The sequence below is a fragment of the Anarhichas minor genome, unplaced genomic scaffold, assembly GCF_050575085.1.
Source record: "Anarhichas minor isolate MPS153535 unplaced genomic scaffold, ASM5057508v1 ptg000074l, whole genome shotgun sequence".
Taxonomy (NCBI): domain Eukaryota; kingdom Metazoa; phylum Chordata; class Actinopteri; order Perciformes; family Anarhichadidae; genus Anarhichas; species Anarhichas minor.
In genome coordinates, this window is record NW_027466520.1 from 873,284 (window position 1) to 1,157,892 (window position 284,609).

General features: G+C 42.6%; 17 protein-coding genes across 34 annotated transcripts; 10 read left to right on the top strand and 7 right to left on the bottom strand.

Moving 5' to 3' along the window:
- Positions 1–10,890: 10,890 nt before the first annotated feature.
- On the top strand, positions 10,891–29,037 carry pld1b (phospholipase D1b). The gene is made up of 25 exons (XM_076080724.1): positions 10,891–11,047; positions 11,135–11,295; positions 11,482–11,624; positions 11,804–11,915; positions 11,996–12,061; positions 12,162–12,220; positions 12,348–12,440; positions 12,624–12,776; positions 13,406–13,555; positions 14,012–14,095; positions 14,510–14,591; positions 15,191–15,301; positions 16,082–16,264; positions 16,806–17,022; positions 19,502–19,630; positions 19,724–19,842; positions 20,261–20,374; positions 21,137–21,247; positions 21,522–21,610; positions 22,764–22,877; positions 23,201–23,250; positions 23,436–23,570; positions 24,391–24,544; positions 25,353–25,470; positions 25,696–29,037. Exons 1-25 carry the CDS (start codon positions 10,891–10,893, stop codon positions 25,918–25,920), a joined length of 3,129 nt encoding a protein of 1,042 aa, XP_075936839.1. The 3' UTR covers positions 25,921–29,037.
- A 10,995-nt stretch (positions 29,038–40,032) lies between these two features.
- tnikb (TRAF2 and NCK interacting kinase b) lies at positions 40,033–84,052 on the top strand. 4 transcript variants are annotated; one of them, XM_076080127.1, is made up of 34 exons: positions 40,033–40,329; positions 43,564–43,629; positions 49,789–49,845; positions 50,136–50,261; positions 51,064–51,174; positions 52,424–52,514; positions 52,741–52,871; positions 53,956–54,010; positions 54,632–54,710; positions 55,359–55,534; positions 55,635–55,701; positions 56,099–56,297; positions 57,580–57,696; positions 58,640–58,726; positions 60,558–60,758; positions 61,786–62,070; positions 65,596–65,760; positions 67,282–67,533; positions 68,309–68,415; positions 68,545–68,657; positions 69,732–69,823; positions 70,257–70,280; positions 70,967–71,148; positions 71,731–71,842; positions 73,056–73,202; positions 73,928–74,042; positions 74,189–74,371; positions 74,455–74,598; positions 75,095–75,229; positions 75,494–75,594; positions 76,176–76,325; positions 76,990–77,149; positions 80,251–80,390; positions 81,294–84,052. In XM_076080127.1, exons 1-34 carry the CDS (start codon positions 40,222–40,224, stop codon positions 81,375–81,377), a joined length of 4,362 nt encoding a protein of 1,453 aa, XP_075936242.1. In that variant the 5' UTR covers positions 40,033–40,221; the 3' UTR covers positions 81,378–84,052. The 4 variants fall into 4 exon arrangements, with proteins under 4 accessions (XP_075936242.1, XP_075936243.1, XP_075936244.1 ...); XM_076080128.1 differs by lacking the exon at positions 73,056–73,202; XM_076080129.1 differs by lacking the exons at positions 70,257–70,280; positions 73,056–73,202.
- A 1,259-nt stretch (positions 84,053–85,311) lies between these two features.
- Positions 85,312–90,235, top strand: eif5a (eukaryotic translation initiation factor 5A). Of its 2 annotated transcripts, none has more exons than XM_076080131.1 (5): positions 85,312–85,453; positions 86,916–87,103; positions 88,396–88,500; positions 88,726–88,857; positions 89,042–90,235. In XM_076080131.1, exons 1-5 carry the CDS (start codon positions 85,420–85,422, stop codon positions 89,105–89,107), a joined length of 525 nt encoding a protein of 174 aa, XP_075936246.1. In that variant the 5' UTR covers positions 85,312–85,419; the 3' UTR covers positions 89,108–90,235. The 2 variants fall into 2 exon arrangements, with proteins under 2 accessions (XP_075936246.1, XP_075936248.1); XM_076080133.1 differs by having other exon boundaries at positions 85,408–85,545.
- A 1,015-nt stretch (positions 90,236–91,250) lies between these two features.
- rpl22l1 (ribosomal protein L22-like 1) lies at positions 91,251–93,028 on the top strand. Of its 2 annotated transcripts, none has more exons than XM_076080134.1 (4): positions 91,251–91,399; positions 92,346–92,459; positions 92,634–92,755; positions 92,852–93,028. In XM_076080134.1, the coding sequence occupies exons 1-4, from the start codon at positions 91,391–91,393 to the stop codon at positions 92,997–92,999; spliced, it is 393 nt and encodes a 130-aa protein (XP_075936249.1). In that variant the 5' UTR covers positions 91,251–91,390; the 3' UTR covers positions 93,000–93,028. The 2 variants fall into 2 exon arrangements, with proteins under 2 accessions (XP_075936249.1, XP_075936250.1); XM_076080135.1 differs by having other exon boundaries at positions 91,375–91,399; positions 92,564–92,755.
- A 4,411-nt stretch (positions 93,029–97,439) lies between these two features.
- slc7a14b (solute carrier family 7 member 14b) lies at positions 97,440–102,029 on the top strand. Its single transcript, XM_076080851.1, has 7 exons — positions 97,440–97,740; positions 98,402–98,638; positions 99,236–99,453; positions 99,546–99,692; positions 100,204–100,412; positions 100,491–101,266; positions 101,659–102,029. The coding sequence occupies exons 1-7, from the start codon at positions 97,440–97,442 to the stop codon at positions 102,027–102,029; spliced, it is 2,259 nt and encodes a 752-aa protein (XP_075936966.1).
- Positions 102,030–103,835: 1,806 nt separating this feature from the next.
- Positions 103,836–105,740, bottom strand: cldn11b (claudin 11b). The gene is made up of 3 exons (XM_076080740.1): positions 105,495–105,740; positions 104,810–104,974; positions 103,836–104,362 (listed from the first exon to the last, which is right to left on the bottom strand). The coding sequence occupies exons 1-3, from the start codon at positions 105,718–105,720 to the stop codon at positions 104,103–104,105; spliced, it is 651 nt and encodes a 216-aa protein (XP_075936855.1). The 5' UTR covers positions 105,721–105,740; the 3' UTR covers positions 103,836–104,102.
- A 757-nt stretch (positions 105,741–106,497) lies between these two features.
- Positions 106,498–120,225, bottom strand: LOC142937392 (polyhomeotic homolog 3). 4 transcript variants are annotated; one of them, XM_076080283.1, is made up of 13 exons: positions 120,050–120,225; positions 119,685–119,956; positions 116,459–117,077; positions 115,437–115,589; positions 114,852–114,926; positions 113,858–114,059; positions 111,466–112,539; positions 110,949–111,301; positions 110,243–110,444; positions 109,446–109,557; positions 109,144–109,264; positions 108,076–108,388; positions 106,498–107,283 (listed from the first exon to the last, which is right to left on the bottom strand). In XM_076080283.1, the coding sequence occupies exons 3-13, from the start codon at positions 117,056–117,058 to the stop codon at positions 107,129–107,131; spliced, it is 3,360 nt and encodes a 1,119-aa protein (XP_075936398.1). In that variant the 5' UTR covers positions 117,059–117,077; positions 119,685–119,956; positions 120,050–120,225; the 3' UTR covers positions 106,498–107,128. The 4 variants fall into 4 exon arrangements, with proteins under 4 accessions (XP_075936398.1, XP_075936397.1, XP_075936399.1 ...); XM_076080282.1 differs by having other exon boundaries at positions 119,685–120,225; XM_076080284.1 differs by having other exon boundaries at positions 110,964–111,301; positions 119,685–120,223.
- A 1,600-nt stretch (positions 120,226–121,825) lies between these two features.
- Positions 121,826–126,383, top strand: LOC142937541 (uncharacterized). The gene is made up of 5 exons (XM_076080523.1): positions 121,826–122,471; positions 123,838–123,896; positions 124,643–124,726; positions 124,952–125,028; positions 125,538–126,383. The coding sequence occupies exons 1-5, from the start codon at positions 122,059–122,061 to the stop codon at positions 125,580–125,582; spliced, it is 678 nt and encodes a 225-aa protein (XP_075936638.1). The 5' UTR covers positions 121,826–122,058; the 3' UTR covers positions 125,583–126,383.
- A 1,494-nt stretch (positions 126,384–127,877) lies between these two features.
- Positions 127,878–144,373, top strand: LOC142937755 (cullin-1). Of its 4 annotated transcripts, XM_076080836.1 has the most exons (23): positions 127,878–128,037; positions 134,594–135,018; positions 136,230–136,404; positions 136,503–136,670; positions 136,853–136,903; positions 137,050–137,140; positions 137,410–137,573; positions 137,701–137,863; positions 138,124–138,254; positions 138,521–138,628; positions 138,720–138,826; positions 138,915–138,963; positions 139,164–139,295; positions 139,406–139,523; positions 140,284–140,307; positions 140,594–140,670; positions 140,812–140,930; positions 141,118–141,223; positions 141,315–141,362; positions 141,615–141,697; positions 141,813–141,918; positions 143,138–143,251; positions 143,508–144,373. In XM_076080836.1, the coding sequence occupies exons 2-23, from the start codon at positions 134,879–134,881 to the stop codon at positions 143,586–143,588; spliced, it is 2,355 nt and encodes a 784-aa protein (XP_075936951.1). In that variant the 5' UTR covers positions 127,878–128,037; positions 134,594–134,878; the 3' UTR covers positions 143,589–144,373. The 4 variants fall into 4 exon arrangements, with proteins under 4 accessions (XP_075936951.1, XP_075936950.1, XP_075936953.1 ...); XM_076080835.1 differs by having other exon boundaries at positions 143,138–144,373; XM_076080838.1 differs by lacking the exon at positions 140,284–140,307 and having other exon boundaries at positions 127,879–128,037.
- A 940-nt stretch (positions 144,374–145,313) lies between these two features.
- ezh2 (enhancer of zeste 2 polycomb repressive complex 2 subunit) lies at positions 145,314–157,856 on the bottom strand. 2 transcript variants are annotated; one of them, XM_076080832.1, is made up of 20 exons: positions 157,519–157,856; positions 155,309–155,432; positions 154,751–154,771; positions 154,514–154,642; positions 154,321–154,440; positions 154,084–154,204; positions 153,637–153,825; positions 153,316–153,421; positions 152,733–152,896; positions 152,360–152,457; positions 151,719–152,178; positions 151,107–151,273; positions 150,726–150,861; positions 150,333–150,458; positions 150,038–150,216; positions 149,855–149,950; positions 149,243–149,324; positions 149,075–149,155; positions 148,910–148,994; positions 145,314–148,531 (listed from the first exon to the last, which is right to left on the bottom strand). In XM_076080832.1, the coding sequence occupies exons 2-20, from the start codon at positions 155,423–155,425 to the stop codon at positions 148,471–148,473; spliced, it is 2,538 nt and encodes an 845-aa protein (XP_075936947.1). In that variant the 5' UTR covers positions 155,426–155,432; positions 157,519–157,856; the 3' UTR covers positions 145,314–148,470. The 2 variants fall into 2 exon arrangements, with proteins under 2 accessions (XP_075936947.1, XP_075936949.1); XM_076080834.1 differs by lacking the exon at positions 154,751–154,771.
- A 3,045-nt stretch (positions 157,857–160,901) lies between these two features.
- LOC142937769 (caspase recruitment domain-containing protein 8-like) lies at positions 160,902–162,233 on the bottom strand. Its single transcript, XM_076080852.1, has one exon. It carries the CDS (start codon positions 162,231–162,233, stop codon positions 160,902–160,904), a length of 1,332 nt encoding a protein of 443 aa, XP_075936967.1.
- Positions 162,234–165,492: 3,259 nt separating this feature from the next.
- Positions 165,493–167,397, bottom strand: lsm5 (LSM5 homolog, U6 small nuclear RNA and mRNA degradation associated). Its single transcript, XM_076080472.1, has 5 exons — positions 167,271–167,397; positions 166,165–166,260; positions 166,011–166,038; positions 165,858–165,930; positions 165,493–165,738 (listed from the first exon to the last, which is right to left on the bottom strand). Exons 1-5 carry the CDS (start codon positions 167,323–167,325, stop codon positions 165,706–165,708), a joined length of 285 nt encoding a protein of 94 aa, XP_075936587.1. The 5' UTR covers positions 167,326–167,397; the 3' UTR covers positions 165,493–165,705.
- Positions 167,398–168,133: 736 nt separating this feature from the next.
- Positions 168,134–185,654, top strand: avl9 (AVL9 homolog (S. cerevisiase)). 3 transcript variants are annotated; one of them, XM_076080765.1, is made up of 17 exons: positions 168,135–168,386; positions 169,437–169,628; positions 169,951–170,071; positions 173,772–173,857; positions 174,014–174,085; positions 174,487–174,576; positions 174,665–174,731; positions 175,667–175,707; positions 175,794–175,832; positions 175,930–175,999; positions 176,296–176,849; positions 177,153–177,287; positions 177,375–177,594; positions 177,796–177,913; positions 178,514–178,567; positions 182,417–182,505; positions 182,874–185,654. In XM_076080765.1, exons 3-17 carry the CDS (start codon positions 169,975–169,977, stop codon positions 182,999–183,001), a joined length of 1,860 nt encoding a protein of 619 aa, XP_075936880.1. In that variant the 5' UTR covers positions 168,135–168,386; positions 169,437–169,628; positions 169,951–169,974; the 3' UTR covers positions 183,002–185,654. The 3 variants fall into 3 exon arrangements, with proteins under 3 accessions (XP_075936878.1, XP_075936880.1, XP_075936879.1); XM_076080764.1 differs by having other exon boundaries at positions 169,437–169,594; XM_076080763.1 differs by lacking the exon at positions 169,437–169,628 and having other exon boundaries at positions 168,134–168,386.
- Positions 185,655–187,453: 1,799 nt separating this feature from the next.
- On the bottom strand, positions 187,454–196,975 carry kbtbd2 (kelch repeat and BTB (POZ) domain containing 2). 3 transcript variants are annotated; one of them, XM_076080767.1, is made up of 5 exons: positions 196,825–196,975; positions 194,770–194,805; positions 193,973–194,533; positions 191,185–191,350; positions 187,454–191,084 (listed from the first exon to the last, which is right to left on the bottom strand). In XM_076080767.1, the coding sequence occupies exons 3-5, from the start codon at positions 194,143–194,145 to the stop codon at positions 189,525–189,527; spliced, it is 1,899 nt and encodes a 632-aa protein (XP_075936882.1). In that variant the 5' UTR covers positions 194,146–194,533; positions 194,770–194,805; positions 196,825–196,975; the 3' UTR covers positions 187,454–189,524. The 3 variants fall into 3 exon arrangements, with proteins under 3 accessions (XP_075936882.1, XP_075936881.1, XP_075936883.1); XM_076080766.1 differs by lacking the exon at positions 194,770–194,805; XM_076080768.1 differs by lacking the exons at positions 193,973–194,533; positions 194,770–194,805; positions 196,825–196,975 and adding an exon at positions 192,527–193,956.
- Positions 196,976–198,191: 1,216 nt separating this feature from the next.
- Positions 198,192–201,560, top strand: buc (bucky ball). The gene is made up of 6 exons (XM_076080853.1): positions 198,192–198,198; positions 198,309–198,461; positions 198,844–200,433; positions 200,516–200,617; positions 201,361–201,444; positions 201,532–201,560. The coding sequence occupies exons 1-6, from the start codon at positions 198,192–198,194 to the stop codon at positions 201,558–201,560; spliced, it is 1,965 nt and encodes a 654-aa protein (XP_075936968.1).
- A 5,890-nt stretch (positions 201,561–207,450) lies between these two features.
- LOC142937773 (uncharacterized) lies at positions 207,451–218,849 on the bottom strand. Its single transcript, XM_076080860.1, has 8 exons — positions 218,752–218,849; positions 215,424–215,482; positions 214,474–214,863; positions 213,762–214,188; positions 211,820–212,135; positions 210,665–210,782; positions 208,858–208,888; positions 207,451–207,490 (listed from the first exon to the last, which is right to left on the bottom strand). Exons 1-8 carry the CDS (start codon positions 218,847–218,849, stop codon positions 207,451–207,453), a joined length of 1,479 nt encoding a protein of 492 aa, XP_075936975.1.
- A 52,599-nt stretch (positions 218,850–271,448) lies between these two features.
- On the top strand, positions 271,449–272,096 carry rnf152 (ring finger protein 152). Of its 2 annotated transcripts, XM_076080196.1 has the most exons (2): positions 271,449–271,847; positions 271,917–272,096. In XM_076080196.1, the coding sequence occupies exons 1-2, from the start codon at positions 271,449–271,451 to the stop codon at positions 272,094–272,096; spliced, it is 579 nt and encodes a 192-aa protein (XP_075936311.1). The 2 variants fall into 2 exon arrangements, with proteins under 2 accessions (XP_075936311.1, XP_075936310.1); XM_076080195.1 differs by having other exon boundaries at positions 271,449–272,096.
- Positions 272,097–284,609: the final 12,513 nt, after the last annotated feature.

The following is a 284,609-nucleotide window of genomic DNA, read 5'->3' on the forward strand; positions in this document are numbered from 1 at the left end:
CGTATAACGGTTCGTTTTCAGCTCGTTAAATGAATAGTCTTTTCAAAATAAACTTCCTTCTTCACAGGAAGCTACTCGGATAGGTTAAGGAAAATATCGTAAAATACTTTGTTTAATAAAAGATCGTAAAATACTTTGTTAGGTTTAGGAAAAGGTCGTGAAAAAATTTGTTAGGTTTGATAAAAGATCGTAAATTACTTTATGTTTAATAAAATATCGTGAAATACTTATTTAGGTTTAGTAAAATATTGTGAAATACTTATTTAGGTTTAGTAAAAGATCGTGAAATACTTATTTAGGTTTAGTAAAAGATCGTGAAATCCTTATTTAGGTTTAGTAAAAGATCGTGAAATCCTTATTTAGGTTTAGTAAAAGATCGTGAAATTCTTATTCAGGTTTAGTAAAAGATCGTGAAATACTTATTTAGGTTTAGTAAAAGATCGTGAAATTCTTATTTAGGTTTAGTAAAAGATGGTGAAACATTTAATTTGCTGGCCTTTAATCAGTTCGTTGGTAAACAACATGAACTCGGCTGGTGTTTCTGAAGTATTTCAGCGGCCTGCGAGCTTCCTCGTGTTTCATTTAATGGGTGATTTGGATGTTGTGGGAGTGTCAACTGAATGCCTTAAATAATATTTTGCCCATTTTGTGCAACGTCTTTCGCATTGTGTTTTTGTCCTGTCTCATTGTGTTTTTGTAGTTGTCTTGGTCTTTTTGTAGTTTTTTTTGTGTCTCTTCAGTCATTTTCAGTCTCTTGTTTTTGTTTTGCGTCTCTTTGTGGTCGTTTTACACGTCGCTCTATTCATTTCTAGTCTGTTATCGGTTGGTACGTGTCTCTTTGAGTTACCTTTGGTCGGTCGGGGGGGCCCGGTGGGCCCGTTCAGTAATCCATCCGTGAGAGGATATGAAATCTCATGGAAATTCATGAAAATGGTTGTTGAAATATTTCAGTCTGGAATATAAAATAATTCTAATATGATAAATATGAACAAAAACTAAGGCGACACTTTGAGTCTGTAATGTTCAACATTTTTCAAGAAGTTTCCTAAGAATAATGAATAAGTAGGAAAATCCTCTGAAATGTATTATTAGAAACTTAATTCTCTGTATTGAATAGTTTACCTGCCTTTAGACAAACTTCACATCTCTGCGTGTTTATCTGAGCTGAAGGACTCTCCAGGCTTCAGGTTACAACACTGAATGTATGATCATTCATTGAAAAGTTACCAACTGAACATTGTCTCTTTTTTCCATATATTTAGTACCAAACTTCAAAGTTATTTTGAGGAAATGCCTTTGGAATTATCAGGAATTTAGGAAAATATGAACCTGTTAATATTTACATAAGCAAATATTAGATTTGTTTGGCAGCTGCTGAATATTACAAGACTCTCATCAGCAAAGAAACAACACATTCTCACGTGTGATTGAGTTTACAACATTTAGAAATATTCAGGGACTTCATTCAGAGTTTGTTTGGAGCCGTAACGTTGACATGCTCACACAGAGCCAGTAATCATGAGACATATCTGCCTCATTGAAACATTTAAGTTTTACTGATGATGGAAACAAGATGAGAGGCTGAAAGAGCTCCAACTATCTGTTGTCCTGCAGTGATTGGGAGTCATTAACGCGAGCGCTAATTCTGAAAGATTTCTTTCTTTATTTCCTATCGCTACGTTTTAATTGTTGTTCTTTTTGCTCTTTTTACTACACGTACACACAGTCAGTCGGCTCTTTATTTCTGTACTTCTGCAAAGCACAACACCCCCCCAAACTGGAAATACAAGGTTTTCTACAGCAGTGAGAGTACACGCTCTACTCTCTGAATACTTTTACTTCTTTGAAGACATTTTTCACTGGTTTATCTCACTTAAAGAGGTTGAGACTGGAATAATTATCGACTTTTACTGCGTTTCATTATAATTCATTAATACATTTGATGCATTTAAATAAGAAAACATAATGAATAAATAAATATTTCATTAAAATGGTGGTTTATAGTCAAACAAAAGAAAGCATGAAAGGAATGAATTAGGCCGACAGATTTTATTAAAGGTCCTTAATTTCACTTATAATTTGTAATTCATCATTTAAATACAGAATAAGTGAATATAATTGTGAATTTAAATAATACATTTTCTCACTTAGCTTAAGGGGTTTTATTTATTCAGGATTTTAGAAATCTGTTAAAGATTTGTGCATCAACCCCCAAAACATTGACGGGAAATAAAAGCCAAACTATCTGCATAGCAGCGCACCACGAGAGGTAAACCAGACCAACTATGATCTGCTCGGCCTGTAATACAAGCTTTCTGAATATGTATATTTAGATATGCAAATGAGATATTCGCTTTTGAAATACGTGCTAATTTGCATAAATACCAGAAAACTGAAAAAAACAAAGTGAAAAAATATTGTTTCATTATTGTCTATTGTTTCAAATAAACAAAGTAGTAAAATAAATGTTTTCTTTCCTCTAGTCTGAAAGAAGACGTGTTGAGGGAAGAAAACATTGTTTTGGTTGGACTGGCCCTTTAAACTTCATTCTAAATGCAGGATCTGTTTTGTAAAGGAGTATTTAGTGTTTTCTACCAATAAGCTTATCTGCAAAATGATCGTATGTGTTATTTCACAGTAAATGGTTCGTGCAGGGGACAGAGCTGACCACTAGGTGGCGGTGTCACACACTCACCTGCCAGCATCCTAACTCGGACGTGTTTTTAGTGCATTTGAGTCACTGTGTGATAATGGATCAGTTTATTCCCCACGTGTGTGTTCCTCCTCCTCCTCCTGCTTTCCAAGAATGAAATATGCAGCATTTGTGAGGAAATGTGACAAACGATTTAAAGGAAAAGTACATTTCTGTTGAGTATTTACTGCATTCTGAGTCCTTGGTTTGATACTTTACGACTCGTCTTCTTCTGCCAGTCGGTGCTAGTAAGGTGTGGCAGTAATCAGGCCTGGGTGTGGCTAGAGAAATTGAACTCAGCTTTCCAAAGATGTGACAAACCACAGTTAATTTATGTTTTAACAGGGGGGGGGGGGGAATCACTTTTTCACACAGGGCCATGTAGGTTTGGATTTTTTTTTTTCCTTAATAATAAAAACCATTTAAAAACTGCATTTTGTGTTTACTTATGTTATCTTTGTCTAATATTTTAATTTGTTTGATGATCTGAAACATTTAAGTGTGACAAACATGCAAAAAAATAAGAAATCAGGAAGGGGGCAAACACACAACTGTATATGGCACTAAATAGCGCGAGTTAGATATTATTGTAATGTTTCGGACCTTTGCCCGAGGAGATTCTCTCAATCTGGACCTTTTGGAATTTTATTTGAAGACCCCTGCTTTACATGAAATGCAATCCCCCCAATAAGGCACAAACAAAACAGCTTCAGAAGAAAACAGCTGCTATACAGCAAGTAGAAGCACTTGGCACAATAACATCAAGCAGGAACAATCGGTTAAGAATAATGGTGGGGACGATTGCTGCATAATGAGCAGCACAAAGACATCGGTCAGAGCAGGAAATGGAGGCCTTGAATGTCTGTTGCAGCGTAACTCACTTTGTAAAATGCACTTAGTACATGCATCTCATTATCAAACCAAGTCTGATGTAATCTTGTGTATTTTAGTAATTCATTTGAGTAATTTAAACGTCTCGTGTCAAGTTTATTGGGCATTTGTTGTCGGTTCTAATGAAAATGTTAGATTTTATTTAGGGCCTTGCAGTTCGTTTGTGCATAAACAATCTAAACCAGGAATGTTTTCTCAGACGTTAGAAGTATTTCCCGTGGGACTGAGAGTTTTCATCTTTCCTGTGCTCGGCCAAGTCTCCTGTCTGCAGCTCACGAGGCACCTCTGGGAGAAAGTTTTTCAAGATATCCAAAGCCTAAAAGCGGGTGTTTTTATTAATATAACCCAGTGTATCGTATGGACTTTGGTGACCCCTTAACTTTTCATCTAGCGCCATCATCAGGTCAACAACTTGAAGTGTCCAATACTTTGGTTGATGATTAAATACCTGCAGAACTAATCACATTCCCATCAGCCTCAGCTGTACTTTGTGTTTAACTGAATGTTAGCCTGCTAACATGCTAAGCTAAGATGGTAAACATTACATGTGCTAAACATCAGCATGTTAGCATTGTCATTGTAAACATGTATGCATGCTAACACGCTAAACTAAGATGCTAAACATTGTAAACATTACACCTGCTAAACACATCCCTGTGTTCTCTTTCACATTAAACAGTCACTTGACTCGTCATCTAGCTCATAAATAACAAACCTCAAAGTCTTGGAGCCCTTTGTTTTGGATAAATGCACAATGGGTCAAATTAAGTAGTGTGAGGGCACAATATAGTCATTTGAGAATATTAATTTGAGAGACTGAAATACTGAAGTGAAGGGAGGAAACGAGTGTAGTGAGTCATTTTAGGAGATGATTTGTAATTGTGAGGGCAGGTACTACTGTACTTTCCCTCTGTGACGCCTACCAGACTCCATAGAGAAAAGTTGCTTCATACAACTGTAAACATAATCATACCCATTTTCCCCCTCAGATAGTATTGAGTAAGCTCGTTGTGTGTTGGTCTCAGGGCTCACACGTGGGTGGGCGTCTGAACGCTTCGGTCCTTCTCTGGAATGTCAACAATGAGTCACGTCGGTCTGCTAAAACTCGGGGCGGGTGGCTGCTCAGTAATCCAGCTTCACTCACACTCACTTCTGTAAAAACCACACTGGTTGAGCCAGTTCCCCAAATCAACATTAAATCACTTGTTGTGCAGGTTTGTGTCATGAACTTTTGGATCCATTGTGTTTTGTGTTTCCTCTCACACTTGGACGTCTTCAGAAAAGTAAAGCCAGGCCTCTTGAATTGGATTTAAATACTTGTTTGAGCCAAACATTTAGTAGTTTCAGCTTGTTCGATGTGAGGATTAACTGCCCTGCTCTGTCTTATATGATAATACATTTTATATCTTTGGGTTTAGGACAAAAAGCGACATTTGAGGACTTCAGATTTAGGAAATTGCAATGGCCATATTTCAATATTTTGTAGTGTGAAGTATCTTAAAAATTATCCTTATTATCATTAGTTATTTGACAATGAAAATGATCATTAGTTGCGTCCCTAGTGTTATTAGTAAAGGTTGCTATTTTTGGAGATATTCCTATTTGGTATCTAGCTTAGAATTAGACGTGAGGATCAATAACACTTTAATGTCTGTATGCTAAATATGAAGCTACAGCGGGTTAGCTTAGCTTAGCATGAATTGAGTCTGCACCCAGACAATAAATCGTTGTATCACAAGACTGCAACACTACCGTGTTAATTTGTGAACATTAGAGGTGATAATAACCAGATCATTCTACGTTTAGACAAAGCCAGGCTAGCTGTTTCCTCCTGTTTTCAGGCTTTGTGCTAAGCTAAGCTAATGGCTGTAGCTTCATTATTTATCACCTGTGAGTGGTATTGATCTTCTCATCTAACTCTCGGCGGTAAAATATTTGAGAACAAGGTTTAGAGTCATGTTATCATGAAGTTTAAGTGGTTGAATAGATCTGCTTAATGAAGCCAAAATGTGTTCATGTTGCATTCTGGCTGTGAGGCGCTGCGATGAAGATTGAATTTAATTATTTCTATTATTGATTAATCTGCCGATTGTTTTCTGGATTAATCGATTGGTCCTTAATACATTATAAATGCTTGTACAACAGTCAAAAATCCAAATATATCCAAATATATTATAGACAAAGAAAAGCTGCAAATCCTCACATTTAGCTGAAAGCAACTTAATCAATCATCAATACAGTTGCAGATTAATTTTCTGTCGATCCAATCTATAAATCAAGAATTGTGATTGAATTATAAAGTTGGTAAACATTTCTTAAAGTGGCACAAAGCCTCTTTTACACAGACAGGTGCCTCAAACAGGAAGTCCCACCCCCTCCTCTCTCTGATTGGCTGTATCTGAGCTCCTGAATGGCTCTCCGGCCAATCACATCTCCCCCCCCCCCCCCCCTCTGTGTCCCGCCCAGCTGAATCTTCCCGACTTCTGTCTGCATCGCTGCTGCACTCCGCTCTCAACCTCCCGGCCTTTCGGTCGGGTCTCAGTGAATGTGTGTGTGTGTGTGTGTGAGTGATGTGGATGTGTGTGTGTGAGGAGATTTACAGACTGCAGTGTCTTTGCTCTAGTCAGAGGAAGAGGAGAGCGGCGGCTTCTTGCTTTGTGTTTATGAGTTAGTTTGTTTATTCACCGAGAGACAGTTCAGGGAAGTGATGATGATGATGGGCTTCCCCCAGCCTCCGCGGGCTCAGGTCAGTGGAGTGTGTGTGTGTGCGTGTGTGTGTGTGTGTGTGTGTGTTTTGAGCTGCCACATGTTTCTACAGTAAACTGTTATTTAAATGATCAATGACATCACTAAGGTGAAATGTCGGAGCCTAAAGTAACGTCTTCAAATGGCTTATTTTTAGAGGCTGACCTGAAGTGCATTCTGTTAGCCTGATATAGACATTGATAATTGAGAGACAAAAATACCCAATAACAATACATTTATTAAAAAATAAAGCAGTGAATACACTAGAAAGGTGCCCTCAGTAGAGCGCAGATCTCTGCCAGGTGTGTCTGAAACCACCACCTCTGCTGTAATGTTTGATTTGATGAACACACACCGTCTCTGTGCAGACTTCTGTCTCACGGGGCGTTGATTTAGGCTTCAAGTCCACTGAGTAAGCCCTTTTCTCCCACTGTGTCTCTGCTGAGAGGTACTCAGCAGTGTGTGAACTAGTAGTTTCATGAACTGTTAACACAGCGTCCATTACAATCAATGTGATAAACGGTTATACCCCGCTTTGTCTTTGGCCGCAGAGAAACAGCAGTGAGGTACTCAGCAGTGTGTGTACTGGTAGCTCTGTTAGCTGTTTGCCAAACACACCGTTCAAAACACTAAAAGTGAGGAAAACGTTTTCCCCACAAGCAGCTGTGAGGCTGAAAACAGGTTTTATTACAGATATCTCAACACAGTCGGTGCATCCACGAGAGGTTGGACAGAACACAGACTCACTTACACACTGACGCTCAGGCACTCCTGATTCTCCTGGCGGAGATAATAACAAACATTTTTGATAAGGATGAGGGCCGTCACTCAAACCACCATTCAAACACAGAAAAAATGTAATCGATCGGCAACGGCGTATAAAAGTGACGGTGCTACCGATTGGACTTCCTGTTGCCCTGTTAGCTAAAACAATGCGTCGTAAACAAGCGAGCCGTGCTCAGCCTCTCTTTTCAATCGAGCTCTCCTCTAAAATATGAAAAATACCAATAAATGCATCGCAAGTTCACAGAGTCTTCAGAAAGCTTATTTTGCTTCACAATGAGTCAGTATTAAAACCCACGCTTCAGTCTCTTTGACGGGTGTTTTAATGTCGAATAAATCTGCTGTGTGAGCGGTTCAGGATGCCAAAATGCTCCACAGAAGAAGGTAGAATATTTCTTTCTGCCCACTTGTGATTGTTTTCACTTGTGATTTTATTTTTTACTGAGATGTATTTTTGTCATCGTTTTAAAGGTTTCGTTTGGTATGTTTTACCTGTTTTATTGGCCTTGTTTTGTTGGTGCATTGCATATGATTTGGCCCTTACTTACCCGAACAACTGCATACACACTTAGTGGCTGGGTGTGTTTGAGACGTTTGAACCGATAGTACTGTCATGGTATGGATGAGATGCGCAGGATAACTGTTGTCTCTACTGTGTCCCGTCTGACTCGTATCTCTGTTTGTTTTTGGACTCTGTGCATGGGACACCAAACTAGTTCTAATTTAAGAAGCAGGAACCAACAAATATCTGCTATCTTTACCTGTAGACTTTATATTAATCCATGTCTTGTCATTGATCGCTGACGACTTGGAGAAGTGTACGAGGATGATTTAAAACTCTTCACTGTGTGTGTGAGAGAAAATTAACTTACAGAAGTTAAAGAAAAGAGGAAGAAATGGATGACTTGTGTGTGTGTGTGTGTGTGTGTGTGTGTGTGTGTGTGTGTGTGTGTGTGTGTGTGTGTGTGTGTGTGTGTGTGTGTGTGTGTGTGTGTGTGTGTGTGTGGACTCAGCAGCCTGCCACCTGGCTGGCGAGTGATTCACTTTGGGGGGGGGGTGATGCTCCAAACTGTACCCAATTAATGCGAGTGCTCACTGGGCCGGTAGAATGCACACACAGACACAATTAATCATCTTAATATATTTTCTTGTTATTTCCAAGGTCAACAGCGATCCGCTCAATTTCCTCTCATTGTTTGAGCCACGTAGATTTAACTCCTTAAACAGAAAAGGATTTACCCCTCCAGCTCTAATAATCTACATTTTTTCATGTTAACGTTTAATTAAAATGTAGTAGGAAACGGGTCATTTGTAGCTCTGAACACACAGAACATTCCCACCAGCTCTGCAGAGCTTTTTAAGCCTCTTTTAGGGCATTGTTTTGATCGTACGGCTCATTTAGCGTCTGGTTCAGTCTCAGTGTTTCCAGCAGGCAGCTTGCTCTAATGAACCCACTGTACACTACCGGCTCAGCCAGACCCAGTTCAAGACTAACTGGTGAACATGGTGGAGCATTCAGCAGCTAAAGAGACAGATGTGTCCCTCTGGAGCTGGAGGAGACCAAAATCGGAGCTAAAAGAGAGAGAATATTCGTGTTTTCTGTCCTCGCCAATATATGAATTTAGCTTTTAAAGTTACATGGAGAAGTGACCACCGGTCTCCTGGATGAAAGAGCTGTTTGTTGGACCCATCGTCCTCCCATCCCTGCAGCCCTGTGTGGGTCTTTGCGGTCTTTGTACCTCCTCGTTCATAAAGGGCTCACCAAGGGTCTCCATGCTGTGTAACAAAACGAGCCTTCTGAATTTGCACCCAAAATGTTGTTGGCATTCTTTCTTTTGTAATCGCTAACGTAGCCTCCATACTTCTCAAGCAGGAAAGAGGCAGAGAAGAAGATCCCCAGATCACAGAGACGCCGCTTCACTCTGGGCTAATGTTATCACATGACCTCGGTGTTTGGCGTAATATGGCGGGCAATTTGTGGTGGAATGTGAACTTGACAAATTACCCAGGTTAAAATAGTCCCGTATGAAAGCGGCTATAGAGACTATTAATTGCCTAAAAGTTAAATCTGACTGGACATCGTTAGCTCTACTACACTCTTCAGTATCTAATTAGGGCAAAAACACTTAAAAATATGAAACAAATTAATTCAGAGCTTGTGTCACACCTCGTATGAAACACGGCACATTTTGGCACATTGTATTTGATTAATACTCGTATGGAGTACTGTTTCGTCCTATTTATTTAATCACCATACCACACAGATGTCCATGCAGTTTTTGAGTCCTCGAATTCCACCTTTTAAAAAGCTCTTGAACAGGAAGTGAAAAAATGCTTTGATTAAATGATGCAGAGCAACATTAAAGAAATGACGTGTTTCTGCTTATTCAGCACAAAGATTAACCGCAGGAGGAAACGTCACTATTTTCTGGTCATGAAGTGAACAAGACATGAAGTAAAAAGGACAGTTTGCAGTAAATAAATTCGAGCCATTTTGATTAAATGTTCATAAATAATTGGTCAAAGTACAATACTTATTCTTTAAAGATGTCAAAGTGAAACTAATGGTTTACATGTTGGACTACCTCATTTGCAAGTGTCTTTATCATTTCAAGTGTAAATTGTAAAAAGAAATGTAAAACTTTAAACCACAATGAAAGCTGAACAGCAGGTCGGGCTTCAGTGGCTGCTGATGTTTGGTGTCTGTGGTCGTCTGGAGGAGGAAGTGAAAGCAGACAGACCTCAGTGGAACCGCACCTTAACTCTCTGCAGAACCAAAACATCGATAGAAGCCAAACTTCCTTCATGTGTGACTTACTTGGCAATAACATCGTTTCTGATTCTGGAAAAGAAAAAAAAGTTGTGTGAGGCAGGAAATGAGCTCATACAGCAGAGACCTACGATTACAGTTCACTGAAAATACTCTTACAGGTCAAAGTATCTACATTTAATCAGAATAATGTACTTTAAGTATTGAAAGTAAAAGTATTCAATGCAGAACAATCTGTTTTTGAATTATTTTTTTTAAATAGATTTAAATAATTAAAAGCTGCACATTATCTGTGATTTTTAAACTACAACATTCTTATAATTTTTGCCAAAAGAATGACAAAATTATCTGTTAATCCACTAATTGATTAATTGACGAATCTTTTCAGCTGTACTGGGTGGTGTCATTTAGTACAAAACAAAATATTTTATTAACCCTTCATATACTTTGTGTGCAAAAATCTTAATTTGCAGAGTCGCTGTAGCTTTCCGATAAATGTAGTGAAGTAAAAATGTGCATGAAAACAAAATAGTTAAAGTACAAGTACAGTACTAGTACTAGTTTCTGGGTCAGTTTCTGTCAAAGATCCCTCCAGTCAATCCTCCTCATTCACCAGAGAACACGAACACACGTCTGACCTGTTTGTTCCGACACTAAACTTTAAAGGAATGTGGTTGAAACGCTCCTCTGCTTCCTCTGCTCCTCCTCCTCTAATCCTGTTGTTTGGGAGGAGGAGGAGGAGGAGGAGCTAAAATAAATTCAAGTTGTAATTACTGCAGAGAATGACTGATGATGTACTTTTAAAGATGTGCTAGTGGTGCCGAAATATCCACAAATTTTGAATCTGTAGACCTTAAATACCTGAAATACTCCTCTGCAGCGCTCCTCTGCGGAGCGCCCGGGTTACATTATGGTTACATTATTTCTCCCTCTTCCACCGTTTAAACCCCCGTCTCTTCCCCTACCTGTCTCTCCAGGTGAGCCCGGGGCTCCAGACTGAGTGCTAACCATGCTGCGGCAGTCCGACCCGACCTCCAGCACCCTGCAGCTGGTCGCCAACGACATGACCGGCATCATGGAGAATCTGAACAGCCGGGAGAAGCTGGACAGCCGCGAGCTCGACCTGGAAGACGGCGAGTACGACTCGACCGACGCCCACTCGTCAGGTGAGCGCAATTTTGTCGGTTGTGGACGTTCATATCCCGCCCCGTCGCCCGCACGTATCCGTGTGTCACACATTTCTCTGTATGCAGAGCGTTTGCCTTTCAAGGCGATCTACCACGTGGTGGGCTTCAAGGAGGCCGAGGCCGACGTCTTCCTGTCCTCTCCGATCACGGCGAAGATCCTGGAGGTGGAGCGCTTCACCGCGGCTCAGGACCGCTTCAACGTCACCACGCAGAGGAGCGTCAACAAGGTGCTCAAAGACACGGTTTTTATTTGTCTTATTGTGGAGCTCTGGTGGCACAAAGATCACGATGCTGTCCTCAAATTCTCAAACGGGTTTTAAATATCTGTGAAGAAGGTTCATTTAGTCCAAACTCGATTTAGTGCACATTTTAACGTCTAAATATCACGGTCTGACCTGCGTGTCTGTGCTCAGTCGTTGCCGGCGGTGTTTAAGATCGAGATGAAACACGGGGAGTTCACCTGGCTGGTGAAGAGGAAGGAGAAACACTTCATGGATCTCCACAGAGAGCTGAGGACCTACAAGACCTTCATGAGGCTGCCGCTGCCGACACGAAGGTAAAAGGGTTCTCCGGTTTAGAGGTTATGAGCTCAGATTAGAGGCGACGTAATCAGCTTCAATCTTCTGCAAACTGCTTCCAGGACGTTTTGCTAAAACGAAAACACTTTTTTTGTGCTGTACCGACCTGGGATTTGAACCGGCGACCTTCTCTCTTGTTGTTGTTTTCTCTCTGCAGCCACACGGTGAAGAGGCAGTCGGCGGCGAGGAGCGAGGGGAGACAGATCCCGAACCTCCCCAGAGGAGGAGGAGACGAGCTGGAAAGAGACGGGCAGGTGTCCAGTCGCAGGGTACGCCTCCAATCTGTCTGATTTCACACTTATTCATATTTGACTTTATTTTACTGTCTGATATTCATCTCATGCTCCAGAAACAACTGGAGGATTACTTGAACAACCTGCTCAAGACGCCCATGTACAGGAACTACCATGCAACGGTATGTAAATATGTATATCAGGAGGGTTTCTCTCTGGAAAATGATAAAACATGTTTAATGTGCAACAACAAACATAGAAACACTTGTTTGTCTGTTTCAGATGGAGTTCATTGATATTAGCCAGCTGTCTTTCATCCACGACCTGGGACCAAAAGGCCAGTAAGAACGTTTCACATTATCTCCAGACAACAACGCACTATAATATCAAAGAAGCCTTCATCTGTGTTTTTTAAGACTCATATTTACAGTATTTATTGATAGAGAAAGAGCTTTTCTTGTCTTTCAGAGAAGGAATGGTGCTGAAGAGATCCGGCGGCCATCGGATCCCCGGGTTGAACTGCTGCGGTCGAAGCAGAATGTGTTACCGCTGGTCCAAACGGTCAGTGAACAGACACCGTCATCAGTCCTATAAGTCCTATAGACGTCACTTTGTTCTACTCAAACGTGTGTGTGTGTGTGTGTGTGTGTGTGTGTGTGTGTGTGTGTGTGTGTGTGTGTGTGTGTGTGTGTGTGTGTGTGTGTGTGTGTGTGTGTGTGTGTGTGTGTGTGTGTGTGTGCGCAGCTGGCTGGTGGTGAAGGACTCGTTCCTGCTCTACATGAAGCCCGACTCGGGCGCCATCTCCTTCGTGATGCTGTTCGACAAAGAGTTCAGCATCAAGATGGACTCCAGAGACACGGAGACCAAACACGGCGTTCGCATCGACAGTCTGTCCAGGTGTGTGTGTGAGAGGTTTGTGTGTGTGTTTTTATGTAGCTGTTAACTTTAAAGGAGCTCGTCAAGTGGAACCTAAAAGCTGGTTTAGTTCGAGGGACCTGGTGCAGGATATGTAGGATGTTTGTGATTAGTTTTATTCTGATTTAATTGTTTTGTTTCTGTTTGATTTGATTAATTTGATCGAGGTTTGTGTGGGCGATCAATGAGCCGGAAAGTTGTAATATTCACGATTAACATAGTTTATTGATAAAATATAAAGAAGGGATTGATATACTTGTTTTGTTTTCTTGTTACACATATGTATTTTTTTATTCTAAACGGCTGAGACCAACAGTCATGTGACTAAAATTCAGAGAAACTTTGACTGAACTAAAGACGGTTTACACGGAGCACAGAGGAGAGTCTGTAAATAGTTTAGTATCTGCAGCAAGTGGAGCCTAATTATGGTAAAATAAGTTATCTATGGATTTCAATTTTAAAATGGTGTGTGTGTGTGTGTGTGTGTGTGTGTGTGTGTGTGTGTGTGTGTGTGTGTGTGTGTGTGTGTGTGTGTGTGTGTGTGTGTGTGTGTGTGTGTGTGTGTGTGTGTGTGTGTGTGTGTGTGTGTGTGTGTGTGTGTGTGTTTCCAGGTCACTGGTGCTGAAGTGCACCAGCTACAGACACGCCCGCTGGTGGGGTCAGTCCATTGAGGGCTTCGTCCAGAAGCACGGCTCGGCCTTCCTCAAGGACCACCGCTTCGGCTCCTTCGCCAGAGAGGAAGTGAACATCCCCGCCAAATGGTAACCGCACAGACACCGTAATTCCCCGTTTGACATTTCAGCTGACATCCGTGTCCTTTAAGGTGACCCCCCCCTTTTTTAAAAATGAGTTCACCTTTCGGTCTCAGCGGTCTCAAATTGGCATAAATTAGCGGCGAGCACCGGGGGCCAGATGTTGGTGAAGAAGTCTAGACGAGGCCCCGACCAGGTGGAAGAGAGAGAGTGTGTGTGTGTGTCCCCCTGGAGTAACCCGACACAAAGATGGGGAAAGTGAGCCTCACCTGCTCATCACCTGTCTCCCTGCTAAGCAACACTATACTGTCTGTGAGACAGACTGTGTGTGTGCCTTTTTAAAAAGCATAATGAAAGAACAGAAGATGTAGAGGTTGAAAAGTGAGAGGGGGAAGTGTTTGTTTGGGTTGTTCTTGCTGTCTAATGGTGTGTGTGTGTGTGTGTGTGTGTGTGTGTCCTCTACAGGTATGTCAATGGACATCAATACATGGAGGACGTGGCCGATGCTCTTGAAGAAGCCAAGGAGGAAATATTCATCACAGACTGGTGGTAAGAGTGTGTGGATTTTGTGTGTGTGTGTCTCAGAGTGCAGTGAGTGACCAGAAAACCTCCACAAGAGGTGACCGCCAAGTGCAAACAGATCTGTTACAGTCTGAGGCTCTGACTACTGTTACACTAGAACACACACACACACATGTAGCATTGAAATGTGTGTGTGTAAGTGATTTACAGTATTGGAAGAAGTACTCCTGAGTAAAGGGTAGTAATGTAAAGACAGTAAGGATAAATACTGTAATACTACTGTTTGAAGGATTTTCGTGCTTTCAGTTTTGTTCAAGAAGGAAGTAAAGAAGAAGGAAGTGAACTATTTAAGGAAAAAGAGAGTGGAGCGTGAAGTCTGGAGGAAACAGAGAGGAGAGAAATGTTATTACAGTGTGTGTGTGTGTGTGTGTCGCTCCACAGGTTGAGTCCAGAGATCTTCCTGAAGAGGCCGGTCGTTGAGGGGAACCGCTGGCGTCTGGACTCCATTCTGAAACGCAAAGCGGTGAGCGGGAACCGGCTTCTTCTGTGGTCAGCAAGTGAGACAGTTATGTCTCTTTATGGAGGACTAAAGCTGCCGTCATAATAAAGAAACAACAGACTCAATCATCAAATAAATGTGCAGGTTCATTATGAATAATTATGCACGGAAAGAAATGACTTATTTATTTGACAAATGACTCGTATGTATATTCTTTTTAATTTATTTTCGTCTTTCAAAATGTATTTGTTTTTATTTATTTTTCAGTTTTGTTAATTTCTGTATTTAAATAAGTAAATGAAGGGACAACATGAATACATTGAGATCTATTTCTGCGCATATTTATTTATTTTCAAATGAACCTGCACATTAATGTGATAACGGAGGTTTTTATTTCTACATTTATTTCTTTATTACAATAAATGAATCAATGACTCGTTAATTAAATAGATGAAATAATGTCGGCTTTAGCTCTTCAGGTTTAGCACAAAGCCGCCAGTGAGACGTCAAACGCACGTTATCACAGAAGAAGAGCTGGAACCAGACGTTCATGTCGTGATGTTCATACAGATGTTTGTTGAGACGTTGGAGCTGCTGATGTTCAGCTGTCGGTGTTTTCACAGCAACAAGGCGTTCGGATCTTTGTGATGCTGTACAAGGAGGTGGAGTTAGCGCTGGGCATCAACTCTGAATACAGCAAGAGAACGCTGCTGACGCTTCACCCCAACATCAAGGTGTGTCTCTGCATTATATTATTATGAATATTACTGTATTTAATGCATATAGTTCATATATTTAATAATGTACCTCCACATGTTTACCATACAAATGTGTTTCCTGTCTGACTTCTTGTATAAATGTTGTATTTTCTGTCAAAATGTATTTCTGTGTTTATTTATACATTTTTTTAATTTCTGTATTTCTTCACCTATAGGTCAATAAAGTGGATAAATTAGGATGTAGTTAAGTACCGTAAATAAATCATACAAAACAAGAAATTTGTCAAATAAATAATACGCTTTATGCATTTATTCTATTTCTGTGCATATTTATTTATATTAACCTGAACATTGTGATAGATGAGCTTTTTATTTCTACTTTTATTTCTTTATTATAATAAATATATTAATGACTCGTTAAATAAGTAAATGAAGTAATGTCAGCTTTAGTTCTCATAGGTTTAGCTCAAAGACTGGAAGTGGGGAGAAATACCTTCTCTCCATGAAAACGCCCTTAATTCTGCCTAACTTGAACCTTAATATAAATCATACAGATTAATTATATAAAGATTCAACCCCCCACAGTTGTCGTGAACGGTTATATTATCTATAGAGACCAGAACAGTTGTTAATACCGCGCTGTAAACGTGTTTATTTCTGCTGTAAAGCTCAGCGTTTTAACATGGAGTTCTATGGCGATCGACTCGATTCTGGAGCCTCAAGTGGCCGTTTGAGGAACTGCAGTTTCCTGTCTTGAGTTCTTGCATTTATTTATTTTTTTGTCTTCCTCCAAAGGTGATGCGTCACCCCGACCACGTCTCCTCCGCCGTTTACCTGTGGGCGCATCACGAGAAGATCATAGTCATCGACCAATCGGTGGCCTTCGTCGGTGGGATTGACCTGGCGTACGGCCGCTGGGACGACAGGGAACACCGGCTGACGGACGTTGGGAGTGTTACACTCTCACACCTGGAGCAGGTCTCGCACGCACACACACACTCACACCTACACACACATACACACATACCTACACACACACACACACACACACACACACACACAAACACAAACATATAATACGTCTAAAGAAACTCCAAAACCCATTGAATTATCTATAAAAATATGCATCGTCACAAAGCTTAAAACAAGAAAACATTTCTTATTTTAACTTTTAGAGGATTCCTCATTATAATTATATATAATAATACGATTTATTAATCCAACCCTAGATTCAAATTAATTCATAAAAAATAAACGTTTATTTGTCACAAACACAATGATACACGGTACAAAATGTAGTGAAAGTCTTTTCTGCCTAGCAACAGATGCAACACTCTAATATAGAAAAATAGAACAATACTTAAGGAATAAAATAAAGTGAAATATTTTACAAAAACAGTACGTTTCAGAAGAATGAAAGAAAACCCACCAGTCTTCATCTCTCTGTATTTCTTCTCTTGTTTCAGTGCTTTTATTTTGACACCCTGATTAACGCTGACCGTGTTTAAATGATTCTCAGGCGGAAGCCGCCTCCTCCAACATGGCCGCCCCGGCCAACGGCGGCGGCGGCGCCCGGAGCAACGGGAGAGGCATCTTCACGGTGACGGACTCGGCGGACCAGCCCAGGCTGAAAGGTCAGGGGAGGCCGAAGAGGTCCAGGTTCAGCATCCGGAGACACCTGCAGAAACGCGGACTGGCCTCGGCCGACAGCGACAGCGAGCTGGAGGAAGAAGAGAGTGAGTGGATAGATATTTATTGAATATATTTAGTTATGTTTATTGATGGCATAATGGTCTTATTATTTACGTTTTTTCAAGAGGACAGTTGTGATGTTTTTAAGTGTGTTTGTATGAGGTTCTTCTCCACAGTCAGTGTGTTACTACAGTGTGTTACTACAGTGTGTTACTACAGTGTGTTACTACAGTGTGTTACTACAGTGTGTTACTACAGTGTGGTACTACAGTGTGGTACTACAGTGTGGTACTACAGTGTGGAACTACAGTGTGGTACTACAGTGTGGTACTACAGTGTGGTACTACAGTGTGGTACTACAGTGTGTTACTACAGTGTGGTACTACAGTGTGTTACTACAGTGTGGTACTACAGTGTGGTACTACAGTGTGGTACTACAGTGTGGTACTACAGTGTGGTACTACAGTGTGGTACTACAGTGTGGTACTACAGTGTGTTACTACAGTGTGTTACTACAGTGTGTTACTACAGTGTGTTACTACAGTAGATGAAGCACCAGCACTGAAGCAAATCAATGTACTGCTGTGGATGTATTTTAGACGCCTAAAAGAATCTGTCAGTTTAAGTTTTATGCCATATTTAGAATGTTTTCACCTCTTTAACTTGCTGTCAGACAGACCTTTCTGACGGGGAACTGAAGCTGTGATCTACCACCAGACTACTCACAAAAACAGTGATTTTAGCTCTCAGAACACAGGAGTTGCTTCTCTACCGCTGCCTTGATCGGATAGTTTGTTTGTGTTATAGTGTGACTTTGGTGAATCTAAACCAAATCTTTAAAAACACCAAAGTCACACTATTGGACAACAGTGTCGTCTGTCTCGGCCATCTGAGGTATTAAAACGAGTCCCGGAATGCAAGAACACGAGTTGGCGTTCTTTAAAGCTTCTCCTCCGGCAGCGTTGGCCTCCGCCTGTGCTGCCGTCTCAGTGTTTGTGGCCGCTGTGTTCAGGTTGGTCCATCAGCATCACCAGCCAGCACACGCTGATCCCCGGCAGGCCGGCGGAGCTGAGGACGGCCGCTCTGATCGGCCAGAGCCGGGCTGGTGAGTCGGTGGTGATGCCGTGTGCTTTGCTGTGGTTCTGATCCAGATTGAACGGCCTTTGAGTTTCTGAGTTTGCAGCTTCGTTTATATAATATGGAGATTTATTCAGAATATCTTTTAGTTGATTGAGCTTTTTAAGATTTACTGTCTTGAATCTGTTGGTCAAAGCAAAAAAGTCAAATATTTGCTTCTCAAATGTGACAATTTGCTGCTTTTCTCTGATTTATATCGTCTTAAACTTTGTATTTTAAAGGTTTTGGACTCAAACAGGAGATTTCAAGACATCACTTGAGTCTTGCAGAACTTTGTTTTTTAATTTTAATAACAAAAATATAATAAATTGAGGCGATGGACCCAGGCTTAGAAGTATTAAGGTGATTTAATACATAAAAGCTAATAACCACGAGGATAAAAACGGGCAAATACTGACGTGTGGCCTATAAATTCTTACATTTCTCTATTATGCATTACACCTGTTTTTTATTAACTGCTATTTACTACTTTAAACAAATTACTTTTAAAAAACACACATTATTGCTGTTCTTTTCTTCGATTGCTCTTCATTTACTCATGTTTGTTTTAATGTATTTCAGGTAAGTAAAATGATTAAAACACATGTTTGAGTGCAGTGTGTATGTCTCCTCTCAGAGGTTCTAGTAATCTCGACTGAAGTGCTTTCTTCCCTCCGGCGGCTGTTTCATTTCTGCTGTCAGAGTATTTCCAAACACCGATGTATCACATGATCAGACCACAGCTTCTCTCTTAAACCAGTCACACGTGGTGTTATTCTTTATTCTGTAATGTCTTTGTTACTGGCATCAAACAGGAGGAAACAGCATTTGTTGGGGACTATTTTCAGCAGCGGATTAATCCACACTTGGCGACTCCTCTGGTTGTATAGAAGTCTATGAGAAAATGACTCTACTTCTCTCTTGATTTATTACCTCAGTAAACATTGTAAACATGAGTTTATGGTCTCAATCTCTAGTTTCAAGTCTTCTTCAATACAGCATGATGTTCATTTAGTACATTATGGTCCATTTAGAGTCAAACAGACCATAAAGCAGGGGATGCTTTAGGGCGGGGCTACACGGTGATTGACAGGTCTCTACTAGAGACGTATACGGCGTCTCTACGTCACTCCTCCTCAGTCCAGATATGGACCAAGATGGCGACGGCCAAATCGCTTCGAAACATCAGTCCACAAACCAACGGGTGACCTCACGACGACTACGTCCACTTCTTACATACAGTCTATGAGAAATACATCAGATCACCCCACTTTTAATGCATTGCACTGCTGGTGTGTGTGTGTGTGTGTGTGTGTGTGTGTGTGTGTGTGTGTGTGTGTGTGTGTGTGTGTGTGTGTGTGTGTGTGTGTGTGTGTGTGTGTGTGTGTGTGTGTGTGTGTGTGTTAGGGAGCGGCTCAGTGCATAGTCAGCATACGGGGGTCGGGGAGTTGTTGGGAAACACGCGGTTCTGGCACGGAAAGGACTACTGCAACTTTGTGTACAAGGACTGGATTCAGCTGGAGAAACCGTTCGATGGTGAGAACACCGTCACGCTCACAGTTTACGGAGAGAAGAAGAGGGAGAGATTTATTCCACTCACCCGTCCTCCTTCTCACATTGCTGTTGTAGATTTCATAGACAGACACACGACTCCCAGAATGCCCTGGCACGACATCTCCTCAGTGGTTCACGGGAAAGCAGCTCGGGACGTGGCCCGACACTTCATCCAGCGGTGGAACTTCACTAAGGTCAGAGGTCCTGCTGCTGTTGTCTCGTCACCCTGATTCTATCCCAAATGAATAAAAGTATTTATAATAATCTGTTTTCATGAGACATTAGTGTCACAGTTGTTACTTTTTGTGTACAGCCCTTTCTTTCTAAAGGAGAAGCTGGTATCTGGCACCAGACTATAGCGTTCAATTAAACTGATATTGATTCTTTTAGGTGTCTAAAATACGTCCACAGCAGAACATTGATTACTCCGACCCTTTAAATAATCTCCTTCTGGACAGAAGTGATGAAATTAAATATGTGGAAGAAGCAGAAGATACCTGGAATAAAGTATAGAGTGTTTTATTTTCTCTGATGTGACTCTGCAGCCGACCACGTCGCTGTCTCCAGTAAATTTGTGACCCGTGTTTTGATTTTCGTCTGTTTGTCTTCCAGCTCGTGAAGCCGAAGTACCGTTCCCTGTCGTACCCGTACCTGCTGCCCAAGTCTCACACCACGGCCGGAGAGCAGCGGTACCAAGTCCCCAACTGCGTCCAAACCAAAGTGCAGGTCGGTGCTTGTTGCTTTTATTTTAGCACGGCTGACTTTAAGACGCCCCTTTACATCCTGCAGCTCATCCTCACTGTGGGTTCAGCTCTGACCTGCACTGGAAGAGGGTTTTTAAGTGTGCAGTGTAAATCTGGTGTCCCACAATGCAATGCACCAAGGAAACAAAGCTTCTCACGGCTGGAAAAAAAAATGAAAACAGATTTGGCGAGATGAGTTCAGGAGGTTCCCAGAAAACCAAAAAAAGTGGTTCAACACTTTGCATTCCTCTTGTTTAGTTTCATTTTCAGAGACATGTTGTCTCGTCACCTTTTTATGAATTAATGTCTGTTTATTTGCACTTTAGAAAGTAGATATCGTAAACAAGTTGGAACATTGCGCAGCAGAGGTTTTAGATATCAAGTCATATTTGAAAAAAACAACAATAAAGAGACAAACGACAGATTTATAAAAATGTTCAAATGACAGAAGTTTAAGATTACAAGTTGAGATACAAGAAAATGTGTGAAGTGATATAAACAGCTGCTACTTTAAGTTCTTTTCAGATGTTTTTGGTACAAAAATCATAAAATACAATCTTAAACTCTAAGTACATAAAGTACAGATTAAGTATATTATATATATTAGTGTATGAATGGTAGTTGTGTTTGTGTACTCTCGCGTGTCTCAAGACTCAAACACAAACATCCAACTTTCCTCTTTGCAAAGTTTTTGTTTTCACGTTTGTCTTCCTGTCGTCTCTCTCTCTCTCTCTCTCTCTCTCAGATCCTTCGCTCGGCGTGCGATTGGTCCGCCGGCATCAAATACCACGAGGAGTCGATCCACAACGCCTACGTCCACGTCATCCAGAACAGCCAACACTTCGTTTACATCGAGGTACTCGCATGTATCCACGTGTCTTAATAATAATGATCTTAATGTGAGTGATGAAGTGGTGAAGTTTCATGGTGATATCTATGAGTTCATGTGTTCACCTGTAGAGTCTCTAAATGTCTGTAATGTAACTAAACGTCCCTTTAAAGGACGGAAGTATAAACTGAATTTCTTAGTTCTTACTAAAGCAATGGAAGAATTAAGTTTTTCTCCATTTTCATAATTCAATTTAAATCAAAGTTCTTTGTTGATCAACAGACGTGTGTTTGTGTTTCAGAATCAGTTCTTCATCAGCTGTGCAGACAACAAACACGTTTTCAACAAGATAGGAGACGCGATAGCCGAGCGCATCATCAGAGCATACAAGTAAAACACACACGGACACACACACACACACACACACACACACACACACACACCCGACCTGATTTCTTCAGCGTACAAACGATAAGATGACATAAACGCAACATTAAGCGTCGACACAAACTTCCTCGTGTTTCTCGGGTGTCTGAATGAATTCTCGAGGTGCTTTTTCTCGTCTCTTTGGCTGTAAAACTGTTAAACTGACGGTTATTTAAAATGCTATTATGATTTCATACTCGGCTCGGATCAACTGAAGCGTTCCATCTCATAAAGTTCCCAACGTGCCTCACGAAGTAGTCGAGATCAGAGACAGAATAAATACACTTTCACAGTTTTAGCTTCACAGATAGAAAGTCGAGACAAACTTTAGTCGTATTTTTAAGTAAAGTGAAAGTCTCAGTGAAGGATCTAGTCTCTAAAATCATAAGACGATTATTTATCACTTGCAAGTGTCACGAAAATGTCTTTATTCAAACTGCAAAACATGTATTCATGTATGAACCGTTCAAAATACTGATTAACAGTATAAATGTCTTTTTTAATCATTCAAAAATAGCCAAAAAATACACATTACCAGTTACATTAATGAACACATTTCACATTTGAGCCAAGTCGTAATATTTGCCTCCTCAAAGTCACCAGACTCCATTGACGGAAAACGTCATCTTACCTCCATGATCGTCGTGAAACAATCTTTTCAAACAAACTTCGACAAACAAAATAAACCTCACAATTACTTTGTGAGTCTTTCCACTGTTCCAACAATCACCAGCTGTGGTTCAGTCAGAATATATCATAAATTCAGAGTTAGATGTGAAAAGAAACGGACGTTATTCCCTCCTCAAAGCCACAAGACTCCATTGACAGAAACGGTGATATTGTCAATTTTTCCTGTGTTTAAAAAACCTCCATATATGCTCTAATAATTTGTTGGAAAAACAGCATTAGACGGCGTTTGTTCACCACCTGAGGAATGTTCCAGTGTTACCTTTGTGACCCAGCCTCACTAACACTGTTTGAACATGGTTATTAATTATAATAATGAATCTGTTGAGCTATCGATCCTCCATCGTCCTCTGGTGTTCTTATCTTTGTGAATCATTCGGTGGTGAGATATCGTCCTTCTCTTTCTCCGTGTCATTTCAAACGTTTTCAGGGAGGGTAAAAAGTACCGAGTGTACGTGGTGACGCCTCTGCTGCCGGGCTTCGAAGGAGACATCAACACCGGAGGAGGCAGCGCCATCCAGGCCGTCATGCACTTCAACTACAGGTGTGTGTGTGTGTGTGTGTGTGTGTGTGTGACGATAAAGCTGCCTTTTACCCACCTTCTGTTTGAGTTTGTCTCATGAGGGTTAAATCCCAGTGATAGATTATTGCCACGCCTTCACTCTGTAACCACAGTGCTGTAGACCGTGTGCGTGTGTGTACATGCCATTCCTTTTGTGGCTGACATTCATTATCTAGCCTGCATTCTTGAGTAAACACTCAACCCTCTCCATGCAAACACTGACACACGCACACACACACACACACACACACAGAGGCTTGAGGAATGTGGACCTGCTGCTCATCCACCTTCTGTTTTCCCTGCAGGACCATGAACAGAGGAGAACACTCCATCATGTCCCAGCTCAAGAGAGAGAGTGAGTATTTTAATTTCACATTCCCTTTACATGAGTGTCTCTCGTGTGTTGCTAGTCTGACTTTCTTTATAAATATCAACATGAAAAAACTCAAGATTTGTTTAGAAGAATCTTTAAAAAGTCGTTCATCGTGTCCTAAATGAATTGGTCAAACACGACTCTGACTGCTTGCTGCTGGTTTCCAGTGGGAGACCAGTGGATAAACTACATCTCCATCGCCGGTCTGAGGACTCACGCCGAGCTGGAGGGGAAGCTGGTCACCGAGCTCATCTACGTCCACAGCAAGATGCTCATCGCCGACGACAACACCGTCATCATCGGTAATTTTCTCACGTTCTCGATTCCTCCATCGCAAGATTAAAAGATGACGAGATGTAATGAAATATTCCCCTGAGTCCAGACGGCTCATGTATAATAGAGGAGAAAGAAACGGGAGCAGCACAGAGACGGTGGCGTCCTTTTATATCAAAGAGGAAATATTTAAAAAGCTTGAAAATGTTACAAAGAAAAGTCATTTGTTTGATACTTTGCTGCTGGTTTTCTAAACATGTTTGTGTTTTTGAACTAGAACTGAACCTTTAAAGGTTCCACAGAACCTAAAGCAGAACTGCGGTTCCCAAACTTCCCTTCTGACCCTTTAAATGAAGAAATGTCTGAACTGTACGTAATGAGATATGGTGTGAAAAATGTGTCGGGTAACAGATGTTTCTTTCACGCAGATAACTGTAGAGCGCAGCTACAAATAACAGAAACTAAAATATAATTCAGTGTAAATAAAACTACATCATTAAAGATTAGAGTTACCACAAGGAACTTTCATTTTGTGTCTGAAACAACAATTTAATAATAGAATTCTGTAATTGTTTCTGTTATTTTGTCCAGCTCCTGTCTACAGTGACATAAAGATAACTATTAAATATAAAGGACATCATTCACTTCCATGCCCTTCATATGAAAGTGAAGACCCATTTATTAAGTATTTAACAGATCTCTTTAATTATTTTTTTTATATACATTTCTTTGGACTATTTAATTTCCTGTATTTTACTCGTATGAACGTCAGCATGTAGTCTGAGCTCAGGCGCTGCAGCGCCCCCTGCTGGCCGACTCTGGGATTGCACTCATTTTGTGGTTCTGCAGGTTCTGCCAACATCAACGACCGCAGCATGCTGGGAAAGAGGGACAGCGAGGTGGCGGTGATCGTGGAGGACTCGGAGACGGTTACGGCGGTGATGGACGGGCAGGAGTACCAAGCTGGAAAATACGCCCTGCAGCTCCGCCTCGAGTGCTTCAAGTACTGACACATTATATGAACTATTTATTCAACCAGAGCTTCTTTACAGGCTGTAAAGACATTTAAACATGAAATAAGAGAAAGTTAGGAGTGAGAGAAAACTTATTCTGACACTTTTTAAATTAAGATAACTTATTACACTATAACAATATTTGTTTCATGTATTTTTTGTTCTTTGTCCAGGGGGGCCCCTGACATGTTGGGCCCTTGGGCCTGTGCCCAATATGCCCGTTCAGTAATCCGTCACGCAACCGTCTCTAAATTTGAGGTTTCAAAGGGGACATATCATGAAAAATGAATGAACTCACATACATTTGGCTATCTGGAGTTCTTACCAACCCACAAACTGTGAAATAAGACGACCCAGTCAGTTGTTTTGTGCGCTACCTTGATCAGAAAACATTAGAATAAACCTCCCCATAAGAGTATCCCCATATGAGCTTCAGAACCACATTTGCAGAGGATCGCCATCATTTTCTAACAAGCCAATCAGAGCAGACTGGGCTCATTTAAAGAGACAGGCGCTAAAACGGAGCGTTTCAGACAGACGCTGAATACTGATGTATTCAGACAAGACTGTGTGAGAAAAATAGTTTTTTAAATGTAAATCTAATTAATTTATTTATTAGAGTTTTTTGTACTTCTGTTAAATTTCCTCATCACGTCTTCTTCTCGTTGCCAAATATCTCCGCTCGCAATATCCTGCAATGTTTCAGTGTTTCCTCTTTTCTGGTGCTGTCAGCGTTTCTTCACGTCTCTCTCCTCACCCGCCTCCTCACCTCTCCGTCTCTCTCTCTCTCTCTCTCAGGATGATTTTGGGCGCCAACACGGATCCCTCCATCGACGTGTCGGATCCCGTCAGTGACCAGTTCTACAAGGAGGTCTGGATGACGACCTGTGCTCGAAACGCCACCATCTACCAGAAGGTGAGTCCGACACGACGGCTCCGTATCGTGTTTACAAATAGGATTTCAAATTATGAAATGTCAGTTGTTTTTAAAATAGTCGTGATTGAGCAGATTTTATTCCATTGTCATTTGTCATTAAAACACTTTTGTTTGTAATAAATGTGTTCGGGACCAGTTCTGGACACCAACCCCTGGTTCTCTCCCTGACTCCGTCCTGTTTTCTTTTGTTTTTTCTCTCTTCAGGTCTTCCGAAGTCTTCCGTCCAGCGACGTCCGTAGCATCCTGGAGCTGGAGGGCTACCTCGCCAAGCCGGGCCTGGACAAGGAGGACCCGGCCCGGGCTCACGAGGAGCTGAAGAAGATCCGCGGCTTCCTGGTCCAGTTCCCTCTTCAGTTCCTGTGCGAGCAGAACCTGCTTCCCCCCATGGGCTGCAAGGAGGCCATGGTGCCCATGGAGGTCTGGACCTGAGACCGAGAGGGACTCGCCAGTGCATTCATGTGTTCACGCACAACATCAGGAAGGCTTTCAGGTTAATGAGACCCACTCTGGTGCCATTTTGGAGGTCATAGTGGCTGAAAACAGCCTTTTTGTGTTTTTGATAAACTGACAGCTGTATCTGATGACATGTTAGCGTTGCACTACAGTGGTTCCCCTCTGCAAACATAATTGAATAATATTTTCTAACCAGTTTGTTTGTGCTGTAAAAATCCTTGACCTTGGTGCAATCTGTCTGTGCTGCAACGCTCCTCAACATGAGCCACAAAAAGTAAAAGTTAGAGTTAAACGGAGAGATTCTTTGGAGATAAAAACCTGGTGTTTGGATATAATTTATAAACGTCTGACCTACTTACTTTTATCTTTGTTGTAGTATGATCACAAACATCTGATGTAATGGATCGTTACAGTTGTGTCTCCATCATTGGTTCTTTCGGTTGTGATAATAATAGTGGAAACAAACGTGAGCAAACCGATTGTAAACAAATGCATGTGGACGAGAAAAACATAGTTTAAATGATTCGAAACGTCCTTCACAGTTGACAGACGGTCTTTGTGGTTCAACTGACCTGCTGTTCTTACCGTAGTGTAGGCTTTCTTCGCTGTATTATCAATATTTAAACTTTCAATTTGACCGTGAAAAAAGTTGTTTTAGATAATCTGGAATAATTCAATATAATTCATCTGTCAATTGAATCACATCCTGATACATAATAACCCCGTCTATATTGATAATAACGAGCACATACTCCCTTCATTTAATGAGAAAGTACTCCGTATATATGAGACATGGTTTTGTAAACTTATTCGTGAATTGAATACAATTTATTTATTTTCAGAAAACATTCTATATCCTAAAATATATCATTATCAAGATATTTCAGGTGATTAAACACTAAAGAGAACATCATCTTAAACATAACATTCCCTTTCTGCCGATAGATCCCCTTTAATGCGACACGCTGGCCCTTTAAGGTAACCTGTGTGGTCACAGCTGCTGATCCTCGAGAAGATGGGTTTTAGCTGCAAAATGACCTCCAAAAATGGCGTCAGCTGTGGTTGTGAACAAAGCCTTTTGTACCAGCGGTGCCACCGGATGCACGTGAATAAGTTTCACGCTGACACTGTGTCGTTGGAACAACATGGAGACTACGATGACACGTAAACGACACACATGTACCAACAAACATGGAGCGCAAACCACCAGGCTTTTCCTCTACAGTCTCCTTCGTTCTGCAACAACACTATGCAACGTTCAGGGCCGGCAAACGCAGCTCTGAGGGTTTGAAAAAGACACAAAATAATATAAAGAAGAAGAAGAAGAAGGGGACTTTAATGAAGGAGAAGAGGATGAAGAGCTGTCGGACGTCTCCAGCCATTTTCTCTCATATCTCTGAAGCTTTTTAATATTTATGTCAAACAGGAAATCACAAGTGCCAAAGATGAAAGACTGTTAGTACAGTACGTACATTCATTACATTCCTCATACTGTTCTACGTTTAGCCTTAAGTGACCTGTTCTTGTGCTCTGATCTGGTCTTTGTAGTTCTTTTGGTAGCACTTTACTTTGCAGGTCTGTAATTTCCAATTAATACCATTTTCTGGAAAGAGCTGCTATAGTTTGGTGCTAATTACAGTAACGGGGAAATCTTTATTCATACCAAAATAAACATTCTTTTGATTGGAAACTTTACACTCCTTATAATAGTTTTCTGCCTGTAGACAAATTTAAATTTAAAAGAATCTAAGTAACATTGTTAGTTCTTTGGTATTCATTATAGAAAACGTGGACACATAACCAGCCTTTCCAGGTAATTACAGACTTGAATAAAGCGTTGCCGTTTTGTTTATTTACTGCATAACTCTCAGATTCATGCATGATAAGTTTATTACAATGCTGCGTTTCATTAATGTCAGCAAGCGGGAATTCTTTAGCAACAGCCAAGTTTATACAAACAGGCAACATTAGTTTGTTGGGCAACGATTGAGCGGATGCAAGTTCCTTCAGCACCTTTGTTTCTGCTGCCACCAAGTGGCCAAAATAATCTATTATTGCAGCTTTAAGATATGTATTAGTGCAGTTTTAAGGTTAATACAATTAGAAACGATGGTCTGCAGCCTTCACGCTGTTAAACTCAACGTCAGGTCGTCACAATTTTGAGAAAGTCTCAGATTTTCCGACGTTTCTGGAACGCAGCATCAATGTCCCTCCGTGTCTTCCTCGTTGGTCTGTGAGTGATCTGCATGACGCTGTTTTGTGCTATAAATTTGACCAAAAAAAAGACGATACCCGTAGCTGACAGCATGACAGCTGCTCATTGCCATTAAACATTAAACAGATGAAAGCATGAAGCCGAACTGGTTGCCTTTTTAAAAGCCATGGACGTTATTGATGCTAAACGTTGTGCCTGTGTGTCGTCCGGATGCACCTGAAACTTCTCTTCTGTTGTTATTGATGGATGCTCTTCTTTTTAATCGTCCTCTCTACCTCTCTGTGTTTCTACCTCCTGCTCCAGTGCATGTTTTTAAGCTTTAAAAATCAGGAATATCTAAAGCTATCCCCCCCGAAACATTTTACCAGGTAAAGTCATCTGAACAGGCAAAGAAAAGGTTTGCTGTTGTGTGCAATGTCAGACTGTTTAAATCTAAAACATAAAGTATATTGACAGACAAAAACTGAATTCACCCTTCAGAAATGGGATTATGTCATCAGCAAAGAAGTTGATTTGGATGGAAGTGTTTTCTGTGCATCCGGAATAACTGACTTTAAACCCAGAAATGTTGATATGAGTATTGTTTTAGGTCATTTCTGAGTTATCAGGAACACAAACATATTGTGTACATGGAGTCATAACAGGTGTAAATGAGTATTGAAACCTTCAGCGGTCGCCTCATTTTCCTGACGTCTAGAGGTTCAGAAACACGTCCCGTTTCTTTTCTCTGTCCGACTTTTAATCACCGTGTCTCTATGAAAATGCACTTCTTTGCACAGACTGTTTTCTTGTGGCGACCTCTTAAAAGATCTGCATGTCATTTGTCGCTTTTTGTGAAATGATGGAATAAATAAATGATGGAATAATAAGTCATTAAAATGTGGTCTTCTATCGGAATGAGCCATTTATAGTCATTATCATATGAAGCTGTGTTCATCAAGTCTTCTGCTAATAGCAGGTATAAAATACTGTGTTCTTACAGTTTAGCACAAGTATATTGGTTATGTCAGTAGTGGTAGAACTAAAAATCAAAATAAATGTGATAAACCTCATGACAAACTGAAGAACCACATCACCGCTGTCTGTGATTCGATGGAAACAACTGCTCAATCTGTTGGCAGTATTTCTAGACTCAGTATAATTGAATAAAACTACTTTCAGGTCAAATAAATACATTATTCACTATTTCACCACCAGAAGGTTATTCCCGCCAGCATTTACAGGACTTTGCAACGGCGTCTAGACTTTAATGTTGGAAAAACTACATTTTACTAGATCTGAGATTCTTATTTTACTTAGAAACTCGTTTGTAAGCAGTTGTTGAAGAATGTTGATTAAAGGAACTGATCCATTAAAATTCAATTTACAGAAAATAATGAAAGGTATTAGATAAAAATATAAGAATCTAACAGCCAACTGAATTCCTCTTTACAATGTTTTTAAGGCCAGTGTGTAGAATTTTGGTGGATTGTAATAAAATATTCAGAACTATGTTTTCATTAGTGTATAATCACCTGAAACTAAGAATCCTTGTGTTTTTATTAACTTAGAATGAGCTGTTTATATCTACATGGCGAGCAGGTCTTCTTCCAGGAGTCCGGCATGTTTCTACGGCAGCCCAGAACAGACAAACCAAACACTGGTTAGAGAGAGACTTTCATGTTTTTACGTTACCTGAAGGCCACCGTAGTTCTCCACACGCTTGTGAAACAGCGGTAACGAGAGCTACAGAGGGTGAAATTGTGGTATCACCAGCCGCCGTCTGGCTTTCTTTGCTCCTAAAGAAGCGATACCACGGTTTTTCATTCTGCTCACGTTAAGGACTCTTGTAAAGGGAGGAGTGGAGCAGAGGGGTATTCAGTTGGTTGCAATCTACAACCTCACCACTAGATGACACCAAATACTACACAAAGTCCTTTGAACATTCGGCTTATTTTGTTCATGACACAGATCTTAAAAAATAAAAATAAACATTTATCAAAACAATAAGGGTTGTAGAAAGGAATCTGAAAAAGAATCAATGGTATTGAAATATTTGTATTTTATTTATTTGGATATTTTCTCCTGATTGTCCTTATTGTGAGGCAGCAGCTCGAACCACTGAACCCAACAACATCCTGTATTATGGCTGCAGCTGTCGATTACTTTCGATTATTTTCCATCGATAAATCGAGCAGTCGGATTAGAAATAATTACTTTAATAAGGTATACATTATTATACACTATTTTTGTAGACTTGACAATAAACACACTAATATATTAAAATCTTTCATGAAATACTACACTGACTTTTATATTAAATACTATACTATGACTTTCATATTACATTTATATGAAACAGTATACTGTTATGACTCCCAGAACGCCTTGCTTTTACAGCATTATACAGTATTAGCACAATACAGTTAGAATTTCACTGTGAATTTACATCAAAGTGTTACAATGCAGAGTGTTGAGAAACGTTCTATAGATTATTAAAGCAATGCTGTAATTGTTTGAGAGAAAGCCAACAGGAAAGATTCTATGGGTTCTATTGCGGAAAGGTATTTAGTGTTCAAAGAACGTCATGGAACCCTGTGAGAGAAACGGATAGAAAACGAGACTTTGACTCATTCAGAGTGGACATGTTTTAGTTAATGATTCATATTAGCTCCACATTAAACCTGGGGCAGGGAAGAGGAAGCAATATGTTGTGTGTATTATTCATGTATATTTTATTATATTGAGATGCAATGCAAATATCTTTAAAATGTATGCTACTCACCTTCTATTGTTCTTTTGTTGGATATGATTCAATTGGCATTGTTTTAGTGAAGTGGCAAAAATATATTAATTATATTAGTGTTTACACTGTGTGACTCTATATAACAACGTTTATAATGTCTGAGACACATGAGCCTTATGTCAGTGAGTATGTAGTTATGCATAAAGTAGAATTAGTGAACTGGTACATTATAAGTAAGATAAGTTTCAACTCGACACATTTGACAAACTGTCCAGACTGTGTCTAAAATCTCCCTATTCACTACAAAGTGAATGATATTTACAGTCCGAGTGTTGAGTGCAGCATGTGTGAGCGCTGCTTGTGATCACCTTGTACCTGCATTATTAGCAAATATCTGACTTCTGTAATTCTATAATGTAATATAATGCATTATAAAACATTAAACTGTTCAATCAATAATTGTTTTTCACATTCAATTCAATTCAATTAATTTTTGTTATAACCCAAAATCACAAATTACAAATTTGCCTCAGAGGGCTTTAAAATCTGTACACATGCAACAGACGGACAGACGGACGGAGAGACGGAGAGACAGACAGACAGACAGACAGACAGAGAGCAGACATTACATTACATTACAGTCATTTAGCAGACGCTTTTATCCAAAGCGACTTACAATAAGTGTATTCAACATCGGTTTTCAAGACACCAGAAGTCATAAGTACATCTCCTTTTTCAAACAAGCATCTAAGAGCATGAACCAGAGCAAATGTACAGTGCAGAAACAAACGAATGTAATAATAATAACAAACTAATATGAATACAATAAGTGCTAAGTGGAAGTCTCAGGGTAGTACTTCTTGAAGAGGTGAGTTTTCAGCCTGATGAAAGATGGGCAGCGACTCCCTTACCGGGGCCTAACAGAGGGAGGGACGCGCAGAAGGAGCAACTGACCAACAGCCAATAAGGTCACGCGAGGGCGATCAGCTGACTGAAGCCAGGAGGAGTCAGCTGGATTTAAGCTAATTGTAACTGAGACAGACATGTTATGACTTTTACGGACTATGAAAGAAGATTCAAAGGAAAGTGCTCGTTCAGTTCGTCACATTGCATCCTGCAGGTATCAAGCTTCCTGGTTGCAGCGTGTGTGGACTCTTTTCCGCGGATCATATTTCCATCGATGGTGTAAATAGTGTAATTCACTTTGCAATTGTTTTAGCTTCTGTAAGATTAAATACTTTTGATCATAATTTGAACCGGCTGAGTTTTTGGCACGGCTGGAAGACGTGCGGCTCTCCCACAGTTTCGAGAGGTTCCTGATCCTAACATGGGTAGGAGGAGAGGAAGAGTGGTAAAGGACAAAGGAGGAGAGGAAGGAAAGAAGAGGTTCTAATTTATCAGTCTGGATGTTAAAGTCGCCGAGCAGGATGAGTGCTGAGCCATCGTCATGGAAGTGTGAGACTAATGTGTCTAGCTCCTCCAGGAACTCACCAAGAGGGCCTGGTGGGCGATACACACCAGCAATGGTGAGCTTGACTGGATAAGTGACAGTAACAGCATGAAATTCGAAAGAGGACGGGGAGAACTGTGAGAGAGACAGACAGACAGACAGACAGACAGACAGAGAGAGAGAGAGAGAGATGGGCAACTGTGGCTAAGTGGGTATAGCCCAGGGGTCGGCAACCTGCGGCTCTTTAGCCTCTCTGTTGCGGCTCCCTGAGGTCCCCAACTGGCGCACCGGATCCGGACCCAGGAACGAAAAACCGATAGATAATTCGGAATTATACATATTGGGCACCAAGTTGAAACTTTAACCGGCGCCTCTTATTCAGCCGTTACGGCACTTGTTCGGGGGTGCAGGAAACACACCAACCAATGCATTGCAAATCACATCACGTGATGCAGCAATCAAATATGAGTATTCTGACAAGTTTCCTGACTCCAGCGAGGTTTACACACACGTGACACACGGGGCTGAGACGAGGAAATAGAAAGAAGAGCAGGGACATTGCGCTAATCGAAGAAGTCATCTCACATGACTCTCCAAAAAGAGAAACGTGTTCAGAGAGAATATAATTCATAAGCAAGAATGAACAGACTCTTCTATGTTAATTATAGAAAAGGTTGCCGACCCCTGACCTAGGACAATGGGGATAGGGTAGGATGTGGTGTGACTTTAACTCCACAACACTGTAATTTGGGGATGGATGGGAGGGGGGTGATCGTCAGATACCCCTTAGACACACTCGCTGGCTTTCTGAGCGTGATGCGAGTGTTTATTGACATGGACGCACTGTGCCTGATCTGAGGGGGGGGGGGGGGTGGCTTTTTTTAGACAGTGGAGGCAAAGATTTCTTGCCTCCAATCTCCAACTTTACAATCCTTAGGACAGGAGTGAGATCCTTCTTCTGCTCTTTAACCTGAGGGGGGGGTGGCTTTTTTTAGACATTGGAGGCAAAGATGTCTTGCCTCCAATGTCCAACTTTACAATCCTTAGGACAGGAGTGAGATCCTTCTTCTGCTCTTCAACCTGAGGGGGGGGCTGGCTTTTTTTAGACATTGGAGGCAAAGATGTCTTGCCTCCAATGTCCAACTTTACAATCCTTAGGTAAGGAGTGAGATCCTTCTTCTGCTCTTCAACCTGAGGGGGGGGCTGGCTTTTTTTAGACATTGGAGGCAAAGATGTCTTGCCTCCAATGTCCAACTTTCGCGTCGTTACGTTAGTAACCACTTTTTCCCTCTCCTTTTTAATCTCCGTGTACAATGCCTCGTACATTCTGGAGTTTACCTTTTCAGCCATTAACTTCTTCCTCAGGTCTCGCTTGTCCCACTCGGACTCTGCCAACTTCAGGATGGCGTCTTGCGGCCGCTGTGCCATCCTGCTCTTCAGCTCTGCTATCTCGGCATTTTTTTGTACCAGACTTTTTCTGAGCCTGCTTATGGGGTTGGCATCCAGATTGTTTTTCAATCGTTTCCCCCGACGCAGAATCGAAATGTTATTATTCAGTCGTACTCCGAGTTGTTGCTGGAAACTTTTCCATTGATTTTGCTTTAGCACGAGAGAATTTACTTTGTTAATAGTTTGCACAATAACCTCATCAAGTCTCACCATCTCGGTGTCCTGGAGGCTGAGCTGTATATTTTGCTGTGCTACAGTTTCCTTGCAGAGCTGAAGTTCTTTTTCCAACTTTTTTCTCAACTTTTCTTTCTCCGACATGACCGCGTCCAATTTGTTTGTCAAGTCGGCCTTGGACTCTTTCACGGTCTTATAGTTGTTGTTTATTTCATACCGCTGCTGCTTCACTTTTTCCAGCTGCTCTTTCACAGAACAGTTGATCTGGTCAGCCTTGTCCAGCGCTTTGTTCTTTTCATCTGCCTCGACTTTCAAGAGTCTGACTTCCTCCTGCAGCTTCCTGGTAGAAACAAGTTGATCCTGAGCCTCCAACAAGTTCAGTTGGATCTGATTCCTCTCAACCTGTAGGTCCTCAGTCTTGCTGATTGCTATTCGCAACCTGTTCTCCAAATCAGGACTGAGCTCTCGGAGCGCCTTGATTTCCTGTTCTTTTAACTGAGCACACTTGATGTGCTCCTCTATCTTAATTTGCTGATAATTGTTTGAGGTCGTGTTTCTGTCAAATCGACGCCTCATTTTCTCAATGAAGTCACTCTTTTTCTTGGACTCCCTTTTACAGGATTCCAATTCTGCAATGTCTTTAGCTTCCTTGAGGCTTTGTTCTATAGCTTTCTTCTTAAATGAGTTAAATTCCTCATTTAAGAGTCTGTATTCTTTCTCCAGAGATTTTATCTTTTTATTTTTCTCCTGAATTCTAGAGTTGAAATCTTTCAAATTTGCTTTCTCCAATGCTTCATACTTCTCCTCTGTGGTTTTAAACCGCTGCACTTCTTCTTCTTGCCTTAGCGATCTTTCCTTCGCGAACATTCTCACATATTCCTTCAACTCAGCCGCGTGTTTTTGCTGTAACCTTTCTCGATCTACCTTCAATTTTTTCACCTCCTTCTGGAGTGGAAGGAGGCTATTTAATTCTCTTTTGAGGGACTCGTGTTGTTCAAATAGTCTCTGATGATGGGCCAGTTGAGTTACAGTTAATTCTGCACTCTGCCCTTTAAATCTGGTGACTTTATCGGAAGACATGTTGACTGTTTGACTGTTACTTCAAAATGTGAGAGTTCATCTATCATTCAACATTATATGGAAATGTTTCATCAAAGGCGCCTTTGAAACGTGACGTCACAAAGTCAAACTTGAAAGGAACGTCGGAACGGGAAGTCATCAGCCCCGCCCACCCTAAACAAACCGCCGCAGCTATGCAACCGTTGCCGTGGCAACGGTGGAACCTACTCGCAACAGCTGATCCTCACGTGCAGCGGGGGAGACAGACGTCTGATGTCAAAATGATGTAAATTATTTACCACGAAAAAGTGAGTTTCTGCCGAAATCATTTATTTTTTGCAACGACCCATTACGTCATGAGCTAATTTGCATATTTCCACAACAAAAAGGTTTGTGTCTTTGCTTTTTTGTGACCAAGCCCTTTTTTGTGACTTTGCTTCGTATTCCAGTTTGGACTTTTTCTGCTCCCGGTTGGAGTTGTTTTTGGTTTCTGTTTTTGTGTATGCTTCAGTGCCCAGTAAAGAGCCTTGCATTTTACCTCTCATTGTGTCCTGTGTCTAAGTCTGCGCTGGAGTCTCTGCTCCAATCCTAAACCCACACGGTAAACCGTGAACCTTCACAAAACTCTTTATTAACAAAGAGAGAAGGATGGACTTTGTCTTTAAATAGTGAACAGCAGCTCTGGTAAGTTTAATGCGTTTGTTGTTACGTCTGCAGTAGCTTTAATATGCTTGTTTATATTTTATTATTTGTAAAACTTGTTTTTATGAAGATGGATTTTTGTTTGGTTTATTATGTGATAGGAACCATTGTTACGTTGCTCTGGGGACATATTTAGCTGGTGCCAGTGTTGGCAACTTGGCGACTTTCTCGCTGAATCTGGCGACTTTCCGAACCTTCATGGCGACTTTCTTTGTCAAAAGCTACTAGCGACAAATCTAGCGACCTTTTCTGACGTGAAAGCACGTACGGTTCTGCAGTTACTGTCGTGAACGAGCAGCGGGTGCTGCCGTGAGCCCCTCCGCCACCCCAAAGCACACACAGGCCGGTACTCTCACAGAAGCCTCGCGCAGCAGTCAGAGCAGAGAGGAGACGCACTCTCGACGTATTGAGCTTCATTTTTACACGAAACAAATAATAACCGTAGCTGTGTTTCAGCTGCAGGACAGCAGTGAAGGCCCAGGTATAACATGCACAGCCCGCCACTGCCATAGTGTACTTTTGAATGGTTAAAATACATTATGACTATTAAAAATGTCATTACAGATATTCACAATTGACATTATGACTAGTCGATATCTACAATAAAGTAAGCCATTTTATTCCAAAAGGGTTCCCTTCAGTTAGGACTAGTAACAACTGGATTGTAGATCTGAAATGTGAGTAAGACAATCAAAAAATGCAATAATGGATATCTGAAAATAAAACACATGAATGGCAAAAGTGAGGTAATTTTTCCAAAGAAGAACGTAATTGTGGATATCTGAAATGCTGTTTTTGACTAGAAAATAATTAAGTTCTGCAATATATATATATATATTCAGTCTAGCTATTAAATGTTAAAACAATTTGCTTGAGTGAGAGAAGCCAGCAGTAACGTTATAGCGTTGAACATAGCAGTGTGTGTAGTTTATTTGTCAGTTAATAAATGCTACTCAGGACATATTGCCTACTTGCTTGATGTGTATTACCTGCGAGGAGCCAGTCATAAAAGCCCTTTAGACATTACACTCCTCCCTGGGCAACATCAGATTTTCTTCACACCAGTAGAATATCTCCAGTTTTACACATGTGTGTATATATGACAATAAAATCCGAACTTTGAACTTTGAACTATGCTAAAATGAAATTTTTGTATTAAAAAAAGGCACTATTGTAATTGTTTACAATTTACAGAAGCAATTGTATATAGACTGTTTGTTATAGGGTTAGGGTTATATATATATATATATATATATATATATATATATATATATATATATATATATATATATGTATTTTTATATGAAGGCTGTCTTAGACTCAAAATACGAGTGTAAGGAGGTGGAGCGAGTCTGCATATGAAGTGATTTAAGACTGGATCATTTACACCAAAATATCTACTGTATCTATAAAATGTTAGAAAATGGTGAAAGAAGTCCAAGAAGACATCTTCAAATGTCTTGTTTTGTCCTCAACTCAAATATATTAAGTTCACTGTCACAAAGGAGCAAAGACACCAGAAAATATTCACATTTAAGCAAAAATGTGGACTTTTATACTTAAAAAAATAACTTCAACCGATTACCAAACTAGTTGCCGGTTAATTGAATAGTTGACAACTAATTAATCAACTTATGAATAATTGCAGCTCTGATATTATCATACCTGTATTTTTGTACATTATGTCAATATTTCATTTTTCTGTACCATGACGCCCCTAATTTAAATATACACATATACGGTATATATATATATATTTGTATGTATGTTATAGTTCAGTTATTATTCTATTTCCTCTCTCTGTTCAGCTTCGTTGTCTGTGTTTTTATCTCTATTTCTATCTTCCTGTTTATTTTTCTGCGTGTCAGAACATTGACAACAAACCTGAGTAAAATGTAATGTATGTGTTCACTGATTCTGAACATCACAGCAGGCTGTAATATTTGGTGTTTTGGTGTCAAACCCAAAGAGTGACATCTGGACACCATAACATGAACGTCTGTGGAGTCTAATGGAATCCAATGCAACAGATAAAAGAGATCTCTGTGAAGCCTAAAACCTTCAGCTGAGAGTTGAAGTTACTTTGTGGAGACATTAGTTTGTGTGGGTGTGTAAACCTGCTTTGGCATGACATCCCTGATTCAGGTGTGTCCTGAGAACTTTGTGTCTGTAACAACCGCAGAAGGAGACTCATGACCTCACACAGACACACAAAAGGTTGGACACGCATCATATTAATTGCTGTTTACAGCTCCAACACACACAATTTAGTCATTTGCCGTTTCAGTGAAATGACATTTAGTTTTTCCGCTGATGGACTGATTCAGTGGAGCAGCATGTGGAGACTTGAGGACGTGCACAGACAGAAACATGACTGAGGACGTTCAGAGTTCTTCTGAGGAGATGTGTTACTAGAGATGTGTTTGTTTGCAGCCGTTGCATTAAAACGATTAACGCACTCGTGTGCTGATTATTTTCGTATAAGGAGGGATTTTGGATCAGGCCTGCTGGGCACATGCAGGCTCAGGGGCCCAAAAGGTTTGGGAACCTCTGTTTGAAGTTACAGCTAACTTTTCTTGTTGGGAATTCCCAAAGAGACACAAAACAACTGAAAAGAGACGGAAAACAAGCAAAAAAAGACAGAAAACCACAACAAACAGACGCAAAACGACCAAAAAGAGACGCAAAACAACTAAAAATGTGTCTCTTTCAATCCGTGGCTCATGTTCTTATGTGGGGGGGGGGGGGGACAACATTGTCCCATGATGTGATATTGGTTTCTTTATATATATATTATTCAGTGTCTTGTCTTATATAAGGTCAACATTCGTTCATGTGCCTACAGATTTCGGCGTGTGATTACAGGTGTGTGATCCTAAGAACAGACTACGGGCGTGTCCTGCAGGTGAGTCACAAATCTCAGCAGCTTTGAAATCCAAAAGAGGGGAAAGGGACTGGAGCACCAGCTCTGATGTGCAGCGTTTAGTTTTACAAACAGACCAGTAATGCTGAGTCCTCACCAGATGTAAAGAGGACAAAAGATACAGTAAAGGCTCATCCCTTCCACCATAGCGGCGCCGCCATTACTGTGCTGGGAAGTCATAAAGAGACAATAACTGATCACAAAGACACGCAAAACTACCGAAAAGAGACGCAAAACGACTACAAAGATGCCAAACAACCAAAAATAAATGTAATATGAATCATAAGGAATCATACTTAATGTATATATTAAAATATATAAGTAATAATACTGAATATACAGTATATTATCATAGGGAGTGTCATGTCAGGAGTTCTGCATGTGACGATCACAGCTAATGAAGTTCCTGTTTGAAGAGGCTTTCAAATCTATTGGACAATAGATCCAAAAGTGGGCGGTGCCAAGTCCAAGAACACGCCCTTCACCTGAGACACAGGTACCTCTTAAAGTCACAGATGCAAGTAGGGAAAGTACTGCATCCAATTCAAGTTTAACTAATTCAATTATGTTTGTTAATAGTTTATATTTTCATGCAATACAACGCAATAATATCTTGCTTGTGTTTTACGAAAAGAGCAAAAACACTGATGTCCTTTCCAGCTGGTTGTAACATAAAAACATTTCATTTCATTATGCAGCAGATTATGTTTCATCCAGATGGTTCAACGAGTCTTTGAGGAATCTGGAAACACCTTCAGAGCAGCTGTTACTATAAAATAAAAACCTCTGTGTTTCAAATGTCGCTGGTTATATATATTATATATATATATATTTTAGGATAATCAGATGCTTATTTCTGGACACAAACTGGAGCTCGATCCCTCAGAGGAGGCACCACTTAAATGTCTCTGATGTGACATTAAGACATAAATGAAGCATGTAAATGTCCCATGAGGGGCATGGGGGGGGGGGGGGTCGACCCCCTTTGTGCGCGTGCACGCCCCTGACAGCTAAGGGTGTGAGACTGTGACCTGCAGCCACTCAATTTTTGGCCTTAATGAGCCGCCATACAGGAGCAGACAGCTGTGCAGATATGCGTATTTCTCCTGTCACACTAAAAGTGTGTAAGTGTGTGTGTGTGTGTGTCATTGTGGGCGTCTCTGTCTGTAGCGCAGCCTCCTCGCAGGCCACTCCCGGGAAGCGCGCTGCTGTTCCACCTCACAGACGGACGGACCGACGGTGTGTGTGTGTTTCCATGTGAGTGTGTTTGTGTGTGAGCGCCTCGGCTGCTGCTGTGCACCCGTCTCTCTCTCTCTCGCTATCTCTGTGCGCGTGCACGTGTGTCACCCCCCCCCTTCCCTCAGTCCTGTCCTGTGCTCGGTTGTGTCGAGGTGGAGGTATGTAGCGCCGGATTCACCGCGCCGAGCAGCATGTAGCAACCTGGAGCACAGCGCGCAACATCGAGGATTATTTTTTCATTCTAGGGGGCGGTGGTGGTGGGGAGACCTTTTTTATTTTAAATTTTCTTTTAGAGGAGTGTTCGTGTGTGTTCGTCCCCGCCGCTCTGCACCTCTCGGTCGATGGTCGTTGAGGAAGCTTCCATCTTGAGTCCCGTATCTACCGAGAGTACCATGGCGAGCGACTCCCCGGCGCGGAGTCTGGACGAGATAGACCTGTCTGCACTACGGGTAATGTCTCCTACCTCTCTCTCTCTCTGTGTGTGTGCACGTGCATGCGGTGTCTGTGTCGAAGTGCGCGCGCGTGCGTGTGGGGGCTGTTGAACACCTGCCCCCCCCCCCCCCCTTCCCTATTTCCTCTCTTCATCCTCACCCACTTCCCTCCTCACCCACTTCCCTCCTCACCCACTTCCCTCCTCTCCTCGCAATGATGCGTCTCCCTGCGCTTTCCTCTAGATTTGCTTGCCTGGTGGTGTGTGTGCGTGCGCGTGCATGTACGTTAGCATGTGTATGTGTGTGTCGGGGCTGTAGTGCTCGTGCACGGCGGCCAGTGATTGAGGGAAATCAGGTCGGATTGAAGAACGTGGGATCATGTGGCCTCCCACCGACACTAGTGTTGTTGTTGTTTGTTGTTGTTTTTTTCTTAACAATTGGGACGTGATGTAATGAGGCCCTGAGCTGCTGCTGCTGCTTATACTGCGCGTGCACCCACCCTCGTGCGCGTGCGTCAGACAGCATAATAGAGGCCGCTCTGTCTGCAGCCGATTATATGGGGCAGATGTTAAGCTGCCTGCTCACTGACAGATTCACAGCACACACACACACACACACAGAGCCTATAGATGCACGCACACATGCACGCGCTCACTTTCTCTCTCACACACACACTGAATAATAACGATGATAACTGCAACAGGAGCGAGTTCCGCCATTTCGTGATGGTGTGGCGACAGCAGCATTGCATGGCAGTGGCTGCTGGTCTGTGCGCGACTGCCAAAAGACGGGGAGGTGTGCAGGGAAGGAGACAGTGTTGGAATGTGTGTGTGTGTGTGTGTGTGTGTGTGCGTGTGAAGGATAGATGGACTGTGGTGATGCATTTAGGGGAAATTTCTTATTTGGATTTAACTGCTCAGCTAAAGATGAACGATATAACTACGTGTGTGTGCGTTATTCTCCTTTTCGCCTGCTGCTTATGCAACACAGTCGTACCTGCAGAGCAACACTCAAGTCTGGACATGATCGACCGTGTGTGTGTGTGTGTGTGTGTGTGTGTGTGTGTGTGTGTGTTACAGAGACAGACATACAAACAGACTTTGGGACAAAGACAGACAGAAGAGCCGAGAAGAGATGTGCACGTTCTTGTAAAAATGAGAATCCTTGCTTTCCGACTAGAAATTAGGTCACCCAGGATGAAGCGGGGGGGGGGGGGGGTTTAAGTGTGACGCAAAGCCTGTCGCAAGCACACACACACTTCCTGTTTCATTTCCCAAAATTATCTCATTTACCCTCCTCCTCTTCTCACCGTGAGACTTCAGAGTCAGAGGTTGTGTCCTCCTCGTTACGTTCCCCCTGAAGGAAAACTCAGTTTTATTTATAACCTGGATGTCTTGTCCCATCAGAGGCTGAGATATATTTCGAAGAGTCCAACAGGTGAGGAAGACGAGCGGTCAGAGAGGTTGTAAACAGAGGAGGAGGCTTTACTCTCCTGTATATTCCAACGTCCATAGACCCTTTTACAGCTGACGTCATCAGAAATACAAGTGTGCATGTTGGCGACAGAAATGGCGTTCTGCAGCCAGACGAATGAGTGCCCGTCTCCACGTAGTGGTGCAGGAGATTGATAAACTCACGGTCTGGATCATATCACGGATCGCAGTCACGGTTGTAGAGTCACGGTTAGGTGTCACGGTTTGCTTATCACCTTAATTATAAGCTGTGTGCTCTGACTAAGCTGAACGTGTTAAATTTGTTTTTATAAATGCACTCACACACACACACACTTGTATTCATGCTCTTTGGTGCACCTGTCTGCTTATTAGCCTCCTAGCTGCTAGCAACCTGCAGGTGGGCCTGTTTTAACATCAGCTCCTTCCTCTTTCCTTCTTTCTTCTTCGCTGGTGGTTTTGTTATGCGTGTGGTCTTAAAGGATGCAACAGGCAAGTACAGTTGTGTGTCTGTGTGTACATTATGTTTGTGTGTGTGTGTGTGTGTGTGTGTGTGTGCGCGCACAAGGTGCAGTCTTCCAGGACTAAATGTGCTTCTGTTTGACCTTGAGTGAAAAGAATCGCTGCTTTTTAAACTAATCCCCTTCAGGAGGCTCCAACTGTAGTGTGCGCTCGCACACACACACACACACACACACACACACACACACACACACCCATGCACGCTAATACCAAACACACAGGTATGCTTAAAGATCAAAATCTGTTATTGAATTTTAATCAGCCTGGAGATAAGAGTGTGTGTGTGTGTGTGTGTGTGTGTGTGTGTGTGTGTGTGTCTGGGTTTCCTCTTTCAACAGCTTTGTTTACATTCACATATTTCTATATTTCTCATTCTGAAGCACGGCATCAGAAAGTTTATGTTTCTATAAAAGTTTTTACTGTCTTGAGGTTTTTTCTTTGTTGAAAAAAGATTTGAAGCAAAGTTTATTCGCTACAAACCAGCTGATGGAGACGCCACTTATTTGCTTATCTTCTTTTTTTGCGTCATTTTAAAAAGTTTACTTCAAGTTCCCGTGTTAATATTATAGAAACGTTTCTACTTTCAGTGGTTATAATCTGCACTAAACTCTGTTGCAGATGTAAATGTTCACAATGACCTCCATCTTTTTTTACTCGGTGTTTTATCGTTGTTGTTCTGCAGCCGCCGCTTAGCTTAGCATAACGGCTGGACAAAAGCGAGATCAAACTTGACTTCAACACCATTATTAGAAAGCTACTCATAGGGATTCATCTCTTTGTGAGTCTTTGTGATGCACTTAGTCACAAAGAAGAAGCTGGTTAGAAACCCGTTTACACGCGTTGTGTTTCTCATCAAGGTTCCGTGTTTGTTTACGTGACGTTTTCATAATTCGGATCTCTGCAGGAAGTCGACTGTGACTCGGTGGTTTTAGGTGCAGAAGAATAATCCTGCTGAATGTGATGGTTTCTGAAAACTTGCGTGTTAGTTCCCCACTGAAGGAGTAATGACAGTGTGGTGATACAGAGAGAGAGGCTTTTCACAGGGTAATGCTACGTGTGTGTGTGTGTGTGTGTGTGTGTGTGTGTGTGTGTGTGTGTGTGTGTGTGTGTGTGTGTGTGTGTGTGTGTGTGTGTGTGTGTGTGTGTGTCAAATTCCTCACACACACTTTCCTAAATCCATCTTGTGTTCAGTTGAGTCCAGTTTATGTTCTCCTGACTGACTTTGTCTTGTTGTTTTTTGTCTCTTCTTCCTCTTCCTCCTCATCTCTCTCTCTTTTAGGACCCAGCTGGTATCTTTGAGCTGGTCGAACTGGTTGGAAACGGCACCTATGGGCAGGTCTACAAGGTAAGACTTAATAATCCGTGCAGCCTCATGTGTGTGTGACGCTTCCCTCTGTGAGCAATGTTCAAAAGCTGAGCTACGTTTGTTTTATAATGACGGATGAAAGGCGTCAGAAACTCGCCATTGGAACCGTTTTAATGGCACAAAACATAATTTCTCAGCGTTATAAATTAGAGGTTGATGGTTTTTGAAGCGGACTGTCGTACTGAGTACATTTGAAGGTAATGAGGTGAAGCATAGAACCAACTACCAGATGAATCGAGAGCATAAAACATCTTAATTCAAAGCAACAAACGGGGGAAAAAGGACTGTGTACATTATTATTTTATAAGTGAAGGAACTACTTATCCCATAAACCATTGCGATTGGCGACTCGCCACCTCTGGAAACTCCTGAAAAGCTTAAAAACGAACAGTCATCGGTCTAAAATGAAGTTTTGTTTTTTTCTCTCCTCAAATGTTTTCAGGAAACAAAGTTTCAAAACGAACCGTTTTTAAAAAATCCACCAATCAGAGACGCCGCTGTTACACTTAAGGATTGTGGGTAGTGTAGTACTTATGATAGACATCACGCACACGGTTGATATTAGTGTGTGTGTGTGTGTGTGTGTGTGTGTGTGTGTGTGTGTGTGTGTGTGTGTGTGTGTGTGTGTGTGTGTGTGTGTGTGTGTGTGTGTGTGTGTGTGTGTGTGTGTGTGTGTGTGTGTGTGTGTGTGTGCGTGCTCGACAGCCATCAACACACTCTCACGTGTCTGCTGATGCACAACGAGACGCACGGCGCCTCGACGCGTTCGTTCGGTATTGATCTGCTGCTTCAACAAGGTGACGGCTGCTTTGGGAAAAAATTATTGACAGAACAAACTGGGGTCGATCGCAGAGCATTGTGGGTAAATTAAGATCTAAAATAATAACGCTCACTGGGAGAACTATCACCCTGTAGAAGATGCTGTGGAAGTGGGCGGGTCAATACACTTGAGTGAGTGTTTGAGTATCGATTATAGAATCAGAACATTTACACTTTTATTTCATCAAACGGAGAAACTGTCGAGGATCCTTTGATTTCTACCGACGGCCGAGTCCTTCGTGCAGAGGATGTCTTTCAGGATGTGCATCCTCCGTGCACCTAAAACACCCACAATCCTTTGTGCATTAAGTGTTTCGAGAAATACAAAATCAATATTCCTACTACAAATTGTAATGTACTGAATTATTTAAAAACAAAATATCCATTTCTTCTGCACACCGTTAAGTATTTAACATGTGTATGTTTTCAACAACACGTGCACCGAACGTGTATCTCTTCTAAGTGGCTGGTTTACCTGTTGAAGATGATATAAGGTGATCAAAAGGGTCGGGGAACGTTCATTTAAGCACAAATTAGCTCTTAATCGGTCACAATGGCGAATCATGTTTTCGTTCTCCAGATATGAAGAGTCCGGGGACGAGACACGATCCCAGAAATAAACAAAAGACGGCTGACTCACTCTCAAGGCTCAGCTACAATTGAATTGGAATTAATTAATTATTGTCTCGTTTTGCCTATAATTAGTGCCAAATTACATCATTTTCTTCCAAGCACATGTCTTTGCTACCTAGGATTTATTTATGGAGCTGCTGGCGTTGTACACTAAAGTATTACACAATGTTTACCTCTGAGATGTACATGAGGGGGGAGGAAAAACTTCAAGTACTCGTTTTCCAGCTGCTTCCAAATGTGTTTTCTCTCCTGGAGGCTGCAGACGCCTCCTCCTCCTGCCTCCCAGGTTTAGTAATCGTTCACACTTACAGATAGTGAGCGAGCAATAAAACAAGGAATATCTGAATGATGGCGGAGATGTCCGTTCCTGGAGAGCATTTAAAATACATTTCTCCAAAGAAATATAACTGCTGCTGTTCAGAGTGTCTTGCACCAGCACGTTTGATACGATAGAACTTTATTAATCCAGAGTAGAAACATATATAAACAATTTAGTTTCTTTTCCTGGATTTGATTAATCAGTTCAATTTGTTCTATTGATTGAAACTCACTGTGAGCTTTAAGAGTCTAAACATCCTTCTGTCCCAGTTAATCAGAGGTACTTTACTGGGTCTAATTCATCTTTTTTTTTGGACGTCAGATTCATGCTTTTCGTGTGCAGGGAGAAGGCTTCTAGTTGTTATTTGTCCACGCTGAACTCTAAATTGATCGCTGGTGCCGGAGGCGTCGCTGACGGTGAAGCACAGATCTGTTTTTTTTAAAAGCCCTCCAGCGACGCCTCCTTCCTCATTCATGTCTCACTTTCATCACATTCCTGTCAGCTGGATGAAAACGCGTGACGTACAAAGACCTCTGCTCTACAAACTCTGATCTGAGTCGAGTTTATTTCTGATGTCATGATGTCACAGCCTTTTGTTTATGTTTGGGTTTTTTTTCTTCACAATTTTACTTCCTGCGAACGTGTTGTCACTCTCTTGTTTAGAAAACAACGGATTATTTGACTTTTAACACAAAAAAATGCACAGAATTCATAATTTTCTAAATGTTACTCTTTCATATACGCAGATTGTGGGAATATCTTGTGTAGTAATCTTTGAGTCAGACGCCATAAAGTACCATATGATTCTCATAGTTTCAGAATAAAAGGGTTTCTACGGGAACATCTGAGCATCGTTAAATGCAGGTCTGACCCTTTTACAGTTTGTAAGCAATCATGTTTGGCAACGGAAGTCCGGAGAGTTGCAATAGCTTGTGAAACTATTAACCAGCAAAGATGGAGGACGCAACCTAAACAAAGGGACCTTCCAGATCTGTGTCTATTAGTGAGTGGAGGACATTAGCAAGTGGCCCGATGTTTAGTGGTCAGATATAAACATGCAATTGGTGGAGAGATCGAGACGTCACCCGTTGGTTTGTGGACTGCCGTTTTGAAGCCTTGAGTTCAGCATTTTGGTCGTCGCCATCTTGTTTTTTGCAACCAGAAGGGACACAAGAGGGCGGAGCTATAACACTGCATTCTTTAGACAACCCAAACATTTTTACAATTAACTCTAATAAAGTGAAAACACACTGTGAAAGAGTTAAAGTTGTAAGATGAAAAAACAACAACTCCCAGACCGAACAACATGTATTAGAGACCTGTCAATCACAGTAAGCCCCGCCCTAAAGCATCCCCTGCTTTATGGTCTGTTATGGTCTGTTATGTTCTAAATGAACATCATGCTGTATTGAAGAAGACTTAAACTAGAGATTGAGACCATAAACCCATGTTTACTGAGGTAATAAATCAAGAGAGAAGTAGTCATTTTCTCATAGACTTCTATACAACCAGAGGAGTCGCCCCCTGGTGGACACTAGAGAGAATGCAGGTTTTTAGAGACTTAAGTATTGAGAATAACGTCGGTGATGAGGATGCAGCATGGGGTCGTTTTACGCTAAATCAGAATTTGCACAGTTGCATGTAAATGGAAACACTAGTGGAATATGAATTTTCATTAGACATGTAAACAGCTTATTAGGGATATTGTCTTTTTCCAATATTTGGTGGATGTAAAACGTAGTCAGAGAACTGGTTTCCATTTTAATTGTTACAGTAGCTGGGATATGAAGTTATATGTTGCCTCCGTCGGTGTGTTCCTGTCGCCGTCTTCATGTGTTGAGGCTTGTGTTTCGGGTTAAGAATGTGAAGCTTGTCTGAACGCGAGCTGTGTTTTTACGCCTCGAGCTGCCTTTTGAAAGTCCCCTTGCCATCCTCCTCCTCCTCACCTGCCACCTCCCTCTGTTCTCACTCTGTCGCTATCTTTATCTCTCCTCCCTGCCTGCATGTGTGGATTTAATACAGCTTCCTCATGCCATCTTGATTCTGCCATAATCTCTCACACACCGGGAGCTCGGTGTCACCTTTGGGAGATTGTTTGGCCGGCCGTCGGTGTCGAACGGTGTCAAAACAAAGAGATCGCTTCCTCTCATCTCTGCTTTTTTTGTTATTTATTTTTTTACCTGCCTCCACTTTTATTGCTTCATCTCTGTGGATCGTCCTGCACGCTTCACACACTTTACCTCAGGTTTCTGGTTGATAACTTTTTAATAAATCCCCACAAATCTGGTGCACGGACCGACTGAATAATGAATTTATCACCCGGTGATCTCTGGAAACAGCTCAGTCAGACCGAAACAGTAAATATTCATATTCTACAGCTTATTTCAATCTCTGGTCAATGATTTAACTCGTCATTAGGGCGGCAGCTATCGATTATTTGAGTGATACGTTTGCTTTTTTAGGGAGCAATTGTAAATATGCAAAAGTGAAAATAAGACGGACGACTACTTTGGTTTCCTTCTTTGAAAAAAATCAATACTTTAATTGATTTAATTGCATAAAATCTAAACTAAGTCTTCAGACTAACTTTTTGGAAAAATTATTTAAACAGCCCGATGTCAGAGTAATCCGTCTAAATATCCTTTTACTTTATTGTCATCTATATTTAGTATTTGCATAAAAAAACACAATTCAAATGATCAGGAAATGAAAGATTGTATATTTATTGATAAAGTAGATTTAATGAATTTAAATGTATTATAAGATGCTTAGAGTTAGTGTTATGATATCTATTTTATTACTGTATTAATTCAAGTTTCTCACCAACAACTACATTTTACAAGATCACATTCAAACAGCGCTAGCTAGCTAATGCTAATTCTTGTCTCATTTGTGATCTGATAAACAGTCGCCTACATCCACGTACCAAACGTACGTCATTGTAAACAAAGAATTACAACAAACAACAAACCCAGACGAGCTTTGTTCACGTTTCATGACGACAGTTATCTTGTGTCGGCTGGGTGAGGACGTTGTTGCATCATTAGCATCACTGTTGAATTGTTAGCCAGAAGCTAGCTAGCTAATGCTAATCTGTGGTCGCTCCGCTTCATTTTTAGTTGTTCTCTCGCTGTATATGTTTTACAGATTCAAAGGTATGAGTTGGACTGACAGTCGCCTCACACTTCAGTACATAGAGCTGCTGAGAGAGATAAAGTTGTGTGATGTGAAACAGGAAAAACAAAGATGTGAAACAGAGAACAAGAGACTTTTCCGTACTGTCGGATACATTCAGAGTCTGATGCAACACCGAGTAACGTGTGTGTGTGTGTGTGTGTGTGTGTGTGTGTGTGTGTGTGTGTGTGTGTGTGTGTGTGTGTGTGTGTGTGTGTGTGTGTGTGTGTGTGTGTGTGTGTGTGTGTGTGTGTGTGTGTGTGTGTGTGTGTGTAATGATATTTCACACTCTGGGTCACTTTCACATGTGAGTTGCTCTCTCTCTCTCACACACACACACTCTGCCGTCACTTTGCCTCTTCCACCCCCCCCCCCCATTCGTTGCCCTCACTAAACAACCTGCCAGGCCTGTTGCTAGGTTACCATGAGGAGATGATGGTGTGTGTGTGTGATGGGGTGGTGGGCTGATGCTGGTGAGGAGGATACATTTTCCACTTTCTCGCTTTAACAGCTGTGGTGCTGACTTTGGTTTGGAGACTCAGGACACTTTCCAGTGCAGTGGTTCCCAACATATGGTCGGGGCCCTTCCAAGGGGCCACAAGATAACTACATAAAACATACTTTCTTTGTTTTTGTTTTTTTTATGTAAAATCCTCCAAAAAACATTACATTTAAACATCTTATCTTTGGTGGAACAAGATGTATGACTAAGAGATAAAGTAAAACACTGGAATTAATGAACTCTTCTTTATTTAGTATCTCAGGAAAATTAATAAGTTCATTTTATAAAGGTGATATTGTCACCTGGCAGCCTTGGAGTATTATTTTGTGATAAAATGCACCGATCACTTTATCTTTTGGTCTATTTCACTTCCATTACACATCTTCTTTCAGACTAGAGGAAGGAAAACATTTATTTTACTACTTTGTGTATTTGTGTCTGTAGATTTCTCCAGAAGTTACCATTAGATAATGCCTCATTTGCATATTTAAACATAACATTTCAGAAAGCTAATCATCTTAATGTCAGTAATGAACTGGTGAAGTTTCATGGTTACCCTGTTCATCAGGTGTCTCCCCTTAAAAATGCAAAATGCATTAACCAACACACACATACTCGCACACTCACACACACACGTGCTTGAATTGTTTTATTTTATTCTCATTTTGTACTTTTTTTCTGTGTCTTTCAGGGTCGCCATGTCAAAACAGGACAGCTTGCTGCCATCAAGGTCATGGACGTCACAGGAGTAAGTAACACACACACACACACACACACACACACACACACACACACACACACATTAAATCTACACGTGCCCAAACACACCTTTGGGATTGAGTACCTTGCTCGAGGGCACTTGATGCAGCAGTTTGTCCTCGCTTGACTCCACTGGACGGGTTTCTTCTTTCCAGGATTCTAATATTTTACATTTCAGTCAACACAGAATTGTTTTTATATTTGAAATGTGTGTGTTTGCGTGTGTGTTTGCGTGTGTGTGTGTGTGTGTGTGTGTGTTTGTGTATGTGTGTGTTTTAGGATGAGGAGGAGGAGATTAAAGCAGAGATCAACATGTTAAAGAAGTACAGCCACCACAGGAACATAGCGACCTACTACGGAGCCTTCGTCAAGAAGAACCCTCCTGGGATGGACGACCAGCTTTGGGTGCGTTCAGAACACGTGTCCGGAGCTTAAAGAGCAACGCAGCACCTCATGTTAGCTTTAAAACACACCCCGTTCACTCTTACCTTCTTTATTCTTTAGTGTTAGTTTGTTCTGGGGTTATTGTGATTTTTACAGTTGGTTTTGGTAGAGTTGGTCACAACCACCGTTGTGTTACCTCAGTCGGCGATAGATAGTGAGTTAACAGACATTTATTTAGATAAAGATCATCAAGATTATTAGATAAAAAAAAATCTGTAGTGTGTTTTTAAGACTTTTAAATTAAGATAAGTAGACAGAATTGTTATTTTATTAGCCGTCTTCTAGCCTGAACAGAAGATAAATAGATTCCGGTCCCACCTACTAAACAACTAAAACAAGACAAAATGTTCCAATGGAGGTTCATTGGAGACGGATTAGACGTTTAACTTCCCACCTTGCTGCTGTGATGTACAGGTGTACTCCAGGACCTCGTGATGTCACTTGTGGGTGTGGTTTCAGGTGTCAGTGACTCAAAACAAAGATTTTACAATTTACGATGGTAGAAAAACATTTTAGATTCAACAATCCCGCTCGAGATATGTCTTAAATGTCTTAAATATTTACTCGATAGCTAAATAATAAACAAATCAATTTTAAACAGCTCGTTGTGATGAATCTAAAGCAAGTTCCATAGAAAACTGCTTGAAAAAGTAAAAAAAAACTTATTTAAAACCTATGGCGTAGTTTACAATATACGGATAAATACTGTAAAGCACGAGTAGATGTGAGAACGTACGACGATCTGAACGTTGTTTGTGTGCAGCTGGTGATGGAGTTCTGTGGGGCCGGATCGATTACCGATCTGATCAAGAACACCAAAGGGAACTCTCTGAAGGAGGAGTGGATCGCCTACGTCTGCAGAGAGATCCTCAGGGTGAGAGCGGACATTTATATTAACTTCACCACTAGTTACATCTCAGCATACATGTTTCGGTGGAACTCTTTTGATGGGAAAACAAATGCAAACATAAGGGAACCCGAGCAGGTTCCCTGACGAACACCTTATTTAGAAATTCTGTGTTATTTAAAGTATTTTATTTTCTGCTGCAGAAATCTAACTTGCTCTCAATTCAATGTATCTCCTGTATCTTTCATAAAACATTCATGATGAGGACATACAGTATGTGTTCATTAAAGGAACCATAGAGGGTTATTGATGAGCCATCGGATTGATTTTTAACAAAGGCCATATTGGATCCAATAGAAAATCATCCGCAACCCTGTAGAGTTAACCGTTATCATTCTTACTGTTACATGTAGATGGTATTTAACGAATTATATCTCGACTTAAAGAATAAAATTGATGATTAAAAGAACATTTTTAGGGATTATTATTAATATCTATTAACTACAGCTGGGGTTTTTATTAAAAACATCTTTTGTGGGTGGATGTTTGGTGGAACTCTTTTGATGGGAAAACAATTGCAAACATAAGGAACCCCAGAAGGTTCCCTGAGGAACACCTTATTTTACTGTTCTGTGCAGAAACCCAAGTTGCTCTCAATACAATGCATCCCCTGTATCTTTCATAAAGCATTCATGATGAGGACATACAGTATGTGTTCATTAAAGGAACCATAGAGGGTTATCGATGAGCCATCGTATTGATTTTAACAAAGGCCATATTGGATCTCAGAAGAAATCATATTAATGAATAATTACTATTATATAAAGAACATTTTGAGGTATTATCAGTTATAACAAGTAGAAGTTACAGCTGGGGTTTTTCTTTTATTAAAAACATATTTTTTAGCTGTTATCTTGAAAAAGAAATGTTTCGTTTAAATCTTTTGTTCGGAAGAAATTGCAAACACAATGAACCCCAGAAGGTTCCCTGAGGAACACCTTATTTTAGTAAATGATTAAATTAAATACACAGTCTTATGCTAATATGTTCTATTTCTGTCAAAAACGGTAGATGGAATGAAATGATGATTGTTGAATAAACATTAAAATACATTTTTAAAGAAAAGGCTCACAAAGTAGATTCAAGACAGACAGCTCACAGTACATTTGGGACACTTCGACTACAGTGTGTGTTCTGCTGATAGGAGTGTAGTTCACCATCGCAGTGAGGTCCGTGTAACAGGAAGTAGTAAGTCCATTTTCCTCTCTGTCTCCAGGGCCTGACCCACCTCCACCAGCACAAGGTCATCCATAGAGATATCAAGGGCCAGAATGTGTTGCTGACGGAGAACGCAGAGGTTAAACTAGGTGAGAGGGCACACACAAACACACACACACACACACACACACACACATTGTGTCATCCTACTGTCTGCTGGTGTTGAGCAAACAATACACAGCGAGAAAATACTGTTTGCTGATCATAAATGACGTATATTTACAAAGGAAACGAGTGCTACATTAATATTTAATAATATTGCATGACTCATTACTAATTCAATCCATTCATTGTGTGTTTGTGTGTTTTGTACAGTGGACTTTGGTGTGAGCGCTCAGCTGGATCGCACGGTGGGACGGAGGAACACGTTTATCGGGACGCCGTACTGGATGGCCCCCGAGGTCATCGCCTGCGACGAAAACCCCGACGCCACATACGACTTCAAGGTAAAGTGTGTGAGAGAGAGAGAGAGAGAGAGAGAGAGAGAGAGAGAGAGAGAGAGAGAGAGAGAGAGAGAGAGAGAGAGAGAGAGAGAGAGAGAGAGAGAGAGAGAGAGAGAGAGAGAGAGAGAGAGAGAGAGAGAGAGAGAGAGAGAGAGAGAGAGAGAGAGAGCATTTTGGTGGCAAATATTGTACTTTTACTCTACTTCAAGGATCATCAATTGTCATTATGCAACACAGGGATGCACCACCTCAGAAGTTTTATTGCAAATGTGCAGCCAGACAATCAAAACAACATGCTGAAAGAGGCTAAAAGCTGCAGAGAGTTTATATTGATTCTCCCTGATGTTCATCACACTCAAGTCATTTGATTTAATGTTAATATACCACATATTAAAATATATAAATGTCGGGTTTAATTGCCGCCTCTTTTAGTACATGCTCTGTTACAACCACCTCTTTTTTACACCATGCAAAGAAATACAAAATCTTCAAGTGTTTGTCTTTGGAGCACTCCCAAAGATCAGCTCCTCATCAATCAAAATGCTTGTAGTTATGAACACAGGCTGACCTTTAAAAAAAAAAAAAAAAATATATATATATATATATGTATATATAGATACGTATATATGTGAAAAGATTCTGCGATCGTATCCGTTCATCGACTGCACAAAACTCCGACCACACAGACTCGTGTAAAGTCTCCTTAACAGGAACACTGAACCCTGAAGTCATCGCTGTATGTGCGGAGGATGTGAACCAGTAACGGGGGCAGAACGAATCCCTGCAGGCGGAAACCTCGCGAAGGATGCTCCGCTAAGACGCCATTAACTCCGAGCCTCCGGGGCGTCGCGTCTAAAGACAAACCCCCCCGCCACTCAGCTCATCTTTCAGTATCAACGTCACCTTTAAGTAGCAGATACGTTCTATTCAAACGGAGGCAGATGGGAGATGCTGAGAGGGTAGTTTCTGTATTTTTATCACTTAACAAGAACACTGACCAGTGGAACCCGAAAACATGACGTGTGAAGTCGGTAACAGGTTTTTAGGATGTGAAAGTTTTCAGTTTTCTCTCTCGTTCTCTCTGCAGAGTGATCTGTGGTCGCTCGGTATCACAGCGATAGAGATGGCAGAGGGAGCACCACGTAAGTGTCAAACGCCCGACTCATTAAAACATCACGAGTGAGGACAGTTTGTCTTCTGGCTAGAAGTCTAAATCTGTCTCTGCTTCTTTTTATACTCTTTTCCTTCTCTTTTCTTTCTCTTCTTTCTTCTCACCTCCTCACTTCTGTCCTTTCCTTCCCTTGTCTCTTCTTGTCCCCTTTCATTTATTTCCTCTCCTCTCAATCCCTTTTCTTTCCTTTTATCCTTTCCATTCCCCTGTTATCATCTCCTCTCCTGTTCTTTTGTTTCCTTTCCTCCTGTTTCGTCTTGTCTCCTCTTCTGTCCTTCCCTTTTCTTTCCCCTCCTTTCTTTTCCTCCTCTCATCTTGCCTCTTGCCCTTGTGTGTCCTCTCCTTTCCTCTCTTCTTGCCTCGTCTCCTATCCTGGTCTGTCCTTTCCTATCCTTCCCTTTTCCTCTTGTCTCATCTGCTGCCTTTTTGTCTCCTATCCGCTTCTCATCTCCTCTTGTCTCTTTCCCTTTTGTTTCCTCTCTTCTTGCCTCATCTTCTATCCTCTTCTCGCCTTTCCTTTCCTCTTGTCTCCTCTCATCTCCCGTCCTTTTGTCCTCTCTCTTCCCCTCCACTTCCTCCTCCTCTTCCTCAGCTCTGTGCGACATGCATCCAATGAGAGCGCTCTTCCTCATCCCCAGAAATCCCGCCCCCAGACTCAAGTCTAAGAAGTGGTGAGTCACTAAAACACACACAGATGTGTCCTCTGCACCTGTTCTGTTCTTATTATTCTGTCTCATTATTCATTCATCAGTAATCTGATTACTATGTAAATTTTAAGCAATTTAGAATAACCTGGTTTAACCAGATTCTGCAAATTGAAGTCAAAGCTTCATGTGTTAAAGCTGCATTCTCTCTAGTGTCCACCAGGGGGCGACTCCTCTGGTTGTATAGAAGTCTATGAGAAAATGACTCTACTTCTCTCTTGATTTATTACCTCAGTAAACAGTTTATGGTCTCAATCTCTAGTTTCAAGTCTTCTTCAACACAGCATGATGTTCATTTAGTACATTATGGTCCATTTAGAGTCAAACAGACCATAAAGCAGGGGATGCTTTAGGGCGGGGCTACACAGTGATTGACAGGTCTCTACCAGAGACGTATACGGCGTCTCTTTACGTCCGCATTACAAATATAGTCAAATCCTCCATATCATTGATCATTTAAAGAAAGTGTGTGTGTGTGTGTGTGTGTGTGTGTGTGTGTGTGTGTGTGTGTGTGTGTGTGTGTGTGTGTGTGTGTGTGTGTGTGTGTGTGTGTGTGTGTGTGTGTGTGTGTGTGTGTGTGTGTGTGTGTGTGTGTGTGTGTGTGTGTGTGTGTAGGTCGAAGAAGTTCCAGTCCTTCATCGACAGCTGTCTGTTGAAGAGCCACAGCCAGCGGCCGAGCACCGAGCAGCTCCTCAAGCACCCGTTCATCAGGGACCTCCCCAACGAGCGGCAGGTCCGCATCCAGCTGAAGGACCACATAGACCGCACCAAGAAGAGGAGGGGGGAGAGGGGTGAGACTCACCTCACAGCTGCAGACAGCTGCACGATGGGCCAGATGTTTCAGAACATGTGGATGTTGACCTGATGTGTGTGTGTGTGTGTTTCCTTCAGATGAGACTGAATACGAGTACAGCGGGAGTGAAGAGGAGGATGAAGAGAGGGACACCGGAGAACCCAGGTACTACTGATACTACTGCCACTTCTACTTCTACTGCTACTGCTGTTACAATTTATGATACTACTGCGACTTATACTTCTACAGCTGTAGTACTACTACTTATGCTATTGCCATAGCTACTTCTACTTCACCTAATGTTACCGCTATTGCTGTTAGAACTACTACCGCGAGTACTACTGTTGTACTACTATTGATTGTACTACTGCTGCTGATACTACTAGTTGTACTTACTGTTTATCCTGAATATCAACTTCACTTAAAAGCTTTTAGATTAATTTTAAATTAAAAAATCCTCCACTTTGTTTCATATAATTTATGAGATAAAGATTCATGTTATTAATACAGTATTATTATTATTAAATAAAATCAATATTTTTTTATTCCAACTGTCCTCCAGCTCCATCATCAACATCCCCGGTGAGTCCACCCTGAGGCGGGACTTCCTGCGCCTCCAGCTGGCCAACAAGGAGCGGTCGGAGCTGATCCGGCGTCAGCAGCTGGAGCAGCAGCAGAACGAGGAGCACAAGCGCCAACTGCTGGCCGAGAGGCAGAAACGCATCGAGGAGCAGAAGGAGCAGAGGAGACGGCTGGAGGAGGTAACTCCTAGGAAGGTTCCTTAAGTGGCCGCCAAAATAAGAGCTGGTTGAAATTCCTTAAAATGCTAAGGAAAGGTGCTTCAGTGCTTCCTTTACTTATCTCCTTTAGCAAAGGGAACACTAGAGGTGCAACGTCCAGTCAGTAAACCATCATAAATTCAAAATGTTATCCTTTTACTTTGTTATAGTCATTTATTGTGTGTTTTTTTCTTCATAAAAACACACAATTCAAATAAAAAAATGAATTAAAAAACTATTTTTATTGATTAAAACAAATCATTAGTTTTAATGATGTTTCATTAGAGTAAACAGCTCATAATTAATTAATTTATTCAAGTTTCTCACCAAAAACTACATTTTACGTGATCACATGTGAACACATCATGATAACGTTATAATTTACATTCTTACAATACTCTTTTATACTGAACAGAGCCTGAACGCATCTTGATGTAACCGAACAGAACCTTCGTTGAATTGCTTTGATAATTTCTTTTACAAAAATTGGAAAATCACTGGAATCTGCATATCCAACATGTTTCCAAGTGTCCACAACTGTTACCAATGTTGGAAAAAAAATAAGGCTCCTTGTGTTATATATATATATATATATATATATATATATATATATATATATATATATATATATTGAATTATTTACATTTTAACACTCACAGCCTCACAGCCTCACAGATTTCTTGTCACATGACTGTTGGTCTCGGATGAATCAATCAGTACTTCATAATTGCGTTGAGGAGCTCAGAATTTTATGTTTTTTACAGAATCTGTTTTTTTCAAACAGTTTATTCGGAAGCAAGATTTTAAATGAGACATGTAGAATAAAATGTTAATTAAATATCACAATTTTAAGCTTCATTTCGGCTGCTTTATCTGACGTAAGCGTTCGTCACACATGGTAATAATAACTTGATGTGTTCAAGGATTGTCGGAAAGATGAATATCAGACGATAGTGGCATTTTTTACAGCTTCTGTCTGTGATAAACGGTGTCGTTTTTGCGGATTGTTTGAAGAAAACATGCTTTTCAATCCCGCCGGCGAGTTTTTGGGCTCAGAGGGTTAACGAAAGAAGCAGCTTCACATCACACTTAAAAAAAACATCTCAGCTTTGATTATAAAACGACTCGTCTTCCTCCTCACCTGTGATTGTTAGCACCTCAGCTTATCCAAATGCCAGGGAAACACACCTGATGTGTGCACACACACACTCAAACACACACACAGAGCAGAAGCGATGTTAATAATAATCTTCTTCACCTGCAGCAACAGCGTCGGGAGCGGGAGATGAGGAAGCAGCAGGAGCGAGAGCAGAGGAGGAGGTACGAGGAGATGGAGCAGCTCCGCCGAGAGGAGGAGAGGAGGCACGCAGAGAGGGAGCAGGTAGGAGAACACCTGAGTCCCACGTTACATCACAGGTGTCATCCACAGGGGGAGGAGAGGAGGCACGCAGAGAGGGAGCAGGTAGGAGAACACCTGAGCCCCACGTTACATCACAGGTGTCATGCACAGGGGGGGCGGGGCTTACTGACATCATCTTTTGCACTTCTTCACCTGAGCTATTTCTTCTTTCCTTTTGTGTAAAACAAACATATGAACAGATTAATATTTATTATTTGTTATTTATTGAATATGTATTGACCCTAATGTGGCATTGATTGATTGATTGATTGATTAATTGATTCATCTATAAAAACATGAGTTCATCTGGTCCACTGTGACATCAGTGGGTTAAAACTTCCCCGAATGATTACTGACATTAAGAAAATATTTTTTTGTATTATAATTTTTCTGAAATTTTATGTTTAAATGTGCAAATGGGGCATCATCTACTTCATTAGCCTGGTGGCACATGTTTTTTTAAAATGCATTTAAAGGTTGTGGTGCAGTTTAAATGCAACATTCCTAGAATTCTGAAGAGAGAAATGGAGAACGTGTAGAATAACCACACATCAAATTTAACAGTATATTAGAGGAGGCTTTGTGACTAATATTTAACTTTTCCTGCAGTGCCACACTGCCTTAACGCTCTTTCTTTATTCAGACATTTCTGCCTCTTGCACAGCTGATTTTTTATCTTTAGCATCGTCTCCCTGCTCTACTAATTAAGACCCCCCCCCCCCCCGCTGCTTCTCTCTCTTAATCCTTAAATCCCTACTTTCACGCCTCTTCAATAAATCTACTTTCCTCCTCTTTTATATCCTTTCCTCCTGTTTCCTGCCTTGCTGATGTCACTGGTTGCCTGGGCTCCAACTTGCTTCCTCGGCGCTCTCTGATTGGCTGCGCCTCACATTGCCCCCCTCCCCCCCGGGTGCTGATTGGTTAGGAGTATATTCGTAGGCAGCTGGAAGACGAGCAGAGGCAGCTGGAGATCCTGCAGCAGCAGCTCCTGCAGGAGCAGGCCTTACTGCTGGTAACATCACACGAACACTTTCTGGAACCCGTTTGTTATTTACACCCAAAAATCAAGAAGTCGATCTGTCAATACTGAGACGAGAAAGAATCACACACCGGCTCCAGGAAAAAGTTAACAAACATGAAATCAATAGACACACACAGCGGTGGGCGTGTCAGTCGATAGCTGGCGGTCCTGAAATTAAATTAAACTTCATTGTTTCCGATGAAGTCGTCATTAAAACCGGACAGCAGGGACAGTGTGCAGCATATAAATAGATTAGAAGAAGAACAATGGTGATTATTTGTTAGTTGGTATGGTGACAAAACACGTCTGTGGTGCCAAAAAATGTTGGCGCAGCTCCGGAGAAGGTGGCTGGCTAGTTTGCTTGTTAGCTTGTCCTACTTGTAAGACCCAGCGCTGCAGCAGTTCTGCTCATTTTTTGAAACCAATGTAGCATTAAAGCATGGTGGAATTAGCAAGCGAACTGGCTAGTTAGCTAGTTGTAACCAATGTAGCATTTAAGCATTGCGGCATTAGCAGGCTAGTTGTAGCATTTAAGCATTGGGGCATTAGCAGGCTAGTGGTAACCAATGTAGCATTAAATCATGGTGGAATTAGTAACATGCTGGCTTGTTAGCTAGCTGTAACCAATGTAGCATTAAAGCATAAAGGAATTTGTAAGCAGGCTAGCTATTAAGCTAGTAACCAACGTAGCATTGATGCATGATTGAATTAGCGACAAGCTGGCTTGTTAGCTAGCTGTTACCAATTTAGCATTAAAGCATAGTGACATTAGAAAGCTAGCTGTAACCAATGTAGCATCAAAGCAGAGTGACATTAGAAAGCTAGCTGCTAGTTAGCTAGCTGTAACCAATGTAGCAGTAAAGCTTGGAGGAATTGGCAAGCTAGCTGGCTTTTCAAACTTTGATTCTTCTTTGTCGGATTTTAATATACATGCTCTTTGTTATCAAGTCACCTTTTGTCTTTTTGTTCACTCAGTATCCCAAGCTAATGCTAACAATGCTCTAAATCTGCCCCACATGCGTCCAAGACTTATCCAAAGTGGGTTTAGTTTACATGGAAGTTAGTCCACTACAACGGTCGCAAGGGCAGCGGTACATGTTGGCCACCCGTCAACGTTTATTTGAATGGGAATGTCCGTTCCATGGTGTGTCGTTTGTTCACACACACACACACACCGGCTGCTGCAGACGTCCACACACAGCTCAGTTAAATGCCAGACCTCTCTGACGGGACGGTGTGAGAAACAAGCAAAGACAAGTTTGGAGTTTCTCAAGTTTGGAGAACTTGTGAAAACTTCTCATAACAGTCATAAACAAATTCTCACCCTCTAAAATAATAGATCAAATATTAGACCGATATGGGGTTGAACACCAGTCATAATCTTTATTTTAATGTCCATCAATATGATGAAGCCTCCTGTCACAGGAGTTGTTTCAGTATGTTTCCCTCATGGCTTTATGAATTGATTATTATTTAGAGATAGTAAAGTTTCTGCACCACTGAGTCAGTGCACCGGGTCATCCTGCATGAAAGAGCTGCCAACACTAAAAGCATTTCATCAATCTGACTTTGACATTGTTTGCTGTCTAGTGGAAATCATGTTTCAACTGAACATGAATCACAGTGAATGCACTTTTGCATCAAATGTAAAGAACATTTCATATTCTTTAAATGGACATGTGAGCAAACTAATGTTCATCAGCTCGATTAAATATTCTTAATGAGTAGATTTAAGATGAAACCTCAACATTAAGACGTGCGCCACTTTCCGTGAGTTCCTCCCTCCCGTTAACCTCTCCTTCGGTGTGTTTTTGACGTGCAGGAGTACAAGAGGAAGCAGATCGAGGAGCAGCGGCAGGCCGAGCGGCTGCAGAGGCAACTGCAGCAGGAGCGAGCGTACCTGGTGTCGCTGCAGCAGCAGCAGCAGCAGGAGCCGCCGCGGCCGCCGCAGGACAAGAAGCAGCTGTACCACTACAAAGACCAGGCGCCCGTCGCCAACGACAAGCCGGCCTGGGCCAAAGAGGTAAACAAAAATATTCTAGACTTCAGAAAACTTTTATAAAAGTTTATGGAGGAGAAACTGTTCTTGTTTAATATTAATAATAAATGAGACTGCATGATGTCATCGGTTTATATGAAATAACATTTATATTGTTGCTGAAACACTGATTTGATTTGTTCCATGTTTATTTTATTGTGGAGGAGGAGACGCACAAACACACACACAACTCTGTCAACTTGTGAATGTTTGTTTCAGTCTCTGCCCTCCAGGTGTCACCTGTACTTCACCTGCAGAGGAGTCCATCTCATCCTTTAACCGCTGTCTGATGTTTTTGTTTTTAGGTGCAGCAACGTGACAATAATTCATGTGCTGTGAAATTCCTCTTCTATGTTTTATGTCACAGATGTGGAGTTTTATCTCTGAGGTCTTTATTTAGATGATTTATAAGACATAGCACATTTTTGTTAAAGAACTGGCTAAGTTAGTAACAACTAAAAAGTGGCTTATTTGTATGACCTGAAAGTATGGAGGACGAAATCTGCCAAAATCAGACATAAAATAATCGTAATAATAATGCAAAGGAAAGACGATGCATAGATCAATAAATAAATGCATACATACATGAATAAATACACTCTTAATTATTAAAAAATATCAACAAAATGTCGCATTCTATTATTTAATTAATGCCTATATTTATTTTTTATATTATTTTTGGTACATTTAATGACATATTCATTTATTTATCAAGGCATTTATTATTTTAGAGATGTTTTATTTTGACAGATTTCGTCCTCCATACTCAAAACACAATTAATGTAAAAAAGCAGATATTTAGTTAAACACTATTATTTAAACTGAGAATCAGTCTGACTCGTTAGATTTCCAGTCAAAAACAGACTAAAGTGAATCATTACCTATGTTGATCAGCTGATCTGTAAACCTCCAATATGGCTGCCAGGGGAGGCGTGTTGCATCCCCCCCCCCACCTCCTGGTTCCCAGACCGTGTCCGCCTGCTCTCTTGTAAACACTCACCTTGCTCTCCAGGTGATGCGTCGAGCTCAGAGCAACTCGCCTCGCATCCCTCCCAAGAAGTACCACTCCTTCAGTCAGCCGCGAGACATCAACCTCGGCAACCTCCTCTTGCTCCCGGGTTACAAACCTCGCCGCCGCCGCCCCCCTTCCTACCCGGCCCACAACAGTCCCTCTAGGAGTCAACAGCACGTGCCTCATATCCGGGTCACCTGTGTGCCCAAGTCCTCTAAGCCGAAGATGCGGCGGCAGGACCCCGGGAGGAGCCCCGACTCCAGGGGCCGGAGCCCCGGCCGCTGGGTCAGTGAGAGGACGGACGGACTCTTTGACTTCCTCTCCTTCTCTGATCTGTTACGGGCTGACTTACTAACCCCGGCTGCTGGAGGGATTTCCTCCTTTAATCACATTTTTATTTCTCTAACCAGGTGGGCTCGCATGAATTAACTTCCGCCGGTGGAAATGATAACGTGGACACCTCTTTTCTTTTCTTAATTCATTTAACACCCTTTCATCTCGCTGTTTCTCACAGGGGTCTTTTGATTAACTTCCTCTTTGATCGGTGCTGTCAGTGCTTCCAAAACTGAGACTAAAGCTTTGTTTTCGGGAGCTGCGAGCATGAAAGAACTCTCTGCGCTGCATTATTCTCCAAAACGTACAAACAAAATTGACTTTGAGGAAACAAAAAGACGAGTGTAAACCATAGACTTTAGGTATAACCAGCAAAAAGCCATAAACCAACCTCCAATATGCCAAGAAGGGATTGTAATTGTCTGTAAACGTATATCTCGTATTCATGGACTACTTTATACAAGACCTGTAAAGAAAGAAGTCAAGTATTAAAATCATTATAAAGAAATAAAGGTTAAATATCCTGTAAACTGTTTGATTTGGCTGCAAAATATTTTCTCAAATGAAGATTTTTAAGACCTCCTGCCGGCTTCACTACGGCGAGTATAAACTAAGTTTAACTCCCGCCTCTTGTCTTAATAGTCCTGAATAATGTTAGAGGTCTCTTATGTGAGGCTGCGCGGTAGCATTCATTGAGCTAAGTGCTAACGTTAGCGTGCGTTTTCTTGCCTTGATGGTGCTTTACAGCGTTTGTGTGCAGCTTTACGAGAATGTGTCAGAAAGTCATTAATGAGACGCACACAAAGCTAAATGTCCACAAGGTTCCTTTTAAGTGGACACCTTTATTTATTAGCTTGAGTGATGAAGCTTCGATGCCGACATTTGAACAAATTGGCAGTCAAATAAAAAAAATGTAATATTCTTAGGCAGCTGTTAAAAATAAATACATTTTCACAGATTATCTTTATTTTAGAAATCCTAAATAACCTCAATCTTCTTCCTCCTCTCTGTTAATCCTTTGTCATGTTTCCTCCTCCGGTCGATAACGTTTAATCTTCTCTGAATCGTCTCGATGTTTAACTTCACTTTCCATTCTACAGGTTACTGACACAGTGATTCCTCCTCATGCCTCAGTCTGCTGGTCTTATCACCATATTTCTCATGATGCAACATGAGAAATAACGGTCATGTTTTTGAGGAATATTTTCTTGGTCTTCTAAAGATTCAAACGCTCAGCTTGTTGCATGTTGTGGTGTGATGGGTTCATTTATCTAACAGGCGCTAACTTCAACAGCTCAAACTGGCATCTGCTTCATATTACAGGTTTTGTTGATGTTCTCTTACTGATATAATATTAATAAGTAGGTTTTCTTTAGTGTATAAAATGCCGCCAAATCCTGCACACTGTCCCTTTAAATTCGAGTCTTGTCTTTCCTTTCTCTTTCTTTTCTTTTTAATGTGTTTATTGCTTTTATTTAGCGTTACTGTAGAAATATGTCATATGCCACATCAATCAAACTTTATTTGCACCGCACTGTTCATACAGTTTAGTGCAGTGCAAAGTGCACAACAGATGAGTGTAGACCATGAAAATAACCGAAAATACAATAAAGCAAGTCAGTTATTTAACAATTTGAAAAAGTAGTAAAACTAGATTAATGCAATAATAATAATAAATAATAATACATTTTATTTATATAGCGCTTTAAAAGGCACTCAAAGACACTTTACATGTTAAAAACAGAAACAATAGAAGCATTTATAATAAGAACAAAATATACGACATAACAGTAAGAAAAAATAAATAAAATAAAATAAACATGAAAAGAAAGAAAGAAAACATACATGACTGACTTTAGAGGTTAAAAGCAGATTTGAATAGGTGACTTTTAAGTGCAGTTTTGAAAGTGGCAAGTGACGAAGAATGTCTGAGGTGTTGGGGCAGGGAGTTCCAGACGGAGGGGGCAGCAACGGAGAAGGCCCTGTCCCCCCAGGTCCGATGCTTGGACAGAGTAGGGGGGGTAAGGAGGTTGGCGTCAGCAGATCTGAGGTTGCGGTTGGGAATGTGATGGTACAGGAGGTCCGAAAGGTATGAAGGGGCAAGGTTGTGGAGGGCTTTGTAGGTGATGAGGAGGAGCTTGAACTGGATTCTTTGCTGTATGGGGAGCCAGTGGAGGTTTTGAAGGACTGGGGTGATGTGGTCTCTGGTGCGGGAGTGGGTGAGCAGACGGGCAGCTGAGTTCTGGATGTATTGTAGTTTATTGATGATTTTGGTGGGTGAGCCGTACAGGATGCTGTTGCAGTAGTCCAGTCGAGAGGTGATGAAGGCGTGGATGAGTGTTTCAGCGGCTGCGGAGGAGAGGGAGGGACGGAGACGGGCGATGTTTTTGAGATGAAAGAAGGCGGTTTTTGTGATGTGATTGACGTGGCGTTCATATGAGAGAGTTTGATCGAAGATGACCCCGAGGTTACGGACATGTGTGGAGGCAGGAACAGTGATGCAATAAAACATAATTATACTACTTAAATACAATACAATTTGAGAGAATTAAAATAATAATAAAACTTAACAAATATTTTCACTTTAATCATGATAAAATAAGTGAGAATAAAAATTGTATAAAATTTAAAGAAATTCTACTTAAATATAATAAAATAAGTGAATTAAAATAACAGTTTTTAAATTCTTCTAACTTTAATACAATGAAATAAGTAAGAATTCAAATAACAATAAAATTGAATAATATGTTTCAACCTAAATATAAAGTAGATAAGTGATAGTAAAAGTAAATAAAAATGTTTAAAAAAAGACACGGTTCAAATGGACCCGCTCCTCATGTAGATATGAAGGGCTCAATCTAAATGAACGAAAACACAACGATCTTTAATTTCAGGTGATTAAACAATATTTATGGATATTGTATCACATTTCTACTAATATTTCCCCATAAATCAAGGCCTAAAAAGCACTCACGTGAACACCCCTCCCCCACTGAACACACACACACACGCATATATATACATTTAGGGCAGATCCCCAGGCCGGCCCTCTAGTGGCGGCCGGTGGACGGATGTAGGGCAGCTGCAGCTAAATCAGTCTGCGTCCCTCTGGACACCAGCACATGGAAACATACATATAATGTACAGACAGGTCTACCCTCGTCTCAGCCTCCCAGGATTCCCCTCCAAGCTTCAGAGGAACACAATGGATGTTGTTCACTCCAACAAATCTCTCATCTCATGCAGAATTAAAGAACAACGTTTACAACAGGAAATAAATCTTTCTTATACACTTTGGAAATCCAACGTCAAGATAAACTGATGTCTTTCCACAGAAATCAAACTCATTCATGAAATACCAACAGCAGATCATTATATACGGAATCAAACCTTTTACACACACCTCACTGCATGCTGTGAGTGACTGGTCTCATGTGTGTGTGTGTGTGTGTGTGTGTGTGTGTGTGTGTGTGTCAGGTGGAGGAGCATTATAAGATGAACAGACAGACTTCTCCTGCATTGCAGCACAAAGTCTCCAACCGGATCTCGGACCCGTCGTTGCCGCCCCGCTCCGAGTCCTTCAGCAGCGGGGGCATCCAGCAGGCCCGGACCCCGCCGATGCACCGCTCCGTCGAACCCCAGGTGTGTGTCCTACGTCCTTATGTGTGTGTGAGTGTGTGTTTGAGCGACAGTGTGTGTGTGTGTGTGTGTGTGTGTGTGTGTGTGTGTGTGTGTGTGTGTGTGTTGGCATGCGACACAAACTTACATCCCTACAGGAGTGCGATCACACTTGGAGTTTGGTTTCGTTGGTCCGTGTGAAAGTAGAAACAATGTCTTGAGGACTCAAGGAAAAATGATTGATGGGTCCCTTCAGGTTGGGACATCCACAGATGGATTGTGATGTAAACACCGTACGGGACTCATGTGGTGTAACAGGGAGTTGATTCTGCTTCTTATTTGAATGGACGTAATCTTACAAAAGAGCCGTGGAGCGTTTGCTGTGGTGATTATTGGATTGCAGCTCTACTTCTTTGCAGATGATGCAGCTCTGTTCGCTTCTCTGGACCCAAAAGTGAAGCAGCTGGGAGGAAAAACGTCACTGTAGTGGTTTATAGGGAGCTGATTCCGCTTCTGATTTTTAGGCCGTAATCGCAAGATGAATCGGGGAGTGTCTGCTGTGGAGATTTTATTATTGCAGTTCAACTTCTTTGCAGATGATGCAGCTCTGTTTGTTTAATCGGACCTGAAAATGAAGCTAAGCCTGTGGCAGTAGAGGGGCGGCTTCAGTTTGTGCACTTAGTGAGTTAAAGTGACTTGAGCATCTATAATGGAGTCGTTCATATACTGATAACAGTATCAGAAATGCCTTCGATACAGCCTAAAATGCTGGATTGTGAGCCGACACAGTAGTTTTCCTGCTGGAGAAACATAGACTGTATATAAGAAGTGGACATAGTCATGGAGACGTCACCCGTTGGTTTGTGGACTGATGTTTTGATGCCTCGAGTACCATCATGTTTTTTTGCAACCGGTGCAACAGGAAGTGATCCTATTTGGAATGTGAAGGAGTGACGTAGAGACGCTGTATACGTCTCTGGTAGAGACCTGTCAATCACCGTGTAGCCCCGCCCTAAAGCATCCCCTGCTTTATGGTCTGTTTGACTCTAAATGGACCATAATGTACTAAATGAACATCATGCTGTATTGAAGAAGACTTGAAACTAGAGATTGAGACCATAAACTCATGTTTACAATGTTTACTGAGGTAATAAATCAAGAGAGAAGTAGAGTCATTTTCTCATAGACTTCTATACAACCAGAGGAGTCGCCCCCTGGTGGACACTAGAGAGAATGCAGCTTTAACACATGAAGCTTTGCCGCCTGGTGAGAACAGAGTCGTTGTGTTTTCAGGGTTCTTAGAGGAGATGTCATTTAGTTGTAACTGAACCGAACAGTGTTTGAACACGACTGGCTGTGAACGCACCCTGCAGGCATGTGGTTCTACTTCTTCTTCTTTCTCACCTCCTTTCTCTTTTTCTCTCCTCCTCATCACTCTTCATCTCCTGCTTCATCTCGATCACATTGTGTGAACGCGTCCTGATCCTGCTCTTCCTCCTCACTCCTGCCTGTCTCCTGCTCGTGTGTGTGTGTGTGTGTGTCCAGATGGCCCACCTGGTGCAGGTGAAGAGTCACGGTCTGTCAGGGTCCCAGTCTCTGTATGACCCCCACGGCGTGTCCTCCTCCTCCTCCTCCTCCTCGGCATCGCCCTCCCCCTCCCGGCCTCCCATGCCCCGGCAGAACTCCGACCCCACCTCCGACACCCCTCCTCCCCCGTCCCTCTCCCGCCTGGCGCCCCCCCTCGACAAGCTGGACCGCAGCTCCTGGCTGCGGCAGGACGACGACATGCCGCCGAAGGTCTCTGCATGCCGGAAGCTGTGTGTTTTTGACCGTGTGTGTGTGTTTGTGTGTTCGCTCTATTTTTCTTTGTCTGAATTCTGTTTTCTTGTCTGTGTTCAGTTTTTAGTTTCTGTGTCTGTTGGGAGTCTCTCCTGATATGTTGTTTGTTTTATTTTTAGAACAGATGATTTCTAAATATCTTGTAAAACAAGCTTATTAAGTGTTTGATTTCAATGCAAGCTTTTTATTTTTTTGTTTAGATGGTATAATTTAATATTTCATATTTATTTATATATTTATTTTATAGTTATATATATATATATATATATATATATATATATATATATATATATATATAATATTTATATATTTATTTATTGGCGTTATTAACTTCCCAACATATTCCTCATTGTCAGTGTTTTGGTTTATTCTGTAAATAAAAATAATATTAATATTAAATAACAAAGTATTGTTTGCTGTTAGTTGTAGAAAAAAATAAAATACACCTTCTCTGAGGGAATTTAGTTTTGCTCATATTTTTAATTTGTATTTATAAAATTCTACAGAAATGTAGGAATGTTTTTCCCAAACTTGAGGCCCTCAAAGAGGAAATATCACTTTGATTTAAATCATTTAAAGTCACAGCAACGGCTGAAAACTAATCGTGTTTCTGTAGTTCTGTAGTCAAACAGGAAGTCCCCTCTGATAAACTCTGTGTTACAGAGTCTGGATATATAAATATAAAACATGTGTGAGGTTCTGACCCAGACGGGTTCTGCTGTGTGTTCTCGAGGTTCCTCAGAGGACGACCTCCATCTCTCCTGCTCTGGTCAGGAAACACTCTCCTGGAAACGGACCCGGCCTCGGGTCTCGAGCTGGAGCTCACCACATACGGGCCAGGTACACACACTCACACACACACACACACACACACACAGCTCTGTGGAAACACAGGTGTTATGACTTCAACCGTGTTTTTTTTTAACATGAATGAATGAATGAGACTGAGTTGTATTTGTGTTGCCGTAGCAACCCCGACTTGCGGAGGACCGACGTTTCCATGGATACGCCCCTGAAGAGGACGAGCAGCGGCAGCTCCTCCAGCTCCACCCCGAGCTCCCAGGGAGGCTCCAACGAACGAGGTGCACACACACACACACACACAGTCACACACACACCACACAGTCACACACACACCACACAGTCTCACACAGTCACACTGTCACTCACACAGTCACACACACACACAGTCACACACACAGTCACACACACACACACAGTCACACACACAGTGACACACACACTCACACCACACAGTCACACACACAGTCACACACACTCACACAGTCACACAGTCACACACACACACTCACACCACACAGTCACACACACACCACACAGTCACACACACACACAGTGACACTCACACCACACAGTCACACACAGTCACACACACTCACACAGTCACACACACACACTACACACTCACACCACACAGTCACACACACTCACACAGTCACACACACACACTACACACTCACACCACACAGTCACACACACACACAGTCACACACACACACACACACACACACACAGTCTCACACACACAGTCACACACACAGTCACTCACACAGTCACACTCACACAGTCACTCACACAGTCACACTCACACAGTCACACACACACACACAGTCACTCACACACACTAACACACTCAGACATAAACACGCTCACAGTCACACACAGACACACACAGTCGCACACAGGCACACACACACAGAGTCACACATACACACACAGACACGTGTTTACACTTCTGTACTTGTGAGGACTCTCATTCATTTACAGCCTCCAGAGCTCACCTCAACTTTACATTTATTTACTAAATAAAATGGACTTGCGTGAAAATAATTCAACATCTACAGGATCAAGCTTGAAGTTTCCAAAATCCAAAATGTCTCCACTTTTAAGAAGGAAAAAGTCCATACTTTCTAAAAATATCCTTAATTTTCCATAAATGTCTTAACTTTTCCCGATTCCGTTTTTTTAAATCACTTTCAAAACATCTTAATGTTTAAAAATCTCCGTGTGTGTGTGTGTGTGTGTGTGTGTGTGTGTGTGTGTGTGTGTGTGTGTGTGTGTGTGTGTGTGTGTGTGTGTGTGTGTGTGTGTGTGTGTGTGTGTGTGTGTGTGTGTGTGTGTGTGTGTGTGTTCAGGTAATTCAGCCAGTAAGACTGAAGGCTCAACACTTTCTTCCCACGAGACCAAAGATGACGGCAGAGAGCTGACGCGACCCAGCAGGCCTGCAGTGAGTACACACACAAACACACACACGCACACACACACCTACACAAACACACACACATACATACACACACACACACACACACACACCCACACACACACAGATTAAATGTTTGATTAAATAAACATTAGAGGATGTTGGAGAACACGTAAACAAACACTCTCTGAACTAACACGTTACTGTTCATGTTCACTCTCCTCATCCTCTCTCTTCCTCTCTTTTCCTCTCGTCTTCTCTCTTCCTCTCTCCTCCCTTCTCTTCCTCTCTCCTCCCCTTTCTCTTCCCCACTCCTCCCTCTCTCCTCCCCTCTCATCCTCTCTCTTCCCCTCCTCACCTCTCTTCCTCTCTCCTCCCCTCTCTTCCCCTCTCCTCCTCTCTCCCCCACTCCTCTCTTCCTCCCATCCTGTCCTCCATCCCTCCTTTCATCGTCCTTCAGAGCTATAAGAAAGCTGTAGACGAGGTCAGTGACATTTCTCCTCCTTCACCCCTCTCTCTCTCTCTCTCTCTCTCTCTCTGTTTCCCTCCCCCGTCTCCCTCACCTCTCCATTCATTTCTCCCGTCTCACCCACTTTACTTCCTGTTATCACTTCAGACATCTCTGCTCTCAGGTTTCATCTACAGTCACTTTCTCTCTTCCTCTTTCTTTAATTCTATCTCCTCTCTCTCTCTTCAGGAGGAGCTGGTAAGATAACCCCTCCCCCTCTTGTCCACTTCCTGTTTCCTAACCTCTCACATGCACCGCCCCCTTTTTGCTGCTGATGATGTCACAGAGGATGAATTTAAAGGTCCCTGAACTTTAACCCCTGGCCCTCCTGCACTGAGGCATGATGCCCCCCCCCCCCCCCCCCCCCCCCCCCATACAAACACTCAGTCATGTGACATAAATGAACACATTAACAGCCTGTTGAACAAACAGTAGAACCCTTTTTATTTCTCTCTCCTGCTTGTTTTATTTAAATCTGCATATTCTCTGATACTGAAATGATTTCTGGGTAAAAACACGTTAAACTGTTTTAAAGCTGGAGATCAGTTCATGTTCACGTTCTGCTGATCGTCTGTTAATCACGTCACCGCGTCTTCCGCAGATGAAACGCTTGACGACCTCAGCTGTTTTTAATCTTTGGTTCATTATTTTTTCCATCCAAGGACCTGACGGCTTTGGCCAAAGAGCTGCGAGAGCTGCGCCAGGGGGAGGAGACGAGCCGCCCGCCCGTCAAAGTGACGGACTACTCGTCGTCCAGCGAGGACTCTCACAGCAGCGAGGACGAGGACGGAGAGGGCGGGGCTAACGACGGGTCGGTGGCCGTCAGCGACATACCACGCATCATGTGAGTAGAAGTGTTTCCTGTTTCCTGGGACACGTGCACACACTGGCCACTTTATTAGGGACACTGATGCAGTCCAATAACATCTTTTTCTCTTAATTATTGACTCACGAAATGCAAAGAGAAAAACCAAAGATTCACAATGCTAACAATTAACAAACACAGAAATGTTCCAGCCTAAATGTTTTCTCCGAATCTTTTAAGTTTTTAAAGATACATTCAACTTTGTACACCTCTGTGTTCAGCAGCAGTTCAGTCAGTTTGTCTGATTTGTTGTCACACGACTGTTGGTCTCAGATGAATCAATCATGGCTTCATAGTTGCTCTGAGGAGCTCAGAATTTAATGTTTTTTACAGAATCTGGTTAAAGTAAACGGTTTATTTGGGGCGAGATTTTAAATGAGAACATGTAGAATACTTTTTTTTTTTTTATGAACTATCACAATTTTAAGCTTCGATTTGGTTGCTTTCTTTTCCAGACGGAAGCGTTCGTCACACATGATGTGTTCAAGGACCATTGGATAGATGAAAACTCGATAATGTGATAATATATATGGATTAAAAATGTGGACTTGTCTCTTTCAGGCCAGCAGCGAGTCAAGGTCCCAACGAGTCCTTCGGCATGATGGGAGGTCATGACGACCACGACGACTCGTATGGAAACAGCTCTCAGGATGGCACCCTGAGGATGCGTGAGGTGAGTCACTGCTGACCTTTGACCCGAAGACTGTCTCCTCGCCGACTCAGCACAAAGTATCACCGGACACTTTTCATACGTTTGTCTGTTCAGTGAAAGATTCTGGACTTTGGGCTGATTGGCTGGTTGAACATCTGGCTGGATGTTTCTCAGTTGAGTTATTTGCGATTGTTCTTTTTTTAATTCTTATTTAATAACAGATTCTTGATGTCTGTTATTAAATATATTTAGTTTATTTTCCAGCTCATTAAGGCAGCGATTCAGGTTTCTTTTTGGAACTTTTATTTTACATTTTTACATTTTTAACTAAATAGAACTTAAACAGTCCCTCACATAAGACCTCAAAACACAAGGGACAAGATAGAATAATAATAGTAATAATTATTTAGCACGTAGTGAATACATAATCATATACACATACACACATTAATAATATATACTACATATATATACATACACACATGTACACAAAAAAGAATAATACAAATAATATAGAGGGAGGAAAAAATTTATAAATAATATATACTATATATATACATATATACACATAAAAATGAAGTAAAATAGAATTAAATAAATAAATATAAATAATGAAAGTAACTAACTTTTCAGTGATTCGGTTTAATTGGTGTATTAACTGCAGATTTCTACTGATTATTTCCATTTTTTGTATTATTTAGCTGATTATTTTATTGTTAAATTAATTAATTGTTAAGTCTGTAAAATGGCAGGAAATAGTGGACAATGTTCATCACAGCTTTTCCAAAGCTCACTTTGATATTTATTCAGATTTCTTATTTTGTCCGAAATCCAAAAGACATTTCGATTACTGTCCTAAAAGATTAAGTAAAGTTTAGACATTTTGCGGATTCATTTTCCGTCTCGTCAATCAACAAATCAATCATCTCAACTCTGTGAGCGTTCATGTGTTCAATCGTATCATTATCTCCACGGAGGAGGTTCACTTTTAGGTCCGTTGTGGTGTCGCGTCTCGTTGTTTCCAGATTCTTTAGTGTCCTCCATCTTTGTCTGAGAAGCTTTTCCACCCAAGCGTCCGTTTGTCAGAAGCCCAAAATACCAAAAAGATGAACAGAAAATATAAACTTTATTTGGGGGGTTCAGTTGACACTCGGCAGGGTTCCTCCCTCCTTCACCTGACCTGTCAATCACAGCCTCGCTGCCCAGTAGCCCGCCCCTCTCTCTCTCTTTCCAGAAGCACGGGGGACGGAGGCGGAGCTCCGCCGCCAGCAACGGTTTCCCCGGCAAAGCCAATCTGTTCCCCGGCAACGCCAATCTCCCTGATTTGTTGCAGCAAAGCACCTCCCCCCTGGTCTCCCCAGGCGACGCCTCTGGGACCCAAGTAGGTGGAGCGGCACTCAACTGTCTGCCCTCCCCCCACCCCCCCACTCCACACCTGATCCCGACAGTCACCTGTCACCTGTACCCCCCCACCCCCACCAGTCACAGTAAACTTAAAGAGACAGTAGACATGTTTAGAAGTGTGGTAGTATGAGTACTACAGTGTATTACTACAGTAGATGGAGTACCAGCACGGGAGCAGTACATTACTTTACTCCTGTGCTAGTACTACATCTACTGCAGTAAAACACAGAAAATATAACCAGAAACTCACTGAGAAAGAAGTCATTTTTGCAGCTTTACTCGTTTTCTTTGCATCACAGAGCTTCAGGGTTTATGAGACTCAAATGACAACATGCGGCACCTTTAATTTCCTGCCCTGTTTATTTCTATTTAGCTTGGCCTCCAGTGTTTTTCCTCTCAGATGGAACAAACATGGATTTCTTCCCTCCCTCGCTCCGCTCGTTTTTCCCCTCCCGTTCCCTCTCTGTTTTCCAACTTGTGATCCCAAAAGTGTCCTGATCACATGACGCAGGTAGCTGACAGAATAAAAGAAACGCTGAGAGTTGAAGCGTCGGTGCTGGAGAAAAGTGGAAAGTTGTCGAATCTCTGAATGCACCGCGTTTCCTTTATTTCAACAGTTTCCTGTTTCTTCCCAAAAAGACTGAACGTACCACCAGACGAACATGTGTCTGACTGTAACCTGTGCTTCTGTGATTTCTGCAGTACGGGATGGCAAGCAGCGGAGGCTCCAAGTCTTCCTTCACACCCTTCGTAGATCCGAGTGTGTACGGGACCTCCCCGACCGACGACGACGACGACGATAACATCCCGGCCTCGGGTAGGTTTTTTTACTCACGGCGTTGAACCTGCAACCTCCAAGAAGGGGGGACACGAGATGAAGATTTTCTCCACAGAAGAGAAAGGATAAAGGCACTCGTGGCACTATGAGAAACTTAATAATAATGTTGTCGCGTTGTGCTGCAGCGCTGTTTGCCGACGAGCTGCTGAAGCACGAGCACGAGCAGGAGCAGGCGAGACTCAACGAGGCCCGGAAGATCTCGGTGGTCAACGTCAACCCGACCAACATCAGGCCGCACAGCGACACGCCGGAGATCCGCAAGTACAAGAAACGCTTCAACTCCGAGATCCTCTGTGCGGCTCTCTGGGGTGAGACGAGAGACGGCTTCACAACAATGGTGTTTATGAGTGTGTGCTCACACGGACGGTACATAACAAACATCTCTGTGCAGGAGTGAATCTGCTGGTGGGGACGGAGAACGGCCTGATGCTGCTGGATCGAAGCGGTCAGGGCAAAGTTTACAACCTGATCAATCGACGGCGCTTCCAACAGATGGACGTCCTGGAGGGGCTCAACGTCCTGGTCACCATCTCAGGTGGGTATCAAGTACATCAAGTACTGTACGTAAGTTGAGGTACATGTACTTCAGTGTTTTTACATTTCATGCAACTTTATACTTCTGCATCTCAGAGGTACATATTGTACTTTTTACTCTACTACATCTCAGAGGTACATATTGTACTTTTTACTCTACTACACCTCAGAGGTACATATTGCAGTTGTTCCAACAATCAGTCAGTGTTTCCTGTTTCCCTTGTGACTTGGTCACAGTCGTCTCTTTAATAGCATTAAAATTGTAGTTTGAAACAAGACGCCGATGTTTCTATTTTTGACACTTTTCTCTCCGTGTGTTTCTGTTTTTAAAAATAAAACACCTCATAAACACCAGATGCTGGCGATGAAGACATACAATCACAGATCTTTGCACTGATACAGTAAAAAGTCACATTTGTCGAGTAGCATCAACACCTGAAGTGTAAACCCTAAGCACATTTACAGTTTTAATGTTGTAATTGTCTTTCTCTAACCAGGGAAGAAGAACAAGCTGCGTGTTTACTACCTGTCCTGGCTGAGGAACAGGATCTTACACAACGACCCCGAGGTCGAGAAGAAACAGGGTTGGATCACTGTTGGGGAGCTGGAGGGCTGCGTGCACTACAAAGTCGGTAGGTAAACTCGTTTATGTGGGTTGTGAGGACATTAACATGTTAACACACCGGCATTGTGGGGACTATCCTCCAACTTGGGGACAAAAACCTGGGGTTGATTTCCTCTTTATATCTTTTGATTAATTGGGTGACTACACATTAATTAACATTTGTATTACTAAATGTGAAGTTTACAAAGCAACAAACATCTTTTTTTAACTGTAGTTAAGCATAATTTGACACATCGGACTGTTTTTACGGTGCTCTGCTCTCCTTCTGCAGTGAAGTACGAGAGGATTAAATTCTTGGTGATTGCTCTAAAGAACGCTGTGGAGATCTACGCCTGGGCACCTAAACCGTATCACAAGTTCATGGCCTTCAAGGTGAGATGCGGCAGGATGTTACCTGAGGTGTTGAAGAGATTGTTAAATGTGGATAAACTTTGCTTTTGGGAACATGTGAGCTAACGAGACGGAAGCAGATGAGCAGCATGATGTTTAGTCATCCTGAGATACAGGATTTGTTTTATAAAAGGGGGCCTGGTAAAGAAATAAACAATGGCTTAAAAAACATGTAAATAAATCAAGTCGTATAACAATAAACCAGATTGATTTAAGTACAAATCAAGAAAAATTACACTTTATTTTGAAAAATGCTTAAAAGAAGTTGATTTGAACTTTTGGACAGGTTGAATTTGTATATCTGTTTAAGGAAAATTAGAATTTTAGGGATCAATAATGAAGAAGAAACACTTAGTTTTTGTTTTGCAGTGAGGGGAAATTAGACCTCCATAATGTGTACTTTTACCTTTTTGAGTACATTTGGCTGATAATACTTGTGTACTTTTACCTACGTTTCAATTTTAATGTCAACCTTTTTCCTTGGTGTCAGTTGGTTGTTGTGTGCTTTCCTTTGTTGATTTTACACTAAAGTGTTTGATTAATCGCTCTGTCTTCCTCCTCAGTCGTTCACTGAGCTGCAGCATCGCCCCCAGCTGGTCGACCTGACTGTGGAGGAGGGACAGAGGTTAAAGGTCATCTACGGTTCCAGTGTCGGCTTCCATGTCATCGATGTGGACTCTGGAAACCCCTACGACATCTACATCCCCTCACATGTTAGTGTGTGTGTGTCTGTTTCCGTGTGTGTGTGTGTGTGTGTTTGTGTGTGTGTCTGTTTCTGTGTGTGTCCTGCAATGTTTAACATCATCAGAACATTAATTAAGTTATATTTAAGTGTGAGATAGCGAGTGATTGAGCGACTAAGAGAGCAACTGAGTGAGGGTGCGACTGAGTGAGTGAGGGGGCGAGGGAGGGAGCGAGCGAGCGAGGGGGCGACTGAGTGAGTGAGTGAGGGAGTGAGCGAGGGAGGGAGTGAGGGAGGGAGGGAGCGACTGAGGGAGCGAGTGAATAAGAGAATAAACAAACGGCTCCCTTGATGAATGAATGAATGTATGAGAGAGTGATTGATTGAGGGTGTAGCAGCCTTAATGAATGAATGGGTGAATCGGCGTCCTCCTCCGGTCTTGTTACAGTAAGAGACGCTGGAAGGAGACGGTAACCACGGCGACCGCCTCACATTGCTTTCTGGCGTCATGACTCACGCTGTGCTCATGTCTGTTTCCATGGCGATGGCGTGGGAGACTCTATTGTTGCAGCAGTTTCTTCTCTCTCAGGGTGGGGGGGGGGTTAGGGGTTACCCACCTGTAGGCTCACGGCAGCTCCTAATCCCCTGCCCCGAACCCCCCTCCAACCCCCCCCTCCCGTGTGTCGCCCCGGCAGATTCAGGGTCAGGTGACCCCGCACGCCATCGTGGTTCTGCCCAAGACGGACGGCATGGAGATGCTGCTGTGCTACGAGGACGAGGGCGTCTACGTCAACACCTACGGACGCATCACCAAAGACGTGGTGCTGCAGTGGGGCGAGATGCCCACCTCCGTCGGTACGTCAACCCCAAAAATCAGCTCGCTTCTCCCCCTGACCCCTGACCTCTGACCTCCTGTAAGCAGTGTCAGCAGGTCATCTTTTCACCCCTCACTACTATCTACCACACCTCCTCCGTTCAAAGCAACACTCCTCTCTCTCCTCCTGCCTTCTGCTTTCAGTTGCACTTTTAAAACGAGACGCCCAGACTGTAGCCTCACCTGTCTCATTACCGGCTCAAAGGAGTACCACAGGGTTTCTTTGGGAGGTTGAACCGACCATTCAACTTTATTTGGTGACGTGATGAAAACATGCAGTCGGAAGCCCAAAAACATCATCCTTGTAAAACTGATTGCTCTGTTGCTTCATGCTAACACTTTGTTGAATAATAAGCTGCTTTGGGCTTTTATTTTGGTGAATAAGGGGAAATAATATCACAAGATTGTAAATCGGCCGATATTCATGTTTTAACTTTAACAGACAAGTGTTCCTTAAATGTGTTTTTTGAAGAATTGTGACCAAAATATGTCAATAGCCACGCTAGCGGCTCTTTAACGCTGTAATGCTCATTATAACGAAAAAATATATAAACCAAAGTATCAGACAAATGGTGCCAGAGGACAATTCAAGCAACTTGATCTCATGCGCCGTGCCTTTTAAGCAGCATTTTAAGTACATTTTTGCCATTTCACGTGTCATTTGATGCCACGTCGTTACCGTGAAACAGACGCATGTTTAGGCAACAAAACCACTTAGTTAGGTTCAGGAAAAACATCATGGTTGGGATTAAGTATGACATAAACAACGTAACACTGTAATTGTTATTTATTACGCTCGTTATGTTGTTACATTATGTTGTTAAGTAACATTGTTACGCTTGTTACATTAAACAAATCTGCTACGGGCAATTTATTTACGCTAGAGACGTTGAATTACGCTGTAACGTTACGTTGCTACATAATGTAACGTAAGTGCAGAAAACACGACACAAACGTCACTAACGTAACTTCAAAATAATTAAATAACACTTTGGGACACGAACACCGGTCTCCAGGTTGAAAGTCCCGTGTTTGTTCACTTTTTATACTACGACACTTCCGTATGAGTTGCAGAAAAAAATTACGTTTAAATAACAAGAATGTTGTTGTTTCACGATAGTGCAATTTAAAATAAAATACAGGGACAAAATGTAACTTATATAAAATGTGTATTTGTGGTCGACTAATATGAATTAACTGAATGTACTATATGTTAAATTAGAAGTGATGAATATATATATATACAGAGATGTTAACAGGTAGTAAAACAGCAGGTAAAGTGATAATAGTGAAGTGATAAGTATGAACAATTCGCTGATAACATGTATATCATAAAATGGCAAAAGCGTGCAAACCCCCCCCCCCCCCCCCCCCCCCCCCAGCTTCTGTGTGAGCTGTAACGTTAACAACAATTTAAATGTGAGCAATAAACAACCCGGGTGAAACAAAGTGTTATCATGAAGCGCTGCAGTGTGGTGATCTATTGGAGACACATGGAGAGTTTTTAATATGTTCTCATCACTTTAACAGGTGAGTTGACCAAATATTTACAACCCAAAAACTCAGAGTATCTCTTGAATGTCAAGTGTTGAACACCCATCTACTGCATGAGCGAATCACAGAGCATTATCTCCACCACACGCTATGTTTAAATACAATATTGTTTTATGTTATTGGGGGAAATGCTTGTGTGTTGTTTGTCTTCTGTCCTCTTGTTCTGTACAAATATTTTAAAAATATCCACACATTCATCCTTGATTGCGTGAGCTCCAAAACAACTTACAAGATATATTTTTATATATATAGTTTTTTAAGATTCAGCAGACTAAAAAGTCAGATTAAAAATGCAGTGCATCTAAATGAATCTATTATTTATTAGCACACCCAGTCAAACCGCAGAAAGAGGAAACTCGAGCACATCAAGGATGGATCTTGGATCTTCTGATCCGAGTCGATCAAAGTGTGTGTGTGTGTGTGTGTGTGTGTGTGTGTGTGTGTGTGTGTGTGTGTGTGTGTGTGTGTGTGTGTGTGTGTGTGTGTGTGTGTGTGTGTGTGTGTGTGTGTGTGTGTGTGTGTGTGTGTGTGTGTGTGTGTGTGTGTGTCATCCGGCCTTGATTCTCCGATATCATTGTACAATATCCTGATTGATTAAACATGTATGTTTGGCGTCTGTGTCCTGAAGCACCGGTGGTTGTGTGTGTAAGTTATTTTTACTATCAGAGACCAGAGTTTCTCACAGCCAAGCCCGGCACCTCAAACAAATCATTTTATCTGAGCTGCTGGTCGATCTCCTTCCTCAAAAAACAGAAAATAAACTCTATTGCAAGAAGGGGGGGCAAATAAAGACCTTCCACTGGACTTTAATTCTCTGACAGAGGAAGGTGCACATCATTTCCAACTGGACCCCTTTTTCTGCTGGTTTGGTATCGCACACTTTAGTCTCTGCAAGCCTTAAAGCGCCAAAACAAGATGGCCTCCACCGCCAAGTTCCTCATCCTAATTGGCTCAACGTTTGTGGTCTTTGCCGATGAAAAAGAAAGTTTATTAGAGGTTTCACGATATCTGATTTGCTCTCCTTTGCATGCTGATGAAGCGGTGTTAACAAAAAGCTGCTTATGATTCCCAAACATTTCCTGCTGCTGACGCTTCAGATCAAAAGTTGGACTTTTATCGCACAGCAGCTAAAAGAAAAGCGAGTCGTCACAACTTTATTTAAAGCTGGGGCTCGACATGCAAAGTTCAAACCACCGGCGTCAGTCGATTGGCGCTCGCGTAACTCATTTAGATCAAACACTGAATACATCAAATGGAAAACCCAGCGAGCATCCTGTCCACGCCGTCCTCACGTCCCAAAAATCGAAGAGTTCAGAGGTCGCGATCGTTCAAATCAGTCAGAAACTGCTGCAATAATCTCCCTGGAGGTGAGGCGGAGGAGGCCTCAATGTGTGACTGGCTTGGGTGTGAGACTGGTTCTGAGTCTTCTCCTGTCCAATCCCCCTCTGTGTGTGTGTGTGTGTGTGTGTGTGTGTGTGTGTGTGTGTGGTGTGTGTGTGTGTGCGTGCGCCCTCTCCTGTCCCTGCAGCCTACATCCACTCCAACCAGATCATGGGCTGGGGAGAGAAGGCCATTGAGATCCGCTCCGTGGAGACGGGACACCTCGACGGAGTTTTCATGCATAAGCGAGCTCAGCGACTGAAGTTCCTGTCGGAGAGGAACGACAAGGTGAGTCTGAGGACACCTGGACATTTGTGTCCCTCAGTGTTTGTCCCTCAAAACATTTACGACTTCAGGGATTTCCTTGCCAGTGAAATCAGCCAAGGTAACGGCGTAAGGTTACATAACAATTGTAACGTTACATAACAAGCGTCAGAACAATATGTAGCAACGTAACGCTACAGCGTAAATTGCCCGTAGCAGACTTTTTTAACCCTTAGATGCATAAGTGGGTCAAAAATGACCCGGTGAGGTTGTTTTCTTGAAATATCTTCGTAATGAAAAATTGTTATCATTTCATATTCCAGGTATTGATTATTCTTAACCAAAATGACAAAAAATGGCATAAAAACACATTGATTCTAATATGGGTAATTTTTGACCCACTTATGGAAGAGTGTAGGGTCCAGTCACTCGTGCATCTAAGGGTTGATGTAACAAGCGCAACAATGTCACGTAACAACATAATATAACAACATAACTAGCATAATAAATAACAATCACAGTGTTACGTAACAAGTTCTCACTTGTTATACGTGTTGTTATAAGATGTAACTCTCAATAACGGTCGTTCGTTACGCTACGTTACTTACTCAGACCAAATGCAAAACATTTTCCTCGACTGGATTGGATACGGAGTTCATTCCGATACTTATATTAACCTAAATGTTGTTTAAATATGTATCTGACACACTGGAATGAATTCAGTATAATTCCAGTATAAAACATTTTCTTCTGTGGTGTATCACCTTAAAAACTCCATTTAATGATATTTTTAAGATGAACATCTCACACACAGTTCAGCACTGTGGCTTTAGCCTTTGATCAGTTTCACAATCAATAGATGGATAAATAAACGTAATATCATATCAGGTGTTCATGCTTTAACACCGTCCGTCTCCTTCCCTGCAGGTTTTCTTCGCCTCTGTGCGTTCTGGAGGCAGCAGTCAAGTCTTCTTCATGACCCTCAACAGAAGCTCCATGATGAACTGGTAACCTTTCTCCTTCGACCCACAACCCTCCTCTTCTTCTTCATTCTGAACATCGCCCAGACATCAGGAGAGAAGGATGACAATGTGTGTGTGCGGTGTGTGTGTGTTTGTGGAGGAAATCAACGAACTGCTGAACGGACGATTGAGCCCCCATCCCTCTCTCCCCCCCCCCCCCCGTAAAGATACCCTCCAACTGTAGAGGGCGCCGCAGGCCTCATGGATGCCTTCACCCTTTCCTGTTGGGCGGATGGTTGTTCTCAAGGGTCTTGATCCAGGCTTTAAAGGACACTGACATCATGCCGAGTAGCCTTTTTTGACTTCCCCCATTTGACTAGATGGGGAGCCGTGGAGAAGTTCTCTGTGTAGCACATTCATGAGTTCTTACTGGGTGTTCATACTGCGAGTACCGTTCGCCGTTCGCGCTGACTGCGTTTACTGCGGGGGCTCCTCTTTTACTGCGCGTGTTGTAGTGAGTAAACATCGCTGGTTATTAACGTAGCATCGTTGGAAGAAGAAAACTCGGATGCAGCAGTTTTTAAAGTGTGCTTAACTGAAGTGTCTCAATATAAAAGTCAGTTTAAATGGTTCTTAGTGGAACCTTTAGTCTTTGGAACCCTTATTTCTAACACTATGGTGTAAAGCCACGGCTGACAACATGACCTCAATTACAATTTACAGCTTCAATCTAGCATTTGACATTCATCATCTGACAATCTGACACGCCTCAAAACCTGAATTGTTCAGTCTCACGCAGATTGTGACTTCATTGGACTGATCTTGCACCTTAAAAAATAGATTTTCATGTTCATGCATTTAATAATGAACAGAGACCTTTACAGAAACAATAAAACCTAATGCGGGACGCACGTCATTTTCCACTGACCAGATGTTGAATTCAGCTTATAGATATCATGGTCCTTGTTGTTGTTGTTCTCATCTAAACCACTTCAATAGATGTTTTCTAGACTAACGTCTTGTAGCAAAACCTTTCAGCGGCGTCTTCGCTGCGCTGTTGGATGTTTTCTTTGTAAAGCAAAAAAAAATGACATCAGAACAGTTGCACGTTGTTTCCCTGGTCGAAGTGAATGGACTCAATGACGGCGTTGCTCACGGTGTGAACACTCACTTTGAGCGCTGCTGCTGAACAACACCTTCCCCTTTAGGAGAAAACAATACCACATAAGAGCAGCGAGAGTCACGGGGGAAATGTCGACATTTTATACCCGTCGCTGAGGAAGCTGCACGGTTGGTTGCAGCTACTTCGTCCTGGTGTGTTTCTGGGAGGGGACAAGGAAGGTTGTAGATATTGTATTATTGCTGCAACAGCAACACAATAACAAAAAAAAATATCTTCACCTCATTTCTCACAGGAAGAACTTGGCGTACAGTAGTTGCCAAACTTCTGGATGTTTTTTCTGCCGTTTGTTTGTTTCTCTCCACCTCTTTCTGTCCCTGCTGTTCTGTGTACGCTGCACATGTGTAAATACTCAATTTGATGTTAACGACGGACTTCGCAAAAGCAGATGACACTGAAGAAAAAAAATAATAATATCAGTCTCGCTTTTTCTTTTTGTCATGCTTCTGTAAATCTGTCTGTTTCGCTCAGATGGGATGGCTTTTCTTTTTCTTTTGTGACGAGCGAAGACTCTTTTCCTCCGTAGTTCATCACTGTTTATTTAGTTGTGCATTTTTTGCATGGTGACATACATGTTTGACCTGTCGTCACTTGTTATGAATTGTAAGTTTTAAGGCAATACACGGACGGGTCTGACTGTAGAAGCTGCACGCTGAGAGTCAAACTTTCTACACTGAGCTGTAAAGTGAACGTTTTTTTTAAATTGTAAGAATCAGCTTAGCATGTGGGCTTTTTATCTCACAATTAAGTCAAGATTGTACACTGGATAACTACAAGTTTACCATTCAATTTATATTTTAGGCTTTTTTTTTTGTTTATGCTCACACAAGGAGCGAGCAGGACGGGCTCAGCATCACTTTAGGATGGCGTTTTCTATTTTTATTTAATTTTTTGCTGGGTTGACGACGTAAACGCCGACGTTTGTGGGATTGCGTTCAGGCTGTGAGAGGAAAGCGGTTCACCTTTTACTTGACATTTCTTTTCTTCTTTGTTGATCTTAAAGGGTGCGATTGAGGCCAGCTGAAGCCTTTTACATGTGCAGGATGTTAGCATTAATCAGCACCCTGTGAATAAAGGTCAGGAGGCAGGGTCCGTGTGAGAGACCGTAGATTTAAAAAACAAAAAAAAGATATATATACTGTAAGAATTTTCATTATATCTTACTGATCATTTTAGAGAAAGACAAAAAAACAAACACTTATTAAAGCTTAGTTGTCTTTCTACACAATAGAGAACATAGCTATAAGAATTTCTTAAAAAAAAAAAAAACAATACAATGTTTTTATTGTGGTATTATTTGTATTTGTATTTCAATTTTTGTACGTATCAAGACTGAACGTATGTACGGCTGCCAGCCAGTGTGTGTGTGTGAGTGTGAGAGAGAGAGAGAGCAGGTGTGTGCACAGGTGTGTGACATGCATGTGAGTGTATGTTTTCACCTTGTCTGAATCACTGGAATCAGTCAAAAGACGACCTCAATCTAGTGACACACATCTGTGATGTTGAAAAACTCTACAAATAAATGTCCTCTCCTTGTACAGCAACACTTCCTGCTTCACTCTCTTTCTTTACGCTGGTTCTGTACGACAACGTTCTGGCACCCTGGGGTGTTGTTGACGGACAACTCACTGTTGAGTACAAGTGATCAATACTGTGCAGGATTTCAACAACAACACTTTTCTTGCACACTGTGGTGCACAGGATAAAAACATGTAATAAAAGTTAATATTGAATTCGTAGAAACCAAAAGAAATCTCACACTTATACTCAGACAACCTCTGATCAAACATTAGTGCTGAAATGAGTTAATCATTAGAGAAAAATCAACTTATTAGTTATTAATAAAGTCAATGTAGAAGCTGACAAGTTGATCTCACTCAAAAAGAAGATCTAGGAGTTATGTTTACTTTGTATCTACTTGTTAAAGTTACTTCGATTTTGCTGTAGTTTAATTTTGTTAAGTTGTTCCAACTTAAAAAGTAAAATTAACTAAAAGTCATGCTTGCAGCTTTGTGAGGCTTCACACTTATACTCACTGTATTAACAAGTACAGGTTATGCCGGGTTTCTTTTTTACAATCATCAAACATTAGCGCTGAAATGAGTCGATTAAGAGAAAAATCCCCTCGTATAAATAATATACTGTAGAGTATGACAAGTTGATCTCACTTTTAAAAATCTAGGAAACCCATTGCCTTGAAAGAGGTAAGTACATATAATTATTTGTTTTATGCTTACTTTATATCTACTTGTTAAAGTTACTTACATTTTCTGTGTAGTTGTTCCAACTTAATATGTCAATTGAAATCAACTTGTTTTTTCTAAGGGGATTAAGAGTCATGCTTGCAGCTTTGTGAGACTGCACAGATGCTAACATCAGCATGCTAACATTTGCTAATTAGGAATTGAAAAAAGAAAACAGAAAAGTACAGCTAAGGCTGGAATGTCATAAGTATTTGGCCATAAATCAAAGTATTGGACAAATTAAAATGTTGACCTGATGATGGCGCTAGATGCAAAGAAAAGGAGCTTCAAACTCTTTTTTGCATTTCTAAAAGTAGGAGTATTTCTTCCACCACAGCTCATTTTTCTAACATATATTTTGCTGTGTGGGATAGATAATAATGTATGTAATGACAGTTTGTATATAATAATGTATTTCTACACTATGATATTGCTACTTTTACTGAAATAAAAGAGTATTACTTGTAATAAATTGTAATGGTGGTGGAAGAGGGTGCCCCAACTCTTCTTGGGGAGCCCCGGTATCCCGAGAGCCGCCGCTGACCTGGTTGCCATGTTTGCTCACCACAGACCTGGCAACCCTTTCTGCCAGGCTGCCACCGGAACCCATAATCGCCCACCACCCCTCTCTGTCCCTTCTACGGATGCTGCAGTAAAGTTGGCCGCGCATGCGCACATTCGGTCCACTTTTTTTCTTGGAAGGTAAGTGTGGCATGGCGCGTGTTTCTGCCTTGAGGGGGGATAAACGTTGGACCTAACGGCTTTTTTTACGTGAACCGTTACCGGTTTCAGAGGTACTATAGTACACGCGTGGTGGTCTGAGCGGCTGGTTTCTAATTTCTCCGTGGATGTGGTCGAGTCGCAGGGTTAAAGGGTGTGGGTGTCCATGTTCCCTGCTAACGTTACCAGGGTTTAATCAAACGGGACATGCGGCCTTCGGAGGAAGAACGCTTGTCATTCTGTCCGCTAATTTACTTTTATTTTTCCCGGTACATATACATATGAAGCCTGCGGTGTATTTGTCATCCCACTGTTTAAATGTCTTATTAAAAAACGCCCCCACCAACCGCCGTCGCTCGAGCGTCAATCCGCTGGCTTTTTTTTTTTAAATTTCAACGGAGCTGAATGGAGACGGCTAGCGTTAGCATTGCGTTAGCTAGCATAACGGTACTCGCTTTTTTTTTGTGCAGCTGAAGCGGGCACATGTTTGGCCAGTTTATAAACACCTTATTTTATAAGCTTATCTGAATGAGGCTTGTTAATCTGCTAAATGTCGTTTAGATCAAAAATATAGCACAATATTAGCTGATTTTAGCCGTATACGTGACGTTATTGTTAGCTGGCTGTGTACCGTTAACTGCCGCTGTTGTGAACTCCAGGCCGGCTAACTTGCTCGCGCTAGCTAAATGTATCAATTTCCAGAGCCTCGTGTTGTGTTGCGGTCTAAGTTGTCCGTGCTTCCACATGTCTGCATCGCTGTATGTTCCTAATTTAGACTTAATTATTTAGACTTTATTTTTAATACAGATCATGAGGGGTGCTACTTTTCCCCGAGACCTCGCGATAATCTATTCACAGTTTGGGGCCCTGGAAAGTCTGCAGTGGCCCAGAGCAAAAAAAAAGAGCCAGGGACGGGGTCATTAAACTGGCATTTAACCCACAATAATTAAGCAAAATTGAGACTGTAAAAATATATTTTTGTTAGGGTGTTAATTGATAATATTCACGCAAAGATTATGGCAGCTGTCATGTAAACATCAGAACTTTAGCGCTTTAAATTAACGGGTAAACCTGGCAAAACATTACATTTTTGTTATTGTCAACACCTTTTGATAGGATGTGTAAATGTGTCTCTTAATCCCACCCTGCACCCTGTCTGTGGCTCTTACCTCCAAATCCACTGGTTTGTACTTTAAATGTAAATCTACAAACCAGCAATAGTACATACTGTATTTGTTGGAATATTTTCAGTTGTGTATTTAACCGTTTTCAACCACCTCCCTAACATGTAGTATCAGTAGTGTCAGTACAGTTTTAGTGTCAAACACTGATGTTGATGCATGTGATATAAATAAGTTATTTGACCTGTAATCAGACTGCAGCGTATTTAATATTTTCCTCAGATTGATACTAAGATGATTGATCTGTGAATATCTTGTTGCAGCACCGCTGACCCATCGCACCATGTCAGATCCCGATCTTGACTTCACGGTTGGCGAGTCTGGCGCCTCCGCCACGTACCCCATGCAGTGCTCTGCTCTGCGTAAGAACGGGTACGTGGTGCTGAAGGGACACCCCTGCAAAATTGTGGAGATGTCAACCTCCAAGACTGGCAAGCACGGACATGCCAAGGTAAAAACTTTTAGTTTTTCAAGCTGTTTATTGTCACTCCGGTTATAAAAGATAAGAGCGTGGGGGGAAAAAATGTTTCATATTGTTCAGTGATTGGAGGATATATTCCTTTAAAGTGTGGTTAAGAAGCCCCGTCAAAATAAGAGCAGCTGTTCAGTAGCAGTGCAAAGTGTGAAATGGAGTTTGGTAATAAAAAACTGAACCAGTGTCAACGATGGCAGAGAGCTGAGGCCCAGTTTGGGCTTCTCAGATTTCAGCCCAGTCTGATCCGAGCTATCTCTGTGGTTCTTGCTTTAAAGTTTCTCTGAAGAACATTTAACTGGTTCTGGAACCAGTTTAGTCCTGATCCTCTATCAGACCTCCATCAGTAAAGAGACCATCAGAGAGAAGGTGGTCTGTTTCTATAGAGTTATTCTTAATGCCCGTCATCGGGGCCACCGGGTCGGATTCTGGTGAAACCAGATGACATCCTGCAGGTTCACCAGAACCTCCTTCAGCTCAGACTCCAGCAGAGACCGGTCCACCGTGGACGGACCTAGATCCTCCAGCAGAGGTGGGTCTGCCCACCGTGGACAGACCAGATCCGGCTTCTCGGCAGACTCGGACCTGCAGTCGGAGCTCCGGAGGGAGGAGGAGAGCTCAGCTCCCGGCAGCAGCAGCGTCTCCTCCTCCAGGAGCAGAGCTTCTCCTCTCTGGGACCCAGGACATATTGCTGGAGGTACGGGAGAACCAGGACTGAGAGGGGCAGACTAGACCCTGCTGCAGTAAAATGAGAGGTTTTCTAAAGAGACTCTGGTGCTCGGAGACACTACCACTTTCCTCTTCGGGGACCACCAAAAGAAGGTTCCTCGTTGCAGTATTAAGTAATGCACAGTCTCAACTTTTTCTTCCAACACTGCGGTTCTCCCACATGTACTTTGCTCTCTTTTTGGGCTCAACATGGATAGAAAAATTACGCTTTTGGCTATACATTTTGAAATGTGTGAAGTACATTTTAAATATTCGAATCACTTGACACTTGCTTCCTACACCGGGAGGGAAAACATGAGCTTTGGTTTCTTTATGATCTGTCCATGGACTACCGATGGGAAAATAGCCTTGTGGCTAGTTACGGCTCATTTACAGCTATGTTTAATTTGTTCAGAATATTTAATTTATTGAAGTTTTGCATCATACTGTTGTTTTCTGTCTGATTTGTTGTGCTGCGTTCATAAACCTCCTGTTTGGTCTCTAGATACCTGCACAGATGAAACACTTGACACTTTGTAATAAACCACATCTTGTTCTTTAAGGTTAATATGGTTGGTATCGACATCTTCACCAACAAGAAGCATGAAGATATGTGCCCCTCCACCCACAACATGGATGTTCCCTCCATCAAGAGGATAGATTACCAGGTGAGACAAACAACCCAGAACTCTTATCACACAAACGTAACTGCAGTTAACCAAAGGAGGACGTGAGCGCGGTCGTCTCTGCTGGCTTTTCTTGAGCTTTAAGTTCCGGAGCTTTGGAACTATCAGACATTTTTGCAAAAAATGTCAATGTCAGTCCGGCTCTTTCTTTAGAGTTTTGAGGTTGGAATAAGAACAATGTTTTCTAATGTGTCCTCACCGTCCCAGCTGATTAACATCAATGACGGCTACATGTGCCTCATGAGCGACACCGGTGACATCAGGGAGGACCTGCGTGTCCCCGACAGCGAAATCGGCAGAGAAATCGAGGGAAAGTTTGAAGCTGGTGACGAATTCATGGTGAGTGTAAATATAGTCGTGTGTGTGTGTGTGTGTGTGTGTGTGTGTGTGTGTGTGTGTGTGTGTGTGTGTGTGTGTGTGTGTGTGTGTGTGTGTGTGTGTGTGTGTGTGTGTGTGTGTGTGTGTGTGTGTGTGTGTGAAGTTTCAGATGATTGACTCCAACACGTGCTGCTTCTCCCTGCAGGTCACCGTCATCGCTGCCATGGGCGAGGAATGTGCTGTCGCTACGAAGGTCTTGGCCAGCAAATAAGGAGAAGACGGACTCTGCTTCCCAGGCAACAAGCACCACCCACAACCAGTCTCCTGCATCCTCATTGGTTCTGTCACCAAAGGGTCGGCCTTCACAGACAACCTCAATCATTCTGTTGTGATTTCTCTCATTTTTATCTCCCCCCCCCCCCCCCCCCCTTCATCCTCCCTTTTTATTTTGTCATTTCTCTTTTCCATTTGCTTGTTGGGGAAAGTTCCACTTGCAGCTCGCTGCGTTGCGTGGTCCTCTGCTCTGATCACTGAGGTTGTTTGGCAACAAATCTACTTTATATATGAAGAAAAAAAAAACGACTTCAAAAAATATCGATCAGTTGCTCATTCCTGCTTATTTTTGCCTTCAACGTGTTGGTTTTGCCACTCGCATTCCTGAATGTTTTAATAACAACGGGATTCAGCTTTTGTATGATTCTTTTCTTTTATATATTCTTGAATATAGCGGGTTTAAAGCCTTTTAAAGGGAACGGGACAGGGACAGTTTTTGAGTTGTTAAAGCAGATGGATAGATGTTTAAATTCTGGTTTAGGCCGTCCCTCTAGCAGCCGTACCGCTCTCCAGCATGGCCTCTGCTCCGGTTCCCGCGTGGATTCGGGGCTCGAAGAGGCTCGTTTTCTCTCCTCCTCCTTGCTGGGATTGGTGGTGGTTAGCACTTATGAGCACTTGAGGTCCACCCCAGCATGTCAAAGCTCTAAAACCAAGAAAAGAGAAGTGTTTTTTGTTTGTTTCCCCCCTAAGAAGAACAGAAGCTTCAGTGATTTACCCTTGTGATGCCAGTCTCTTGTCTGTGTAGAAGTTGGATGGGCGCGTGTGCGCTTACACCTCTTGTCCACTGGGGCGGTCGGTCGCCAGCCCCTCCCCCCCCCCCAACCCCCCCAATACAAAAGGAGTGTTATATTTTGTTTTGAGAGGCATGAGTGTGTAGCGGTGTGGGCCTCCGAAATGTGGAAGGCGGTTTGCAGTGAGGCGTGTGTCTTTTTTTGAGGGACTCAATCGGGTTGGGGAGGGTGGTAGAGTTGCAAACGTTTTTGTTCACTCGAGGCCTTTGTCACCTGACTGGAGATGGCAAAAAAAAATAATAAAACCACGAAACAAAATGGACAAAAACTGCAAACTACGTCTGGTTTTCTGTCTCTGATGTACGCTGTAAAGGTGCAGTCACGGTCTCAAAGGGATGATGTTGGTGACGCACGATGGACATAAAGTGTTAAAATCATAGTAAAAATATATCAATAAAGTTGTACATTTTGTAGTTTGTGCTGAAAGCTGCTGAGAGGTGTATTGTGCTGTGGATGTCTGGATGATTTTAAGGTTGGAAACAAGTGTAATCTGCAAAAACAAGCACTTTTGATGAAATGCATGTTTTAAAGGTTTCTTAGAAGTTTCAGGTTCAAGAAAATACACAAATGAAAAGTCCTGGTCCAGATTTGTACTTCAGTTATACGTGTTGGTGAGACTTTAACTCCAGTATCAAGTGTTATAAGTAAACATTAGGTGTTGTGGGTCACATGACATCATGTTTTCTTATCCCTTAATCATTCTCTTCAAGGTGACAAACACCTGTTAAATAAACATGGACACATATTGAGCTGTTGGGGCTCTAGAACCAAGAAAAACACCTGGACTTAAGTTTATTTTGCACTGCAGATGTTGGAGGAAAAAAGCTTCTTGCAGCTGCAGATCCACACTGACTCAGACTTACAAAACAATATGTAGGAAACATGGTGACTCGCATGAAAAGACTAGTTTCAGACTCCGACACACCCTGCCTGAAGGTCCCCAGTAGTGGTGGAACTTGAGTGGAAAGAAGGATGCATGCTAAACGCCTGACCAGTCACAGTTTCGCTGACTCATCAGGAGGGATTTCATTTTGAGTGTTCATACAAATGCAGCTGAATGAACAGGGCTGGTGTGTGTGTGTGTGGGTTTATTATCAGGGTGTGTTTGGGCTGTGAAAGACCCTTTGGACTTTTCGTCCCACAAAAAAGGCAAAACCTCCACTATAAATCTCTTATTTTAAGACAAAACTTCATTTAATTTAAATAAACCTGTCAGTATTGTTGTTAAAATAAAAATACGACTCATAAATATGAGTTCGGTCACTTCAGAACTCGTTAATCGAGCTATTTTTCCGGATTCCTGTGTTTATTTTCCCTCTTCTCCGCAGCCATTCTGGGGTTACCATATATGGTAAGGGCGTTGCACGCGGCGCCACCCGCGTCACAGCTACGTCACATCCGGTTCTCCCTTTCACGTCCGATCGTTCAACATGGCGCCGGTAAGTCGTGCTAGCTCCTCTGGAATCTGCGCATTTTAGTGTTTATTCCGTTACCGTTTCCCCCAGTTACTCCGGTCATTACCTACTAAAAACAAAGTAAAGATGGAAGCGCGTAACTGTGTGTTAAACATCGTTTATATAGAGCAGGAAACCAGGAAGCTAGCAGAGTTAGCATTAGCTCGTGGTAGTCTTGACGTTAGCTGGCACGTGTTCCATTCATTCAGGGCCAGTCTCCACAGAGTAAAGGAGCGTTTTTGTTCTTATTGGTGGCTTTTCTGCCTCTTGACCGGTAAACCTGACTTCTGTTACAGTCTACATGTAGTACAGGTCCCACTGGTCAGTTTGGCATAACTTTTATATTGACTATCCCTCTAATAGATCCCTCATAATAACGTAGAAACTAAACTAGTGGTGGATGTCTCTACCAAAGGAGCTTCCATTTGTTTTGCACCCAAAATTCAAACAAATCGTTTTATTTCAATGACGACTGATGCTGTACATATTTATACTAGTTTTGTATTTGCAATTAATGAACATCCAATTTCTGAGCGTTTTGTATTCACTAATTTAAAGTATTGTTGTATATATTCCATTATATATTTAATTTACATTCAGCATAATCCTGCATTTACATTTTATGATTATATTTTATTCATGTTTATAAATAAGAGCATCTGTAAGTTACCAATATCCCCCATTTAGTATAACACCACCTAAGAATTAGTAAATAATTCGATTGCAGATATCTTAAGGATACTTAAACAAAGGATTTACTCTGTATTAAGAGTATTTACTGAAGATTAGATGTTGCAATGTTTTCATATGTTTACAACCAGTGAAATCTAGAATCAGTAAAAGCTAGAATGCCTTTCGGGACTTTAAAGAGGACCAGAAACATCTCACGTTTCTGAACCTGTTGCTGCTTTATTTTTATTTTCCCTCACAGCTCAAACAGAAAAGACCAACTGTCAGCAGGAAGTCCAAAAAGGGAGCTGCATGGAAGTTCACCTTGGACCTGACCCACCCTGTGGAGGATGGGATACTGGACTCTGCAAGCTTTGTAAGTATTCCCCCTCTTATTAAACCCTTTTTATTCATTAGAGACGCTAGTTAGGAATCAGGAAAACTGCGTGAAACAAGCAGCTAACCCTGCGTCTGGACTAGGGTTCTCTTCCCTAGCTCCGAATATACTAGGGTTCCCTTCCCTAGTGCGTCACTGTGTTCTGTCCGACAGGAAACCTTCCTCAAAGAGAGGATTAAGGTCAACGGGAAGACGGGCAACCTGGGCAACGTGGTCCAAGTCGGCCGCATGAAGAACAAGATCAACGTCACGTCTGAGAAGCAGTTCTCCAAAAGGTCGGCTGGGATTTTTATTTATTTTAACAGAGCAAACAATATTAGAAATCAAAAATTCAGAGACTAACCGACCCCTCCTCCCCCGCCCTCCGCTAGGTATCTGAAGTACCTGACGAAGAAGTACCTGAAGAAGAACAACCTCCGTGACTGGCTAAGAGTCGTGGCGTCCGACAAGGAGACGTACGAGCTGCGTTACTTCCAGATCAGCCAGGACGACGAAGAGGAGTCGGAGGCAGACGAGTAAACGTCTGGAGAATAAATGTGGAAAAATAACTTCTGCCTCGTGTTTTTATTCTGCTGTTCTCAAAAAGTATCTGTTGAAAGACACATAAAGTATATATGTGTGTGTGTGTGTGTATGTGTATATATATATATGTGTATGTATATATATATGTGTATGTATATATATATATGTATGTATATATATATGTGTATGTATATATATATGTGTATGTATATATATATGTGTATGTATATATATATATGTGTATGTATATATATATATGTGTATGTATATATATATATGTGTATGTATATATATATGTGTATGTATATATATATATGTGTATGTATATATATATATGTGTATGTATATATATATATGTGTATGTATATATATATATGTGTGTATGTATATATATATATACACACACACATATATATGTATATATATATATATGATGAGCAAATAAACCCGATTTGAGGACCACAAATATTACGTCAGCTGGAGAATGAAAAACATCAGGTGATCAGGTAAAAAAGTGTGTTTGTTCTGTAAAAAAAGTATGAAACAAAAAATCCAAATATTTTAAGAACAGAACAAAGAGAGTAAATGTGTCAATTTTCACAGATTGAAAGTAGTTTTTTTATAAAGTAACCTTTTTAATAAAAATAGTCTAAACTAAGTACTACAAGAAGCAATTTGTGTCTCAATGTTTCTGATCAGATAATTAACTGAGCATTAGTTGCACTGAACTTAAACCAAAGATTTACAGTCCTGAAATACATTTCACTTATAATATAACCGTCTAATAGAGGCGTTATTCAATATGATTATTTGGGGCTAATTTTACTGTTATACTAAAGTTTTCCTATTATTCTGTCCACCCTGTAACTATTTGTATGAAACGTGTATTGCTGTTTTGTTTAAATGGCGTTACATTTGCCGAAAAATCTCTATTATTTAATACAGACAAAACTCTTGAGTTACGACTTCACTTGAGACTCGTCAGATTTTGTAAAGACTCGAATGCAAAGACTCGGCAAACCAATAACGTGGTCCCACTGCATTACAACAGGTGTTCCTGTTATTTTGCCCACCTTTGATCGACGCCTCTTGATTCTTGTGATTGTGTAGCAGTACTCTGAACACTAGGTGGTGCTACAGATAGTTTTTACTTTCATACACAGAAACCAAAGGGAATAAAGGTTCCGTTGGGACAGAATTATTATTTTCTTTTAAAAGGTAAAAATTGAAAAGCGTATTTTGAATTTGCACTAACTTTTAGTAAAACTATATTATGGGTCAAAAACACTGGATCTTTCCATTTTTTTTGACCCGTTTCCTGATGTCATCATCCAGGTTATTCTTCACTCAGCCTGTGAGAACAGATGTGTGACTTCTGGAAAACAATTTGAAGTCCTTGTGAATGAATGTGATGCGTTAAGCTCCTTAAACACTCGTTTGTGTTTTATTAACAGTTAAAGGGTGGAGCAAATGACACTGAGGCTAAATATTTCAACAGAGATTTTCTCTCAGTTTGAGAATTCTCTGATAAGTTACTAAATGTTTTATCTCATTAAGTTTAATTTACACAATATATTAACAGTTCTACGGACTGAAACCTCTGGTTTGTTTCAGCTTAACGAAAGGACACTAAAAATACCAAAGTGTCTTTTATTTAACCTGAGGTCTTCAGACTGGCATGATAAGACAGAGTTTATCTCTCCTGTATGTTGCTTCAAGCTGCCAACCAAAACCTTTACTCCCTTAAACAGAAAAGGATGTTTTACTTCGTGTGTGTGTGTGTGTGTGTGTCTGGCTTCACTCCCGTTCGCTCATCTGTTGCGTATAAAGCACGCAGCTTCAGGAATGCCTTCACCTTCAGCTGCTCTGCAGTCAGCATCTGAAATCTTTATACAAAAATCTGTTATTGTTATTTTATAACATGCAGACGCCCTAAAGAGACACTCAACAGCTTACAGTTAGATCCATACATTCAGAAAGCACACAGTCAGTTTCCATTTATTTTTCTTGTGCTCATAAGTACATTCAAAGGTCCATGAGATAAACAGTTAAAAATAGAAGATAACAGTCATCAAAGCAGCTGCTATCTAGGAGGTACATGTTGTCAAGACTTTCCACGTCCGCCTGCTGATATTTGGTTATTCAGGTATTTTCCAAATCGCAGCATCTGAACCACAAAAAGACGAGTATTCAGAAAGTAAAAGCTCGAAAAAAAAATGGACCCGAGTCACAAGTTTGATGACTTTAGATCTAACAAAATCAAAAAAGACTTGAAACTCGACTTGGACTTCATCACCAACGACTCGTGACTTCACTTTGACTTGAGTCTTTTATTTGAAAATACTTGATACCTTCCCCCAAGCCCAAAGATTTATTTAAAGGAGTTTGCTACGGATCAATTAATTTCCTGAGTCAACTATCGTTAACGCTTTTCTGTCCCAACAAGTCGACACTTATTTCCCCCGATGTTATTTTATGACAAAGTTCAGTCACAGTCTTGTTTTAACAAACTTGAGGAAAAGTGTCCGAACTCATACTTTGCACATATTCCTCATACTTTCTTTAGTCAACATGTTACACAAGTTCTTCTTTGGCGTAACAGTGTCCATCCTCTCCTCTACATCTTTATTTCTTTATACATCTCTATTTCATATTCATGATTCTTGACTGTTGTAATGCTTTTTCACTTCTCTTACTGTATTTATTGTTATGCACCAAAACACAAATTCCTTATGTGAAAACCTTGATGTTTCCATCACCGTTTACACAAAACCGACTGTTGGTTGGCTGATAATCAACCAATCAGAAGCTGAGTGTCTTGTTTCTCTTATTTTAGACCTTCATGTTACCACGTCTGCCGGGTGTAATCTGACTCTGTGCATCAGATTACAACAGCAGATAACACAAACCGTTCAGTGTGTACATGTTGGGCCCCCAAGTTAATAACAACAAGTCTGTGTACTAAAGGACTTGAGACGCAAAACGAACAAAATAAGACACAAAATAAATACAATTAGATATAAAATGACACAATAAGATGCTTAACAACTACAAAGAGATACAGAAACACCAAAAAGAAATACATTTCTAAAAAAATGTCCCCACTTTGTTGATTGTTACGGTCCTCACTATGTAGCAGACATGAGAACGAAGACAAACACACACCTGGTGATTTCCTCAGCTCTGCATACAAAGAGTAAAGAAACGTCACCTGTGGCAGCTGCAGCACAGAGTTAACTCACACACCTTCACAGCAGCTATTCTTTCCTTCCTCTTATGAATGAATTATGACACACACACACACACACCTGGCCAGTCTCAGGTGTTGAATAATGTATCCACCTGATCACGTGGTGTCCGGTCTGAAGGATTAACGCTGTCGTCTCCTCACCATTTCCTCCAGGTCTGCAGAGGACGTGGACTCAACCAACACTTCTTCCTCAGGAAAAACACACAACAGGTGAGTTTATTACCTGTCTGCTCAGGTGTGCATCTTTAACCGGCATGTTAGGTGTTTTTATCCGCATCTTTACGTCTCCGCCTGTGCTCTTCACTGTCGTCAAGCCAGCCTGTTGATGTTGATCACGTGTTGATTTACATTCAGGTTTTGGTTAAAGTGCAAAGCTGGGATTTTTTAGATTTGTAGAAGTTGGTTCAGTTTTTGTTTCCTCAGTCGTACCTTTCCGTTGTGAAAGCAGATCCTCGGTCTTCATTAAAGTTTCAGAGAGGGAGTCTCGCTCCAGTGAGTGATGAGAACAGCTGATGGTATCCCATCATCACCTGCTGGCTCACATCCACAGACATACCTGCCTGATATTAGCCTTTTATGATTGCACTGTTTATTTATTTAAGAATTAATTAAAGAATTGGTTCGCCTAAATTATACAAAACATATTTTTTCTGTTACCTGTTGTGGTATCAAGTCACCGCCACCATGTTACAAACAAATGAAATGGAGGTGAATAGTTTGCAGCCAAAGCGTTGAAAAATTACTACTTTCAACTAAAGACATGTTTTAGTTTTTTAGAGTTTTATTCTTAAATTTAACTGCTTTTTGTCCAAAAATATCAAACAAGATTTTGTATTTCTCCACCAGATTGATATTTTCACATTTTAAACAACATTTAAGCCATTAAATAGGGAGACACATTCTAAACTAGAATCATTATTTAATCATAAAGAAAGGTATTTGTTTTAGCATTGGGGGCACTTCTGTATTTTTCCATCTGTACTTCTTTCATTGTTTCATTGATACTTTTTACTAAATCAAATTATCTGAATTCTTCTTCCATGTCTGCTTTGTCTATACCCTTCATTTGGATCTTGAAGAAAGAGGAGGACGCCTGATGAGGAGTGACAGAATGATAGAGGGAGTGTCAAAGAAAAGGTAGAAGGAGTCACGAACCTACATTAAACAGGTGATAAACAGGTGTGGTGATGGCGGCGTGGCTCGGCCGGTTGTCGTTGGGCGACGCCTGGTACAACATGTACTCCCGCCTGCTGCGAACCAAACCCGTGGGCTCCATGGCTCACGGCTCCGACGACCTCACCGAGCTCGGGGAGGGGTCGGCGGTTGGGCTCGCCAAGATCCTGACCACCGTGGACCTGGTGTCGCTCGGGGTGGGCAGCTGCGTCGGCACCGGGATGTACGTGGTCGCCGGGCTGGTGGCCAAAGCGATGGCTGGGCCTGGGGTCATCCTGTCTTTCATTATTGCAGCGGTGGCGTCCATACTGTCAGGTGAGGCAACACGAGGTGACACAACAGAACATTGTTCAACTTAAAACCAAAATCAACAATGTGTTAGTCCGTCTCTCAATACTGTCTGACGTCTTATCTCTCAGCTCCAAGCCCATTGGTTCCTACACTCTTAGAAATGAAGGCGCTAACTAGAAACATATAGGGTTCTTTGGCTTGTCCTCAAAGGGGAACCCTTTTTGGTTCCTGATAGAGCCTTTTAGAAAGGTTCTGCTTGGAACCCTTTTGGAGGGTTACACCTAGAACCATCTATAAAAAATTCCACCCAGAAACACCCCCCCTCCCCCCTTGAACCCTTTCATTTTCCAAGGGTTTTGTCTAGAACCCATTCGGAGGTTCTACCAAGAACCCTTTTATTATCCAAGGATTTTGTCTAGAACCCACCTAGAGTCTCTACCAATAACAGTTTTATATTCCAATGCTCAGGAATCTCTTAGTTTATCAAACGAACAGGAGAAAATAGAGCATTTGTTGCGGACTATTTTCAGCAGCGGATTAATCCACATTTGGTCCTCTAGTGAGTATTTCTGGCAGCAGGACGGTTTATGTAGGATTGAGGGAGGAAACATGTCACCATACTCTAATCTTACAAAATGCCTATTGTCTTATTGAACTCATTACATTTGTGTATTTTTGTCTTCAGGTGTGTGCTACGCAGAGTTTGGTGTCCGGGTCCCGAAGACGACCGGCTCGGCCTACACCTACAGCTACGTGACAGTCGGGGAGTTTGTGGCGTTTTTCATTGGTTGGAACCTGATCCTGGAGTATCTGATTGGCACAGCGGCGGGGGCGTCGGCTCTCAGTAGCATGTTTGACTCTCTGGCCAATCACAGCATCAGCACCTACATGATAACACATCTGGGCACGCTCAGAGGACTCGGTCAGTACGATCAGTCGGTGTAACGTTTTTGATCAAGAGCAAATTAAAAGTCTGTTAACTAATCGATATGTCACCAAAGTATTGGTTGACTCAGGATTTCTTTGGTCAAGGACAGCCATAAAGATATTTCAATTCATCCTGAGGGGAACATGAATGTCTGAAACAAATTTCATGGCAATCCAGTCATAGTTTTTAAGGTATTTTGCTTAAAACATCAAATGTAACCCTCATGGTGGCGCTAGAGGAAAGGTGAGAAGGTCACCAAAATGATCATGATTCATCCTCTGGGGAACATGAATGCCTGTACAAAATGTTATGGTAATGCATCAAATAGTTGTTGAGATATTCCATTTCAAACCACAAATCTAACCCTCATGGTGGCAAAAGAGGATCACCAAAGTTATTAGGATTCATCCTCTGGGGAACATGAATGAACACAAATTTCATTGAGATATTTCAGTCTGGAATAGAAGTGATGAACTGACTAACTGGCCAAAATATCTCAGTTTCAACAGGTAGGAACCCCTTCCTGTGTCTCCTCCTCATGACGATGAAATATTTTCACCATAAATGCTGCTGTGCTTCTGTCGGTCTCAGGTAAAGGTGAGGACACCTACCCGGACCTGCTGGCGCTGTTTATCGCCCTGCTGGTCACAGTGATCGTTGCTCTCGGTGTGCGTAACACAGTGGGCTTCAACAACGTCCTCAACGTGGTCAACCTGGTGGTGTGGGTCTTCATGATCATCGCCGGACTCTTCTTCCTCTCCGCCAGCAACTGGGAGAGCGGCAAGTTCCTGCCATTCGGCTGGTCAGGGGTAAGATGTTCAACCACTTTGGCATTTTTTTGTCACTTGTTCAAACTGGAGTGGAAAAGCAAAAAAAAAAGTGATCTCTTGTTGCTGATCAGGTGATGCAAGGCGCGGCGACCTGCTTCTACGCCTTCATCGGCTTCGACATCATCGCTACGACGGGAGAGGAGGCGAAAAACCCAAACACCTCCATCCCGTACGCCATCACCGCCTCGCTGGTCACCTGCCTCACGGCCTACGTGTCGGTCAGTGTCGTGCGCGCATGTAACATGAACAAAACAAAATTTCTGAAACAAATTTGGGTTATTTCCCCCTTCGGGAGTAATTTTGGAGCGTGGAAACATAATATCCAAATATGGGCAAAGAAGATGGACGCCTGTGTTGGACAGCAGGTGATTGGCTGGTAAACCTGTCAATCAAGAAAAACACAGCTTCAAACATACACAGTTTTATATAACAATGATAGTAATCTTTATTTATAGAGCACTTTTCATAACCGATGGGACAAAGTGCCTCACACAAGGCAGCAAATTAAATTAATCTAATTATAAAAGCATCAGATTTTCTAATAAAACCAATTCTAGTCATATAACAAAAAAGACAATTCAAGCTAAATTTGATGTAATCACTGATATCATCAATAAAAACGTGTCTGCATTTGCTTTTAAGGGACTTTCACATCGGCTACAACATTCAGATCTGATCCATTTTGAACTAGAAAGACGTAAAATGAATGAGTGGCCGTCCTCTGTACAGGTGAGCGTGATCCTGACTCTCATGGTCCCCTACGACCTGATCGATGGCTCGGCTCCCCTGATGGAGATGTTTGCGTTGCACGGCTTCCTGTGGGGTAAATACATCGTGGCTGTGGGCTCCATAGCCGGACTCACCGTGTCTCTGCTGGGCTCTTTGTTCCCCATGCCCAGAGTCATCTACGCCATGTCCCGCGACGGCCTGCTGTTCGGGTGAGGAAGCACGAAAAAGGTGTGACGAGGATTCTCCAGTTCCCGGCTAACTCTGCGATTAAATGTGTGTGTGTGCAGGTTCCTGTCTCACGTGTCGGCGATCACGCACACTCCCGCGGTGGCGTGTGTGGTGTCAGGGTGCTTGGCGGCGCTCCTGGCTCTGCTGGTGAGCCTCAGGGACCTGATCGAGATGATGTCCATCGGCACGCTGCTGGCCTACACTCTGGTGAGCGTGTGCGTGCTCTTGCTGCGCTACCAGCCCGATGAACAGAGCGACGGGCACCAGTTCGACCCCGGGGAGGACGCGGTCGGCGCGGATGTCGGGACCGCCCAAACCAAAGACGACCAAGTGCTGATCGGAGGCTCGGACGGCGATGGATCAGCGTCCTACCACGCTGGCGGGACCGAAGGAGAGGGGGACGACTCCGATTTCCATACAGGCCAAGCCTCCCTGCTGAAAAGGCTCCTGGGAGGTCATTACTACACCTTGCGGCTGCGGCTGGCGATGCCCGACGCGTCGGCCCGACCCACGCCTATCACCGGCCGCACAGTGACCCGATGCACCCTCCTCTTCTTCCTCACGTCCTTCCTCCTCTGGTCCACCGTTATATTCGGCGTCGAGCAGGGAACCGGCGTCGGGGCGGTGTTTTCCGGCCTCATGGCCACACTGATGGCGGGTTCCTTGGTGAAGCTTTTGATCACGATCATACAGCAGCCGGAGAGCGGGAGGAGGCTGCCTTACATGGCGCCCTGCGTGCCCTTCGTCCCTGCGGCGGCCATATTGGTCAACAGCTACCTCATGCTGAAACTGTCTCCACTTACCTGGGCCAGGTTCACCGTCTGGTGCTTCATAGGTGAGATGAAACACTCTTGATTATGGATTCCAAATGCAGTAGTAACAAGCTGTCTTCATGTAGAATACACATGTTCTGCTATTTGCTATATTGGACTGTGCCTTCAGTTTAGGAATATGCTATTGTAAGTCCAATTAGTGAGTCCAGTAAGACCTCAGGGTCCCCCCAGTCCGCTGAAATCCACACTGCATTACATTTGTGACAGATGTGCTTCTCATGGTGTCAACGGTCAGAAATGATGTAACAGCTGAAGCTTTTGGCATATTTTGGCATCTGGTAGCACAATGTTGAGATAAATGTAAACTACTTATAGAAAGTAGACGGTTGGACAGTTTCTCTTCCTGACTGTCTTGATGTTTTGGGTTTAACCGTCGCCGTCTGTCCGCCCTCAGGTTTGTTAATCTACGCTTGTTACGGAGTGTGGCACAGCACGCTGGAGCTGAACGCCCGAGAGCAGCAGGCGCACGCCAGCTCCTACCAGCGCTACGACGACCACCTGGACGACGACGGCGACGTCTTCCCCACCGACGACAACCTCCAACCTGAGGAGCGGGACGAGAAGCCCTACCAGGGCTGGTCCGCCCCGGAGGAGAGGGGATACCACCAGCACCAGCAGCAGGAGAACAAATATGAAGATGGGGAGCAGTACGAGCATAATGGCGACCAGTATGGATATCAGTCTGGACCGGGAAGCCAGTCTGCCAGCAAGTCCAGAGGAAGGACCAATCACGGCTTTGATGTGGAGGAAGAAGAGGAAAACTGAACAGAGGATGCTTCCTCTGAAAAGATTTTAAAAATGATGACTTAAAAAAAGTGCCGCCGACCCGAGACACCAAATCAAATAATCACAGGTCACAAGGTTTTATTTTAATACTCACCAAAGAACCCTTCGTCTTTGTCTGCTCGGTGTGGTTTGGATATCAGAGGAGGAGGTAGGGGGAGAGGACACGATGGACGCCTCCCATCACAGCACCCTGAATGTCCACCGACATCCTGGTTCCATAGACTGTATATAAGAAGTGGACGTAGTCATCGTGACGTCACCCTTTGCCGTTTTGAAGCAATTTCGCCATTGCCATCTTGGATTACGGCCGTCACCATGTTGTTGTTTTTTTGCAACCAATGAACAGAAGTTACCATATTTGGAATGTGGAGGAGTGACGTAGAGACGCCGTATACGTCTCTGGTCAATCACACCTGTCAATCACAGTAAACCCCGCCCTACTGACCACCAGGGGGCGACTCCTCTGGTTGTATAGAAGTCTATGAGAAAATGACTCTACTTCTCTCTTGATTTATTACCTCAGTAAACATTGTAAACATGAGTTTATGGTCTCAATCTCTAGTTTCAAGTCTTCTTCAATACAGCATGATGTTCATTTAGTACATTATGGTCCATTTAGAGTCAAACAGACCATAAAGCAGGGGATGCTTTAGGGCGGGGCAACACGGTGATTGACAGGTCTCTACAAGAGATGTATACGGCGTCTCTACGTCACTCCTCCTCAGTCCAAGTAACGTCCTGTTCACTGGTTGCAGAAAAAAACAAGATGGCGACGGCCAAAATGGCGAACTTAAGGCTTCAAAACGTCAGTTCACAAACCAACGAGTGACGTCACGACGACTACGTCTTATAACACCACTTCTTATATTCAATCTATGGTGGCGACGCTTTTCGAGCAACTCTGCCTCACGTATCCTGCGTCTGTTTTAAACGTGTTGGTTGTGTACTTAAAGTCAGGTATTGATCATGCTTGGTGGTTATAAAGGACGTTTATCTCCAGTGTGCACTGGAGCAAAGAAAATCTGGATTGAACTCTGTATCTTTACTCAACCCAGATACTCAACGTTAGAGGACTTGGGACGGGATGAGAAAAACATTATTGGGACGTCCTTATTTTTAACCAAAATAATAATAACAGTCACTTAATACAGAAGCTGTGGCTTCGATGGAAATCCGTTTCATCCCTCGTAGCTCTTTTTCTTCGCTCACATTCGATATTTTTATGACCCAAATGTAGAAACAAAGGTCTGGCTTTGTGAAGCTACTTATGTCAGCAGAAAGGCTTTTACAATCAATACCAGAAGGCAGGTTTTCTCTCATTGGTTGAGTCAAACCTCAGGGGGGGCGGAGCCAGAGACTCATCAGCAGACTTGAAAAGGGAAAGGTGGACATTGTCCATTCTGTTCATTGTTAGTTACCCAGAAAAAAAAACCCACTGAGTTTGATCTCAGCCAATCAGACGACTTGTCGGCCAGAATTAAAATGTTGTTTTTTGTTAAAACTCAAATGTCAATCTCAAGAAGAAACTTGAAGAACATGGCGTCTTTCTGTTACTTTTGTGTTTGTTTTGACTTGTTTGAGTGAATGGTGTTTACCGTGAAGGAGTGTTTGCTCTATTTAGCGTCTGCAGCAGCAGCACTTTGTGTTAACATGTGTAAATGAGAATCAGGCATTGCAGGAATAAATGTCTCATTTTGAGTGAAACTCTGAGACTCTTAATTACTTAAAGACCTTTATTATTTTTCTTGATACATATATTGATTATGCTGTGAATATGAAGAAGCTAAAGGTGTTGTTGGTACATGAATCTATCTAAGATATCTACTAGCTTCTTGAATTATCTGTACTTCAGGTAATATTTGGAAATCATGCTATTAAAAGTAAAATAATACAACAGGAGCTTTTAAACAAATACAAGCAACAGTTTGCTATTTTCAAATGATGTAAAATCTGAAAAAAGAAGACACAAAATTGGCCGATGACATTATTTAACTCAGCAAAATGTAAAAAGAGAAAAATGCACAGACTTTTATTATGATAAATTTAGCAGCTTCACACTCGCTCGCTCTTGGCGTGGTTGGCGGGGGGGTCCAGCGGCGTGGCCGTGCCCCCCTGCCTGGAGTAGTAGAAGCTGTTGTCCCTGCTCGGGGTCCCGGGGTCGGTGCCGCGGCAGAACAGGATCAGGGTGCCGCCCAGGAGGCAGAGGGCGGAGCCGACCCAGCCGGCGTACAGAGAGAAGCCGAACGACATCAGGCCCTCCTCCTGGTGAACGCCGACGGGGAACCAGACGGTCGATATGATGCCGCACAGAGCTGGAGGACACGAGAAGACACGGAGATGTCATTTTATGAAGACATTCATTGATAATGTATCTGTCTGGATGTCCCGACCCTGAGGCTGTCACAGGAAGTGCTCGTCTCATCCAACAGGAAGGAGGACGGTCTGGCAGATGAAGCCAGTCAGGATGAGGCCTGGTTTGACAGACCCTGACCCTCCTTCCACCCGTCCTCCCTCCTGCAACAGCTGGGAGAGACCAGAGTCCTGTACCTCCCAAAACTAGTCTGCAACTAAAACTACTGTTCTCTGAAACTACTGCCCATTAAATGTAAAACAACTGTCCTCTGAAACAAAAAATACTGTCTTATAAAACTGTCAGTAGGCATGTGTGTGTGTGTGTGTGTGTGTGTGTGTGTGTGTGTGTGTGTGTGTGTGTGTGTGTGTGTGTGTGTGTGTGTGTGTGTTTGGAGGTCTATCCTCACCCATGAGGATGTAGAGGATGCCTCCCACCAGGGCGCGACGCTGCTTGATGGCGAAGTTGTCGGTCTGCAGCTTGACGCAGGGCATCGACATCAGAACCAGCAGCATCGCGGGCAGACCGAGCAGACAAGCGCAGATCATCAGGGCACGACACGTCTGGACGTACGCTGAGAGGAAGAGAGCGAGACGGAGAGAGAGAGAGAGAGAGAGACACTCTGGGTTAAAGGTAGAAATCACAAACTCATGAGTCACTTTTTAAACAATACTGCCATTTAAATACGGGATATAATGAGAATACATCCATCCATCAATCCATCCATCCCCCATGAATCCATCCTTCCATCCATCCATCCCCCTTGCATCCATCCATCCATTTACACTTCCATCCTTCCATCATCCATTCATCCATCCATCCATCCATTCCCATGCGTCCATCCTTCCTTCCATTCATCCATTTATCCATCCACCCACCCACCCTCCATGCATTCATCCATCATCCATCCATCCTTTTATCCATCTATCCATCTTCATCCATCCATTCGTCCTTCCATCCATGCATAGTTTCATCCATCCATCCGTCCCCCATGCATCCATCCATCCATCATTTTATTCATCCATCCTTTCTTCCATCCATCCATAGTTTCTTCCATCCTTCCTTCCATCCACCCAGCGTTCCCCCCCTCTCACCTGGCAGGGAGAGGATCTGGGTGCGCGCCACGCAGTGATAAAGCGCGGGAGAGATGACGCACTTTGCCCAGAGTCCCTGCGAGCCCAGCTCGTCCATGCGGATGCAGGTCACCACCGCGTAGTCGCAGGACCGGACCCAGTCGTTAGTGGCCGTGGCGACGATGATGCCGACCCAGCCCGCACAGCTCGCCGCGATGCCCGTCATCTGCCTGCACATGTGCGCCATGGAGCCGCCGCCGTGCGTTTTTACGCGCTCAACTCCGACAAAAATAAATCTTAAAAATGTGGATTTAAAAAAAAACTAATTGCAGTGTTTGATTTTTTTCTTTGTTTCGCTGCAGTTGTATGAATTTAAAGCCTTGTTTATTCTTCCAGATACTGAAAAACTCAGTAAAAAAGGATCAAACTCGCAGAAGTTATATTTGAATCCTTCTCTGCTTTTTTAAAATATTTTCTTCATAAAAGATAAATAGTTGAACTGCACTGCTCCGAAAGATCTCAAAATCACAATTAAGATAATTGTCCAAATGTGAATAAAACAAGTGTTTCAGATCAGAATCCTTTCAAAAACAATAGAATTAAAAAGTAATCCTGCTGTGTGCCGTTAACGCGCCTCGGACTGATCCGCAGAACAAATGCCTAGAATAAGATTTACTATCGGGTGTGGTGAAAAACATACCGTTCAGTCCAAACTATGAGCCAATCAGAGCGCATGTGAGATATTAACCTAAACCAGATATGGAGAGACTCGAGACAGAAATACAAAAACCTATATCCATCAGAAAAGCAGGAGATATGGACCGACCTGGAATATTTCGCTTAAATTTGAGCTTTCAGATCTCCGGAAGGAACTTTGTGACATGAATTCAAATCAGGTTATTTAATAAAACACAGATTTTTGTTCTTGTATCACTCACCTGCCTCACTGCTGCCCTCTGCTGGTGATTCATCCGTTAAAAAAACAACTCATTTTTTACTTCAGACAATGAGATAAAACAACCACTTTGATTAATTATTCATTTATTAAATAATTTCAAGCATGATACCATAAAAATGTGACGATTAAAGACACCAGTCTCTACCCTGATAGTGACCTTTTTTTAAATCCACAGACATGTTGTCCAGAATATAGTGATATAAAACATTAAACTTTCATTAATCACTTACAAAGTCTACGTATTATTAATATTATTATTTTTTACACACACCGGTTATGTTAGCTACTGGATAGATTTGTCGTTGATGTCACGTTCTAAAAAAACTAAATAGACAAATTTTATATATTAAATGTTCAAAATCCTTCATGAAATAGCTCAAATGTACACTCTCCAGCAGCATGAAAAATGTACAGAAAGTTACAAAACCTCCCCGCCCCCCCGGTCTCTTGCTACAGTCAGAGCGCCCAAAACGGATGAACTTTCTTCTGGACTCTGGTGTCTTCGTCTGTTCCCGTTCTCCTAAAGCCACAGCTCGATTTATAATCTCATAAATTACCATGAATCTCTTTTTGTGACTTTGTTCTGTCATCCTTGGTGTCAGCTTTTGTCTCTCTCTTCTCTCTTTCTCTGTTTTCTCGCCCCGACTGTCTCTTCTGTTATTTCTCTGTATCAGTTTGTTTTCTCTCTCTCTCGCTCTCATTGGTTTTTCAGTGCGTTGATGTGAGCGCAGATCTTGAGAGCCGGTCCTAGTTTGATGTTCATGCTGGTCATCAGGTGGTCCTCGGTCAGCAGCAGCAGAGCCTGACCGTCGATCTCCTGCAGCCGGAAAGCCTCGGCCACGTCGCTGCAGCCTGAAACACACAAAGGATGAAGATGAGTTCTCTAACGCACATTTATTCATTTTACCCCTCAAAACTTTTCATTGATCCAATTTATGTGACACATTTAAGCTCCCAGTGATCAAACAAGCTGAGTGTCACCATGATCAGTGAGTTTTTGTCCCAACATTTTGAATACCTTACTTTAAGGAAACATGTTTTCTTGCAACTCCAATCTTTTCTATTTAACAAATTAAAAGTTCTCAGATTAATATTAATGTCTAAACACAAGAACTCTTTGTAAATAAAACAGATGAAAGAGTAAACACGACTCTGAACTACTCTACTTTACTCTGTTGGTGCATGTGATGATGTTTCCTGTCAAAGACCTGCTGCATTACACAGCAATGGATTGTGGGAAAAGTTGTAGGGGCCCACAGAGCATGCTCAGTTGAGTCCCTCTGTGGATTTGTCATTCATCTACTTTACACGTCATTCTAAACTTTATTAAAAAGGAGTCAGAGCTTTACAATAATCATGAGGTGTGAGTGTAATAATTGTTATTAAACTACACAATAAAATCATCTTATCTTCTGAAGTGAACTTCAGATATTTACAGATTTGAGTTTGTGCTGAGTTTCGTTTTTCTTCCAGATGTTTCCTAGCAACACGCTGACAGTTGTGTGATTTAAAGTTTGCACGTTACCTCAGCCTGCGGTTAAGTTTCAGCGCTTTGCTAAATACTTAATTGTCATCTGCTGCCGGTTAACACGCTCGAGCGTTTGTGTAAATGAGGCGTTTTACTGATTAAATGATGAAGCTCACCTGGCAGCGTGTGAATGAAGGCGGTGACGTCCTCCACGCTCCACTGGGAGGGGGCGGGTTTAAAGGTGCTCGAGGGCGTCGAGGTGGTCAACGCCGGAGCCGACGCCCTCCTCGCTCTCCGCGCCGCCCGACGCTCCATCCTGGCCGACATGGCAACAGCAGGATCCTCATCTTCCTCCTCCTCCTCTTCCTCCGCTCCTCCCTCCATGTCCTCCTCCTCCTCATCTTCATCATCATCCTCCTCATCGTCTGCCGGCGCTGCCTTCTCCTTCCCCTCCTTCTCTCGCCGACCGGCGCTCCAGAGATCACGAGTCTGCAGAGAGGTGAGTTATTTTAATACCTGAAGATCCTTAAATGTTTAATTATTAAAAGTCTAAATAAATGTGGTGGAAATGCAACAATGTATTTTTTATTTTATTCACTTATTTTATTGTTTTTGAGTAGTAGCATTTTACTCTGTTTTATTGTTATTATATTTATCTATTTTATAACATTTTATTATTTAATTTTCTCGCATGCGATTATCTCAATTTGTTAAATTAAAATTATTTTACTCCTGTTTTATTTTTTGGCTTTATCTGTTGTCTATGAAGCACTTTGAACTGCGCTGACCTGTATGAAAGTAAATGATGTAAAAATACGAGTAAAAGTAAAAAATCCTATATCATCAGCTAAAAATACTCATGAGTATGTTTTGTTACTCTCTGCGCTCAGCCTGTTGAAACTGTATGAAAATGGCGGTGATGCTTCAGGACAGCCCTCCAAACTCCACATCCCATAATTCTCAGGTGCTTGTTAACACCTGTGTGAGAGGACTGAGAGTCGTCGGTGTATTTTGGATCAGTTTGGAGTGAGCTCAGCAAACAGGTGGACGACAGAGAAGTAGATTAAACTGAAGGAGTTTAAAGACAACTTTTCATCAACAGGTGAGTGTCTAAATATCAGGTGAGGTGTTCAATGTGTGAGGTGTTCATTGTATTTCTCTTTCTGGGAAGAAAAGTTAAACTAGTGGGTTTATTCTTTTACGGTATCACTGTTGTAAACTGGTGGTGAGTTCAGTGTCCCTACCAGTCGCAGGAGAAGAGGCTTCCCAGGAACAGACTCCGCCCTGTTCAGGAGTGGGCGGGGCCTCTCGGACCGACTACCTGCACTCAGCGCCCGCAGACGCTTCGTCAGACGAACGTTAAACCTGAGAAGAAAAGGAAATGGTGATGCCTCCTTTGTTCTGCTGCTTTAAACTCACACTCGTATCTGCATTCAACACCTGCGCGTCTCTCTTCACACCACATCCTGAACACACCGCCGCCTCTCAAAAAAAAAACAAAAAAACCCAGACATTGTTGGCTGTAGCCAATGATATCGGGTCTCACCCGCGTGCACAGGAAGTGGAGCAGAAGCGCTTAGACCGCATGAAGTTGTGGGCGTGGCCTCTCTTCCCGCAGAACTGGCAGTGCAGCACCGTCCTGTCCCTGTGAGTCGACCCTGTGTGTGAGAATCAAACCTGGTCAACTGTGTTTGATTCAGAACCCTTTTTTAAAAGCTGCAAGAATACTTCACTACTTTTTTAAAAGCCATTATTTTTATTGAAGTACTTCTGGATGCAACAGACACACGTGTGCAATTGTTCCTCACTGCAAATAACCTTTATTTTCTTTATTTATTCAAATAATTGTTAATTGTCAGAAAATAGTGAAAACTGTCTTCAGATTGCTTGTGTTGTCCGACCAACAATCCGAAACCACCAAAAATACAAGTTCAGAAATAGAAAAACAATGAAAAGCAACAATTTTGAGAAGCTGTAACCGGAGAATATTAGTTTTTTTTTTGCTTGAAAATCATTTAATTGCTTCAGAAATGATAAAAACGTTTAAGGCAAAAAAAAAAGCAGCAAATCAGATGTTGAAGGAAGTCAATGTGTGATGTCACAGTGTCCTGAAGTACACCTGTACATCACCGCTGCAAGTTGAGACATTAAACCACCAGAGGTCAGCAAAGACAAGATTTCCATCTCTTTATAAACTTTTTCTATCAATTAAATTAGTTGATTAATCCCAAAAATATTAGACGGATGCATTTTTTAAAACTATTCTTTGTGTCACCTTTAATTTCTCAGTGACTGTTTGTTGTCGCGTGACTTTAAAACCTCTAAAACAGGAGAGAGTCTTACTGTCGGCGAGGTCGTCCGTGTCTCCGGCTGCCTCGGCCTCCGACTCGCTGGAGTGCACCGCTTGTTTCGTCGTGTTCGTCGTGTTCGTCGTGTCCGTCGTGTCCGTCGTGTCCGTCACAGGCAACGCCGCGCTGCCATTGGTCCCGTTCACTTCCTCTGGTTTGCTCACCTGCTTTTGAACCAGCAGGGACGAGCGGTTCACCTGTACGACGAAAAGAAAGGCAGTTAAACGCACTGCGAGTTTGCATTTCACTGTGTATTATTCTGAAAATGGAGCACTCTGCATAATCACTTTTAGTACTTTTAGGTATATTTTCATGCTAATACTTTTGTACTAAAGTAAAATTTTGAGTTTGCAGTTTACAGGTGCTTCAAACTTTAAAAAAAAGACTTACTACAATCCATAAAAATGTTTTGTGGCTGTATTTTGGCTTTTCACTTTGAATAAATACTGAATTTCTGTAGCATTTAGCGACAGACATGCTACATGTAGCATTTAGAGACACAGACATGCTACATGTAGCATTGAGCAAAACGTGTCGCTTCTTCAAATATTAATGCAAATCTGGCAAAAATGGACTTAAACAGATAAATATCTTTATGTCCACTGCAACTGGTAAAATAAAAATTAAATACATTTTCTGCATATTGTCAATAATACATCATTAATCATGATATAATTTCTGTAGCTCGATGTGAAACTAACGGTGTGTGTTCGTACAGGAAACGGTTGCAGCCCCTCCTGGATGACAAATCCCTCCACCAGGTGAGTCAGAACCTGCCGGCCCTCAGGCCACGCCCTCGACTCCCAGGGGCCGGCCGGCGATTGGTCGAAGCTCTCGGACTCGTCTCCCGATTGCCCGAGAGGTTCCGTCTCCGTTTCGGCCGGCCGCCGCGACTCTCCGACCGCTCCGTCGACCGTCTCCGCGTCGCATTGCTGCGATAGGCTGAGGTCGGTCGGGAGGGCGGTCTGAGCGGGGAGGAGGGGGGGAGGGTGTTCTGATGAGGGGGTGACGAAGGGTGAGGAGGGGGGAGACTGGGAGGAGAGGCTGGACAGCGCTGTGAGGAGCAAAGACGGGGATCAGAGTCAATAAATACATAGTAAATATATAGTTTTCCTAAACCTAACTAAGGTTTCAGAAAAGATGGTGAAATACTAACTATTTTAACCGTTGTACGAGGATATGTTGGTGTACGTGGGTAAAACGTGCCCTCTGAGGTACCTGACTGGTTGTCGGACTGCGTTGACATGTTCTCACAGAAGTCCTCCTGGGGGGCCGACTGCAGGTCCCGATGAGACTCTGGTAGTCTCTGACTTTGGACGGAGACCTCCGGTACAGGAGCTGGTACTGTTACTGGGACTGTTTGGACTGGAACAGGAATGAGACCCAGGATGGGTTTCGGTTCCACGCTGGAGTCTTCAACTGGCGTCGGGATAGGATCCGGGTCCTGGCACTGATGGAGAATCTGACTGGTCCGGTTCTCAGACTGGTCCATGACGGTCTCTCCTTCCTCTTCCTCCTCCATCTTTTTCACCTCGCCTCTCTCTCCGTCCCTCCGGCCTTCCTCCGTCACCTCCATTTGCTCTTCCTCTCCGGCCGTTTCAACTTCCTGTTCCTTCCGACCGACGAGGCTTCCTTCCTGCCTTTGGTCGTCTCTCTCCCCCCTCAGGTCTTTGCCAACACTCGCTTCACCTCTGACTCCCTGTCTCACTCCTCGTCCTCTCTCTCGCTGCTCCTCGCCGTCCTTCCCCTCTCCTCTCTGGCTCACAGTTTGTGTCAGAGGACCGGGATGGCTCGGAGGGGAGGCCGGACTCAGGAGGGACGGAGGCGAGGGAAGTGGCGAGGTGTTTTTTGGCAACGATGGGTTAAGAGGAAGAGGAAGCACGTCGCCGCTCAACGTCCTCTTTGATTGTCCGGACGGCTCGGGCGGCTCTGCGACGGGGGGTGCCGACTGCACCGTGTGGGCGTAGGTGCATTGGCGTCCTGAAGAGAGGGCGATGATCTGCAGCTGCCTCGCTGCGGACGGCGAGCGCTCAAAGTGGGACGAAGCAGACATGGGGTTGGTTACAGATAGCGGGCCGCGCTGGGATTGGCCCGCCCCCCCGAGCATCGTTTGGGTCAACGGGCAGCTCTTCAGTCCGGCCAGCGGCCTGCCGACGGGCGAGGCCTGACAGGCAGGGGGGGCGGCGGCGATCGGCTGCAGCGGCGAGGTTTGGCACGGCGACGCCGCTCTGTGACCGTTCGGAGAATGAAGTCTGGGTCTCAGAGGGACGGCTCGGACCGGAGAGTAAAGAGCTGCAAGATAAAAGAGACGGGAAGAAAGATGAAATCAAATTGCAGATGAAAGTTCTAGTTGATTTTAGAATTTCAAAATAAATACTCTGAAGAGTAAAGAGACCAAATCTCTACTCCGGGTCACCTGAAGCTTCACTGACGGCTCGCTTACTGAAACTCTGATCCTCTGAATGTTCGTTTCACACCGGCTGCTTCCAGCTTTTCGCCTAAACATTCGTCTTTATGTGGTTTTCTTGTTGTTTAAACAAGTGGGAAAGTAAAACAGGAGCAACTAGTACCGTGTTAACCCCCCCAGGCCTGAACTTTAAGAGTATGTTCTAACATGTTTGACTGAGGAAACAAAAGCGCTGCAGAATATCTGCAGGTTTCTCTTTTAGAGCAGAAGCACCCGACCGGCCACATTTACTCGTCACGAGTTGCATTTCTAAACAGGTTGTGAGCAGTCATTTTCGTATATTTGGAGGAGCATGAATAGGGAAAATTCTCCCAATATTTTACTAGAAATAAAACGATGAGTGAAAAAAAGTCTAAAAAAATAAGCTATTTTATTTTGCAGAAATACAATTTTTCTTATTCTGTTAAACATCGTTTCGATTAATCTTGAACCGCTCGCCTAAAGGTTTAGGACCTTATTCGTCCTTATTTAATAACGGCAAAAAAATTACCAAAAGAAAATACTTGGATTAATGGTCAGATAATATAATTAACTAATAATTTTAATAATTAAACATTTTTTCTTTTGGTCATTTTATGAATGAAAGAGTTCATCGATGAATCCAAAAGTAATTAGAAATGACTTGCAGCCGTTGTGCTGAACAAACGCTACATTTTCTGCTTGTTTTGAGATAATTGCTGCACAAACTAACAAACCAATCAGATCGCTGCACAACACGAATGCCCAGGTGGTTACCTGTATCTATAGAGGACGAGAGGATCCGGTTACATCATCTCACTTTCTGCTTTTTAAAAATGAAGCTCATGCATGTTGGGATTATCTCGTGCTTCCTGAATACAAGAGTTTGATCTCCACTGTGGGAAGAAGGGAAATGTCTCCCTTCTTTTTAATGGGGCCATGTGGGGTGAAATAATGATTTAATTCATATTATTTAACAATATTTTGATTTCCAAAAATATGCTAGAATGGAAAACAATGTTATAGTTAATTCTGATTCACATTATCTATAATTATCAGTAATGAAACAAACATAATAATAATAATAATAATAAGTTGATTTAACGGTCACTATGAAACAGGAAGTGTCTGAGATCTTCCTCCTCTCTCCCACAGTCATCCTCCCCGGGGGGGGGGGGGACCTACTTGGAGGCGGGACGGAGAGGTGGCGGCCGGGCGCGTTGGGGCTCTCTGTGGCGCAGGGCTGCGGTCGCGGGCGGAGAGGCGGGAAGAGGGGGGCGTGAGGGCAAGAGAGGGGAGGCGGGGCTGAGCAAGGAGGCTTGAGGCGAAGTGAAGGAGGGATGGTGAGGGCCCCGGTGGGGGGAGGCCTCAGGGTGAGACTCTGGAGCTGGAGGGGGGAGACAGAGAGAAACATCAGTTAGATCCTTAAACACCTTTTTACTTCCAGGCATTATGTCCGTTACCTCTAAGAGTCGGCATGTCGTTATCTGACGACATGAGTCTGTGGAAGTCGGTCCTGGATGCTACTTTAGCTTCACAGCTCAGTCCCTCTCTATTTTTTGGGGGGGGACGTTTATACTAGTTGGCACAAAGACTGGAAACAGCAGGAAACGGCTCGCCTGGCTCGCATCAAATGCTAATAAAAATCTGCCATCCAGCACCTCTTAAAGGCCCGAATTACCCCGTTATATTTCATCAGTTCAGTCCATTTTAAGGAGGGCTATTTGTCAAACTGAGGGAGATGTCAGGAGGTTACTATTCAGAGTCTAGGAAATGTTGGTTGGCAGGTTTTGTTGTGATTTGAAAGAGCCAGGCTAGCTGTTTCCCTCTGTTTCCAGTCGTTGTGCTAAGCTACGCTAACCGGCTGCCACCTGTAGCTTCATATTTAACACACAGATGTGAGAGTGGAATGAATCTTCTCATCAACTCTAATCCAGAAAGCAAAGAAGACGACTGTTTTTTAAAAAGCAGAACATTTTGGGACAGTTTTAAGCAAAACTTCCATTGTTTAAATAAAAAACTAAGGATTTTTAATGACGAATGTCATCACTGTAAACTGCACATCTTTTCCTGCCAGAATAGAAAGCTTGACAGTCATGCAACAGTAAATAAAAGGGGCGGGGCTTAGCAAACAGAAAATCACACTTGCACAAAAGGTTGAATTTGCCCGACTGCTCACCTTAGCGGAGGCAGAGTTAGAGGAAAGATGAGAAGAGGAGGAAAGGGAAGGTCGCATAGCAGACGTGAGAATCAGCTGCAGGAGGAAAAAGAAGAGGAAATAAAAAGAGGAGAGCAGGAATTAAAGCACAGAGTCTAATCATACTCAAGTCATGAGGAGTGTTTGTGAGGAGTTACATCCTCTACACTGAATAATATCGCAGACTGGGTCCAAGTTACTGTCACTGTAAAAACAAAACAAATGTTTTCAACCACTTGAGATATGAGACATGGCTCCTACTGAGGACTTACATCTCTAAAAACAGCTCCCAAATATATACTTTTATTTGTATTAAGTCTCCTAAAACAGTTGGTCACTGTAGTTTTTAATCAATCAAAAAGGAGGAAATGGTGCATTTGTTGTTGTCGGCGGATTAATCCACATTTGGTTCTCTGGGTCCCGCAAGATTTATCGTGTGTGTGTGTGTGTGTGTGTGTGTGTGTGTGTGTGTGTGTGTGTGTGTGTGTGTGTGTGTGTGTGTGTGTGTGTGTGTGTGTGTGTGTGTGTGTGTGTGTGTGTGTGTGTGTAACTATGTTTACTGTTTACCATCTGAGCCCTAAGCAGAACCTGGTCTTGGCCAGACCCTTTGAGACCTTTCCCCAGGAGCAATGTCTGCTGGGATACCCTCTGCCTCACAGGGGAGGGGCTCTGATTGGCTCGCACAAGACCAGGTGTGCCCACGGGATGAGCCTGTGATACCTGGAACAAAAAAGAAAGGGGGGGGGGGGGGGGGGGGGAGCTTTTAGAGACATTTCCATAGAAAAGCAAGACTGTTAATGTTGTAAAACTGATGTTTTAAAGGCACATGACACCCGACGCTCTGTCATAAAAAATTTGGTTAGCAAAGTTAATGTTGCCGTTGCCTGCGACATATCTAAGATCGCATCTATGCAAAGCGAGCATTATATTTACATAGCACATGCTCCTTACGAACAGGATACAAACACCGCAGAGTACAAACTGCCTTCAGGACATTTCATTTGTTTTCATTTGTATCGTCAGAGTTACAACACGTCGCACAATACATGTTTCATTCATCCTTCTTACCTTCATCAGGGATTTTTATACGTCACCATAAATACTAGACTTAAAAACTACATTTACTTAATAATGAACACAACTACAAAGCATACAATATTACTACTTTTTAAATCACTCTTGAACCAAATAATCTTTCGCCAACAACCATCCATTTGTAGAAAAGGTTGAAAAACCATAAACTTGTATCTTCCCCTCTGTAAATATTTGATAATTCTGTTACATCTTTTGCTCTTCTTGGAAAATTACAGTGTTTGAAGCAGAGTGACAAAGTTAAAGTCCCTACAACAACCTGTAAAAACCTCAATGTGTGTTATCTTTACTTTGTTAAAGTACAGAATAAAACAAATGAGATATTACGTGTTCATTAGGGAGTTTTAGAGGGACTGGATGGAGGGTTTTCTTTTAATAGAGGCATGCTAGCTGTTTCCCTCTGTTTCCAGTCAGTATGCTAAGCTACGCTAATTGTATTTCACTTCAAACTGTTCCCTTTAAAGTGAGACGTGGTTCTGTTTCATCAGGTGTGTTACCTGTCTGCCAGGTGGACTGGCTGGCGTGTGAAAGGGCGTGATTGGTGTGGAGGTCGTCGTGGGTACGGGCCTTGTGTTCCCATTGGTCAGGCTGGTGGAGGTCTTGGTTGACGTGGCGGTGCTGCTGCTGTGCATTGCAGAAGAAGAGAGGAGAGGCGAGGTGGTGCTGGACGCAACAGGAGAGGAAGGAGGGAGAAGAGGAGAGGGGGAGGTTTGTTTGGGGGGAGATGTTTTGGGGGCGCCCGACGGGGAGGGAAGGATCGGGCGAGAGTACGTGCGGAGGGCGGGGGTGGCGGTGGAGGTGAGTTTAGGGGGAGCCGGGACGAGGATGTGGGGAGATGGAGCGCCCACCGCCGTCGTCGTCGGCACTTTGGGGACGTGGGTTGCGGAGACGGAGGGAGCAGGGGTGAGAGGGGGAGGAGGCGAGGAGGTGGTGGGCGTCAGCGTGGGTGCGGGGGAGTCAAGGAGCATGGGGTTGGGGGTGAGTCGAGGAGGGTTTGGGGTTGTTGGGGTGGAGGAGTCCGCCGCGGTCCGAGGGCTGGTTCCATTGGTGGCCTCGCCGTGTTCTGATTGGCTCTGACGAGCCAGCTCCCTGTCCATCCTGCTGCACTTTAACGCTCTGCAACACACAGACGGATAATAAACACATGTAATCATTTCATCTCCATGGACAAGTCTTCATATGTGTTAAAGTGGCCGTCGTCAATATTATTCACAATAACATTAAATATATTTTATTATAAAAGTCACGTTTTACGTGCCGTTTGTCAGAATTCAAATCCAGAATCAATGTTTTGTGGAGATTTTAGCCTCGTCTCTACTTTCAGATTATGTGGATCATTCATTGCAACATTTCACCTTATTCTCATATATTACTGCTCGAAAGATCATTTGTACTAATGCACACTGCTGTGATTCAAAGGCTAATTTTATCCAATTTTTGCTCTCCAAATATCTAACGATTCACATATTTAGATCCAGTGAGCTCAGTTTTTGGAAGGTTCGGTGTCTCTGGTAGTTTAATCTGCAGCTTCTCTCGTCTTTACGGAGCTTCATGGTGAATTTCAGCTCATCGTTTATCCAATACTTTACTCATCACTGAGAAAAAGCGTGGCAATATTGTATCGATCATTCATAAAATAAACAATTATTAACATTTTGGTAACGATTGCTTTTTTGTTTTTCTGGTAAAGTCAGCGGGATTGGCAGGAAGTTGGTCAAAACAAAGATGGAGTCTGTCCGCTTCAGTGACGAACCTATTTATCTGCAATAAAACTGACTGAAGTGAGACATCTCACTTAGATTAAACAGATGTTGACAAACTGCATAATTTGCAATTAGAAAAAAGGGAATAAATCACAATATCACGCAAAATGCTTGAAACGCAGTAAGATAGTTCAAAAGTATCGTGATAAAATCATATCATGATTACTACTTCTCAACCTCCTTTTTCTCTCTTATTTCTTTGAGGCTGATTCCAGAACTTGTACACAAGTATTTCTCTCTTTTGTCACTTGTCAGAAAACAAGCATGAGCTTGTGTTGTTTTGAAGCGCGCCCCGGCCTTCATGACGTGCTTGATGGGAAATAAACCAGTCTGGTAACTCGCCCACAGAGAGGTGCGAGCGTCACTGCGAACTCAGTAAATGAAAACACTAACCCACTGTTCCCATCACCACCTGGCCGTCTGTCATTTTACCAATAATTTACTTGAAAGTTTCCCGAGAGAACTAATCAAAATCACAGAGAAGATGAAAGACGAAGAGACGGTTTAGTTGATTGTGTTGAGTTATAAACAGCTGCTGAACTTCTACATTTAAATAAAACACATTTAATGATCTAATGGAGACTTTTCCTGGTCGGAGACTTTCCAAAATCCCGGCTGCAGCCCATAAAACTTTACTTTATATGAAATGTTATCAGTCTTTTTAATTGATGAGACAAACCAGACATCCTCAGATGAAACTTAAACAAATAGTATCCCTAAATGTTGGATCACACCCGAGGATAAAACCCACGCGCAGAACATTAAACCAATATTAGTTTTTTGTATGACAGTGATGTAATGAATGTGTTGAAATAATCCCTCCACAGCTGTGTCTGAAGTTTAAAATGTTGAGTGAGTCCTTCACTGACACACCAGTGTTTGGTCAGAGCCATGGCAGCAGTTCACGTGACGAAAGATCATCCCTCAGGGACTTGAGGTGTGAGTGCGGTGCCCGACGTGTTGCCTGCAGAACCTCAGGGATCAGTGGGGCCCACTTTAATAGTCTTTTAATGCAGCGGTGGAATATAACTAAGTGAACTGCTGAAGGATGAAGTGTTGAGAAAATCCTCCTACTTCTTCAGCTAAATAAACTCTTTAAAAAGCCTCTTGGATCAGCTGGGAAATATATCGTCACAAAGCTGACAACAGGCTCTTTTTATTTTCAGAGATACGTGGTTCTCAAGGGAACATGTGATCTTATAGAATATGATGCATTGATGTAGAATAAACTAGCCAACAGGATATAAAGGAGTTAACACGTAACGTACACATTAATGCAGCAGTAATAATAATCCAGAAACATAACCGTCAGACCGTGCAAATTCTCTAGTTTTGTTTGACTGAAAAACAAAACAAAAACAAAGAAATTCAGTTTACTATCAAAAGAACGTGCAGAAAATCCTCACACGTGACGAGGTGGAACCGTGAATTTGTGAAATTAACTAAATAGTACAAAAGTGTTGCCAAATGATTTCTGTCAGTCACCTAATGACATCTCAGCTGTAGCATCAATGTTTATAGAACTCATACATAGGACGTTTTGGGGTCCCAGTGTGGCTCCAGGAGCCCCCTACCAGACTTAATGAGCACCTCCACAGTTAGTGGAACATGTGTGCAAAATCTCATCTATTTTTATAAAAGGGGACTCGGTCTGCACCCTGAACTCATCACGCAAGCAGGTGCCACTCCGCTCCACAGCAGCGGGGCAGATGCTGACATCTGGCCCGCTGAGCGTCACTTTAATTCCCGCAGACGACGGCGGAGACGACGTGGATGACACGAACGAGTCACATTACGCTGTCGGGTTGACAGCTAGGCCACAGATCATGCATGTGACTATCAAGAAAAAAAGATGGAGACAGGCCTTCACAGTGGAGAAGTCTCACGATAATAACATTTTATTTTGGGGGGTGAATTGTCATGTCCACGTTCTGCGTAAAAAGGCGCTCCGGTCACTTACCCCCCCTCTTGAAATCGGCGTCGTCCTGCAGGTTATTCCCGGTGTTGTCCATCCGAAAGTGAACGCATGTTTATAAAGTCTGTTGCTGCTATCTGATGAGCGGGTCTGAGCTGCTTTTTCTTTTTTTGCAGCAGGGTCGACAGGCTGAAATGGGGCGTGTATGAAGCCCCACTTCCTCGTCTGACAGCGCAGGAGCTTTGCTGCGAAGTGCGCGTCACCCTCCCCAGACGATAATACCACCAGCCTCACCTCTGATTATCTGCCTTCAGCTCCTGCAGAAATGCCACAAAAAAACACGCAAAGTTGCAGCAGTGTGTAAAACGGGCCCGTGTGTTTGTGTCGCACTTTGATTCGGGTTTCATTACATCCAGAGCAGTCCGTAAATCCAGCATCCAAGATGCGGGGGTGCCCCCCCAACCCACCACCGTCCACACCTGCCGGGGGTCTGTGGTGGGAATCAGCCCGGCTCGGGGGGCCACCGTGTTGCGGGTTGCGAGGGGCCTGGTTTAGTCCGCTGGTGGAGAAACGCAATGGAAGGCAGGTTTTAAGCAGCGCGACGGAGGCGAGACAGCACCACTCAGAGCTCAGGAGGACCGCAGTGAACAACCAGAGGGTTTCATTAATGCACAGCGGTGGAACGTCCTTTTATTTAAGTGGAAATACTTCATTACCCTGCATGCAACATTATGCACGAGTAAAAGTACTCACTTATTATCAGCACAATGTGTTTAGAGTATAAAAGATCAGTTCTCTTCCTGCAGAATGCCCCTTTCACAGTGTTTATTACATTATTAAATTATTATAAGGATGCATTCGACTTTATCTACTTTTCTGTAGTATTATGAATAATTAAGCACCATATATCATATTTACAGATCGATATGAAATATTAATCTTTTAGTAATTAGCTGTCAAATAAATATAGTGGCATAAAAATCACAATACTTCTGTCATAAATGTAGTGGAATGCAAGTATAAAGTACCTCATGCTACTGAATTTGAGTACATGTATTACTTTGTTTCCACCAACACTTACATGTTGTAGCTGGCCTTATGTACTGTTAGATTAATCTATAACAAAGTATTTTCTTCTCAAATAAAGTGTTAAGTAGCAAAACATTTAAGTAATCAAGCAAATGGCAAAGTACTTTAAATAAAATAAAAAATACTTCTACCACTGATTGTTTGTGCTTACGTTAAATACCACAATCTTTCATTAAAATATATACTTTATATTTATTATCATATTTTATATTACTATAATAATCCTAAAATATTAGTTGAGGGACTATAGTTGATTTAAAAGCTTAAATCTCTTCTTTAGTTTAATTAAATCTTTTTTATTTTCTTTTTTAAATGGTTTTATTCACTTTTAGTACTTTCTAAGTACTAAAAGTATATATATTATATTTTTAATAAAACTGTTTTTAAATAATAGTTTTTTATTCCTTTGTGTTTATTATTAAAACAAAACACATAAATATATATTTATTCATATATTCTGTATTGTAGCCAATAATCTGACAGTATGTGGTCATGTGACCTGTGTAGAGTCGCGTGTCACTAATCGGATGAGTCTCTGTGATTGGACGAACAGCAGACTGGACTCACACACCTACTGACAACAAATACTGCGTCACTGACGTTAATCTGCGGCTGCGTCAAACTCAATCACACTACCGGAAACCAGGTGGCCCTGCCTTCAAAATAAAATGAAGAATTGCAACTGGTGTTTTCAGTTAAAAGCTGAGTGTCTGCAGATTTGAGGGAATAGTTTCCTGTTGGAAATAGTCTAAATAACTGATGTAGTTTATTAAAGCATTAAACATCCTACTGCACCATTATGGTTGCAACTAACAATTGTGTTCATTAAAAATTAATTGAATAATTATTTTCTTTAATAATCATGTGGTCTGTAAAATGTCACAATACTCAAAAAGCTTGTCAAAAATTCTAATTATTCAGTTTATTATCATAGAAGAATATGAATACATCCAGAAAATATCCAGTATTTTTTCTTTTAAAACTATTTAGTTGTCCAAATTGTTGCAGAATTATATAATTGTAATGCCTCTAAAGCCAGTTTATCGTCTGGTTATCCTGAAATTATCCTGTATTTTCGTTTTCTTGTTTATTTTTCTTTTATTCTTCTCCTGAAACAGTTCCTCTTCATTTTGGCACAATTGTCTTTTATTTTGAAACTTCTCACCTGAACTCCCACCTTGTGTTCTGTTTACCTTGACACTTCAGTTGCTATGGCGCAACTTCCAGAGCAACCCAGACACTGATACACCTGTGCAGGTATTTAATCGATATTATTCACAAGATGACGTCTCTTGTTTATGAAGACAGAAGCGTCACTTTGACATAAAACATGCAAGCCACAAAAGTGATCAAGTCAAAGCCGGTGGAGGCCACGAGGAAGACGCTCGAGGGAACCAAACCGGTGACGGTACGGCCGCCGGTTAAGGGAGCACGGAATGAACTCAGAGTTCCGGTTGTGCGTAAGAGCCGCGCGGCGAGCTGCCCGAGGTGTCCGCAGCGGGACCGGTGCGAGGGGAACGCCGGAGCCCTGCAGGGCGCCGCCTTAAAACCGAGCTGTGAGAGCAGGTCCAGGTCCAGGTCCACCGCCCCGAAGACGACCACGAACCGGGACTACCGGAGGGCGACCAGCAGCTCTGTGCAACGCGCGGCCGTTACCCCAAAAGGCCGGGAGATGAGCGCCTGTCCGGGGCAGAGGGGGGAGGGGCAGGGGGTCCGGGCTGAGATGACACGTGCAAGTGAGAGGTGAGACAGAGGAGACGTGCGTCCCAGAGGTCCAGTTAAAACCAGTGTCCCTCTGTGGGGAACACTGGTTTGTGATGTGAGAGGTTCTTGTTCTGCTCCATTTGATTATACAGTGAAAAGAAGAAACTGGTGAAAACACTGAACACTGTATTCTTTCCATTAAAAACATGCATATTTAAACTGTATAACAGTTGTTTGATGGATAAATAATCACTCTGAGTGTCTTTATTCTGCAGGTTGTTTGTTGTGCATTGAACAGGCCCAGGGGCCAAAAGGTTAGGGGGCCCCTGGGACAGAGCCTCTGTTTGATACTGCTAACATTACTTGTTTGTAAGTCACAGAGACACAAAACGACCAAAAAGAGATGCAAAACAACTACAGAGAGGCGAAAAGAGATGCTAAACAATTACAAAGAGACTAAAATTGACCACAAGGATATGTGAAACAACCAAAAAGAGTCACAACTACAAACTACAAACAACCAAAAAAGACACAGAACGACCAAAAAGAAACTACTAGAAAACAGCTACAAAAAGATAAAAAATGACCAAAACACGACGTATACAGACCACAAAGAGACACAAAATGACTAAATAGAGATGCAAAACAACAACAACAACAAAGAGACGCAAAACAACCGAAAAAGACACAACCCATCCAAAAAGAGACATATTACTAGATTAAAAATCAAGACGCAAAGATGCAAATCGAGATGCAAAGATGCACATAAAGACCACAAAGAGACACAAAATGACTAAAAAGAGATGCAAAACAACCAAAAAGACTTACTAAACAATTACAAAGAGACGCTAATTGACTACAAGGATATGCGAAACATCCAAAAAGAGATGCAAAGCAGCTACAAAAAGATTAAAAATGATCAAACCAAGACGCAAAACCACCAAAAAACAACTCAAAGAAACACAAAATGATAAGAAAAGAAAGGCAAAACGACCTCAATCAGACACAATACGACTATGTACACGTCAGGCTGGGGGCCCCTTTACATGTCTGAGCTCAGGGGCCCATTGTCTCATAATCAGTCCACGTATTTGAGGCCACACATCTTCCTAAAGCGTAAAACAGCACATTTAGAGAGAGTGTGTGTGTGAGAGTCTTGCTATAAAGAGCCGGTGTGCTGTCCTCAAGTATCCGTCTTCCTGCTGCTGACTTCTGACCATCTGTTGTGGAGGATTAGTCCCTCACTAATTAAATGTGTTAATTAAACAACTGTAGCAGTGGTTGTAATTTCCTTCTTTGGCATTTAAGCTTGCCATCTTATAAAATAAAACAAATTAAATAAAGTGTCATTTCTGAAGTGTTACAACATAGAAGACTAAAACCAGAGTGTGTTCTTCTGTTTCAGCCACAAAGCTTTCACCGTTATCCCCCCGGACCCCAAGAGAAGAAGAGAGATCCAGAGAAGTGAGTCCTCACGTGAAGTCAGAGCAAAAATACAAATGCAGTCTAAAGCATCCCCTGCTTTATGGTCTGTTTGACTCTAAATGGACCATAATGTACTAAATGAACATCATGCTGTATTGAAGAAGACTTGAAACTAGAGATTGAGACCATAAACTCATGTTTACAATGTTTACTGAGGTAATAAATCAAGAGAGAAGTAGAGTCATTTTCTCATAGACTTCTATACAACCAGAGGAGTCGCCCCCTGGTGGACACTAGAGAGAATGCAGCTTTAACACGTGAAGCACTATTCATTTAACACCTGATATCAGCAGCAAAAAGAGAGTTTACTGTTTTAATCATCCATTGTTTTAATTGGTTACTGAAGGATCTATAAGTGTTCAGTTGTCTGATAGGAATTGGAATTATATTTTATGTTTAATTATTATTTTACACTGTGGTTGTATGTTGTGTGTGTTTGATGGACATATTTCTTATATATTACTCATTCCTCGTTTTTTAAATTTACTTGTATTCTCTGCATATATTGGGTTATATATATATATATATATATATATAAAGCATTATGAACATACTTTTTTAAAATATAGTCCGTTATTTACATTTTACAAAGTCTTTTGTTCCTATTTTTTTCTTATGTCTTTTCTTATTTAATATAGTTTTAATTAATATTAAGCTTAATATTGCATAATCACTGTTTTCCACGTTCGGTTTAATTGTTATGTGGCGTGTGATTGGTTGAGCAGAGGCGGAGGCGGAGCTCGCCGCTTTAGAAGCGCTTCGGCTGAGCAGAGCGATGGCTTATGTCTCCATTGACCCCAGCAGTGTTGGTGAGACACACACACACACACACACACACACACACACACACACACACACACACACACACAAAGATCTGTTTTAATATGTTTATTGTTTTACATTCATCTCAGTGTGTGTGTGTGTGTGTGTGTGTGTGTGTGTGTGTGTGTGTGTGTGTGTGTGTGTGTGTGTGTGTGTGTGTGTGTGTGTGTGTGTGTGTGTGTGTGTGTGTGTGTGTGTGTGTGTGTGAACAGGTGGCTGTTTGAGTCTGGAGGAAGTACGCTTGAAGCAGCAGCAGGATCTGATGGAAGCCAAGAGGAAACAGAAACCGGTCTGAAAACTCATTTACATTCTTTATCTTTTACATTTCATATTAACACAATTCATTCACGTCAGATATTCAAAGTGCTTTACAGGTGAATGGATAAAAGAATCATAAAATAATACAATAAACAAACAAAACAAACCAAAAAGGATGAATGAATGAAAACATTTCATGCACGCTGGAAATTCAAAATGCTTCAAAAGTAAAGAGATCAAAGTTTGTGTTATAAATAAATAGCTGTGCTCATCACTTTAATGTTGCAGCTCATAAATAATGACTTCATATGCAGCTGGGTCATTTAAACAGTAATAATTAATCACGTTTTATTTATTGATAATATTTTAAAATAATAATTTGACTCTGTGAAGAAACTAGACGAGTAATGCAGTAAAATGTTCCTGTAAAGAGTAGCTGGGTAGAAGTATTAAGTGTTTATAAAGTGTACTTTTGGTAGAGATATTAGCGTATTAAAGCGAAATAATTCTTAGTGTTTATTTGCTTTGTTGTTGTTTCAGGTGAAGAAGCAGCTGATGGAGCAAACAGCGGTCCTGAAATGCTGAGTCAGCTCTCCTCACTCTCTTCTGGCAGCTAAACTCAAAGTCACGTGGTTTTAAACTGGATTAACGTCACATCTCATGTACAGAAACACACAATGTATACACAAAGAGTGACATACAGAAATATACATTTTGATTACAGTTGTTTATGTTGTATCATGTATTTTGTATATGAAATGTCTGTTAAATGAGTCTCATGCAACTGTTGATGAGGCTCATGGGAAATGTAGTATTTAGCACCATTAAATACACCAAACTTGATTTGTCAGGTACAAATTTGCAGTCGTGGAAGAATGAAGTATTCCAACAAAGTAGCAATGACTCAATTTTAAAGATACAAGTACTTGTAAAAAGTAAAAGTACTCACTATGCAACAATGTAAGCAGCGTTTAAATATTGCAGCCGGCTGCAGTAAATCTAATTTGACTCATTTTATAAATGTTTTCATTTACTTTATAACTATATATTATATATAAATGTTCCTCTGAGTTAAAGTATAAAGTAGCATGAAATTAAAATGCTGATTGGAGACATTATGCACCGTTTGAATCTGGAGAAAATGTGTTTTATTATCCAGGGAACAGAGAGTAGATTTCACAAAGTGTGGCGTCCCTTCTTGACATTTATTAATTTAATTTAATTTAATATTATTATTTGTACTTATTTATTTACTTATTTAAATGTTTCTTCTCCTGTCATATTTACAAATGTTCTATTTTTCTGGACTTACTCTTTCTGTTAGTATTAAGTATTTTAACTGTAAAATATTTTATTATTTATTATATATCTAAGTTGACAATCAATAAAAAAGACCTTTGAAAGAAAAAATTAAATACAGTAGTTGAGTAAATGTACTTAGTTCCATTCCACGTTAAAATGTTTAGAAGTGTTGTGTAGTTATTTCGATAAATATGTTGTTTTCTGTCTAGAAACACAGATTTTGATTTTCTTGCAGAGAAATTAGTTTAAAACTACTCATTTACTATGTTTTGGACTTATATTGTTCTGTATATGGTCATCAAATTGGTTAGGTGTTGTAAAGTTTAGAGTTAATATCCAGGGAATGAATTTAAGTTAATTAATTGTCTTTTATGTTGTTGTGTTTCTGTCGTTCCTCTCGTCCACCAGCAGAGGTCGCTTTCTGCCTGTTTCAGAGGCAGTGAAGATGAGCACACAGCATGTTGTGTAATTGATGACTGACTTGTTCTTGGAAAACATTTGGTTCCTTCTAGGAATAAACTATGACAATATTATGGTCAGAGTAGAACTTAAAATACCATAGGAGAAAGATAAGGTTACACACAGACAAACACCATCAACCATCGGCCAGATATCTGTGTTTTTATTGGGGTTTGGGTCCTAATGTGACACCGGAAGTCTTTGCATAACACAGATTAAAGGACAAATAAATGTCAGCATCGGGCGTTTTTTCCCCCTCTGGCATGCATAATGAAGATTTCATACTAGGTGACTGAAACAACCAAATGCGCATGCGTGAGAGATATTGCAATATTTGTAGTTTGTAGCCATGTTGTAGTCCAATGGAGGCGCCACTCTGTGACGCTGTCGCCGCATTCAAGGGCTCCTCGTTTGCTCCGACGTTTCAATGCCAATGTACTTATGAGCATATTATATCATAGACAATACGTATAAGCTTATTATATTGGGGATGTTAAGTCTGTTATGGTATCAACTAATGTGCCTTGTATAACAAATCATGTAACATATCTGTTTTTATTTTGTTATAAATGAATCAGCGTATAATAATAATGATTTACTGTAAGAGTCTAAGATGTAAAATAAAAAAACAAAGCAAAGAAAAATTACTTATTCGAGATCATAGTGAATAACGTTCAGGGAAGGATAATTTTTTTTTTCATTAAATGAATTCAATTAAAAGTAAAAATAACAATTAGGACTTTGAGAACATAACACAAACATGACAATATAATTTTTTGTTGAATTATAATTGTAATTTTTTTTAGACTTCACACCCACTACAGTGATCTCTTTATTTAAATATTTTTAATTGAATTTAATTTAATGTAATCATTTAATTTTCTACTTTCATTATTTCTCAACTTACTCTTATTTTACTAATTCTATTTTTTAAATTTAATTTAGTTTTAGTTTTATTTCTACAATACATTTTTTTTGTTGAATTATAATTTTTTATTATTATTTTGAACTCGTACACATATTCAAGAAACTTGTTCGTGTGCACTTTTTGTTGTTGTTGTAACTAACGTCCATATTTCCGAGGGCACCTGAACGCGGCATGATTCGGTGGCTGTTGGAGCTGATCTTTGTGCGAACGAAGCAGAGCGGTCGCAGTTAGCAACAGTTAGCATCGCAGTTAGCTTCAGGACGAGCAGACACACTCCGAGGACCGCGGAGGAGGAGGCCGATACATCCACACATACAGCTATAATAAAGTGACAACGGCGGTCTTAACATGGTAAGGAGACACTTCAGAGTCGTAAAAACCCGGTGGGCGCCATCTTTTTTATTTTATATAACGACAGTCACAATCTAGCGCAAGAGCTAGCAAAGCTAATGCTAAACGAGCTGGCTGGCTAACTGTTTTCCTGACTCATTATTGAGCAGCCCGAGGAAGCTAAAGGCTGCCATTTTACACCAATAAACACGGGCAGTTTGGTCTTTTTCCTGAGGCAAAGACCGAGGCCGCTTTTATCCAAAATATACCCCAAACACTACACGTGTGTATAAATAAAAAAAATGGTCCAAATAGATATTATATTTTAATTTTAAGATAATCCCCAAGCTAACGTTACTTAGCTTAGTTAGCTAACAGGCTAATCTAGCCATTGAAGCTAATGCTAGCAGCCAGTATTGCGTAGCAGTGTTTGACTCCATTCGCAGCGCGAGCGTTTTTGTGGATAATCCCTAACAAAATATTACCCAAAAAGCAGGTCAATGTACAGCCTCGTTGTATTTGGTGAGGATTATAAATCAAAGAGTCCTAATTTATCTGGAGCTAGTTCCTCCTCGTTATTATTAAACTGGCCTTGTGTCGTAACGTTGGGTGATTTTTTTTAACATGACACACTCTTTGAATACCTGTAAAAGAAACACACCTGGTCCTCTCCACATTTTAGACCTTAGAGATGTTGGAGGGGGGGGGGGTGAAGGAAGGAAGGAAGGAAGCAAGAAAGGACACACATTTTTAGATAAGACTGAATGATTAGGACCCCTCTGCTGGTGGAAACTATTGTACTATTTCTCCTTGATTTTGAAAAGGGAACACAAATATAGTTGTCATAGCAGTTTTGTTACTTTAAAATCTGCATCCTTTACTTTTTAGTGTGTGAACGCTGATGTGCCAATAATAGTAAAGTAAACAAGATGTGGACGTCTCACACTCATGATCAAATATTGTTTTTATCTTCTTTACATGTGTTGTTTTTAAATCATCTTTCCACAGAGATGTGCTACTCAAACGCTACCACGTTTTTGTTATGTACTACAAGTCGATATCCAGTGCTTTCACACCAACATGTGTATAAATATACATTTTGTGAAAGATGTGATTGTTTTAAGCTCTCACACTCAAAGGAAAGAGTCATGGTCGTTTCCAGGCCTGGAGATATTTCTATTTTATTCTATTTTTGTTTCTCTTGAACAATTAGGACTCCCTCTGTTTGCTGCTGACTAGCTTTTAGTCTTTTACAGTTATGATAAAACTCCTTTATTTAAAAGTGGAGAGGTTGTTGTCTGTCTTTGAAGACAATGTCTACTATTTATCAAATGTTTTTAACGTATTTGTAGAGCTTTTTAAAACATAAAAGTTGTCAATAATATATTCTGAACTTGTGCGTATAGTTCTGATATATTCCCAGTAGTGTTGATTGATAAAGATGTACAATAGTGGAAGAGGCTTAGTTCAAACACTGGCACAAACAAAGTGGAACTTTTCAGACATGCCTTCCTTGTTTTAGAGGATTAAAAGAAACATAAGCACTTATTATATTTATTGGATGACTTGCGTTAACCGACACATCACAAGAGGGAAAGGTTTCACATTATTTTACAGTCAAATAGTCGTAATATATATGATACTACACCTGTATGTGCATTTCTTTCTACAATAACACTTAACATGCAGGGAAACCTTTCATTTCTGTGTTTATATTGAGCTATGAGGCTTAATTGTACATGTACAGACACATCTTATCCTCTCAGAATCAACCTGTTTGAGTCGGATGGTCTGTGTGTGTTTGTACAGGCCACACGGTGGGTGTTTGTTGGCACTTTACATAAGCAAAGAACATCTGTCTTATCGCTAAATATGTAAAATGATCATCCTACAGCAGATGCAGACTTGTTCCTTTTTGCTTACGGTCGTCTACCTGCATAGAAATTACATTGAGTTGGTGTTTGAATAGAAACTTTGCCAGTTTTCAATCGGGACTTAATAGCAGAGTCTGTTTATTTTGATAACAAATAGTGTTTAAACTGTAAGAATGTGTGGAGCATATTGGGAGTATTAAATACTCAGTGATGTGTACACGGAGCACATGTTGCAGCTGATCTGCTCTTCCTCGAGGGCTCACTCACACATGCCGAGTTTAGTTAGACGGATGCTTTTCTCACACTGGCATGCATCAGTCTGCATTAGTGTTGGGCCTCTAGGGCAGCGCTATTGTCAAATCAGCAATATGTAAACATGCCGAAATGATGTGCTTGTTGATAGTGTGTGTGTGTGTGTGTGTGTGTGTGCGCAAAACATGCAGTGAAAGCAAGTCAAGTTGGCCACGATCAAGCTGTCCTAGCTCCTCTTCTACCCGTCCTAGCTCCTCTTTCACCCGTCCTAGCTCCTCTTTCACCCGTCCTAGCTCCTCTTTTACCCGTCCTAGCTCCTCTTTTACCTGGCCTGACCCCTCCAGGTCTGTCTCCTTAATATGCACAAGGTGCCGTGAAGATTGTAAAGTGAAGTCTGTGCTCAGCTGCTCTTCTGAATGCTGAGCGGAGCGACAAGAAATCAAAAGCTGCTTACACCAATTAAAACGTCTTCTCGTCGCCACACGTCATCGTCACCGTGATTCATCTGAGGCCTAGTTGCTCCTCATGACTCACCCCTCGCAGGTTTTTTTTATTGGGTCACAAAAACTCGACTCCTTAAAATTGTTATGTTATTGTTTGTTTGTAAAAGTAGGGTATGAGGTTGTCAGGTCGGACCAGGGTAATCAGATTTACCGGGCTGAGCTTTTTTTTTTTTTTCACGAGTACCTTTCTTTCTCTCTAAATTTTTATTTTTCTGTCTCTTGCTCTCTCGCTCTCTCTCTGTCTCTCTCTCTCTCTCTCTCTCTCTCTCTCTCTCTCTCTCTCTCTCTCTCTCTCTCTCTCTTGTCTCTCTGTGTCTGTCTGTCTCTCTCCCCCACCACTCCCTGCATCCTTCCCGTTCAGACGCGCTTTACTTCCTGGATTGTGGCAACACCTTCTGTATTACAGTAAAGAGTTATTCAGTGTCGGAGGGTAGGAACCTACCAGCTGAATGCAGGTGAGGTTTGGCTGTCCGGTTCAAGTCATCTTGTGGCTGTGGACTGGACTGTAACATTTCAATTCAAACGTGAAGAAAAAAATCTGAATTGCACACTGGTAACAGGAAGTTTTTAATTTGTTTGTAGCTGTGTGAGGCTGACGGACGGTTGTAAGCGACAGGATGGCGTGTTCTGGTTTCCCCTCTCTGTCTCCAGTTGGTCTCTCCCACCCCTCCACGGAGAGCTATTTTTAATGATACTGTTTTTTTTAATGGCGCCAGTAATCTTTTAGTGTTGACTGTGATGTCCAGAGGGGATAGTAGTCACATGCACCAGTCCATCTTCCTCCCTCCCAAATACTGATTCTGACACTTCAAATCTGCAGATATACAGTATGCAACAAATACCAGTGCCCTCTTCTTCCCTTATTTTAAATCTTTATAGTCATTGTTATTATTAATATTTAAGGTAACATGAGGCCGTATAGAGTCGGTGGCTCGCTGTGACTTATCGTAATTGATAACGCTTAATTTTGTAAAGAAACTGACAGTGAAATTGGATTTAATCCACTTCCTCAGTTCAGTATCGATGCTTATTTGAAGTCTAAAGAGGAAAAGAGATGTTGTATTTGGCTTCGTCGTCTGTCAACGGGACTTGTTGATTAAGGCCTGTACTAACGGGTCAGATACTGTAGAAGAAGACCTGTACTAACGGGTCAGATACTGTAGAAGAAGACCTGTACTAATACCTCCTGGTGTAGGGAATCTGAAATCTGATCCCAGTGCTGCTGCTGCGGTGGTGAAAGGGGCACCTTTTCTTTCCTCGACCACTGGTGAATAGAGAGTTGAGCGCTGTTACTTCGTGCAGTCGGAGCAGCCGCTCGGATAGGTATTGTCTGCCACCCAGTTGCCATGGCAACTGCCGGAGCACCTCCAGGTAGAGATCTGATGAAGAGGAGCAGAAGGCTGAAACTGGTCCGGAGTCAGTGTGGGCCTTCATCGTTATCCAACACACACACACACAGCCGGCATCCAGCGATATCCTGCATGAGCCAATGCTTTTTGAATTTTAGGGTTGTACATTAAATATTGTTACACATCCAATAACGCCACCGTGTTAACATCGTGGTGCTTTTAAAGACGAATAAGATTTAACTGGCTGGTTATAAAGTTAAACTGGACTAATAGTTTAAGGATTAACCAGCTTCTGTGACTTTGTAGGGTTAGAATTACTTCCTGTGTTGTCGCTTTATTCTCTGTCTGTCTGTCTCTCTCCCTCTCTCTCTCTCCCTCTTTCTGTCTGTGTCTCTCTCTGTCTCTCTCTCTCCTCTAGAGTTTCTTCCTGTGCTATTACTACTTGCTTGTTCCTGCTGTGTGGATATAAATAGGCTTTATGTATCAGGATTACTGGATCTCTCTTTCTAGATGTTGCATAAACCGCTGGTTGTTTTATGGATCTGGGTTTGGTCATGGAGAGGTGACGGGTATCTGGGCGTGGAGAAGACAAGATATTTTAGTCTTGGTGTGCCTGTAACTTTGTGCTGTGTCATGGCTTTCTCTTCTGCATCAGTGTTTCTCTTTAGCATCTTGCCCGAAGTGCTTTGATAACTAGAAAAACGTACTGCAACGTCTGAATAGAAAGATTGTGCTGCACTAGTTTCTCTACAACCGGTGTTCTTGTTTTGGGGAAATAGTTTTGCAGGAATGAATGAATGAATACAGACACATTCTGACGTGTCTACAGCGAGACAATCGACAGAACATTTTTTATATTTAGGTACAGGTGTGGTAGAAACTACAGCTGAGACAATTAGTTGATTAACAAAAGAAATGCAACTATTTTGCTGGTTAATTAGTCGTTGAAGTTGCTGCCTTTCTGTCTCACGAGCAACTTAGCTGCCGTTTGATTCATTGTGCGGCGTCGACAGCGGCAGGAAGTAAACGGCGCGGGTCACTCGGCTTTCCTCCGCTAACAGGCTATTACGTTTTGGGTCACGTCCTGAGTCTCCGGCCATTAATGGCGGTGAATAGCCAGAGATGGGCGGCTAAATATAGCAGCGCTGCCTCCATGTACACAGCAGGTTCTACCAACACAGCCTCCTCTAGTCACTTCTGTTTAGACTGCAACGCCTCTAGTTTGTTTTTCCTCTTTATTGGATATTTGAATGATTCTGGGATGTCAATTTAAACTTCCAGTTTATTTGCATGCTGACAACAACAATGTCATATCTCTGTTTGCTACCGGCGTGTTTTTAAACACAATACAAGACTTTAAATGTGTATCTCATTAGTTTTATCAGCAGTCTCTTCCTGTTTCCCTCTCTCTCTCTCTCTCTCTCTCTCTGTCTGTCTCTGCCTCTCTGTCTCTTCCTGTTTCCCTCTGTCTCTCTCTCTCTCTCTCTCTCTGTCTGTCTCTGCCTCTCTGTCTCTTCCTGTTTCCCTCTGTCTCTCTCTCTCTCTGTATGTTGCTCTGTCTCTCTTTGTCTGTCTGTCTCTGCCTCTCTGTCGCTCTCTCTGTCTGTCTCTCTGCCAGTCTGTCTGTCTGTCTGTCTCTCTGTCTCTCTGTCTGTCTGTCTGTCTGTCCTCTTGAAAGATGTCGATGCTACAAACACTTGGCGTTCACTCAGCCTACCTTCTCCTCTTTTCCTCAGCTCAGGGATGAAATTACAGCTTCTGTTCTGTCAATTATCTTAATGATGTGCCGCTGTTGACCTTGCTCATTACCTGACCTCGGGCTGGGCGATATATATATCAACACTATTTAATATCATGATGATTTATCGCCTTGGATTCTTGACATCGTAATATGGCATCAGTGATGCTAGATGTTAGTGAATTTATGTAATTTTCTGAACTCACCAGGTTATTCTAGGTGTCCTATTATTCTTCGCCTTTACCCACTTAGTCATTATATCGACATTACTGATGATTATTTATTAAAGATATAATCGTGTAAATACTTTTGTGAAAGCACCAGTGGTCCACCCAAATAGTCTGGTCAAAGATTTCTATATAATATTTGATTTTCCACCGTATCACCCAGCGTTAACCTGACCTCTTATTAAACAGGGTAAGGGGTAAATGTGCAACAGAAAAGGTTGGTAGAGTCGCTCCTGGTACTTGTTAGACGATGGAGACCGGGCACCGTCTTCACTAGTAAAGGAAACCATGGAGGCGTTGAAGTGGACTAATCTGTTATTAGCTGGGTTACGTCAGGGATCAGAGCCAACACCTTATAACTGACCTGGCTCACTGTCCTATAGTACTGTGGAAACTGAGTCTTCTCTAAGTGGGTTCTAGGATTTATTATGAACCTTTAGTGTCACGGGTCCTCTGTTGATTGTTTTATTGTCTCTCTCTGTGTCTGTCTGTCTGTCACTCTGTCCCTCTGTCGGTCTGTCTGTGTCTCTCTCTGTGTCTCCGTCTCTCTCTGTCTCTCTCTCTCTCTGTCTCTCTCTTCCTTCCTTCCTTGGCAATAACAAATCAAAATGTTTCTTGCTTTTTTTATTGGCAGGTCATCTGGTGAGGAGTGCCACATATTTTTAGGAGGAGTGGCAGACAGACAGCGCCACCCAGGCGTGCAGACTGGGACTGCACCTCCTGTCTCACAACCCGACGACCAGCTTCCCGAAGCAGCGCCGCCGCCAGATGGACTGCACACTCTGAGAGCAGAGCGACCCAGGACAGAAACCCAACAGAGGAGAGGTGCCGGGTGGTGGTGGGGGGGTAGAAGAACGCCCACCGGAGCAGGAAAGGGAGGGGTATCGATCGATCGGTCAGAGGACGAGGACGATCCACGATGTCGTCGAACAGGACCCAGAACCCCCACGGACTGAAACAGATAGGCCTGGACCAGATATGGGACGACCTGCGGGCTGGCATCCAGCAGGTGTACACGCGGCAAAGCATGGCCAAGTCGCGCTACATGGAACTCTACACGTATCCTGTCTCATCGGGCGAGGTTGATGCCTAGAGTTTAAGTTCAGATATTTGTTGATAGCCATCCTCTCTCTGTGTGTTGTAGTGAACGTCACGGCCTTCATTCTTAAACCTAAACCTGTTTCAGAGGTAATGAGTTACAACAATAAGAACACCCAGCAGGCCAGATTCCTGGAAGCAGGAAACAAACAGTTGTTAATCTACATAATGAATCTAAAATGTTTTGTCTTTATGAAAACGGGAAATCGAAACATTCAGATACACTAAGTTCATCAGCCTTCAATCATTCTAACTCCATCGAACACACGGCGTTTCTTTTCTTCTGAGGGCACATTTAGTTTGACAACCTTGGCTTCCTGTTATGCACCTTCCCAGCACTACAGGATGTCATGCACCCATCCGTATAATCTCAGAGCTGTAATCTTATCCTGTCGTGCAGAAAGAAAGAACGGCACTAATTTAAAACTGCAATCTATGAATGTCATATTTACCTTTCAGGGCTTCATGGCGGCATCTCTCGTCACCAATTATTGCAAGCTTTGTTGTAGTTATGGGGTGATGTTTGGTATGAAAGAAAGATAATCTTTCATAGAGAAGGGAGGCCATGGTCTTGTCGGTCAACTGTCCTCACTCTCGTCACATGATGCTACTCTCTGTTCAACCAGGAAGCAATCTCAGATTCTGTGTCAAAGCTGCATTCTCTCTAGTGTCCAACAGGGGGCGACTCCTCTGGTTGTATAGAAGTCTGTGAGAAAATGACTCTACTTCTCTCTTGATTTATTACCTCAGTAAACATTGTAAACATGAGTTTATGGTCTCAATCTCTAGTTTCAAGTCTTCTTCAATACAGCATGATGTTCATTTAGTACATTATGGTCCATTTAGAGTCACACAGACCATAAAGCAGGGGATGCTTTAGGGCGGGGCTACACAGTGATTGACAGGTCTCTACCAGAGACGTATACGGCGTCTCTACGTCACTCCTCCTCAGTCCAGATATGGTCACTTCCTGTTCACTGTCCACAAACCGAGTGACGTCACAACGCTACGTTCACTTAGTGTTTTACAATTTACAGTGTTTTCATTTGATGAACGCGGGTGTTTATAAGCAAAAAAAGGAACTAAATTGTTTTTATTCCTGTTCAAAGGTTTGTAGGAATACCGTCGTCTGTGATGTGTCTCTGTGTTTTGTTCCTTAACCCTTCCCTCAGACACGTATATAACTATTGTACCAGCGTCCACCAGTCCAGCCAGGGCCGCGGCTCGGTGCCGCCAACCAAGCCCTCCAAAAAGTCCACCACTCCAGGCGGGGCTCAGTTTGTGGGCCTGGAGCTCTACAAGCGACTCAAAGAGTTCCTGAAAAACTACCTGACCAGCCTGCTCAAGGTGATTCCGCACACACGCTCGTCAGTTTCATTTTCCAGACCGTCACAGTCGGCACTGTAACCCGATAATCTCTTCATATCCGTTCTTTCCTTCCCCAGGACGGCGAGGATCTGATGGACGAGTGTGTGTTGAAGTTTTACACCCAGCAGTGGGAGGATTACCGTTTCTCTAGTAAGGTCCTCAACGGGATCTGCGCCTACCTCAACCGCCACTGGGTCAGACGAGAGTGTGACGAGGGACGCAAGGGGATCTACGAGATCTACTCGGTACGTCTGCCGTCTGCCGCCAGTGCTCAACACGAGCTTTTGGGACACGAATGTGTGAAAACTGTTAGTAATTCTGAAAGCTTGCACATCGTGACGAGTAACAAACATGCAGCCTAAAGTGGTGAGCTTTTCTGTTAACCCTCTTGTTCTCTCCTCTCTCCTACGCTGCCGTTTCCTCCCAGCTGGCACTCGTGACCTGGAGGGAGTGTTTATTCCGACCCCTCAACAAACAGGTCTGTTAAACGAGAAACAACAGCAGAATATTCAGTGCTGTCTTTTGTTTTTGTTCCCGATTAAGTGTCTTTGCCTTTCTAATACCTGTAAAAGTTATATGCAACAGAAATAATTAGCAGAAGATAAAGAAATGTGTGTGTTTCAGGTAACAAACGCTGTGCTGAAGCTGATAGAGAGAGAGAGGAACGGGGAGACCATTAACACCAGACTGATCAGCGGTGTGGTCCAGTCTTACGGTAGGTCGACACACACGGTGATGGATTACACACAGCCGCCTGTTCTTAGCACACGCATGACAAAGTAGGACGACTAGTACCTCCTACAACCGCACATCTAAAGATCCGGACTGTCCCTTTAACTGTCTCACAGCTTAAACCTAAACACGGTCACCTTTGACCTCGTGCTTTATGTCTCTGAAGTGACTTATGACATTATTTGACACCGCAGTGTTTTTGTCCCATGGTCCGCCTCACCTTCATGCCTCCCTTGTGTCTCGCCTCTCCAGTGGAGCTGGGTCTGAACGAGGAGGACGCCTACGCCAAAGGCCCCACGCTGTCCGTGTACAAAGAGTACTTTGAGTGTCAGTTCCTCACCGACACGGAACGGTTCTACACACGCGAGAGCACAGAGTTCCTGCAGCAGAACCCCGTCACCGAGTACATGAAGAAGGTACGACGGTCTCATGAATGAATGGACGCTGCGCGGCTTGTTCTGTTGCTTTAAAACATTGTTAAACTGCGAGTGAAGGTGATGAACTTATAATAAATATATGACGTGTGTGTGTTTTTCCCCTCAGGCGGAGGCTCGTCTGCTGGAGGAGCAGCGGCGTGTGCAGGTTTACCTCCATGAATCCACCCAGGACGAGCTGGCCAGGAAGTGTGAGCAGGTCCTCATAGAGAAACACCTGGAGATCTTCCACACGGAGTTTCAGAACCTGCTGGATGCCGACAAGAATGAAGGTAAACTTGCATTTTATACTTTCAGTGTCATTTAGTTTTCCAAAACCTGCCGGCGGGATTGAAAAGCATGTTTTTTGTCTTCAAACAATCGCCAAAAACTGCACCGTTTATCAGACAGAAGATGTAAAAACCTGCAATCCTCTCGGCTCAGATGACGAGGAAGTAGTTTGGTGCTCTTGTTCCATTTGAGCAGAACATCCTGTTGCTTAACGAAGGCAGCACATCGTATGAAGGACTCACACCGCTCTCTCTCCTCTCAGACCTGGGCCGGATGTACAACCTGGTGTCGCGGATCACAGACGGTTTGGGGGAACTGAAGAAGCTTCTAGAGACTCACATCCACAACCAGGGCCTGGCCGCCATCGAGAAGTGTGGCGAGGCAGCGCTCAACGTACGCACCGCTTCCTCACCTCTCGCTTTATTGTCAGTTAGCAATAACGACGCGTTAGATTAACAAACATTACAGGTCGTTTCTGGTGCCGTTTGGGTACAAGAATGTCTTTTGTTGACATTTTTGTACCATCATTTTAAAAGATAATCCAAGTACATAATAGTGAGAGTAGTGAAAGTCTAAAAAGTGATTTATTGATCAAGAAAAATGCAGGAAATTCAAACAAATATGTCTTAAAAATACCAAATCCGTGTGTTTTATCCCAGGACCCCAAAGTGTACGTGCAGACCACCCTGGACGTCCATAAGAAGTACAACGCCTTGGTCATGTCTGCCTTCAACAACGACGCCGGCTTCGTGGCCGCACTCGATAAGGTCAGTGATCCCTAAATGTGATCTGATAACGTCGGACCAGCCGGGGTCTTCACTGTGACTTTGTCTTATTTAACTTGTTGTCTTTTCACAGGCGTGCGGTCGATTCATCAACAACAACGCCGTCACCAGGATGGCTCAGTCCTCCAGCAAATCTCCAGAGCTGCTGGCCAGATACTGCGACTCTTTACTGAAGAAGAGGTCGGGGAAACCATCTCTTTATTATTCTAATGTATTTGATGTCACTCAATATTGAACAAGTTAAATTGTACATTTTTTCTTTCTGCAGCTCTAAAAACCCAGAGGAGGCAGAACTGGAGGACACACTCAACCAAGTGGTGAGACACTTTGACCTGTGTCACACATGTACACACAGCACTGTGTGTTTGTAATCTGTAAATGGACCCTGTAGGTTGTACTTGTGTATTTAGTGCAGTTTTCCTTCTTATGCCTCGGTATAAGTATTTTCATTGTTAAAGTACAAACACGTGTACTCGGGTTAGGAGTACGTTAAGGTGATTTTTCTTCCTTTCCTCAGATGGTTGTGTTCAAATACATCGAGGACAAAGACGTTTTCCAGAAGTTCTACGCTAAGATGTTGGCCAAACGTCTCGTCCACCAGAACAGCGCCAGCGACGACGCCGAGGCCAGCATGATCTCCAAGCTCAAGGTGACGCACACGTCCGTCTGTCCGCTCTCTGAGCCTCTCGCGTCCTTCAACGTCCTCCAACGTCCTCCAACGTCCTCCCACTGACGCTGTTGTTTTCTGTTCTCCTGCAGCAAGCGTGCGGCTTCGAGTACACGTCCAAACTGCAGCGGATGTTCCAGGACATCGGAGTCAGTAAAGACCTGAACGAACAGTTCAAGAAGCACCTGACCAACTCTGAGCCTCTGGACCGTACGTACACACACACACACACACACACACACACACACACACACGGGTATCTGTCATACACTCTGTCTGAGTGTATGTTACGATGTTTCCGATGAATGAAACGCTATAATTAAAATACAATTAGAATATTTGGGACCACACTTCACCGTTTCCTCCTCCAGTGTCGTTAAAAGATTAAAGTATCTCACTGTGGAATAAAAGATTCAGAAGACGACGCTATAGTTCAACGTGTGTTTTAAAAGACAGAAGTGAATGCATGAGTATAAGCTCTTCTTCACACACACACAAAGCTTTTACTGCTGCAGGTTTGTCTCCCACAGTGTTTCTTTATTTAATGAAATAAGGGATCGTTGGCCAGCTAACCGCGACAAAAACACGTTTGTCTCTCTGGTCAACTGGTCATTAAAATGATGTTTGAAGTAGATTTAGATATATAAATCTTTGTAAACTGTTTTTAATTGAACCGATCCGTCTGCCCACTAGATGGCGCTCCGAGGCTGAGAGCAGCCGATGTAGCTGCTTCATAACTTGGTCGTAAACAGACGAGTCTCTCGCTGTTCTTTAATTTCGTCGTCGGCCCTTCGTCTCTCCGGTTAGATGTGTTTAGTCGGCATTTCTTCTTCGTTGGTATTGTTCGCTCAGGTCACGTGACTACACCGTCTTCATCTCGCTCTGTGTTCACACACTTGAGGCTCAGTCGGACATCACGCAGACTCTCAGAGTGAATAACTCGTGTGGACGTTTGTCTCCTCTCATACAGCTCCTCTGGGTGATGTCCAGATAAGTGAGTGAAAGGGGGAACTTGTGAGAGGACGATTGTGTTTTCTGGGAATCAAAACAGCAAAAATACATTCAGTTTACAGAGTTTTATTGTTTTACACTTTTCCATGTCACATGCTGCATGACGTCACCAGACTACATTTATCATTTAACAAACATCACAGGAACGTAGATCATGAGGGGGAATATGTTGGAGTCCCAAAAACCCAGATGTTTGAATTCACACTGATTGTCTGTGTGTGTGTGTGTGTGTGTGTGTGTGTGTCTGTGTGTGTGTGTGTGTCTTACAGTGGACTTCAGTATCCAGGTTCTCAGCTCTGGGTCTTGGCCTTTCCAGCAGTCCTGCACCTTCGCTCTGCCTTCTGAGGTACAAACAACTTGGCTTCTGATATTTAAATCCCTCCTTTAGCAGGAGATCCTCACTCGAACCTTCTCCAGCGGCCCCTGAAAAGCTCCCGAACCTCACTTTGAGCACCGCTCTCCTGTTAACTCTCCTCTCTCTGTGCAGCTGGAGCGAAGCTACCAGCGCTTCACGGCGTTTTACGCCAGCAGACACAGCGGCAGGAAGCTCACCTGGCTGTACCACCTGTCCAAAGGGGAGCTGGTCACCAACTGCTTCAAGAACAGGTGAGTGGGATTTATTTACTTATCATGAAAGAGCCGGCAGGTAGAGGGCGCTGTGGAGGCGTCGACACTTTATTACAGCTTGTGTGTGGCTTCATCAGCTTATGATTGACTGAGACGGTTTATTGCTTCAGTGTCTGGAGCTGCACAACCAATCTCATACTCAACCTGTTGTTGTTGTTGTTTACAGGTACACGCTGCAGGCCTCCACCTTCCAGATGGCCATCCTGCTGCAGTACAACACGGAGGACAGTTACACCGTCCAGCAGCTGACCGACAGCACGCAGATCAAAACTGTGAGCGCGACACACCCGTTCACGTCTCCTCACAAACGGCAACACGAGCCGCTTCGTTTCTCCTCTAACTGACACTCTGTTTCATCTTCAGGACATTCTCGTTCAAGTTCTGCAGATTTTGTTAAAATCGAAGCTTCTGGTGAGTTTCTTTTTTGGTCCTTTTGTCGTCTTATTTACGTCACAAATAACCGCTTCGTGTGTTGGTGGGCTGAGAGCTTATCCTCAGTAACACATGATGTTTGTCGATGTTTGTCGTCGAGTGAACTGAGGTCTTTAATGCGTTGGAAGGAAACCGGAGGACGTTCACAGAATAGCATGGCGTGTGTTAAAAAGACATTTCTGTTCAGATCACTCACATCAGCGTCCTCACTGATGTCTGTCTGTCCGACAGGTGATGGAGGACGAGAACGCCAACGTGGACGAGATGGATTTCAAACCCGACACCGTCATCAAGCTCTTCCTCGGATACAAGAAGTGAGGAGTGTTTCCCGTCAAACGTCCCGACGCGTGTCCGGCTTTACAGACGCAGCGCTGGAACATTGTTTTTTTTTTTTGTTCAAACTTTCCTTTTGTTGTTTCTCCGTCGCAGTAAGAAGCTGAGGGTGAACATCAACGTCCCGATGAAGACGGAGCAGAAACAAGAGCAGGAGACGACTCACAAGAACATCGAGGAGGACCGCAAGCTCCTCATTCAGGTCACCGGTTACTCCTCAGCGCACAGTCTTTATATTATTTACACTTCAAACATCAGTCCTCATCATGACCAACACATTTTAACCCTTTAAATGTTTGTTTACATAATTCCACAGCTGTTTTTATATAAAAAAAAATGTCCCACTTGTTACTTCAGAGGACAAAAATGTTCCTAAAACTGCTTAAAAATACTAAATATTAATATTATCTTCTTCTTCAATTAACTGAGTGACCAACTTCACCCCCGATAATAATTACCAAATATTCTTTAATTCTTTTAAAGTTTTAACCCTTAAAATGCGAGTTTGTTTACATAGTCGTTCTTTTTGTAAATAGTGATTTGTGTTTTGTTCCCGTCCTTTAAACATTAAGTATAAAATACTACATATTAATATTATAAAATACTACATATCAATATTATAAAATACTACATATTAATATTATAAAATACTACATATTAATATTATAAAATACTACATATCAATATTATAAAATACTACATATTAATATTATAAAATACTACATATTAATATTATAAAATACTACATATTAATATTATAAAATACTACATATTAATATTATAAAATACTACATATTAATATTATAAAATACTACATATTAATATTATAAAATACTACATATTAATATTATAAAATACTACATATTAATATTATGAAATACTACATATTAATATTATGAAATACTACATATTAATATTATAAAATACTACATATTAATATTATGAAATACTACATATTAATATTATAAAATACTACATATTAATATTATAAAATACTACATATTAATATTATAAAATACTACATATTAATATTATAAAATACTACATATTAATATTATAAAATACTACATATTAATATTATGAAATACTACATATTAATATTATGAAATACTACGTATTAATATTATGAAATACTATGTATTAATATTATGAAATACTACGTATTAATATTATGAAATACTATGTATTAATATTATCTTCTACTTTCACAGAGTTAAATCTTTTAAGCGACTCCAAAAATAACATCTGGCTCAGTTTTTACAGAAATCTTTTTTTTATTGAGCGAGATAATCGTAAACATTCACTCGACAAAAAAGCCCAAAAGTCAGTGTTCCTTACATGGAAATATGTATTAACAATAAAGTAGAATGTGTGTTTTGTTGTTACTGACTGTGTGTGTGTGTGTGTGTGTGTGTGCGCAGGCTGCCATCGTGAGGATCATGAAGATGAGGAAGGTCCTGAAGCACCAGCAGCTTCTGGCTGAAGTTCTGAACCAGCTGTCGTCCCGATTCAAACCCAGAGTCCCCGTCATCAAGGTAACGCGTCAGAGTCGATGTAACAAATCCAGCTGTTTAAACATGTTAGAGATGAATTATGAGCTGTTTACAGTAAACTACTAATCACATCTCTACCAACACAGATCATCAAAGATGGGGAACTAGTATTTCTCTCTTCTTCATCTTCTGATCTTTCATATTGGTGACAGAAAGAGAAGCTTTGTGTTTGTGTTGATCTTGAAGTTGTTCTTGTTCTCATGTGTGTGTGTGTGTTTTGTCTCCCCCTTGTGGACAGAAATGCATCGACATCCTGATAGAGAAGGAGTACCTGGAGCGAGTGGACGGTGAGAAGGACACGTACAGCTACCTGGCCTGAACGCCGACCTCCCCCCCCCCCCCCCCGCCCGCCGGCTCTCCTCAGTTTTATTTGTTATCTTCATTCTTTTTTTTTTTTTAATTTTATGTCTGAGTAATAAAGTGAGGATCCCTCTGAGCGGCGGCCATGTTGTGAGTGTGTCGCCGATCATGTGACCGCCCCGATATGACAACCAACAGGAGGGAGTGAACTTTCTACTCTCCCTTCACCGAAGAAGCGACACCCCCTCCTGTCGAGACCGAGAGACCCCGTCTACACGCTCGCCTGTCCTGCCCCCATCCGTAGGACTCAAACATACACACCTACACACACACCCTTGTTGTCATATTGTAAATAACAACCACAGACTCTAAGAGGAAAAAAAAAAAAAAAGCCCCGTACTCCCTTCTTTACATAGCGCAAAAGTAATGAATTAGCCTTCAGCCAATCGGAGAGCCGCATCCAAAGGTTTCTGCATGCTACTGCCTACCTGCACCACCGTGACCACCAAAAAAAGATTAAAAAAGTCAATATAAAAGTCGAGTCACTGGGCAGCCGACGCAGTCCACCATACGACGACACGAAACCGGTTCCTGTAATTTAAAAGTCTGCGATGGAGGAAGAAGAGGTGGTGAGTTCACGGCCGCCATGATGCTTCTTTATCTGCTGAAGTTGTCTCAGTTTTGGTTTGAGGTCGGTGGGGTTCATGCAGGAGGCCTGTTTCATTACCCAACGGTGGACATTTGTATAGTGTGGTTCATTTTCTAAATGTGTGATAAATAAAAACAAGGAAAGATTTCTCTAAATGCCTTCTTCTCCCGAGACTCTGTTCACACCTTCACCCTCATCTCACCCTCACGTCCACATGTTAACCACGGCCTCTTATTAGGTCCATAAAGTCAGGATGTTACTAAATGTTTTCAGTGTTTCCCAAAGTCTAAGATGGCGTACGCAAATATGTTTCTTTTGTTCTGAACTCAAAAGATTTTTGCCATCAAAACATTTGCTGTCAGGAGTAAATGAAAGAAAATATTAACATTTTAGTCTTTATGATTCACGTCTCGAGTCTCTTCAATGTGTTAAAATATGGGAAAGTAATATTTATGCTCCTCTTTAAAGATACCAGACTCCTTACATTGAATTAGATTAGTGAAGTCGAGGCAGCGGTGCACCAGCGACTCTTGTTCTACGAGCTAAAACTACTGTTTTCTTTATGTTATGAACTGTTTGCCAGGACAAATACTGAGATGTGTTATGACAATATGCTGTGACTTCTTCAGACAATTCTCATAATATACTTTATACTTTTGTCTATCATAGTCTAATATGGCTTTACATTGTTTTTTAAATATACTATGAAACACTAAGCTATCTTTTTATGACTTTTTAAAAACTTTGACACGCTATACTATGACTTTTTTTTAAACTTTGACACACTATACTATGACTTTTGAAAAACGTAGTGTCATAAAAATATCATTGAATTTCAAAAAGTCATCACTTCATTAGTTTATCCTTTGACATTTGTGTGAAATTGTCATTAACTATGATTAAGTTATAATTACGCTAAATCCATTAACTTCTACTTGTAAAGAAACCTCTGAACACCGTTTAAATAGAAAACTGCACATTAACCAAAAAATACAAACCAATAAAAGCTGAACAATCTTAAAAGTTTAAATGCTACTCCCCAAAAACAGTTTCAAACCAGATGTTTGTATTTGAATCAAAACAAAGAAGAAATCATCCGTTTATAATATTTTAATCTGCATCACGTTGAACAACAAAATCCCTGTAAACATTACAAAAATCAGCACCTGTGTCATCGGAGAACGAGTGGTCCTTGTTTCACAAGAAGAGTGAAAAGATTCATAACCTGCAGTTTAGATTTCAACAAGCGCCGCGTAACAACGGCTTCATCAATCGAATCAACGTCCATTTCTGACATTTATGCTTTTTTTCTCCCCCAACATTAATTGTTTAAACACGTGAATACTTCAGAGGCGTGTTTCGTTACCCAGCCTTCACATTTACAGACACTAACAAACCTTTTAAAGTTGCTGGTTTTAGTTAAATCTAAACTCCACCGGAGCCGATTTCACTGAGCGACATTTAGAAACCAGCTGCTGTGGAGGTTGTTTGTTTTTTGGGGATGAATCACCGGTTCTTTAATCTTTTAAATGCAAATCACACCCCAAATAAATGCATCAACACTGAGGACATGGTGAAGGCTATAGGTTATATAAAAAACAAAAGGGTTCCTACACACATTTCACCAGATTGTGGTCAGAAAATCATTGTTTGACCATTTTTTCATGCACATAAATGTCACTAAATCCAGTTTCTCGACTTGATTTTCCAAAAAAACCTCAGTACTTTGTGTAGGAAACCCCCCCGAGAGAGAGAGAAGCACCAGGTTTCAGAGTCTTTCATCTGAAAAACTACAGACATCACAGCACCATGAGACGTCCATGTCTCTGTGAAGTTTGTATTAAATCACAGGTGTAAGAGTCGAAGAAGAAGAAGAAGAAGAAGAAGAGGAGGACAAAGAGGAGGCTGTATTGCTTCACGTCGGACAGAAATACTTCTTCTGAGCACCAGAATTCACATCAGAAAAAACGAGAGAGAGAGAGAGAGAGAGAGAGAGAGAGAGAGAGAGAGAGAGAGAGAGAGAGAGAGAGAGAGAGAGAGAGAGAGACAGAGAGAGTAAAAAGTGTGATTGTTGGTACGTTGTTAATAAAAAGGCTTATTCAACAAGAGGAAAGAGAACGGTTCAGATTCTATTCATACTGATCGGACATCACGAGGAGGAGAAAGTGAGGACGTCATGAAGAAAGTTTAAAAATCAGACTGTTGCGCTCAGGACTCAAGGCACAGACAGACAGCAGAGAGTGAGACAGAGACAGCAGAGAGACAGCAGAGAGAGACAGCAGAGAGAGAGAAAGAGAGACAGCAGAGAGAGAGAAAGAGAGACAGCAGAGAGAGAGAGAGAGCGAGAGCAAAGAGAGAGACAGCAGAGAGAGACAGCAAAGAGAGAGAGAGAGCGAGAGCAAAGAGAGAGACACAGAGACAGACAGCAGAGAGAGAGACAGCAAAGAGAGAGAGAGAGAGAGCGAGAGCAAAGAGAGACAGAGAGAGACAGCAGAGAGCAGAGAGAAAGTGAGGTTCAGACCTCTACAATCACATCAGGACTATTTAACATTTAGGTTTTTTTCCCCGTCACTGTCTCACTGCGCTCCACTCGTACTCTCATCAGTTAATTAGTTAATGAATCAATTACTACGAGTTATTTTAGAGGAACTTAAGTGTGCAGCAGAAAAGACAAAGTAATTGACAATGATTGATTGAAACAGATTAAATGTTCTGGATGTGTAATTACACACCGTGAGGTCTTGAAATATTGAATCATCTGAGAGGAAAACATTCTTGACTTTGTAAACTTAAACTTTCTCAGTTAAAGGATCCACAGAGACGTTTAACTCATCTCCTCACATGTGACATTTGAGTTTTGAAAGTTTAAATTTTTCTGCAATTCTTCCAGGAATTCAGAGCTGAAACAATTAAACCGATCGTTCGAATGACGCGATTCTCCGGCTCATTAAATGTGAAGATTTGCTGCTTTTTTTTTTTAACATGATTAAATAACAAACTTCAGCTCTCCGACCTTAAAATAAGCAAATAATATCCGAGAGACTCGGTACGAGTAGAGCGCAGCGCTGCTGGGAGAACTTGTAACAGACGGGGGGGAGACAGCGGGGGAGACAGCAGGACATGAATGAAACCTTCATGTGTGGTTTTGGTTGAGTTTGGTGAAAGTAGTGAAGTAGTGCTGGCTTCGTTTTTTTCTCGTTAGCACCTGAAGCAGCGTCGGCGGTGTCACAAAGCAGAGTCGTCTCCAGGAAACAAACGAGTTCATCAGACGTTAAACGTCGAGCTCTCTGAGACCTGCTGACATGTTTGCTGATGCTTTTACAGTGAAAGGATGATGACGACTTCCTGTCATCACCGAACAAAAACTTTAAAGTTTCAGAGATTGAAATTTGTTTTCTGAAACGACTTTGATCGAGGAACAAAATCTTCTTTTTGGAGATATAAAGATCTGATAAATTACTTTAAAAAAATGTATAAATTATCAAAAAAAAAAACAATCTGGTTCTTCTGACTTCTCCGTTTTAAATCACTGTAAACTGAACTGTTGAACAGATTAACAAAATAAATAATTAGTTTCAGGCCTCATCTCAAGACAAAGTTTGTAACACATGTTGTCCAGTAACTGAATCTTAATCTGCAGATAGTAATCGTTTCCATTATTGATTAATCTGCAGATGTTCTCCGTTAATAAATAAATATTTCAGTCTATAAAATGTGTTTTTTTAAAATGTATTATTTTGAACGAACAGCCCAAAACCAAAGAATATTCAGTTTAAATATAAACCTGTGGAACCAGTGCGATGATGATGACGATCATGATTGTTGCCGATGAACTTCCTCAATAACCTGGACGCTGTAAAACATCTGGATCTGCTGCGACGCTGCTTTGTGATCGACCTGCTGCTCCACAGACAGACGGTGTTGTGGCACTCAGTGCTTGGTTCAGTTCACACCGCGTATAAAAACACAACATGGCGGAGGGGGGGGGGAGGAGTCAGTTTGTAGGAGATCTAAGAACCCTCGACTAGAAGAAGAATGTTTGTTCACAGAAGAAGAAAATCAGATATGAAAAGTATGTTTTTTTTTAAACACAGCATCAAAAGTTTCCGCTTCAAATATTCCCAGTTTTCCTGAAGCTTTCTAGCGGTTTGACGACGTCGTCTGGATTTCCTGAAGTGACGGTGTGTTTGTTTTGTGTGTGAGTGTAAGGCCTTTGTTGTTGTTGTTGTTCCACAGGAGGTAGAAGTCAGAGTCAGGCGATCTCCAGCTCTCGCTCGATGCCCACGTACTTCAGAGCGTCGGCCTGGCTGTACCTGCAGCGCGCACACACACACACACACACACACACACACTATGAACGAAGCTGAGGACAAAACTTGATTACTCTGTCAAAAGGAAATTAATTATCAACAAACGTGTTAATCGATTTATCGTTTTCTGCGTTTTTCAAGCGGAAAAGAACAGAAAGTTGCTATTTTTTTTTAAAGATTTTTGGGTTTTGTTTAATCGATAACTAGAATAACTATTAGATAGATTTGTATTCATCTTATATTTATTGTTACCGCCACTAATATTTTCTTTTTTTCATATATTTTAACCTTTTCACAGCCGCTGGACTCTGAAACGAAGGAGAGCAACGTAACTACTTGTTCTCTCGTTAATCTTTTTGGAAATGGAAGCGGATCACCGACCTGTAGTCGAAGAAGAGCTCCTCTCCGGTCTGGATGGCTCTCTTAGCAAAGATTCCGATCCTGTGATCCCCGTTCACCATCATCACTAAAGAGAACAGACGAGTCAGCAAAAAGCTCAACCGCGACTGCCGTTTACGTTCGTCGTGCCGCGGCTCGCCCGCTCACCTTTTGCATAGCAGTTGGGGTTCACGGAGTGGTTGGCAAAGCGGATCTTGTTGCCTTTCCTCGTGGCGTCAACGACAAAGTCTGTAGAGAGAAGAAGCGCACACACACACAGTCAGAATGTTAAAGCTTTCGTACAAAGACAGCTGCGTGTGTGTGTGTGTGTCATACCGTTGTTGAGGTTGAAGAGGAAGCTGCACATGTATTTGTCGTAGACTTTCCCTCTGCGGTCGGCTTCATCCTGAGAGATGATCTGCAAACACGGAGGAGGTCGAACACATTTAACACATTTAAGACTTCTTCAGTTGAAGAGGAATCGTGAGACATTCTGAGCTTCTATTACCTCCGTTTTAAACTCTCTCTGCATCACACTGTGCGGTTTATTTAATTCAATAAACTACTGACGGGTTTTACCATTAATAGAATATATTTGGGGCTTTTTTCCATCTCATTCTCAAAAATGTGCACAGAAATGCAGCTGAAAAGATGAGTCATTGTTTAGAGAAAAATAAAGACAGACGGAGAGACAGAGAGACAGACAGAGAGACGATTGCTAAGTGGATAGCAGGGCCGTCTTTCAATCAGAGGGTCCGGCTCCGGCTCCGCTAGTCGCATGTCGATGTGTCCTTGAGCAAGACACTTAACCCCAAAATTGCTCCCGTAGTAGCCTACGGTGTAGAAATGTGATAGACTCTGAATTGTAAGTCGCTTTGGATAAAAGCATCTGCTAAATGACTGTAATGTAATGAGAGAGACACAGAGAGCGAGACAGACAGGTCCTACCTCTCCACAGTACTCGGAGATGAACTCGTTTTTCTGGACCGGCTCTTTGATGAAGATTCCCCAACCGGCCACGTCTGACGGGGCCAGCAGGAGGTGCTGAGAGACAGAGAGGAACATCAGGAGGTGTTTGAGCTTCAGGTGAGTTAAATAAAAACACTACCGGTGAAAAGAACGTGCAAAAACCTTCTTGGCGCCTCTCTGGATGGAGCAGTTCTTGCAGGACACGTTCTTGCTGTCCCAGTTGTCTCCGGCGCCGCATGTCAGGCAGAGGTCTGGGTCACACTCCCTCACCGCCAGGTAGCAAGGACACTGCTTGGTGTTGCACTGAGCTTTGCACCGACACCCTGGGAAACGGTTCTGACCTGTGGAAGAAGAGCAACGTTAACTCGAGTCACTGCAGGAATATAAAGCTGTGTGTGTGTGTGTGTGTGTGTGTGTGTGTGTGTGTGTGTGTGTGTGTGTGTGTGTCTGTTCTTACACTCGGAGCTGCACTGGCAAAACTTCTCGCAGAAGTTCTGCGCCGTGACGCAGGGACACGAGGAGTCACAGGGCTGCCGCGGGTGGTCACATGGCTGGTAGTTGTACACGTGATTGGACGAGCCATCTGTAAAGAGGTGCAGAGGTTAAACCGGAGGTTTCACCAGAAGAGTTTCCTCCGGCTTTAACAGACTCATTCATCCGCCCGTCTCATTCCCGTGGGCACGGTCAACTTTTGAGTTTTTCCAGGTTCCTCAGCCGTGAGGATGCCGACATCTGGAGTCAAACATCTCAACTATTTCAACGTTCTCTGTCTGACATGAAACGAGGATTAAAGCCTCACAGTTCTTCTACCATGGCATTAATAACCGCTAGCGTTGACGGGACCTCTGACCTTTCTTCAGCTGGATCTTCCTGCAGTGAGTGGCCCACAGTCGGTGTTTCCTCTTCTTCTTTCTGGGCGGCGTGTCCTCGTCTTCGGCGGGAGCCCGAGCGATGATGCTCGACTCCTTGACCCTGAACTCGTAAACCTGCAGGACCGGCCGAGACAACGTTCTAAACTCCATGTTTGGCCACAAGCGCAGTTTTTAATTTTAAGGAAAAATCGAATCTTCTAAAGAAGTTAGAGTCCGTTTGGCAGGTGAGAGTTTTAAAACTTCTACAAATAAGTTTGTGCATCATGAATATTATCATTCCTTTCCCCCCGTGTTTAGACCAACTTGTGAACAATTATATTGTGAACTAAACAATAAGCTAGACGTCTCTGACGCCTCACCTGTCTGCAGGTCTTCGTGCCGATGAGCCGCGCGATGGCGCAGAAGTTGTCGTAGTACGTCCCGATGAGAACTCTGAAGAGTGAAGCCTCGGCCCCGCTCCACTCCACCGCTTCAGCCTCGCCGATCAGCTTCATCTTCACCGGAGTCTGACACCGAGAGTTTCCCTCTGTGCACACAGAACACAAGCACTAAGGGCGGGAACCTTCCCCCAAGAGGACCAAGAACCTCCGGGACTAATTTTAGCAGCGGGTGGGAAAAACGTTTCCACTCTGAGGGCACGAAATTGTTTTTTTTTTTTTTTTTTACTAAAGTTATGCACATATTTGCAGAAGCAGGTGAAGTCGCTACTCCTTCCCTTGCTCCCTTACCGCCTCCTTCCTCTAACCCACTGGTGTTTCATACACATATTTAGACAGACGGGGACAATAACATTCTTTGATGTTTATTAACGTTAAAAAGAAAACTCAAGACTTTGTTGTTCCCAACATTTAAAAAAAAAGAGAAACCCAAGGAATGTTCTGTATGTTGCTTTGATAAAGTCGGATAAGATTTGAGTTCTTCTTGCCAAAGAGGACCCTTAAACTTTACTACTCGAGAGTGAGAGTTTGTACCTGAGCTGCTGGTGTTATCGTCCTTCTTGTCTTCGTCTTCTTTACCGTTGACCCGCTCGTCGTCTTTGCCGTCGTCCCGCTCGTCTTCTTTGTCGTCGTCCCGCTCGTCGTCTTTGCCGTTGACCAGCTCGTCGTCTTTGCCGTTGACCAGCTCGTCGTCTTTGCCGTTGACCAGCTCGTCGTCTTTGCAGTCGTCCCGCTCGTCGTCTTTGCAGTCGTCCCGCTCGTCATCTTTGTCGTCGTCTTTCCCGTTGACCAGCTCGTCGTCTTTGCCGTTGACCAGCTCGTCTTCTTTGCTGCCCTCGCGGTCGCTGTCCGTGTCTTTGGTCTCTGAGGACATGGACGGGGTGCCGGGCCGGCTGTTGGGCAGTCGTCCGCGGCGTCTCCCCACCGTGCGCTTGGAGGGCGTCTTTGCTTGCTCTGCAACCAAGTCCGCTGGGTACTCGCTCACCATCCCACCCTGAGAACAATCACAGCATGACAACAGTGATGTAGCAGGTCAACGTAATACTATCATCATGTAATACTTCAGATAAATATCGTTTTTTGTCTAATAGACCAGTGAAGACAGAAACAGAGTGAGGAGAACTCTAAAAGAAACAAACAGCACTGCTGTGATATTTAATGAATGTCTGCCTCACCTGTACCAGGTACATGTAGCAGACGATGCCGCAGGGTTTACTGTCCACCAGGTTCTCCAGGTTCTTTCGCTTATACGTGTTTGGAGTTGCATGGAAAGCTAAAGGACATAAAATCATCAGACGAGCTTTAGTTTTTGCCCTAAACTTTACTAACTAAACATTTAACAGACAAGCTGCCCGTTAAAAACACACATTCTCACATTTTATACATTAGGATTCCCGTCACATTAAATACCAAATTAAACAAAAAATAAAGGATTAATTATCCTGTTTTCTCAGAATAACGAAGTATCCGGCACATAATCGGATCAGTGCATCCTTAGTTATTTTAAATGAATAACTCTATAACATCTGTGTGTGTGTGTGTACTAACGGTGGAGGAAGCAGTCGTATTTGAAGCAGCGTCTGCAGAACAGAGTGTGGAAGGAGTGCAGGCTCTGCTCGCGCTGCACGGAGCGAGCGTTCGGACCGTCTATGTTCGGCGTGCATTCAGGAGGCAGCGCGCCGGGCAGCTGCTGCTCCGTCAGCTCCTTGTACCTGAGAGAGACACACACACACACACACACACACACACACACACACACACACACACACACACACACACACACACACACACACACACACACACACACACACACACACACACACACACACACACACACACACACACACACACACACACACATATATATATATATAAAAAAGGTGCTTCTAGTCTGAACTGTAAAAATAAATAATGTTTTAATGAGACATATAAAGCACAACTCAAGGTTTCTACTGATTCTGTGTAAAAACAACTTTCCGCATCCTGTCAAACAAGCAGGAAATCACACGTATCTGTATTAAATTAAAGCCATAATTGGCTGTATAATGTGTTTGTATTCATATAAAAACGAACTTGTCCCTCAGTCATCGTCACAGCACTAACACACTCGCATCCAAACAAAGCCACTAACTTCTCTTTGAGCTCCTCCGTGGAGCCTTTGTCGGGGAACATGGCGGAGATGGCCTCAAAAATCTTGTCAGAGGGAAACTTCTTGGTGCCATCGTTGCTGGTTCGGCCTGGAGACGACACACAAACATGCTTTCATGTTATATATATATATATATATATATATGAAGTCCTATGAAGTCTATAGAAGCAAGTCTTGCTCCATAACTACACAGACTCCAGAGATTTAACTTCACAACAAACACATCAAACAAAACATTTGCATGCAGTCACCGTGTTCTCGTGACCCCAAAGGATCATTTGATGACCTCACAGACGGACTTACTCTCATTGTTGACGAGCCCGTCCTTGCGGGGGTCCTCTGGACGCTCCTTGCCGTCACACACCTCCATCTTTTCTACCTTGAAGTCCTGCTGCTCTTCCTCCTCCTCCTCCTCCTCGCCCTCGTTGTCGCTGTACTGCGACAGAGAGCTGACCAACTCCACGAATATCTCATCGTTGATGAAGCCGCACTCTGCGAAACACAGACGCGTGATTCTGACATCCTGTCTCGTGGCGTTATGAGCTTCTGTGCAGAGTCTTGTTGTACGATAAGCTTTTCATTTATTCTATTACTCAGACTTCCTGAATCGCGTTTAACCTTCTCACCAGTCCTTTAGTCCTGATGGAAGACACACAGACCTCACCTACTGTGTATTTTAACACTCTCAGATATTGATAAACTTCTCATCACACCCTCCCCTCTAACCTCCGTGTGTCCACAGACGCTCACCTCTGTCTCCGTGGACTTTGCCGTCATAGTTCTTGATGAGCTCTTCTATGAAAGTACCATCTTGGTCCAGGATCTCGTCTCCCATGTAGGGGATGTTATGGAGCACCGTCTCATCCTCCACCTGATGCAAAAAAAACACAGCTGTGGTTGAAAATGATCCGGACCAACGACCAGTTTCACTTCTACAGCCCAAGCACATGAACACATCTGACACTAGATACAGTTGTTCAAACACACCATGAAGTTCTGCTGCAGCGGCGACCAGGAGTACATGACCGGGACCGAGGCCACGGCGTTCAGAGTCTTCAGGGGGATGACCTGCCTGGAGAACTCGGAGAAGCCGCTGTCCACCGTGCACTGCAGAGAAAACCGTGCAGTCAGAACACGCTCTACAACACCGCGACAGAGACGTCACCGCTAATCCACCAACCTCTCGGGTGCCTCTTAAGGATCCGACAGACGTCATGATGTGAGCCGGCTGGATTCGCCTGGTCCTCCACTCCTGGTTCAAAACGTCAGTTCGATCCATGATTTTCTGACGGTTGTTGTTGAACATGCTCTGGAAGAGATGAAAAGATATTCAAATAAAACGGTGAGAAACGTATCAGTAAGCAGCCAAAATGTGCCGTGATATGACAGGATGTTGACGGGTGGTTATTCACGCTACCTTCCGCTGTAGAAGCAGTGACTGAAAGAAAGTGATAAAAACATTCATTTTACTGCCATGTCTACGTGGCCATCATGTCTGATTATTGATGTATAGAAGCAGGCCTCTGCAAGTGCCAGCTGCCAGCCAGATTGCCGCCTCCACCTCTTCTCCATCTGGACAATTTAACACTATATCATTTACTTTTTATATGAACATTTATCTTATTCCAAATCACTGGATTTAGGGCTACGCTGGTCTAAGTGTAAGGTGTCTCAAGTGATTTCTGAACGCCCCAAACGGGAGAGTTAAAAACGTAAACAAAACATCACAAGGACAAAACAACTGCTGACGTAAAGAGGAAATGAGAGCGAGCAATGTTGGCACGCAAACCTGACATAACCTGTTGCTGCTTACATGATATAAAATTGTTTATATAGGAGAACGGTGTTCGGATTTTTGGATGAGCGTGTGTCCTCGACCACCAGCCTGTTTACAGTATGCCCCAGCCCTTTAGCAAACATCTGACTATCTGCATGACGTGAAGGTCTCTTTGAGTGTGTGTGTGTTTGGACAAACCTTGACCTCGTCGGCCCGTCTGAAGCGTTTGAGCTGCCGAAGCCTCATGTACTCAGACTTCACCCTCCTCTTCCAGATGCTGGGACCTTTCTCCGAGCGCTTCCCTGTCAGCACCATGATCAACCTGCAAAACACACAGCAGGAGGATGAAGGTTTCTACGCACTGAATGCTAGTCTTTGCCAGGAGGTGGGGCTGAAACATATGTAGGGATGGGAATCGAGAATCGTCTGTTTTCTATTTGAATAGAAAGAAATATCTAAACTGTGGGCCGTGATTCAGATATCTGGAAGCTGTCTAAAAGACAACCATACAAAAAAAACCTCACTTCTCACTTCTGTGCTTACATGTCCACATTGACAGGATTTTCCTCACTCCTTTGGCAAATCTGCTGTTAACTGGAGGAAGTGGAACAGGAAATGAATGCGTTGCTGTAAATGACAGTCATCTGTCTGTGTGTATTAACGAGATCTATCTGGCACACAGTGAGAAGTCGGCGTGAGTCACTGCCGACCGGCCCGACCGGTCTGACTGAGATCTCACACTTTAGATTAGACATGTCAGACGGCTGTCATGGATAGATATTATCCAGTTAGATGTGGGTCAGATTGTAGGAGACGTGGAGGACGTAAGTGACACGACACAGTTTGCCATCTTTAAAAACACAGACTGAGTAAGAGAATAAAAGCAGCCAAGTATGCAAATAAAAATGGAGAGTTCCAGTTAAAAATCCCCAACGGGCAAATGGTTAAAAAAATAATCAAAGACATTTCCAGAGCTGATGATGGACGAAGATAAGGAGAAGAATCTCACTTCCTTGACGTCTCTTCTGAGAGTTGCACAGTGCACAATTATGGCCGGTAAAGACCAACTTATTATTAGTTTTATTAAACGGAAACGAGCATTTCAAATATCCTGGAAACAGGAGTTTTGTTGGGTATGGTTAGAGGATAAAACTCCAGATTAATTTACTTAAAATAAGATTAAACATGACAATTAGCATTGGTCTTTGTTGATGTTTGATAACTGCTAAAAAATACAAACAATTTGTATAAAGGCAAGTGAAGAAAAACATTAACGTTGAACCCTGTATCAGCACTGTCTGCCAAGAACAGCTGCCAGTTTATGAGATATTCTGGTTAATATCTCACTGATATAAACGATGTGGACAGAATATTACAACCACCTCTTAGAACTCAACACCACAAACTGTAGTCTCAAAAATCAACTAAAAGTTGAATCGACACATTTCTAAAGCAGCTTCAACTAAATCTGAACATTATAATATGAATGGAGGTTTGATTCATTACACGGCTGATTTATTAATAGTCAGTCTGCGGCAGTTTTAGTCTGACAACTGAGTTTATATGATCCTCCTTATCCACCTGGTTGTTTGACAGGATGAAAAACAATTTAAACATACTTGTACTTTAGTACTTCAATGTTATGCTACTTTCTACTCTACTATTGTACTTTGTATTAAACTACATTTTCTTTAACCGTATAACTATTTACATTAAAAAAAACATATTTGGTATAACGCAGTACTGTACTACTAATCTACCAACAAGTATACAAAGTATCTACACACATTGACAAACATTAAAATGTTCCTACATGTATTAATTAGTGATAAAAACAGACTACTACAATATTTACAACACTATTACACATGTAAAAAGGACATATTCTGCCAAATTATTAGACTCACGTTTACTTTCAATTTGTTATTAATAGGCCTATTTCAGTACTTTTAGTTAAATATCATTTTGAGATTGTGGTATTTCTACTATTAAGTATCATGTTAAATTCAGGACCCAACACTGTCTTCTCATGGGTAAACCTACTGAAATAACAACACGTATTCTAGTGCAACAACTGCATCTTTTCATGGTAATAAACACTAATTCTAATACAACATTATATTGTATTATGTATTTTAGAACCTGTTTTGTTGGGCTGTGAATGTTTGTTTGCGGTCTTTTAATTGCACTTATCAGGAGTAAGGTTAGCACTCGTAATATACAATAAAGCCTTTATATTCTATTGATGTTCACTGGGTGAGCTAAGCTACAAATAACAAGCAAGCTTCAAGCTAACGATAGCTTGTCGTCGCCAAGTTTGTATCCCATCAAAATGTGTTTAATGTCACATAAAGCTGTCTGAAACATGAAGGTATTAGTTTACACTTTGCACTGACAGCTCCTCTTACCTGCACAGGTGTCTCCGTCCTCATCCAACGGAGTGATTCGGGATTTATATGACAAACACTGGCCAAAGTCGTCCTTTGTGTTTAGCTAGCTCCGGTGCTAGCTGTAAGGTTAGCTCGGCAGCTAACTAGCTAGCAAGTTAGCTTCAGGGAGGAGGGAGAGAACCACTTTGCGCGAGACCGGCTTCACGTGCCCAAGAGTCGGCGAACAGAATAACAAAGCGTCCGTTAGTTCCCGCGTTTAACCCGGCTCTGTCATAAAATACACCGTGTTTGTGGATGAACAAATTCTCCCAATCTCAATGTTTCCGCTACTGTTTCAAACTGCCGTCTCGCACTCACCGCCCACTACGGCTGCAGTAGGATTCAAGAGGCGCCAAACGCTTTGGGCCAATCAGAGGAGCCGACGTTAAGGCATTCTCAGTGTGATGCCGCGCGATTGGTCGAGCGGTGTCGGTGTGGCAGCCAATGAGGACGCGCCGGCAGGGGCATGTAACGCGGGAACATGTGGACCGGGTTTCTCTTTGTTCTCTCCGTGTGTCAACAGAATAGAAACCGAAACATAAAAATAGCTTGATAATAGCGACAGTTACAATTATTAACAAACCAGATTTATGGTTTGTATTTAATTATTTACTAGTGTTGGTGTCAGCTGTCATGTTTGGTGAATGAAAGAGGTTCCGTGGTCTCAGACAAGAGAGAGCAAAAGGGTCGCCAAGTTTATTTAGCCCCGCCCCTTCTCAACAGCCATTGGCTGACAGCTCAACAGTGTGTCCATGCTGCGTTCATGGTAATTGGAAATACAAGTTAGACCACATATTTCTGAGTTTATGTTCTTTTATTTTGTATAACAAGCACATTAAGTATTTTTTCTTTTTTCCTCATCAGTTTTTTAGGTATCAGGGCTTTAAAAAACAGAAACCAAACAAAATATTATAAATCAGACAATATATATTGACACGGCTTACATTTTACATCCCATTATCGTCTTTTACTTCTGCTATCTAAGATATAAATGTGCTGCTAATTATCTTCTCTTGTATGTCTATTGCATTACTATATTTGATTTTTTTCTTTCTTTGTTCTTTGTGGGGAATACCACAAAGTCAGTCATGTCAATCAGCAGAACAGACACATTCATACATCATTAATATTCTTTTCTCAGTTTGAGTAGCTGTGCACGGAGGTAACACACAGGAACTGAATCCCTCAAATACATTTTACAAAATATAAAAAAATAAACATGGTCAGATTTAACTGAAAGGGGGATAAAAATCAGCCATGAGGCTCCTTTTGTGGCTTGTTCAAGCCCACTCTGACATGTGGACTGTAGGTGCAGGGAACCTGTGATGACGCCTCCTTTCCACTAGGGGTCTGTGTCCTGTTTGCTGGCTACTCTTTGTCTTTTTTATTACTGACTCTCTATGTTTGTTTAGTTTACTTCATGTATTCTTCAAATAAATGTGCTTATTTATTACTTTTACACCCGTCTGGTCTCCCATTTACGTTGCAGCCATTGAGCTGGGTTGCAACAGGATGGAAGACACCATGGGTCTTTCTCATTTCCCGAATTTTGTGCCTGCTCGATTCCTTTCCTCGCCTCCTCGGCCACGGGAGATGGTAGGGGAGGAGGTGAGGAAGAGACACGAGGAGAGAGGAGTCGAGGCAACAGGCCTTTAACAAATGAGATATCCTTGCAAAGGATACACCGGTGTTTCCTCGCTCTTCAAGGTGCATTTTAGGAATTGGGATGTTTTTCAAGATGGAGATTGATTTCTGGGTAAAAAGCCATAAGAATCGAGGAGCCACAAAATCGTGAAAATAAGAAAGACCCAATGATCTCAACTTCTAAGTCAACCAAGACAACATGCTGTAAAGTACTTGGAAAAATGGGAAAACATCTACATCTCCATGAAAACTGGACAAACTCCCATAAACTGAGGGAATTGAAAAAGGTCCAGAACAGCTACTAACTGGAGGGACTTAATCTACGACCTCCTGTAAATGTCACATTAAGAGAAGCGTCGACCGTAAACAGGAAGTTGTCAGCCAGCAGATGGCTCTAAAACTCTTCAGAGTTCACAGGAATTTAACTCACAAGCTGCACTCGGCCCTCTTTAGCTCTTATATTTGATACCAGTGGACAACAAGGCAAGGCAAGGCAAGTTTATTTATATAGCACATTTCAACAACAAGGTAATTCAAAGTGCTTCACATAAAACCATTAAAAGCATCAAAACATAAGGCAAAAGAAAAGGAGATTTAAAAACAATTAAGAACATTCGTTGAAACATTAAAAACATTCATTAAAACACTAAAAAGCAGTGTAAGAAATAAAATACAGTAGTAAAATGCAGAAATGCAGAAATTGATTAATATCCTTGAATGTGGTTCAATTAAAGGCAGCAAACAGAAAAGTCTTCAATCTTGAATTAAAGGAGCTGAGGGTCTCAGCAGACCTGCAGCTTTCTGGACTTTGTTCCAGATATGTGGAGCAGAAAAACTGAACGCTGCTTCTCCATGTTTATTTCTGACTCTGGGAACAGAAAGTAGACCGGTCCCAGACGACCTAAGGGGTCGGGATGGTTCATAAGGTAGCAGCAGATCAGAGATGTATTTTGGCCCTAAACCATTCAGTGCTTTATAAACCAACAGCAGGATTTTAAAGTAAATTCTTTGTTGGACAGGAAGCCAGTGCAAAGACCTCAGAACTGGAGTGATGTGATCCACTTTCTTGGTCTTAGTGAGGTCTCGAGCTGCACCGCTCTGAATCAGCTGCAGCTTTCTGACAGACTTTTTACAGAGACCTGTAAACACACCGTTACAGTAGTCCAGCCTACTGAAGATAAATGCATGGACAAGTTTTTCCACATCCTGTTGAGACATAAATCCTCTAATCCTTGATATATTCTTCAGGTGATAGTAGGCTGATTTTGTAATTGTCTTGATGTGGCTGTTCAGTGTTCAGGTTGAGGTCTGAATCCATAACTACACCCAAATTTCTGGCTTGGTTTGTGAGTTTTAACATCAGAGATTGAAGCTGAGCGGTGACTTTCAATCGTTCGTCCTTGGTACCAAAAACAATTACTTCTGTTTTATCTTTGTTTAATTGAAGAAAATTCTGGCACATCCAGTTGTTGATTAGTTCAATGCATTTACCCAGCCCCTGTATGGGATTATAGTCCTCGGGTGATATAGTTATGTAGATGTGTGTGTCGTCTGCGTACTTATGATAACACACTTTGTTGTTTTCCATAATCTGAGCTAGTGGAAGCATGTAGATGTTGAACAGAAGAGGCCCCATATTGAACCTTGGGGAACACCACATGTCATTTTAGTACATTACAAAGAGTACATTAAAAAGATGCAAACACACTTTAAAATCTTCAGATCAAGCCCAGATGTTCACAGAGGAAGGGGTCGGCCTCACAGAGGATCTCAATCATCTCTGAACTGGCAGCTTCACCTTTCCTCCTCACGGTATCGACGACGAAACGAGCTTTGTCGCCCTTGTTTTGCATCTCGTCCGCCGACTCCCTCTCGGAATCGGTTATCACCGTCTTCTCAAACAGTTTGTCCAGCAGACTTTTGAGCACGGGTCCCGAGATGCCCTCGACGAAGCCGCTCCGTACGTCCAGCAGCCTCTCGCGAGCAGGGAGGTTCAGAGCGCTCGGCCCACAGGACCTTCTGACTCCAGCGGCAGAAAGACAAACTCGTCTTTCCCAGGCACTGTGGGAGCTGTCGCTGTCCCTCAAAAACAGCTTGATGTGTTTCAGCGTCGTCTCCCAAGTCACCTGGAACGATGGGAAGTAGTTGTCATAGTTGTCACTGTCAAACTCCGCTTCAGTTGGCTGAACCAGAACCTGGTGGTCTTCAGGACTCGCGGACAGAGTGTACTCCTGCTTCGGGTGCAGTTTACAGTGTGGGGACGTCTCGATGTAGCTCTCATCTCCTACTGTCTTCTTCCTGATGCGCAGAACGTCCCGGAGCACCACGTTCCTCGGTAGCAACAACACATTGAGGAGGGATTCTGGATCAGGGTCGGCTTGGGGCCTGTAGAACAGCAGAACCAGCGCTCGGACCGGGTCGGGGGGCGAGTCTCCGTCCTTGACGTTACCGAACGCAGAAAACCCTGTGACGCTTATGACGACGTGAGTTTCTGTCGCCTTATTTGGGCTGATGAACTCGACGCCCTCGTCTTTCACGTGAGCGACCGAGAGGAAGTCACAGCCCCCCGTGGAGCGGATCTCACAGTGCGGGAGGTGAAGGCCACGCACGGACTGCTGCTCACACTTGATGTCAAACAGGGGCCCCGCAGGCTTCTTGTAATACTGGACCAGCAGCCTCCAGTCCCAAGGGACGGTCCTGTAGACCACGTCCCCTTCTCCGCCCATGTGGAACACCAGGCCGGTCACGCTGCACTGGTACAGGCCTGGGCAGGAGCACCGGAACCAGAAGGTTTCGTCGTTGTTTTCATCAGCGGTGATGTCAGGTGTGAACTCCTCAGAGCTGCTTATTAACAGCGTGTCAGGTGAGCTTTCAGCCCGTCTGAGGGTCCTGATCTCCTCAGAGGTTATTTGACTCAGCGATGGCATGCTGTGAGAGCGAGACAGGCAGCTGGAGTCTCCCCTGCTCCAAGGAGGTTGGGGGTGACCACGTTCTGGCAGGGCGTTGGTGACGGAGTAGTTCAAGGCTGCAACATGTGAGTCAATTTCCATCAGGACATCGGCGTCTCCTCCCAGCTCACTTTCAGGCTCCACAGAGAAAAGCTCAGATGCATCTTGTGCAACGATTCCTCCGGTGCAGACGATCGAGTCCTGGAGGACTGTAGCTCTGCCTTGTGCACATAGAGGGCCAGCGACAGTTGGGGTTACGGACTGAGAGCGGCTGTGTCTTCTGACAGAGATGGATTTAAATCTGGAGCCACCATCATCTGTGTCTTTTCTGTTTGGAGAATGTAAATAAGGGTGTGATGAAGCACGTCTATAAGAACGATTTCCCCGGACAACCTGTGTTTGTTCCCCTCTGTGATAACCTGCAGCAGAGATGACGATGGAGAGACCACCTGCTGCTCTATTCATCCCCCTGCCCCTGACATCTGCTGCAGAGGAGGTGACGTTTTCTATCATTGATAGAGGTTCACATACAATGTAGTCAGGGGAACAACTGGTAGAAGGAACACAATTTTCATACTTTTGCTTTCCTCCGGAACTTTGGTCCTTTAAGACTTTCTTCTGGGGTTCTTGAGTAAAAGAAGGTTGTTGGGACGGAGGAGGAGCGTGAACCAGTCCAGAGTGTGTTACATCTTGAAGAGGATGCCTATCTCTTATGGGAACCATCTCATAGTCAGTGCTAGTCGGAGGAAGAGGCTCATCGCATGTGTCAGGCTGAAAATGGGGATTGAAAGGCGGATGATAAGACTCTTCACAAGCGTTCCCGAGGCGAGGGCCAGAAGTATCTCCACAGATCCTGGACAGAGCTCTCCTGATCGCTCTGGCCGCTCTGCTGAAACATGATTCTTCTCGCTCCCTTCTTGTGTGTTTTACAGCGGACACCATTTTTGCTGCGTTGTCAATAAAGCGTCCGAGTCAGTGGAGCCGAATGAGCGACAGAAGTCAGGAGATCACCTCGCTGCTCTGTTCCCTGAAATTAAAAAAATTAAATATAAATCTATTAAATTATAACTAACATTTTAAAATGATCTCCACTTTTAACAGCTGCAATATTGAAATAAAACCATCAATAATAATAATAATCCAGTAATATAATATATATGATGCTGAAATGGACCATTCTGCATAATGAGTACTTTTGGTACAATAAGTTTATTTTGATGCTAATACTTTACTTGTAACAGAGTACTTCTACATCGTTGTATTACTACTTTTACTGAAGTAAAAGATTTAAAATCCTCCACTGATGAGACGAGATGTGTCAGAATTGTTGAATCAACTTTCTATTTTCACCTTGACGAAGACTCACGAAGATGAATTATGTTAAGTCAATTTAAACAAATACACATAATAATAATAATACACACATTATAAGCTAATAGTCAGTTAAGGTAAATGCAAAAAGACGAGAGGAATCTTTATAACTACAGAACACGAGACAGACAGGAAATTAATCTGTGTCAGGAAATAACAGAAAAAGAAGGTTGGCAGCGATGGCAGAAGTATCAATAAAACAGTGTAAAAATACACCGTTTAAAGTAAAAGTAAAATGTAAATTCAACCAACCAAAAGTAAAAGTACTCTTTCTGCAGAGCTGTCCATTTCTAAAAAATACTACATTATATTATTGTATTATAATTATTGATGCATTAATGTTTTTAAGGTTACTTTGTCTGCCGGGTACTTGGTGAATTTGCCCCGAACAGAAATACTTCTTCATCTATATTATTACACCATCATTTATTTGATTATATTTTGTAATATTAATCTGAAAAGTAACTAAATACTTGTAGTGAGTATAGAGTAGAAGAGTATAAAGTGACAGAAAATAGAAATACTCAACTAAAGTACAAGAGCCTCAAAATTGTACGCAAGTAAAGCACTAAATGTACTTATAATAAACCAAACCTTCTAGATAAATACACTTCTTAAAGTCTTCATTTCTCACAAACACTTATTATAAGTTTGAGTATTTAATTAAGACGTTCTCTCATCAGTTTTGTCTCAGACTTACCGGTGCAGAGCTGCACAGTGAGTTCAATCTTCAAATAAAGAATAAATCAAATGTCAGAGATTGTTGGTGAGTCTGTGTTTTATTCTCTCATCTCGCCACTAAACACAAGAGGAATAGCAACCTGTCTGATGAGGTCTGAGTCTGTGGTGTTCTATGGTGGATTCCACTTCAGACTTCCTGTTGCTGGCGTAATAAAAATGCTTCTTCAAGATGAGCAGCGCTGCAGCGAAGTCGGACAGTTTCTTGCAGCTTTTAATGACGACGCAGGAAGTCACAGAATCTTTTTACATCCTTTCAGATCCAAGTGTAGACGACTTGTAGGTTGCAGACGGTTTGGCTTCATATACATTTGTTTGTTCATGTATATATGTGGAGATGTGTATGTTGCATTGTATTATATTCTTTATATGTCGGCAATGTAAAGCACTCTGGAGTTGTTGCTTGTTTTTATAAGTCATATGTAAATAAACTTTATTAAAAAGTGAAAGTTTAATGAAGGTAAAAGTGAGCTCATCAGAAGTTCATCCATTGATCTTGACCCCTTTACCTCCACTAACAGTGTTGGAATGATTACATATTTGACATACAAATGCAATTATTTAACTATTGCATTAATAAAAGGACACATATTGAAGTTCTATTTTGATCTATTTAATTATTCAACATTTATTGAGTATTGTCAATGTTTTTTAAAGACATGAGGCGGGCCGCGGCCATAAGCTAATGCTATTTGTTATAAGCACGGAAAGTTTTATCACATATGACATGGGACCTTGCAAAAAATGTAATTCAAATCACACATAATCTTGAATACTTGTTTTAAGGCTCTTCTCCTCCCAGCTAGTGAGAGCTAACAGCTAACGGTAGCTAGCTAGTTTACCGCATTTCCGCCATTTAACATTAATAGAAAACAGCTTCAAAAATGCTAATTTTACCGTTTAACAAGGTTACAAAACAAAACAAAACTTCTTCTTCTTACTGAATAAATTAACAATGTTTCCAGACCTAAAACCACTGTTTTCTTAGCGGCTGTCAGTTCGTTTTTCTTTCAAGTCGAACCGTTCACTTAAGTCCCACCCTCCGAGGAAATACTCATCACTGATTGGCTGATATCGAAGAATGACACCTGGGTAACCAATAAAGAGAAGACCAAGACAAGTTCAAAGACTGCTGTAAACATAGAATATTAGGATGCTGTTTTGAGGCTGAACGCTTGGCTTGAATGTAGTCGTTCGATTTTTATTTTAAATTTAAGTTGTACAGCTATTAGTTTCAATAATGAAAGAAATCTTGTGTTTTCAAATGATTTATTTGTAAAAAAGAAAGAGTTTTTTGTCATGTGTGATTCATGATAGTTTTTAACAAATACTCAATTTGGGAATCTTACAAAAATATTTTCCTCACTCAAGAAGGAATGATCCAAAAAACAAAAACAACGATATAAACTCAACACAACAGGAAATTAAATCCACGACTCAAAACTCTTCAATGACGACTCTCATCTCATACTTCAGGACCTTCTCCTCCGGGTATGAGCTGCAGGAAAAAGAAGGAAAAGTACAGATTTAAATCACACTGAAGGTCTACAACAACAGCACCAGGTGGTGTGGAGGTGTGAGAGGTAATGGAGCAGAACATGCAGCGTATTTACACACCATGGTGATGTTATTGCCGTTGAGGAGGATCTGGTCCAGTTTGGTTATCCTCCGTCCCTCTGGTGTGATTTCACTGAAACACAGATATGATTAATGAGTTAATTCAGGCTTAAAAAATCCTGCAATTCATGCAAAAACAAGAAGAGTACTTACAATTCTGTCACATCTTCTAGGACCATATCTAACACACGGAGTTAAGAACCAAAAACTAGGACAATATTCAGAGAAAACGGTAAAATAAGGCAGTTTATTGCAGTTATTATTTCATGTTTTTTCTGTCACATTGTAATAAATGTGGAAAGGATACTGACGAAGTCGTCGAAACCCAGCAGGGTGCCGACGATTTCTTTGTCGGTTTTCATGACGATGTGAATCCGGGAGCCGATACATTTGTCCACGAGCTCTAAAAGCAGAAACACAAAGTCAGATCAGGGACTCGGTCTTTATATTTTTGCACAATTTTGGAGGCTACCTTATAAATATTAGAGCGTGAAGGATTTGTTGAGCGACAGAAAAATCATCAGGAATTCTTTTAAATAATAAATTTGATCATTTAAGTAATGTTTTGAGCAAAAATGCTTTTTCCAATGTCAGGATTTGACGGCTCTTTGTGCATTTTTCACTATTTATTTTACATTTTAGTAACAAAATGATACATTTATTAATTGAGAAACTACTCGTAGATGAATCTATAATGAAAACAATCACTTTTATTTATTTTCTGCTGCTAAATACAATAAATCACGGCCAGTAAGCGCTTTATCGGACACAGTCCTGCAATTTTCATTGTCAATTAATCTGATTTAAGTCTTCAGATTGCTTGTTTAAACTGGACAAAAGTCCCAAATACAAGTACATTAATAATAATAAACAAGTATATTTATTCAGTTAATTGATTATGATGCCTTAAAACAAAGCAACACATTTAAATAATGTTCTCAGGCAGATCTGATAGGATGAAAATCAAAGTATTCAGACACTTTACTTAAGTAAAAGTACTAATACCACACTGTAAAAATACTCTGTTACAAGTGTAACATTGACAATGTTACTTAAGTTAAAGTATTATATAAAAGTATTCAAACTGTGACTGTTCCACTAATATTCTAGTATTAATTTACCTCCTAATAAGACATTTTGGTGCGAAGAAAATGTTACTTTAAATACATTTAATTATTTGTACTGTCAATCTGTATATGCTAATTAGTAAAGACAGCTAACGTTAATAATAACGAGTATCATGCGTTTGTAGCATGTGATGCTAACGTTAACTAGCTAACAAAACCTCTCAAAAAACTCCCTAATATCTTGAACTCGCGCTTCAAACTGCCACCGTCGCACTCTGACTTTTATCACTGATTCATAATCAGATATTTAGAAACAGAAACTCGACATAATTAGGAGTTTACAAACCAAGTGGGAGCAGCTGAGACGGATTCGTGGTCGGAGCAGCAGCCGCCATGTTCATTCAATGGGCGGCAGGCGGAAGCAATCGACATAAGAAGGCGAGTGAGCAGGCTAAAGCAATAGAGCTCAGACTCAATCATCGAATGACTATTTGCAACGGTCACAGATCCGTTTGAATTGTGTATAATTTAATCAGAAATCTATAAAAACACACGATTGAATGAGTGTACCAGAAACTGACAGGACCCAACAATGTAATTATGTTTTTCAATCTATTTCCACACGATGGCGCCGGTTGTGCTCGTGAATACATGACGTAATTATTTGACTGTAACAAAGATGACAGAGTCAAGGACAAGATGGATCCCCACCACAGTTTCTGTTGTCTGCCCGGTCCAGCGGTGGAAGTCAGTTGTTGTTTTATTGTTTGTGTTCTTTGCATTTACCAGGCCTTTACAGTTGAATTTATCCACTTAATTGTATTTACTGTGTCGACAACATGGTGATTTATTTAAACTTACATTTATTCATGGGACATTGTATTATTATTTATTTATTTTTAATGTTTGCCTATTTATATCTTGTTTTTAAAAATAAATGTTTGTACTTTTGTGAATAAAATGTTCTTTCATTTTCTTTAAATATACTTATATACATATAAGATACTTAAAAATATAATATATTTATACATATGTATATTTAAAGTATCTTTTTATTCAAAAAATAAAATTTAAAAAATGTATATGTATATAATTAAAAAAAATAATAATATATACTTTTCTTTTTGCCTCGCAAAGCTTTGACGAAGACGGAAGTGCGCTGCACTGAATCCTCTCGCTTTCCGTCCGTCCTCTGACACGCTCGAGACGAAGCGGAAGGAGAGAGAATCGTCTCCGCGGTGGTTTGTGTTCGTGCTCCCTGTCCAGCGGAACCAGCGCGCGCGCGTGTGTGTGTGTATGTGTGTGTGTGGAAGAGGGGGCAAAGAATCCGCTTTTGTTGGCCGTGTTTACATCCGGAGGTGGGGGTGTGGAGGAAGGGATGGAGTCTCACGGCAGAGACGAGCCGAAGGGACCGGTGCTGCACATCGTGGTGGTTGGATTTCACCACAAAAAAGGCTGTCAGGTAAACACGAACACCTGCTTCTTTCTAAGCTAACGCAGCTAGCTGCTAGCCTAGTTTACTCATAATAAAGACACATTTCCGCTTTTATTTCCGCACGGATTGACTTGAGTCTTTTCTTCTTCTTTTCTCCGTGTGTCAGTGCAAGGGTGATAATTCACATTAGCAGCAACATCAGCTGTTCGCTGTGGGCTCTGTGGGGTTATGTAACATGTGCTCTGCTGCCAGTTTGGGCATCTTTCCACTTCAGTGTTTTTCAACTGCAAGCAGCTCTGTGTGTCTTAATATACAATGTGTAGCTTCCCTCTCTGTTAGTCATCTTTTGGCTGATTTAGTACCCGGATATGAACAATGTGAGGATGTTTAGTTAAACAACAAATACTTTGAGACACTTGCTCCTCTGTGGTGTTTAAAGTATTTACTTATTTGTCATCTCTTGCAAAAGAAACAACAATAATATTTTCCTTAAAATAGTTTTGCCAGTAAAATATCAATCGTCTCGAATAGTCCTAAACTAATCATCAACTATTTTGATACATAATTACTCATTTAAGATGTTTTTCAAGATAATGAATGCAAAATATTCCCACGTTGCAGCTTCTCCAAAGTAAAGATTTGATGTTTGTCTCAGTTTTGTATCATAATTAACTGAATGAAACAGTTTTCGGACATCTTTCAGACTCAACAGATAGATAAAATGAGGATAAAGCATCTTTATAATAATGCAACATCGTTTATTTATCTAAAATTGTAGTTATAACGCAGCTTACAAGAGCAGGAAAACAAGTTTTAACCATTTTATGATGATATAAACAATGCCTGCAATCACAACTAACGTGACGTTTTCTTTCACAAAGCCTCAGCTTGGTTCCTTTTTTACAAAAACCACAAAGAAAAGCTCACATCTGAAACCTGTTTTTACTTTTAATCTACGTCCTGAAGCCTCTTCTCATAATCGCCTCCTCTTCATCACATTAACGGGCCGAGCTGGCGGCTCAGAAGCAGCTGCTGCATGAAGGCAGAAGATGAAACAAGACTTTGTTTTTATTTTAGAATGAGACCCTACGAAGCTCTTTGTTTCCCCTCCGGGGGAGGAGGAGGTCATCTGATCGGGTCAGCGACCTCCTGCCGGGTATCAGATCGAGTTCTTGGCTCTTTAATCCGTCGGCTCCGTCTCTTTCAGCCTCCTTCTTCTGTTCACCGTCTGCTGTGTGAGATGTATTCACATCAGTTACTGCAGTAAAAGTACTAATACTACACTGTGGAAAAACTGTTTACCTCTGAGATGTAGTGGAGTAAAAAGTACAATATTTACCTTTTATTTTGAAAATCAAGTCCACAGAGAGAACAATAAGACAGTTAATTGATAAGTTAATTAGGCATTGCAAGCGTTGTAACACTCTCTGGATAAAGATACTGTGTGTAATTAGTTTGTAACTATGAGAAGAATGCTGTTAAATACCGCTAAATGAAACTGTTACCAGTATAAAATCCTGATTTCTTTAAAACAGAAGTATGATAAGGAAGAGCTCATGCAGATGTGAACATGCGACTCTCTGTCCTGCAGGTTGAGTTCTCGTACCCGCCGCTGATGCCCGACGAGGGTCACGACAGCAACCTGCTGCCGGAGGAGTGGAGGTACCTCCCCTTCCTGTCGCTTCCTGACGGAGCGCACAACTACCAGGAAGGTACGTCACACAGATGTTTATATATAAAATATAATAAAAATACACAAAACATAACAGAGATAAATAATATCAGAGTGCAGGAAGAGGCAGAAACCCACTGGGCTTATTAGAAGCCTCCACCGACAGAATATTGAAATGATATTAATGTTAATTAACACCTATGAAGGTTTCTGTACTATAATAGCAGAACGTATCAGTGAGTTTATTCTATATCCTTTGTTTTATATATATTTCAATGTTTATATTTATTCATAAACATCTAAAGCTTTTGGATCGATGACGACGTTTCTGCATCTAGACTTGAAACGATGAATATTTTCTGGTTTTCTTTGTCTTCTATTAAAGAAAACTGAATATTTTATACAACTTTCTGCCTTTTACGGACCAGTGGAATAATGAAAGTAACAGTTAGTTGCAGCTTTATTTGCGTCGTTGCTACAAATAGCTATTATTTACTGTCTTTGATTAATTCTGAACTCCATGTTTCTACTGTTCACCTCACTATTGTCCCGATGAAGGAGACTTCCCAGAGTTGTGCCGTGTTTTTGGCTTCTGATGAACCTCTTTAATGCGTTAATCTGTGATTTAAACTGGACTTCCTGGATCGTCTGTGTTTGTGAGGGACCTTTCTATAGAGAGAAACGTTTTATGCCACCCTGAGTCTAGAACCTAGAACCTAGTTTAGCAGCGGACAATAAACAGGTGAAATAGAGACTTCAATGTGTTTGTTTGGGTGAAAGCAGCAGCAGAGACTCGGTATCCAGGCTGTAAAGAGAGAGCAGCACTCTGCCGTCATGTGACAGTCCTGTGGTTCACCGCTGCTCCTCATGCTGTCCGGCGAACGCAAACAGGAGGAACTAAACCAACACGTAATCAAACACTGCTGTCTGCTTTATGTTCGGTGTCTTCACGTGTCAAGAATAAGCAAAGCGCTCCCAGAGCAGGAGATTCATCCGCCAGCCTGAACGAAGGAGAGATATCGGCTCAAACTAGCGATCTGTCTCGCAGATCATTTCTTAATCTTCTCGATCCGTGTCGTGCGTTTCCTCATCTGCTGTGTGCTTTGTTTCTGCTGCTGCAGCTGTTTGCTGATATAAAAACACAAAGCAGCAGCGATGTGAGCGGCTGCCTCTGCACTGCGGCTCATAAAGACGGCAGTCGCACTGATACAACAGGGTGTCGGTTACAGAGGAAATACAGTGACGATCAGCAGAGTCATCACATGAGCACACACACACACACACACTTTATGAAATAAATGACAACATAATTCGTCATTCTTACTCGTTGCAGCTGTTCTATAAGAATCATTTTTCATGGTTTTGTTCCAACGTTCATTTCAGTCGTTTTGCATCTTTTCTGCTCTTTTTTTTTAAACTTTATTTTTCAATTTCTATACTTCCTACGAATTCAAAACAGGTTTTATATTTTGGTTGTTCACCATAGAAAGCAATGCAAATACAGATTTTTGAGTGTGCTGTTAAATGTGCACTATTATCCCACAATGCAATGCTCAAAAAGGAAATGGAGGAGCTTCTTATAGCTGCAAAGTATTACAACAAGTTGCTTGAGAAAGAACCCTGAAGCAGAGAGGTTGGAGGGTTGTGTTTTCGTGGCCTGGCGCTGCTCAGCGTGGACCTTCTCTGGTTAATCTCTGACGTCCACACTCTGACCTTTTGATGCTCCAGACTCTAAACACGTCACAAAACGCTCTTCATCCTTCATCCTCGCGTGGAATGAAGGCCGATCGCAGAGCCTTTTACTTCACTTCTCCCACAGTGTGCTTTTGCCGTTAAAGGGAGCTTCAGGCGATCTGTGATGCGATGTTATAGTTTGTATTATCGAGCAGTAAAAATCTATACTGTTCCTCACTTGGATCTATGGGCTTGAACAACCACTCGTAGCGCAGAAGGTTTCACATTTGCAGTTTCTTTTCACTACATTAGAACAATTCTTCTGTTCTGTTTTTGTGTGTCAGCTGCCAGAACGGCACTGTATTCACGAGTTAAGCTTTTAGGAAATCAAACCCTGGTGACGAGCTTTGACTTCGCTAAAAGAATGATTTGAGGTTTTCTATTTATCGCTGCAAAAAAAGGTGAATGTCTCAGACGTCCAGAGTGTCTTTAAACGCACCAAAATGGATCCGTTTGGAAGGCAAACAGCCCGACATCGCCGTCAAACTAAATGAAGTGGAAATAAAGATAATATTGAGTTTCTATTGATTTAAAACAGGCTGGGACGATAAAATGTTATGATTATCAGAGTAGTTGCAGGTTCATTTTCTGTCGATCACCTAATTGTTTAGTCCAGACCTCAACATTATTACTATAATAGCACATTTACATCATTAATATTACCACCAATACATTGACATAACTATTACATTTATAAAGGTATTAAAAGGAAAAGCAGCAAATCTGAAGTGGTTTTTGCATGAAAAATGATTTTAATAACAAATAATCGACTCATCTTTTCAGCTGTTCTTGTATAAAACTGTAAGATAGTTTAGTTTATAACAAGATATAGATGAGATGTAGTAGAGTAGAAGTATTAAGTGGCGTGGAAAGAAAAAAGTACAAGTACCTCAACATTTTTGTGTAATAGTAGAGTAAATGCACTTAACTACATTCCACTGGTTGTATTTACTGGACTATTAAACCGTTTCTAACTAATGAATAGCTCGTTAACTTCGTCCGGTTTATCCGGTTTGTCCGCTGACAGTCTGCTGTTTGAACAGCTTCTCTCTCTCTTACGTAACCTCGTCTCGCTCTGCAGGAGCTGCAGCTCATTCTGCAGTGAAATCCTGCAGGAAAGCAGTGCATTGCTTAACTTATTTACTCCCTGTAGGAAGTATTTGTTACACTTCTTATTACGTTACTTTTGCATTGCTCTGCATCACCGCCTGAGATGCAGCGTACGTTAAACCTTACACACGCCCATGTATGAACACAGATCCCTGTCTTAATAGACAACACACACACGACTCTTTTTACTTTGAGTCTGTGCTGCAGCAGCTCTTACAAATAAGTACTGTGACATACTACTTTGTCGTAACGCGGACGTATCTTCCTCTGCACAAAGGATTGTGGGTAAGAAAAGCCAGAAAAGCATGCTGGCTTGCATTCTGCAAAATGTAAACCGGGTGCATGAGGACTCCCTGGTGTTTCTGGTATTGGGACATGATAAATCCTTCTGTGGTGGATGTTAGTATGTGATATTGGAATGCACAGTTAATAACAAAGGAGAATCGAGGCGGCACCAGCAGAAAGGGATTAAGCTGTTTTATAGATGGAGCGCTGCGGAAACGCAAAACAATTCAAAGTGATTCACGGAGACATAAAAATATATTAGACACCGCACCAAAAGAAAACATTAAAATGAGATTTAAAAGACAATAAAAACAAAAAAAGAAAGTGAGAACAAGCAAATAAGTAGCTATAAAATTAGAAAAGAAAAGTGAATTAAAAAAAAAAGCAATAACAAAAGATGAATAGTTACAGATCTTCTTCTTTCTTTGCAGATAATTGAAGAACTTAACGACATAACTGTTGTGTAAATGTAGCTGAGGAGCAGTGAGGCGTTACAGATGAACGTAAAGAGATTACAGTTCCTCTGAGCGGAGCTCACACATGATGTATCTGCGTACGAATGATCGCATCGTGTCGTTTATTAATGTGAGTAATCTGGTTTTGTGTTGCAGACACTGTGTACTTTCACCTTCCGCCTCGTAATGAAGACATGAAGTGTGTCTACGGAGTTTCTTGTTATCGCCAAATAGAAGCAAAGGTCAGACACATCATTGTTTTTTACAGAGTCTTAGCACATGTGTTTATATATATATACTATATATATATATATATATATATATGTATATATATATATATATACTATATATATATATATATATATATGTATATATTATTGTTTTTAATCCGTCTTCAGGCTCTGAAGGTGCGACAGGCTGACGTCACGAGGGAGACGGTTCAGAAGAGCGTGTGCGTCCTCAGCAGAGTGGTGAGTCTTTCATCTTCACCACATAAAAAGAGAAGTTCTCTTTCATGCGTCCCCACAGATTTAAACTTTGAATGCTGTGAGACAGGATGAGCCGTTAGAGATTCTGACTGTAACTTCGGTTAATTAATACGTTTGGAAAAGTGTTGGCTGACTTAGGTTACATTGTAACCTCGGTTCTCTGAGTGAAGAGACTCTCCGGGGCTCGAGCCCAAAGCGATTTGGTGGGAAACTTGAATAAGTCGGTTGTTTAAAGATGTTTTCACAGCAGCATGAAATAGATATAAGAGATGAATTATGAGCTGTTTTCCTTCCTAAAGATTCGGGGACAAACGGGAGTCATGGTTGAATGTGATGAAACATTTAATGACTCTCTCGCACATGTTTTGTTTGTTGATTCCCAGCCTCTCTTCGGCCTGCTTCAAGCTAAACTACAGCTCATCACACACGCCTACTTCGAGGAGAAAGACTTCTCACAGATCTCGATTTTAAAGGTGAGAATATATAATCTTGACGGAAACCATTTATTTTTTCCTGTCATCGCCTCTTCTTGACTTCCTGTTTGCTCGTCCCGCCGTGCAGGAGCTGTACGACCACATGAACGGCTCTCTGAGGGGCTCGTCTCTGGAGGGATCACAGGTGTATCTAGGTGGGTCCAACAAGCACAAATATATATACTTTTATATATAAGTAGTGGATAATAAAGCAGTCTTTTGCAGCGTGTCCCTTGAACTCATTTCACCCCGTAGTTTGTGGTTACTTTAATGTGCAATAATGATTAAACTGCACAATAACTCAACTGTGAAATGCTCTTCCATTAATACTGCTTGAAACCTGGACACTTAAATATTCTTATTTATGTTTAACACACTCAAAGGATCCACTTTGCAGGATTATTTTATTAACTTTTGTTATGTTTTGTGTGACATATTTGAACATATTTCTTGTTTTCTTCTCATTTACTTGTATTTTCTGCATGTATTGCATTATATATTGTAGAATTATGTACAAAATTTACATTTTAAATAGCCCTTTAATAACAATAAAACAGAATCTATTGCATATACTTAATACATAAATAAAATGTTACAAAAATTGTAAGTGGGACACAAAAATGGAATTAAATAAAGTAAAAACAATACAATAAATAATAAATGAAAATAAATAATAAGTGCGTGGTATAAAACATATACAAATAGTCAAATACAATTTAAAAATTCCAAATAAATACTACAATACAATATTAGTGACATTTTTCGGTACATATAGGTTAATAATAATGTACTTTGACACTAGTTTGTGTTTTTTATTTTCACTTTCACGCATTTTAACTCAAAATAGTATTTTGGAAAAAGACAAAGTGTTGTAAATATGTGTAAATATTTCAGATATTTATTTTTTGTGAAAAATATCTGTGGCTTCCATGAGAAGATCTTCCTTCATCACATAAATACTCACCGTAGGTGTAAGAAGATTCATAACATAGAAACAGATATTCTATAAACGGACCATATTTGTGGTTTTGAGTCATGTGATTGTTGTTATTCCTCATTTGTTGATGCTCTGTTTGCTTTCTCCCCTCAGGGTTATCACCAAGAGATTTAATTCTACACTTTCGACACAAGGTAGAGAAGTACAGACGAGCATTAAAGTGTCTGCTGGTTGCGTAATAGTTGTTATGAAATAACTCTTTCGTGTTTTACCTTCGTAGGTCCTCATCCTCTTCAAGCTTATTCTGCTGGAGAAGAAGGTACGATTAACAAACACATGGTTTCTAGCGATTCAGAACTTTTGAAACAAAACGACACTATAAGTTTGATTTTTGTTGTTGTTGTTGTTGTTTGCAGGTCCTCTTCTTTGTGTCTCCTGTCAACAGACTAGTGGGAGCTCTGATGACGGTTCTATCACTGTTTCCAGGTCAGAAACTCTCTCCTCTTGCACTTTAAACGAGGCCTTGTGTTAGGATGTACAGCTGTTTTTCATGCATCTGTACGGATAAAAAAACTGTAAAAACAATGGGTGAAAAGTCTTAAAAAACAGGGTATTGATTAATACAAAAATGTCATTATAAGGTCACAAGGCTTTAATAAATCTGATTTAATTCAGGCGAGTTTAAACAATGTCTCATTTCTTCTGAAAACGTCTCCGGTCTCGCTGATAAATCAGTAAATATCTGAATAGTAAAAACCTTTTAAACGTTTTAATCCGTGCAGGTATGATCGAGCACGGCCTGGTGGACTCGTCCCACTACCGGCCTAAGAGCAGCTTGACGGAGGACCTGACTCTGGTGGAGAGCGTCTCCGGAGCCGAGGAGTTCGTCTCCGGAGCCGAGGAGTTCGTCTCCGGAGCCGAGGAGTTCGTCTCCGGAGCCGAGGAGTTCGTCTCCGTGTCCGTCACCGACATCGCCAACACCGAGCTGGAGCTGGAGGGGACCGCCGCCGCCGCCGGACCCACCGTGGAGTCTCTGTCCTCCGGGAACAGCACGGAGGGGGACAACCACCTCCTCAAGCCGCCGTCACGCAGCTCTCCGGAGTCCTCGGAGAGCGACTGGGAGACTCTGGACCCCAGCGTGTTGGAGGAGAGTCCCAAAGAGGCCGCCGAGGGGAAAGAGACGGATTTGCTGCTGCCGGACGTCTTCGACTCCGAGACGGGGACGCCCATCACGGTGCAGCCGCAGCCCGCCGGTGGCCAGGGAGGGGTGGTCCAGGGTCTGGTGTCCGGTCTGGAGGAGGACCAGTACGGCCTGCCGCTCCCCATCTTCACTAAGGTAACACTCACGATAGAGGGTTCTGTTTGTGATTTAGATTTTGTCCAAACTTTATTTTCTACGTACTTTCCCCCCTGTGAATTTTCTCATTTTCGTCCCCTAAAACATCTTAGACAGGTGTGTGTGTGTGTGTGTGTGTGTGTGTGTGTGTGTGTGTGTGTGTGTGTGTGTGTGTGTGTGTGTGTGTGTGTGTGTGTGTGTGTGTGTGTGTGTGTGTGTGTGTGTGTGTGTGTGTGTGTGTGTGTGTGTGTGTGTGTACGTACACAGTTGTACACGTAGTGACCTTTTCCCTTTCCTTGCCAGGGCTACCTGTGTCTGCCCTACATGGCTCTACAGCAGCATCACCTCCTGTCGGATGTGACGGTGCGCGGCTTCGTCGCCGGTGCGACCAACATCCTGTTCCGCCAGCAGAGGCACCTCAGCGATGCCATCGTCGAGGTAAAACATCTTTATTTTCTTTTTTTTAGTCGTAAAAGTTGTATATCCCTGACGGTAAATACTGTATGTTTTGTGTGTTTTTTACAGGTGGAGGAAGGTGGAGTACACATCCAGGACCCGGAGCTCCGGAAGATCCTGAGCCTGACGACGGCCGACCTGCGCTTCGCCGACTACCTGTTGAAACACGTGACGGAGAACCGAGACGACGTGTTCCTGGACGGGACGGGCTGGGAGGGCGGAGACGAGTGGATCAGAGCGCAGTTCACCCTTTACCTCCACTCATTACTGTCCTCTGCGCTACAGCAAGGTGGGAAGACTCACTGAGTGACTCAGTCATTCACTCAGTCATTCACTGGGTCACTTCTTCATTGAAGTCACGATGAGTTGATTCTATATAGATACTTGTGACTCGTCTTCAGGGACTTTTTCTAACAATGACGGCCGACTCTTTAGAGGAAATGACAGTAAATTTAGTTTCACTGACCTCGAACATCTCCGTTTATTTCAGACAACGAGAGGCTGCTGGCCGATTACGGCGTTCCGTTCGTGACGGCCTGGAAGATCTCCCACAACTACCGGGTTTGGTTCAGCAACAAGCACCCCGCCATGGCCGCTATCACGCCGGGGTAGGTGGACAAAAAACTCTTTAGTGACGTATTTTAGGCCGGGACCTTAAAAAAGTATTTCTACTCGGCAACATCAAGAGTGTCATCTGTTTCAGCTCTGTAAAGAAATACTTAACCCGCTGTAGAGAACCCCATTTATTCTTTTAGCCAACATTAGCATCGTGCTACAACAATAATACATTCAACCACCTTTTTACAGGTTAATTAAGATAAAATGTCATGAACTATCGCCACAAAATGACTATTTGTGTATCAGTTATTCACCTTTTTTACTTTGAATTATTGAAGGAAACTTTTTCTTTCATGTCTTCACCGTGAACGAAGAATCCCAAAACAGAGAAAACGAAATGGAGGCAAAACTACTAATAGTAATACCGGGGAATTGAGTATATTAAAACTTTGTACATGTATATTAAATATACAAAGTAAAATGGGTAAAGTATTGGTGTTTAAAGCAAACGCATTGCTGCAAAAACTATCTTCACAGCCGATATTGTGACATTTGTTATTGAGAATAATCTCACGGGTTTATTGATTGAGGATCTATTAAAATAATCATGTTTTTAGATAAATTAATACGATTAAATTCTCTTTCTGTAGACACCCGTTCCAGGGCCAGTACAGTGTTGCTGACGTGAAACTACGACTCTCGCAGTGAGTACTCTCTTTCATTCCTTTCTCACTCTTTCATCGCCTGCTTTGTACAATCATAACAACTTTAGAGACACGGAAGATCAGAAACAACAACATGTCAGACGTAAACAAACACAGTGAAATGCAGAGTCAGCAGCAGAGCTGTCAAACCTCGTCGGGTCACATTATTTTTATGGAGCTCACCAAAAGATGCATGTTGCTGCCCTCATGTGGAGACAGGAGGAACCTTTAAAGACATTTCACAGTGTTGTGCTCCTTTTAAAAAAGACAATGAAAATATCTACTGTAAAACCTCTGAATGCAACCATGTTTTTCCTTTTTTATTTAGTCTTTTAAGAACATTTCTCCTGTGCTTTTACTTTGAAGGAGACATTCTACACTCTTTTACAACCTTAAAACAGCTGTTAAAATGTCAACAGTATTGTCTGACTTCATGTTCTGTTGATTCGTGCGCACAAAGTATTGATTTAAGAGCAAGGATTAAGTTGTTTAAGAGCAAAAATGTGTTTTTGTTCTCCCTACTTCCTGTTAATTCTAAGCATTACTCCAAAATAAAAGACTGGAGGAACATAATGGGAAAAAGTTAAAGAATATATGTGTAACAATATCTTTATTGGAAGCAAAAACAGTTAAGCAGTAAAGAAAAAATGTAATTAAAGATTAATTTAAAGGGACAGTGCGTGGGATTTGGCGCCATCTAGTGGTGAGATTGCAGATCGCAACCAACTGAAACTTCTCCCGTGTGTCAAGCAAGTAAGAGAACTACGCAAATCTAGAGCCAGTGTTTGGTTTGTCCGTTCTGGGTTACCATAGAATTACGGTGGTGCAACATGGCGTAGATATAAACGTATCCTTCTAAGCTAACGGAAACTAAACTATTCTTGTTTTCAGCGATTGGTGGTGACAGCCTCGTATCAGCTGAACTCATTAATTATGAGCGAGTTTCATTCGCAAAAAAGAAAAATAGAGCTGGAGACTTTCTTCAACTTCAGCTCTGGTTTCGTTCCAGGAAGTTTGGATGAAAGTTGACTCCGACCACAGCTGGAGCGCCGCTTCTAGTGTTACGTGTCGGATAAATACACACACACACACACACACACACACACACACACACACACACAGCTGAGTGTCTTCATCCCTAACTTAGCTGTATGCTCTCACTTTACCGTCGGGGTGTTCGGTGGCATTGGCCGCCGTGAACTTTGACGTAAATCTTCAGTAAACAAACAAACGGTGGAAGAAAAACCTTAAACTGGGTTTTAGTTTAGTTTATCTGAGGCGACATTTAAATCATAAGTGGAAGAAAAGATACAATTCTGTAATAAAATGTGATTAAAAAGCCACAAAGTGAGCCACAAATAATTAAGTTTAGAATATGACACAAACACGTCACTTAGGTAAGAAAGTAGGGAAGGAGTAAGGAAGCAAAGAAGGACGGAAGGGAGGAAAAAGGACAGCAAGGAAGGAAGGATGGACAGAAGCAAAGATGGAAAAGGATAGGAAGGAGATAAGGAAGGAAGAACAAAGGAGTAAGGAAGATTAGAGGGATGGAAAGATGGAAAGAAGGACAAAAGGAAGGAAAAAAGTAACGTCAGGAAGGAGAGAGTGAAAGAAGGAAAGGAAGTAGGAAGGAAGGACAGACAGAAGCCCACAGACATAGAAGGAAAGGGACAGAAAAGAAAGAAGGAAGGACGGCAGGAAAGGAAGAAAGGAAGGCCAGAAGCAAAGAAGGAGGGGAAGGAAGGAAGGAAGGAAGGAAGGTAGAAAGGAAGGACAGATTGAAAGAAGGAAAGAAGAGAAGAAGAATGTGAAGATGTCACCTTGGCCACTTGTAAACTAGTTTAATAACCTTTTTATTAGACCATCAATTAATCAATAAAATAATCGTTAGTTGCCTTAATTGTGTTTTAATGTTGCTGATTCTTCAGATTCTTTGAGTCACGAGTGGATTTTTAAAAATCGTGGTGTGTTCAGGGACCAGGAAGGAGGTGAAGGGGTACGGCTGGCTCTCCACTCTATGAAGGGTGGTGGTGTAGGGGGGGTGATGAAGGGTGGAGGGAGAGGAGGGATTCAGGCAGGAAGTTTGGCACTCGGCCATTGGAGTCTTCTCAGGAATAAACACTTCCCATTTCCTGCCTCGGCTTTGTGTCAGAGCTCTAAAACAGGACGGGGATTCAGCTGCTCTGGAGAGCCGTGTGAGAGCTTTTCTTTTAGAAGACTTATTCAGTCATTTAACAACATGTTGCCGGTAAACACCAGTGCTTTTACTTTGAAGGAGAGATTTTTCCTGTCACAACACTCTTTTAAAAGTCTTAAAGATCCGTTAAACAATATGGATTCGTGCACACAAAGTTACTGTGAGGAACTTTTACCCGGTCCTGAAACCAGTCTCAGTTTAGTCCTGATCCTCTATGTGACCCCCATCAGTAAACGAGACCATCAGAGAGAAGATGGGGGGGACAGACGAGAAAATAAAAGCTGCAAGTTGAGTCCATCCACTCTCTCTATTTATAAAAAAAAAAAACAGGCCCTACGCTCGACTCCCTTGTGAATGTGCTGTGTTGCATGTGTATTATGGAAACACTGGTGTGTGTGTGTGTGTGTGTGTGTGTCCTCGTCATCGGTTGCCGGACAAAGAGCAGCCGGTGGCAGCGATGTTCTCAGAAAACAGGAGTCATGTGACGAGCTGCAGGCGGACGCTGGCTGTGAGAGGATCTTTCTTTATTGTCAGCGAACCACAGTGCGCCGCATAAGGAGCTGTTTATTTGGGTCAGCCAGCGAGACGGAGAGTCAGCATGTCCTCTCCGAGCGTACACGGTGGCTCGGGTGAAATGCTGCTTTCTGTTACGGATTCTTGGAAGCTTTTTCGGCGGCTTGGTGGCATCTGAAAACAGATTTTTGTTTCCATTTATTCCACCCAAAACCTCAACAGCTACAGAGTTATGAACATTTATTTCCATGTTGCTGCACGTGCAGGACATTTAAATCAAGGTTCTAGATTCCTCTGCTTTAATTCAAACACATTTAATTTACATATATTGAGATCTTAAGTAGAAGTTAGAGACCCATTCTGGTGTTTCTTTGATCATGTTGAATAATACATGTAAAATCTAATATTTAATATTAAATCTAATAAATTCCAATACCATTATAATATATACAATATATATATATAGTATATATCAAATTATAAATAATATATATATATATATATATATATATATATATATATATATATACAATATCATTTAAAAAATTATATATGTGATATATTATTAAAAATAGTAATTCATACGCTCTGTGTCACGTAGTCTGATAAAACACCGTATCCGTCACACACTTTGGTTTCGGGTTTCCTTTTTACAATCTTTCAGATTAACTCGTTATCAAGAAGGCGACGGCATGTTGAAGCTGATCTCTGCAGTCTTTACTATATTTTCTCCTTTCAATTGTCCAGATTAAATAATTTGGCTCGTTAGAAGGCGTTAAAGCACAGAGTGACAGCTGCTGACACGCATCCACATCCGTCTTTTTTAACCAGGCTGCTGTGAGATTCCTGCTGAATGTCAGTGGGTGTGGTGGGGGGGGGGGGGTGCATGTGAAAGGTTCCGCTTCGGGACTTGCACCAGACTGCTGTTTTTAGCCGTGCATTTGTTGTGAAACGTAGCCCATCGCTCGTTTCCGCTTCTCGGGGTCAGCTTCGAATCATCTGATGCAACACCTGCTGCTCGACCTTCTGCCGTTACATAATCCCCTCTTCACAGGTCGGGCCGCAACATTTAGGAAACAGCATTTCTGTGTTTGCATACGTGGTTTGTGAATCCTCCTCTCCTTCATTGTCCGCTGCAGCTCGATGCAGAACAGCGAGAGAGGGAAGAAGATCGGAAACGCCATGATGACCACCAGTCGCAGTGTGGTGCAGACGGGGAAGGCAGTGGGTAAGAAAGCTCAGAAAACAGGCCCCTAAATTAGACGTTATTCAAGATGGCGTCCAGTAAAAAAGGTGAAAGGGATCCGTGTCTTGACCTGTTTGACTCTAAATGGACCATAAATTACTAAATGAACATCATGCTGTATTGAAGAAGACTTGAAACTAGAGATTGAGACCATAAACTCATGTTTACAATGTTTACTGAGGTAATAAATCAAGAGAGAAGTAGAGTCATTTTCTCATAGACTTCTATACAACCAGAGGAGTCGCCCCCTGGTGGACACTAGAGAGAATGCAGCATTACCGTCTGAGTAAAACAAACATTTATTTACCTGTTTTGTTGGTGGCGTCTCTACTGTTCTCCTCTGCTCTCAGGTCAGTCCGTGGGCGGAGCGTTGACCAGCGCTAAGTCGGCCATGTCCTCCTGGTTCTCCACACTGGCCCAGCCGGCGGCGGTGACCACCGATGAGCTTCCGGAGCCCGCCAAAGAGGTCCAACCCTGAAACCAAACCCACCACCAGTCCCACCAGACTCTGTCCTCGTCCTCTGACCCTTCTTGCTACCATGACGCCTGAGGGCTCAGTGGACTTGAGAGATGCTTTTATGAAGGAGGAAACAAATTTGGTGACTCCCGGTGCGACGCTGGACAGGAAGGCAGCGCTGCCATTATAATACCCGTACAGTCCATATCCACTGTGAGGCAGAGACTGCCCGGCGCTTTTGATCAAAAACCCAGAAATCTTTCAGCAGGCTGCAAAATGTCTGACCGCCTGTTTTGCATTTGCTGGATGCTTCTTTCCTGTGAGACACTAAGGACGCCGTCGTTAGGGTTTTGCAGTGTTCTACTCTTTTGCTGCATATTTCTAGAGTTTGTCTATATAGCCGACTATTTTGCTGACGGATAAATCACAGACAAAAAAATATTTGACAGAAAAAGCATGAGCTCTGGTACCTTGAAGATATTTCGGTTTAGATTTTAAATTCAGTTCATGTTCAGTGACGTAATCACACTGTGGTTGATGTGGTAACTGCATGAATTCTCACGTAGAAAAAAAACAGTTGGATTGACTCACGAAATGTTGAAACTAACAATTATTTTCATTTATTTTAACGATTATTAGTTTGTAAATGTCAGAAAATAGTAAAAAAAAAAATGTCCTGTGCTATTTCCGATTTGACAGCTATGGAGCAAAAATAAATGGTCAAAAATATATCGGTAAAAAATATTGTTAGCTAAATAATTTAAATTCAGTGTAAACAAAGATCCTCAGTAAGTTATCATCAGTTGGTTAAAAATAAATTAGCAACAGTAGCCGAAGCATTTTAGCCGGTAAGAAAACGCTAACAAACTTAGCTAGCTAATTCTACTTTAATTTTTTTAATTTAAGTTTGTTTGACATAAAGAGACATTAAATCATACACATTTACAGAATGCCCATATTTCCAACATGTTTTTTAATACATAAAGATATAAGCACGGTGTCTTTAAACTACTAGCTAGCTAATTTCGTTTGCGTTAGCTTGCTGGTTAAAAATACTCTCTGTCTTATGCTGTGTTCACACTACGACGATTTAATTGTAATAGAGCATCTTTGTTATCGATAACTAACCAACCATCAAACTGTTAATGACATTTAATAATATTCAGGAGGGCTAACGTTAGCCAGCTGTCGATATTATTGTCAGGAGGTGGCTTCAATTGCCAAAGTTTCTAAATCTTTGCCTCCAAAAATCTGGACCGTACAACGTTAGCATTTGCACTTTGTTTGGCTAACGTTAATAATAATCCTTGTGAATTTGTAAAAGAAACATGAATATAACGAGCAGACTATTGCTGTGTAGCTCGTAGTGTGAACGCAGCATTACAACATTATGGATGATTAACATTAACTGAAATGGGAAGATTAGTTTTATCACAAACGTTAGCTTTAGCGGGGTAGCTAGCTTAAAAGGCCGGTGCTTAACGTGTTTAGCTAACTGTGTTTTCAGCTAACATTGTTAGCTAAATAATTTTAGTGGTTGGTGGTGCTTTTTTTTTACCAACGTATCGTTACTTTAAGGAAAAATATAAAGCTTTATATTTCTATTCACGCTTTATTTTAAATATTTGAGCGACAGTTTTATCCATTGACGTATTCATTTATGCTTTTTTCACTTAGACTTAAACAGTCGAAACACCCTAAGATATTAATTTTAAAGATGTAAATAAATATAAAAGCTGCATATTCTGACATTTTGTGAAACATGCAACATAGAATGTTTGGCATTTTTCTTGATAAATTACTAAATTTCGAAAACTCAAAATTTAAAACAACTGTTACATTTCCTGTTAAACGTGTTTCTCTCCGTGTGTGGTAAACTACACCAACATAATTACAAAATCTGAATGCCGTTACTGCAAAAACCACAATGTCATTACGTAAATCCTTGTGTACCTAATGCCTGATTTAGTGCCCTGATCAACGTGATGAAACACCTCCTTCAACTATGAGGGAACCTGCACCCATCTGTGTGTTCGTCAGGCACCCAGGCCTTTTTATACTATACGTTAGGAGAACTATATTTAGTACATTTAAAGTCGGATAACTTATTTATTTGTTTGTGTATAAACTCATAGATATCCATGTTTTGTCATGACAGCACTGGAAAAAGTCCTTATATCTGTGGACCCCTGTTTGCACAAAGCAGCCATTATATTCTATTTATGTGAATCTTTATCTCGTATAACTGTAATCTTTGGAGCTGCTTACCGGATCTTTTCCCTCCGTGCTTCAAATATTCAACAACAGTTGGATTAAAAGTGGATCTCGTGAGCATGCTCTGTCCAGTCCAGTTTTACAGCTGTAATGAGTGTCATCCTTATGTCTTTAAAACTGTTTTTAATGGTTTATTTTCTTTTGTTTTGGGTTCTTCATACTTTAAAAACTTCTTTGGCCATTTCGTGAATTTTTTATTTATTTCTTGATTAAGTAAAAAAAAAAAAATATCGGCTATTAAAAGCTGCTTTTTCATTTCTTTTTTTGTATTTAACAGATATGAATGTATTGTGAATTAAAAATTCACGGACTATTTTCTTGACAGATGCTTTTATTGTATTTGAGAGGAAGTGATGCTATACTATATTGCTGTATTAAAAAAACTTAAATAAAAAATAAACCGCAGTCTTTTATTTTTAGGAGATGGTGATGTAGAGGAACATTTCTTTTATCCCTTTGGGTACAAATGTGTCTGGGTTAAAAAAAGTAGGTCAGCCAAACAAAGTGTGTGTTTGTAGAGAGGGTTGTTGTTGCGGTGGCACCACATGGCCGCACAAAAATGTAACCAGGTGTTGTTCGACAATTCGGCAGCATCATAGGGACACGAGAGCTCAGAGAGCCAGCAGAAAGTAACACAAGTACACATGATTGTTTTCATTGATTCATACGCTGATTTTAATTAAATTGTATTAATCATTTAACAAATCCTTAAAGAGAACGTTTTTACCAAACCTTTCCTGAAAAGTTAATGCAGGTTTTAATGTTTTACAAGACATTTTAAACAATGCTAATAAAAACACGTTAGTTTTTTTAACGTCATTCATATTTTTACGTACCGAAGAAAGTTATTTCGGCACAACATACGGTAGTAATTGGTAGTATCTTATTTAGGGACTTTATAGCTTTAATTTACCCTGTCGAAGTAAATTATACCAATGTTTAATTTAAATGAATTATCCATGTATAATATTTCTGTTTTTCATTGTTACATTTTTTAAAATTTCACTTCCCCAATTTTGACTATTTTGTTATGGTCCATTACAAAAATATCCATTTAAAATGTTATTTAAATTCCAGGTTGTAATGCAATAACACAGGAAAGGCTCTGTAGGTGCTGGAGGGTTTATGAGACTGCAGTTTAATTAATTTCACCATTTGTCATTATGGTGAATTATTACGTTTGTATATGATTTAAAAGCGATGCCTTCTAACAACTACATTTCTCACCATTATCCGTGATTTCTCCTGTTCCTCATGTGTTGCTGGTCTCTTTGACATATTATCATTATAATAAAACTGTCCATTATTAGCGTATTAATATACATTTCCAACCTCTGAAGCGTCAAAATTAATATTTAGCTTCATATTTCTCACTGCTCTTCTGGTTGGTCTTCTTTGGTTTGGAAATAACAATTTCCTGACAAAAACGAATCAAGCCAAATATTTTAAATATGGTTTCTACATCATTTTCCGATTCACTGATTTATTGAGGTAACTAACTTGCAAGCTGCTCTTTAAGTGTCCTCGATTTATCTTAAAAAATACTTTTAGCTTCTTTTGTTGAAGAAACTATTAGTTTTTTTGGAAAACAATCGTATATTTATAGAAGTTAAGTTTTGAAAATAGTAGTTTTGGTAAATAAAAAAACTCTCAGAAGGCACCATTATACTGAATACGGCTGTTAAGTTTCCGCCAAATTTCACATTTGAAAATAGGCCTCCAGCTATTGATTATTTACATAAATGTATTGTTTGTCTTCTGATTTGTCACTTATATGTCACCTCATAATTCTTCTTGTTTTTAAATTGCAAACTTTGTCCACTAATAATAGGTCATAAACATTAATTCTACAACCGTTAATTACTGTTTAAATCCCTAAATTTAAACAGTAATTGCTGTTAGCTTATCAATGTGCAACTGAAAAACCCTTCTAACTCAGATTATTATTTTTCTTTATGTATGTAGTGTTGTAATAAGCATGCTGGTATATTTATGATGATGCAGGGTACGTTTTTAAGTATTATGTCAGATATTCAGTAACAAATCTAACCCGATATTAAACCCCAACTTAAAGAATTTGTGATATTAAAGGGATTTTAATTTAAAGTTTTAAATGATTAATTATTAAATCCTACATATAAACAGATGAACATTTCTTTTTCATTGTTTATTGTCCAAACAAAAGAAGCCGTGAGTCAGTTTCAGGAACGTTTTTGGTATGTTTTTTAATAAATTAACGTTCATTCAAAATACAGTGCCAAAGGAATATGATGCAGCCAAACATGCTAGTAAGGTTTGTCATGAAGCACCTGTGCTCATGTTTTTAAAGGTAGGAGGAAGACCCCCCCCCCCCCCCACTACTGCTAGTGGTTGCTGGGACATAGCAACAGCCGTGGGCCCGCCCTCTCCTCTCACAACCAATCAGCAGCAAGAATACTCAATATTCACTCAAATTAAATCTGATAGGAAAATGGAAATCTACCCACCATCACACTACAGTAATGTTTGATATTAAATAAAAATAAAAAGACACTAATACAAAATAGACCTGGTTATTTCCCCCCCCCCCCACACACTTAAACAGACGTCTTTTCTTTTTTTTAACATATGAAAAATATATATATATATATATATATATATATATATATCTCAGCAGCTTGGAAATAACAAAAAAAAAATAAAAAATACATGAGCCCGAAACCTAACTGAGTGGAGTTGTGTTGTGTTGCAGAGGAAAATAAAAAAGTATTCATGATCATGTGGCGATGGATCGAGTGTAAACTGATCGCTGTGAGGAAGAGCGGCGTGAAAACAGACTGCAGGGGGCGCTGTGGTGGAGTCAGGAGAGCGGTGAGGAGGGAGGTGATGGGTGACCGGACCTGCAGTCACCCTCTTTATAACCCCCCCCGACCCGACCCTCCAGAGACCCACGGCACCCCCGCTGCTCTCGTCTGCCGAAATCCTGGTTATCAAATACTAAGAAGTGTTTTTGCTCATTTGTGGAGGAAGATAGTCAGACGGCAACAAAACTAAAAGGATTCCTCAACCGACAGTCGTCACTTAGCTGCAACTAAACCTTAACTTTCATTATTGGTGAACCGTCTGGTCAGTTCAAACTGGTTTTGTCCCAAAAAAACATCAAAACCTCACATTTAAGAAGCTGAAACCAGGAAGTGTTTGACGTGTTGTGCTTGAGGAAATAGTTTCACCGTTTCTTGTCTTTTCTCAAGCAGAAGCATGAAACAAGCTCCAGCTTCCTAAATGTGAGAATTTATAAAGAATTACATTATTTTGGGACATTTTATAGACTAATAGATGAATTAATCAATCAAAAGTAGTGATCATCAATGCAATTACTAATCTTTAATAGCAGCTCTGGTCAGAAACGTACCAAAACATTTTGGACGAGACAAATCACAACACGAGGTTCAATCGGCAGAAATCTTCTTTTCTTTCAATCACATCTTCGGTTTAATTGCTATCATGTGAAAACATTTAAGCTCAAAGATTCATTATTGATGAATAATCAGTAGTTTTGACAATAATTCTTAGCACCAAGTCCACTTACTGGAAACTAGCGGATGGAGTTTGTCACACGATAACAACCGAACCACATCCCAAAACCTTTAATTAGAATAAACTTTAATATTGGGACTTTATTTTAGGTCAAATTACAACTTTAGGGTTAATATAAACTCTTAAACTCAATGTGAAAAACACCCAGAGTGCAACAGGAGACATTTTGATGCCGAGTCGTTGCAAATGCTGCCTTCCTGCCACAAAGGAGCCGAGAACTTTTCAAAAGGTTTAAACTCAAAACAACAGATTTTAAACAGTTTTCATGTATCAGTGGTGAGAGAAGAGGGGGGCTGGGGGTGGGGGGGGGGGATTTTGGTACAGTCGCCATTGTCATTCCAAGAAGGTTTACCAGTTAAGTGCATCATCATCATCATCACAAAATCAGTTGACGTTCAGATCATCACATTGTGGAAACAGTATGACAGACTTGTAATAATATCTAACAGATGACAAAATAAGAAGAAAAACAACTTTTCAGATTACTAGTATATTTTTTAAGGGGCATCTTTTATCGCTCCAGGCTTCTTCTTGGGGGGAGGGGTAAAGGCTGCATTGTTCATCAGCAACAGCTGAAGCTAACGCGAGCCTCCTCAAAGTCCAAAGATCCCTCCACAAACTCTCCTCCCTTGTTCGTCCCTCAGCGGTACAGATTCCTGGTTCAGTCAGCGAGGGAGGGGGGGGAGGTTCAGAGCTATACGTGGGGGAGGGTCACCAGCTCCCCGTCCACCTCGAACTCCTCGGCTCCGTCGGGGGAGAAGAGGTAGGTGGGGGGTTTCCAGGGGGACTCCTCCAGACAGGACGGGTACAGCTTCCCCACCGCACAGCGGAAGTCCTTCCCCAGGTCCCAGAGCACGCGCTCGGACACGGGCTGCCGCAGGTACCAGCGGTCCAGCTCCATGTCGTACTGGTAGATGGCGTACTTGGCACGCTCGTTCATGTGGGTCTCGCGCATGAAAATGCACAGCGAGTTGAGCAGCACCACCGCTCGCACGCACGGGTCCGAGTAGCGCTTGGCGGGGATGTTGGCGGCCTGGCGCCACTCGTTCTTGTTGACGTCGTAGATCTCCACGGTCACGGAGGAGCCGTCGATGGTGCTGGTGGGCAGGCGGACGCCGGAGTTGCTGACCACGTGGAGGCCGCCGATGTAGAAGACGAGGTCGCCGAAGGATGCCGCGGAGGCGAAGCAGCGGCTGGTCTTGCGCATGGCCATCTCCACCCAGGTGTCGGCACGCGGGAAGTAGCAGTACATCAGGTCGTGGGTCATCACGTAGATGCGGTCGTGCGCCACCACCGAGGTGCTCCAGTTCCAGGCGAAGGGCAGCGGGCTCATCATGCTCCACTCGTCCTTCTCGCAGTCGTAGCGCTCCACCGTGCGCTTGTTCAGCTCCCCGCCCACGTTGTCCCCGCCGATGGCGTAGATGTAGCCCTCGCAGTGGACCAGCGAGGGCTTGATCCGGGCGCACAGCATGGGGGTCTTGGGCACCCAGGCGTTCTGCTGGGCGTCGAACCAGAAAAAGCTGTCGACCGAGCGGAAGACCGCCTGTAGCTTCCCGCTCTTGCCGTGGTTGGTGATGGAGTTCTTGAGGGGGATCTGTCCGCCGGCGATGAACACGTCGTTGTCCGGCGTGACGAGGGTGCCCACCTTCTGCAGGTCTCCCGGGGGGTTGTTGAGCTTGTACACTTTCTCCGCTTGCGGGCTGTAGCACACCACCATAGTGGGCAGGGACCCGGACATCACGTACCCGTCGCCCTGCGTCTCCGACATGGCCTCCATGAAGATGAGCATCTCCTCCTTGGTCATGCCCAGCCGAGGCTTGAAGAACTTGGGCATGGACTTGTAGAGGCCCTGCACCACCACCGACTTGTCGTTGGGCGGCAGACCCTGGAACCAGGCGCGCTGCGTCACCTCGGACAGCGCGTCGATGCGGATCTGACTGAGCACGGAGGACAGGTGCTGCGAGCGCGCCTCCATGTTGTACTCCAGCCACAGCATGGCCGCCTCGCGCACCGTCTCCTCCTTCTCCACGTTGAGGTTGTCGCTGCACAGGACGTCTACCAGCAGCTCGTGGGACAGCTGGAGGAAGGCCTCCTGCCGGTACACCATGGGGAACTTGTGCTCCACCATGCGCTTGGCGCACTGCTTGAGCTCGCTGCAGCTGAACAGGTCGCCGATGCTCAGCATGCGGACGCAGTTCTCGGCGTTTATCTTCTTCACCAGGTAGTCTCTGCACTGCAGCAGGACGTCCTCCACCTGGACAGAAGGACAGAAAACATTTCTCTTTAAGGAACACATCTACTGAAGGGGAAACACCACCAGTAGGTAGAAACTTCTATTTCGAGTCGTCTCGGACCTGCAGGAAGCAGGCGGTCTCGTACAGCGGCTCCACGGTGCTGTCGCTGATGGCCAGGTTGCCCGTGTAGGCGTAGGTGATGATGATCTGCAGCGTGGCCGGGTCCACGTTCCTCAGGTGGACGTGGGTCTGCTTGCTCTCGCTGAGGCCGCTCATGAACATCGCCCTGCGGGAGTGAGACGGGGGTGGACCGTCAGTTAACAACAACAACAACACGACTGTTACCGAAGGAGGAAGTGAACCACGAGATCTCACATTGATGAAGATCACGTCCATGAAGACAGTCTTGTTAGAAGGATTTTATTGGACACAGAAATTAGAATACGAGTATTTAATTGTATTTTCAGACCTCTAAATACTCCTTTTGTATTCAAGTCAAAGCCTGTTCCTTCTTATCTGGAAGTATCTGTGGTTTCTGGTCAAAGACTTAAGACGGGTCAACTCCCTTTAGTGGATTGTGGGTAATAAAAGTCCCAGGTTCAGTCGTGTTTGCCGTTTCTCCTCTTAAACAAACAGAACCTCTAAAGACGGCTGTAAAAACAGACAGAGTCCCCGACCGGGACCAGGGAAGTGAATGCAACGTTCACGTTGTCATTTATTTAAAAGCTACTGAAACATCATTACGTCCATGATGAATGTGCTAACTAACTTCCTTTAAAACTATTTGAGACGTCTGAACCCAAAACCAGAAGATATTCAGTAACATCAGTCATTTGGTTTGTTGGAGGAGCTGGTAGACAGTGACATTGTGGCATTTTTGCTTTCAATTTTTGGGATTTTCTGTCAATTACTGCAACGTTAAGTTTCAAAAAAGTCATAAATTCTACATGAATGTATAGATTTTTATCTTCCTTTAGAAACTATTTATTCATTTAAATTCTTTGACATTAAGTTTTAATATTTTTTTAACCATTAAAACAGAAGTATTCTTGGTCTTAAAGAGCACGAACGAATACTTTATTTAAAGCAGATGTGACAACTGACTTTATTGTCTGTCAAAGCACGTTGTAAACGCTGTTTTTTTTTTTTATAAGAAGCTATATAAAAAAAGTTATTATTATATTGGACAGTCGTTGTACACTGATGAGCGTTTCCATTAATCGGAGCCTCTTTAACCTCTTCAGCTGCACCCGTAGAGCCGTTACCGGCTTTAACCGGTAATTTGCATTTATTATGGAGAGATGTCTTTGGTGCCAGAATGTTCTTAACTGCAGCGATGCACAGAATGTGACGGTCATCCTTCTTCCGTTAGTTTCATAGAAGAACAGTGAACAGCTCCAAGAGAAGAAGAGGTTTTGAACAATTAACCGTTACAGATTATTCATTCATTCATTATCCAAACCGCTTATCCTGTTCAGGATCGCGGGGCGCTGGAGCCGATCCCAGCTGACATTGGGCGAAGGCAGGGTACACCCTGGACAGGTCGCCAGTTCATCGCAGGGCACATGTAGAGACAGACAAACATTCACGCTCACATTCACACCACAATAGATTAAAATATACAGACTGGGCTTCTAAAGGTGCTTCAGTGTTTAATGGTGCTGAAACATTTAGTCCATGAATCCATGGCTCAGAGAACTTGTGACGGACATTTTCTTTCACTATAACCTGACCTTCTGTAGACGAAACAATCCAGGGGGCGACTCCTCTGGTTGTATAGAAGTCTATGAGAAAATGACTCTACTTCTCTCTTGATTTATTACCTCAGTAAACATTGTAAACATGAGTTTATGGTCTCAATCTCTAGTTTCAAGTCTTCTTCAATACAGCATGATGTTCATTTAGTACATTATGGTCCATTTAGAGTCAAACAGACCATAGAGCAGGGGATGCTTTAGTCCAGATATGGTCACTTCCTGTTTATCGGTTGCAAAAACGACATGGCGACGGCCGTAATCAATTAGATGTTTTTATTATTTAGATTAGTTTGGGGTGTGTGTGTGTGTGTGAGAGAGAGACTATTTGCTGCTCACAGCAGGGGTTAAACCCGCCAAGCCGTATTACGCAACCCTGCAGGCATACCCCTGCACCCCCCCACCCTCTTCTTCTTCCCTTTTCTCTTCATCTCCGAAGACCTACGTGACCAGACTTTACCCTCCAAACACAAGCTCTCCTCAGCATCCTCACCCCCCCCTCCCTTCCCCTCAAGCGAGAGAGAAAGAAAAAGGAGTAGCAGTTTAGAGGAAGCATTGCGACACCTATGAACCCTGCAGGAGGAGGGGGGGGGGGGGGGGGGGTTCTTTGCATGTTCGCACCAGATAACAAGTGTGACGGAAACAGTGGGGAAGATCGCGGAGAAGGCGGGTGAGAGAGAGAGGGGCATCGAGTTGTCGGGACCTTTTCTTGGAATGCATGTGTGAGAGTGCAGTGAGGGTGAGACGGCGTGTTGAAACGCAGCATGAGCCTCCTGTCAAGTACAGATGGACTCTTCCCAGAGCAGATGTTTCTGCTGCTGCTCCGTCACATTCACCGCAGCACACACACACACAGAATAATAACTGGTGCAGAGCTTTTCAGGAAACCCCGTCCCCGTGTACGGAGTGGATAACACTTGCTCTGCGACGCGGTGCATTATTCATTGTAACTGTAGGAGGTGAGCACTTAGACATAACAACCGCGCCATCTCCATCTCAACGAGACGGAGGGGGGGATGATTGCGGTCTTTAGACACAAAAAACACAACGCGGTGTGGTGCATTATTCATTGAAACTGAAGGAGACAAACTAGGGAAGAGCTACGCCACACAAAAGCACAATCAGCCCTGACAGAACCCCCCCGTGGCGCTCACCTGAAATAGGAGCTACATGTGGCGAGGACCATCTTGTGACACGGGAACTCCGTGTCCTCCACCAGCAGCACGACATCAGTCAGTAATTTCTGTTCGTAAAAGAACTTGAGCTGCTCCAGCAGAGCGACGGCGTAGTCCGTGTTGACCGGCCTACGCTCACTGAGATCCGACATGGTTGCATCCCATGAATCGTGCCCCAGTTTTGAAAAGTCACCCGGCCGGCGGAACCAGACTCACGCCAACGACGAGAAGAAAACAAAAAGTATTCTTAAAGATATAAGAGGACAAACAGGAAGGGGAGAGGTGGGGAAAGCTCTTAAACACCTCCACCAATCCAAGTGGAGGTGTTCACACTCCTTTGTGGAAAAGATTTTGGCTGCTTCTTCTTCTGCTGGAGAGGAGCTGAATGATGAGATGTTCACTGAGTCCTGAGGAGAGGGTCCTGGGTGAGGAAGGAGCCGCTTCCCCTCGTGGATCCGATGTCTGAGGACATGCAGTGAGGCACCGAGGGCCGGAGGTAGAGAACCACGACCGTCGCAGCGCTGCTACATCAGCGCTCGTCTGGAAAAACAAACAGAGCAAAGTTTAGTCTCACAACCATGGAAACTATCAGTACAGAATAAAATAACTGACTTTTTGAATGCCATCATGTCACAACACTGTGTTCAGGTAGTTCTTTACACTGCGATATGTACTGCATTAATAGTCAAGCAGTTGTTATTTTATAAAGATTCATACTGTCTGTACATGAGTCTACAATGATCCTCATTATTGGGAGCAGAATTTAAAAATCCAACCTGAATTCAATCATGCTTTTTCTTGCAATGCAGGTTCTGATAAAGAGAAAACACTGTTGATGATTTATAATGTCTTTAGAAGAGAGCCCTGCAGTAAAAGCTAGAGAGATATTAAAAAGGGAAAGAGTAAGTAGACAAAAACACATCATGCGTTTGGCTGTTAAGTCTTGAGCTCCGCTGCTCACATCCTAAATTACATCGGGCCTTTTGGCAGGTTACCACGACACAGAGCCATTAAGCCACTTTTACCATCAATGCCTTCAAGCTGCCCGGCTTTAAGCCACACCAACAACACCACTACTGTCCACCACGACAGTCTGATTCAACACAGCACTGTGGAGTAAATGGAAATAATCTGACCATTGTGTCAAATTCATTTCACAACCATCTCCACACTGACTCAGATCTGTTGGATGCTGATGTCGGCGACCACCCGAGACGACCTCCGATCTGCTGTCATCTCTTCGCATCAACACTCCCGTTGTTAACACGCTCTGCGTCAGCTGTCGACGTGAGATTCAGAATATCTTCCATCGCTGTGACGTTAGCGGGAGCAGCTAGCAAGCGTTTCAGCATACCAGCAAGCTAACTTTAGCCAACGATGAATGAGAACGTCACGTTATATACTGAGATGTTTGTCTGTTATTAGGCCGTCTAGTCTCCAGAGGTGGAAGAAGTATTTAGATCCTTTTCTTCAGTAAAAGTACTAATACAACACTGTGGAAATACTGATTGTGAAGTAAAATGTTCCCTGTCAGTGTTGTACTATTATGTATGCTGTTTCTGGATTAATATTACTGCTGCATTAATGTGTATGTTGCATTTTAACGCTAGTTTAATCTCCATCAATGCATCATATTCTATAAGATAATCGTGTTTGTAGCGTTGTTGCCCTGTGAGAACCACATATCTCTTAAAAGAAAAAACAGTCATTGTGATTATGCATTTATCCAGCTGATCCAAGAGGCTTTTAAAATATCATATTTATCTAAAGAAGTCGGGGGATTCTCTCCACCCATAAAGAAACACTTCATCCTTTAGTTTATCCTAAACATTCAACATCTAAAATAAAAAATAAATAAATAAATCAACACATCTGGAGACACAGGAAGGATCTGAAAAGATACTAAAGCTGTCAAATAAATGTAGTTGAGTAAAAGTACAGTATGACAGTAATGAAGTAGAAGTAGTAAGTAGCAGAACATGGAAATACTCAAGTAAAGTACTTAGAATTTGTACTTATGTAAATTTAATTTCAACACTGGTTAGGTATCCATCCATCCATCAACCCACCCAACTATCCATCCATCCATCAACCAACCTACCTACCCATCCATCCATCTCTCCATCCATCCATCTATCTATACTTCGCTTAAGGCCCTTTGCATACAATAACTTCGAAAGCACTAGCTTATAAATAGCCTGCTAGCTATACTAGCGAGCTAACGACAGTCACTTAACCACTTAATTACCCTTAACATCCCTTTAACTAACGTCAACTGGTCTTGATTAAAAGGCTAATACGTGAAGCCTGTTTATCGTTGACATTTCTGTGGACTAGCTAGCTGATGCTAGCTACGTTAGCACGTTAACCAAAACAAACCCTGCCTGTTAATCTAAAAACAAGTAGCATGTTAGCTTACCAGACATGACGCAATCATATATGCCACTTAATTTATAATAAATACACGTTAATCCAATCAACTGACCAGATACACCTTTTTTCCCCCCGAGCTAGCTTCGATGCTAGCTCAAGTAACGTTAGCGACAGTTGCTTGATTGCCACTCGCGGCATAAGCTAGCATCGTTAGCTTCCTTTTAGCTACACAGGTTTTACGTAGATGCACGCTAGCTGACTGTTAGAAAGGCATGTGTCTAACATCATCACCTGCAACTGTGAAAGACTTCCAGAAAAAGGTCACACGATAGGTACAAAAAAACAAAAACATATTCAGAGAGCAGTCATGCTTGCTAGCAGACACAATGCTAGCCAGCAAGCTAAGCGCTAAACGGGGTAAACAAACTGCAAAACAATCAAAATAGACGCTTCCTTACTGTAACTGTAGGCGAACTGACTGACTCCTCGTCAGCAGAAAGTGCCAAGTGAGCTCCTCGAGTTTAGAATGTAGACATTTAAATAGTTAGTTGTGTTGAAGGAAGCGCCGAGCAGAGGACAACCTTTCAGCCGCATCATAAGCGCCTGAAAGACCACAGAGGCCATATAAGGATACTGCGCATGCGCTCGCACTAAGCGGTCTGGCCCGTGTTAAGAGAGGAACAGCGACCTCTGGTGGAGTGATGGAGGCACAACTGGACGAGAGAGAGAACGGTGCTTTAAATTAAATATTTAAATTGATAAATTTAGGCACATTTTTGGGGTCATTATATACATATATATATATGTATATCTATACATATATAAAAAATATAAAATATATACTGTATATCTACACATAAATAATTCCTCTGCACCATACTATATTAATCATGCACACCTGGATGTATCTACTTCTTACTCAGTTCTCGATATCAGATATTGTACATACTTATCTTTTTGAAACCCAGCAAGATCCTCACTGTTAACCTGTTTATATTCATGATCCATACTGCCAACCTGTTTTTTTTTGGCATTGCGTATATTGTATATACTTTGGATTTGCACATGATAGTTATTGTTATTTTAGATTTTTACATTTGCACTCTTTATATTTACACTCTTTTCTGATGTCTCTGGAAACTAAAATTAATATTTCTGAACAATCCTGGCCCAGTGTCTGTACATTTGTATTTTTCATTGATTAAGTTTGTAAGAAAAAAAGGTTTAAACACAAAGAATTTGAGTTGTTTCTTTATTGAAAATATTAACTTGTGATATTAATGTAATTTTAAAGTATGGATTTGGGATTTTTCGTGATAAAAATGGCTGCCAAAGTATTTTCCTATATTAAACATATAAAAAAGTGCCATTCAGTTGTGTGTTATTTGGTGACTTGATGCATAATATTATTAAAGTACGTTTTTTAAAGATTTTATGATGCACTAAAAGTTTTTCTCTTTCTTCCATGCAGTCAACATTTTTTAAATAAATATGATTAATTGTTCTTCTTCCAACCGATTCTAGACTTTAGTCCCTTTTTTATATTGAGGGAGTTGCAGGGACGTTTATTGCAACTCAAAGCTAATTTGTCCGCTTGCAGCAGGTGTTTCCTATATGACTGATCAGCGGAGACGCTTCGGCTTTTGTGAGCAGAATGTGGAGCTGAGAGAGAAAGCGTCTCTACTTCTGTTTGTTATCGACGCAAATACGTTGACTGTAAAACTCGCCTTTAATTTTACGAACCGGGGGATGTTGATTCGGTTGTTTTCATCCCGCTGCAGTATTTTTTTATTCCCGACAGGTTGAGCAAGCACGTGAGAAAAAAATGGACGGTAAAGAACACTTAATTAAAATGCAAACTTGTAATTTGTATCGTCCTTAAATGAGTAGAGAGTTGTGTATTTGCTTTAAAATAATATTGAGTAACTGCTGCTTTCTGTAGATGGAAGCAAACAACCACAGACATTTGGGAACGGACAACAAAGACCTCAACACTCCAGACCTTTCTTTTATGTCCAGCCGCAGTCTCAACCATACTACCTTTACCAGCAATGGCAGATGAACAACCCCTACAGTCAATACGGTGCGCCTGGAGGTATCGAGCTGCTTTAAACTTTCCTTCTGTGGTGGTGGTGGTGGTGGTTGTTGTAATGACCCAGCAGTGGTGGGAGAGGTATGGAAGCCCAATCATGGCACCGTGGTGAAAGAAAACTTTAAAAAACACTGTCCTCATGATGAGAAACCATCTCAAAATGATGAGTTGGCATCTTCAAATAATAAGTAAGCATCTCAAAAATAATGAGTATATCCAAATATGTGTTGCTGTCTCAAAATATTGAGTTAGCGTCCCGAAATATTGAGTTAGCGTCTCGAAATATTAAGTTTGCTTCTCGAAATATTGAGTGAATGTACTATTACCACCAGTATTGATTCCCTGGAATCTCACTATGTGCATTTGTGTTTTGTATATTTCCCAGGTCTTAACTTTGGCCGTCCCTGCATGCAGCCGTACCAGTACATGCAGTATCCTGGGTATGTTATCCCACATGCCCCGATATATCCGATGGATTACAGGCGGATGTTTGAGCCCCGCTTCCACGCTCCTAACTGGAATGAAATGCCTCGCCAGCAGCTGTATCATCATCAGCAGCAGCAGTATCATCAGCAGCAGCATCATCAGCAGCAGTATCATCAGCAGCAGCAGCAACAGCAGCAGCAGCAGTATCAGCAGCAGTATCAATACCAACCACAGCCACACGGGCGTCGGGAAACGGCCTGCTCAGAGGCTCAAACTGACCCCAGCGACGCCATAACCAAACTCCTCGAATGCCTGGATAAAATCCGAGCCACCGAGCTGCAAGGCGCCGAGAGAGAACTTGACTCGGGCGTCGCCTCGCAGTCCTCCGGGATGTTTTCTCCGGTTGAAGAGAAGAAAAGCGAAGAGCGGGGTCACGTCCTGCCTCCAGCGCCCAACAACGGCGGCCACCCGCAGTCCCCAGCTGTGACTTTCAGCGACTCCAGGACAGCGGTGTACGACTGCGAATCCAGCCGAAGGAGCTTTGATGGCCTGAGCCCTCAAGGTTGCTGGTCGACGGTTCTGGAAGAGGAGGAGTTGCCTCTCGATAGCTCTTCTGTTCACGAAGAGTGTCTCGAGCTGGAGCGGCTCGCCGAGGACGAACACTTCCCTCTCGAGGAAGCAGAGGTCGCGGATATCCAGTCAGATATCCCGGCGGCCAATGCGAGTGTTCCCAAATGTGACGCTGAGGAGCTCCTGAAGCAGAGGGTGGATCCAATCTTGCCTTCTTCTTCTTCTTCCTCTTCTTCTTCTTTCTCTTCTTTTACCTCCAATCAGCCGGCGCTTAAAGATACTAAAAGTGGCGACAAAGCTTCAAAGACTGCTCCAAGTTATCAGATCCTCAAGCTGCCTTTTGAGAGCGTTTTGGCACCAGTAAATGCCGGAGCCGGTCGCCTCTCCTCCCCAACTGCTCCCTACTACTACAACTACCTATCCATGCAGACCACTCACGAGCGGATGAGCGTTCTCAGTCCGTCCCTGGATGAGCTGTCCTCCAGAGATGAGATGTTCTCCACCGATCTGGACGACGCAGATCTTTTCCCCAAGCACGTCTATACGGGCCGGAGGCTCTCGGAGGTCGTGAGCGGGTCTCCACAAGCTGCCGAAGCCGTGGAAGAAGTGTGGCTGCCCGGCTCAAAGAGGTTCATGTGCGCCTGCTGCGGGAAAAGCCTCGCAAAAGGCACCGGAAGGAGCAAAGCCCACGGCTCAAAGATGTACAGGGACGATGCCGGAGACTCTGAGGAGGAGGGCAGGTACGGAAGAGGGTGTGAGCAGCCGGTCAGAGTGGTTGTGAGGAAGCATTCTGCACCCAGGAAGCCCCACGCCGTCCCGCTGAGACATGCGGCGAAACCGTGGTACAAAAGAGGCCAATACAAAGATCCATCCGATCCGGCGACCCAGGAGGAAAGTCGTGAGGTTTGTAAGCAGGAAGCAGCTGATGGTGAGGCTGGAGAGACGACTGGTAGCGAGCTGCAGTGCGGAACATGTACGGGTAAGTCTCTTTCGTGGACTTTTGACGGGCATTTGTAGACTGCACATGTATGAAAATATGTGTTGCGGGAACTCTTTCATAGACAGACTCTGCAGAGAAGATACGACAATGTCGGAACAAGGCCGGTGGGGAGACGGTGACGTGATTCCTAAGAGGAGACAAGCAAACCTTCCGCAACGACAAGGTGGAATTCCTGCACCGACATCGTTTACATCGTCATCGTTGTGCAACTCTAAATGTACCCCAAAAAATAAATCTGCCCATGCAGCTTAATTAGAATCTTGCGGCCAAGTTGGAGCAGCTTTGGGTCCCAAATTTTATTCATTTACCCTTTTTTATGTTTGTGAAAATAATGTATTTGTGAACAAGGCTGTGTCTCAAATCTTTGGGATCAAGCCTCAGACCTGTTAAACCTTCATCTAACATTGCCTACAAATCTAAATTAAAGGTGAGCCGGCAAGTCGCAGCTACCGATGCTAACATCGCTAACAGTGCAAACAACTGTAACAGTGCTGACGGAGCTAACGGTGTCCTGCTCACCCTGACCGGGTTCATTTCACAATAATGACTCGCTCGCCGTACATTATCTTGCGTATTACGAGGCTACTTACTGAAGAAATCAAATATGACACAAAATATTCAAAACATTTTTTATTTTCTTTATTGCCTCTGCTAAGAATAACATGGCCCTCTAATCATTACTCCATATACATAACAAATAGCTGTTGTCTTGCTATATTAATACTCTGAACAGAGAACATTCAAGTGTCTGCTTTAAACTTTGAAAGTGTTCCTGGCTTAACTTATATGGATGCATGTGTTGATTTGTTGTGTGGTGATGTTTCCATTTTCACTTCTCATTCTTCTGATTATTTCTTCCTCGTCGTGGCCCCCGGTGTTTCATTCCCCTTCGCATCCGCCGTGTAGAGACGAGTACTCAGAGGAAAGTGATGTACCACAGGTCGAGGGACGAGGATGACGATGAGCCGCCACCGCTGCACTGGGAGAGAGGTCAATACTACGCTTAATGCAACACTGACCCGCTTATCACGTTTCTTTTGTAAAAATTATTTATTTTTTTGTTTTCTCTTCCGTCAGGCTCTACAATGAGAGAACCAAGATGTTAATACCCCCAAAATGTGTTGAACTGTAGGTGAAATGCACACAACTCTGTAAAACATCACACATTTTTTATTACATATATTTGTTTTTAATGAAAATTTCTTTGTCTCTCCTCAGGTCCCCCCCAAAAGGTGTAATTGTTCCAGGATAATGTGTTATAAATATTTAGAGCACCAGGTGAAGTGCACAGCACAAGGAACCCTCTTTTTGTTAAGATAAAAGAAGAGATATGTATAAAGTTTTCTGCAGTGACTCTGCCTCACACTATTCCTATGATTTATGAATTTCACACACGGGCAAATGGGCTGAAAGGTTGTGTTGCAGATGATGGTGTGCCACCGTTTGGGGCCAGTCCAATAAAATTATTCATTATTTAAAGCTTTGTGTCGAATCATTTTACATCTTGTAACGTTTCACTTCATGCTCAGAGGTTTATAAATATTTGATAACAAGGAAAAACTGGGATCATTTGACTTGTATTTCAATAAGCAGGATTTCTGATTCTCACACTTTATCTGGAAAACACAGAATAATATCCGGTACGAATTCAAACAGTTGAGTTTTACTCAACTTTTTTAGATTTTACGCTTCGAGCCTCAGATATTCTGCCATTTTGTTTTGATAGATGTTAAGATATTGCAGCGGTAAATGACTGTAGATTTGCAGAACCGGATATCACATATGAACTATTTCTCAGATGGTTGAAATCATTTAAATCACCATAATTGCTTTTTTGTTATTCCTGCCATTCAAATAGTTTTCTGTTTAAAGTCCTTGTAAATTTTATATATCTGGTTAATGTGACATAATGTCACATTTGAAGACTTGGAGAAACTTTTTGATCTGACTAAACAGGTAATTGAGAAAATTACGACCAATTCATCAACAATGAAATAAACATTTGTTGCAGCCCTCTTATCGACGAAGCCTTGGGCATCAATGGATCAAACAAAACACAACAGAAAAGCTGAATCAAATAGAAAGTTGTGTTCTTGTAAACAGCAAAATTAGATATTATAAATTTGAATTAACTGCAAAAACCTTTTTGTTTTGACCTGAAAGCGCACAGACCAGAGTCCGTGCACAGAAAACATCTTTTTAAACATCAGTACTGATTTAACATCACTGGCCAACCAACCGGTCCACAGAGCATGTTTATTCTTCACGCATAGCACCGTCTGTAAATCCTGCTCCAGGCTACCAAAACAGGCTCATAATTGGCTCTTCAGGTGTCAAACCTGCTTCTCAACACAGGTTGAGTGAACTATGTGCTTTGCATTTTAGAGATCTTTAGCCCCGCTCGCCTGCAAATGAGCCACTACAAAGATGCTACGAGTGTCTGTCACCTGTGTGTGTGTGTAACACTCGCAGGCTGCAGGTCTGTTTCCTTAATTACAGCCAATCAGCTTCTCCTCTACCTCACCTATCCTGGATCTATTGTCTGCTCTTCCTCAGGTGAGCTGATGCACCACAGTGGGCGGGAATCAGAGGGAAACAGACATTTTTCATTGGCTTTTACAAAGAAGGTCGTCAAACTCAAATTTTCACCTGGACAGAAAATCGAGCCAATCAGTGCAGCGTTTGACAACCTCCAGTGCGTCGTTGATTCCTAATTTAAAACACACTTTGAAAGCTCTGCTGGTTAGTCAGTAGTTATCTTCTTTTTGCATTTGTTCAGTGAGTGTTTTGTGATCAGAATAACACACTGCTATCCTGCAGCAACTTTGCCAACGAAGAAGGAAAAGATTCAAACAATCATTCGAACTTGCTTCTCGTGTCCTTTGTGCGATATGGAGGCAGCCACGTCCACCTACCAGCACTCTTACGGTCTGGGCCCTCGGGGTCCAGACCCACACTACGGCGCTCAGCAGGGCCAGGGACCCCACCCGCCGTCGGCTCCGGGAGCTCCACGTCCTCAGGAGCAGCACCACCACAAGCCTTATTTCTACATGCAGCCCTCGCAGCCGTACATGCCCATGCAGAGCATGCAGTGGCCTGTGCCTGTGCCGGTGCCCATGCCTGTGTCCTACAACCCATACTACCCTGGTTTTGGTGAGTGTGCAAAGCTACCTGAAAATACTAAACTTATGCTGCATGTTCTGTATTAGAAACTTCTCTATCGGGGCCCTTTGTGTTGCATGGGCAGAGCAATTAATGCAGTGAAGTGCTTTCAAATAAAGTCCTCCTGGAGAACTTTTATCATGGATCCTACATTTTTAGTACAAGTTTCCTCTGCATTACTTTTCTTTGTTTAAGTTGGTGCATATCTCTGTACACGCATTACATTTGTTTTTAATCTGCATGGAGAGCTTCTGGTGAGGTGAATCATGTAACTTATAGATTCCTGCAGCCAGTGCTAATGTGGCTACCAGGGTTTATATCGCATAATGTTTGTTGAAGATTTCAGAAATGGGCGAGGTTGTGGAAGTTGAACTTTATTGGATGGTTAGTTAATACATTGACATTTTAGTTTTGTATTTGTAATTTGTCCCTGCTTGCTAGCTGAGGCTAAAAAAAGTAGGGTTGACTGACACCCACTTGAACGTCAAGCATATACATGACTTCATGTGTTGCAACCAGGAGCTCACAAGTTTCATTTGAAGCCAGCAAAAGTACTGAGCTGCTAGACTACTCCGTAAAAGCACTTTAACACTCTCTTAAAACTGCCTTTTCCTCTGCTATTAAAGGTTACGGCCTACCCATGATGCCCCACTATCAGCCTAATCCCTACATGGAGCCACCTGGGTTTGTCGTACCCACCACCCACCTCCATTTGATGGACTACCGCCGCATGCTCAACCCTCAGTATTACCAGACCATGGCCTACCACTCCCGCAGGTTCCGCTACCAGCAGAACAGCCAGACCAGAGAAATGACGAGCTCTGAGGTTCAAACCGAGCCCCTGGCCGCCGCCCAGAGGACCAGCACCAGCCAGGTCGAGGCCCCTGTTGGCCTCTCAGTCCGCAGCGGCAACCCTGTTGTCTCCATCAAGCAGCCGCTCTCACCAGCTCTGCCTGTGCAGAAGTCAGATCATTCTGTGGAGCTAAAGGACATGGTGCCCTCTTCCACCACCAGGATGCCACCCAGCAGCAGCAGCTTTGTGATCCAGACGGAGGAGGTGAGGATTGAATGCTGCACCACGCCGGTGGGACTGCAACTCCTGCACGCTCATGAGACTGCAGAGGTGTCCCACAGCTTTTCCCAAGATGTGGTCCAGCGCAGCAGCTCCTCCGTCCTCCAGGGTCGCGTCGTGCGGCAGGACGAGGAACGGTGCCTCCCCGCAGAACAGTTGGAGCAGGCGCTCCAAGCTTGTCCTGACACCCTGTTAGTTGGGACGCACAGCGGCGGCGAGAAGCTCCCGCCTCTGGAGGCACCAAGAAACCAGATGGATATTGCGGTCGTCCTCTCTGACGTCGGTTCCCGAGTACCAGCTCGCAACGACGTTCAAGAGACGAGCGGTGAGAAAGACCCGTCTGAGGATTTCCCCTTCAAAGTTGTCCACCTGCCGTTCGACCCTAAATACCTGGACGAGCTGTGGAAGATGGAGTCCACTGTCTGGTCAATGAACGAAACTGCGATACCCTCCCCTGAATCGCTGATCCCAAATGGCCGCCCACAGTCTCACGATGCAACAGAAGAAGTCGCGTCCGTGAATCAGATGTCTCCTCTGGCAGAGGATGAACAGGAGGACATGGTCCCCGCTGTGGAGGAGCATCCTGAGGATGAGATGGCGCCTGAAGCTGATGCATGCCAATTTATGGAGGTTCCTGTTGCAGAGGAAGCTCTTACGGAGCTGACGCACACAGCAGAAGAAAATTCCCCTCTTAAGGCAGAAGGAAACGTCCAGGATCACCAGGACACTTCCTTCGAATCGTTGCCTGCCTACCTCCCTTCAACCAGCTGGCTTGCTGACTTTGATAGTCTCCACTATTGTAGCAAGATGCCGCCAACTCCCAAGAAGCAGAACAGACCTCCGAGCAGCCGTGGATTAGACGTGCCAACCAGAAGAAGAAAACTAGACCATATCTATAAAGACCAACCTACCGTTCGGAAGCCAAAAGAGAGGTACAAACCCAAAGGGAAGGCAGATCGGCGAAGCTTCTCCGACCACGAATGCTGCCTCAACAGAGGCTTCAATGAGAACGAGTTTACTCCTTATGCGTCAAAGAGGGAGCGACTTTGCTCCAGATGTGTGGCGAAGACCACGATCTGCGCGGCCGACAGTAGAGGACTCGACGGTCGCACCTTAAAGAGAAAAGCGTCTCTTTTCGAACAGTGGAACGACGCTCTCTTACCGACATGCGAAGCCTGTGCGTCCCACTCCAAGAAACGGCTGGTGAGCAAAGGTTCCAGTCCGGATGTCCGCGGCTCTCTCCATGGACACGACACCGAGGGAGAGTCCTCCGAGAACGGCTCGTGTCGCTTCGGCTCAAAGTGGAGGGCGGTCGATGGTCCCGGGAAGCCGAACAACCTCAAGATGCCGCTGGCCTCCAAGCAAAACGTGGAGAGGTGTCCCACGATAACTCACCCGAAGCGGAGGGAGAAGAACTGCGTGTGCAACGAGCCGCAGCGTCAGGCCGTCCCGTGGGAGAGGCTGCGCCACTGCCCCCACGGCAATGCCATCCAAGAAATGGACGAGAACCGCGCGTCGCCGGTTTCCCTGCTGGACAAACGCAGGATAATGGATCAGATTTATCTGACACACAGGTGGCAAACGGGTAAGCAAATGTTTCAGGAGGATTAACCCCTAACATTGAGCCCCTGTGTCTAACTGTACAACTTCTCATCCGACAGAGAACGCGTGGAAAGCAGTGATGCCTAACCCCGACAGTGACGGCTCCAAGAATGAAGCCAGAACACCAAATTTTAATAAGCACAAGAAATCACAACCACAATCACAAGGTTTGCTTTTGGCATTTTAACTTTTAAACTGAAAAGGGGAAGGTAGAGCCTTCGAATGCAGATCATTTTGAATTTAGTTTGTGCACAAATACAGGCGCTAAATGGCATGAAGAATGTAGAAACGGCTTGGATCTGCAGCTTCTCTGGAGCAAAAAGTTTATGCTGAATAGTCTCTAGAAATTAAGCCTTTTCTGAATTTTGAGAGACGAGTCGGCATAAACTTGTTGCTTTTTAAATCTTGTTTAATTGCATGTCATTTAGTGCATGTATATGTACAATTTATTGAATAGATTTTTCTCACTTTTTTATATTCTAAAGATCCCTTTTTTCAGTTGGGGAAGCCTTCCTCTGTTTACTGAAACATTTTTAATCTACAACATTTTTCTCTTTGCAGGAAATTATAGAAAAGACACAAGATGCTGATTTTCACAAGAGCACAATCGACCAAGTGAAAAATGACACTTTTTAAGAAATGTTTATATATATATATATATGATGTACACTTAATTTAAATGAGTTTCACATAAATGAACTGTATATCACAATGTTTCACTATTTATTAACAATAAAATAAACACCTTTATGATACTATTTGTCCTTTTTATTTTTTTGCACAGAAAGTTTAGGGAGTAAAATGTGTTTTGTCCACTAGATGGAACTATTTCTACACTAAATATAAAATCCAGCAGGTGATGTATTGAACTATGCTTTAATTGTATTGACAAAAGCACACATGTAATGCTTGACTTGCAGGAAATCCTACAGTCTCAAACAGAATTGAAATGAAAGTATCCGTAAGTCAGTGGTATTGAAAAGTTTGGAGGGATGGAAAAGAAACCACCTGCAGTCTGACAACTTACTTCCTCAGGTGGACACAACACATCCTCTGTTTTTAACCGTTGTAGCAAACCAGTTTCATCTGTGGTTTGCGCACGATTCATTAAACACGGCTACTTTGTTCATACGTTTGCAGAAGATCTTTTTCACTGCGTCTCATCTAGAAGGACTTTCAGGTGTATCGACATGTTCAGGTGAGTCAGTGGTGGATCAAAGATGAGACCTGTTAACAGTGCCTGTAGTCTCTGATCTGCAGCTTCTGTTAATGACAACGGTGTCGTTACTGATGACGCACGGGAACATGAATATAGAAAAGATTAAAATACATCTGGGAAAATATCAATTTAATAAGTTATCAGTTGCAACGCATTTTATTTTCCTTTTTTCTTAAACTGAGGCAGATCAGTATTTTTTTTAACCCTAATTTACTAAAATATCTCAACTTCTGGACAGATTGCAATAAAATTGAGTCCCCAGAGGATGAACCATACGGACATGAGGCAGATTTGAGGTTATGGAGTGAAAATGTTTCCAGAACTATTTGATGGATTGACATTAAGTGTGTGTACACACTAAACTGGGCTTGAATAAAAAAAGATTATATTATTGTATTTACTTTCCTCGGTGGATCTGAAGAATTTGATCATATTAATTGAATACATTTGTTGGTATCGGTCTTTATTTTGTTTCCTCGTTTGAGTTTTGTTTAGAAGCTGATTTGACTTTCAAACTGACCAGATCAGAGAACCAACCGAACCAACCTGCAGCAGCTCAGCTGACCTGAGGTCTGAACACGTCACTACGACCCCTAAGGCTGGCTCCTCCTCTTCCCCCTCTTCCTCCTCCTCCTCTTCCCTCTCTTCCTCCTCCTCCCTCCTCTTCCTCCTGCTCCTCCTCCATGAACACTAATATACATCTTATGCAAAAAATCTTCCAAATGAGTGTTTGACTGACAAATGAAGAGAATCAGAGATTGAAGAGAAACTCAGTCGACTGTTGACGAGTGAGGATCAGAAGAAACCAACATTTTAAAGAAGAAACTAACATTTTAAAAGGTGAGACTTTAACATTTTAAAGGTGAGACTTTAACATTTTAAAGGTGAGACTTTAACATTTTAAAGGTGAGACTTTAACATTTTAAAGGTGAGACTTTAACATTTTAAAGGTGAGACTTTAACATTTTAAAAGGTGAAACTTTAACATTTTAAAAGGTAAACTTTAACATTTTAAAGAAGAAACTAACATTTTAAAGGAGAGACTTTAATATTTTAAAAGAAGAGATTTTAACATTTTAAAGGAGACTTTAACATTTTAAAGGTGTGAATATTTTTTATTAATTATCTTATTGTTAATAAATGTATTGTATACTTGTATACTGAAGCTCTAACTTCAGTTGTCGCTGGTTTCCCTTTAAAGTCAGACTTAATGTCAGAGCCTGCGGATAAACTTCAACTTTCTCTTTCCGAAACATGAGCGCCTGAGAGAACTTGTTTTAACACCAGTCGGTTCTCTCCAGGTTCTGGTCTGTTCTTCCAAAGACCCACCATGTGTCCTGTGCTGCTGCTCCTCCTGCTGCTGCTGGCTGCAGCCAACTCTGGTAAGAAACAGTAACTAAGTACATTTACTCAAGTACTGTACTTGGGTACAATTCTGAAGTACTTTAGGTCTCATCAAATGTGGTGGATATAAATGAAACTACTCAAACATCGGAAAAAATAATGTTGATCATAATAAGAATTTTTTTTTTCTCTGTCACTTTGATTGCTTAGTATATTTTTTGCTGCTGTAGCGAACAAATTTCCCCTTGCGGGATGAATAAATTATATATCTATCTATCTATTTTAGTACTTTCACTGTAACAGTATTTTCACAGTGTGGTGTTAGTACTTTCACTGTAACAGAGATTTATACTGTGTCGTATTAGTACTTTTACTAACAGAGTACTCATACAGTGTGCTATTAGTACTATTAATGTAACAGAGTACTCGTACAGTGTGGTATTAGTACTTTTACTGTGACAGAATATTTTTACTGTGTGGTATTTGTCACTTCTGAGTACATAGGACACAAACGGCTACAAAAGTCTGGTGTTTTGGGCGTTTGTCACTCTGTTTGAGATCATGTGGAATAAATATGATGTGATTTGGTGGGATTAATACAAATTACAGAGCATTATTTTTTTATTGGTTTAACTATGAAAAGTGTATGAGAACACAATGACCCTGTAGGTAACCAGTATTTACACAAATACTTCAGTGTATAATTTATTTCTTCCTTTTCCTATAAAATGCCCAATTGTTGTTCCCTTGTTCCTTGGCTGACTCTGGCTGTAGTGTTTCCTTCCACTATACCTTCATGTAAATACTAGTAGGAAGTAGTAAATATTTTGTTGGTGACTGATTCACATCCACTGTAAATCACAGTCTGAAGTACATCATGTTACCCCCTATTGGACTTACTGAAATTTACCTTTTTGAAGAATGCAAAGGAGGTTAACTATTTTGCATGTATTTGCTTTCCCAGAATCCGTAGCCACTCCACCTGAAAACAGCACAGGTCAGAATTTCTTTGTTGCTTTCCCGGAGAACATCGCCTACTATCATCCTGTTCAGCCCCAAAACATGGTTCGAATCATTGCCTTGTATGATGGCACTTCGGTCAAGTTCATAACGGATCCCAACTATTACACCAAGGATGCCACACTGAGTAAAGGACAGTCTAAGGAATACAAATTTGGTGAAGAACTGGAATTGCGGAAGTCAGAAATCTCCAAGATATTTCTCCAAATTACCAGCACCAAACCCATCACGGTCCACGCCATCTACCTCAAAAACAACAGTGTGCAGACTGCTCTGGTTTTACCAACCGACAAACTGGTCAAGAAGTACCTCATACCGCCGGTACCCAGGATCAACGGAACCACTGTCCCTGCGGACATAGTCACAACAGACGTAACTGAAAGAGGTCCATTCAAACTCATTATCGTCAATGGGGAAAATGATAACGAAGTAGCTATTATAGGTAAAAAGAACAGAATGGTTCCCCTTCCGTCCCGCCAGATTTATCAGATCTGGGTAAAAGAAGAAGAGAAATTACGATCTGTGTCAGCCAACCACCCGGTGGCGGTCCTCTTCGGTCACACTTGCGCTATCCGGCACAACTGCACCTGTGGGCTGCTGTACGCCATGCTACCGCCAGCCAAAGAAGACAAGCTGAAGTTCTACATCCCACCTGTTCTGGCCAATGAAACTGAAGCATTTGTACTTGTGTCAGATAAAGATAACTCCATAATAGAGGCCTTCAACCCGAACTCGCCGCTGGTTGAGACGGCCGGCACAGCTATCTTCTACCAGCCGGGTTTACTCCTCACGCTGATCCCAGAGACGGACTTCGCCGCCTGTTATGTGGTTCACACCATCAATGACACGCAGAGCTCTGCCCTCATCGTGGTCCACAAGGACCGCACTGATGGGGTTCATGTTGGAAGTCTTCGTTTGGAGAATCAAATCTGGGAGAATCTGAAAAACACTGATTATGTCTCGAAAGTTGTTGTTCTAGGGTCAGGCCAGAGCATCATCTGGCACGCTTCCTCCAAAATGGCTGTCTATTTTATGGGAAGAAAGGGAAGGGCTCGGTTTGGGAACCCAGCGTCCATCATCAGTACAACCACAGGTACGGAGCCACACCACGAACACGAGCCACACATTTACAGTCCAACATCCACCTTCAAGCTGAGGTTTACTGAGCCAGGAGAAACAGGAAAACAAAGTGGCTTCCCTTTTCTAACCAGCGAGTATCGATTTTGATTCAAATGATGATTGGTTGCAGGCAGATTTCATCAGCAGTAGCTAGCTAACCTTAGCTCCAGTAGTTAAGCTAACGTTAGCTCCATGAGTTGGGTGAAATCTCTGGCAGATATTTTATATATTTCCATCTGATTCGTTTTAAACAGAGAATCTTGTAAAAGGGTCTTGAACATGCTTGATTGGCTACATGCATGATATCATCCTACCAGATTGAGAATAACGCTAACAGTATACTCGCCCGTGATGATCCATGTGTATTGCTAATGTAACATTATCTTTGGTAAACTTCCCCAGAGCCAATAAACATCAGGGCAGAGCTGCAAACGTTAGCCTAACACACTGATAGCAGCCACAACACATCTAGTCTTACGTAACCTGTAATCCCACAAATGTATTAGCTAATGATGAGCCTCTTTGACCTTGGAAGTGCCACTTGGTTCTACTCGAGATAGTATGAGCTAGTTATCAGGAAAATGCTAACAATCTAGCTGGTAAACACACTGTTTATTCCAGTGTGAAGGTGAACTAGAGCCCCATGCACACTGCTCCAACATGTGGAGGAATCCGAAGTTCGACCGCCTGCCATGTCCATGTTGATAAGCTATCATTGCTAAGCTAATTGTTGCAATCAGGCCTCCACAAACTGATGCACTAAACACAGTGACATCAGTGGTTTCTTATCAAACAGGCCTTCTCATTCCAGTGTGTTTTGTTTCAACAGATTTCAGGGGATGCGTCTTGTCTCCAGAGGTCTTGAAAATTGGTGAAGTGGCGGACGGCTGGCGAGAATCCCTGAAGTACTGCAGAGACCAGAAGCTGGAGCTGGTCAGCTTCCCTGACGCCCGGCTCCAGAAACAAATCTCCAAAAGAATCCTCCAGACCAAGAGCGACAGCCTGCAGGAGGTTTGGATCGGCATGCGTCGCAGCTCCCATTCTGGTGAGTGGTACTGGCTGAACGGGGCTCCTGTCCAAGACACCAACTGGGAGGAGGGGGAACCCGGCACAGTGCACGACGGCCAGTGTGCCATCATGAGTCTGGAGCGGAACAAGGACTTTGGCTGGAGTGACAAGGACTGCTGTGAGGCCGCTCGTCCCGTCTGCTATCGCAACCCCATCTTCTTTTTTATTAAAGTGAAGTAGATGAAGACAGGAAGGAGGTGTAGATAGGACGTAGGTGTAGACAGGAAGTAGATGTAGACAGGACGTAGGTGTAGACAGGACGTAGATGTTGACAGGAAGTAGGTGTAGACAGGACGTAGGTGTAGACAGGAAGTAAGTGTAGACAGGAAGTAGGTGTAGACAGGAAGTAGATGTAGACCGGAAGTAGGTGTATACAGGACGTAGGTGTAGACAGGATGTAGGTGAAGGAAAATAAATCTGAGTTTCTTAACTGTTGGATTAACAAAATATAATTTTCATGCTAGGAGGAAGAGGAAAACTTAGCCATAGCTAAAGCTAGCTGTGGCTATCTCAGCAGCTAGCTTATTTCTAACGGTATAGTTTTTGATTTGTTTTGTAGCTTTTATATAGTTATTAAACGTTTAGATATAAAGTTGGTTTTAATGTTCTGAATATATATGAACTGTATTTTTAAAATCTTTTCATGAGTTGATGTCGCAGATAACTAAGAATGTTTTGATTGTTTAGACAGTCTGTGATCTGATTGGTCAAAGAAGATAAACTAAAGTGAGCTAAGCACTTTTTATTTCATAATCTTATATATTATTATAACAATCCTGCTAAACACATATTTCTGTTTTAATAAACTCAATTTAATCTCTGATGTTACTGATTGTTCCATTAAATATATTATAATGTTTGAAACTGTTTTTTATTTCATTTAAATATTACATTGTAATAATCAAATAGGTTTGAAGTGTGACATCTGTTTAATTGAGGCTGCGTCCTGAAAACAGATTATTTTAGGTTTCAGTATTTATCAACTGTTAAAGAAAAAGGTTAAAAGAACAAATATCACAACTTAATCATATCTGATGTCTCTTCACATCATTTCAGTGAAGAACAATAAAGTTACAGAGATTTTTAATTATTAATCTGCTGTATCGTCACATTAATTTACTGAAGTTTGGTTAAAATACTTCATTCCAATACTAAAGAGACAGCAGGTCACCTGAACATTAAAACATTAAAGACAACTATTTCACATAACGGATAAATACAATTAGATGAGATCAAATAAATTCACTCTTTTTATAAAATTTTCTTGGAAATGATTCATAAACTAAATATAAATGTAAAATAAAGCATCACAACATAGAAAGTCATACTAAAGAAACTCTATAATAATTTCTAATAACATCATAATTTATTACATATCACATGAGGCCCAAAAGATAATATGTGATCTCAATGAACGTCTTCATCATTTAAAAAGAGTTTTCATCAGGAATTTATTGGATTTTAGGTCAAGTGATGAATAATTAACATGTTAATAATAATAATTATATCTTAGTAGTGATGTTTAGAAGTTTGGTTTAGAATATTTTCCCTTCCAGTTCAGTAAAATACACTAAATATGTCGTACAAGTACACTGATATTGATCCTTTTAGTGTATAAAATACTTGTGTAGTAAAACACTGACTGGAGAATAAACTCAAACAAACACACTAAACGTCATAACTTGATCAGGTTACTTCCACCTGCATCCGAGTCCCTGCAGAGCTCCTCCCTGCACCATCCAGACCCCCACCCCCACCAGGAGGAGGAGCTTGGCCCCCACAGACAGCGACAGGAGGAGCAGCAGAGGAGGCGAGGCCCCGCCCACGTAGAGCGGCGGTCGGGGGTGCAGGACGTACAGGGCGGCCTGCTCTTTGCCTAGCGGGTTGGAGGCGCTGCAGACGTACCGCCGGTCCGGCTCCACGTCTCTCAGCTGGCTGACGGTGTGGAAGTGAGCCGCCGAGCCCTGAGCCAGCGGAACCACCGGAGAACCCACAAGAGAACCCTCCAGAGGGTCGTCGGGGCCGAGCCACTGGACGTCCGGCAGCGGGGAACCCTGAACCCGACACAGGGCTCGGTACCCGGACTGATCGCTACCTTCTACTGACAGATCCAAGATCCTAGGAGGAGCTGGGAGAGGAAGGGGGGACAGGAAGTAAGTGAAGAAGACAGGACGTAGGTGAAGACAGGAAGTAGATGTAGAAGACAGGAAGTAGGTGAAGACAGGACGTAGGTGAATACAGGAAGTAGGTGAAGAAGAAAGGACGTAGGTGAAGACGACAGGACGTAGCTGTAGAAGACAGGAAGTAGATGTAGAAGACAGGACGTAGGTGTAGACAGGAAGTAGGTGAAGATAGGCTGAAGGACAGAGACAGCCTGAGGCGTCACAGTGTGAATGTAGTTTTTTGGACGTACCCTCCACTCTCAGCCGGGTCCCCATCTTGTCCTCAAAGCTGACGTGTTCCCGTCCCTGGACCTCTACCCTGCAGTAGTAGCGCCCGCTGTCCTGCAGGGCGGCGCTGCTGATCCGCAGCGACAGGTCGTGCTCCCTCGGGTTTCCCTCCAGCCGGTAGCGCTGGTCCTGCTGGGGCCCCGGCTCGCAGGTGGGGGCCCCCGGCCCGCTGGAGCAGCGGTACAGGACGGTGGAGCCCTGACCGTGGCCCAGACGCCACAACACCTGCAGAGAGGAATGCTGGGAGTGCTGCGGGTGGCTGAAGGTGCAGGGCAGCACCACCGGGTAGCCTTCGATGGCTCGCACCTCCGGCTGCACCTTCGTGTGCCAGCCGTCGTCTCCGGAGCTGAGCGCTGCCGATCAAAAACATAACGTTACCTGGTAGTTATTATTATTTAAACATCAGAAAAGGTTCCAGACAGAAACTGCTGCACCTTCGAGCATCGATCCACCACACACAGGTTTGAGTTTCAGGTCTTAAAACAGCTGTGCTTCTGTGTTTTTTATGGTGTTGGTGTCTAACAGTCACATCAGACCTGTGGACTCAACCCCCCCCCCCCAAGACATTTCAGCAGCAGATCATTTTTTACTGTCACAGTCAGGAGTTCATGACTCACATGAACCAGACTCTGTTCTCCTTCTAGACTAGATTGTCATGTTTCTCCATTTATTTATGCAGGTTTTCACGTCTTTACACTCATAAATAAATATATAAAAACATAAACACACATATAAACACACATATATATACACATACATAAACATATAAACTCACATGTAAAAATATACAAACACATATATAAACACACAAACACATATATAAACACACAAACACATATATAAACTCACATATGAAAACACATAAACACAGGTGTGTGTCTGTGTGTGTGTGTGTGTGTGTGTGTGAGCTCACCTCCTATAACCGATAACAGACTCAAAGTGCTGCAGACCCACCGGACGTCCATGATGAGACTGCTGAAGAAACAACACAACAAGCTGGGATGTGTGTGTGTGTGTGTGTGTGTGTGTGTGTGTCATTCATTTGACTCAGTACCTCCCTGACACACTCTGTGTGTGTGTGTGTGTGTCTGTGTGTGTGTGTGTGTGTGTGTGTCATTCATGTGACTCAGTACCTCCCAGACACACTCTGTGTGTGTGTGTGTGTGTGTGTGTGTGTGTGTTTCCATTCTTCTGTTACTTCCTTCTGGCTTTTTTTAATTATAAGACATCAGTTTGTCTGCGTCCAGTAAAACATATATATATATAGTTATATATATATATATTATTTATTAATTATATATATATATATATGTTAATAACTTTGGTGAACCTGATTTTTCCTGTAGCGCCGTCATCAGGTCAAAAAAAGATCTATGGACGAGTGTTACAAATTGTCATCCGCTATAAACAGTATTTGTCTATGTATGATGTATGTGTCCCTTTTTAAATAAAGCATAAATAAATACAATTCTTATTGTCCAATACTTCGGTTAATCACCAAATACTTGCAGAACTAATGACGTTACCGTCTGTGTTTCGTGCTCGGCTAACACAATAAATGAACTGAGCTGGATCTTTACTAAGCTTGTTGTAATTTAACTGGCAACACTGACTATAAACTACTTTTAATTAGTCGGAAAACACGTCCTACAAACTAGATGTGAACGAGCGAAACCTGAACCCCGACTGTTCTGGAGATCAATGGAGCACAAAAATAAACAAAAATATATTTTCTCACACCTGGCATAAACACCAGCATGCTATCATTGTCACTGTGAGCATGTGTGCACGCTGATGTTAGCATTCAGCTCAAAGTGCTAGTGTTTCTCAGTGCGGCCTGCTAGCACGGCTGTCGACTGTTTCTCCTGTTTCTGATTACGTCAGCTGAAAAACAGTGTATTGAATTAATAGTCAGGAAGGACGTTATTAGAGTCGTATAGTTGTTGTGTGAAGGCGACTGTGAACCCCATTATTGACCGATAATGTCGCTCCCCGAGGCGGAAAAAGAAAATACACAAATGTATTGAATTAATAATGAATCGTGGGCCCGACCATTAGAGTTCAGGCAGCGAGCCTTTTGGGATCAGGTAATGAAACCAATTTTTACCGATGAAACACGCAATGACATGTGCAGCAGTAATAGCTTTTCCTGGCTGCAGGGGGGGGGGGGGGGGGGGTGAACACCCTGATGTGGAGTGAATATGTGGGAGTCCATGTGTGAGGTTCTCCTCATCATCCACAGAGAAATCTGCACAAAAGAAAAGAAAAGCATGCAGCCTTCAAAAAGGGGCAATAAAAGGCTTTTGTGCATTGTTTGAGACGGACACACTCGAGAAAGCTTTCGCAATTTGAAACAACCCTTTTTAAAAGTGATTTAAGAGGTTCTTTGAAGCCCCAGATGGGATGAGGGGAAGTTGCGGCACTGGAGCGCAACACATGATTTCCCCTCAGATTCTTCAGGTTCTTTTTAAAGGCGGGAGATTGGACAGCTCGGGTTTGGACGGGTCTCAGAAGCTCATATCTCGTCGACGCTGTTCAGGCGCCGCAGTTCCATCTTCATGAGGCCGGCATTATGGGTAAATGTGAAAGGCGTCAGCGTGATTGGCTCCCGGCGGGGGGTGGTTTACAGTATGCGGTCTGATGGAGGAGGCACGTACATTTCACACAGAACGACATAAACAGTCGGGGGTCTCTGTGGGTAAAACATCCTGCAGTGATGATTTCCTTTTACAGCTCGATGTGTTCCAATGCATGAACACTAAAATGTTCTCTTCATGAGGACAAATCCCTCAGATTGAAGGACTTTTTTATAGCTTCTCTCTCCATGGAGGAGAGAACCCGCACTGCGTTTATGCAGATGACTGCGTATTTCTCCCAAAAACGTTTCCTTTTTCATAGTTGTTGTGAGTCTCTTTGTGTCTATTTGCAGTTGTTTTGCGTCTCTTAGTTGCATTGTGTCTCTTTGTAGTAATTTTGAAGTCCCTTGAAGTTATTTTGAGTCTCTTTGTAGTTGCGTTTTGTCTCTGTGTTGTAATTTTGAGTCTCTTTGTTGTAGTTTGCGTCTTTCCATAGCCATTGTGAGTTTCTTTGTTGTCTCTTTGTAATTGTTTTGATCTCTTTGCTGTTTTTTGTGTTCCTTTCGTAGTTGTTTTGTGTTTCTGTGTGCTCATTTTGAGTCCCTTCCTGGTTGCTACATGTATCTTTGAGTTACATTTTGTAGATGAAAGCCAGGGGGGGCCCTTGTGGCTGGTCGGCCCGTTCAGTAAATCCTCCATGCTCAGCGTTAGTGATGCATACTGTATCTAGCCATGCAGGTTTAAAGGTACTATATCAGTTAGGTTTTTAACGTCTTGGTATCATTATTTTATTAAATATTTGTTGCATTAATGATATTAAAATATTGCCAGATGACGCTGCATGTGTGTTGGTGTGTTTGTTACATTATTAAGCAGACATATAACTGCATAGCATCTAAATTACTTAAAGATATAAGATATATATGTAAAAACATAGTGCTGAGGCCTGAAATATTTTGTTTGAAACACTTCCCTCGATCTTTGCCTCTCGGGTGTTTGCTTGTGTTCGTGTCAGTGTGAGCCGCTGTGCAGTCTGAGTGGGGGTGCGTGTAGCTGCTGGAGATGCCTATAAAAGCTGTGGGAGGTTAAGAGCATCCATTCTGCCTCCTTAACTGTTTGGAGGGATTCTGTCAAGCTGTCGAGGCATTTTTAAAAATTGTTTTCCTGGAGAACAGCGGAGCTCGTGCCACACGGTTCAAGTGTTTGGAAATGCTCATCATCTGCCGACGTCTCCGAGATGACTAAGTGATATCAGGACACAGGATTACTTCAGAGAGGAGTGCTCTCTGTATACAGACATATAAATAACCCTGAACAAAAGAACAGCAAAGAAAACATTACAGTATTTCTAGTTTCAACTGATTCTTGTAAAACAAGCTGATTGTTCTGATCACTTCTCTCTAAAATACCACATATTTCACATGAGCACTGGTTCAGCCTCGATAGAGTCCATGAGTGAAGGACTCTGCGTCCACATTTCCAGCTCCTCTCTCCTCCCTTCGGCCAGTGTCCCGACAGTCTGCAGGCTCCTGAAGGGACATGATGGATGCTTCTTTGAAGGAACCCTTCTGTCATCCAGACGCCTAATTAGAGGCCGGCTACGGCTGGCCACTCCGGACTGAGAGGTAGGAGGGCAGCATCACTCACTCAGTGGACCACACTGACTTTTTTGGCAGGTCAGCCCATCGGTCACCTGACGCAGAAACAAAAGCGACTCTGTGAGGCCAGAGGAGGCCGATGTCCTCTCCAGAGTACACGGCCATGCTTTAGCATGTCTGTCCAACACCGTCTCACGGGAGCTCTTGATAATAGTCGCAAGATGCAATATATTGGTTTTGTGTACAGGGACACAAATTGTCCTTTTTTTTTTTTTCGTGTTGCCCGGAAAGTCTTTTTTTAACATTATGGTAAAAAGTTAGGTTAAGGCAACAAAACAACTTAGTTCGGTTTGGGAATAAACATCATGGTTTGCAGCACTTTCATATATTCTTGATGGGCCCATGAGAAAGCAAAACACAAAAAATGGAACATTTATCAGGAGAAGAGTGCAGCGTTTGCAGAAAAATGTGTATCTGCATGTGTGTGTGGTAATTATTCAGCAGTCAGGTGTTCCTGTGTGGCTCAGTGGCACCAACATTGGCAGGGTTGGGGGTTTGATTTCCACTGGGTCCCCCCCCCCCCCCCCCCCCTCCACGCTCAGGTGTACCCACTCAATTAAGCAATAACACAGTCAAGGTCGCGCTGCACTTGTTGGCAGCAGAGAGCTGCAGCTGGAGGAAAAGTAGATCACAATGAAACACGACCTTGACTGTTACTGCTTTTACGCAACGCTGACTGCTTTTTACACAGGAGCTCCAAAGACACGGTTTCTAATGCAGTAAAGTATGTGGACACTTGCATTTTACCACCACATGTGATTACTAAAACCATTAATCATTAATCGGCTGCTGTAACTGTCTTCTTCCTCCAGATGTTGGACCTCTCTGCAGGGACAGTGCAGCTGGAGGTCAGTGCAAACGGAAAGACATTTCTTTATGGAGCTGGTTTAGTGCACGATAGCGTTGTGAGGTTGAAACAGGAAAAAGACAAACACCAACTGATGCTATGAAGTTGGAACACGATTATATTATTTAAGCTTCAAGATGCATTAAGATTCCCTTTTTAAAAATATGTAAAAATGTTTAGATTCTGTTTGAATTGTGCCGTGAATTACAAATATGATGTTTGTCAATTTAAAAGATAATTTCACACGTAAAGAAAGTCGCGGTTCGTCATATATTTGTCGTAAAATCATTTAGTTTTGTGTGAAAACGATCAGCGAACTTCATCGCTCGTCTCCACACAGTGAACGTCACCAACATGGCTGTTAGCTTGGCTAGCTAGCTAGCTAACCTAGCTATGTTCCAAATGTAACGTTATCTTAGATGATGGGTTTTAGCCAGAGGCTCTTTTCAATCATCCGGGAAGCGAAAGAACGAGCATCTACTGTTTTATTTGTTGATCAATAAGCGTAATCCCTGAAAAAAATAAACAAATGAGATAAAAACAAATAAAAAAACTAAATAAAGTACATGGTTTTTAGTTGTTTCCACTAAATAAAGTACGTTTCATCAGCTCCCCTCTCTTCCATGGATGAGCTCATCTTGTTTCACACTATTATTATTTTCAAAACACTGAGAAGGTCAAATGCACGGTGATGCACGGCCGCTCATGAGCTCCACACTTAAATGTCAAGGGTGCATGCCCCCCCCCCCCAGCATATTGGGATGATTCACACTATCATGCAGCTCTCAGCTGGAGGACTGGTGCCCTCTTAGCCCCCCACTCAGACCCACCAGAGAGCACCAGAACCCGGTCTCGGTCCTGCGTCCGGATATTGAGTCAGTGTACTGTGAAGAGGAATCTGGTGTCAGGTCGCCAGGCGGCATGTTTCTGAAAATGGCTGCGAGCCCGGAGGGAAGCGGACGCCGATAAGTTCAGCGCGTCCGCTTGTTAGCTGTAAAGCAGGTCCATCACGCGCCTCCTCGCTGCAGGCTCAGCATTTCTCTCCACCGGTGGAGGGATCGGCTCACGCGCTGCGCTCTTAATACCTCGGGCTTTTACACTTTAATGTCTTTCACTTGACAAATGACCTGTGTTTGTGAAGCGCCCGCCGACAGGCCTCGGGACCGGTGGAGCAGCCGGCGGCAGTGAACCCTGAGAGGATTAAATGGAGCAGGGTTTGTATCAGAGGGGGGTGTTGGTGGTGTGGTGGCGAAAGCAGGAGGCTCGACGTAAACATGTGGTTTAAAGTGAGTTCCCTGCTACAAACATGAATGCAAATCTGGTTTGTGGTCAGATTTAATGTACTTCTGCATATCCTCAAAAGATTTTTAACTTTTTTCCAACAAAACACAGCAGTGTGGCACAACCAGCCTCTGAAAAATGATGTTTTAGCAATTACATTTAGCAAGAAATGCACAGTACGGCTGCTCCAGAGTCGGCCACCGTAGTTCTCCTCACACAAGGAATGAATATTCAGCAGCAGACAGTAAATGATCTGCGTACAGATAAAGAGAGCTGCTTAAAAAAAAGGCACAAAAGAAGTCAGAACATTGGCTTGTTGAGCAGATCGGCTCTGGTGAGACTGTGAATAGCAGAGTTGTTTTGCTCCTGGCAGCGCTGCAGCTCCACCCGGAGGTAGTCAGCGTGCCGTTTTCAGGGCCTTTGTCAGCCTGAGCTCTGCAGAGGGACGGGCCTGCACTAAGGGCGGTTCTTTTTTTACAGAAACAAACACAGCGGGGGAATGCCAACATGATCACATTCAGGAAGAAGGGGATTGCAGACACATGTAGCCGGGGCCCTCGGAGGGGAGCGAAAAAAGGAAACGCCGTGTTCCCCCTACAGGCACTAATTGTCAGACACATGCACCAGATGTGGCGCTCGGAGTGCTGAGCCCTCGTTTGCAGACACACAAAAAAAGGAATTACAGGATGGCAAACAATAACATGCAGGATGGAGGAATGAGATAATCCTGGTTGTGGTGGAGAGAAGAGGTGCAGCCGAGGAGACACGGCCACCTGTGAGGCTGCAGATAGACTTCCACTGTCATCGCCTCTGCAGGTTTGATAGCTGATTGTGATCCTGGGACACGAGAGGGTTCACTGCTTCCTGTCACTCACCCTTTCATCCTCTCAGACTGTTGCTCGTATTGTAGAAAAAGTTAAAGGAATATTTCAGCCAGAAACATTTTCACCTTTATGGGCTCTCCATGGTACATGAAAACACGTATACATACATACATACACACATACAGTATATATCTATGGAGTCTATACACACAACATCAATGAAAGTGGAGCCCAGCAGAAGCTGAATTTATTTATGATGCATTCAAGCTGAAAGAATAATCACACTGAGAAATATTAATTGCATAAATTAGCGTTAACAATTTTGTGCGTATCAAAGAGCATTTTTGTCTAAGAAAATATCAATTAATCACACATCTTCATCCTTAAACAAACGCGTGGCTTTTTGCTTGAATTGATTGTAACTTTAATAAAAACCCTCTTTCTCCGTTGAGTATTATCAGACAACAAACTGCTGCTCAGACTCCTCAGATAGCACAGCGTCCTCTTTTCAAGCTGAGCTCTCTTTGTGATGAGCTCTGTTACATTTCCACTAAAGATGATGAAGCTGAAGATCACAGATGGCACCAAAGCATCTGCCATGTGGTCCGCTAACAGAACTGCACAGAAAACTCTTCCCAGACTTCCACTGTCCCATTTTTCTTGTTCTTTCTTCTTCTTTTTAAAAAAATATTCACGCTGTGAACAATCGCGCCAGCATCGATTCATCCACAACCCTTTTTCACAACCTCATTATGCTCAGATTCATCTCTCACATCAGATATGGTGTGATGTAAAGCTTTCAAAGTGATTGTCAAGGTAACCTCAATGTGACGCTTTTCCCATAAATTCAGCTTATCCCTTTAACTGTGAGGGACACATGCAAGATTTATTTTTTGGTGCCTGTTAACAGCAGATATTGAGTATTTTTCTCTGTGGCTCAGATAATCCCTTGAGGAGAGGAAGTATCTGACCGAGGCCACTGGTTTCTGGAGACTCCATCATGGATTAGTGGAGCTGAATTGGAATCAGAGGTGAAGGGAGGGAGATGGAGCCGATGGGCCGAGGCGCCGTCCAGGTGTGAAAGTGCATCAATTTACTGTCATGGCTTGGTTCATCTCAAAATGCATGAAATCTCTTCCTGGATATCGTCTCATAACAAGGTCATTAAACGCTGCAGGAGGCAGAAATTCACAAAAAAAAAACTCTGCAGGAGAGGATGCACTCTGTGTGTGTGTGTGTGTGTGTGTGTGTGTGTGTGTGTGTGTGTGTGTGTGTGTGTGTGTGTGTGCTGTTTCTGCGTTCACAATATTTAATATATTCCCCCATCTCCACTTAGTATTCGAATTGAAGGTCAGCCTTCTGAAATAAGAAGCGGTCGGCCTCAAAAATTCAATTTCTGCTTCATTTCCAGGCGGCGACTGAGATGTTAATACGGCCTCCTGTACATTCATTTCATACACTCCACACGGGCGCCCACTGACATGTCCCATCCGCCAACCCCCCCCAAGATAACGTCCGCCGTGCCGACTAAATTAGTGAGAGATCATTGATCACCCCACAGCCTGGGAGAGATGAGAGAACTAATTAGACACAGGCAGAGAGACAGGGAGATAAGAGGGAGAGGATATTTGGCGGAGAGACAAAGATGGAGAGACAACGTGAGAGAAAATATGTACTGAAGTGAGTGAGATACGGCCGGCTGGTGGGAGACAGACAACTGTGTGGGTTCACAGCTTTGTTTGTGACTCCTGCTGTTGTTTCATTGAGTGCAGCTGCTCGCTGTCTTTGCCAAAAGTGGTGTGGAAGAATGCACCGGACATTCGTGTCTCTTGGAGAGACGTCCGATGTCCGATTTGGTGTCAGAATACACAGATTGAATCCTGTATCAATGTGCATGTTGCATGTTGCATGTTGCAGCTGTAGATGTTTAAAGGGAGAGTCTAAGTAAAAGAGGGAGCTGCGACAATGAATGAAGCCATGTGACCGTGGTGGAGACATGAAGTCATGTGACCGTGGTGGAGACATGAAGTCATGTGACCGTGGTGGAGACATGGAGTCATGTGACCGTGGTGGAGACATGAAGCCATGTGACCGTGGTGGAGACATGAAGCCATGTGACCGTGGTGGTGGAGACATGGAGTCATGTGACCGTGGTGGTGGAGACATGAAGTCATGTGACCGTGGTGGAGACATGGAGTCATGTGACCGTGGTGGAGACATGGAGTCATGTGACCGTGGTGGTGGAGACATGAAGTCATGTGACCGTGGTGGTGGAGACATGGAGTCATGTGACCGTGGTGGTGGAGACATGAAGTCATGTGACCGTGGTGGTGGAGACATGGAGTCATGTGACCGTGGTGGTGGAGACATGGAGTCATGTGACCGTGGTGGAGACATGGAGTCATGTGACCGTGGTGGAGACATGAAGTCATGTGACCGTGGTGGAGACATAGTGTCATGTGACCGTGGTGGAGACATGAAGTCATGTGACCGTGGTGGTGGAGACATGAAGTCATGTGACCGTGGTGGTGGAGACATGGAGTCATGTGACCGTGGTGGTGGAGACATGAAGTCATGTGACCGTGGTGGAGACATGAAGTCATGTGACCGTGGTGGTGGAGACATGGAGTCATGTGACCGTGGTGGAGACATGGAGTCATGTGACCGTGGTGGAGACATGAAGTCATGTGACCGTGGTGGAGACATAGTGTCATGTGACCGTGGTGGAGACATGAAGTCATGTGACCGTGGTGGTGGAGACATGAAGTCATGTGACCGTGGTGGAGACATGGAGTCATGTGACCGTGGTGGAGACATGAAGTCATGTGACCGTGGTGGAGACATGAAGCCATGTGACCGTGGTGGAGACATGGAGTCATGTGACCGTGGTGGAGACATGAAGTCATGTGACCGTGGTGGAGACATAGTGTCATGTGACCGTGGTGGAGACATGAAGTCATGTGACCGTGGTGGTGGAGACATGGAGTCATGTGACCGTGGTGGTGGAGACATGAAGTCATGTGACCGTGGTGGAGACATGAAGCCATGTGACCGTGGTGGTGGAGACATGAAGTCATGTGACCGTGGTGGAGACATGGAGTCATGTGACCGTGGTGGTGGAGACATGAAGTCATGTGACCGTGGTGGAGACATGAAGTCATGTGACCGTGGTGGTGGAGACATGGAGTCATGTGACCGTGGTGGAGACATGAAGTCATGTGACCGTGGTGGTGGAGACATGAAGTCATGTGACCGTGGTGGAGACATGGAGTCATGTGACCGTGGTGGTGGAGACATGAAGTCATGTGACCGTGGTGGAGACATGGAGTCATGTGACCGTGGTGGAGACATGAAGTCATGTGACCGTGGTGGCGACATGGAGTCATGTGACCGTGGTGGTGGAGACATGAAGTCATGTGACCGTGGTGGAGACATGAAGTCATGTGACCGTGGTGGTGGAGACATGGAGTCATGTGACCGTGGTGGTGGAGACATGAAGTCATGTGACCGTGGTGGAGACATGGAGTCATGTGACCGTGGTGGAGACATGAAGTCATGTGACCGTGGTGGAGACATAGTGTCATGTGACCGTGGTGGAGACATGAAGTCATGTGACCGTGGTGGTGGAGACATGAAGTCATGTGACCGTGGTGGTGGAGACATGGAGTCATGTGACCGTGGTGGTGGAGACATGAAGTCATGTGACCGTGGTGGAGACATGAAGCCATGTGACCGTGGTGGTGGAGACATGGAGTCATGTGACCGTGGTGGTGGAGACATGAAGTCATGTGACCGTGGTGGAGACATGAAGCCATGTGACCGTGGTGGTGGAGACATGGAGTCATGTGACCGTGGTGGAGACATGGAGTCATGTGACCGTGGTGGAGACATGAAGTCATGTGACCGTGGTGGAGACATGAAGTCATGTGACCGTGGTGGAGACATGAAGTCATGTGACCGTGGTGGTGGAGACATGAAGTCATGTGACCGTGGTGGTGGAGACATGGAGTCATGTGACCGTGGTGGTGGAGACATGAAGTCATGTGACCGTGGTGGAGACATGAAGCCATGTGACCGTGGTGGTGGAGACATGGAGTCATGTGACCGTGGTGGTGGAGACATGAAGTCATGTGACCGTGGTGGAGACATGGAGTCATGTGACCGTGGTGGAGACATGGAGTCATGTGACCGTGGTGGTGGAGACATGGAGTCATGTGACCGTGGTGGTGGAGACATGAAGTCATGTGACCGTGGTGGAGACATGAAGCCATGTGACCGTGGTGGTGGAGACATGGAGTCATGTGACCGTGGTGGTGGAGACATGGAGTCATGTGACCGTGGTGGAGACATGGAGTCATGTGACCGTGGTGGAGACATGGAGTCATGTGACCGTGGTGGTGGAGACATGAAGTCATGTGACCGTGGTGGAGACATGGAGTCATGTGACCGTGGTGGAGACATGGAGTCATGTGACCGTGGTGGTGGAGACATGGAGTCATGTGACCGTGGTGGAGACATGGAGTCATGTGACCGTGGTGGAGACATGAAGTCATGTGACCGTGGTGGTGGAGACATGAAGTCATGTGACCGTGGTGGAGACATGGAGTCATGTGACCGTGGTGGAGACATGGAGTCATGTGACCGTGGTGGAGACATGGAGTCATGTGACCGTGGTGGAGTTCAAGAATGAAATCCCTTGCAATCATTGGGAAAACACTTTTGAAATGGCAACACCCAAACACACATGAAAACACTTATTAATTACCCACTAATTGAACACCAGTCGGTCTGAGCCGCTGCTCTACAAACAGAATAGTTTTCTCCCAATGAGCCAAATTCGGCAACAAGTGAGTAAGCAATCCTTAAAGACTGTAATGTTTATGTTGACTTTTACTGCAAATTGCAGCTGCTGCTCTTAAAATGGTTGTTTTTATTCTCTGTGCCATGCAGTCCATTAAGTAGAGTTCATTATTCTCTTTCTTCTTTGTATCCGATCACTTCAAACGTGCAAGAGACCAAAACGTAGATTTAAGTGGCGTTACAGTATATTGATGCTTTCACTGAGATGTAACTTTCAGGAGAAAACTTAACCACAGACGGACGCAGATTGTAAATATATGAGATATATTTTATTCATCTTTTATTTCAATGTGGAAAGAAGCTTCACATTCCAACCTGACTAATTTACGGAGGTGTGTGTTTGATCGGACCAACTGAACCATCCTCTGAATTCATTTCAACTTGGCTTCAAAGACAAAGAAGAACCTGCTGGTTTAAACTACATCAGAGAGCGTGGCACTGAGGAAATACACCAGACTTTAGAATCCATCAGATGTAATTAAAAGGGATCATTTTAAATGCTAACGAATTATCGAAGGAGAGGTCGTCTTATCTGTAATTCCCTGTAATCGAAGAGATTCAGAGCACCTTTTCCCACTTCCTGATGAGTAAGTCACTAAACTTCATGTTGATATAACTTTTCAAAGGACGAGTTATAGAGACGTAGAAGAGATGGACAGCAAAAACCACAAAATATGAAATTATAAGATCATAAAAAAGCCAAATAAAACTGCTGAGATTTGGAACGAAAAGTTATATTCGCAGCTCAATATTTGAAGATTCTACCGCCTTACTTTGCTGCTTAGGCACAACAATGCTTTTAATGTCAACAATAGCTTGCTAACATGCTCACAACGTTAATGTTTACAGTGTTCACCATCTTAGCTTAGCGTGTTAGCATGCTAAAATTTGCACTCAACACAAAGTTCAGCTAATGCAAATGTCGACAGTTTTGCAGGTTTTTGGTCATAAACCAAAATATCAAACACAATAAAATCTTTCAAATTGAAATGTTTTGTGGCGACCACCCACAGACTTAATATAAGAAGTGGACGTAGTCATCGTGACGTCACGTACTGGTTTGTGGACTGAGGCTCGAGCCTCAAGTTTGAAGATTTCGCCGTCGCCATCTTGGATTACGGCCGTCGCAATGGTTTCGTTTTTTGCAACCGATGAACCGAAGTTACCGTATTCTAAATGTGGAGGAGTGACGTAGAGATTTAATGATTTCCTACAAAATGACGGCGCATTCAGCCTGACAGAGCCAGGTGTGGTTAACAATACAGATGCTAACAGCTGTCCTTATCTATGAACACACGAAGAAGAAGAAGAAGAAGAAGAAGAAGAAGAAGAAGAAGAAGAAGAAAAGAAGAAGTCGACCTCGGGTGTTTTAACCGCAGGAACCGTTGATTGTTGCTTCTGAGCTCAGACTGATTACTCCCGTTTAGAAAGCAGAGCACAGCTTTTAAAAAGATCTTTATTGCCTGCGATAAACTCAATCTCACGTCAGAGTGTATCCAATTATACAGCCTCGCAGGCCGCATTCAGAACGAGGTCACCTTAACTGCTATCGCCTCCTCATCGAGCGGAGGTTGAAAGGGGGATTTGATTGGGTGATAGCGGCCGAGGCGGAAGATATATCGGCTACAATTTTCATCAGTGTTGAGGTGGACCGAGAATGAGACAAAACTCTATAATTCAGTTAAGCAATAAGAACATTTATTTGATTTCTAACAGGAGTATTTTACCCAGCAGTTAAACATGCATGGGCCTAGTAATGCTGTAAAATCAACAACTAAAAGGCGCTTAAACAGAGTGCGCAGCAGAATTTATTGATTAAGCATCAGAACATGATTGGTTGTCTATTTGTTGGAGGCGGCTCTTGGTTTAGACTTTCTGAGGGCCTCATTGGAGCACAGGGAGGTCCACTCCCTCCAGGCTCACGGATTCCATCTCCTTCCTGAATCCACTTCCTGTATACTCAATCAGTGTGTGTGTTTGTTATGATGTCAACAGACGCCGGGTTCAGTTAAGTGTCGTCAGCTATCAAGAGGTCACAACTGGGTCGCTCGCCCAACCGTCCTAGTTCCTGCCCAACCGTCCTAGTTCCTGTTTTCGTATTAATCTCGAGGCTTAACCAGACATTGTTTTACTCTAATATCCTGTGGTTTGCGGAATAGGCCTTAAGCTGACCTTCAATGTGTCACTGTACTTCTTCTTTTGTACAGACAGACACTAGAATGCTCTGTCTGGAGTATTTGACCTTCTTCAGTGTTTTCCACATACATTTCTAAGCAATGAGCACATTAACAGTGTGAGGTGTAACGTTTAATGCTTGTTAGTGTTTTGGGCCTATGTGTTGTCGTTTTCTTAATCAGTTTATCAGTTATTATTCTCAACATCAGCAACCCTCCTTTTCCATCTTTCTGGAGAGAAATGCTTTGTGGGTAAAGACGGGAGGCCAATATGAGTGAGAAGTGAAGGCTGTCAGGTGGTCAGTTGAGGGATGAGTCAGCAGATGTTTTATCACTCTTCAGTCCGTTTGTGTGTTTTCTACTTCAACTTAAAATATAGAAACTATAGCAACCAGTGTCCTCATCAATGAGAGGCTACTTTCTGTCTTATAAAGGGTCACACGGCATTCTTAGAAAAGTGATGATTTAGTGAGACATTACTCTTCATCCTCTGATCGTCCTCTCATCTTGAAGGTGGTGGAAAGTACTTTCTTTTGTTGCAGGGCTGGAACTCCTGCAGCAGGTTAGTCAGGAGAATGTTATTTATAATATAGGAATGTTTAATAATAATAATACATGTATTTTGTGTCGCGCTTTAAAAGGTACTCAAAGACACTACATGGTAAAAAACAGAAAGAGTAAAAGCAATAACAATACAAACAAGGCAGATAAATGACATAACAGTAAAATAAACTAGAACATTTCGCAAGAAATTTTGACAGTGTGGCTTCTACTGCCCGAAGACGTCGCAATATATACACATGCCGATGTTACCGGTAGTATCGTTGAGGTTCGATTGATATATCTCTTTTCTCTTTTCTGCATTTTAGATTCATACTCTTGGATTGAATCTTGTTGTTTTGTTTCTGTTTTGTGTCTCTTTGTAGCTGTTTTGTTTCTGTTTGAGTCTCTTTGTAGTTGTATTGTTTCAGTTTGTGTCTCTTTGTAGTTGTATTGTTTCAGTTTGTGTCTCTTTGTAGTTGTATTGTTTCAGTTTGTGTCTCTTTGTAGTTGTTTTGTTTCTGTTTTGTGTCTCTTTGTAGCTGTTTTGTTTCTGTTTCGTGTCTCTTTGTAGTTGTTGTTGTAATTGCAGAAATCTGTAACCCGGCACCACTTTGGAGTAAGGATTCCCTTTGGATGATACATTGTTTGTGTAATTAAGATATAAGGTAAAAACTGTTTGTACAGAGTAAAATGTGTTTTAGTCACTGAAGAATGAACATCATGGAAATAACACATTTTACACCAAGTTTACATTCACGTTCAGGCCTCAACAACAAACATCATTGCATTAGTGCCAAGATACAAAGTGTTTAAAATGTGTACTGTTGTGGGAAAAAACCCCTCCGGCTCCTCTCCTGAAGTCTGATAACAATGAACACACAGAAAACAAAGAGGACCAGCGATTCACTCAAGGTCATCCTCTTCCCTCAGGTCCGGCTGACTGTAAATCACTCCCTGATACGAGCGCCAGCCAAAATGCTTAAAATGTAAATGTCCTCATCATGGTGGCTGAACCCGGTGCCAGGCCTGCGGGGACCGATCAGTCTGCGGGCCAAGGCAGCGCCGGAGTGGAATTGGCAGGGAGCAGATGGGGGACGGAGTGGATCCCTCTGATGAGCCACTGAGAGAGGTTCACTGATTACACTAATTTAACGGATGAGTTTAATTTCAGTCTGATGGATTCCAGAAACAGGACGAATCATGGATTTTATACATGTAGCCTTCTTTTTGTGTGTGTGTGAGTGTGTGTGTATGTGTGTGTGTGTGTGTGTGGATGCAGCTGCCTGACTTCACCACTGTTTCCTTTTTCATCTCCTCATATTTACTGTTGTTCTGACCTCGTGTTTTAACAACGTTTTAAACAAAGGAAAGTAACTGCAGCTGCAGAACTTGGAGCGAAACGACCTCCGACATGAAGTTAAACACACCTGACGTCACAGCAACGTTGAATTGCCTTCATCTTTTACTTTGTGTAGCGTTTTATGGAGAGTTTGTGTTGTGAGGCTGCAAAGAACGTTGTAGCTGCTGTTTCCATTTCCATTCAGTTGATCTGTGCTTCTCTGTGAGCTCGCGGTACTTAATTATTCCTCCTGTCTCTTTTAACACGGTTCCCACAGATCATTGAAATGTCTTGAATTTGATTTTGAGAAATATTTTCCGCGCAGGATTTTCTAGTTGTTAATCTAAAGACAGTTACTGTACACACTGTTTCTCTTTTGCTACTGGCGCTGTGGTGATTGATGTAAGTAGCTCAGAGACTTCTATTTTTTACCGAGCAGATGCACTGGGACATTTTTAGATTGTACATCTCGGAATTGTCGACTTCCGGCTTGCGATGGATTGCAGCATAAGTACATTTACTCAAGTATTGTACTTAAAGTTACTACGAGGAACTTTAACTTAGTGTTGATTCTGTTGGTCCCTGTGGACTAAAGTGGTAGTGTCTCTGAGCACCAGAGTCCCTTTAGAAAACTTCATTTTCCTGCAGCGGGGTCTGACAGTCTGCCCCTCTCAGTCCTGGTTCTGGTTCTCCCATGCCTCCCTTCCCTCTAGCGGGTCCAGCAATACGTCCTGGGTCTCCAGAAGCGTGGTGTCGGTGTTGGCTCCCAGAGAGGAGAAACTCTGCTCCTGGAGGAGGAGGAGGAGGAGGAGACGCTGCTGCCGGGAGCTGAGCTCTCCTCCTCCCTCCGGAGCTCCGACTGCAGGTCCGAGGCTGCGGTGAAGCCAGATCTGGGTCTGTCCACGGTGGACCGGTCTCTGCTGGAGGATCCGGGTCTGTCCACGGTGGACCGGTCTCTGCTGGAGGATCCGGGTCTGTCCACGGTGGACCGGTCTCTGCTGGAGGATCTGGGTCTGTCCACGGTGGACCAATGAAGAAGGAAATATGAAAGAGCCTTTATTATAATGGCTTAATCATGAGAACACTTACAGTGGGTCTTTCTTCAGGGCATTTAGACCCTATCATACATTTTAGATATTTAGCAGCATGTGTCACTTGATGCAATTAAACCCTCCAGATTGCCAGAAATAACACTGTTCACGTGTCCTCAGCGGTGGCTCCGACCCTGTTTGACATCATTATGTAATTCTCAGTATGTTGTTATTATGTTGCATGAGTGCGTGATTTTCCCGTCGGTTTGTAATAACTTCTTGGCAGCTTTGATCAGCTCGCTGCTGCTGTTGAACCAAAGAAAAGAGGATGAGATAATTGGAGAAAAGGTCGTCATGACCCTTTCAACATGAAACCAGCAGCTTACGAAATGATACCAATGACATTGAAAGCATCGACCTGATAAAATCAGACCCACAAACCAACACCTGGATCCTCCAGAGTCTGCATCTAGACCAAATGCATCGTAAGTCTTCCTTTTCATTTTTTTAATTTTAGTCTATTTTGCTTCTATAACATGTTTTCTCTCAGATTAGTGGAAAAAAACATCCAAAATACACATTCAGGTTTTTATTTTACTACTTTGTCTGTTTACGTCTGTAGATTTCTCCTAAATTCACCAAAAGTTACCTTTACATAATGCCTCATTTGCATATTTAAACATAACATTTCAGAAAACTTGTCATACAACAAATAATGATCTTAATGTGAGTAATGAAGTGGTGAAGTTTCATGGTGATATCTCTGAGTTCATGTTTTGACCCTGTTCACCTGTAGAGTCTCTAAATGTCTGTAATGTAACTAAACGTCTCTTTAAAGGACGTTTCCTCTAAATGAGTTTGTTCTCAGACTCTGATCCAGAAATCTCCACTTCAGCAGCTCTTACATTCACCAAACTTTACACTTTCATTCCTCTCTATGTGGCAGTGTTTTCTGATTTATGGAGTGGAAAATAGAGATATTTTAATAAGAATATTACAATATTATTGTATTAGAATTATATAATATTACATTATATTTAATTTTACCTTTTAAATTGTTTTAAAAAGGGGGGGAGGATTGTGGGAGAGAAATCATGTGAGAGACGGATAAAGCTCTGCAGAGAACATATCACTTATTTTAAGGATGCAGCTTGTCACTGCTGCGCATCACCCAGACAGACGAGCAGCAAGTACAATAGGCAATTAGAAGCTCCCATGGAGGCACAGCACACACTGTATAAAAGAGGGGAGGACATGGGGGGGAGAGGGGGGAGACGGGGGATGTTGCATCCTTTGAAACGTCTGATCCAAGCAGGAGAAAGAAACCTCAATCACCTTTATTTACTCGCTTAAGAAAAGTGAAAGCACTCGGATCTGATGCTTCAAATTGTGCAGAAGAAGAACCCCCCCCCCCCCCCCCCCCTCTACCTCCCCCCTCCCCCTCCTCCCCCCAATTACTCTCTTTCCGCCCTGAAGTGGTACCAGGTGGTTGATGTTTTTCTGCTTTAAAAAGTGTGCCGGCTTTCATCTTTGTGAGTCTTTTGCTCCGTTCGACGACTGACCTAATTTCTTCAGGAACGTATACGCGCTCTGGGTTTTTATCACCCATTCATATGAGGCAACGAGGGAGGTGCATTGTGGGAGAAAAGGAGATCTAGGTTGACATGGAGAAAGGCCTTCGACCCGTGATTGACGGGATGCACGTTGACACGCTGTCTGTCTTCGTCTGATCACGTACATGTTATCAACAAACACAAGAAGAAAAACTTAAATCTAATCATGCTCAGATGGCAGGCAGGTAAAAAACATAAATATGTTGATAAAACATAAAGAATAGTGCAATGTTCATCTTAAAGAAATGTTCAACTTGGATCTTAAAGGAACCATAAAGTAATCTTTGTCACTTTCCTGCAAGACAGTTTTGATTGAAAGATCAACACAAAGCATGAAGCTACATTTAGCAGCCAGTTAGCTTAGCTTAGCACAAAGACTGGAAACGGAGGGAAACAGCTAGCCTCTAAAAGCTCACTGCAGAACAAGTGATATCTTGTTTGTTTAATTCGTACACAAACCATAACTGTCAACTTTTAAAGCCGCTCTCCTCTCTTCTGTCAGCTGTCATTGCAGTACGAACCGATGTAACCCTCCTCCACCCGATTCACCTCCAGCCTCCATCATATCCGGTGCCAAGTCCTGCTCCTCATCCCATCACTGGATCTTCAGCCCTTCATCATCATCACCAGTGTCTGGGCTCCAGGGTGTGTGTCAGAGTAAAGCACAAACAAAAAGAGATGGAGAGAGGAGGTTTGAGATGAGGACATCTCACTCCAGAACTTATAATGTACCGATAGTAGAACCGATAACTCAGGACCGCATCGATACTCCGGGCTTTTACTTCTTTAGAACCGGTTCCCGAGGTTCGGTACCTATCCATGACTTTGATCAATCAATATCCGGGTCACCCTCAAAGTCTTAAAAAGGTTAAAAAAGAAAAGCTCCTGTATGTAGCTGTCAGATGTGGTGTTGCAGAGTTATTGATCAAGAGAGGGCCTGAGAGGTTGCATCCTGTGTGTTTATTTAGCGTACAGTGAGGAGGAGAGAAAACGTCCTCTGAATGCCAATGAAGCCGGTTGATGGTCAGATCGTCGTCACGCCGCTGATGACTGGCGGGCCCGACGAGCTGGCCGAGCGGTGCATGCGGCTCCTTTAATTAATTGGCGGCTCGGGGGCTACACGTGGGCGGACGTCCACCGAGAGCAGAGCTGCTCGCACCTCGTCCTGAAACAAAGAGCGAGAGCGAAGCCTCCGACAGAATTAAGGGAATTTTATTCCATTTATTACACAGTTTGTTGGTTTCTGCAGAGCAATTTGCCTGTGAGTGAGGAAGGAAATGTACAGCACTTATCTGAGCTAAAGGTTAGCTTTAACACCCCCACCCTGGAAAAGTGTGTGTATTAGAAGCAGCATGGCGCGTCCCATGGGCTGCAGCCAGATACCCCAAAAAGTCAACATTAGCATTTCAGAGGGCTATCTGCTTCCATCGGCTAAATCTCGTACGAGTTTCCCCAAAACTCCCCAGGAGCCTGAAGCAGTATCTCCGGGGGGGGGGGTTGGTTGCCATTTCGGAGCCTCGATGCATCACAAATTTAAATTCATTATCCTCGATAATTAAAGCAAATATATCAAAGACTGCTTACACTGCAGCGATACTGTCAGTGGACTCCGGAGGGACCGAGGCCCAGACCCAGGTGGCTTCTAAGATATTCACCCCCCCCCCCCCCACACACACACACATATAAATATAGCATCTTGTTAAATTAGTTACTATTATTAAGTACAGTGATCATGTGAACAGACACAAACTTCTCACATGTGCAGGACGCTAAGTGTCGCGACTTCGAAGCCATGTCAGGATAGACACTGTGGTGCAGTCAGAATGCAGACTCCCCCCCCCCCCCCCCCCCCCGGTGACACGGTTTTATCCTCAGTGTCACCTGAAGCCTGTAATGTGTGCGCGCACATTTCTTTCTTCTCCTCCTACAGTGAGAAGGCGTATCCACTCCCAGAGAGAGAGAGAGAGAGAGAGAGAGAGAGAGAGAGAGAGACACACACACACACAGAGAGAGAGCGAGAGAGACAGAGAGAGAGAGAGAGAGAGACACACACACACACAGAGAGAGACAGAGAGAGAGAGAGAGACAGAGAGAGAGAGAGAGAGAGAGACACACACACACAGAGAGAGAGACAGAGAGAGAGAGAGAGAGAGAGAGAGAGACACACACACAGAGAGAGAGAGAGAGACACACACACACACACAGAGAGAGAGAGAGAGACACACACACAGAGAGAGAGAGAGAGAGAGCGAGAGAGAGAGAGAGAGAGAGAGACACACACACACACACACACACACACACACACAGACACAGAGAGAGAGAGAGAGAGAGAGACACACACACAGAGAGAACACACACACACAGAGAGAGAGAGACACACAGAGAGAGAGAGAGAGAGAGAGAGACACACACACACACACAGAGAGAGACACACACACAGAGAGAGAGAGAGAGAGAGACACACACACACACACAGAGAGAGACACACACAGAGAGAGAGAGAGAGAGAGAGAGAGAGAGAGAGAGAGAGTGGGAGGGCTTTTCTGTGTTTTCGCTTTGGTTTGAAGCATAGGAAGAAAACAGCGAGCAGCCTCGCCGCCCACTGAAACACGGCGAAGCGCGCATCAACGATTTCGCAACAACAACCGCCGCCGCTGCGCTGATTAGAAATCCACGGAGGAGCGGAGGAGAGCAGACGCCCGCAGACAGGCAGACATTCAGGGGGAGGACTGCTGCTGCCATCCGACAGAGGAACTAACAAAAGGTGAGCTCCACCTTCCTCTAAAAGACCATTTATTGCACGGAGTCTGTCTGACGGAGCATCGAGGGAAACTAAAGTTATTTCCTATGTGAGGATTTATTCATTGTTGTGTTGCTTTGTTTGTCCGTGAGAGGTGGGAGCTGCATCTCTCTTGTTCGGCTTTGTCTGCACACTTCTGCATGTGCATCGGGGTCCAGCCAGTCGTGCACCACGAACATGTAACGTTGATGTGTGATTGTAGCGTTGATAACGGGATAATAATAATAACTTTTTGGGAGTCATCTTGTGCATCTGCTTTTTAAAGAGGTTTTTAATGGACTTAAAGATTTGATTTAGTTTTATTCGCACTAATTTCGTCACAGTGGTCGACAGAAATTCACAGTGCTTTATCTGAATCAATATAACAGACCTGCTTATCTCAATCCCTTCACCGGACTGCTTACAGTGGTGGGGGGGGGGGGGGGTCTACTGTCATTGTGGCCCATTGTTACAGTGATCGTTTACCTCACGTCTTCATCCTTTGTGGTTTGGAGACTCTGGCCCCCTCCTTCCATTCTAAACTGGTGTTTTAGTGTCACATTTAAAGTTGTATTCATCAAAAAGCATCTTTCCTGTGAGCCTGGTGTGGGAAGTGTGAGGCGATAATGAAATCTGTGGCTTGTTTTCCCCTCTTTCCAGTGTGTGTGCGTGCGTGCGTGCGTGCGTGCGTGTGTGTGTGTGCGTGTGTGCGTGCGTGCGTGCGTGCGTGTTTTCAGATGCAGAATTTGAATAGATAAGCGCTCCAGCTGAGCCACAGGGCATCCATGTTCTGCTTGAAGAAAGAGATTGTTGTTTCACTTTTGTGAAATGCTGATAAAAAGGGAGTCTCATGAGGAGGATTTCCAGTAATCTAAATTTGAAGTTTGGTCACATTCTGAAAACGCTGCTTTCTTCTTTTCTCATTACATTTCTATATAAATCTTCTTCCTCCATGAATTTAAAAAACCTTGTAATCCCCCCTGCTTTTTTTTTTTCCTAAACGCCTGATTTGCTGCTGCTGGACTTCATCCAACATTTAGGATGTGTTTCAACTCATGCTTCATTCTCGGGCTAACTTAATTGCCTGCAGGATTACTGTGTTAGAATGAGAGTTTGTGTCCGTTTGGTTTCTTGTCCTGCAGCCTGTAAACCTTCACGGCTTGGTGAGCTGCTTCCTCCTCGTCTGTAAAACCATTTCCTGCACGCTTCTTTGGTCTCACACCGATGATGACATGCTGTAGATGGCAAGTGGGGTATGTGTGGGCATTGAGTGTGTGTTTACAGCTGTGTAGATGGCAACTTTTATTGACAAGCATTGTGTAGTTTTTGACGTATTTGTAAGATTGAACTTTGAGATTAAATAATAAAGCAGGATCCACTTTAAAGAGGCACTCCACCAATTTCACACATCAAGATCAACGTGCTCTTTGGACCATGGTTGAGATTAGATAATAATTGACAATGAAAATAGTTGGCAATCCACGGTTCTGAAAAGTGAAGCCAATGTGGAAGTGTTTTAAAGCTGCATTCTCTCTAGTGTCCACCAGGGGGCGACTCCTCTGGTTGTATAGAAGTCTATGAGAAAATGACTCTACTTCTCTCTTGATTTATTACCTCAGTAAACATTGTAAACATGAGTTTATGGTCTCAATCTCTAGTTTCAAGTCTTCTTCAATACAGCATGATGTTCATTTAGTACATTATGGTCCATTTAGAGTCAAACAGACCATAAAGCAGAGGATGCGTTAGGGGCGGGGCTACACGGTGATTGACAGGTCTCTACCAGAGACGTATACAGCGTCTCTGCGTCACGCCTCCTCAGTCCAGATATGGTCACTTCCTGTTCACCGGTTGCTAAAAAAGCCAAGATGGCGACGACCAAAACGCCATATTCGAGGCTCTGAAACATTAGCCCACAAACCAATGAGTGACGTCCACTTCTCATAGAGAGTCTATGGTTGCAACCCTTGATTAGATGTGGCCTTTTTGAGGTTTTCAGTCAAGCCTCTGTCACTCTAATCCGGTGTGAAACGACTAATGTCAGTATGTGCATGGCGTTTACTGTGTTTGTCACGTGCATTAACTGAACAGGGATCAGTGTTGGTGACTCAGGAGGAGACGATGTAGTAGAAGAGGAGGTACAAGCATGTTGCAGGAACAAGAAGAAGAAGGATGCAGGAGGACAAATAGTTCAGTCTAATCCACACAGTACACACCTACAGTTTATATTCTGTGGATCAAACTGTTGCAGGTTTACATTGCTGCATTTTTGCTGTGGTAAAGTTCACATGTGCACCGGCCGATTATATCCAAACAATGGACGCACGAGTTGCTTGTTTATTGGACGGAGTTGTGGTAACCTGTCAACCTGCCAGGTAAAAAGAGAATTTGGCCGCATGAAGACGGGCAGTAAAAACAAACTGCACTTTGCACTTCTAAGTGAAACGTGATGGATTTGACTCGGGGGGGGGGGGGGGGGGGGGGGTTATTAGTGTGTTTATACAGTTGGAGATTAAGAATGAAGAAGCTGGATTTCGCCCATAAAACCTGTTATGTCTGTTATCGCTCCTCATTCTTCATTTTCCAAAGTCTAATGTTGCATCGTAAGTGCTGTAATAAAGCTCTCATAGAGTTCTGCTCACGGTGCTCTATAACGCTGCCGAGGCATTTCACTAAAGCATTGTGCTGTTTGATTTAAACAAAAGTGTGGAACAAATGTGAGAAAGAGCAAAGGTGTGGAGCTGCAAACTAAATAGTTACCTGACTTCACATCAGCTGGTTTAATCTGCTCAAGTTATTTGAACAAGATAACAAACCGGCCTTAAAATCACGAAGTATTTTTATTTGCATGTGGGGAATATTAAGGTGTGGTCGAAATATCCTGAATACCTGGAGAACGTATTACAACCCAACGACAAATGCAACAAATCCAACCTTACGGGTTATTTAGATACGTTATTTATATTGTGAACATGTATAAGTGTGACAGGAAAGAGTCCAACGCCCCCCCCCTCAGAACCCTGAACATGAATGAGATAAGATGCACTTTAAGTATGTGGACAGGACGTACTATTGTTTTATTGTCTTAATGTTCATCATATCGTCATACAAAGGTTTGTATGATGTCACTTTGTGCGCTTTCCTACAAAATCCAGCAACGCGTCAATTTACGCATTCGTTACGTGAACGAGATCTTTTCAAAATAAAGTTCTGTCCTCACAGGAAAAGATTTAGTTTGATTTAGGGAACAAAACGACTTAGTTAGGTTTAGGAAAAGATGGTGGTTTTGGTTGAAATAACTAAGTGGTGTTACTTAAGCACAGAAGTTACATAACAAAAAAAAAGAACTTCTCGTTTCACAGGCGGTCTCTTGGGTGAAACACAATTATTTTTATTTACTCAAAAAACCCGCCCTGTGTGGCTTTTTGCAGTCTTTCTACTTCCTGGTTCAGCACCAAACATCATGGGATCAAATCCCTGCAGCCAGTTTCAACATCTGGTGGGAAACCAGAAGAGTGGAGGCTGGAATTAGATGCTCAACAATCACCTAAGGATGTAACGTACGGGCGACCACATACATTTGGCCGTATATTGTTAGAAATAACGGATTAAGAGCACATATGTTCACGGATCAGTGCAATACCCCTGCTTTTATTTTCCTCTCTTGGAAGATTATGCAGATTCATAGCTGTTGCAGCCTGCGACTGAATCTCCGGGGGGGAATTTGTCACCTTATATCACCTACACTTAGCGATATTTACTGGGCTTTGTCTAACAGCTGCCTGATAGCTCTTGTGTGCAGTCAGAGGGAATGAAGTTAAACATTGCCTTCAATTTGATGAGGCACGGAGCTTCAGACACGTTCACAGAATTAAATTTATCCTTAAGAGCTTAACTTGTACTGGCATCTTATTCCAGCCTCTCTTTTCATATCTTTCTCTTACTTTAGAGGAGTGTGAGAAGTTTGAAATGTGGTGTTGGGAGTTTTGGCATCTGAAAAGGTTGCAGCTTTATTCTGTGTCAAATTGAAACAGGCACGTTATTTTGTTCATTTTTTTTTTAGTCCTTTGCAGGTTTCGGATCATTCTTTTTTAGAAACCTTGGTGATTTTCAAGCTGTCAAATAGGTTGAACGATGTCATGGACGGCTGAGCGATGTGGCCAAACAACAAGATGTAGATGTAGTCTTCAAGCGTGCATTCTGCACAAATGTAAAACCACTGTACTTCCAAGATTAATTATTATTAATCATGCAAATGTCAAGAGTCTGCAGCCATGCTAGCAGCCGAGCTAAATGCTAATGTCAGCACGCTGACATGCTAGCAATGACAATGCTAACATGCTGATATTTTGCACGGAACACTATGTAGGCTACAGCTGAGGATGATGGTTTATCAGTCCAGATACCGATACGATACCTTGGCTTTAGGTATTTTGGGAATTCACTGAATTGTTATTTATTCTTAAAATAATAAATCCAGCAACTCTGTAAAAGATCTTCAAAATGATCAGGTATTACAATTCAAGTGTTAACCTTTTTTTTCAATGCAGCAAAACTTCAACAGGAATTTAAATTCCAGTATATAATGTATATAGTAAATAAACATAATTTAGATGCATTGATTTGCCTTATTGTCACTGATTCCTATCAAACTATTTGAGTCGATATCGACCCAATATCCGATATCAGTGCATCCCTAATTCAGACTCAATGCACGGATTTGATTATGAACTCAGAAAAGCTTCTATTTAACCGCGATCCTGCCGTTTAGCCTCATGTATCCTTCTTAACATCTTTTGGATATGTGACGAAAACAACTGAACAAGACTTTTTTACAAGTGGTGACGTTTCTGCAGAGCCAGCAGCCTCGGGCCCAGTCAGCGCTTCACCTAAATAAACATGACAACATGTCCATTAACTAGATCAATGGTTTCATGTCGGCCTCAGATTGAATGTGTCGAGCCAGCGTTGAGTGTCGGCTGATGGAGGATCTGCCGCCTGCAGGATGAGACGACGTTCTCCATCAACAGATACCCCCCCTCCTCCCTGTAACCTCTTCAGTCCAGCTCTGCGGTCCTTCTCCATACATCATTTCCCACTTTATTCCACTTTCCAAAACTGCACCTCCGCTGTCTCCCCCATTAATTTCTCTCCTCTCCCAAGACAGTTGGCAGGTCCGCGTCCACCTTTTCCCTCCGCTTCATTTGCATCTCGGCTCCACGCGGCTGCCCAAGTGCTTTCTGGGAGTCATGTGGCTAATTGGTTCCCATCTGTTGGGAGGAAGCGGCCTTTACGGGATCTTGTGTAATTTGTGTCAGGAGTTTTTTCCCTCCTCCCTCCCTCCTCTGAATCCACCCGCTGGTATCTTTTGGGTTTCTTCTTATTGTCGCAGCAGCTGAGCTCTGGGATCGGGTTGTTTTTCAATGCGGGACACAGAGTTTTCCCACATAATGCATGATTCACTCTTCGTCCTGTTACTCTGCCAGTTGTGAAGTCTTCTGAGGCAAGCTGAGTGACAGAAATGCAGCAATCAGTTTTTTGTATTTCACTTTCATTCTGAGCATCTCCGCTACATCTCTTCGCTGATGCTCTGATAACAAAGCGTGCACTTCCTGCCAAGTTTGTAAATTTCACAATCGCTTTATCTGTAGCGCGAGTTGCCATTCTGTGTGGAGATAAAGGCTCGGAGGAGGAAGTGGTCAGCGTCTAGCGACCGCCTAGGAAACCGAAAAAAAACCAGGAAGTGACAGGAAACACTTAGACGCTTCTTTCAGGCAGACATGAAAGGTTTGTTGACGTCTGTACCTGAAGAACATCTGTTGCCTCTCATCCACACTGCACAGAGAGCGCTGTGTTTGGTCTCTGAGGTCCACTCAGGTTCAGTTTGTAGCTTGTTGTTGATATAGTGTTTGTATATTATTTAACTGTATGAGTGTGGCCACTTTCATACATGCAACATCAAACATCAGTAACCAGTAACTTCAAGATCTGAAGATATTTTCAAAATGAGACTGAAACAAACAACAGGTCATAATTCCCTCTCTCGTTTCTTTTCTATGTTGCTGTGAAAACATCTCTTTCAAACAAGTTTGGTGCTTAAAAACTCAATTTTACAAGATTACATTTGAACACGTCAGGATAACGTCATCATGTACTTTTTGCCTAATACAAATTTTTACCGAAGTAAATGTAAAAAGGTTTTTAGGGTATTTAGTTATTTCATCTGCCCAATTAGGAGCAAAAAACACATTTGTGTCAACAATTCATATATAAAAAATGACATAAAAACTTCAGAGATGACTAGCAGTAAGACTGAACTGCGTCCCACAAACATTAAAGTAGTTGCAGTGCCAGATTTACATTCGTCTCCTTCTCGGGGATATATTGTATATTGACGTATATTTCACTAAGACCTTCCTCTCTCCTCCCTCATGTCTCTGCGCACTTTTATTCATAATAAGATAAATGTCACATGATCCCCTCCTGAGAGAGAGAGAGAGAGAGTTGTGTGCCGGCGTTGACCTTCTGTAATGAGGTAAGGTCTCTGCCAGCGGGGCTTCCTCCTCAGCAGGAGGAGGATGAGCAGACTGAAATACTGGGCTGCGTTGCTTGGGTAAATTTAATTTGCCATAAAAAAAATAAATAAAAATAAACGGGAGAGATGAGAAGCGGATGAGGTTTAAAGTGGCTATTGAGGGGAAGACGATAGAAGTAACTGGCGGCGTTAGATCTCCAAGGTTATCCCACAAACTGAGCTGCTCTCAGATAATTGCACACATCAGGAGACGTGTAATTTAATGCACTTATTGTGTTTTTTAGTTGTTTCTTTCTGCAGCAGGCTTGTGTGCCGATACCGCCGTGTTTCTCTGACACTCCATTTGCTTAGCCGCTGTATCTGAAATGAGGTTTGCCTGCATACAAACAGGCGTGTTGATACACTCGCTGACTCGTCCATCTATCCTTAGTGACGGTATTTAAAGTAGTTTTTTTTTTGGGGGGGGGGTTATGAACCTGTGGCATCTGGCTCCGCTCGCTGCCTCCTCCTGTCCAGGATTCCTGAAAAGGATCCAATTGGAATCGATCACAGTCTCCCCCGGTGTTCCCGTTGTTTTGCGGGTGTCTCCCGAGATGATAGATGCCGTTATTATCCGCTCGCAGGATGGATCGTAAACGGTGACGAATGGTGAAGGGTAATGCATCCTCTTTTGTCAGAGGGAAATCATTTACCTTCCTTTCACAATCCATTAAGTCAATGAGAAGAAGAAAAGTTGGATCTGCAGAGCGCGGTTTCACTTCCGAAACTCGACGCTGACAGAATGTTTCTGCAGTTTACACGATCCGTTAATTAATTCATGTCTCAGAGTTCTGAATCTGTTGAAATTAGAGTGATTTTACTCTAAAGACTAAAGCACAGGTGTAACTAACAGCATGGACAAGGCTGCAACTAACAATTGTGTTATTTTTGATCTGTGGATTAGTTCTTTCTAATCGATCAGTTAATTGGTTTGTCTAGAAAGTGACAAAAATGTTAAAGAGTATGATAGGTGACGTCTTCATAGCGCTTGTTTTGTGTGATAAACATTCCAAATCTGCATGCACAAAACCAAGGCCCTTACAAAGCTGAATGGAATGCAGCCGCTATCGATGTCGGTAGTTCCACCTGTGGTTTTCCTGCTTTGACGTGTCCAAACGTCTACTTCCTCTAGTCCAACGTGCTTCCTCTGTGCATTAGACCTCTAATAGAAATATGTAGAGGTTTAATCGTGACAGAAGTTATTTTGTAAAGGTCTCCAGCGTCATTGCGCGAGCGTGCAATTATGTCAAAGACGATTGCTGCGGGCCTCTTGAAATCAGTCCGTGTTCGTGCCATCTGTGTGGCACGATATATACTTGCAGCTGCAAGAAGACCAACAGATGGGGAAGATTATTTTAAAAATAAGACATGCTCCAGTGTTTCTCATCTGTACACGGCTAATGCAGCTCTCTCCATTAACGGATCCATCTGCAGGGAATAAGCACCTCGGTGCATGCTTCTGTGTGCAGACGAGTGTGCATGAAACATGTTCCAGCCTTCCAGGATGAAGGTCTCTGCTCCTCTGAGTCACCTGCAGTCTGGTGTCAGACATGCGTAATTGGGTCATACATTCCCCCCCCCCCCCCCCCTCCCCTCCCCTCAAGGTGCCATCACACCTGAGTGCTCCGGGTTTTTATATTGTTTTTATGTTCGGCGACAAAGACTTCTCCTCCAGAGATTCAGAGGGATCACGCAGACGGAGCTTCTACTTCTGTTTCATTTCAGAACGGAGCTCCTTGCATTCAAGCTGCAGATGGATCCATGTGGAGAAGTAGTTCACTGTCATAAATAACACAAAACACACTCTGATCCTGACCTTGATTTTCTAAGAACGATCATTTGAAAAACACTTGAAATGAAACTTTTTTGATCGTTAATTAATGTGCCTTGTGGCAAAGAGAATTGTTTCAATCACTTAGATCAGAAGGTCAGATTTCTGATTGTCTGATCAGAGCTGCTTTCATTTCTGGAGCTTGATTAATTCAGCTTCCTCACTGGTTCCAATAAGACACTATTCAAACTTCCAGAGCTCAGTAGTAAAATAGTTCTTTTGTGAGTTGATATAAATGTAACTGATTATGTTAAGTGCATAGACTGTATGTAAGAAAAGGACGTAGTCATCGTGAGGTCACCCGTTGGTTTGTGGACTGATGTGTCGAAGCGATTTGGCCGTCGCCATCTTGGTTTTCTTGCAACCAGTGAACAGGAAGTGATCATATCTGGACTGAGGAGTGACGTAGAGACGCCGTATACGTCTCTGGTAGAGACCTGTCAATCACCGTGTAGCCCCGCCCTAAAGCATCCCCTGCTTTATGGTCTGTTTGACTCTAAATGGACCATAATGTACTAAATGAACATCATGCTGTATTGAAGAAGACTTGAAACTAGAGATTGAGACCATAAACTCATGTTTACAATGTTTACTGAGGTAATAAATCAAGAGAGAAGTAGAGTCATTTTCTCACAGACTTCTATACAACCAGAGGAGTCGCCCCCTGGTGGACACTAGAGAGAATGCAGCTTCAACACCTGAAGCATCGGCTTCACTCGGTTGGTGCTGATATCACTTAACCACCTGATATCGCAACGCTTGATTTACACCCTTAATACCTGCAGCAACATGCAAGAAAAACCTCCAGAAGTTTTTGTTTTTGTTATATTTCGTCTAAGCATGGCTTAGGCGAAAGGGAATCTGGTCTTGCAGGGAAATACGATATGCACACATAAGATACTGTGGTATTTATTAAACATACAGTGCGGTGTTGGAGAGCAGGACAAATCATCGACACTAAACACGTCAGGGTCGCTATGCTTATGAAACCGATCATGAAGCCGCAGACGTGACGTTGAAACCCTTTTAGAGGCGTTAATACATGTTTTCCTTCATAAACCTCGTGTGTAATTGGGTTTTATGAGCGAGCAGAGACCAGAGGAGACCCTTTAACTTTGCGGTGATAATTGTTGTCATTACACCGGTGAATGAGGAGCTTTTAATTTGATAAGGGCGTGGCGCGCGATTCGCTAAATGACCCAGATATGATTGACGAGATGCGATTGGTTTTTAAAAAATGTTATGGTCGATTTACGGGAGGATTTGCATGATGATCCCGCGTTGGCTGACGGAGCGCTTGTTGTTTATTTTTTTCATGTGTCACTTCTGATCAGATGCTGGACCTGGAGGGGGGGGGTAGGTATGGTGGGTGATGGATGTGTGGTGCTATAGATGGGTGAGCTTGTGTATCATCATTGAGCTGTGAAGGTTCAAACGCTACACAACCTCCCAGCGGAGCGCGGTGAATGATGCGTTGACGGAGCCATAAAGGAGCCCCGGGAGTCATTTACAGGTGACACAGCTCTGCACCCGACCTCTTCACCTTTCAATGAAAGCAGAAGATGAACTGCAAACCAACAAGAATTCACACCGCCCGCCTCAGGTCACGTGTCACCAGGTATGCCTAATGATCCCCCTCCCCCATCCTCGTTTACATATATTACATATATGCCCGACAAATCGCACATCTATTCTCTCACTGCCGTTTCCCCCGAGTCGCCCGAATATTCGTCGCCGTCGGCTCCCTTGCCATGCAGCCGTGTGGTTTGGCATCCGCCAGACACCTGACCCACTTTTCTTTCATTCAAACATCTGGGGCTGTCTGCCTCTCCGCCTCTCGCACATGCCTTCATTATTTATTACAGCGACACGACAGAGTCCGGGACAACCGCTCTACATGAGGAGAAGAGCAGCAGCGTACGGTGGCTTAACGATTGCATGAAGGCTCTGACGGATGAATCCACTAGTTAGTTATTTATTTTATCTTCTCGTCTTGATGCCTTTTTTTTGTTGCTGTCCACGCGTCTTCATTTTACCCTCAGATGTGACTTGGGGATCAAGTTTGAAAGCTGTTTCACCTCGTCAAAAAATCTCTTGGTTGAGCCTAAGGACGGGTATCGTTAGGATTTTATTGATACTGGTACTCTTATCGATTCTGCTTATCAGTTCGGTTCCTTATTGACACTCTTATCGGTTCTTTTTGATGATATTGTGAGAAAAAAGACACTTAATAACACAGATGTTCTGTTCTGCTTGTTGGTCACATGTGATAAACTGCTGCTGTCTCCTCTCTTACACCTTTTGAGGGTTTTATTGTGTTTGAGACGACCAGAGTTCTCAGCATCTACTGGAGTCAAATGTTTCCTTCTCTCTGATCGTGATGTGAGTCTCACGCTGTACTGAGCCGGAGACAAAGACAAAGAGACAGAGATAGGACGTCTGAGACTTCTTAAGTACAGATCTCTAGTTGAGCGGCAGTCAGACGAGGTATAGTGGGTATATTTCTTTTTAACATGTCAGGACCTGGCAGGCTGGAGAGTTGTTAGTGTGGTTGTTGTCCCTGGAGGGGAAGGTCTTTGTTAAAATGCATTTTTCTGTTTTTCAGGGTGACCTCCCCCTTTTTAAACCTGGTACAGCTTCTCTCATGTCTGTAGGGTAGAGGAGTCACAACACACGCCTGGCCTGATTGAGATTTTTTTATTTTTCTGGCCCCCCCCCCCCCCCTGCTACACAAGGACACAACTTTTAAAGGGATGTGGTTTGATGCAACCTTGGCAATGAGCTCCAAATGAGCAGGAGGAGGAGGGAAGAAAGATGAGTGATCAAGGAAAAGGAGGGCAGATAAAAGGAAAGGTAGCATGAGGCTCAGAGGCAGGTGAGCAGCAGGGGACTTTATCTGATTTGTAACCACGCTGGAGGCAAAGTCGGTCAGTGAAGCACTTTGGTTCTGAGTTAAACAACTCAACAACTTCAGTTGGATGGAAAGTTGGCATTCGTGGTTCCCAGAGGATGCATCCTCATGACTTTAGTGAGCTTGTGAATGTGTTTTAGTGCTACGAACAAGATGCATTTAGGGGGCTTTCACACCTCTCCGTTTGGTTCAGTCAGACGATCTAGGATCTGTTTTTTCCCGGTTAGTCTGGAGTGAAAACTGTAAAATTCAACCCTGGTCTATTACTTGCATTTAGCCACTTTGTCAATATATCCACATTACTCATGATTGTCTATAAAATAATCGATGTCCCTTCGAGTCATAAAAACATTGTGATATTTGATTTGATCGCCCATCCCTACATGCAACACATTCCCTCTCTCCTACTCATCTTGTCCACTTGCTTCACATTTCGAATCAGATCTCCGACCATCGCTCCATCCATCCACAGCGTAATAAAGACGTACTGCCTTATTGGATTTGCACACCGCTCACTCTGTTCAGCGCTGCCTAAACGAGCTCGTCCTCGTGGCCGGATTTCTATGCTCGGCAGCCGCTCCTCCGATCATTGTTGGACGTAAAACGAGCCGCGGGTGGAGGTGTTAAAATGAATGATTTTTCATTTTCAACCAGAAAGGATACAGTTCTGAGACGGGACGGGAAATTAGATGTCGTGCGTTGTGTGATTTGACTTGGATTGTGATGGACGAGTCTGTCGCATGTAACACGGGAGAATTCCCCCGTTTGTTATGCAATCTACACACTAACACTGGGTTTCTGTATTATACAGTATAAGGGGATATTACTATGGAAGTCCATTTCCGCCAGTAAAAGGAAAAAACGAGATGAAGTCTGATAGTAAAAATATCTCCATGGTAAGTCATAAATATGAGATAAATATCATAATTATGAGATAAAAAGTCATATTAATGATATTAAAAATAATTAAAATGTCATAATAACAATATTAAAAAGTCATAAATATGAGATAGGGGTCAACATTTATGAGATTAAAATATTGAAATCTTATCTTTTTCTTTGGTCTTCCATATTTCACACACTATAGATGGTTTCTGTATTATATACAGTGTGAGGGAATTCACACACGTTCCTCAGAAGATAACTAAAGGAATCTCCTGCTGGCCACCAGGGAGTCTGCAGCAGCATCTCATCTACTTCATCCTTCACAAGTGTTCCACCGGGGCTCCAATGTGTCGAAGCGCTTCACCGACTCCACCAGCGCCAACCCGCCATTTTTCTTTTTCTTTTAGTCTCACCTGTTTTAAAAAAAAAACGTCTGGACCAGAAGTAACACAAACTGAACGACAAACCGGGTCAGCCGTCCTCTCCCTTCTGCTACATTAGGCGTCTCGGTGTGCGTTTGCCGTGGCGTGGCCCAGCACCTTGCCAGCGGGGAGGTTGATGGTCACATGTGGCGCAGCGGCATCTGACCCCTTTTGACACACACTCTTATACGAAGACACACACACACACACATTTTAGAACCGGAGGTTGCCCGCCTGCATACAGCATGTTTGAATCAGTGAGCTTTAGCGGTGTTGGTGAGTTTACACAGAGCCTGGCTAGCCGTTTCCCCCTGCTTCCAGTCTTTATGCTAAGCTACGCTAATCGCCTCCTGGATTCAGCTTTGTACTGAACACACAGATATGAAAGTGGTACGAATCTTTTCATCTAACTCTCAGCAAGAAAGTGAAATAAGCCTTTTCCCCCCAAAAAAGTCAAAAAGCTACCGATAGCACTGTGAACGATTCTTTCCAAAACCTAAAGATATTCAGTTTACAAGGATATAAAAGTGAGAAAACAAAACAACAAATCTTCATATTGGAGAGTTTCTGCTTGGAAACCAATAAATAAATCAGTTATCGTGCATTCAAATGAGAATGAAACAGAAACGTGTGCTGCAACAAGGTTTGAGTAGTAAATCTAACTCTTTCGGTAATGGAAACACAGCAGATACTCAGAGCAACACATTATAGTAGCGGCGTATTTAACCCCCCCCCCCCGCTGTTGTATTGGCTGTGTACTTAAGCATCAAAGGAGGCATGTCAGACACATCAGGTGTCCCCCTCTCTTTCTGCTCCAGACCTCCATTACCGGGGGAAGCCGATTGTTTTCCTTCTTGTGAGAATGTTTCCACACAATTTGAATTAATTGGATTGTAAATTGATCCGACTTTTGGAGCCGGAAAAAAACCCTGGAAGCCGGAGCTTTGACTGCATACAACACTTTAATCTGAATACTAAATGTTATTAAAAGCCTCCCCCTGCTTCGACAGTGTGTAGGACAGTGTGTACCTGGTAATGAGAAATAAAAAAACAAATCCCAGAGGCCCTATAATGCATTCATTGTGCACCAGCATGGTGTAATTCAGTAATTAATTGCCTGGGTGCCTGCTGGTTCTGTAATGGCTCGGAGATAAACAATGTGCCTTCACGAGGCTGCTGTACTCGTGCTTCCACGTCAAAAAGGTAAGCGGAGTTCAGACGGTAATGTTTTTATAATCAGAGCGTCGGGGTTATGCAGCGGCACATGTTCCTGTTTCATAGATTCATTCTGGAATAAGTCCTGAATCTGAACAGGAAGAATTGATTATTCATCATCACTCCATGTTTTTAAATGTAGTAATCGATTAATCATTTAGTCTATAAAATAAGTTTCTACATCCCAATGTGACGTATTTTAAATGTCTTTTTTGTTGTTGTCCAAAACTAAAAACATCTTACATTTACAATATTATAAAATACTGCAGTTTTAGGGGTCAAACTTTTCAGTATTTTAAAATAAAAAAAGATTGTAAAGCTGAAATATATATATATATATTTTAATTATTTCCTATTTGGCTGATCATCTAGCGACCATGTGACACCTTGAGTATCCCAGCCCCCATGTTCAGCATCCAGCCTCCGTCTCAAACTAACTTTGTGAGACGGACAACTTAAGAAAACCTTCATTTTCTGTACTTTTAAAGCCAACAACCAGTTTTAGGGTTTTTGATAATACATTTTTCATGCACCTCCGCCTCTCATCTCGCTCTGCTCTGCTCTGCTCGCACGAAGCTCGGTGGAAACGGAAAGCAGACAATGTAGATGACAGGATAAAATAGAGAAAAGAAAGAGGGGGGGGCAGAGTGGCTGAGAATGAATGAGGAAGGGGGGAGAGCGGGGGAAGCAAAAAGAATGGAGGGAGAGATGGAACGAGAAGCAAAAAGGCCAGTGAGGGAGGATGAGCCATGTCTCCCTTGTCTTGACATTTCTCTCCATCTCTCCTGGGAACGAATACCCCGATATAAATGTTCCAACTGATGATGGAGTGGGACAGGAGGAAGACGAGGAGGAAGACGAGGAGGAGTGGAAGAGGATGGGGAGTGTTTGATTAGTTATTACGCGCAGCAGAGTCGGCCTATAATTCGGTTTCAGGTTGATGTAATTAAAGGCTCCGGGTCTCAGCAGTTTTCTCGGGGCTAATTTGTTTAGGAAGCGTTGATTCCCCCCCTTCCTTTCCCCCCTTCCTCCCTCCTCGACTCCTGCTCTGTTGCCGGTGGCCATGGCAACAGCAGGGCCCACAGGTGTCCATGTTGGTATCTGTGTCGGGCTGGCTGCTCCCTCTCACCGGGATGGATTTACATTCAGCACTTTGCACCAGCTGCTGAAAATAAGTTCACAAATGAGACATCTTGCTCGGATGAAGAGACGTTTTTAATGGTGCTCCGATTAGGAATGTTTGGGGCCGGAAGCGATATCGGCCAATACAGATCACCAATCATTGGGTTTACTTGAAGCCCTGGTCCACCTTAAAGATCAGCCCACCTTAAGTGCACCGGAGCAGCCGTGGTTGAGTACGAGTATGAGCACATGAGCCCAGTATCAGGCCCAATATCGATTCCCTGTATTGGTGCATCCCTGAAAATAGTTTCAAAGAACTTATAATACCAGGTGTGTCAGACTAAATCACAGAATGAGGCCGCACAGTGAGTGTCTCATTCATCCCCGCTAACTGAGTCAACATGGATTCCCTCCAGATTAAATCCTGGCATGTGTTGTGAACACATCCTCGCTCACAGGAAAGTGTGGAGTGAAAGGAGTCGAGAGCATCTCCGTCCAGAGAAAAGATGAACTCGCCAGCGTCGGATGCGGCGCCTGGGTTTTCCTTTAGGTTCAAAGCCTCGCAGTTTGGACACGAGCGCGCCGCGTTTCGCTTTTACTTGATGTCACCGTTGCAGGATTTCTGGGTGAAGATGTTTCTCAAAAGGTAACTTTTACTTGAGTTTGGAGCTGGCGATGTGTGAACTTCAGTTTTAAAGGTGATGATTACAGACGGTATATAAGAAGTCGAGCCGTCACCCATTGGTTTGTGGACCGCCGGTTTGAAGCCTCGAGTTCGTCAATTTTGCAGTCGCCATTTTGGAATACAGCCACTGCCATGTTTTTTTTTTTTTGCAACCGATAAATGAAAGTTACTACATTTGGAAAGCAGAGGAGTGAGCCCCGCCCTAAAGCATCCCCTGCTTTATGGTCTGTTTGACTCTAAATGGACCATAATGTACTAAATGAACATCATGCTGTATTGAAGAAGACTTGAAACTAGAGATTGAGACCATAAACTCATGTTTACAATGTTTACTGAGGTAATAAATCAAGAGAGAAGTAGAGTCATTTTCTCATAGACTTCTATACACCCAGAGGAGTCGCCCCCTGGTGGACACTAGAGAGAATGCAGCTTTAACACGTGAAGCATCGGCTTCACTCGGCAGAACCTGGTTGCCGCCAGGTGATGGCAAAAATAATGCCACTTGTTAAGCTTTTTTTCCCTTTTGGGAGATTAACCTGATTTATTTTTGAAAGCCCTGCTGAAATAACAACACAATTTCCCAGTTCTTACCGGGGCAATTTGGTTATTTCGAGAGAAGCATGATTTTCTAAGGTGCCCTTTTGAAATTGCTGCCATTACCTCTCTTATAATTCAACCACTTTTTAGCATTAAGTCTGACAGTTCTGCAGCGCCACGCAGCTTTTGGGATTGGTTTTCTCCACGAGGCGTTTGATAAAAAGGGAAAAAAAGCTTTATCTGCATCCAGAGGCCTAACCTCGGCGGGTCGGGGGACTGATCCCGCAGCTCTGCTTCCTCCCAGACAGCCGATGATAATCTGTCCACTCATCGGGTGGCCCTGAGTGAAAGCACGAGCTGGCATTCGGATCAAACGAACGCTCTCCTGGCCGTCCTTCCTCCACTTTTCCTGGAAAATAAATAATTTTTCAGCTTTGTTGCCAAAGAAATTCGCGGTTGGAGAGCAGTAGATAACCGGTGGACAGGTGGGGTTTTTCATTTTGCGAGCTGCAGGTTTGGTAATCACAGAATCTGTAAGTGGCATCAACTGGCTTTTCTTAAACTCTAAGAGGAAATTATCTTTTTTTCTGTGCACTTGCTATATTTGAAATCCCACAGGCAGGATTTTTACAGGCTTGAATCTACAGGGTGTCAACACTTGGCCTCAAAATGAGTGTTTGCATCTCCTGTGGCTGTGTTTACTTGATACCGGACTAGGCAGGCTTTTCATGTGTATTTATGCCCAATTAGATCAAACTAAATCCCACAGTAGGACTGCAGCAGGAAGGATGGTTTCCAGCCTTCTTAATTGAGATTTGAGATCTCTGTTTTTGTTAGAATTAAATTCTGGTGTGAGTTTAGCCAGAGTTTACAGGATAATGGTCTCACTGAGTGAGCTGGATCCCCTATAATAAATAGCTAGTTTTGCTTTTTTATGCAATTATAGTCTCCCGATCTGTTTCAGTCCGATACCGGTATCTGAAGTGCCTTCAATACAGCATGAAATGGTAGATTGTGTATTGGCGACAACAACAACACCTATCACTCTACCTGATCTGTACATCTTCCCCCGATGCTGCTCATCCGCTACTTCCATCATTGATTTCGGATGCAGCAATCTTTTTTGTTTTTTCTGGAGCTGATGATGGAAGTTGCAAACAAGGGAGCCATATCGCGTCTCTGTCATCTCTGTTGAGAGTTGCTCATGCTCTGTACTGATCGGGGAGTTGCTTGCAGAGAGTGTAACGTTAGCCTAGAGATAAGAAAATGTAAGCAATCTGGAAATATATTTTCACTGGAAAAGTTTGCGTGGAACTGGGTTTTGGAGTTGGGTTTTCAAATCACAATGCTGACTGTATGTAAGAGGAGACTGAATATGATTTTAACGCAATCTAAACATTGTTCATGAACTGAAAACCCGCTGTGAAAGGGACACAGACAACTCCCAGACACCGCCATTACAGCGACCTGTCAATCACAGTAAGCCCCGCCCTAAAGCATCCCCTGCTTTATGGTCTGTTTGACTCTAAATGGACCATAATGTACTAAATGAACATCATGCTGTATTGAAGAAGACTTGAAACTAGAGATTGAGACCATAAACTCATGTTTACAATGTTTACTGAGGTAATAAATCAAGAGAGAAGTAGAGTCATTTTCTCATAGACTTCTATACAACCAGAGGAGGCGCCCCCTGGTGGACACTAGAGAGAATGCAGCTCTAACACATGAAGCTTCGGTTTTCAGACAGAGAGCTTGCTGCCTGGGTCCAACCCTATGCTTGAATTTACATTCATTTCTCGAGGTCGTCCTTTTTTTTTTCTTATAATAATCCAACGTCAATGTCAGTTTCTCGTGCTTTGATCAGACGTGACCGCATGATGAAAGTTGCTTTGTTGTCGCATAGTTCAGATGGAGGTAGCAAAGGGCTTTTTTTTTTGAGGGGGAACTGATGAGCTGAAGAGTGAGAGATGGAGATGAAGGTTGTGCCCGAGAGATTATTCATGAGTATGTGCCTCTGTACTGTATTGTATGTGTGACAGCATGTTAGAGCTGCCATGATTATCAGCTCTGGAGAGATACGACCCATATCCAGACTTGATTTGCATATTTTGCAAGTTCATTCACTGTGTAACCTCTCGTTTTACTTTTTTTTTTTTTTTTAAAGCTTGATATAAGTCGTTGTTTCCCGGCGTCTCTATATCTTAATCGAGCAGGTCGTAGTCCTTGGGCGCTTGTGGCTCTCATGTTGTTCAGCTTGTCTGTCGGCCTGTTGATTGAAACATGCCCGGAGTCCGACTCTGCTGATGACACACGATGCCAAGCGGCAGATTTATGACCTCTGTAGCACACTGAGGCTCCTGCTGTGAAACCCCTCTCCCATCTGCTTCCCTTTTCTTTTTTTGCACAGGGGAGTTGGTCTATTTCGTTTGACATTGACACTGTAAAACAGCATTTAATTTTTTTTGCGGTCGCTGGAGGCTGTTCAGCTCTCACTTGCTGAGTTTGCATTGTGCTCTTCATTGACTGGACTTCGCCTCCCATTGACTGTGTCTTTGTTTGTCTGACTCATGGGATGTCTCCGGCTTTGATTAAATCAACAGGCCTCATCAGAGCTTGTTATCCTGTCAATTTTCCCAACCAACTGCTCGAGTCATTACCGCTTAGGTAACTGTGCAAAAATGCAGGTGCTACTGTAGCTCGTCTCGCTCACCGGAGTTCATCTACACCTGTGCTGCTGTCAGAGAACAGAGAGCGATGTGTGAATGCGACGGAAACCAAAGCGCCGTCAAGTCTGTGCTTGACAGCGTTTTGGCTTTTGCAGCTTTGAGAGGTTATTTATCCAAGTCTGCAAGTGTGAAAAATAATATACCTGTTAACCACACAGCTGTGGCCGACAGTGTCTTTTCTATCGATATATCTGCGACGTCGCCCGTAGGCCTCAGTGAACACTTTTTGAAGCCTGGAGTGTGAGTTTACACTCCACACGATTGTCAGCTGCTTCAAGCACAATCTCAAAATTTGGGCGACTGTGTCGTGCCGAACTAGACTCAGTAAGTGGCAAACCACCATGAGGATGATAGACGGAGACAGCTGTCAATCAAGCCGACACGGCACCAACCCTCCTTCAGCCTTAATGTGACATCGTGGAACTGTAAGTCACCCCCAAGACGCTCATTAGAAAATGAAAGATGTCACTTATTTAGAATACATATTTGATCGGCCAATGCATGACATTTCCAGATGATGTTACATGGCATTCTTGCAAAAGTAGAGCCAGGTTAAATGTTTTCCTTGTTTCACTATGAATCTGCCGATAATTTTCTTGAGTAACCAACTGATTCATCCACCGAAAAACAACAGAAAGTTTAGCATGTTATTTTGATATTTCAGCATTTTTCTAAAAGCAAAATTCCAAGCTTTAGCATGTTGGTGTGCTATTGTGGTATTATCCTAAAAGTAAGATGCTAATGGTGAGCATATTGGTATGTTATCTTATTATTTAGCTAAAAGCTACATGCTAAACATGCTGAACATTTTAGTAGCCTATGCTATACTATCATTAAACATGCTAACGTTTAACATGTTTGTATGCTATTAAACATGCTAAAGTTTAACATGTTTGCATGCTATTAAACATGCTAAAGTTTAACATGTTTGCATGCTATTAAACATGCTAAAGTTTAACATGTTTGTGTGCTATTAAACATCCTAAAGTTTGGCATGATGGTAGCTTATGCTATACTATCATTAAACATGCTAAAGGTGAACATGTTTGAATGCTATTTTAGCACTTAACATGCTAAAGTTGTGCATATTAGCATGCCATTCTAGCATTGAAAGTATTCTAGCATTAATCTAAAAGTAAAATGCTTAAGTTTAGCAAAGATATTCAATTTAAAATGATATAAAACAGAGTAAAGAAGCAAATCCTCTCATAAGCTGCAACCAGAAAGTGTTGACATGTTTTGCTCAAAAATGTATTTAAATGATTATCAAAACTGTTGCCATTTGTCTCCCTGATTGATCGACTAATCACGTCAGCAGTATTATTGTTTTAACGCTGGACTGATCATGTAGCAGAGATTAGATAAAGTTTGTCTTCCAGCTCTTCCTCGCTGGTTTTTAACTCCCAGACGTGGTGACGGCTGTTCGGTCTGTAACGAGATTTCTCTGACAATGTGTGTTTATTTGCATCCGACACACCGGCTCTGTGTCACAGCGTGTAGGAGGAAGCACGCATTAAAATGTTTTTGCATAACATGTGTCCTAACTCCTGCAGGAGGAAGGACAGTGTGTTCTTTTGTCTGTGTCTCTTTAATGTTGGCTACATATGTTGTTGTCCGCCACAATAACACTTCTCACTGTCAGCTGCAGGTCTGACGTCTTTGTGGAGATCACTTGCTTTTACCTCGGGCTTTTCCATCAGCCGCGCTTGGTGGCAGATATTCTGCCTTCTGCACATGCTTTCGAGTCTTTGCTCGAATGAAAAGCCTAAAAATATTTCTGGGCTGTCTTTGCTTGAACACAGGTAGCCTTTCACATGTTTGGCCTCAGGAGACGCTGGTGAAGGTCAGCCTTGTCCGATGTGTACGTACAGTGTGTGTGTGTGTGTGTGTGTGAGCGTCTGTGTGGTTTATGTTTGACATTTGTATGTTGTTTTTTTCTCCTCGTTCTCGTGGCTGCCGGGCTCTTGTGTCAGGCAACATGATAGTGTGGAGGTTCAAAGAGAGAGATGATGCTACCAGAGAGAGAGTAGTGTTGGAGATGGAGAGGGAGGTAATCACTGGTTTGTCAGTGATGGTGTGCGTTTGATGTCTGTGCAGGTTGAAGGGCATCATTCAGCTCGTGTGGATGTAGAGACAATCATATGAGGCTCTCCTGGGTCTGTTCTCATTTTCTCCTCTTTTTCGCTTCCACCCATCACAATCCTTTTTTCGCTGCAAGAGATATCCACAATAACATCTTTTTAGAAGTGTAAATAACGAGGGAAACGCCAAGAAAATGTTCCTCGCACTGTCTGTAACCTGCAACTAGAACATGTAATTAAACAGACAGCTTTTCAATCTGGAAACGGTCTTCTATTTCCGGCTGACATTGGAAGAAAGGGGCACTAACCGAGCCGTAGAAAGTGACATATCTGTTCCGCTGATGTCTTCTCCGGTGGGGATTTGGTACTGTAGCGTTCGCTCGGAGCAGTTGATTCTGCGTTTGTCATGTTGATCAAAGAAATATGTCGAGATAAAAGTTCTCACTCCTGCAAGTGAGCGTCAATGAGCACAAAACCAGATATGCTCTGAGTCTCTGGAAGGTGTTTGATTTGTGCAGTAACCAGGATTCAAACTCTGAAAAGAGAAGTTGATGTTTACCTTTTGACCGGCACAAACAAAATACCAAATCTTCCCTTTTCACCGCCGCCACTTTGACACGTTATTGCAGCTCTCTGGAATGGCTGTGACACACGAAATGATAACGTACCTGACTTTACTGTGTGAGACTAATAGACTAGTGCAGAAACGATTACGCGATTATTCAGTAAGTCTATTGACAATATTGATAATTAAGCGACTGCAACTTTAATTATCATTTATCAAGCAAAAATGACAAATAAATAGCTATCAAGTGTGAGAGTTTAAAAAACAAACAAACTTAAAGCTTAAGACTGCAGGTTGGACACATATACGTAGACCGAAGACAATTAATCAATTAACAACAATATAATCAGAAGTGATGCATCTTTAAGTCCAGCCACGATTGAAAAGTGCTTTGATTTCCTGACAACCCCGTGGTAAAGGAAAACACCTGACGCTGCGACACACACACACACACACACACACACACACACACACACACACGACGACAGACACCGTGCAGCTTTAATCCTGACAAATTGCCACCACGATTTACTGCAGAGTCTCTTTCTAAAGCCCTTTTATCTGCCTCGCCTGTCCATTCACCGACACACACACACACACACACACACACACACACACACACACACACACACACACCCACCCACACACACACACAGCTCCGAGATTCATTCTCTAATCCATAGCCTCCCAACAGGACCCATTATCTTAAGTGAGTGTCGATAGGATGCTGAGAGACGCTCTCTTTCTCTTCTTAGTGCACCAATGAGCTGTGTGCTTCTGAGTGTATACGTGTTCTGACTTGTAACCCAGCTGGTGTAAGTGCTGATGAATAACTGGTCTCTGTAATCTGCTATACATATTCCTGCATATACATACATATGTGTATATGTGTGTCAGTGCTGCAGGGCTTTGATGTGGGAGCTTCTGTTGTCATCCCTCGTGTCGTTACCAGCATCGCCGGGTCCCGCAGCTGTCAGACGCAGCGACGCCGCGCTCCCTTTAAAGACCGCGAGCTTGCCAGTGCAGGGACGAGTTGTGTAGGAATATCAAAGCTTATTTATTTGGCGACATCTGGGGACATTTTCCGGAGGATGACTGGAAGGGAAACTATTGAAAGCGGTCCTTTTTTGAAAGTGCCACGGTTCCATCCCTCAAAGTCTTATTTAAAATTCTTTATAAAGAGGCTAAAAAGTCCCCCATACGTCGCAGAGGAGCGGGTTCTTGTTTCAAAAACCTCCGCGGTGTGCACACTATAGCTTCCTCTGGAGAAAGAGGCTTTAAGGCTGTTTGTTTTTGTAGAAAGTGAGAGCATATGGTGAGAACAACACAGGGGACACCAGGGGTTCCACACAATAGTCCTTAGTCGACTATCAAACCCACTAGTTGACACAGTGCATTGTTGTAGACGTAAGCTTTTGTTTATTCTGGTGCGAGGCAGCTACGAGCACGCACAAAGGGGTTTATGCTCGACGTGCTGTTGCATTATTTGCATCGCATTATTCTCCAAAATACCAGAAGGCGAACAAACGAAATGTACTGTGAAGAAGTCAGCAAAAGTGTAAGTAGCAAAACGCCGTCAACCAAACTCCAAAATGCCGCGGAGGAATTGTAATTAACTGTAAACTCATATCTAATATACACGAGTACTACTTCATCGCTTTCGTTCAAATGATAAGGAAATAAAGATTGTATTTTTATTGATTAAAACAAATGTCAGTAGTTTTAAGCCGCGGTGCTTTGAGCTCTCAGGGCCACCGTACTGAGCTGCACAGCGACTGTGAGGTCACCACTGTGGACAAAGTTAATTCGCATAGGCACCTATACAGTATCAGCATGTGGTCCATCCTGATGGATTCGTCTCAGTCCGTCAGAGGAGGATCCGACCCGTGACTCCGGAGCTGCTCGCCAATCAGAGTATCGACCCGTTTGTGTTTCCACCGGCCGGAGGTGTCTACGCTGACATCCGTCTCTGTGAAATATTCCTCTCCTTGGCCGAGCGTCAAACGTGTCCTCAGCCTCGCCGCTGTCTGTCTCACTCAAAGAGATGAGGAGGGAGGGAGGAGGGTGTGTAAATAGCCGATGGAAGACATCACGGACATTTCTCAAAGTCAAACGTGTAGCAGCAGGTGGCTTCTGACTTCTGCAGCACACACAGCTTTACAGGCTTTCATCTAAACGTCCTTTACTGTAACAACAGCTGTTCCTTCATGATTTCTGCTTTCTACACTCCTGCTTTCCTTCAGTTTCTAAGATTTCAATTTGCCCTTTATTAAAGAGGGATTAAATACTTTTAATTGGGTTATTCTCAAATGATTTGGGATTATAATAAAGAAGTATTTCAACTTGCTTAAAAGATGGACTTATTAGAAAAAAAAGAAAATTCTTCCAATTATAAGGACAAAGAAAGAAGCGAACGCAGAATCACTCTGCAGCTCACGTGCTGCTAAGAAACACCATTGATTGATAATTATTGTGGAGTGTTAAGTGTGGAGCGATGTCACTGATGCCTCGTTGATCATCAGAAGCTAGTTTTAGGAAGTTAAACAGGTCGTCATTTACTCTCTGATATCTGTTTTTATAAACATCTCCTTCAAACAACTGGATTTATTTAAGTTTGTCGTCAAAAACTAACATTTTAAAAGAAGATCCTGAGTCAACGTTGTAATTAACCTTTGCCCAATACTGAACAGAGCCTGAACGCATCATAATGTAAATCAATGGAACCGCCGTACGTTAGCCGTTAGCTCCGGTGCTGCTAACGTCACCAGCTCTGCTCCTGCTGACTGTTGTTCACAGTGTAACATCGTCAGAGATCGCCGACTACAAAGCATTCATGATTATCTCACAATCGTATATATTGTGAGTGAATATCAGCCGATAACTATCGGCAGTAACACTTTATTTCACACTACGATGGATAAACATTAACTACAACAGAGAGCGTCACCTCAGCCTACCAGTTATATCAATAAATACTAGTGGAAGTAAGTTAATCTCACCTTTTATACGTGACAGACGTGAACAAAAGTCACGTAAATCAATCATTTAGATGCATAGAAATACATTTTTGATCAAATTATAACACCATAAACCACACTCTATTTGAATAATGACGCAATAAGGTATTCAAGACATCTCTAACGTCCTCGGATTGAGCGTCCGCTGTACACGTTGGCCATATTAATTTGTCTCGTGTGCTCACATGAAGACTGCCTGCATCCTCTTAATGCGGCTTATCTCCGATGGGAAAGGAAGCAGGCCGAGTGTTTGTTCTCCGTGCTGATTCCCGTGTCCCTTTCAACGACTGTAAGCGGACGGTGTTGACACAGTTTGGATTACTGGACACAGCGTCCGTCATTGAGAGAGGACGCTGCATGCTTGTGTGGCTTTACTTTTCTAAAATCTTGTTTTCAGTGTTGGTCGTGAGACTTTTTGCGCTCTGCAGCACACATGTTACAAAGAATGATATTCTTGTTTAATTGGCATTTTAAAACATAATTGCATTAAATGGGAAGTAGTCAGCTTTAGTGGGGGTTTGACAAAGCTTGTGGATTAAAATATGACTTTCACCATGAGCTCTATTGAATCATGCGCCTCTTAGTAAATGGTCACCATATAATGTGACTTTTCAGAGTATATAATAATGTTATTCTTGAGATTTTTCACAAACTGTGTGTGTGTTTCTGCCCCTGAGATGCTCGGAGCTGAATGAATTATCATTCGGCTGCAGAGGAAACCGGTTTGAACATTTTCTAACCGCCCGAGGCCTCCAACAGGAGGAGGAGGAGGAGGAGGCCGGCTGCTCGTTGATGGTGGACGTGTCGTCTCTTGAGCTTGTCAGGCTCATACTCTAAAGGCGGGACGCTGCCACATTGTTGGATTATATATATACACTTTGTTGAATTTGTTCTTCCAGTCTGGGTGAGTTTGTTTTGGACCATCAGGGGGTAAAATCACAGTTTGTTGGTATTGAAGGACGCACATTGTTTGTCTTAATGAGATCATTTTAAACATGCATTCCTTGTCTGCGCTAATTGTTTCTGAGAGCTCATTAGAGTTTGTGTTCTCGTGGGATTTCAAGGCTTTTCTAGTTGTTAACCGTGTTGTCCTCCAGATGTTCAATATCTGCTCCTTTCTGACTATGAAGGGTAAGAAAACATGTGCATTATGGTGCTAATAGTCATTATGTGTGGGTGCCTTTGTATGTTTTATGTTCCACCATAGACACTTTAAAACCAGTTGTATACTCTGAGACTAAAGTTGTTTTTTTTAATTCTAAAACGACATATAGCAGCTCTGAAAACATTGCTAACCTTTAACTGGGAATACAATTCTTAAGAATTATAAAACGGAGGTACAAAAAACAAATGCTAGCGGGTGAGATAGCCTTAGCTAAAGCTAGTTTAGCCTTTTACCTGTTTCCTGTTGTTAAAAAATCTATTTTGCCCCTAAAACTTTTTGATAATTGAGTTTTTTACACCACTAGAATAAAGCAGTAGATAAAACCTAATGGGTATGAAACAAACACACACTAACACCAGATTAAGAAGTCCTGCTACATGCTAACTAGCCTTAGCCTAACTAGCTTAGCAGAGTGGCAGTAACTGTAGAGGAATTAATGCCTTTAAATTACATATTAAATCTATTTTTATCCCAAGTTAATGTATTAAACTAGCTCATTAGTTCAATTGGACAAGAAAGATGAAGAAGAAACACATTTTGTTATTAAATACTTATTTTTCTCTGCAACATTTAGAATTTCCCAAAAAACGGAGCGCAGTGTGCCTTTAAAAGTTTTAAATCAAGGTTTTAAAACTTATACAAACTGTGTAACAGATTTATAAGTAGCCTTCAAAACTTCATGTTACTGAGTTTTGTGCAGCGTTATATTCTAAATTACACCTTAGTCGGAAGTTGTTCTGAAGTACATGCTTGATTGTAAAACGTTGCTCAGTAATTGAGACGTTAAATGAAATCAAGTTGTCTGAAACCGTTAAAGGGACTTTATATATAAAAGAAGCTGCTTTCCTCAGGCTTGTCCTGGAAACCCAGACGTGTGAGGGAGAGATGGCTTTGAGCGGTAAACGATGTCGCCCTGTCTCATCTGTTTGGGTTTGCCCGTAATTATCGCGCCAAAGTGACCAGAGAGAGACTCTGGGCTGACGAGGTGACGTGAAACGGTTCGAGGGGCGACTCTAAAAACGTGTCTGCTTCGGCACCTCGGTTTTTTTTTCACCCCAGAGCTCCTCAAAGCGATGTTTCCGACAAAACAGCAGTGATATGACAACGTCTGTCTCCTAGCAACATGCCAGATCTCAGATTGACTGAGAGACGGTTGAAAGCGTTCGCTCGCAGCGTCGCCGTGAGTAAGAGTTGAGGTGCAGGTTGAACAGCAGACACACGAATCTCTAATCGGCTAAAAGTGTTTTTAAATTTATTTTATTATTTATTTTTTCCCCCCTGAACGTTTTCCTGCTGAGCTCCTTCACAACTCAAGTTTGTCTGGTTGTTGCAACACACACACACACACACACACACACACACACACACACACACACACTCCCGACGTGCTGCTCGCTGATGTGCGAATGATCTCGCGCTCAGTCGGCAGAGCAGGGGCTCGTGCTGCGTTCGCTGCCCGCTGCGTCAGATAGACACGAAGCAGCCACAAAGAAGATGCACGATGTTTAAACCCGTCTCCTCAGGTAACCGCCTTCGCCAGGAATAGTTCTTATTTACCGCCCTCCGATCAGACGCTCGGGTACACAAACTCACATTTCGCTGCAGGGCCTCTTTTCCATAATAAAGCAGAGTTTTTCGGGCCTCTGGAGGCTCCGAGCCCTGATGTCTGTCCTCAGCAGCACGTTTTTATCACCCTCTCTGTGGTGAAAGTCTTTTATTTAATACGTGAATCAAAGTGTGTCATTCCCCAGCAAGACGTACTCCATTTGAAGGAATGAGACCTGCTCTTAAATGATTTCTGGCATGAGAGGAAAAAAGTGCATTACGTTATGAGTCATCGTGAAGACCACTTTCACTCAGGGAATGTTCTAAAGAGACTCGTCTTTGTTTTTGAAATTGGTTGAACTTCTCAGGATTGTTGACGGCGCCGTTGTCCCTGCAGTTATTAATCTTATTTATTTTAAATAATCCTCATTTACATCGGCTCCATCAGCAGCCTCGTAGCTTAATTAACAGTGTCGGCGCTGTTTGAAGTTTTGGGCAGAGTCGCCGAGCTTCGCCTTTATCTCAGGTCTCCGGGATCTTTATTTGAATCTGCAGATGGAGATCAGGCCTCCGGCGGCACGAATCGCAGCGTTTCACCTCTTTCATCTGCTTTGAAAAATGGCACAATTTTCTCAGCAGAAGATGCCTTTCATCAGAGAGCGGGGATTTGTTTTGCTGATGAGAGCTTTTTGGACTCTGCGTGACCTCGCTGAGGACTGAGGGAATAGTGGAGGAGCTTCACATGCACACAGGTGTGTGAGTTCACAAACACAAACACAAGCTGCACGCAAATCTCTGGAAAATATATAGAAATATACATAAATAGGGCAACTTTAGGAGTAAATGAAAGATAGTTACTGTACATTTAGACACATTTTCCAGTTTGAATATCGCAAAAGATCAGTTGAATCAGGAACAATCTTACCGAAGAATAAGAGCATCTGACTCCTCATTTGAAGTCAACTTTTCCGTCCTACGTTTTGTGTGCGCTACTCTAAACTTCTTCACTTTTATACCTTTTAGTTTACCTTTCTGGTGAATGTCTGCATGTTTGAGGACACTCTGGCCAGAGAGGTGATTCAATCAGCACTGCCTCTCCTGCCTATTTTCCCTGGTGGAATAGTTGTTGTTAACTGTGGAAAAGGTCTCCTGTAGTCAAATATTAGCTTTAGAGAATGAAACCAAGCACCTGGAGAGACGTACTGGACAAACACCCGATGTCCTCCGCTCACCTCCTGCGGTTGGGCGGCGTCCCAGCGGTGCAGGAGTCAGTGTCACATTCTGGCAGAGCCGACGCTCGCTGGCTCCTCAAGCTGGAAATTGCCATAATGTGTCCTGCAGTGGTCGGCTGCACAGGCCTCTATCAGGGGCTCCATCTGTGCTGACACACACACACACACACACACACAATGCATCAATATGCAAAAAAAAAGCGCTCACTTTCATGAAGATATGTGTGATATTGGAGCATTAATCTGCTGCTATCACAGCCTAAGATGCAGGGATTTACATCCTTTCAGCCACAAGCGTGAGTGAGGTTCAACACTGATGTTGGGCGATCCGGTCCGGCTCACAGTCGCCGGTCCTGCTCAACCCAAAGGTGTTGCTGGATGGGGTTGAGGTCACGGTTCTGTGCAGACCAGTAAACAGAAAACGTTTCTTCATTGAGCTGACTTTGTGTACAGAGAGCTAACGGCTAACGGCTTGTAATGACATGTTTTGCGTGTCAAAAACCACCCAAGTTGAACTCAAAGCGAAAGATTCCTTTTTGGGGTCATCCCTATGTGTGTGTTCCCACGGTCCTATATTGGTGCAATATATACGCGTAGGTTTCTCGGAGGTTGTGAGCTGTATGGGGGGGATTTCAACATTTGACTTTGAGAAACATTGCTGGGAACATAAAACCCCTTTGAAAGACCTCGTTAATGTGTCATATAACGAGGATATTAAGCTGGAGAGCATTGATACGCTCCCCTCGTTTTGCGACGACTCCATGATTAATTTAAATTGGTCACAGTACTTGCTTTCCTCAGACCCTAACCCACGACTAAAAGCCAAATCTCTAATCATTTTCCTCAACTGAACCTTAAAACCACGACGTTCTCCTCACACAGCCCTTTTGGAAGAAAGTATTCTATATATACGCTGTAACCTTTAGTCGAGGGCTGTTCTCTGTCCTTCTGCAGTTTAACATGAAACGAATGAGGAATGTGCCGCAGTTTAAAGTTAATTGATGAGTTCTGGATTAACACGCTGGCGGACTGCGGAGCATAAAAAGCAGCTGCTGTTGCCCTTTAGCCTCGGCGGCTCCTGCGTTCAATGTGCTCTGGAAGAAATGTTGACTCGCTTCCAAAATGTGTGTGTGTGTGTGTGTGTGTGTGTGTGTGTGGGTTGAGGATAATCGGGCACCGCAACTATCTACTTATATGCAAATGCTGGCTCAGCACATTGCCCACAGTGAGGACTTTTAAGACGAGAAGACGTTCATGATGCTGCAAAGATCCCTGAAACATGTCCGTTCTGTCAGCGTTTATTCACTGATTCAGTTAATACTGCAGCATGCATCAGTGACAAGCAATTGGCATAAAGTCAGCACATGCGTCGCAGCACAATGCATTTATCTGTCATTTTTTAAATGAGTGAGTGTACTGTATTGGGGCGTAATGGACAGAGCCACAAATCACACGGAGGGACTCCAAATGGAGCAGATTTTAATGTCCGATGATGGAAAGATGGCGTGAGAGAAAGTCGAATAAAGGACGCCGTATATATCTTCAGTCCTGTTTTATTTGTGTGTTTGGTTGTTATAGATTTCTCCAAAGCTTGCCAACAGATTTCAATAAAGTTTAGTTGAATGTTCGGCCGTGAGCCAAGGACCTGTTGGCGTCACTCCAACCATCTTTTTTTAATTTTTTTATTAGGATTTATTATTATGACCCGGTAGGAGCTGCGTCCACATGTCCAACCTCTGGTTTGCCAAGTCTGGAGAGCAAGAGGATAAAAAAACTGTGCCATGAAAAGGGGATTAAAACCTTTAATCTTTATTTATGTTTGGGATCAGAACAGACTTGACATTGACAAACTGAATGTGATAACAAATAATACAAAAATATTGTCTTCTAAGGCAGCATGATAATGCCAAAAATCACAATTGATCAATGTTGATTTAATAATAATAGTGATAAATCTAAATGTACAACTTTAGGAGTTTTGTCCTGAGGACAGAACCCTAAAGAACCAATCGATCAATCAATCAAAGACCCAATCTGTCGCCAGTGCGTTGGTTATGCACACGTTTAAACACAAAGACCAAAATAAACAATAAATAAATACTAAATAATTAAACGGTGCGGCTCTTCTTAACTTTCCAAATGTCATTGGAACGAATTGATCAAATTCTGAAAGAGAAACACGTCGTTTTGATGAGGCTCTGAACGGCAGCGCAGAAATAAATATTGAATATAAATCACATTCATTTATCATCGTTATCGTGAAAGATTTTAAGCGTGACATTTTTCTAAATTGTTTTATTGCCCGGCCTCACCATATACGTCTCCATTTATTATTAAATATTATGGATAATCATCTGAAGAGAGTTTGGTAAAAAGTACAGTATGCACAAATACACAAAGCGAATTACATGTATTTGTATCACAATCACTGCTATTATCAGAGGATTTTGGCTTTTCACATACATCAGTGTTTGTTCTTTACGTAGAATTAACCATTTATTCAAGTGGTCATATTTTGTTCACACAGTGCATGTTATTATTTATAATAAGTCATCTTCTGGTGAAGTTCTTAACTCAAGGTCCACTTATTATCTTTGCTCCCCCCCAGAGCTTTCAACCACATCCTAAAGAAAACTATTGCGATTGAGATTTCCAAAGTCAAGTGTAAAGTTAAACGCTCGATAGATACGCATTGCATTTCTTAAACTGTAATGCAAAAACAAAACATTTCATGCATGTATGTCTTTAGTACTCGGGCTCTACGTGTAATCCAGATGTTGCAGCTGAGTCGACGTCGTACCAGCTGACTCCACACCTGCTCCATGTGAACGTGCAACAACGAACAGAAGCATCATATGAGCAGTGACATCACACCGTGACATCATCAACTCGTTGACATTTCATGGCTTCACACCAACTCAGGGTTTGCAAATTAACACGTTTTACTCCCCCCCCCCCCTGCTGTTTCCAGGTAGTTTATTATATCGAGCTGTGTGTGTGTGTGTGTGTGTGTGTGTGTGTGTGTGTGTGTGTACTTCTGGCTGTGGTGGTTATTTTTAACTTCTGTCTGCGAGGACGAGTGCACTTTCTCCTCGGCTGATTGCGTGTATAGTACCTGAGGGAACGTGTGTGTGTGTGTGTGTGTGTTCGGTTACTCCCAGTGGGCCACAGGCATGTTGCGCTGGTGGGGGCCGCCGCTCGGTCACTCTGCATCATTACCAAGTCGTACGTCCTTCGCCGCTCCCTTGACGACGCCACAGAAACACTCCGAATCATTAAAGAGTCTTTTTACATAAACAGACCCGACAGCGAGGCTCAATCAAACCCTGAACTCTCCTTTTTAACGGTTTCTGCTGATTCCACTTGAGAATCACTGTGATTCAAAGCGGCTCCCGGACCTCTTTAGGGTTGTGCTTTGTTGTGCTTTGTTGTGCTTCTGTGTCGCTGTGATAGAAAATAGGTCACAAACTGATTGGAATCCAGGTCGCCCTGGTTACAGCTCAGTCGAGCCGATTAATCATATTGTTGCGTTGCGGTCGCGGTCGCTCCTCGAGAGCAGACGCGTTATCCTCGTCAGATTCAGAGAGAAGTCGACCCTGGATGTTCTCATTGTTGCCTTCGACGACCTCCGTTGAGAGAGAGTTGACGTTGAGCAGTGAAGCAGAAGCTGTAAATAAAATCCTCCGACATGACGGATTTATGATGCTGACATAGTTTTTCTATGATATTAAACTTAAAAAACAAGCAATATGCATTTTATAAGAGGCATTCTTTGCTGTTTCCTGACATTCGGCTGGAACAATCAATCAATCTAACAGATGAATCAATAACCCTCAACTCGCAAATACATCTAAGTGTTCGCAGAGCAAGATAGAAACAGCACAGACAATAGACTATGCATGCTCAACATGCATGTTCACTTCTGCGGTTTGGATTTTGCACAAAGCACAACATTATCTTGGTTTTAATGTTGGAAATGCTGCCATTCGTAATTTGATGACCGCCGTGGCTTCGATCATCGTGCAGCTTTATTCTACGAGCTTGACGTGTAGAAAATGAGTGACAGGGTGGCTGTGGAAAGGAAGAGATCGAGGGGAAAGGGAAAGGTGAAAACTATGAAGAATTGATGCAAAGCAGAAGAGGAAAAGCTTTCCAGTCAGAAGGGAAGAAGAGAGAGAGAGAGAGCGACTGGCTGTATGGGAATATTGAGCCACGAAGCATTTATGTCAGATCAAAGCTAATCCTTATCTTCGGGGGAAAGGATTCCGTAATACGCTGGGCTGTCTCGCCCCCTCAAGGGCAGCGCTCTTCTCTCTGCTCCTCTTCCTCTCTCCTCACTTCTCCGTAAAAAACGCCAGGATTTTTCTTTTCCCGCCGCGCCTTTTTCCTCGACTTTGACTCGGTAACGGTGTGGAGAGAAACTAGGTCAGCGGGGAAAGAGCACGAGGGAGGAGGCAGGAGACGCTCCTGATAAACTCTCTGCCTTCTTAGGTCACTTCCTGTCGCCTCACTTTTTTTTTTAGTTTACAGTGAGATTGAGTTACACTTTGTTCAATTTGGGAGGATTTGAACTTGATAAATTGAATCTGTCTTCATTACGCTACAAAACATTCAGGTAGCTACTTTCTGAAATGTCAGTCTATACGTTTTAGTTCTTTAAGTTTGTAGTCGAATAAAAGTGGAAAGAGGTCGTTTCTTTCTCTTTATTTCAGGACATTGAAGTTATTATAACTTATAATAAAACACTTATCAGGGACCCACGTATGGTCACTTTGAGTGGGTCCCCAATACATTTTGTATGTTAAGTACAACCAAACGCTGAATAAGACCATAACAATTAACTTTTATGAACCTAAAACATACTGTGAGAGAGTTAAAGTTGTAAGACGAAAACACAGACAACTCCCAGACCGTATACGTCTCTGGTAGAGACCTGTCAATCACCGTGTAGCCCCGCCCTAAAGCATCCCCTGCTTTATGGTCTGTGTGACTCTAAATGGACCATAATGTACTAAATGAACATCATGCTGTATTGAAGAAGACTTGAAACTAGAGATTGAGACCATAAACTCATGTTTACAATGTTTACTGAGGTAATAAATCAAGAGAGAAGTAGAGTCATTTTCTCATAGACTTCTATACAACCAGAGGAGTCGCCCCCTGGTGGACACTAGAGAGAATGCAGCTTTAAGAGACTTCAGTATTGATTTTACTTTATATGCGGTGTGGGAATGCCTTAGGATCCTCCAGGAAGAGCTGAAGGACACGGAGACAGACGAGGGCATCTTGAGATATTGAAGGATCAATCGATGAAATGCTTTTAAAAGGATTCGGGTCTCGATAAGAAGATTCTGTGTGGGATTTTGATTCGATCAAATGCTATCAAGTCCTCGTCTCGTTACAGTCGTTCAAGGTCAAATTTCATCATCTTCTCTCGTCCAAATGAAGCAAACTGAAAGACTCCAGACGGGATAAACTGCTCCGAGCTTGCCTGGTGTGAGCGCACTCTTATCTGTCGCCGCCACGCCGGTGTCCCCCACAAGGTGCCGTGACCACTTTAATTGCCTGAGATCTTGTTTTTCGATAAAGGACTGAGACGTACGGTGTTGCAGGGCAATCAGTGGTCACCTGTTTCCCCCCATTTCTATCGCCGCTTTTCTCTCCATCTCTCTCTGCACTCCATCTGTCTCACTCCTCACTCTCGCTGTCGAGCCCCGGAAGGGACACCTTCGGCAGTGAAGGGAACAAATCTAGTCATCTTCAGTTTTCACAAAAGAATAAATACAAGGAAAAGTCGGCGTGGCCCTGTTTTGTATTCATTGGTGTTTTTTTGACTACATTTTAATCACGTGCAAAAGGAAACTATCACAGCATCCGCACGGATTAACACGGTAGACGTGATTATGCAAGAGCAGGAGGAGGAGGAAGGAAATTGTTTTTGGAGTCTGTGGCCTGAAGGAGACAGTTAAAATAATTAGCCATACTTAACACGGATACAGAGGCGAAGGGTCGCTTGAACCCGACCCTACCGCAGTCAGTTGGCGGCTGATATGCACGATGTGTGCTGAACATGATCATATCATTGCATTGTTCCACCCTCGCACCAACCCTCAGTCAGAGCTGGATCTTAGCTCCCTGCTAATGTTGTTTTGGCATCGTGCAAGTGTCAAAGGACGAACACGTCTACTGGTTTTAGCTCTTTAGATACAAAATCATGCATACTTCTCATTTTTGCTGAACAGATGTTGGGGAGGCTGCCAAGCCCTGATTCATTCGTGCATGTGTGCGACTGTTTGTGTACGTGTGCACGCTTTCAAATGTCAGTGAAACCACATCTTCTACACGGCCCTTTGAGGTTTAGTTGTAATGCATTTTTTGTGTTTTTGTGCGCTTGTTTTCTGCTGTCGCTGAGAGTGAGGACAGTTGTTTGTGGAGGAAAGGAAAGGAGATGTAGCTTTGGTGTCGTGGTGAAAGTTATGATTGTCGTGTCAGAGAGAAAAAATATCGAGAAGTGTGGAATGCAACTATATTACGATGGTTTTGGTGTTTTGTTTTTTAGTTGTTGTTTATTCTATGGATCTGTAAAATAACACCAAAGTGAATCTCCACAGAACATTTTCGTTGCCCTTTTTTGCATAAATAAGTTAGTATGAAGGTAGTTTTAACTGTTGCTGCCCTCATTGTCTCAACAATGCATTCTCTTCTGTTGCAGATGGATGACCATGCTGCCGCCAAAGAGCTGTGACGTCGCCTTGAAGCTGTGGACGTTGGTGGACGGTGTGTTTTCTTAACTTGGAGTTGTGCAACCTTTCTACTAGACCTGTTTGACCTACTTTAACTGCTGTTGTCTGCCAGTTAATACCATAAGAGACCACCTACCCATCTTTAAAAGAAGTAATGGACACTCTTTGCCAAGACTCCATTCTGGAGTGCCAGATCTGCTTTAACTACTACAGCCCCCGCCGGCGGCCCAAACTGCTGGATTGCCGTCACACGTGCTGCTCGGTGTGTTTGACCCAGATGCGCAGCAGCCAGAAGGAGATTCGTTGTCCCTGGTGCCGCAGCGTCACTAAGCTCCCGCCGGGCCTGTCCGTCTCCCAGCTCCCGGACGACCCGGACATCATCACCGTCATCGCCATCCCTCACGCCTCCGAGCACACGCCGGTCTTCATCCGCCTGCCCAGCAACGGCTGCTACATGCTGCCGCTGCCCCTCTCCAAGGAGCGGGCGCTGGGCCTCCCCGGGGAGCTTGGATGTCGTTTCTTGCCTGGCGGCCAGCAGAAGGGGTTGACCGTGGTGACCATGCCCGAGCATCAGCCTCTGGGCCTGGCCATGAGTCTGGAGGGGATGGGGATGGGGCTGGAGGTAGGCGAGGGCGAGAGGAGAGTTAATGGCCCGGTGGGGGGAGGAGGAGGGAAGGGCTCCACGTGGTCTGGCGTGTGCACGGTGATCCTGGTGGCGTGCGTGCTGCTCTTCCTCCTGGGCATCGTGCTGCACAACATGTCCTGCATCTCCAAACGCTTCACTGTCATCTCCTGCGGCTGAGGGCGGGGGGGAGGCTGCTCGGACTTCCGCGGACCCCCCCCTGGAATTCCCCTAAGAGCCCCGCCTCTCCTCAAAGACGGGACTCTGCTGAGGAGAGGGGACGAAACTCACCATGGGCATCCAAGGAAACTACAGAGCAACCTAAGAAGATTGGAGATGAAGAAGAAGAGGGCAGGGAGAAGATCCATGTACAGTCTGCCATTGTGTCCCATTTCCTTTTATTTGGGAGACTGAAATTAAGATGGAAATAAAGATGCAAACCTTCACTTTCCTCTTTCCCGCCCTGAAACTCCCGCCCTTTTCCTGTCCTTCCTTTTTCTCCGAAAGAACACTTTGGGAATTACACCAGAAAAGTGCGTTTGCCCAGCTGATATGTTGTTTTTTTGCCCAGCTGATCCGTCTGAATCATTGGGGGAACTCTGTTCAGAACAAACTGTTGCTCCGTGTAGTTAGTAAAAGGATCATATCACAGGCCTCATCTAAAAACACGGGTAGTGAGTTACTTTATTAAGGCAGAGCAGTTTGAATTCGTGCTGAAACGATTAAGCAATGAAAAGATGACAAAAAAAATTAACTTGTTTTACTGCTTCTTTCCTGTAAACTCTACATCATTGGGTTTTGGACTAACAGTTGGGCAACACAACTAATTTGAAGACGTCACTTGGGCTCTCAAACCTTGGGATGGTCACTGTGTTCTGAAAATATAAATCCTTACTAAATGAAAATTTGAAGAAATAACTGATTAACTGGTCGTGAAAATGATCGCTTTCTGTCCTGTTTTGAATATAGTGGGAAAACTAGGTGCAGCCTTCTGGTAGGACGCTAGCTGCCAAAGATTTATCAAAGGCTATCTGAAACAAAAGAATGGTTCAAAATACTGTATTTAGCATTTAAGACATCTTAAAAGGAATAGTTTGATATTTTGGGAAATACACTTATTCGCATTCTGTCCGAGAATTAGACAAGAAGATCGGTACCACTCTCAGACGCTCTAGAACCAGGAGGCCGTTAGCTTAGCTTAGCTTAGCTTAGCTTAGGTGTATCTTACATTTTTACAAGATAAAACATGTTACAGTAATTTGTGAGCTTTAGCTGTATTTTGTAAGTATGTTTTTTTAACTTGGAAGAGAGCCGGGCTAACTATTTCCCCCTGCTCCCAGTCTTTAGGCTAAGCTAATCTAAGCTAATCGCCTCCTAGCGATAGCTCTGTATTAGTACTGATATCCTGGCGAGAAAGCACAATGTCAAACTATTTCTTTAAATATATAGAATTAAATTGGAGATGGAAGACGACACTCTTGTTCTTTCTTCTTTGTTTCTCTTTGGCGGTATGTTTTCCCACGATCTCTCATCGATTATGGTTCACTGCCCGTCTACTTTTTTAACCCCCGACCTGCAGACCTCCATCGTCCTCCAAAGACGGACTCTCCAGCTTTGACCAGCCCCCCCCCCCCCCCCCCCCCACACACGCACACACCGTCGACACCCTTCATCTTCATGAGTAATGGGTCATTAACGGGTCAGGAGTGGGCGGATGCTGCAGGGTTCCAGTTAATGACGACCGTATCGATTGATCTGCTTTTGAATATCTCTTGCATCCGCAGAGATGGATGCTTCTCTTCTTTCTTTTCTTCTTCACTTTTCTATGTTGAGGCAAGCAAGTCGTCTGTTTACTGTACCGTTGATGCAATGGAGTGTACAGTGCACACAAACAGGGTGAACTCTTTTGTACTCGTCATGTACAGAATGATTGTAATTTTATTTGTCTTATTTTCTAATAACTTTCTTTTGTTGACATGTTTGACCCGGTTAGTATTAAGATGTGAGATGAGGCTCTCAGAGATGGCATGACACAATATAAAGAAAGAAAGTGATTGGTCATTATTTGGTATTAATAAGTATATAAAGAATTATATACTTAATACCAAAATGCTATGTATAAATACGTTCTGTATATCCACTTGTTTGCTCACAAACTTCCTAGATTTATTTAATGTATCACTGAAGATTTTTCTATAAAACGACTTTTTATTATTATTTTAAAATCTATTTTTATTTCCCATATCAGCATGAATTTACTTTAAAAAAGAGCAGAACTTGTACTTCATCATTTTTTAGATTTTGCATCTCATATCAGCACGACTTCACCGCCTTCCACCAAACAAACGTCTGAGATTTCTTCGGACATTTAAATCAGACTTTAAATAAAAGAACAAGAAGAAGAGCAGAACATTTGGCAGCTTCAGGCTTCACATTCTGTTGTGAAAGCGTTCGGGGCTACGATAGGACGACTGCTTGATGTGCAGATGCAGTGAGAGTTAAGTTCAGCTGAACCGGTTCACGTGGGACGTATACTTGCCGGTTGCAGCTCCTGCTGTTGCTATGAGACTGTGCTGAACGTCCCCTTTTGAAGCGCTGCGCCGCTTAGCTGCAAGTTGAAATATTTTTAGCTCCGAGCACTCGGGCGCTCTGCGGACTCTAAAAAAAAAACCAAAACTTGTTCATTTCTCAGCACTTGAAGTTGAAGCGTTTTTTTCTGGCTTCACCCGATATAACTCCCAGTTTAAACAAAGAACAAAGTGCATGAACCCTTCTTCATGAGATCTTGATGAAGACTACGTGACCTCTTTTAATAAGGCGTTCTTTATACTTGGTTTATACATTCTAAATTATTACTTAATGCTTTATAAATCTGTATTAATCCATTCATAGGATGTGTTCGGCTGGTGAAGCTCTAAATCTTAAAGTGACAGTGGACTACCCCGTCTGTCAGTGTGTTATTACTGATCTATTAAGCAACAATAACTTTTCTAAATTTCCTAAAACGAGAGTTTTTGATGCTCAAAACACTAAAAATGTACATTAACAATTTACAGTTAATAGCAACATCTGGCTCCAGACAAAATGTCCCCGTTTCCTCTGATAGATTTCAGCTGTTCACTGTGGTTTTTATGGAGAAACTGTTTCCAGAAAGAGTTGTTGCTTTTAGCATTTGTCTCAGGTATACACAGGTATCTCAAAACCTGGGAGGATTAAACCAGCTAGAACCCACAGAGACAAAGAGCCTCAATATCGGCTGTTCACAAGATGTCTCCATCAACCTGCTTTCACAGCGGTCGACCCTCAAATCACTGGGTCACTGCCACGTCACCAATTTAATTTAAAACGTGAAAGAAAAGTGCAGGGATTTAGGAGTTAAATGTAAGACGGCACGCTGAAATAGCTCGTTAAATTGGAGATTTCTTGCTGGAAAATACAAACAGAAGCCAGTATCAACAGCAGTAACGTGCTCACCGGGTTCACTCCAGTCATGATAAATGAGCCTGTCTTCAGTGCTTTCCGTCTGCCAATCCATCATGAACGAGGCTCATGCACGTGATGGTGTTGTTTCACCCTCATAGACTGCTGATATATGAGATTATTGATCTCAAATCAAGGATGTACACGTTTGGCTTTTGGCTTCATTCTTATATTTTCCTTGTTAAATTAAATGATTAAAGAACACAAAGGAAAAGATCTTTCACATAAAGTTCTGCTCTTGTCATATAATTCAACCTCTTCTCATGACATTTTCCTTTTCATTTCTGAGTCTCCTTCCTGTGATTCATCTTTTTTTTGCTCCTCTTCAAATCTGTCAAATCAATTCTTTTTTTTACAGAAACCTAAAGACGACTGAAGAAGCGTAGAGAAGGAAAGGAGGCTTGTCATTTCTGTGCCCGTTGTGTTTGTAAAAAACAATGCCGTGAAGTCCCTGTTGTAGTTTCCTGTTTGTGTCGGGTCGGATCGACGGCTCACGACGCAAACAGACGCTGTTTTTGGTGAACTATTAAAGCAAACGCTCTGAATCTGAACAAGGACTCCATCATTGTTATTCTGGCCCGTTATGGATCTTTTTCAGCTTCAACATAAACGTCCATTTGTAGAGAAATACTTGCACTCCACTATAAGATAAAAACAACTTTATTTATTGAAGTATATATTTCACGGCCGAGTGAACTCGGTGGAAAGCAGGCTCTCTTTGTTTACCCTCAGGAATCTCTTTTCCCCTCAAATATTTATTGATGTAGTGTCGGGGAGGTAATTAACGCTCTCCGGGGACCAATTGCAGCCGACTTTGCGGCAGCGAAACGCCTCGATAGCTCACGGGCAGCAGTGGCAGCACACTCATCACGGACCGCACCGCCACAGCCATCTCTATCCACTCTTTAACGACGCCTCCTTTATTTTAATGACCACAGAATAGGGTTTTATTTCAAGTGCATCAATCAGCAAAGTGTGGACTTGAATCATGAATCCAACATTTATTATTTTCTTTTTCGTGGACGTTGCTTATTACTTGATTTCTTGCTCTGATGCTTATAGTGGCTTGATTGGGATCAAAGTTCTGTGTATTAATCAAGGACACATGTGAATATTAATGATATTTAACTTGTTTTAGGTCTCAACCTTGTCCACACTAATGGACAAAACTATATTTCACCACAACAGCATTTAGTAGCTTTTGACGCTATTACACAATGGAGCGGTGTAAAAGCTCAGATTGAAATGTCATTGATGACCATTTAACACAAGACAGGAAGTCATAGACTGTATATAAGAAGTGGAGGTAGTCACCGTGACGTCATTCATTGGTTTGTGGACTGGCGTTTTGAAGCCTCGACTTTGTCGTTTTGTCCGCTGCCATCTTGGCTTTTTTTTTGCAACCAATAAACGTAAGGGACCATATTTGGACAGCAGAGGAGTGTTGTAGAGAAGCCGTATACGTCTCTGGTAGCGGCAACGACCCGTCAATCACACTAGCCCCGCCCTAAAGCATCCCCTGCTTTATGGTCTGTCCGACTCTAAATGGACCATAATGTACAAAATGAACATCATTCTGTATTGAAGAAGACTTGAAACTAGAGATTGAGACCATAAACTCATGTTTACAATGTTTACTGAGGTAATAAATCAAGAGAGAAGTAGAGTCATTTTCTCATAGACTTCTATACAACCAGAGGAGTCGCCCCCTGGTGGACATTAGAGAGAATGCAGCTTTAACACACTTCCAGATTGGCTTCACTTTTCAGAACCGGAGGTTGTTTCTGTTTTTGCGATTAACTACTGTTTGTCTCTGTTGCTGTCAGTTTTCTGGATGTGAATAATTAGACTTTACTTGTGCACAGAGACAGAATATAATGTGGTATTTCAGTGACTCTACATAAACTCATCCCACGCAACAAAAACACTTTCGAAAACTTCAAATTTCCATATCGTTTTCATTTGCTCTAAATCAGAATTCAGGCAGCCAACAAACTAAAGTGTTATAGATGTAAGTAAACTCTCCTGCAGCTTGTTTGTCTCCAGTATACTTTTAACAGCCCCCCCACATCCGATAAGTTGAAAGATTTAAACTGACTGATCATCTGCATGTTTTATTCAAGTCAGGAAGTCAGAAATTCCCACAGCATTAAACGTTTGTCAGAGGAACTGCTTTCTCGTCTCACCGTATAATGCGAGCGCTCTGGAGGATGTATCGTCTGTTCATGGCAATAGCTCCGGAGACCGTCGTCTGTTTAAGTCTAGCAGCAGATGAGACTTCTTTTCCTCACGCTGGAATAATGAAAGAAAAAGGTTCCTATTTGTAGGAGGCAGTGTTGGGTGACAGTGTGCAACAGAGTGAATAAAAGCAATATCATATATTTTTTTTCAGCGAACACTCCTACAGTATGTCAGGCAGCCGAAAAAAAACTTAAATATGTCAAAGGACTAGAGGACAAAGTTCACGAAGAGGGAGGACTCTGACCTGGAACCTTATTTTACAAGACATGCAGAGGATGAAGTGCAAAATTCTCATTTCGGAGGAGACGGAGACTGGGAAACGTTTAAGGCACTGAAGTTACAGTTGAGAGCCGGTGATAGAAAGTATTATTACTTAAGTACTGCTCTTAAGTACACATTTGAGGTACTACTTTATACATTTACTCCACTACATTTTGGAAGCAAATATTGTGTTTTTTAATCCACTCCTTTTATCTGACAACATTATTTATATATTTTCTGAGGGGCATGTTTTATCTACCATAGGTGCATCCAGGATGAACAAAGCGAGCCGGTGTATTTATTCGTATATTTAATCTCTGCTGGATTTAATGTTGATCACATCCAACGATATTGAAATCCGCCTCATTGTCCGAATTAAAATCACATGGAAGCTTATTCAGCGAGAATATTATCCTTGTATGAGCTCTCATTCCTGCTTCCAGGACCCGAGATGATCAAACTAATTGAAATATGACAGCCAAAGAAAATGACCCTCACTTAGCCGGAAAATTGAGCGTACAGACGGGGAGGAAAACCAGCTCTGTTCCTTGTGCGATTGTTCCTTTGATGCAGGTTAATTAGTGTGTGTGTGTGTGTGTGTGTGCACAGTAACTGATGGCTGGTGGGTTTTTTAGGATGCAAATCACCTCATTAGCATTTTGAGGACATTACTAATCAATCCCACGCTCATGAAATACAGACGCTGATCCTTTCCTGGAGGCCAAAACCTTTCTGAGGGTGTTATTTGAGAACGGTTTACATTTCTTAACCTTGTGCCCGAAAAATCGTTTTTAAAACACTTTAAAGTGGAGACAAAACAGTTTAGATAGACACTGAATTTAATGTTCTTAATTTGAAAGCAGTCTCTGGAGAATTAAACCTCAAGGTTACTTTATCACGGAGATTTTAACTCCCACCAATAGTTTAGTTAAATGGTAATTTAAATGGCCTGAGCAAAATAAATCAACACGTTTCCTTCCAAAGTGAATTAAAATGCCGCCCACTAAGACATGAGGGTAAGAACATGCTCTCATTTTATGACCTCTGCTTGCTTGCACAATTTCTTAATATTTTAATGATAGAAAATGTGTTTTAATATATTGACCCATGGCACTCAGACTTTTAAGAACTGGATGTGAAGCAGTAACATTTTCGAACAAATCACTTAAATTGCTTTAATTATTCACTGCGCTACTAATTGGTACTGATCCTTGAAAACATGAAGAATAATATGGTAATATGAATTATCGTAGGTTTATTTTACTTCACTTGAAGAGAAGATAAACGACAGACAAACCAAGTAATCTCAAAAGGGCTGGGAGTGGGGAAGGAGCAAAAAGACCAGCTGACTATCAGGAGCTTATAAAGTCAGACCAGGTGAGCTGAATTCTGCCCGACGACACATCAACTCCAGGTTCCTGCAGGATGAAGAGTCCTGCTCACATTAAAGGTGCAATGTGTAAGATGACCTCATGCTCCGAACAAATAGGGGGCAGCATTCCACCTCCTCAATTTCCATTTCCTAGCCAGGTGATCTAAAGTATTTATGATGTTTTGATGCATTAAACTAAAAAACAACAACCTGGTTTCCCAGTAACGGGGTCAAGGACCAAATTCTCTGTGCACTTCTGCATGAATATATAAAAGCGCCTGTCATGCGTTTGAGATAAACCCCGATATCCATCTGGTGTTACTTCGGCTCAGGAAACAACGCTCATCACGTCGCTCCTGCTTCTAAATTTCCTGCACGTCCCGCCCGTGTTGGAGGCACGCGGCACGTTCCAATCAACAGCGGACCTTTTCTCCGCTCAGACATGTTCTCACTGTGGCCTTTGCCGTGAGCAGGGCAGATGGCCAAAACAGATCCGGAACCGCTTCCAATGTTTTTTCAGCGCGTCCAACTTCCCACTCGACGGACCCACAGCAAAACAAAAAAACAAGTGTGAGAAGTTTATTGTTTTCCGATGCTGCTAACTGCACAATAGAATTCATGAGCGCGCACGAAGGTTCGAGAGGGAACCGAGAGGTCATCGGGGGGGGGGGGGGGAATAGTAGATTTGTATGGCTGTGCGGGGGCTCCCATGTGCTTGTCTCATTTTCTTCACAGAGGATGCCCACGAGGTAACGATGGGGTATAAACAACAGATGGTACGCTTTATCTTTGAACTTAAGTATTGTTTGCTTCAAGTCCAGCCAAGAACCAGGCTGCCTCCCCCTCCCCCGCCCCCCCGAGCTCCAGGACCTGAAGTGGGTACATGCAGTCATCTCCCTATCCCCTCCCTCCTGCTTCACTCCTGGAAATCCCTCTCTGACGCCGACTAATACCCTGATCCCTGATTCCCTCGTGCAATTACACTTGAAGGACTTAATCACACCGGTTAACACTCGCCGCTTCTTCTGCCCCAGGATTGTTTTTTTACCTCTCGGATTGACTCCCTGGCTCCGACTTAATTACTGATTTAATAGACATGTTTTTTTTTTCGTTTTCCCTCCTCATCCGTCTCTCCGAGCCCGTCGGTGTCTTCTTATCGTCGAGGAGGGGTGTCGAGAATCACAGGGATACCCGTTAAGAGAAGGTTTAATCAGCAGTGCAGACAGCTGGGAGTGTTGCTTGCATTAGAAATGGCCTTTTTGTTGGAGAGTTCTCCGTCAGTCCTTCTCAGGGATTGCTGGTGTGATGAAGATGGAGATGGGGAGGGAGAAGACAAGATGGATTTCAGAGTGTGTCGTGTGTGTGTTTTTCTTCAGGCTCCCATTTAACCCGTCACTTCAGCTTTCCCACTGCTGGGCCTCCTTATGTAACATTTAACATTCCCTTCTTACCGCAGCACTGTCTCCGTTTAGAAGGACAAAAAGTGACGACAATTATTCAGTGATTTTAACATTTGATTAATCCTTTTGAAGCGCTTTAGCAAATACAAATGCTCCGATGTGACACATCTTAGCTCCATCTTCAAGGACAAAATAGCAAATCTCTCTCATTTTTAGATAAACAATGAATGAAATCAAACTATTCATCCTCTGGGGAACATGAATGTATCTACTAAATTTCATAACAATCCGTCCAATAGTTATTTAGATATTTCAGTCTGGACCAAATTGCTGTGCTGCTATTGTGGCTAAAAGCATAGATAATGGATGACAATAAGAACAATAACAACAATTTCAGTGTGCATGTGTACACACACACACACACACACACACACACACACACACACACATTTCTTGGAGTCTCTCCACGAGGCTCTTTTGATCTACAAACCACAGAGGAGCTGAGTGGCTTGTTTCAGTCTGACCTTTGTGGTCGGGAGAGGGGAACCATTAATTGGCGTCAGTCTTTGTGACGGACCGCTCGTCCTTCATCGCTTCGATACTACGTCAATGCAGACGACAACAATGGAAGTAAACAGACCTGTAAGCGGTTTGGAGGATCAGACTCATGCACTCCCTGACGCTTTTCATCATCAAGTGGTTCGGCCAAATTCGATCCAGTGATGTTTATTCATAGGTTGTGTTCTACAAAAGGAGACAAAATAGATTTAAAAGCAGCGACAGAAGAAAAGTAAAGAATTGAGATTTGTAATCCATAACGGTGAACTCTTTGTTATCCTCGTTCTTATATGAGTACGTAATCTTTATTGTCACAAGGTTATGCAACCATCAGCAGAAGGATAATGTAAATTTACTCTTTTACTGCATTTAAAAGGTTCGTCAGAGCGTCCTTGAACACACCACGAATGATTGCAAACTATGGCTCCCTATCAGTGTGGCACATCCATGAAGATGTCTTAGTCCTAATGCAGAAACAATTTTATTTATTTAATGTATGTTAGGATATGTACCTGCATGAGTTTATCTGTTGTACTGTTGGCCGGTCTGGACTAAAATCTCTCAACAACTACTTGATCAATTGGTATGAAATTTTTCTCTGACATTCATGTTCCCCAGAGGATGAATCCTACTGATTTCGGTTGATCCTCTGACTGTTCCCCGAGCGCCACCTTGAGTTTGACATATGTGCATATGTACAAAACGACAGTATATTTTCATTTGGCTCGACCTCCGCTGACACAGGTTTCTTGTTTTTCTTGATCTATATTTTGAAGCTGCAGCAGCTTAACTCTCCAAATTGAAGTGCCCACTTATTTCGTCGTGGCTATTTTCCTCCTCAGCCCATCAAATGGCAGGTGACCCCCCCCCCCCCCCGCTGCACCGGTAATCGCTCAAATCGCTGCTCCTCCACTCTGACCTGAACGGCCCTCCGACGAATCCACTCGTCCTCTAACCAGACGTCCCACTGGGCACCACATCTCAGCCATCTTTCTCCCTTTTTATTGAGCCAGTGTTCAAATCTGTTGATGGAGAGACACAATCACCTGTTGCTCTTAACAACAGTTCATTTATTTCCCTCCTGCATCTTATCCACTCATCTCTGCACTACAGATAGCCTCAAAAAGGTTCCACATCCAATTTGTTCCTCCTCCTCTCCTCTGAATTCAGCAGAAGCTTGCGTACGCCGCGTGGACAACATTGAACCTCACTGGTCCCAAGAGGGTCTTTAAATGTATTTTTTCTACCGGAAAAACATTTCATGCTCAATTTGGTGGTTCCTTTAATTAGATTTGTGGCACAGATTATTTTCCCGTCAGCGGTGACAGGGCTGTGAAACGAGCCGAGGATCAATGCCGTTGGGAGACGACCTCTGCTGCAGGTGGTAGGAATGTACATTTGCATATTTCTACACGAGGAATGTGCTTCTGGATTTAGTTCTCCACCCCCACACACGCGCTCTTAAAAGCCTCGTGTGTTTTGATAGTTCAAAGATGCATAAAGTGAAAATGAATTCTGCAAAGCGCTCGCTCTCTCCATTTCACTGACGTGTTCGACATTTGCCGATGTGTTTCCTCGACCGTCCCGTCGCGGCGTTTTAATTTATTTACCCACTTATTGATTCAGATAGTTCCCAGCGATGCACGGGCCCCGGTGCAAATTATTGGACTATACTGGAGTATTGACTGTAAACCTTTTATTGTGCCATCATCACACAGGCCTGCGAGCCAATTTCTGCAAGCAGCGCAATTTTTTATGCTCACAATCATAAAGGCAGACAAGAAAAACGATGCACACACACACACACACACACACACACACACACACACACACACACATACACACACATAGAGGCAAACACCTGCACTTGCTCAGTGTGAGACGGCCCGCTTTTCTTCGCAGCCGTGCTCCAGCTTGTCTAATCCATCAGTTGTGGAGAAAACGCTAGGCCAGCCGTTTTCACTAAGTCCCCCACCGTCAAAGTCATCATCCCGGCCTGCCTGTCCCCCCACCTCAGACCCCTGAAAGGATTTGAACACTGCACCGCACACACACTCTTTGTTTTTGTCACCAAAATCCTCACTTACTCCTAGCTGTGTCTAACCGTGCAGATTGCAAAATCAGACTCTTGTGCTTAAGAGCTCTAAGTGTTTTCCTTCTCTTTCACGCTCTTCCCTCAAACAGGACAAACGTTTGCACAAGCGGCTCCACTGGAATGCAGGAAATGTGTATTTACGAGTTTCGTCCTTTTTAAAAGAAGCACCAGAACACCAACAGTATTTGAAGACGGCCAGACGAGCCTGTAATTATCCTTTGACACAGCTACAAGCCTGCATGCCTCGAAAGATAAGAAGAAAGACAGAAAGTCTCCGTGAGGCTCATGAGACAAAATATAGAAAAAATGGAAACAAATGTGTACATATAAAATTACATTGAAACAAAAAACAAACGACAGCATTAAAATATTGTTACAAGTAATGTATTGGATTAGTACAATTAATTATTAATACCAATTTCAGTCTAACTGTTATATATTATATTCACCAGCGTCTCCTCAGGCTCATTAAGACATATTTGCTCATTAAATATATTAGATATCCTTCTCCATATTTGTAATATTGCGATATTGTCTAATTATTGTTAGTGTTAAGGCGGCATCAAATGATTTCAGACCACTATGAGGAGAGAAAGACTCTAATACAAACTCCAAAAATGAGTTAATATTGGAATATCACCAGCAGAGCAACATGAGTGCTGAGGAAAAACAAAACAATGGATAACATCCTTGATCTTAAAATGAGCGTTGGGGAATACAGCTCGAGTTGAATAGATTGTAATTATTCTATTTAATGTGGAGGATTCAGTCAGGAGGATATTTGTAGATTAGTGTTTTTCACATGTAAGCAGCGGTCGCGTTTGAGGCTCCGTCTCTACCTGCCATCGACCTGTTTACGCCTCTCGGCCTTAATGAATGCACCGGGGAGGCTGGAGAGGCGGCGTGACGGATTAAAGGAGGTCATACTCGACTTAAAAACAAATGCTCATCCTGGGAATACGCGCCATGCTGCTTTCTGTGTGGGCTGTGGCCCCGACAAGATGCTCTCTCGTGATGCACCAGATTTCTGTCCGCCCAAATTCCACCTTCACACCGGAGAGAGACCTGCTTCTGTCGGGACCCTCGAGGTTATTCAGCCGCATTCACTGCTGTGGTGCCCTTGAGCAACATCCTTGACGGTCGGAGAAGGAAAGAAGTTCAGTCTGTTTAACCTTAACTCTGCTTCTGTTGGTCTGAGAGATGTGGAGTCAGTCTAAGATGGTCAATATGAGGTTTGTGACTGTGGTTAGCCTACACTGGCCTTGTTTCCATCAACTGTCAGGCAG

Coding starts and splice junctions, on each gene's coding strand:
- LOC142937541 (XM_076080523.1), top strand. CDS start 122,059: ATGCAAGCCACAAAAGTGATCAAGTCAAAGCCGGTGGAGGCCACGAGG. Junction 124,727..124,951: donor CATTGACCCCAGCAGTGTTG/GTGAGACACACA, acceptor GTGTGTGAACAG/GTGGCTGTTTGAGTCTGGAG. Junction 125,029..125,537: donor CCAAGAGGAAACAGAAACCG/GTCTGAAAACTC, acceptor TTGTTGTTTCAG/GTGAAGAAGCAGCTGATGGA.
- LOC142937755 (XM_076080835.1), top strand. CDS start 134,879: ATGTCGTCGAACAGGACCCAGAACCCCCACGGACTGAAACAGATAGGC. Junction 138,964..139,163: donor AGGACACACTCAACCAAGTG/GTGAGACACTTT, acceptor TCCTTTCCTCAG/ATGGTTGTGTTCAAATACAT. Junction 141,224..141,314: donor ACAGCACGCAGATCAAAACT/GTGAGCGCGACA, acceptor TTTCATCTTCAG/GACATTCTCGTTCAAGTTCT.
- pld1b (XM_076080724.1), top strand. CDS start 10,891: ATGCTGCGGCAGTCCGACCCGACCTCCAGCACCCTGCAGCTGGTCGCC. Junction 11,916..11,995: donor GGCAGGTGTCCAGTCGCAGG/GTACGCCTCCAA, acceptor CTCATGCTCCAG/AAACAACTGGAGGATTACTT. Junction 25,471..25,695: donor ACGCCACCATCTACCAGAAG/GTGAGTCCGACA, acceptor TTCTCTCTTCAG/GTCTTCCGAAGTCTTCCGTC.
- ezh2 (XM_076080832.1), bottom strand. CDS start 155,425: ATGGTGCTGACAGGGAAGCGCTCGGAGAAAGGTCCCAGCATCTGGAAG. Junction 152,458..152,732: donor ATACGACTGCTTCCTCCACC/GTTAGTACACAC, acceptor TATGTCCTTTAG/CTTTCCATGCAACTCCAAAC. Junction 150,459..150,725: donor GAAGATCCAGCTGAAGAAAG/GTCAGAGGTCCC, acceptor ACCTCTTTACAG/ATGGCTCGTCCAATCACGTG.
- rpl22l1 (XM_076080134.1), top strand. Junction 92,460..92,633: donor TACTGGACTCTGCAAGCTTT/GTAAGTATTCCC, acceptor TCTGTCCGACAG/GAAACCTTCCTCAAAGAGAG. Junction 92,756..92,851: donor GAGAAGCAGTTCTCCAAAAG/GTCGGCTGGGAT, acceptor GCCCTCCGCTAG/GTATCTGAAGTACCTGACGA.
- LOC142937392 (XM_076080283.1), bottom strand. CDS start 117,058: ATGGACAGGGAGCTGGCTCGTCAGAGCCAATCAGAACACGGCGAGGCC. Junction 110,445..110,948: donor TTCCTGTACGAACACACACC/GTTAGTTTCACA, acceptor TTCGTCGTACAG/GTGAACCGCTCGTCCCTGCT. Junction 109,558..110,242: donor CACGGACGACCTCGCCGACA/GTAAGACTCTCT, acceptor TCTCACACACAG/GGTCGACTCACAGGGACAGG.
- avl9 (XM_076080763.1), top strand. CDS start 168,303: ATGGAGTCTCACGGCAGAGACGAGCCGAAGGGACCGGTGCTGCACATC. Junction 175,833..175,929: donor TTATTCTGCTGGAGAAGAAG/GTACGATTAACA, acceptor TGTTGTTTGCAG/GTCCTCTTCTTTGTGTCTCC. Junction 177,288..177,374: donor TCAGCGATGCCATCGTCGAG/GTAAAACATCTT, acceptor TGTTTTTTACAG/GTGGAGGAAGGTGGAGTACA.
- kbtbd2 (XM_076080766.1), bottom strand. CDS start 194,145: ATGTCGGATCTCAGTGAGCGTAGGCCGGTCAACACGGACTACGCCGTC. Junction 191,351..193,972: donor ACATGTAGCTCCTATTTCAG/GTGAGCGCCACG, acceptor TCACTCCCGCAG/GGCGATGTTCATGAGCGGCC. Junction 191,085..191,184: donor AGACCGCCTGCTTCCTGCAG/GTCCGAGACGAC, acceptor CCTTCTGTCCAG/GTGGAGGACGTCCTGCTGCA.
- eif5a (XM_076080131.1), top strand. CDS start 85,420: ATGCGCACATTCGGTCCACTTTTTTTCTTGGAAG. Junction 87,104..88,395: donor GCAAGCACGGACATGCCAAG/GTAAAAACTTTT, acceptor TTGTTCTTTAAG/GTTAATATGGTTGGTATCGA. Junction 88,858..89,041: donor AAGCTGGTGACGAATTCATG/GTGAGTGTAAAT, acceptor TTCTCCCTGCAG/GTCACCGTCATCGCTGCCAT.
- LOC142937769 (XM_076080852.1), bottom strand. CDS start 162,233: ATGGAAATTGACTCACATGTTGCAGCCTTGAACTACTCCGTCACCAAC.
- lsm5 (XM_076080472.1), bottom strand. CDS start 167,325: ATGAACATGGCGGCTGCTGCTCCGACCACGAATCCGTCTCAGCTGCTC. Junction 166,261..167,270: donor GTCTCAGCTGCTCCCACTTG/GTTTGTAAACTC, acceptor TTCTGCTTTTAG/AGCTCGTGGACAAATGTATC. Junction 165,931..166,010: donor CTAGAAGATGTGACAGAATT/GTAAGTACTCTT, acceptor TCTGTGTTTCAG/TGAAATCACACCAGAGGGAC.
- slc7a14b (XM_076080851.1), top strand. CDS start 97,440: ATGGCGGCGTGGCTCGGCCGGTTGTCGTTGGGCGACGCCTGGTACAAC. Junction 99,454..99,545: donor TGCCATTCGGCTGGTCAGGG/GTAAGATGTTCA, acceptor GTTGCTGATCAG/GTGATGCAAGGCGCGGCGAC. Junction 99,693..100,203: donor GCCTCACGGCCTACGTGTCG/GTCAGTGTCGTG, acceptor TCCTCTGTACAG/GTGAGCGTGATCCTGACTCT.
- tnikb (XM_076080127.1), top strand. CDS start 40,222: ATGGTCGTTGAGGAAGCTTCCATCTTGAGTCCCGTATCTACCGAGAGT. Junction 52,872..53,955: donor ACGCCACATACGACTTCAAG/GTAAAGTGTGTG, acceptor TTCTCTCTGCAG/AGTGATCTGTGGTCGCTCGG. Junction 54,711..55,358: donor AGACTCAAGTCTAAGAAGTG/GTGAGTCACTAA, acceptor GTGTGTGTGTAG/GTCGAAGAAGTTCCAGTCCT.
- cldn11b (XM_076080740.1), bottom strand. CDS start 105,720: ATGGCGCACATGTGCAGGCAGATGACGGGCATCGCGGCGAGCTGTGCG. Junction 104,975..105,494: donor CCAGATCCTCTCCCTGCCAG/GTGAGAGGGGGG, acceptor TCTTCCTCTCAG/CGTACGTCCAGACGTGTCGT. Junction 104,363..104,809: donor CATCCTCTACATCCTCATGG/GTGAGGATAGAC, acceptor CGTGTCCTCCAG/CTCTGTGCGGCATCATATCG.
- rnf152 (XM_076080195.1), top strand. CDS start 271,449: ATGGACACTCTTTGCCAAGACTCCATTCTGGAGTGCCAGATCTGCTTT.
- buc (XM_076080853.1), top strand. Junction 200,618..201,360: donor AAACCTTCCGCAACGACAAG/GTGGAATTCCTG, acceptor TCCGCCGTGTAG/AGACGAGTACTCAGAGGAAA. Junction 201,445..201,531: donor ACCGCTGCACTGGGAGAGAG/GTCAATACTACG, acceptor CTCTTCCGTCAG/GCTCTACAATGAGAGAACCA.
- LOC142937773 (XM_076080860.1), bottom strand. CDS start 218,849: ATGGCCGTGTACTCTGGAGAGGACATCGGCCTCCTCTGGCCTCACAGA. Junction 210,783..211,819: donor AGACGCATCCCCTGAAATCT/GTTGAAACAAAA, acceptor CTCCAAACGAAG/ACTTCCAACATGAACCCCAT. Junction 207,491..208,857: donor GCCAGCAGCAGCAGGAGGAG/CAGCAGCACAGG, acceptor CACCACTGACTC/ACCTGAACATGTCGATACAC.